The 288358-nt window shown below is 42.7% G+C and overlaps 3 long non-coding RNA genes and 1 other non-coding gene across 4 annotated transcripts; 1 reads left to right on the top strand and 3 right to left on the bottom strand.

Moving 5' to 3' along the window:
* Nucleotides 1–64109: 64109 nt before the first annotated feature.
* On the bottom strand, nucleotides 64110–64173 carry LOC128842645 (small nucleolar RNA Z39). Its single transcript, XR_008446074.1, has one exon. It is a non-coding gene; the product is annotated as a small nucleolar RNA Z39 (small nucleolar RNA).
* A 41709-nt stretch (nucleotides 64174–105882) lies between these two features.
* LOC128841473 (uncharacterized) lies at nucleotides 105883–258012 on the top strand. The gene is made up of 3 exons (XR_008445848.1): nucleotides 105883–105967; nucleotides 109225–109306; nucleotides 257785–258012. It is a non-coding gene; the product is annotated as an uncharacterized LOC128841473 (long non-coding RNA).
* LOC128841471 (uncharacterized) lies at nucleotides 149218–151159 on the bottom strand. The gene is made up of 2 exons (XR_008445846.1): nucleotides 151019–151159; nucleotides 149218–149556 (listed from the first exon to the last, which is right to left on the bottom strand). It is a non-coding gene; the product is annotated as an uncharacterized LOC128841471 (long non-coding RNA).
* On the bottom strand, nucleotides 220989–282091 carry LOC128841472 (uncharacterized). Its single transcript, XR_008445847.1, has 4 exons — nucleotides 282004–282091; nucleotides 239361–239607; nucleotides 223951–224195; nucleotides 220989–221160 (listed from the first exon to the last, which is right to left on the bottom strand). It is a non-coding gene; the product is annotated as an uncharacterized LOC128841472 (long non-coding RNA).
* Between the last annotated feature and the right edge of the window lie 6267 nt (nucleotides 282092–288358).

Genomic DNA, 288358 nt, shown 5'->3' with positions numbered 1-288358 from the left:
TGCTTTTTCAGTTAAAAAAGTAGTGAAGATTGTGAAGGACAAGAACTTTCCTACTTTTTAGCTGTAAATGTCTCCATAAACATGGAATCTATTAAAAATAGTATTTGTTTGTGATGTGAAAGTGATTAGGTCTGTGCAAGAACAAAAACATGAACAGTGCCAATGTCTGGTATTTTCAGGAGATGGGCCCCAGATTTGTGACTATTATAATGATTAATATTATTCTTGCATGTAGAGGCCCCAACCAAGATCAGGGCCCTCTTGTGCTGGGTGCTGTACATATGCATAGGAAAGACATTCCCTCCCCAGAACAGTGTACATTTTAAATGTACAGCAGATGGGAGAAAGGAAGGGTAATGATCCCCATTTTACCGACGGGGAACTGAGATGCAGAGAGACAAAGTTACGTACCTAAGGTCACACACACAACCTGTAGCAGAGTTGGGAAGTGAACTCAGAATTCATATGGCTCTCTGTGGGCAAACTCTTGAAGTTAATTGGACTGCACTGGATACAAGGATGTGTCCATGTGGGTCCAGTTATAGACACAGGACCTTCTTCAGTTTCACTCCCTGATTCTGATAAAATAACAGGACTAGGATGTTTGGATTGAAATCACTGCAGAGAATGTGATTCCCTTTAAAAACACACCATTTCCATTGAAAATTAAACATCAACCATCATGGAAACCTTTATAAAGATGTTAGACTTGTTTTGTACTGTAAAAATCTAGGCTAACTTTGGGACCTAAGTTGTTCTGACCAAGTTCCTTTAGAATGCTCCTTTTATGTTTCACTTTCTCATTGTTACTGTTCCCTGATGTAAAGCTACGTTAAAAGTGCTTTCTGTGATGTTCATGGTTTGCAACTCTCTTTTCTTGCTGCTTGTCACTTTGTAGTGTCAGTAGCTTCAGGAACCTACCATTATAAAGCTTGCAGACAAGTAAGGTTTATTATTCACCAGAATTCAGAGCTCCTATGAATGGGTTGCTGCACGTTTTGGAGATGTCCCTGCAATGTCACACTCCTCCTCTCATTCTTTTCATCCTCTCCTCCCCTGTCAGATTTGACATGCTGGCCTGCATGAAAACTGTCTGTTTTCAAGACAGATGACAATTCAGCACAAGCCTAGATATGATTTAGTCATGGCTCAGTTCCATCTGAATAGATAGGTTATCAAAGCTGAGAGATATTTATAAATAACTGATCGGATGGGAGATGATTCTGATCCTTAGGTGAAAGGTTGAGGCCTAGAGCAGGTTTAATAGCCTCTGATTATACTTGGTGACTTTTTTGGGGTAACCTTGCAGAGGAGAATGTTCCAAGGTCAGAGCCGGCAGCCACTTAGATTATTCAGAGGTGGCCCGGCAGGCTCTTGGAAGTTGCCCGTACTGTTTGTTTTGGTCTTGTCTTCTCCTTTGCTTCAGATTCAAACTTAGGTAAAAAATCATCAGTCTTCTCTGGTTACACAGAAAGTAGCAGCATGGCTGACTGCCACAGCCTTAGCAGTAGGAACTGCGCCAGGCTCTTTCATGTATTTGTAATTACAGGCATTGGACTCGAGAACTGTAAAATCGAATTGGTCTTGCCTTGGGAGAGCAGGGCTCCCCCCTGCATTTGAATTTGTGTCAAGGAAAAATAGTGTCTGTGGGAGTCCTGTGCCCTAGAAGAGCAAATTAAGAAAGAAAGGTCAAGATATTGGGGTTCCTTTTTGGAACTTTTAATACTTATTGGATCTCATACAAAATATTACAGATGAGGCCCAAGGACTTACTTTACCTACTGCTTAAAAACAAGTTATTTTATGCTCAAGAGTAAGTGCCCCCTTTGGGAAAGATTAGACACACTAAGGTTCATTCGTCTTATATGGCACAGACTCCAGGAACAAGGGCAAAGAGCAAATTCTAGACAGGAACCTGCAATCGGATTCTCCCACCTTTATGCCCACAATGCATAGCACTGAAATCAATGGGGCTCCGCATAGGTCAGATGGAAGAATTGGGGGCAAAGCCTTAGTTTGGGGTATGGCAGTGGTACCTGGTGCCACTGAAGTCAACGGCAAAACTCCCATTGACTTCAGTGGCTCAGGATCAGAGTGTTGGTCCTCTGAAAGATCAGTGTCTACAAGTTCACACCCCCACACAGCCATGCTGCTGCATAGTTACATGGGGGGTGGGGGGAAAGAGTTTCACTTCTTTCTGCACGGCATGCCCCAGCTCACCGATATGATGCAAGATGGATTTGGCTTATGGATTTACATTTGTCACCCAACTTACTGTTCTCTTAATGGAGTTGCAGTTGATGAATGTAGACAGGGGATGTTTATTGTAATGTATTTTCCTCCTGTTGGGAAGTACCATTTTGAGTTATGTTTTTTCCCCATGTGAAATACCTGGCAACATTTGGACTGAAAAAAAAAAAAGAGGTTGTTTGTCAGCCGAAGGAGAGAAGGGGTGGGGGGTGTTGAGGTGGGCAATGCAGCAAGGCGCTTAAATAAAACTGTCAAAAACGGGGAGATTGAATTTGGCAGGTGGAAACCTGAATACAACAGAAGGGAAATGAGAACTTACATGGAGTGCAGCAACAGGAGAAAAATGAATAGCTCAGAACAGGAAGGTGTAGGTTTGATCTGGAAAATAGACTGTGGAGAAGAAAAGGGAAGTCCAGTTCTCTGAAGGAGAAAATAAAAAGTATTTCCAAGGAGCTTGGAACAGAAGCAAGAGCCTGAACTGGCAAGAATTTAGAACAAGAGGCACAGGGCAAATGGGAAGGGAGATAAAGACTTACATGAGTCTTGTGTAGAGGGAAGAAACTGCAACGGAGGGAAGGCAACCATCTGATACAGATTCCGAGCTCCCAGGAAGAAATTGTCTCTGAGTTAAAAAAAAACAAACAAAATGGTTTCAAACTATTTCTTTAACAGGAGCCAAAACTGTTGGCTCAATGGCATATTTTTTTAATGAGTAGGAGTTGTGGGATTTGTCCAGTCACCAGTGTGGATTCTGGTCACTGCTGGACTGTCATCTAGGACTTCGGGTGAAATTCTCCTACAGTGCCAAGAATCAGTCTCCCATGTAAGCTCTATTTGAGGCCTTGGTGCCCAATCCAATGGGAACAGGATTGGGACCATAAAGTAAGATTTATATGGGATTTAAGTGATGCTTAGGGCCATTGTATGGGCCCTCTGTACTGGGGCTAATTGAACCCTTTTAAAATGACACAGATTTTTATTTAATAGCCAGTGGCCCCAGTAATGAAGTTCTCACTCAGGCAAAACTCCCATTGACTTAATTAGGAGTTTAACCAGTGTATCAATTTCAGAATAGAGAATGAATAATGGGTGCAATATAAATACTTAAGATGGGTAAACAGATGGAATTTCTCAGGGATGAAATGAATTGATGACTAGAAAGGATAGAGATCTATTCAGATAATCCCAGTTCAGATCTGTGACTATTCAAATAAATCCAATTCCCTGATGTCTAGTATTGGTGGGGCAGGGGTTTAAATCAAACAGCTGGAGAGCAGCTGTTCACTTCCCTCCCCCACCTCATTTGCAGTTTACCGAAATTACTGTAACAGCCTCAAAATATTAACTGTAATCAGTTTTCTTGCACAATGTGGTGTCAGCATAAAGATTACCTTGATTTTCTACCATCACCCAGTGTGTAGTTAAATTGCACCCAGATCCACAGAACATAGTATAGTTTGTATCATGAACAAGACATACCACACTATTTACAATATACTTTCTGTGGAAGGCTGTCTTTGGAAAACCCAGCACTCAACGTACATGGCCAGCCCTCCAGAGTATTACTCCGTTTTTGCTTAGTTCTTCCTCCATCAAATCCCTGCTGAAGTCAATAGATGTTTCCTGGAGTAAGGCTGGAGCAAAAACCAGAGCTGAATGACTAATGCAAACATTTCCCCATTAATATCTATCCTCACGTTTTATATAACTTCACTTCAGACATGCTTGCCTTATGCCCCTTCTGTGTTAATTTTACACTAATATTCAATCAACTAATTTTTCCTGGCACAAAAGTTTGCAGAGAGTTAAATTGAAAATCACATCCGTATGTTTGGAAACTGAATTCTACATTCAAGGATGCCAGTATATGTGCTGGAAGTGTGCATTGACTTGTCCAGTCAGAGAATGGAAACAATGCCATGTGACCTCTCTGACCAATCACAGCGATGTAACACAGCTCTAATACTGAATATTCACAATCAATCCATATTTAATAAAATTCAGAATGATCTTCAGCAAATAACTGAGAGCAGGAAAAAAAAGGGGGGTGATTATCAAATAAAGTATTTTTTGTGAAATATGCGTTCAGTGCTAGTACAGATTAAATTAAAATCTGAGTCAGGACCTCAGGATGTGCGGTAATGATGTCATGACAGCTGACCTTTGATCTCACAGACCTTCAAAGGGGTTACTCATGTGAGTAAGGATTTGCAGAATGTGGCATTAGATAAAAGTGACAAGAAACAATGATTACAAGTGCTCAGGCCCAAGGGTATAGATCTCATCTGGAAAAGCAGAGTGATAAAAAAAAATGACTTGAACCATGACACACATTCTCACCTGATTTTCCTGTGTCTGATGCCTTTGATTCTGCGTTAAGCCGTGGCTAACCTCTGCGGTGACGTGAGATCGGAAAGTGCCAGCACAAGAATTGAATGGCTGCTGAGCCACGAGTTCCCTAACTGTGTTGGCTAAACACGACCACATGCTAGCCAGCAATGAGTGCAAGGAAACATTCAGCGCTCAGCCTGTGTGTTATGTTATGCCTATCAAACTCTGCCAGCAAGACACTGTTTCTGAAAAACTAATGAAAACCTAATGGCATCCAAACTATGTCTGTTATCATAAGGTTAAGTTGCTATATTCAACCATGTATATAATAATAAAGACAAACTCTTCTGCCACTATAGACATATGTAATGTACATTATAACTACATCAAAAGGAAGGGTGATCCAGTGGTTAGGGTGCTCGCCTGGGACTCAGAAGACCCAAGTTCAATTCTATGCTGTCTCAGGCTTCTGACGTGACCTTAGGGAAGTCTTGTATGATATGTCTACACTGCAACTTGATTCCTAGCATGAGTAGACAGACATGCACTAGCGTGCTGAAACTATCAGTGTGGATGTGGTAGCTTGGGCTAGCCCACTGAGGGCAGGGTCAGGCAGGGTTAGACTATCTAGCCTGAGCTGCTGCCAGTGCCCCAACACCCACACTGAGATTTTTAGTGCACTAGGTTGAGCGGAGATAGTGCGAATCTGTCACCTGCACTGGGACTCACACCTCCCAGCTGTGTGTAGACATAGCCGTTGTCTGTCCATGCCTCAGTTTCCCATATGTAAAACTGGGCTAAGAGTACTTTGCATCAAAAAGTTTTGGCCACTCAGGAATATTTTGAGGCTAAATCCATTAACGATTGTGAGGTGCTCACATTAGCACATTTCTAAGGTAACAGGGGCCATACCTACCATGCCATAACTACCTATTATAGACAGATTGTAGCATTAGCTACAACTATATTAGCTAAAATAAGTGACTACAGCTAATGTTAGTCCCTATGCTTCAGGACACAAACTGCTCACCAGCTGGGATCAGGAAGAAATTTCCTTCCGTGTGTTACACGGTTATATGTACAGTAACTCCTCACTTAAAGTCGTCCTGGTTAATGTTGTTTTGTTGTTACGTTGCTGATCAATTAGGAACTTGCTCGTTTAAAGTTGTGCAATGCTCCCTTATAACGTCGTTTGGCAGCTGCCTGCTTTGTCCACTGCTTGCAGGAAGAGCAGCCCGTTGGAGCTAGGTGGTGGGGGCTTGGAACCAGGGTGGGCCGGCAGCCTCCCATCAGCTCCCCGCTCCCCTAAGTTCCCTGTGCAGCAGCCACCCAGTAGGCTATCCATTGCCGGCAGTTCAGCAGTCCCTCCCCTCACTGCCGTGTGCTGCTCCTGCCCTCTGCCTTGGAGCTGCTCCCGGGAGCCTCCTGCTTGCTGAGGCGGGGGAGGCAGAGGGGGGCTAATATCAGGGTGTCCCCCTCCCCCCTGCTCCTGCCCCCCGCTTACCTAATCTCCATACAGTAGGGGAGGGAGACGACAGGGCTCAGGACAGAAGGAGCCTGCTGGCAGCAGCTGCTGTCTCAACTTGTTGCTCTACTTAAAAAGGCAATGTACTTAGAGTGGGGTCGGCGTACTTAAAGGGGCAATGTGCATCTCTCTCACACACACAGGGTGTATGTCTCTGTCTCTGTCTGCTATGCTGTCTCCCCTCCCTCCATTTGTGCTGCCTTGTAGAGTGTGAGGCTACATTAACAACATGTTAACCCTTGAGGACTCAGCCGAGTGCTAGTTCACCATTTAGCAGTAAGGTATTCCCTGGGAAATATCCCACCCTCTTCCACACTCTGACTTCACCATCTCAACCAAGCTTCACAATCATCATTGCTGTGTATAGTATTAAATTGTTTGTTTAAAACTTATACTGTGTGTGTATATATATAATATAGTCTTTTGTCTGGTGAAAAAATTTTCCCTGGAACCTAACCTTCCCTATTTACATTAATTTTTATGGGGAAATTGGATTCGTTTAACATCTTTTCGCTTAAAGTCGCATTTTTCAGGAACATAACTACAACGTTAAGCGAGGAGTTACTGTACCAGTAGGATACTTTGTCTTCTGCTGAAGTATCTGGAATACAGTAGTTAGCAGTAAGATACTGGACTCAATGGATAATTGGTTCAGTGTTGCACTCCTGTATTTGGGTTTCAAAAGACCACCAGTGAGTTAGTGATAGCAAACAAATGTTCAAATATCCCACAGCAATTTTCAGTGGGACAAAAAAAAAAAAAATTGCCAGGTTTACAAGCAATGGCCCTGTTGTGGCGTTTATAGTGCATCACTGTTGTGGCGTTTATAGTCAAAGAGGCCGTCAAAGTCTTTATGTGTTTGCTGAAGCAGTGAAGCAGTAAAAAAACTGCAATTCTACAGGAATCTTCTTTTCTTCGAAGCCTGCCTTCCGTAGCTAGCACAAGTTATACATCAAAGGCGAAACCTGGCCTTGTAAAGTGTTTATCAGTAATGGGGACAAGGAGTTGTGCTTCCTCAACAGATCCTGGCTTTCAAGAAATTAAATAATAATTGCTTGTGTCCAGTCCAGGGAAATTGGGCTCTTGAAAAATACAGTGATATGTGAAATCTCTTTCTATTGGTGTAACTCTCCTCCCGCTGAATTGCCTTCTCTCTCTCTCTCACACACACACACACACACAGTATACAGTAGCAACAGGAGTTTTTGATTCCAAAGAATGGTATGGAATACAGCTGGTCAAGATAAGTTTATTTGGCCTATGAAAAAATGTAGATGTAAACAGAAAACCAGACCAACAAAAACATTTTATTCCAAAATGTTCTACACATTTTTGGGGAGATTTTAGTTTTAAAAAAACTGATTGTTCCCCCTCCTTTTTTTTTGGCTACCAGAAAACTGAAACATTTTGTCCAGCAGGGTAAAAATTTTTGTTGTACTGAAATTTTCCCCCCAACTGGTGGAAATGTTCAGTTTTCACTAAAAAACCTAAAAATGTCACCAAAATCAGGTGTTTCCTTCAGAAATTTCTGGTTTCACAAAAAAAGTCATTTTTTGGTGGCAAATATATTTTGAATGAACATTTCAACTGGCTTGACTATGGAACCGACAGACTGGGTAGGCAGACGTTACTTACCTTAGACTTTGGTCTTGGGTAGGTAGGGTTCCTCTGACAAATCAGAGGCACCCATGTCAAGGGGTCCTAGAACAGCTTGTATAGTGTGGGTGTTGAGAGCCATTGAACCAAACTGTAAACCCTATATATGATGTAAATGACTTCAAGCCAGGGGGTGCGGCACCCCAGCATCCCTAGTTCCAGCATATATGCCCATGTCTTTGTATTGTATTCATCATCTTTCCCAATAGTATTTAATACTCAGTAGCCCTGGTTGGGCAATCCTGCTTAGACAGTAGTGCAAAGAAAACTGTTTTCTGCGGAATTTCAACCTTTCTAAGCATATCAACAGAACAACTCAGCTGCCACTGTTCCAATCCTCCAACCCTTCAGGAGCACTAAATTCATGATTTGAGAAAACTGAAAAAGGTAATGCAAAGTTCTCCTGTGCGACATTTTTTCAGTATTGGATTGAATGACTAATGTGTATGTGCATCTGTGGTATATTTGTGGTATTGAAACAGGTTCCCTGGGGTGTGTCTATTTTGTTCCACAACAGTTCATAAATCTAGTAATTACTAACAAAGGATATTCTGTTACAGGTAAATAATATTTGAAATATAATCTCCATAAATGTCATTATTTTAGCTATTAATTTTATAGATTGTTGAAGTAATTAACAGTGCATAAAGAGGACTTCCTGGAAAGTGAGTGTGATCAGCTGCTGAATAGACCTTTATAATGATCTCTTAGACAGCATCTCGGAATGAGGATATGAATTTCATATTACATATATTTACTTATTTTAAGATCTGCCAGACCTACTGGCCAGCATTTCTGTTTGCTTAAGTAGGACAATCTGAACTACATCAAGATTCATGGCTTAGAGTCACTGCCATTGCAAATTATGAAAAGATCAAAATATACCATAATTCTCTCACACAGTGAAGCTGCTATGTTACCTATAATTAAGCAGAATCTACAGCACAATTAGTGCATGACACTTTTGTAAGCACTTTTCTCTTCATTTTAATGCTTTTTTATTTTTAGTTTGTTTTTCTTTCTGCCTGCTATGTAGCTAACAGTGGCTTAATGCTGCATCAGACATGAAGGTCTCTATTCATTAAAGGTTATTTGGGCCACTTCTGTATAAAAGTGACATTCTTTCAGTGGAAAATAGCCCAGAGAATAGAGGGCCTATCCAGATTTTTCTGCTTGTGTTCCATTTTACTCTCCTTCACCTATGGCCTTTGTCACAATTTTTAGTTATACGGCTCCCGTACAGCTGAAAAGAGTCATCTGATGATAAATCCTGGTTACCTTTAACTTTCTTTCTTCCATTTTTTGTCCTCCGATTGATTAGATGGTTGTTGCAAAGAACCCCAAGGAAAGGCAATATAAATAAACGGAACGGAAATCACCATACTTCCAGTTCTCTGCGCCACTCGAGTAATACTCTGCTGAATGGCATGGAGAGTAGCAAACATGCCCAAAAAGCTGCTTACCACCAGAGGTATGACGAGGAGTCTGTGTGGTGGCATTTGACTTCTACACAGATTTCCCCGCCCTTTGTGTGTGTCCTGAGAGCCATGGTTTTACGGAATTAAATCCCTTACTGATTCCACGGGAGGCAAAGTTTACCTCACCCTGTTACCCCCAGGACAGAATGAACCTCAGGGACATAGAGCAGTTGAAAGCTGTGGATTTTCTTTGACCCTATATAGGTCTTTCTACAATGGGGCTACGTGTGGCCCCCTGTAAGCAGTGGTGTTTTGGATGCCAGAATTAAGTCCACTTGACATTATTGGGGAGCAAAGCTGAAAAACCTGCATAATCCCCTGACAATATAGTGACATCAAGAACTGAAGCCGTTCATGCACATAGCCTTATTTTCTTTAGAATCGGAAGCAGAAATTCAGACTCTCCTTTCTTTTGATAAACTATATTCAAATCAGCATTGGTTGGTCCCAAAATATTCAAGCAGCAGTAGAAGTAGCATCTGTTTCTTTAATAGCTAGCTGGGGCTCAAAGTCTCCAGCTATCATATTGTCCTCTTAATCTAAGACATCAACTGGTGCCCATTTGGTGTTTATTACAGCAACTCTTCCTTCTCTGTGTGAAGGAAATGATACCTCATTTCCCTCATTAAAGTAAAATATAACCCCTTTTTAATGCACTGGTATATTGTTGCATAAATTATGAGGACTTTCTGTTGATATGGAATGCAGACGTTTCATACACGGAGTGCAAAGACTCCTTGGCTATGAAAATAAAAAGCAGATGTCTCTCCCCCCCTCCCTCTTTCTCATGAGGTTAATCATGGTACTTTAACTCTTGATGCACTGTGATGGGCCACATTCATACACTACATGCAACTGGCAACAAGCCTTAGAGTTAAACAAATTGGACCGAGTTAATCCCCGGGTTGCTCTCTATATTTGTCAACGGGCCAAATGCAGTGGAGCATCTAAGGGAGTGAAACTCTGCTCTCATTTACACAGGAGTGAATCTGCAGTTTCTCTTGTATAAATGAGAAACTGCATCAATGAGCCAGGAGCTGGCTCAGGGAGCCTATAGGAAGACTAAGTGGGTGAAACATGATACCTCCTTCTAGACTCTTGGTGTATATGAATTGCAGACTCCCTTTGGCTATGTCTGTACTTGGAGCTAGGGGTTTGATTCCCAGCTTGGGTAGACATACTCACACTTGCTCTCATCGAGCTAGGACGCTAAAGACAGAAATGTAGCTGCAATAGCACAGACAGCAGCAGCACGGGCTAGCTGGCCCACGCACACAGGGTCAAGGCAGGTTTGTACTCAGGGCGGCTAGCCCATGTCGCCATGTTAGTGCAGTGACAATACTATTTTTAGTGCACTGGCTCAATCACAGCTCTCGTGAGTACGTCACACCCCGAACTCATAGTGTAGACATGCCCTTAGTGTGGCTTGCTCAGATTCACTCCCACTTATCAATATCTAATGTGCACTCCTACCAGGCCTTACACTTCACCTCTGAATAGGGTTCACTGAGTCTCATCGAGCATATGTGGCTCTCAGGTGCGATGGCTCAAATGCTGAGGTGTAAAAAGAGTGGCGTGTAACAGGAAAAGCAACTAACAGCTGGTTGTAAAAAGGTGTAAATTAAATCAGGCCCCAGGTGATCCTCGCCCTCCATATGGAGAAGCAGGTAGAACAGCGCTTTATATCACCCAGGGATTCCCTTGCATCACGTGGAATTTAATCAAGAAGGTAGTGCTCCTAAAGGGTAGGGGGATTGGAACAGTGGCAGCTGAGTTGTTTTGGTCTGCAGAAAATGTTGCTGAACAATTAAAGATTGAACTATTTTGATTTTGAAATGCCTTTGCAGTGCCTCATAGGTAGGGTGACCAGATAGCAACTGTGAAAAAACGAGACAGGGGGGCGGGGGTAATAGGCGCCTATATAAGAAAAAGTTCCAAAAAACAGCACTGTCCCTATAAAAATGGGACATCTGGTCACCCTACTCATAGGTGTTTTAGTTCAGGTTATATATGGCCCTATTCTCCTCTATAGGCTGGACTGCCCGGTTGGCCTACATTTCCCACAATGCAACATGGTCCCCTCTTTTGCTGAGGAGAGGTACGGGAGTTGCATGGTCATAGTGCATCAGGGAAGAAGTCTGATTGAGGAGCCTGATTGCTATAGGAGAATGAGGGAGACAAGTGGCCACCGAATTACAGCTCCCATGAGGCACCACAGGGGCATATCCAAATTCTGTAAACATGTTCAGTTTTTAAGTGTTAGGATTTTTTATGAAAAAAATCACAATTTTCCATGGAAAAGCGGACACCTTTTGTGAAAAATTTCATTTAATCAAAAACTTATTTTCTGTCAAAAATCTGTTTTCACTGAAAATTTTCAACACGCCGTAGTATTTAATATATCAGAATATCTCTTTTATTTTCTTCAGGGAAGAATACTTGTAAACACACTGCACAAACCAGGCAGATGACTCCAAACCATATGGTTGGCCTGGACTTCATGGTATTGTCACAAGTGGATTATTACTTCTGGAGGGAGACCTATGGTGCAGAAGATACAAAACTTTTCCAGCCTGGGACCAGCACTTCCCCAGTCCAGTTTTTGTTCCTACGGTGTTTCCAGGTGTTGTCCTGTAGGAGGGAGTGAGGCCAAATCATGATGTCACCTGCCCTTTTTATATCTTCTTCCAACCCGCTTGAAAGATCTTTTACTGAGACCAGAGTCAAACAGTCCCCGTTGTGTAGTACTGTCTCTGAGAGGTTTCTATTGCACCTAGTTCCTGGGGTAATCCCTTGTGAGTGTGTGTATTTCCTCAATAGGCCATCAACACTGTTTGGCCTTTTTATTGTCAGACCTGAAAGGCTGCTTGTGGGTGTTTCCAACCTGGCAACATGCTTCAGTGGCACATACATGGCAAAACTTCATAACCTCCTATACAATGATAGCACATACAATTTAATAGGATATTAATGTTCAACAGATTAAGACATTTAAAATGATACCTCACAAGGCATACTTTGTACAAAACATAATTATCTCACCATGGTGAATATAGGCTGTAGTGTCTCTCTTTTGGGCATAGAGTATCACAGATACAATACTGGGTGTTCTTCCAGATGGTAAATTTACATTAATAATTTACCCAACTCTAACACACACTCAAGCCTGTATTCTCAGCTATATGGACATTGATTTAGCGGGGTGACTCCTGCTGATCTTAGTGAAATATATATCAAGGGCTTCTTGCAGGTTGCAGGAAATGGACCCCTAAGTTAGCGCCAAGCAAACAAGAGGGAGGGAAATTATTCAAAAATGTCATGACATTTGTTGAATGATTTATTCAAAAGATATGAACCAGCCAGTTCTGCTGTTAGCACAGACTGGAATAGGATACAGACCCTGTCTTAGACTGCAATCCATCTTGAAAAAAGGGAGCCAAGTGAGAATTTTGGGCCTAATTTTCATTTATGTTGCGGTGTCTTTACCTTGCCAGAGCAAGATATAAATGACATTAACGCCCACTTTAAAACCTGGTATACATGGCCAGAAATGAGTAAAAGGAGAATTAGGCCCCTAGTGTCAATTTGTGTTACCCTGTGCTCCCTGCATTGGTCTATCATACCTACCTGTTGCCAGTTATTTGAACTTGGATCGAAAACTCTTTTAGGTAGGGAATGTCTCTTTGTTATGTGCATGTATAGTGCATGGCACAATAGAGCCTTGGCCTCTAGGTTCTACCCCAATACAAATAATATAATAATAATAGACCAATGTCTTATCACAAAAACACAGCATGTTAACTATAATGGGCCAGACTGGGCACCTAGGTTCATGACCTCCCATACCCTGGTTTTCCTCCTTCCACTGCAGCCATGGGATCAAGAATCCCAGGGCCCTGGGAGATTTGGGAAGGGGTTAGGTTCCAGGGACTAGAGCTGGTGCAGAAACACAGTCCTTTTGGGGATGGGTTCCATGGCCTTCTCTCCAAGGAGGCAAGCCCCACCCCCTAAAAGGACAATGTTAGGGTCTCCATGAGGGGAGCCTTGCTGAGGTTTCCTGCATCCAAGACCACTCCTATGATGAAACCTGTGGGTAGGGGATGATCTGAAAAATGAAGCTATTGGCAACTGGCTTAAGACTGATTTGAGCTTGCCTGTGTATTACTGGAGAAGTGGTGGCAATTGCTGCAACTGTCTCACTCCTCAGATGGCTCATTCACACTGATTCCTAGAGTTTAAGGCCAGAAAGGGTCATTAGACCATCTAATCTGACCTGTATCACAGGGCGCTAAACTTCATCCAGTTACCCCTCTATCAAGCATTATGTATATTTTTGTAAAAAGCAACAGAGGGTCCTGTGGCACCTTTGAGACTAACAGAAGTATTGGGAGCTGGGTAAGAACCTCACTTCTTCAGATGCAAGTCTTCTTGCATCTGAAGAAGTGAGGTTCTTACCCACGAAAGCTTATGCTCCCAATACTTCTGTTAGTCTCAAAGGTGCCACAGGACCCTCTGTTGCTTTTTACAGATTCAGACTAACACGGCTACCCCTCTGATACTTGACACCGTATATTTTTGTGTTTGACTAAAGCATCAACCTTCACTGGGTTTCCCCTGTTACGTGTGAAAGCACAACAAATGTCATGAAATCAGTGACAGCCATACAAAAGTAAGACTAAAGCATAACTTGTGTTTGACTAAATCATATCTTCCAGAAAGACATCCAGTTCTGATCTAAAGATCTCAATGGATGGAGAATCTACCACATCCCTTGGTAGTTTATTCCAGTGGCTAATCACCCGCACTGTTTAAAAGTTGTGCCTTATTTCTTATTTGAATTTGTCTCTGTATTTTTAGTGAAAATATAGAAACGGTCTTACTATGCAATCTGAATGTGCACTGTGAATGCAACCTCTGGGCAAGGAAGGCAACCCAGTGTGTTTGTGATTACAGCTGGTCAAAATTTTCCACCACAAAGTTTTTTTCCAACAGGAAATAGCTTTTTGGTAAAATGGAAATTGTCATTAAAAAAATTAAGTTTTCATTAAAAATTGAAGCCCTCCGAAACTGGGGAAAAATTGATTTAATCAAAAATTTTCATGTGGAAAGAAATCATTTATCGAGTAGCTTTATTTGTAATGCTGAATCTTCAACAATTAGGTAAATCCTATTGGAATATAAACCAGTAGGAAAGAAAATTAAATATTCCCTTTCTCCCCTTCACACTCCCAGTTTCTCTGAACTGCCTTCAGCATCTCTAGGGAGCCAAACTTCCTGAGGAAGTTGAGGAACCCCAGGTTTAGACCAAATCTATTAAATGGAGCTCAGGCTTCTCTCTTTCATCACAGTTCTGTTGGTCTGTATGTCTGCAATATGCCCATCACCATATTAGCTGAGGACTATGAGCACGATTCTCAGCAGGTAGCATCCATTATAGCTCCATTGAAGTCAACCAAGCCACACCAATTTATGTCAGCCTAGTTTGAAAACCTTATGCATTGAAATATTTGTTTCATTATTTCAGAGTATAGGCCATGTACTGGACAAGAGAGAATTATTGTGTATTCCTGTAGTCACTGCTCAGTCCAGCAATGCTGCTTGTCTTCTATAAAAGTAGTTGGATTCCCTTCTATTTGTTGTCCTTGTATGATGCTATGATAGTTCTGTTGTCAGCTTCAGAAAAAAATAGCTTTTAATCTATTGATTTCCAAACTTGTACATTTCAATTAATCCAGACATTGTTTGGTGTTTTATGCTATTTAAATTGCTCCCCTGCCTAATACCCACAAGAAACAGAAATTTAAAGCTGATTTGGTTTATCACACATGTGATGAAATTTATAGGTAGGCAGTTCATGGAAGACCTCGGACATTGTTCTCTGGAGTTGGATGGTAAATTTTCTAATAAAGCTTATTTTTCTTTTAATAAAGCTTGTTAGACACAGATCAGAGCAGACATCTGTGAAAGATCTGTTGAGGTTTTATTAATTATTAATTATTATGATTATTATTTATTATTATTCAGCAGTTCTACTCTACTGTGTTGAGAACATTCTGAATGTTTTCTCTTAAAGGCCTGCAAGAGCCACGCAAACCCCTCAGTTTGTGGCTGCAACAAAAAATGTCACGTTGTCAATTAGGCGGTAGTTGTAGAGTCACAAAGGTTACGTCTATACTTACCCGCTGGTTCGACGGCAAGCAATCGATCTTCTGGGATCGATTTATCGCGTCTTGTCTAGACACGATAAATCGATCTCGGAAGTGCTCGCCATCGACGCCAGTAATCCTGCTCCGCGAGAGGAGTAGGTGGAGTCGACGGGGGAGCCTGCCTGCCACGTGTGGACCTGCGGTAAGTACCTTTAAGTTCGATCTAAGATACTTCGACTTCAGCTACGTTATTCACGTAGCTGAAGTTGCATATCTTAGTTCGAACTGGGGGCTTAGTGTGGACCAGTCCAAAGTGTCATATCCAATATTGAAGGTAACATTTGATCTTAAGGACTAAATCCTATAATTGGATGGTGCCGGTTGTATAAAACTAGGTAGTGGTTGCTGTGGGATTCTGGTGGTGATGGTGTGTGGCAGTCGATGAATTCGTTATATTTAGGGTTATTTGGTTTGATTGGGGTAATTGATGGGTTTGTTTGTGTATTAGTATATTTTTAAAAGAATCTCAGTGGCCCCAGGTCACTGGATGGGCACTCTTTAACCAGAGTTTGTTAAAATTCAAATACATAAATAGAGGCATTGTTTTTTTGCATGCGAAAGGTTGTTTTGCACCCTCCTCCCAGCAATGGGAGCACGTTTAGATGAGAGGTTGAGTCATTTGAATTGTGTTGTTCGTTAAGAGGAACAGGATCTTTTTCTAACCAGTAAACATCACCAGTATCCATGTGTTTGCTAGTGTGATCAGCTGTAAATCTCATCCCACTCTGAAACCATTACAATACAACTAACCGAGGAGATCTGCACTGGCCCGGAAGTACTGTCAAGAAAGAGTACAAGAAAAAGAGCTTCTGGCAGTTTTGAAAAGACAGGCGGCCGGGGAGTTCAGCAGAGCACAATGAACCAATTATGTTACACAACTGTCATGATCTCTCTCAGTGAAATCAAGCTAAAACACTTACATAGATGCAATGTAGAAATCTGCATGTGGAGATTCTGGATGGAAATGTCTTCAGGTTTGTGGGGTTCATATCCAGGATTCAAGTTTGAACGCAGTTACCCAGCTAAATTGGACCAATTAACTCACAGCTAGCAGAGTAAATTCTGAGTTCACAATTATACTCCTCCCCGCCCCATTCCCTACTTACTAGACAGCATTACATATGGACTATTCAGAGATTGTGGCATTTTGTTCTGGGTAAAGTACCAAGAAACACATTGTTGGAGTACCAAGTTACTTAATTTGTTTGAATGACCTATTTGTGCTGTAGCAGGGCACCCGTTTTTATGAGAACAGATTTCAAGAGGAGCATTTCCCAGGTCTGACTCTGATGCTTGAAAAAGAACCCAGGAAGGGGAAATTATGATGAATAAGGCTAGGTGGTATATTGCAACGCACTGGCTGGTGTGTATTTATATCACTGTACTCTGCTGGAGCGAATCAGGACTGTTCAGCTGTGAATCATAAACCCCATGCTGGCAAAAACGAAAGGTGAGTCTTTTCAGCTCAAGTGATAGGATTGTGCTTTTGGGCATGGGTGTAGTTTGCGGGGGGAAGAGGGAGCGTTGCACCCCCAAACTTCAAGCCTTGAGCAGGCATGGAATTTGCCCCTTCCCCCCATGCACAGCCCTGTTGGCCTGACTGGAGCTGCCCCCCCCAAATATAGAAGTCAAACTACGCCTGTGCTTTTGGGGCAGTAGGAGCTCAGTTCCAGCCCTGCTGTCACTGGAGGGGTGGGGGGGCAGGGTAATGACAATATGACCGCCTTTGTTTTTTGTTTTTTTTTCTACAGTCATGTTAGAAGCAAGTTCTGAATGCCTGTGACCCCTAGATGTTTGGGGATAAGCTTGGTCTAACTAGTGTGAAATGTAACAAATAGGCTAATGGGTATTAGAACAGTGCAGCAGCTCTGCTAAAGTTACGGTTGTGAGTTGCTCACTGTTTAAAAGATGACTGTTCTAACACGTCTAAAACCACATGGCTGACGTGGATTGTCTTGTAAGCTGCTGTTCCTCAGAGGGTTGTGGCAGAGGGTTAGTTGTCCAAATTTGTGGTCATTTGAGTAAGGGGTTCCTAAGATATAGCCCCCCTAAAATCACCTTTTTACAGAAATGCCTGCTCAAACGATGGCTCTAATCCTCCCCAAACTGATCTCAGCCACTCAAGATTTATCAGGTGGTACACGGCACCCGCTGTCCCAATAACTTCTACGAGCCTCTACACCAATACATAGTAACATAGTCAAAGCTGGGGAAGAACATGGAAGACATATGCAATAGAGTGGGCAGACAGGATATGTGCAAAGAAGAATCCAGAGGAATTTGAAATCCAGCTTTCATTCTGATGGCCAGCTGTCTGTCTGCATTCACAGTCTGTGCTGACTGAATCGCCCAAGCTTCAGGTTAGCACCACTGATGTAAACTGGCCCGCAGAAGATGTATAGTTCTGGGTAACAGATACAGTCTGTTCTCCTCTAACGCTAATCTACTGACTGTCAAAACTATGGAAAATGTTCCTCCCTTTAGTAAACAAAGATAATTTCAACCCACCATGTTTTACTTTAAAAGGATAAGCAGAGAAAAATATCCATCTACAGAGATGTGGGGAACATGTTTTAAAAAATTGGAAGGGAGGAGGGAGGACTGTGAGTGAAATGCATCGTCATAACATCATATAATTCACTTCATGGATGCTGCCTCCTCGTCATTCATTTTCGTCATAAAACCTTAGCCTGATCTTCGATTTTTTCGAATGACTTCTTTTACTGTATTTACAAGAAGCAACATAAGCACATTAACCAACAGAGTAGGAAAAAATGTTTCAGGGCATGCAGTGAAATTCCCTGAAGTAGCAAAGGCTGTATTTTTACTACAGTTCCCATGGAGAAAAATAATTCTAACATTTTACTGAAGGAACAGTAACTATGTTAATGGGCTTATTGCGTGTCTCCTTAGCTGTGAAAGGGGAAAGACCATATTTCACCATTAAATCTGATGTTTTTCTCATGTAGCAGGCAAAAAACAATAGAAAAAATGGCTCCTCTCTTTCTCTGGCATAATACGTATTTCCCAAATGGGACCTTGTCTTTTCTGGTGTTTGTGGTACATGTATCTATGATAGAGCTATTATGATTTTCTTTTTGTGTATTACACCTTTACATGTCTAGGAATCGGCTGCCTGAAAGGGGCAGCTTCCATTTTCTGAGGTGGAGTAGCGCAACATGTAACAGGGGGACAAATATGGTGCTCTCTCTTGGACTTTTACTTTTGTTCCTTCTTGTTTTATTTTTCAGCTTAATCTAAAAGAACAACCATTCAGATAAAAAAGTAGATAAACATTCCCACCAGCAAAAAAAATCTTTGTTTTAACGTTGAAGTTGCTTAAATTCAAAACCTAATCTCTGAAAAAAAATCTAGTTATAGGAATCTTCTTTAATATATCTTAACATCCATACAGTACATTAAACCAGGGGTTCTCAAACTGGGGGTTGGGACCCCTCAGGGGGTCGCGAGGTTATTTCATGGGGGGTCATGAGCTGTCAGCCTCCACCCCAAACCCCGCTTTGCCTCCAGCATTTATAATGGTGTTAAATAAATAAACACGTTTTTTCAATTTATAAGGGGGGGGGGTCGCTCTCAGAGGCTTGCTATGTGAAAGGGGTCACCAGTACAATAGTTTGAGAACCACTGCATTAAACAATGCTAATAGACTGCAGCAGAAGCTCTCTTGGATTATTCTATTCTATTCTATTCTATTCTGGATAGTTTCTTAAACTGCCCTTATCGTTGAAGTACCTGAACACCTACCATAGTGCACTGAATGACATGATTACACATCTGTCATGTGTAGTTCATTCTCTCTCTCCTCATCTCCACATGGGGAGAATTGTGTATACAGTGGAGTGGTTTGATTTGTTTTCTAAATGTGCATGTTGCTCTGTGGATTTGTTGGAGAAGGCAGGTCAAAGCAATGCACCTTGTGCTTGGTGTGGAAGTTGCTGAGGTTTTGGATGGTCTTCAGCTCCTGTGGGCGTTCTCAAATCTTCACTATGTATTTGAGGTAGAAATATGCATGCTGGCTAGGTATACTGATATTATACATGTCACAGGTCAGGGCACTTGGACCTGTATTTCCCCTTGGTGGGCCAGCCAGGGCACCCAATCTCAGGCTTCCAGTTCCTCAGCTGTTGTCCTTCTGGGCTGAGTTCTGTATCTCTCTCTCTCTCTCCCTTCTGACCAGGGTATTTCCAGGCTGCACAGTTCCCTGCCTTCACTGTGTTATTCCCAGCACAGACAGGTTGCCCACAGACCCCTGATGGCTTTCTTTTGCAAGACAGTTAACAGGTGTAATTGTACAGTTATAAGGTACCACACACAGGGCCGGTTCCAGCTTTTTTGCCGCCCCAAGCGGCGAAGAAAAAGAAAAAAAGAAAAAAAAAGAAAAGCCCGATTGAGCTGCCACCGAAGTGCCACCGAAGAGGAAGTGAGACACTGAAGGACCCGCCTCCGAATTGCCACCGCGGACCCGGACGTGCTGCCCCAACAACGGATGGACTGCCGCCCCTCTCTATTGGCCACCCCAAGCACCTGCTTCCTTTGCTGGTGCCTGGAGCCGGCCCTGACCACACAGCACTTCTTCTGCAAGCCTGCTTTATTCTTACAATAAAAAGCACTACAGAGAAAACATAATTAAAACACTGAAAGAACCTAAACACATACTAATAAGCTTACTGGAGTTAATCCCAACTCTAACATGGATTCTGGCAGGCGCAGTCCTTCAAAGCCCCATCCAAAAGGGGATCCCTTGTGGTCACAGCTTCAGCTGAGAACAAGCACACTCATAAATGTTTACTTCACCCTTTATGCAGTTCAGGAGTCTTTGACCTGCAGTTTCCAGGAGCAGGTAATGCATAGACAATAGGTTTTTGTTCCCAGGGTGTAGCTTGAAAAGGAGGATTTGAAATAGGTCATTTGCATTGCCCAGGTACTTCCTAGGAAATCTACTTCACAGATATTGTTCCAAAAAGTCCTTTGAAGTTCCTAATACCTTCTAGAGATTTCATTAATCAGTCTCCTAGAAACGGTACATACACTCAATTCCACAATAACACATACCCAATTGTATTTTCAATACAATGTCCCCCAAAGATGTTAAACTTAATTCAGTAAGGTTTAACTTAATTCAGTAAAGTTCGTCAATACATAGAGGGGAAAGTGTGAGGTTGGCATTAAGGCTTTGCTTTGGAAGATGAATTTGGGGAAATTGGCATATCCACTGAGTTTATTTTATGGTATCCTGCCTCCAGCAGTGGCCAAACACTGATGCCTCAGAGGAAGGAAACACAACAATAATACTATGCACCCAACCGTGTGAGGCTGTAGAGGACAACAATTCCTCTTAAGGAACAATTCATATTCAGGACTAAAGCAGGCAAGTCAGTTACATTTGTAACCTGGGGTCAAATTCATCCAGAGGAGTTTGAAATTCCACCAGGAGTTTGATGATTCTTACTTTCCATAGCGGCAAATGTTATCTCTGGCCATAAAGTTGTCCATTCTTTTTATCTTGTATAATTATTATTGCAGCGCTCCTATCTGAGGCAGCATTTGATCTTAAAAGCAGAGCTCAAAATTAGTTCATTGGCTGCTTCCAATCATAGTTTTGGAGAGAGAGGAAATGTTTCCAGCCTCATAAGTCTAGTGTGTCCCTTCATTGAGGTCGTGAGATCACCACTGAAATTATTACTGAGAAAAGGATCTGATTCTCCATTGCCTTTACCTGGCAGAGTCATTTAAACCAGTGTACTAGGTTGCCACCTCTGAGGTACAAAGAACTGGGACATCCGAACCATTTCATCTGCGACAGTTTCCTCATAAAAGGGACAATCAGGAGTAGCTCCAGGCACCAGCGCAGCAAGCGCGTGCTTGGGGCGGCAAACCGTGGGGGGCACGGGCCGGTTGCCATGAGGGCGGCAGTCAGGCAGCCTTCGGCGGCATGCCTGCGGGAGGTCCGCCGGTCCTGCAGCTTCGGCGGCAAATCGGCGGTGGGCACGCCGAAGGCGCGGGACCGGCAGATCACCCACAGAAACGCCACCTGACTGCCGTGCTGGGGGCAATCCTGGGAAAACCTGGACCGGTAGCAACCCTACAATGTAAATCAGAATGGTGGCATTTTACCCCCACTTAGCACTCATTTGCATCAAGTGTAAATGATTCCTGCAAGGTGCAAAACATTGGAGAATCTGGCTCTGGTATTCATGTGGGGTAAAGAGGGCAGTTACATCGTTAAGTTACTCTGAAAGAGAACCTTGCAAGCAGTTTACTAGAATCCCTTTCTTTCCAAATTCTACAAGTGTCCGCTGAGCTCAAAAGGAAATAATAAAATGTAGATGGCCTCTCCAGTCAATGCTCCTTGCTTTGGATGTGCTTGCACTGTCATTTTCTCCTTCCTGTTGAGATAGCACTTGACAGCAGCCCTGGACCGATGTAGAAACTTCAAATACCCAGTTTTTAGGGAACATATGGGGGCGGGCATGGAATGCACTGTGGAATATTTGGGTATAGAAAAGTCTGGACGTTTGCTTTTGTCAATAAGGGCTTTCAGAGTTTGACTGAATATTCATGATTTCCTACTGAGATCTGCAATGCTCAGTGACCCAGCCAAGTGGCCAGAACTTTCTAAAAGCTTCTTCAGTATGCTGTATGGTATTGCATGCTACCGCCTGTTTCTATGGCAAAGGTTGGAGAGCTCTATGGGCTGAATGTTATAAAGTCTGTGGCAGTCAAATGACATTTATAGTAGGCCTGACTCTCTTCTCGCTTTCACCAGTGTTAATGAGGAGTCACTCCAATGAGGTCAATGCAGTTACACACATTTAAGAGCAGACTGGAGCCACCACTCCGATACTATGGTGATGAAGGCAATATAGGAAACGATATACAACAGAATACAATAGAGCAGGGGTAGGCAACCTATGGCATGAGACTGTGATTTTCAGTGGCATTCACACTGCCCGGGTCCTGGCCACAGGTCTGGGGGGCTCTGCATTTTAATTTAATTTTAAATGAAGCTTCTTAAACATTTTAAAAACCTTATTTACTTTACATACAACAATAGTTTAGTTATATATTATAGACTTATAGAAAAAGACCTTCTAAAAACGTTAAAATGTATTACTGGCATGCGAAACCTTAAATTAGAGTGAATCAATGAAGACTCGGCACACCACTTCTGAAAGGTTGCTGACCTCTGCAATAGAGTATGCATAGCACAGAATCCATTACCAGGGAAAGCATTTAGGAGAAGAAGAAAATATTCTACCCTGTATTTGTGCATGTGTGTGAAGTACTATATTATATTATATGAGAGGGGGAGCAACTTTGACCCCTAGAGCAACTGTGACCCCCTAACACTGGACCCATGTTAGTCTACACTGGTTTGGCTGGGTTATGATCTGTTGAACGAAAGTCTTCATATAGATTCTTTTAGCTACTCTCCTTACATTATGAACTCCTCAAACCCAGAGCCAACTAGCCTTTAGAAAGCCTGATTTCAGTGCTGTTATGTCTGTTAGCAGAAGGCTGAAAAGGGATTTTGAATCCCCCCCTTTGTTAATAATCTAATTTGGCGTTGGCATTGGGATTTAATACTACTTGCCTGTGGCTGCTTTTAAACTTTCTATTTTCTTTAAAACTCTTAATTGCGAGCTTTAAGGACTCCCAGCTATTCTTGGTAAACAGAAATTGAGAATGTTGAAAGTTCCCATTGGCAACAGGTTAATTGAAGGGTGGTTTCTTTTAACAGGAGTTGATTTTAAAAAAATCTTTTACGTTACTATTATTTTATGCCCTTTGGGATATGACTCGATAAAACGGAACTTTGACAAGCATACAATGTACTAACAAAGCGGAACTCATCTGATCTTTACAGGTAGGCTCATACTCCATCAGGGCCACATGCTCTTGGAGACAGTACAGGACAGAATATTTTAGGAAATCAAAGCGAAGAGGCACTGATCATACATCCCTAAGGTGAAATTCTGGCCCCACTGAAGTCAATGGAAGTTTTGCCATGTTATACCCTGTGACAAGAACAGATCCAGTATGGTATCTAGTCTGAAGTCCATAACTATTTCACTAGGAGGGTGGTGAAACACTGGAATGTGTTACCTAGGGAGGTGGTGGAGTCTCCTTCCTTGGAGGTTTTTAAGGCCCGGCTTGACAAAGCCCTGGCTGGGATGATTTAGTTGGGAATTGGTCCTGCTTTGAGCAGGGGGTTGGACTAGATGACCTCTTGAGGTCCCTTCCAACCCTGATATTCTATGATTCTATGATTCTATAACATAAGCCATAGCATTTCAGCATATTTTCCCTTCTTTTTAACTTCTGCTGGAACCCTGCAACATACGTGCGTGTGTGTGTGCGTGTGCGAGAGAGTGGGAAAGTGTGTGTGAGAGATTTCTTAATCTTTAACAAGGGTTTCAGCCATTTTTATCACTTCCAAGAATACTCCTTGTCAATTTGCTCTTTCTCTCTTTCCAAACAACCTTAGGGTTTAATCCTATGTGGTACTAAATGACCACAACTCCAGTAGGTCTTTTGTCTCCTCTTTCTATGGCTGATGAGTTAAGGATGCCCAGCAACTTCACTGTTCAAGCTCTCAGAGTCTACCTTTAATGTACAGACATTCTTTTGCTTAAATAAGGGAACCCCTAAAACAGCTTTTCAAAAATCTCTCAAATGCTTCCTTTAATTTCAGATGGGTTTATCCCAGGTGGAGACCTGAGCTCAGACAAAGTGCACAATCCATCCTTTGCAACTGACTCAGTTGCTTCTTTCTACTAATTTAGGGCCAGATTTTGCAACCTGACACCTGCTGAGCAGCCCAAACTCCTGTATTAATAAAATGGAGACGAATTCCAGAACTGGTCCCTGAGCAAGAGACATCCAAAAGAATCTGGATACATTTCAGCAATAAAGAGTTCTTGTCCAGCACCCACAGAAATAGATAAGAACTCTCCTCGTTCAACCCCATGTTTCATTACGGGGATAGGAGCTTGCAGGGTCACAAAATCATTTAACCCAGGAGTTACAATTATACCAAAGTTCTCTGACTAATAGGAAAGCCAGAAGATCTACAGTCCCTCCCACCAGAGACAATCTCTCCATGTCGGGGCTTGCCTGCCCACTGTGATCACATACAATAGGCTTTTAGGGATAGAGGGTAAGTGAAATGTCCCCACTGCACCCCAAATATAATGTATACATAGGGTGCAGGGCTCTTTGGGTCATCACCATCCTCGTCTGCTAATGAGCCCGTTTGTGCCGGGGTCTGTGCACAGCAGCCATCATTAAACATGATGTGTCTCAAGGGCTGCTCCTCTGTGCTGTGAGGTGCAGACAGTGGGGAACCCACGACTCATGGAGGAAATCACAGTGTCCACCCCACCTGATAGGTTCCTATTTTTGCAAAGAAAAAGGACAAACTTATTTTTTTTAAAGAGAGAATGAGAGGTGAGATTGACCGTTACCTTCATAGCACCCCCATGAGCAGCAGGCCATTTGCCCTGAGGTCCCTGGGCTTTGCAGGTCTTGAAACACTGTTTTCGACTTTCTGGGCCTGTTCTGAGGCCTACTAAGTGAAAGACTCCCACTGGCATCAGTGGGCTTTGAATCTGCCCCTCTGTACCCTGCATAAGAATAACAGAGACTGGTGGGGTAACTCACATAACTGGAGCACTGTCATGGATGAGTATAAACTGTTCAGGAAGGACTGGTGGGGGAAAAAGGTGGAGGAGTTTCACTGTATGTAAGAGAGCAGTATGATTGCTCAGAGCTCCAGTATGAAACTGGAGAAAAGCCTGTTGAGTGTCTTTGGGTTAAGTTTAGAGGCGAGAGCAACAAGGGTGATGTCATGGTGGGCATCTGCTATAGACCACCAGACCAGGAGGATGACGTAGACGAGGCTTTCTTCGGACAACTTACAGAAGTTTCCAGAGCACAGGCCCTGTTTCTCATGGGGGACTTCAATGGCTAGATTGTTGGGCTCAATGGGTAGTGATCAATGGCTCGAAGTCTAGTTGGCAGCTGGTATCAAGCGAAGTGCCCCAGGGGTCGGTCCTGGGGCCGGTTTTGTTCAACATCTTCATTAATGATCTGGATGATGGGATGGATTGCACCCTCAGCAAGTTTGCAGATGACACTAAGCTGAGGGGAGAGGTAGATATGCTTGAGGGTAGGGACAGGGTCCAGAGTAACCTAGACAAATTGGAGTATTGGGCCAAAAGACATCTGATGAGGTTCAACAAGGACAAGTGCAGAGTTCTGCATTTTGGACGAAAGAATCCCATGCACTGCTATAAGCTTCTCCTTTATCTCACTTGCCTCCTGCAGGCTTTGTGCCTTCTCTCATGCCATCCCTTCTGCTTACAGCGGCATCCTCACCCCTAAACACTGCTCAGCATCCACCCTCCCGTGGAGTGCTCAGTCTCTAAACACCACACTCTCCTCTAAGATTGTTAAGAGTGGTTCAGGTTGGAGCTGTATCATTTCCTGCCCACCAGAACAGGGACTCTCCTATGTGCCAGTGTAGCGGGGTGGTTACCCAGCTTCTGCCCTGAAGGGCTTGAAACCAGCCCTGAAAGAGGGTTGCAGGGGTTAAAAGCAGCCTTGCAGAGGGCTGCTGCTCTAAAAACTACTAGGTTGATTGGGGAAGTAGCTGCAGCTGGGCCGCGCCCCAATCAGGCCACAGCTGGCCTGCATAAAAAGGCTGTGAGCCAGAGGCCACACAGTCTCTCTCTGCCTTCAGAGGGAGAAGGGCCTGGCTGCAGCGAGCTAGAGACAGAGAACCTGAGTGGAGCAGGGCTGGGGACAGGCTAAGGAGCTGGGGAGCTCCAGCCTGGAAAGCCCCAGGCTGCGGCCTAGTAGGAGACCAAGGGGTACTAGGGGTTGCAGAGGGCAGCCCAGGGGTAGGCCAAGGCAGCAGGTCCAAACCCAACCTTGCCTGTGATGAGTGGCCTATACTGCAGTCTGCCCCAGGGAGCGGGGGCTAGTTGGTGACTGGCAGTGGCCTTATTCTGAGGTGAGGTAGGGATAGTGGGTGGGGGTTCCCAAGGGAGGGGAGATTCTAGTGCTGAGGGGTGTACTGCCAGGGGGCAGCACCCCAGATAAAAGGGCACCCGGGGTCCAGGAGGGACACGGGGGCCGGAGGACACGCTGACCACCGGCCTGCAGGGGGTGATCCAATGCTGAAATGAGCTAATTCCCGGAGACGACCAGCAAGATGTGCCGTAGGGGTGAGTCTGCCCCTCTACAGCCAGATTTAACCTAAGAAACAGTACTGCATAAATCTATACTGCTATATATGTTGTCATCATCATAATACTGTAAACTACCATGTCGCGTCTGTGAAATTTGCACTAAGTTAATATAGCCAGATGGCTGGATCTGCAACGGGATTTTGAGTGCCAGAAAGATAAAGCAAGAGCTCAGAAATCAAAGATCCCTTGGCATCCCGCAGCCGTCTGAAGAGGGGAATTATCTTTAATCTGTGTACAAAGCATGGAGTGGGGTGGGATGAACAGTCCTTTATTTGTTAACAAAAGTCAAGGACACTTTGTGGGGCTCAGTTGTTTCTTTGGCAAGGAAGCCACTCAGAGCAGCGGGCAGCTTGTTCTATTTTTGATCGGAAGTGAAGAATACAAATATGCTTAAAAAAATTAATTACCAGCTCCTTTAATTAATGTTGCTGGGAGAGGTATTGCATTACAGCGTGAAGAGGAAGAAGAATATAACCTTTCTGTGAACTTCTCAGCCCTGCTAAAAGCATAAATTTAAAACCTCTTAGCAAAAACTTTTTTGGCTTGAGCTGAGGTCTACAATCAGGATTCTGTCTGAGGGTATCAATGCGCAAAATCTCTGCCTCGTGGAACTCTGAACCCCGAGAGGTTTCTTATGTTTTGCCTTCATTCACTATAGTCTGTGTCAGAAGGTTTCAGTGGTCTGCATCAGCTCTGGCTGCTTTTAGTCCTCTGAGCCTTGTGCACTTCCTCTCTGCCCATGGAGAAAAACTTTTGGAAGGGTGACAAAAAGGCCAGGGTAACTGGAGTAGATCAGAAAGCTCTGTACATGGGTAACATTCTCTAACGATCTATCACTTTTGTCTGCTACCAATTGTCACAAATAATTAAGGCAAACAATTTATGGCCCTGTACCTCACACTTACCCTAGTAGAGTTTCATCTCTGACTTATACCTGGTGTGTTCCATTGGTGCTGTCTGCCTTCTGACTAAGGGCAGGGCAAAAAGAACATTCTGAAATACAGCTACTCCCTTGCCTTAAAAAAAATATTCCACAAGCGCTGGCTTTTTTGGCTTCTTCTTTATTATGCAAACATATTCTCGGAGTGACAGCTGTTTCTGCTCAGGAGTGGGACAGAAAATTTGGCTTCATTTTGCTCTTGGATGTTGATTATGTGGCTTTGAAGAATACCCCACTCACTTTACCCTTCGCTGTCTGCCCACATCTTTTGGGGCTGGGAAGGAGTTGGAAGAGGAAGAGATTTCAAAGTGATGTTTTGCTGTTAAAGGTTCAATTTTGGTTTCATACGTGATTTTCCTAGATGGCAGTTTTATGGCTCAGACCTCTGTGAAAAACTGGAGCATGCTGACAATCTCATGAACATGCCACATAGTGTATGATGACCTCTAGCGATGGCAGATTTATAGCTTTTTCTTCTCATAAAAATCAGATATCTTGCCAAAAGCAGTCCAGCTGGAGTTATGAAACCAGTAAACATGAAGAGACCACAATGCAATGGCCTTTTCCGTTATATTAATTTGCAGCATGCTTAGTACATAATCTTAGGTGCCTCAGATGACGCAGCACAAACATGGTATATTTGGAAAAGTGCCATTCTTCATTTAAAGGCATGTCATTTTATAATTTCATTAGCTCCTGATATGCCCCTTTTCAGTCAATAAGAAGGTCATCTTGTTGAATCACAAATATGTTCCAGGTACAGCTTCCAGTTTTATATTTATGTATCGATACTTATTATTATTGTTCTTGTAGTGCAGAAAACCAGAAAGTCATACCATGGTGAACAGTAAATACAACACACGGGAGTCATTGGCCAGAAGTCTTCCTCCATGTTTCACAGCCTTGATAAACATGCCATCCTGCATCCCATCAATCAGCCACATCATCGAACCACACTCACTGCGGGTAGCCCCGGGCACCTGGCACCAGTCCCTGCAAAACTTTCTTTGGCGATCTTCCTCCACTCATCCCACCCACATGTCCTGCAAACTCAAGCTTTCATCATCTGATCATCTTGATGATATCTGGTATCACTCCAGTTATGCTATATATTCGGGCAATTACCTCTTCATTAGGCATGTGCATGGTACAGCTAGCATGCAGCAATCACATGTAGTATTTCAATTCGAAGGCAGAAGGCCTCGTAATGTCCGTGTCTTGCATGCATGTCACAAGATGCTGAAGACAGGAAACTGCAGCAATTTCATTGCACCCTTCTATGACCCTAGGCATCCCTGTATTCATACACTGCTGCAATCATATTTGTACAAAATTTGCCTTGTGAGGAATGATATGAAAGCTAATCACCCACTGGTTAATATCATTGTAAAATGCATGTGCTAACTTTATATGTGAAGTTATGAATTCCCTCTCTATGATGTTATTAGTATATTCAAGACAAGACAGCATAGCCTAGGTAAAGGTGATGACCAGGGCTGTCCTAGACAGTGGAATTTGGTTTTACTTCAATTTACATATTAGTTATAAACAAAGCTGTCAGGCTAAACTATCAGGGGTTCTCCTGAGCCTGAACTCAAGCGATTTATTTTATTTAATGTGTGCATAGTCATCTAGCCACGCGATGGCATCTTCAGTGGTGTAGTGCAGTTCTTCTAGGCCACCACTGAATCTAGTCAGCAAGTGTTCATCAGCAATGTGCGTCATCATCTGTGTTGCGCCGCAGCTGCACAAAGAGCTGTCACGAAGGCCCCAGCGATACTGGTTGGCTGCACAAAGACCATGTCCTGTCCAGAACCTGTTCAACAGGGATCATTGACAGCAGGGCCGGTCAAAACCAGGCAGGCAAATTGTGGGGTCAGCGTCGAGGGACTGGTTGGGGATTATAGCAGATATCCATTCCTCTCACCAAAGTGTTTCTGCCCTAACATCCTGATGTGGCGGATGAGACCATAATGGGTGATGTGATAGCAAATGTGCAGCTGGTGGTTTAAAAAGGTCATTGTGCAGTGGCTGGCTTAAGTTGGTGTGTACTTTCTCCAGTAACTTGCCAGTAGCAACTTCTCATCTGATATGAGGAGGAACAATATTGCTCAGAACTGGAAGCCATGGGAGTGGGGTCGGATGCAGGGTGCCGGAGATGATACGCATGGCGGCATGTAACTGCGTATCCACCAGTTTGGTGTGTGACAATCGACTCCAAAATGGCATGCAGTACTCCGCCACCGAATACGAGGTGGCAAGAGCTGACGTCCGCAGAGTTGGAGCACAAGCACCCCAGGACACCTGCCAGTTTGCTAAGAAGATTATTGCATGTCTTAACTTTAGCTGCTGTCTTCTTCAGGTGGGCATGGTAACTCAGTGTGCGGTCTAAGGTCACACCTAGATAGACTGGTTCTACTTCATGCTTCACCTTCTGACCGTTCAGATAAACATTCATTTCTTGGGATGCACTGGCATGATGAAGATGGAACAAACTGCAGACTGTTTTTATGATGCTTGGCTGGAGGCGCCAAGTCTTACATTAGTCAGCTAACTTTGTCATGTCCTGGCTTAAGGTGGCATCAAGCTCATGAAACGTCTGGGCCTGGGTACCGCAACAGATGTCGTCTGCGTAAATGAACTTTCATGACTCTGTTGTTGGCAGGTCATTGATGTAAAGGTTGAACAGGGTTGGAGAAAGTACAGAGCCCTGGGGTAACCCAGTGCTCTGTTATCTCCAAGCACTCATCTTCTCCCCCATATGGACTCTGAACTGCCTATCAAGAGGAACAGTTCAACAACGCCTGTGACCCAAGGTAGCAGGACCCATGATACCTTCACGAGCAGGCCACTGTGCCATACCGTATTGTACGCTGATGTTAGGTCGATGAAAACAGCGCCTGTTTTCAGTTTCTCTGGAAGCCATTTTCAACAAATGTGGTCAGCGCGAGTACTTGGTCGCATGTGCTACAGCCTCAGCGAAAGCCAGCTTGGTCAGGGCTCAAAATACTCTCCACGTCGGGTAATATGCGCTGTCGGACCAAGTGCTCCAGTGCCTTGAAGCACACTGACCCTAATGATATGAGACGATAGCTTGATGCTTGACTTGGGTCCTTTCCAGGCTTTAGGAGGCCAATGACTTTTGCGGTGTGCCATATCTTCGGTCGTCTCCCTTCACTGATGACCCCGGTGAAGAATTTCACAAGCCAAAGCCGAGCACGGGGGCCAAGGCTTTTCAGGAATTCTGGAGATATGTTGTCATAACCCGCAGCTGTTCCACACTTGATGCTACCCAGTGTCCGTTCCAGCTCTGTTACAGTGAATGGTTCTGGGCAGCTTCTGATCTTGTGTACACGTTTAAATATACACCATTCGTTTCTCACTTTGTCTTCACACCTGTTTCTCTGCTCTGGCAGAGTGCAGGTGGCTGCTGCGCTGCTCCAAATCATTGGAGCAGACTCCAACACTTGTGGCTGGAGCAGGTAAAGCTCATCCTCTCGATCTTCTCCTCCCATCTGGCATGGCGAGCACATCCAATGATTTGATCGGATGGTCAGCAACATTTGGGTCACCAGATGCCTCATACTGCTCGAGCAAGGCAGTGCTCTCCTCATCGAGACGGGAGGTAGACTGGGTGGCAACCGCGTGGGATGGCTCTGCAGGCTGCTTTGTAGATAGACCTACCGTTGGTAAATGAGCACCACAGAAGCGAGATATGCCGGGCTGATATTGTCACCACACTCTTCTCCAGCGCTTCCCTGTAATTTTTCCAGTCAGCCTTTTGGAAGTTCCACCACTACTTTTTGGAACTCTTGACAACTGGGAGCTGTAGCCCAATATGGATCAGTGACGGTCTGTGTTGGCTGCATGGAAAGTTATCCAAGACTTGGCATGTTGCTGGCTGAGGATGGCCATGAACTGAACTGACCCAACACAAGTCAGGAGAGTAGTCGCAATCCCATCTAGGAGAATGGAACGTGCCTCGCTGCTTAGCATCATGGATAAGGGCGAGGTCATTTTAAGATGCCCAGTCTGCAAGTTGTTCACCGTCCTTATACCCCCAGTCTGTGCGATGGCTGTTGAAGTCTCCGACGTAGATATCTGGGTGTAGCAGACTTGGTAGAACCTGTTGGTTCTAGCTGATGTTTGGAGTCATGTAAACATTTGCCAGCCAGAAACCGCTAACCTGGATGGTGTCACAGAATTTAGTAGACATCAGCTGAATGGCATCTGCAATATCAGACTGAATGTATGTGGCTCAACCATGCTTTGGGTGTGCCACATGGCACAACAGGTCGAAGCCGTAGATACTGCAACGCCCAGCTTCAGCAGTTGCCACATATGCCTCTTGTAGGAAATGATGTTGATAGTATGTTGATGAACAAGAACGCTGAGTAAATCACACTGGGCAGCCGACAAACCCTCCACATTAAGTTGTAACACACGTAGAGCTGGACCAATGACATAGAAGTAACACGCTGGGGTTGTCGGTGATGACAGTGCCGGGATACGTTGAGCTGGTGCTCGTAGAATTCAGCTCGCTGATTGGATCATTAGCTTCCCTGTCTGCTGTCTGGTACTGGTGGATGGTGCGGTTGAGACCCCTGGTGGACCCCTGGTGCTCCTGGTGGACCCCTGAGAGAGACAGAAGACTGAATCTCCAGGAGGCCTTCCTGACTTGTAATACAAAGACATCCCTTTGCGAATCGAAGTAACAGAGAGAGACTCCATCTTTATCCTTTACCTTAAGGAGACAAAGAAACCAAGCGATTTGATCTCTGTAATAGGCTTTGGCCAGGTTAGCCAGTCCAAAGTTGAAAGGAGACTGGGAGTGAGAGAAACATCTTGAACAAAGATTGTATCTTGCTACACTACGTTTTCATTCGGTTTTCACTTGTAACCATCTCTAACTTTATCTGTTTTCCTTGGTATTACTTAGTCCATGCTTTTTTTTTTTTATTAATAAACTTGTTTTACTTTTTCTATTAACCAATTAAGTGCTCTATTTGAAGGGAAGAGTGTATCTATCACCATTAAATTGTGATGTACTGACTTTAATAGAGCAGCACACTTAATATTTTCAGAGAATGCATCGTGGTAGGGGCTGTGCATTGCAGAAGCACATCTTTGAGAAGCTCAGGGCCTGGAGTTCACTGATTGTTACCTGCTAGGTGAGGTCTGGGCTGGGAGAGCCTTGATGAGTTTGCTGGTGAGGGAGACCAACTGGTGTGGCAGGGAGCTGACACACAATCAAATTGCCAGCAAAACTCACTCTTGCTGAGGCAGGACTCATTGGGAAATATTACCGTAATCTACAGTTCCTTGCATTGTGAGTTCCTTGGAGCAGGGACTGTTCCTTCCTGAATATTTGGAAAGTACCTGCTACATCTTGGGTGTCACCATAAACAAATATTAAACAATAATTTTAAAAACTGAATATTTTCTAAGCAGCCCCTGGTCTCTCAACTTAAGTCCATTTCATCCTGCTCTGTTAGTTTCACACTGATGGCTATGAGTGCAGGGTAGGAATAAACTTCTCCAGTTTACTAATAGCCTAAGAACTTCTTCTCTTTGAAAGTGTTTAAAAAACAAATGACACAAACTGGAATCCCTTAATGCATGAATGCAAAGGATGGTACATACTTAAGCTTTATGTAGTAAGATTGTAATGATAGACTGTATGTTGTAAGGATTTCAAGGTCATGGGGCCTTCACTTTTCTCAGCAAGGAAACAAAAGGTACGTCTACACTGCAATAAAACATCCATGGTTGGCCCATGCAATAAAATTGCAGTATAGATGTCAGAGCTAGGGCTGGAGGAGGGTCCCAGAGCCTCAGCTCCAGCCCAATCCTGGATGTCTGCACTGCGATTTTACAGCCCTGCTGCCCAAGCCCCATGAGCCGGAGTCAACTGACATAGACCAGCCAGGTGTGTTTTATTGTAGTGTTGACATATCCAAAAGGAGAACCCGTTCATTGCACTAGCGCTAGGGCTTGTATCTTCATGAGCTCCAGCCACTGGAGGGTAATCTGAAGCACACTTGCTGTTCCACCTGTTAGAGCAGTGGTTTACGATGCTAGTCAGACTCAGGATACTTCAAGCTATTTCTTTTATTGTGGTTTTATCTGTGTGATCTTGGTGTGTACTTGTGAAATGTCTGTCCCACCAGTCTAGCCTGGGCTTCAGAACTTTAATCAAGGGGATAAACTCTCTCTCTGTTGCCCAGCTTCTGAGAAACATTGTTATAACACCGCATTGTGAGTGATATAAGAAGTTGAAGAAGCAGAAGAGACGGACTGACGTCCATTATTACCAGACACACAGCTTCTTGCAATCACAAGAAAATTTCCACCGCATGTTACCCTGATCATCTGCTGAATGCTCCAGCAAGGAAAGAAATCTGGTCACTACCTTAACCACATGGTCCTGATTCTGATTCAATTTACGTAACTGTAAATCAGAAGTAACTCCACCAATGTCAACTCCATGGAAGTCAATGGAGTTATTCCAGGGTAAAACAGGTGTGAGATCAGAATCAGGACCAATGTGCTTTTTCTTTCTTTCTTTCTTTCAAGGACAATACTCATTGGAAGGCTGGGACTTAAAAGGCATTAGTAAAAGCTAATAAAAGTGATACTGAAACTGACACCATGGCTCTGAATCAAAGTACTGAAAAAAAGAACAGTGAAGAAATAAACAGCTCGGAACATATGCGATAAAAGGCAAAAGAAACCCAGAACAATTGCTGTGCCTTGCAGGCCTGAAAAGCAGGTCTAGGATCAGTGTTTTTTGTTATGACTTTACCAAAATCTTAGAATAACGGAAAATGAGGATCGTTTTAGTTGGCTTTGTTTCTGTGCGAATGCACCACATCTGGCTCTGTGCTATTTATGTTCAAACTATATCAACTTTTTTAATGGGGGAGTTTAGGAGCAAATTCTACAAAAATAAGCAAGTTTTCAGCTGTGATTCCTGCAGCATGGAGTGAAAGCCTCTGTGGGGTTTCATTTAAGATGCACTTACAGCATGAATGCAAAATGAACATTGTGTGGCTTTCCATTCCCATTCCCATTCTATTTATGTATGTATTTTTATTTTGGAGAATTAAATGCCCTGCGTAGGGCAATGGATTTCTCTGCTTATCCATAGCACCACAAAGTTACTCACGCTGACACACTAATGTGCTTTAGCCCTGATGTGGAAAGACCACCTGTAGGTCTGCAAAAATACTTCACTCTCCATTTGCCCATTCAGTCATCATAATCTCTGATGAGACTGCCAATGACTTTGTGATGTGGATAGTTGTCCACTAAGAACAATATTGACACCACCAACTCATTTCCCATGAGCCATCAAACCCTTGGGGTTCAATTCTCCATTCTGCTCCAGCCGCTTTACCCCCATTCCACGTTTTAAAATGCCACTTAGCGAGTGGAACTGTCCCCTGGAATATTTCCCTAGAATAAGGAATTTCCCAAGTGGTGTAGAGCTGGTGGAATGTCCTCACTCCAGTGCAGTCCTTTGGATATTCTCCCCTGCAGAATGGGTCCTGGTCAGCTGATGCAGCCAAGAGTAAGTCAGGGGAGCCCTGTGGCTGCTCTAACTGCAGGGGAGCCCTGTGGCTGCTCTAACTTCTGCTGTAGATTGGACAAAGCATATAGGAAGTGCAAAGGTGTCTTAAAGTCATCTCTATGTCCCCTCCCCCCACCCCAGTCCTGTGCCAAGCAGAGCTCAGCCAGGATGGGGAATCAACCCCCTGATGTTAACTTCAACCTTGGCTGGCTTTGAACTAGTAACCTAGAGGCTACATTAGCCCATTCCCATTCGCTGGAGCCAGCCAGTTATTTGTTTATTTATGGCTGTGTCTACACTGGGAGCTGGGGGTGGGATTCCCAGTCTGAGTAGTCATGCTGGATCTCATCTGAGCTAGTGCACCAAAAATAGTACAGCTGGAGTAGTGCAAGTGGCATGGGTTAGCCACTCCAAGTATGTACCCCTGTGGTCCAGGTGAGATGGTTCTTGGGGTGGCTAGCCTGTGCTGCAGCTGATCACCACCTGTGTTCCTGTTGCTACACTTCTGTTTTTAGAGTGTTACCTTGATGTGCTCTAGCACAAGAATGTCTGTACGAGTTGGGAATCACACCCCTAACTCCAAGTGTAGATGTAGCCTTAAAGTATAGTGACCACAAGAGACAGTGTTTAGCCCCGCAGCATCATACGTTGCACAAGATCTAGATACAATCTTTAGAACTGGTTGAAAAGTAATATATATATGTATTGTGAAAACTTTCAAAATTTTGAAGTTGTTTGAAATGGGACCATTTTTTGTTTTGTGTTTTTTCAAAAGGTATTGAATTTTTGAATTTCTACATTTCAGAATTTTGTTTTTCCCCTTTCTCCTCTCCTTTCCCCCCCTTTTTTGCCTCCAAGTGGAATAAAATGAACGATGTCTAGGCTTTTGCTTTTCACTTTTTCATTTTTTCTTTTGCTACTTTATAACTTTTCAAAACTTCTTCAACTTTTGAAAAGTCAAAGGGTGGCAAATTTACAAAGTTTGTCTTCCTTTTGCTATCCTTGTAACTTTTCAAAACTTCTCCAGGTTAGGAAAAATTAAAAGTGGTCAAAGAAAAGGTAAAAGAGAAAGAAGCAAACAAAATTCTCTAAACTCAGACATAATTCATTCAATTGCATTTAGTAGTGAAAAGGGAGAAAAAAATGGAAAAAAGAGGGAAAAACACATTATAAATAACAAAAATGATAAATGTTGATCATTTTTCATTTCAGAAATCTACAAAAGAAACGAAAATTTTTTGTTTAGAATTCAAGTTTAGTTTTGCTTTGAAATCTCCTGTTCAAAAAATAAAAATTCATTGAAATGACATTTTCCCATGAAATATTTTATTCTTGACAACACCCTGTTTTTCAGTAGGAAAACTTTTCAGTTGAAACATTCCAAACCATTCTTGTTATTTTATTTGCTAAGGTTTAAATAGTTAAAAAAAAAAAAAAAAAAAAAAGACTCTTCTAGAATAAATTTAAGTGCCCTGATACTATAAATGTTGCAGCATTATACCTCTAGCAGCATCAAACAACAAACATTTAAAGAGGAACTAATTACCGTATATACTTGATCATAAGCCGGTTTGTTTATAAGCCGACCCCCCCCAAGATGCATAAGTAAAAATGGAAAATTTTTATAACCCGTTCATAAGCCGACCCTATAATTCAGGTGTCAGCAAACTTTGGCTCCCAGGCCATCAGGATAAACCACTGGTGGGCCGAGATGGTTTGTTTACCTTGAGCGTCCGCAGGCACGGAGGTAAACAAAATGTCCTGGCGCGCCAGCTGCTTACCCTGGCGGGCCGGGACAGCAACTGATGGGGAAATTTTGGGGGGGGACAAGTTGGGAGTCAGGGGAGTAACCCCGTGACCATCCCCCACATGACCCCACTCCGAGCCTGGGACCCCCACACTCTCCCCATCCCATCCCTTCCCATGTTATCTGGGGAAGGCCAGGGGAGGATGTCTCTGATCTGGCTGGAGCTGCTCCAGCAGGCTGGGCAGCGCGGCCGCAGCTTGCTCTGGGGGGTGGGGCCGAGCGGAACGGTTGCAGCCTGCCAGCCCCGGAGCTGCAGCTGCTTCGGAGGCTGGGGGGAGAGCAGCGTGGCCAGAAGCGGAGAGACTCTGGCCCCGCCTCTTCCCTTCTGGCTGTGCTGCCTCTCCTTGCTCCCTCTGTTGTGGGGAGGGGCTGTGTCTCACCTCTCCCTCTTTATAGCCGTTCATAAGCTGAACCCCGTCTCTGGTGCTTCCCTTTTTTACTAAAAAAAATTTGGCTTATGAACGAGTATATACGGTACTCAGTTTGCTCAGCCATCCAGCTAAAACCACCAAACCAAATAAAAAAATCAATCACTTCCCCCTTTCCACCCTCTATTGTTCTGGGAATATATGTGCATCCCTGTCTAGACCACCAAAATAAATCACTTTTGCTGAATGCCTGGATGGCCAAAATCTGTGGTATTTTGGACTAAGGAGGGGAACAATAGCAGAAGATAATCAAATTAATTATTTATAATGAAATCAGTATCGCCTGTTTACAAAAAGGGCTGGTTAGTGTTTTGAGCAAAAAAACTGGAAGGCCAGGCAAGGCTCTTCTGTTTAGTTCTCGGCCTGCCACAAACTTCATTGTGCAATTTTGGGCCACTTAAAGACTTGCTTTCCATCTCAGTTTACCCATCTATCTCCCTGGCAGACTAACAGAGAAGTGGCTGGTAGCCTGGGACACTTTGGCTGTGGAAAAAAAGCGTAGTCCAAACTAGTCATGGATTGTTGATATTCAGAACATGTTATAAGGCCCATCTTTTTTGGTTTCACCGGGATTACTTATGTGTTTAATGGGATGCGTGTACTTAAGTGCTTTGCTGGACCGGTGGGTACATTTGCAATGACAGTAGTGATCTGTTTGTAGCTTACTGTTATCGGGTTTACAGAGACTAAGGGAGTGAAGGAGAAGTAGCGGGACAAGAGGGCCCTGCCCCTCCGCAGCTGCAGAGCATGCTCCAAATGGAAGTTCTGCTCAAAAGGAGACTGACTCCCTCCCCCATTCCCTACTGAGGGAGTATAAGTGAGCAATGGGAAGAAAGCTGGGGCATACTTATTTGACCAATGGCACTGCTGAGATGGATTGGAAACTTCCTGCTGGGAGGTAGGAAGTGGCCCAGGGGAGGCTGGTCGGGTGCAACTCCATGCTTCTTTCCTCTTGCTCCCTAGGCTGGGACCCAGTAGAGAGAGAGGATCTGGATCCTCCTACCAAATCTCCCCTCCCACCCATCCAGCTGGGAGAACTCTGGAACACTGGGAAACAATAGCCCACAGCTAGACCGCTAGGCCCACTGACTGTCAGGTAAGCCCATCCCAGGACTTTGGGGATGGAAGGACTGTCCAGCCACGGCCTGCTGGTCTCGGCGTTAAACCTGCTACACTTCCTCTGCATGCCGTTTGGGTTGGCTACAGAAACGATCAGTAGGGAGAGCCATTCACAATGCCATTAAAAAAAAATCACTTTCACTTACTGCATTCCTTTCACATCTCATTCTTTTGATCAAGATATTACTCCTGCCACAGCTTGTAGACAGCCTGCGATTTCTAACATGAACTGATCCTTTTGGATGTGAATTTTGGTTCTTGGCAAGTTAGCACGGGGGAGGGGGGTAAGTACTTGTTTGTTTTGACTTTCTTCCCTCATTAAGTCTGGTTTATTTTAGTAGATGGTCTTTTGATTTCTTTAATTAAATTATGGCTGGACCAGGGCTGGGACTGAATGCAGTGTGCTTATGATTCATAAACACAACTGGGGAGAAATATCCTTTGAATTCTTACCAGCACGAAGAAAGTAGTACACGATAAAACGTAAGGGTGATCATCATCTCCTGATTCTGCAGTCTGAGGGGGTGGGGTTTGGCAGTATTTACCCTCCTTGTTGCCTCAGTGTAGTTCCTGTTTGATATTCAGTGTCTTTGACAGAGCTGGTGAAAGTTGTTGTTGATTATTTTTTGTGGGGTCGGAGCATTTGTATGTAGTCCCGTATTTTTTGATTAGTGAATCATTTGGGAATCAAACCTGATTTTTTTGGTGAATGTACTTCTGTTTGGCTTTTCAACTCCTGGGTGGTTTGCAGACTAGTTGCTCTGACTTCTTTTGGGCTATTCTTTTGTCCCTGTTGACTGGTTGATCTCCTAATGGCTTGTCTTTACTCCAAACGTTAGCTGGAATTAGTGCACTTGAGTTAGCCTTGCTTGGGTGAAAGTGACCCCCATTATGAAACAACACTTCAGCTACTCGGAGAGACTGGAATAGCCGCTGGTGAGGTCTTGCAACTTGGGCTGTTGTTGTATTCCCCACTGTACTACTAGCTCCAGCATCAGCAGCACCCAAGTTTCAACCCACCCCACCGATGGACCAGCTGGTTCAAGTTTGAAGCACCACTTAATGCAAGCAACTGATTTTTGTCTGTGGACTGGAGTTGAGTGAAGGGCGAAACTTGAGTTATACCTTGAGCTAACAGTGCAATGAAGACAAGCCCTTTGTCACATCAGTTGTTTCTGCTCCCTGACTGAATGTCAGAAACTTTTAAAAAATCAGACATGGCTGAGAGTTAAACATGTTTAAATGCAGTCCTGAATAGGGATGGTCTTAAGCACTTAAAGGCCCCAGCTCAGAAGAGCACACATAAGTGGGAACATGGCTTAGTGCTTACATGTTATACAGTTCACAGTAGATAGTTCACTGTTAAGGTCTATCACTAAGGAGGAAGGGAACATTATGAGCTAATTCAAACTAGGAAGCAAAGTGACTTTGCAAATCTTTTCACAAGATGAGATAGCTAGCCAGGCAGGTTTTTCAAGCATTTCTCCAACTCTAGATTTCCTATGCTTGACCCTACTGGGTGTCATCAAAACAGAGGTGAAATTTGATGCTTTGCTGAGCAATTCACAATGCAATATTTTGTTTTTACCTTAGTGTGATAATTTATGGTTTGTTAGAAAATTGCATGGAACCCTTATATAAGTCAGTGGTTTGAAACATGTCATAAATCGCTTGGAAGTGAGAGGAAGTTGAATTTTCCTTACTGGGAAAAAGAAAAAGGATTGTAATTTATTACTGCAAACAAGAATGAGAAGATAAAAAAAATAATTAAAAAAAACGTCAAACTCTCTTTATTGCAATCCAAAAGGACCTCAAGCCAATTGTTTCCTCTCTTGGAAGGTCTGGTTTCTATCAACCAAGCAGAAAGCTTTTTATTTGTAGCATCCAAACCAACAAGCCAGAGCAAGCAGCTTTGAACTGCAATTTGTCTTTATATATTTTTAAAATGTTATTTGTATGTGTTTACATGTTGGCTGGGGTGCTCTCACCAGAGCCAGCTCTTTCTGGGACGATTCATCAAATGATCAAATCGCTGATTAATCAAAGTCCCTCTTGACAGCACGGCCCTTCCTTTCAGTCACCTGCTGAGTCTCTTGTAAAAACCAAACAAGTAAGCGATTAAACATCAAAAAAGCTGCATGTACCACAAATTTGGCCCTTTTCAAGATACATACCTCAAGTCAAGAGAGCATTTGGGCTACATTTGTGATGCAAACTGGAACCTTTGGCTACCAAATGCAGGATGTGGTGTATCCTGTTCAAAGAGGCACATACTTCATGTGTTTATCTTGGCTCCTCTCAATCAAACCATGCTGTGATTCAACTACACATAAAATTAACAATCTATGTTATAGTTGCAGATTACATTACACTCCATATTTTTAAAAATCTTTTCCAGAGAGACATCTCCTAAAGAGAAGGGGAGGAAGGTAACAAAACCCTCATGATGTTTATCATAATAATTTTTGAATGGCAATCAAATTGTACAGCATTAAGAGATCAGCTGAAACATCTGTAAATATTTTCTCATCCTGTCCGTGTGGTACCAACGCCTGATAAAAGGTGTGTGTTTCCATTCCTACATGAAATGGGAGGTGTACTCTTTCATGTCAGTGTCTCCTTGGTGACATCCCAAATGGCAAAGATGAAAAAGATAGAAATGGAAGGGATGGAAGAACCCAGAACCATCTGATAAAGCAGGTGGCCCCAAATCAGTTGATTCTATTACAATTTGTGGAATTAAGAATTAAGGAGAGAAATCACAGACAACCAATCCCCTTTGGCTGGCTGCATCTCTGGGGCTGGTTGACTCTCAGATTTTCTTTTCCCTTCTCCTTTTGAGAATTCCTTTTATCTCCTTACATGCCTTCAGGGCTCTCTCTCTGTATTATTATTAATAATAATACAAACTCTTTGCCTTCTCTAGCACCTTGCATCCAAAGATCTCAAAGCCCTTTACAAACTAATTAATAAATCTTTACAAGAGAGGTAGATAGTTAATTATCACCACCACCACTTTATATATGGGTAAACTGAGACCGAGAGACGTTAAGTGATTCAACCAGGGTTGCACACTGCGTCTTTGGTAAAGTTGGGAATAGAATCCAGGGGTTTTGCCTCCAACATCACCCATTTTACAACTCTCTGCTTCTTCAGCTAGTGAGCCCATCTTCTTTTCTTCCAGTCAGGCCTACCTGCTTTCCAAAACTGGAGAAAATGGCTGCAGATATGCACATACAAAGCAAAGTATTAAGTGAGCAAGCACATGCATGGCCACTTCTGCATGTAGTGCCATAAGAATGCACGTTGACCACCAATCACCCATGTTGTCTCTTTATATTTCCTATGTCAATCCATACCCTTGACACACTAATCCCCGTCAATCATGATCAGCTAACACCAGCTACTCCACCATCTTGTTCCCCTGTTCTACATACATATTCCTAAGCCACCAATTTGCCCCGCTCGCTACATTATGATTAGCTGGCTGGAGTTGGTCCTTTCACTCAAACGTCTTCCCCTTTCCTAGCCAGCTATTAAGGGACAACAGGCCAGATCCTCAGATGCTGTAAACTACTGGCCTACTTGAATTGATTTCAATGGAACTAGGCTGATTTACAGGGTCTGGCCCAACATGTCTAATGACAACTTCTACGTTTTTGGTTTTCAGCAGACGTTTCCAGAGAGAGGAAAGGGAGAACCAAACGGACACCCTTATTTTGGAATATCTGGTTTGTGAAAGCTTCACAAAATGCATAAGACATGTTCCTTTCCTATGTGGCCTTTGCAACAATGATTATACCTGGTTGCCAGTTGCAAAGATAAAAGTCCCATGTCTTTTTTTTTTTTTTTTCTGCTAAAACTCAGCCCATTCTGTTTCAGTGCGCTCTTACAGCCATTTCAATCATTTGCCACTCTAGACAGCTGTGAGGACTAAAACAATGGACCCAAAGGAGTCTAAGAGAAATAGTCCTCTGGTGGCAAAAAGCACCAAAGCAGCACACCGATATACTTTGGTTGCTCTAGGAAAGGAAACAATCGCATGGACAGGCCAGAGACAAAGAAATGGAGCAAAGTGCCGCATGCATTTTTGGAGTTATACAGTATATGCCTTAAAATAACTTTGAACTCCCACATTGGGAAATATTGACCTAAGCTATTTTATTCTATAAATTTCAAATATTTTAAACAGCAAGGAAAAAACCCACTGTACATTTAATACAGCACTTATAAATAATATGACTAATCATCTCCACTCAGACTGAAAGACCAAAGTAATTTTTAGTTTCTATCTAGCTTCTGGATGTGACTTTGGGGTATATTTTCAGAGATGCACAGAGCTTTTGAAGCTTAACTCCCATTGGCTCTCATATTCCTCTTTCAGAACTTTTGCCTTTAGATGGAAATTCATTCTGAGCTGGTAATACTAGATGCTATTTCTAAGACTTTGAGTTTAAAAAATACATACTGAAATTTAAGTCTTCGACACAGGTGGCTTCATGATTCAAATGTAACATTTAGTTCCACGAAAGCCGCGTTGTGGTTTTTGTCCTCCATGTTTTTTATTTCATCCCTGATGGACCATAGACTGCCTCATAAACCAACCACAGATAGTCGTAGCTAGCATGGAGGCTGAATTGTCTCCTCTCTCATTAAGAGAATTCTTCCAGGTCAGCGTGGAGATGCTTGTGATAGCACAGCGTAGAGAACTTTGATTATGACCTACACCTGGATCGGCTTTCCCAGCAGCTGCCTGGGTCATACCTAAGGAGAAACCAATAAGGAAACTATTTCTGATGCCCTCAGTCTCTAGGACATTAATTGAAAAAAAACAAAGAATATCCAAGCCTCTAATGAACGTTTATGAGATTCTCTCTTTATTTAGGGAATGTGCAAATCAAATGCTCAAAGCAACTCTGTGCTTGTTCTAACATGCCTGTATTCAAACAACTCTAAATGTTTTTATGTTAATTTGAAGTACTGGCATTGTTCCATTGTGTTTATGAGCAGAGTACAAAGTGTTGTGTCCCCTTCATTTATTTACAATGTGTCACATATTGTAATATTATCAAGATCTAAAATGGACTATTTGTCTGAGCCTCAAGCTTGTGTTTTCAAGTTCAGGCTCATTCAGCCACCAAATTTACCAACCTCTAGGCGTCTAGACTTAGGGACCTAATGCACCAAGTACAACCTAATAGTCCATGTCCTGGATAACTGGAGAAGAGCAGATAAAGGGAAGCAGTGTAAGGGTTGAGACTTACCATAAACATGTACCCACTACCCTCTGCTCTGTCTTGGAGAATGAATGCAGAGGAACATCATCTCAGTGTCTAAGAACTAGTACAGGCTGCAGAATTTGAACCAACTTGTGACCATCTGCACCCACTTTTTTGTTAAAATGAATTAGGAAAATAGGAATTGAAAAAGACAGTGGATATGCCATATCCTGTGCTGTAATATGGAATGGCAGCTAAGTAACAGCTGTAAGTTTATTTTTTCTGTGCGGCACCTTTAAATTTGTAATGGGTCTGTGTAACCGTGTGGGACTCACCCCTGCGGCGCCTCCTGCTGGTACCATCAGGGAATTAGCTCTCCAGCCATCAGAGCGCCCTCTGCAGGCCGGTGTTTGGCTTTTCCTTGGGTGCCCAAGTCCCTCCTGGACCCGGTGCCCCTTGCACGCCGGCATGATGCCCCCTGGCAGTACACCCCTCATGCTCTGGGTCTCCCCTCCCCAGGAAACCCCCACCCACTATCCCCACCTCACCTCTGTCTTTGGCTACTGCCCAGTCTCCATCTAGCCCCCATTCACTGGGGCAGACTGCAGTATAAGCCACTCATCACAGGCAAGATTGGGTTTGGACCTGCTGCTTCTGCCTACCCCTTTGGGCTGCCCCCTGCAACCCCAGTACCTATTTGGCCCTCCACTAGGCCGCAGCCTGGGGGTTTCCAGGCCCAAGCTCCCTAGCTCCCTGGGCCTTCTCCCAGCCCTGCTCCAGCTCAGGTACCTTGGTATGCTTCCAGCAGCCAAATCCCTCCCTCTCAACAGGCGTTGAGTATCTCTGTGCTCCTGGCCTACTGCCCTCTTATAAGGGCCAGCTGAGCCCTGATTGGGCGTGGCCACAGCTGAGGCTGCTTCCCCACTCAGCCTGGGAACTGCTTGCTCCCAGCCACCACCCTCTCCTGGGCTGTTTTAAGCCCTTCTAATGCAGGAGCAGGTGACCACCCCGCTACAGTCTGCTTGTCAGCAGAGAGAGTCTACATTCAGAGACTGAGTTTATGCAGCATGTTACAGTGGAGACGTGCACTGTGCTGTCCTAGGGAGAGTCCACTTTTGCTTTTAACCTTAATCTAAAATAAAAATCACACAGACTGCAAGAATATGCACGCTCTTTGTGTATGGGAAAACATAACCGCAATCTGTCCCCTACGGTGGTCAATCTCAGACAGAACTGAGGCTTCAAATGCTTCAATATTATAGAACGTAAAGGGAATGGGAATTTCAGCCAGACTCAACTGGTGATCAACCTAGCATCACGACTGACAACTTTTATAAATGTATTGTGAAGCATGATGCGAATTTCACAGAAACAAGTGTTCAAATTGAGCCAATAAATAGCAAAATTCTGAGGGCTTCTCAGTATTCATGGACATTTGGGGCCAAACGAAGATGTGATGTTATTTATGGCAGACCATCAACTTCACATTGTAAGTTGTGTGTATAGTGGTGTAAAAAGGGTTCATCTCTCACCTCCTTTTCATTCTGGAGCTGCACCTTTCTGTCCTTTCGGGTGTGACACCCCGTTTACAGGCAGGCCCACTTACTGATGTGTAACTTACACCACCAGTTATGCCATCTCTTTATTTCATCCATTTATACTTAACTTTCACACCAGACAAAAAAAGAGCGTGTGTGTGCTAGGGTTTTGGGAGGCTAGAACAAAAATTAAAACAACGGAACTTTTAAGAGCTGTTTCCTTAGATATAAAATCAAACTAAGTATTTCTTCAAACAGCACAGCAGGTAACCACCTAGCAACCCGTCTATCAGTAACAGCATTGGAACATCATGCACTGGGAAGAAATTTTTAATTCCATCCATCACCCACAACTTTCTGCATGGATTCCAAAAATCACACAACGTTGTTGCCCACTCACAGCAAGATCCTTTTGTTTATTTATTGTGTTTGCATGCATAGCAGCTGTCTTGGTGGCGGGCTTTGCAGCTCAGCCCCTCTGTGGGAATTCCCCTTGGAGGGTGGGTGCTGTGAGCTAATCTAATATGCCACTTTTTCACTGCTAGTGTTACTTTCTGAGACTGGAAGCAGTAGGAGGTAGTGGGCACCTCCTTCCCTAACCCCTGCACTTGTTCCTTCGGGGTCCTTGTAGCTGCCTTCTACTAAGTAGGCTGAACTATTCTCTGGAAGTGGGGAGGATAGCCCCAGTAGCCGCTCCCAGTAGTGTCCCACCAGTTGATAAATGCTGATCTAGTCACATTAGGAAGGGGTTTCACGTCACCAAATGACTCAGCTTGGTGGCTCTGCTCACACGCATTTTTTCACACTGCGCTGTGCTTGGGGTTAACGACGAATGTAAACATCTGGTTTGGGATAACGTCCATAGACTCATTAGAGCAACAGGTTTGCATCTCAGTGGGGCACACTCAGCTTTCTAACCTTTTCTCAGGCCTAGATCTTTGTGTACCATATGGTTTTAACGTGTGGGGTCTTTCAGATTGGACCATAAAAACCAAGGTCCAGTGTGCTGTGTGTGACAATAAAAGATCCCACAGCAGTTTGCAGAGGTTTGTCCTGGCATCTTTGACCATTGATCTCTTGTATGCTGTGTGTTGGCTGCATTTCTGTGTGTGTGTGTTTTGTAAAGCATGGGGATAGTGCAGTATATGGGTCTGATCCAACTCTTATTGAAGTAATTGAAAAGACTCCTTAAATGTACACTAAATATAATCATAACTATTTGTCAATTCCTTTGAAATCTCATCTCTCTCTGCTTTCTGGAGCAAAGAGCTTAAATAAAGCCAATGAGTTACATTTAAAGTGATGGAACTTTAAAGGAGCAAGAAAGTAAATGTTGTTTCTTAATTATGTAGTGGACTTTGTGTTTCATGGATTTTCATCCCACGTTCCCTACATAAAGCATCTGGCATTTGGCAGTGGCAAATATACAGTGGAATGTATCTTATATTTTTTTAGCTAGCCATGGCAGGTGACATATTTGTGTTTATTGCCAAGGCTGGGAGTCGTCTGCCAATGCTAATTAGTGAATATTCCTTCTCCACAATGGAGCCAGTATTTGAACTGCCTTTCACCCCAGACTTTGAGTCACGATCACATTCCCTACCCTTCTCCACAGCTGGAAGTTAGATTGTTTTGGTTGGAATTCTGTGGGCACAGATGATGCCACATGCTGCATGTTCCTTAGGACTCCTTGACTTTATAACAGCTGTTGATTTTGGTTGACGCCCCTTCCCGCAGTTGCACACCATTCCTCTGTTTCTCCGTCCGGTCTGCAGCCCCTTTCTCACTCCAGGAACCACTGCTGCCTCTTTGTGATTTGGCCCTCGGGCCAGGTTACCAAATAGTTTCGTCTTCTGGGATTGGAAAACCTTTCCTTGCCAGCAATCTTAGGCAGTCTTCCCATTCACTGCCCCACTGGTGCCACTTCCCCAGTGGCTGGCTGGGGAACCCGGGCCCACCCTCTACTCCAGGTTCTGGCTCAGTGACCCTCTAGTCAGCAGCCAAGGTTTGTTCTACCCCAGATCTTGCTGCATTTCCCTGAGCCCTTTCCTAGCCTTCTGGCTCTCCCTTCCTTCTCTGGGTCTGCCAGCTTCACCACTCCCTCCTCCCAAGGAACAACTGCAGGCTACCTGTCCCTGTGGCTTCCAAACACTCCTACCTTCTCCCAGGAAGTGACTGCAGATTTTCCCAGCAGCCCCTTTGGCTTCCAATTTCCTGTCTCATTCCTCCTCAGCTGGGCTTCCTCATTCAAGCAGGGGATTGCTTAGCCACCTGATTCCCCTCAGCTGTGGCCTGTTGGGTTAATTAGCCCCATTCTCAGTCTGCTTTAACCCCCTCAAGGCAAGTGTGGGGTGAACACCCCATCACAAGCAGGGTACTAAAGGAACATTGGGCACTTGTTGTTCATTAGTCTCCCTTGTTTTCTTAGGCTGACAAATGCTGATGTGCTGCAGTTGGTGGCTCCAACACATTGCCTTAGGACGTATGGTCTTGCAACATACGGAACATGTCCTACAAGGTGTGGCGCACCCTCAACTCCCTTTTGAGTTCAGTGGGAAATGCACAACTAGGCGCTTATTGAAGATGCAGCTGGCTTTACAAGGTGCATCCTCAGGTTGCCTGCACAACAGATAGCATCACAGTTCACAAAGTCTCATGAACCACATAGCAATATTAAGGGGGCTGCCTCCAAGCCTGGGTTCTTTTATTGCTTTTGTGGTGGTATTGAATGCAGCATCTCAGGTGATAGCAGGTGGCTGTTACAGAACACACAGAGCCTGCAAAAATGATAAAATCCAGCGTATAGGCTGTGATCTTTCCCTCCTCCTGATTGATGTCAGATTAAATAAAACAAACAGCTTCTTACTCCCTTCTGTTCGCTCTGCTCCCACACAAGAATAATTTGATATACCGCTTTAATTTAAGATTTAGGTTCGGCTAGTAAAATCTTTGACTTTCCCCTCAGTCGAAAATACAGCAAAGTAAACTTACTGAAGAAAAACATGGCCTGATTGATGTACTATTTTTTTTATTTTACTCTTTCATGACATCAAATAAAATAATAGAATATAAATCACCAAGAAATAAAGTCTCAGGGCCTGATTCACCAGTCGGCTCATATAATATAAGGAGACAGATTTGAAGGGATTCCCACGGTTTCGCTAAATTTGTCCATTTTTAACCTTGTCGCATTTATGTGAAACAGCAAGTCTAAGATGTTTTCGACCTGAAACTATAAACTAGCCCATATTTACTTGAAACTTAGCCAAGCCATGCTTGAAACTCGGCCCACTTTTCGGAATGTGACCTGAGTTTGAGCAACAAGACTACAGTGGAGGCAAACTCACCTAGTTTCAGGAATGGCTGTGAAAGTTTCATGCTGCTCTGGTCATAGCCATGAACAAATGATGCATTTCCTTGTGGTTGCATGTGCTATTTTATTTGTCAAGTGGCCTTTTCCATTGCATCCATGGAAATAGTCTTTGAGGCATGGATCTTCATTTACTGTATGTTTGTACAGTAGCAAAATGGGGCATGACTGGGTTGAGGCCTCTAGGTGCTACCACAAGATCAATATTAAAAAAATATTAATACAAATAGTGTTTCTATCTAAGATTTTGGTTTGGGCCCCCTCTCTACTTCTCAGAATGTGTAAGGAGGAACAGACATATTCCTACTCCTACAGTTTTATATAGTTTGTGCTTTGAGTGCACTGCTTGAGAAAAAATCACGCCCTTCACTTGCTCGTTCTGTAAGGGACCAGGCATAGGAGATCTGGCGTAGCAGTGACAGCTGGGCTAGTGTCCCAAGTCAAGGATGGCCATGAGGCAGTAGTCAATGAGCGGGAATCAGAGTAATTGCTAAAGCTGGGATTGATGGGGAAGAGTCAGCATCAAGGTGGGACTGGAGACCAGAGGTTAGAGGTAGTTACTAGGCTGGAATCAGGAAGCAAGAGTCAGGGTCAGAATCAGGCTGGGGTCAGAGACTGGAGATCAGAAGGCAAGGTGAGGTCTGGAGTCCACAGCAGGCCAGAAGTCTGTATGATTGCCCAGACAACTTCCTGGGTCACCTTCCAGGGTTAAATAGTGAGCATGGGCCAATCAGAAGGCTGCAGGGTTCTGTCACTCTGGACCCTTTGGGCGGTACTTCCTGAATTGCCTAATCTCCACAGTGCTCCTTGAATGTGGTTCTGCATGATCTCCTGGTGCCAATGTTAAATGATGTAATCTCTCTCTCTCTCTCTCTCTCACACACACACACACACACACACACACACACACACACACACACACACACACACTTTTAATGTCTATATATACAGTCTTTGCATCTACTATGGAAAATAATACTATACATTTTCTTAACTAACTCGTACTGAACAAATCTGCAACATACTGAGAGTTGCCCCACACCAAGCCCTTTGATAGAGAGCAATGCTACAAGGGGTTTTGTTTCATTTATTATTTACTATGACTGTTTTCCTCCTGTGTTTCATGACACTGAGAAACTTCTTTCTGGCATAGACCTTCACGGCCCTGTTAGAGGATGGCAGGGTTACAGAATAACATAGGCAGGAATTCGAAGCAACCTTGCATTAGCATGTAAAAACCGTAAAGATTGTGGGTAGAATATGGGCAGAAGTTCTCAATTTCGCCTTTCTTTCTGATTTGTCTAACTGTCAGGTGGGTTCTCGTACTCATGTATATTTTTTTAAGTAGCTGGGTCTCATGTTCACTCTGTCTTCAGTGGTGCTGCACTCCCTTACATCAAAACTGAATTGGGGTGTATGGGTGTTTTTATGTATATGTATATATTTAATGGTTTGGGGGAGACATCTATAGGGCCAATAAAATGAAATCTAGTGGTCTTGTGTCATTTCAAGTGGAGATACCATGAGCAGACCGGATTTCCCCTAACGGAGAAGTCCTATAGAATTTAATAGAGAATAATTTACATCCTAGCAATTCTACAAAATGGCTCAAAAATCGTTTATAAAGGGGAGCATTCACTATCAGATTCTATGATCTTGTAGAGTAATTTCTATAGACTCCTATTAGATTTCTATACAACACTACTGGTGTCATCCCTTGTCCATAAGGCTCATGTTATTTTGGCCATAAAATGCTCCCTGAGGCTAAACAGCCCATGAAAGATAGAGCATTACATTCAGCCTAATGAAGTGGCACTTGTTGACACCAGGACTGAATCTGATTTATAGGACCTAATCACATCAGCCATACCATCAGGGGCTCGTTCACCTGCACATCTACCAATGTGATATATGCCATCATGTGCCAGCAATGCCCCTCTGCCATGTACATTGGCCAAACCGGACAGTCTCTACGCAAAAGAATTAATGGACACAAATCTGACATCAGGAATCAAAATACTCAAAAACCAGTGGGAGAACACTTTAACCTGTCTGGTCATTCAGTGACAGACCTGCGGGTGGCTATATTACAACAGAAAAACTTCAAAAACAGACTCCAAAGAGAGACTGCAGAGCTAGAATTGATATGCAAACTAGACACAATCAACTCCGGTTTGAATAAGGACTGGGAATGGCTGAGCCATTACAAACATTGATTCTGTCTCCCCTTGTAAGTACTCTCACACTTCTTATCACACTGTCTGTACTCGGCTAGCTTGATTATCACTTCAAAAGTTTTTTTTCTCTTAATTAATTGGCCTCTCAGAGTTGGTAAGACAACTCCCACCTGTTTATGCTCTCTGTATGTGTGTATATATATCTCCTCATTATATGTTCCATTCTATATGCATCCGAAGAAGTGGGCTGTAGTCCACGAAAGCTTATGCTCTAATAAATTTGTTAGTCTCTAAGGTGCCACAAGTACTCCTGTTCTTCTTTTTGCGGATACAGACTAACACGGCTGTTACTCTGAAACTTCTGATTTATATGTTTATTATTGGTATACCAGTAGCACCGAGGGGCTCCAGTCACTGATCAGTTGTGCTGGGTGCCGTACAGACATGTAAAGCCAGCCCCTGACTCCAAGAGCATAGCGTCATGGTTAATGACACAAAGCCAGTACTAGGGTAATCCTTGCAAAGCCCTTGTAGCTGTTTGTCTGGAGCTGGTTAAAGGTGTGATCAATGCATTCTATCATATTCTTTTTAGCTTTTCTTGCTAAAGTACTCATTGCTTTGTCTCACGTTCTTCCAAGTTTTCGTCTCACAGCTCTAACCATTGCCAGTAGCTACTGAGCCACCAAAAGCTTCCTCCCGGCTGGTGTGAGCCAGTGCAGCTGCATTTAATGCGATGTGCATGTCTGGGCTAGCCACCCTTTCACCTCCTTTGACTTGCCCTGTGGCTGGCGCTCCTCATCCAGCTAGTCGTGCATTATGGAATTAAATGAGGTTGATTAGCACCCTTTGACCATTAGCCCTGACCTGAACCAGCCTGACTCAGGTTACTTCCACACACTATAATCTCCAAAGAGACATATCAGAAATGAAAGCCGAGGTGCTAACCCCTACCAGCTCATATATTTTTCCTTGGTCTACAGGATACTTGCTTGCTGCCGTTCCACATGCAATTTGGTAGGCAGGAGGGATAGAGTTTTATTTTCACCTTACTATGGAACTTCTGATTTATTTTGCTTGACCTAAACCTGCTGAATTCTAACCCTTCTAGTACAGCATAACATGACCTGCGATGTAACCTTACACCTAATTAAGTAATCACACTGTAAGCCTTGGCTTATGCTGTTTTTTCAGTGATTTATTTTTCTTCTCATACGCTTATGAAGGTGGAGACCACTAGTCCATGTTGGGGTCACCCTTAAACCCCTCTTTCTTCAGCTTATGTAAGCAAACGTCCTCTATGAAACTTCAAAGAGGGGGAGAGCTAAGGGGCCCTCTTTTAGCACTGTCATGAAGAGTCTGGATCAGACTTGCGCATTGCTGAATGAGCGGGCCACTTGGGGATCCTCACATTCAATTATCAGAGGGGTAGCCGTGTTAGTCTGAATCTGTAAAAAGCAACAGAGGGTCCTGTGGCACCTTTGAGACTAACAGAAGTACTGGGAGCATAAGCTTTCGTGGGTCAGAACCTCACTTCTTCAGATGCAAGTAATGGAAATCTCCAGAGGCAGGTATATAGCATCTGAAGAAGTGAGGTTCTGACCCACGAAAGCTTATGCTCCCAGTACTTCTGTTAGTCTCAAAGGTGCCACAGGACCCTCTGTTGCTTCTCACATTCAATGTTAGTGCAGAGGGGAAAAATAGGGTGTCAATCAGCAAAGCTGCAATGGAGTGATGTTGATTTACGCCACCTAAGGCTCTGCTCTTTAATTTATAGTTATTCTGAGCCCCAAAATGTGGCAGCTTTTGGAGGCTAAAATGCAATAAATAGGAGCAAGCGCTTTAGCTAGTTACATTAGTCAGAGGGCTAGCTGGTGTAAGCGCCATTGGTTCTGATGGGGCGATGCCGGTTGCCTTCAGCTGAGGATCTGCCCTCCTGCATAGTTCTTTTCAGCACTTTTAAAAGAAGTACGCACAGATAGGCCTGGCTTAACAGTAGGAACCCACTTTTATAACAGTGCAAGTCATTTATGACCAGGATCCTACCCTTATTATTCTATTGCCTTTCTTCAACGTACAACATTCTTTTACATCACATCTTTTCCCATGCCCTTTCTCCACTTACACATTCTGCCTCAACTCGTCGCTTAACAGCACTTGTTGACAAGCTTAGAGCATTTTGATAAGTCTTCTGCCAAAGTGTCTCCCATCAAAATAAAAAGAACGACAAGTGGAGCAGAATAAAGAGGATTCCAACAGCAACAACCAAAGGTTAAAGCAGCGGAGAACAGGGGGTGGGACGTGTAATGAGAACACAATGTAAAGATCTCAGTTTGCCTTTCTTAGGACCATTGAAATGGTTGGTTGGTTTGTTTTTGCACTGGCTCACTAGTTATCTATGTATCCTGCTCCCATTCAAATTCTTGAGTGAACTGTGACTGTCCATTGATTTCTATGGGAGCAGGGGTAGATCTTTCTATTGTACACCTTTTATAGCTCATGGCTTAATCCACTGCTGATCTTCCATGAACAGGAGCCAGGCAGTATCTCCACAGTCTAGAATTCCACAGCAGAGGTTGTTTATTGGCAGCACATGGCACCTGTAGTCCTCATTTTGCCAGCGGGGCCAGATACAGGCTGGCATAGAAAATGTGTGGTGAGGAGAGGGTGTGGCCAGGTACCTATAAACTTCACACATTCAGCCCATCTCTTAGGCAGCCTGTGTCAAGGGATCTCCTATAAACACCTGGCTGTGACTGGAATTCAAAGCTGCCCATTTTTGGCACATGGCTCAAGGGACAGTGGCAGTGAAAACACCCCAAAAGTGAATTTGCCAAGCCCAGAACAGTGGTGCAGAGGTTACACGTTGCATCCACCATCTGTGTAAGTGGGGGTGAATACACCCTCAATCTTTAAGTGGAAATCCATTTACCTTTTTTTAATCACCGTTGCTCATTATTATTTGAAGATACTTGAGTTTTCCTAGTTCATCTGTTCTCTCTATAGTTAGGGCCCTACCAAATTCACGGTCCATTTCAGTCAATTTTATGGTCATAGGATTTTAAAAATTGTAAATTTCAAGCTTTCAGCTATTTAAATCTGAAATTCCATGGTGTTTAATTGTAGGGGTCCTGACCCAAAAAGGAGTTGTGTGTGTGTGTGTGTGTGTGTTGTAGGGGTCTTAGTGTTATTGTAGGGAGAGTTACGGTACTGCTACACTTATTCTGCACTGCTGCTGATGTTGGCACTGCCTTCAGAGCTGGGCAGCTGGACAGTAGTGGCGGCTGCTGGCCAGGAGACCAGCTCTGAAGGCAGAGCCGCCGCCAGCAGCAGCACAGAAGTAAGGATGGCATGGTATGGTTTTGCCACCCTTACTTCTGCACTGCTGCTGGTGGGGCGCTGCCTTCAGAGCTGGACGCCTGGCCAACAGCCGCCGCTCTCCAGCCACCCAGCTCTGAAAGCAGTGCAGAAGTAAGGGTGGCAATACCACGACCCTCCTAAAATAACCTTGCGACCCCCCTCCCCGCAACTCCCTTTTGGGTCAGGACCCCCAGTTTGAGAAATGCTGGTCACCCCCGTGAAATCTGTATAGCATAGGGTAAAAGCACACAAAGGACCAGATTTCATGGTGCGTGATGCGTTTTTCATGGCTGTGAATTTGGTAGGGCCCTACCTATAGTGCAGGCACAATACTGAGTTTATGACATCACATCCATTCTATGGCACCAGACCACAATGTCACAAGCACTGGATTATGATCTCATTTCAGAATCAAGCAGCAGGAGAAGGGACTTGAGCCAACTAAATCCCATTGTACATTAGAGTGTTAAAGATGTTATTCCACAATGGGAAAGTCACTCTTTAAAACAATGCCCCTGCTCATAGAAGTGGAACTCAAGTAACTGGAGTCCAGGAAACGGCGAGCATAAGGAACATATCATAGTATAGCAACAGCTGTAGTAGAAGTTGGAAGACTCTGGCATTGCATCCGTAACATTCCTTTTGTTTTCTACAGATCTATATTAATGCCATTATCCAATTCAATGGTAGCAGGTTAAGGGGGAATTATCATTTGAAATTAATGCTATGCTTGTAGTTGGTAGAGGAGGATGTTGGGATTCCTCTTTTCAAACCAGAGGAGATGTGTTAGTTCCATTGAAGTCCGTAAGAGTTGTGTGTCCTGCTGTTGGAGAATATTACTGTTCTACTTTGTCCTGTTCAGGTTCTTCTACTGTGCTCATCATTGTGGGATCTTGAATGCCTTCCACTAGTGCAGTAAGCTACGGCTCAGATTTTCAAACTGGCCTAGGGGAGTTAGCTACCAAATTCCCATTGAAAGTCAACAGGAGTTGGGTGCCTAAATCCCTTAAACCCCTTTGCATTTTCACCCTAGAAGTGTAGCATCTGTACCCTATAGGTCTTTCCTTCCTTTCTTTCTTTGTCTCCCCGAGGGATGGTGGAATTGCATGTGGAATTTTTCTTTTTGGAAGTGCAATGCACTATGTGTTTATGTTAGAGAAGGCCAGGTTGACAAAGCGCGCTTTGCACTTGGAACAAAAGATGCTGATTTTTATGGTGATTCTTAAATCCCATGAGATTTCTTTCCAGAGCTTCGGACCACCCCAAGGAAGGTCTGTCTCCTGCACAAACAGGCTTTGCCTTTGTTCTCTCATGCCAGAGGAATGTCAACCACTGTTCTTGTTCTGGATTTTTAGGCAACATTTTAGTGCTCCTCAGAGCAAATGGCAATGTGACCACCCCCAGAAAATTCAGTGCTTGGTTTACCCTGGGCCCAGGACATGGTGGGCTGATCTTCAGGAGTTTAGTTCCAATTGAGCTGATATCAGCACAGGCAAGTTCCATAAAGCTGATAGTTACTTCAGCAGCAAATCTTAGCACTTTAATTTGAGACGCGTCCAACAGCTCGGGGCACACTACAAATCCAAGGGCAAAAGGAAAAAAAAGGCTTTTTTATAATCCCATCTATCCCTCATTTCAGTAACGACACAGTACAGAGAGCATGTTTTAAATAATATTATGTAGCAATGCCACCCGTTTGCTCTGCGTTACATAATATACTCTCTCTCTCACATGCTATAGATGAGGTGCCCAGTTCTCCCACCACAGGATATGAGGAAGTCAATGGGATTTGCACTTATCCTGTGGGGAGAGAATCAAGCCTCCTTCCATTGAAGTCAATGGCAAATCTTTCATTGAGTCAGGGAACTCAAAGATTGGGATTGTGGCTGGTTTATGTGCAAGAGAGGAAAGTCCCTTGATCCTTTCCCCCACCTTGTGCATCCATGGTAGGGCTAGTGTTGATCTACACCTAAACATTGAAAGCTGCTGTGAAAGACATTACCCCTGGCAGGTCTCCATCCTGCCGACCCCCCTGTTTACACTGAACAATGGTTTCTATATTATCCATCTGTTGATATAGAAAGGAAATATTTTCCTGCACATCGATATCTTTAAGACATCCTCTCCCCCAAATCTGAAAATCCTAGTGTGTAGGATGCCAATAATGGAAAGATATAGCACATCCCAAACCCCTCTAGAGTAACACCCTTGGAACCTATATGGTCTGGAAGGATTTTACAGCCTAAATACCATAAATGGGATTCTGAAACTAGAGAGTATGTATCCAGCAACTTGGCAGGTAACAAATTCTCATGCTGCTGCAGGGGATGTCGTCATTGTTTGGCTTTGTGGTACTAACACCTGGCCTTTTGGAGGAGTTTTATGTCTGTCTCTCTTTCTCGGGCTCTCTGGAAGGATTAGATGACTCTTTCTGATCACTCCCGCTCCCCATTCAGTGGACTCTGCCTCACTGTTCACCTGCAGAACCATACATTTGTTTTTGCTGTGTCTCACACCCTTGGAGGCATGAGCCAGGCCTCACTGTGTGTCTGAATCCTATCCCCATTTATTGTCTTATTGCCTCTCTGATTCCATGCTGAAGCGAGACGCGTATGCTAGCCGTGGAGATGTCAGATTGCATCAGCTCGCTGGTTGCCTGCTTACCAGCTGGAACAGCATCCCCAAGGAGAAGAAATGGAAAGCACATGTGTGAAGAGACCATCCTTGCCAGTCTTAATGGCTGGGCTGCATATGGGACAAATCAGCTGCTTATCAAGCCTTTGGAGGCAAATGCAAGGCACCTGATTAATCTGGTAGTTCTTTTTTTTTTTTCTTTCTTGCCACCCTACAGGCCAAGGAAGCCCAGCTAGTGAGTGCAATACTTAAGATAAAGTTGTCAGCCTAGTACACGTTCAGTGTACTGTGTACAGATTACTAATTGCTCACAACGTCTGTGTCAACAGGAGAAATAGAAAGTACCTGTGGTTCAAGTGCAAATTCCAGTGTACTCAGACTATAAGCTCCTGGGGGCTTTTTGTTCTGCACTTGCACACTGGGGTCTTGGCCCATGACTAGGGCTCCTAGGTGCTACCACAATACAAATAATAAATACCAGTATCCTTAATTGTCACTTTTGGTTTCCACTAGCCTCTCTTGGAGAATCAGTATCCCCAGGAACTAGTGGCTCAATTGACTCATTGCTTTTTTCCTAAACCTAGTCGTCAACAGAAATTAGTAGGATTTGCTGAAAATTTCAGCCAGAATTTCCACTATTTTTGTTTGGGACTTATCTACAAATTGTATTTGATTCTGATTAATTTGTTTGTCACTCAAATTATTTGACATTTGACATTCCTGTAGACTTAGCGTACATCTTCACTACCCACCGTATCGGTGGGTAGCAATGGATTTATCTGGGATCAATATATCGCGTCTCGTTAAGACGCGATATATCGATCCCCAAACACGCTCACCCTCGATTCCAGAACTCCACCAGAGCGAGCGGCGGTAGCGCAGTCGACGGGGGAGCTGCGGCTGTCGATCCCGCGCCGTCTGGACCCTAGGTAATTCGATCCAAGATACTTCGACAAGATACGCGAATAGCGTAGCTGAAGTTGCATATCTTGGATCAATCCCCCCCATAGTGTAGACAAGCCCTGAGGTTCATTCACATAATCGCTTTTCGTCAACTACATTTGACTATTTGTTTTTCCTGGTAAGTTTCTGTATCACCTGGTATTCTTTCTGCTCCCGGATTTGGTATTTGAAATTGTAATATGCAGGTGAAAGGAAACCAACGAGATTGCAAGACAGCTATGTGAACTCTACGTGGGCATGAAACTTCTTGTGAACATGGAGTTGCATGACTATTCACAAGACCTTCACTTTTCGCAAACATGCTTGAGAAAAAGAAGTGTTCATCAAAGAAGAATGATGCACATTCAAAGTGAATTCCTGGTATTTATTCAAACAAATGTTCACAGATACTTTCTTCAGGTATCTATCCATCTGTATTCACAACAGAAAGAGAATCATATTACGGAAGCATTTTAATGTGCTAGCTGTCCACAGTATATTGCAACATATTGCATGTGATATAATTAGGGCCCGACCAAATTCATGGTCCATTTTGGTCAATTTTATGGTCATAGGACTTTTTAAAATTGTAAATTTCATGATTTCAGCTATTTAAATCTGAAATTTCATGGAGTTATAATTGTAGGGATCCTGACCCAAAAAGGAGTTGTGCGGGGTTGCAAGATTATTGCAGGGTGTGTGTGGTACTGCTGCCCTTATTTCTGCGCTGCTGCTGGTGGTGGCGTTGCCTTCAGAGGTGGGCTGCTGGAGAGCAGTGGCTGTTGGCTGAGAGCCCAGCTCTGAAGGCAGTGCCGCTGCCAGCAGCAGCGCAGAAGTAAGGATGGCCTGGTATGGCATTGCCACCCTGACTTCTGCGCTGCTGCCTGCTGAGCTGAGCCCTCAGTCAGCAGCCGCCACTATCTGGCAATACCATGACCCCTCTAAAATAACATTGTGACCCCCCTGCAACTCCCTTTTGGGTCAGGATACCCGATTTGGGAAACGCTGGTCTCCTCTGTGAAATCTGTATAGTATAGGACAATGGTTCTCAAACTTCAACAACCTGAGCACCCCCATTTTGATTTAAAAATTTTCTGGGACCCCCAAGTCCCTCCGCTCAGCCTCAGGCCCTGCCTCCACTCCACCCCTTCCCCCAAGGCCCCACTCCTGCCCCACCTCTTCCCGCCCCCTGCTCTCTCACTCCCTCGCTCGCTTTCCTCCACCCTCACTCACTTTCACAAGGCTGGGGTAGGGGGTTGGAGTGCGGGACGGGATGCGGGCTCTGGGAGGGAGTCTGGATGCGGGGTGCAGGCTCTGGGCTGGGGTAGGGGGTTGGGGTGTGGGAGAGGGTGAGGGGTGTGATGCTTACCTTGGGCAGCTCCCAAAAGCGACTGGCACATCTCTCTGGCAGCGGCTCCTAGGCAGGAGGTCTCCACGTGCTGCACCTGCTCGCAGGCCCCCCCCCCACAGCTCCCAGCCAATGGGAGTTGTGAAGTTGGACCTCGGGACGGGGGCAGCGCGTGGAGACCCCCTGGCCCACCCCCCGTTCCGCCAACGCTTCTGGGAGTGGAGCAGAGCCAGGGCAGGCAGGGAGCCTGCCTTAGGCCTGCTGCGCCTCTGAAGGGAGAGGAGTTGAACAGTGGGGCCTGCGGACCCCCTGAAGTGCCCTCGGGGACCCATAGGGGTCTGCAGACCCCAGGTTGAGAAATGCTAGTATAAGGTAAAAGCACAGAAAACACCAGATTTCATGGGGGGAGACCAGATTTCACGGTCCCTGATGTGTTTTTCATGGCCGTGAATTTGGTAGGGCCCTAGATATAATAAGTAAACAATTATAATGGCACTTTTGTCTTATAGGGTTCTGAACTCAAACTCACTGGGGTTAATAAATAAACCGTAGAAACTGGTAATGCTAGTAAACATCTAGACTGGCCTGGAAGTCAATGGGGAAAGTCACCTGGTTAAGTTAAGCACATGATTAAGTGTTTTATTGGGTCAGAATCTAAAAGCCACAACAGAGCACTAAAGCTAAGAGAAGAAATTAAGGAAGAACTTACATTTCTTTAGTGGACAAATAATAGGAGAGGGTGGGGGAAGAAGAAACCTCCTCATGCATTTAACCACAGTAAAATTAACACAAGCTAAAATATGTTGAAAGATTTTGTTTCCATTTGCCTGAAAAGCTTTTGTCTCTCCTAGTTTCTGGGCTTTGGTAAAGTGGAAAAAACAAACACAAAAAATACCCATTTTAATTGCTTGCAGTGCTGCAGAACTTTTCTCTGACGTGTCCCAAAGCTTCTGCTGCAAAGGAGAATAAGCCAAGAGCCTTCAGCTGTTTTCACTTTAAAACAATGTAAGAGACTCAGGACGAATGCATTTGTTATACATTTGCTAACCCATATCAGACTGAGGCTATATCTCATACCAACATCTAAATCAGCCCAATTTTGCTCTGAATGTTCTCTTTTACGAAACCAGTAAACTTCCCTCCACAAGCCAGAATATGAGACTATACACACTTCAAGCTGCTGATTGTCCTTTGCTACCATTCCTTTATGTTTATAAGTTTAGCAGGGGGTCCAACAACTCAAATGAAAAGCACATGGGTTTGTGACTTTAAAACTGAAATAGAAGACATCTAATATGACAGAACATGTTGTTTATGGAGCCATGGATTTCACTAAAGGACATCCTTACTGAATCATAATTAAACTACCATAATGAACTCCAAGTTTCATCTGCTGGGCTCAGAAGGGGGAAAAAAGATACTTTCAGTAGGTTCTGCTGAAGTCATTTGTCCAGACCCACAGCTGTTTTTAATGTGCCGACGAGTGGGAAAACTGTCAAAATTATGCCCTAGAAATTTCAGGCAAATGGCTGTGTAATATCTGATAGAAACAAACTGAAATCTGTCACTTTTGTTAATCTAATAAATTGTGTTTTGTAACTGAAAAATATAATTGCATTGCACACACATTATGTGCACACTTCGCTTTTAAAAGCTGTAGTGCCACCAGTGAAACAAATGAAAACACTTTATAGCCCAGTCTGATTTATTTCACAGTTTAAAGATTTCTTTGGGACAAAACAAGTATTTGGCATGGAGCTCTTCAACAACATTTATATAGGCTACAAAGGGGAAATCTGCATTCCTTGAAATAAAAATAATATTCTTTTGCAAAGAAACATTTTAAAAATGATTTTCTACCTTTTAGCAAATCCTAGATTATTCACTGGACTCACCTTTGAAGTTCAAGACACAAAAACGATCAACTTTAAAATTAGCACATAAAATTAACGATTGCTGGAGTTGGCAGGCTCCCTGGAAAACCTGGGTGCTTCTGGCATTTTCATTTGGAAAGGCTTCAAAGCTATTGCCTGTATTAAACATTAGAACTGGGAGCTGGAAAGTAAGAGAGATGAAGGAGAGGAAAATATCTCCTGAATATCAGGTGAAGAGCAAATTTCAAGGGACAGCTGTGTCTATGGTTCCAATTCAGTGATGTAACTTCCAAAACCATTTCCTGAAAGACTTTGATTATGAGATTCAGTAGTGTTTTCTTTTGTGTTTTTCTTCTTTAACATTAAATTGGAAATAAAAGTGTGTGTGTGTGTGTGTGTGTGTGTGTGTGTGTGTGTGTGTGTGTGTGGAGGGGGCAATGGAGGGGGAAGGAAGCTGCCCACGTGATCATTATATAACAAACTGAGCTGCCAAGCTTAACGTAGCAGAAATACAAACATTGATGAATGACCGAACTGTGTTAAGAAGATGCAGTTGCCTTTGGCCAAACTTGACTTAAAAATGGAAAGCTGTTACTTCCTTGAAGAGACACATATTCAGTTTCACACTGTAAGACAAAACCTTAAAGCCTGAGCTTTTCTTGTATTAGTTCATCTTGCGCCCTCTTTGAACTGTATGCTCCATATGCTATATTCCTCCGCATGCAAAGGAAACTAAATTACCTGATTTAGGCTCTCACAAGTGAAAAATTAACTTTTACCCTTGACACTACAAGCACTGTTGACCTGGGGCTCATATAAAAATGAGTGATCATGGAATACAGCTGCAGACAAATTTGTGCTTTTCTGAGCCAATTAGAGCTCAATGTGATGGGGTAGAGGGAGTACCGCTATAATAATACCTAGGTTCATAGCTCTCAAAGACCTTTAACAAAGGAGGCCAAGTATCATTATTCTCATTTTACAGACAGGGAAACTGAGGCACTAGGAGGCAAGTGACTACCTCAGGCTAGTGATAGAGCTAGGAATTGAGCCTAGATTTCCTGAATGCTAGCCTACTGCCCCAGTCACTAGACCATGCTGCTAATGGAGGCTATAGAGATACCACCAACCCCCATCACATGGGGGAGGAAGAATGATGTGACCTGGAATTTATGGAAGTCCAGTTTCAAATTGTCATTTTTGTGGCGGGAGAGAAGGAAATTATGTTTCATTAGCAGTAAAGAAGGAGAAAACTGAGTTGTGCGGAGTTGGATTTTTTCTCTCTGCTTGAGTTTGTTTTTAAAATAAATTAGCTTCCTGTGATACATTTGATCAGTTGATCCAAGCTACTTCACAACAAGTTTTGGTTCACATTCATTTTGCCATTGCACAAATGGTGATAATTTACACCTGGCATCCTGCTTCTACTCACGGCTCTAGCCTTGTAGATCTAGGCCCAAAGAAAGTGGAAAGATGATACCCTTCCCTGAGGCCCTCATGCCACGTGTTTCTGATGTGCTTGTGGCGACAACATTTACTGAGGTCTCAGCATCAGGAAAAATGAGAGCTCAGACTTTGCCCTTGGTTACTGACAGCCCTCTCCCTTAACTCCAGTTGGGTTGTTTGAGAGTTCCTGGGGGAAGGATTTGGCCAAACAAATAGCAATTTCTTTATTTCCTCATCTGCAAAAGACTTCTCCAATTTCTAGAACCTTCAGGAAAAGGACCAGGGAATTCAAGCCACCTTAGAATCCCTGTATATGCCAGTTTCCCTTAAGAAATACCAGGGCTTATTTGTCTATGCAAATATTGATAGCTATGTGTTGTAGTACCTCAGATATCTGATCCATCCCAAGCAGAAGAGTGATTGGATGCTTTTTGTGGGTCAAGCCCAGTAGCCCACAAGGGAGTCCGGGATCTAACATGTGGACAAAGTAGGCCTAGAAGGTTGGCAGATGTTACCATGCCACAAAGAGAATTTTTCTTTGCTTTTAAGAACATAAGCATGGCCATACTGTGTCAGACCAATGGTCCATTTAGCCCAGTATCCTGTTTCCGACAGTGGCCAGTACCAGAACTTCAAGGGGACTGTACAGAACAGGGCAATTTTGGAAAGACCCATCCTTTCTTCCCCTTTTAATATTTATTAAGCCAAGGAACCATTTTATAAGTATGGTGTAAACATCCACAAGTTTCATTTTACCAAATCTGTTGAAAATGTTGTTTTGGACTTATTTATCCAGGTCAACAGTTTTCTTGTGGAAAAACCATTAAAGGAGAGAATGCTAACAAGAAACAGAAGGGTGAGGCATGAGGAAAAAACAAGGTTGGCTCATCATAAGTAACCAGAGAGCACTTTGGTGGATGCACATATAAATGGAAGCAGCTTTCATAAAGGCTAACAGGTCTCTCTTCCTCCTTCCCTGACTATGAATGCCCAGGTGGGTATTTTAGTCTTGGCCTTTTTAACAGTAAAAAAAAATATGAATAAGTTAAGCTTTGAAATGTTACTGTTTAGTCAACTCTCTGGCTGCAGATGCAGTTTAATTTGACACAACGTTTGCTTTAAATAGCACAGGATATGCCAGTCTGTGGGGGTGACTCATTTACTAGCTAATTAACAAGTATCTAATATAAATTTAACATTCACTTCAAACTTACTTTCCTTCAACCCTAACTTTTTTTTGATTGGGGTAGTTGCAAATGGAAGCCAAATATTTTAGTTGGTTGGGCTGAATGGAGGAATATGCTGTGTTTAGATTTCCAATTCCTTTGCATCCTTTAAAGAGCTAAATTTAAGAAACTAACATTTCTTAATACAAAGTCATTTTTGTGTGAAGCAGCCCCCCAAGCCTTTCTCGTTTTTCAAAATCCCCGAATTAAAGTTCTTTCATTTGCTTTTAAAGAATAGCACCTGAGGTTATTTTTTCCCTATCAAACCATCCAATGAATTCTAAAAACCTTCATTTTGTTTTAAAAAGCTCCTGTGTAGTTCCTGTGTTGGATGTCTATCTATCCATTGTGCATTCAAGAACCAAGCCAAGATAATTGCTCAATTGAAGTGCATCAGAAAGCATTTACAGTATCATTGCTTTTCTCATACCATTGTGTTCACATCATTTGTACCATTGGAGCAGGAGGAGCTGGGGAAGAGGAAAGGTAGGGGAATGATAAGGACACTGCACCCCTATGGCTGCTGATAGAAGCCTGGTGGGGAGAGGCAAAGGCCATCCAGTGCCAGATAGCAGAATGAAAGCCCCAGCATCAGAGGAGTAAGGCAAAACATGGTCATTACCTGGTCAATTGAAAGGTTGCAGTACTTCGGCATGCCTATCACCTCTGATTCAAGTATAGTCACCACTCTTCCAGACAGCTCTTTGTGCTTGGTGTCTGGTACCGTGTTACTGGAAGATGGCAAAGTTTGGCCTGACATAAACACTATTTAGGTTTCCCAATGGTTTAAGCAAGAGGATAAACAACTTAATCCAGCAAACAGACAGCAGGATCTTGTAACCGAGCAGGAGTATACTCATCAGTGGCTTCATTGCTGGGAATTGCTAGGTAAACAACAACAGAGATGAAAGCATTCGAATGCTTTAAACTGGGGGATGAGTTCTGTGACTCACATGACATGACTGAGGAATATTTAGAGCTCAAATGACTTAACTTCTTTCTTCTGTGCATGGTGTTATCAGCAGGGGAGTGTAGCAAATCACAGGGATTTTCACTGTGAGCTCAGCATAGGAGCTTTTTAGGTACTGGAAACTCGACAGGCCCCCCATTGCTCCCTCCCCCACAGAAGTTCGTGATGGAAATTCAGTACTTTTAAGCTAATGGCACTGTAGAGTGGGCCAACAAGCAAAACTAATTCATTCCTATCTTAGAGCCATTAAGTTGCTGCAGCTCCATTAGCGCCTGGGAAGGGAATGCGTAAGGCTGATCTGCATGGGACAGAGAAACTAAAAAATGTTCTGCTTCACGCTCCCCTCAAAGTGGGCAAACTCAGATTATCCCTTTCCTCCTGTCATGGAGTAAGGGGGACAGGGGTCCTTCTGAGCTGGCTCCATCTTACCAGGATGGGGTCTGAAGTCATATGTGAGGGATGCAAACACCTAGTAAATGGGGGTGAGGGGGATTTCCATTAACACAAATAGGTCAAAGCTAATGAGAGTTGGGGGCCCAACTCCTAACTCTCTGTTGTGCCTTTGATCATCTCCCTTTAGATCTTTAGACTGGATTTGACAGACTTGAGTGAAATGGGTTGGAGTGGGCTTGGATTTCCACCTGAACCGTTCACTCTTTTCATTGTTGAGCCTGGTTGTGGGGGTTTGCTTCTCTACATTATTCTCTTGTGTACTGTACGGGGTTGTGATTTTATGGCACTCAAATAATATCTTAAATGCAAAAAATAATCTCGTTCTATAACTGTCCTTCAACTCTCAAACAAGTTTGCTTTTTGTAAACGTATGGTTTTTAGGGAAACACTTTTAGAGGGAGCTGGCTCTAGACCAGTGATACTCAGACTGAGGGTATGTCTACACTTACCGGAGGGTCCGGTGGCAGGCAATCGATGTTCTGGGATCGATTTATCGCGTCTGGTTTAGACGCGATAAATCGATCCCGGATCGATCCCGGAAGTGCTCGCCGTCGACGCCGGTACTCCAGCTCGGCGAGAGGAGTACGCGGCATCGATGGGGGAGCCTTCCTGCCGTGTCTGGACCCGCGGTAAGTTCGGACTAAGGTACTTCGAATTCAGCTACGTTATTAACGTAGCTGAATTTGCGTACTTTAGTCCGAAGTGGGGGGTTAGTGGGGACCAGGCCTGAGTCTCATGAGCTGCAAGCAGCTCTTTAAGGCGTATTCCGTGGCTCTTTGCAGCATGTGATATTAAAATACTGGGTGATTTAACTATTAACCATTCTAAGTTGTTAACCAATCAGGATGCTTTTACTATATTATTAATCAATTGTAGTTGATAAAATAATAATGCTTGGTCAGTCATTTTGCTGTTACTATTTATATATATAGTAAATGAAACAATGAATTCACACTACTGTGGCTCTAATATTGATTAGAGGTCTGAGTATCACTGGTCTAGAGAGTGTGTATGGTCTCATGGCGAGAGCCTGGGACAGGCTGCAATGAAGTTCTCAGTTTGACTGCTGTAAATGCTTCTGATTTGCTTTGTAAGTTTGGGAAAGTGAGTTAACTTTCCTGCCTCAGTTTCCATGTCTGTAGAAGGGGGATGCCAATACTTTAAACCGGGGGTTCTCAACCTTTTTTTTTTCTGAGGCCCTCCCCCCAACGTGCGATAAAAACTCACCGGCCCACCTGTGCCATAACAACTGTTTTTCTGCATATAAAACAGAGGGTCGAGGTTAGTGGGTAGCAAGCAGGACAATTGCCTGAGGCCCCACACAGGGGGTCCTGCGAAGTTAAATTGCTCAGGCTTTAGCTTCAGCCCTGGGCCACAGTGAGTCAAATGCTGGCCCTGCTTGGCTGACCTCCCTGCAATCTGCTTGTTCTCGGACCCCTGCTCGAGAACTGCTGCTTTGAACCACTTCACAGCTGTTTTGAGGCTTAATTAATTAATGTTTGTAAAGTGCTTGAAGATGCTCCAGTGAAAGGCATATGTCCATATTATATACACATTTTAATACAATTTAAATGACCCAGTTGAGAAAGGGGGTTGTGACTCAAAAGGAGAGCGCCGTCAAAGAATCAGCACTCTGTACATTTATCTGGTACATTGACAGCTATCCAGACATACCCAAAGAGATTTACTTTAGAAATCAGGCTAGAAATCTCACGGTAGCAGGCTGTCAAAGAAGATGCCTGGTTACTTCCGAGTTACTGCTGAGACTCCATGAGATCGAGAAACACTGTGAGAACCGAGTTGTTCATGGTGGTTTGCCATCTCCTCCCACACTTTATGTTGGGGTTTGTTTTAAGTTCTGGGCAAAGGTTTGGGCCATTCCTTCTGTTATTAGAACTCTGTGGGCTAGAGCCGGGTTCTCACAACAAAATGTTTTTGATGACCTCAGAGTGCGGTCACCAACTTTTGCTGGTGGCAACTCTGACAAATTTTCCTAAAACGCTTAATTAACTTTAGGAAAAACAAATAAATATGCACATATACACATCCAAATCATTGCAATTTATTTACGTAGGGTTGTTTTTTTTTTGCAGACTCAATAATAAAAATAATGTACAGTTGTATGTTGGTGCTCCTGGCCCTCGTTGCCTCTCCTGGCCCCCCACCTGTCACTTGTGGCCCTTGCTGCCTCTTCCTGGTCCCTCCATTGACCCCCAGGCCCTATTGCTTCCCTTCTCCTCCACTGCCCTGAGCTCCCTTCTGCAGCCTTGCACTCCAGGCTCACCCCACTCCTTGCCTCTTGACCACGGTGCCGGGTAAGGTTGGCACTGCTGAAGCCCTGCTGTGCTGGGCTGAAACCCAGACCCCACGGCTGGAGCCAGGAAGGGGAACTGAAGCCCGGAGTCTGCCGCCAGAGCTTCAAGCCCGAAAGGGGGGAGGGGTTAAGCCTGACCCCAGAGCCCCTGGGCCCTGCAGGGAAGGGCTGCAGCATGCGGCCACAGTGGCTGCATTTGAGAAACACTACTCTTCACGAGCGCCCAGGAGGGGCTGGAGCACTGCAAAGAGCCTCTCCCACATTGCATCACACATGTGAAGGCAGAGCTCAACAGGGACCACTCAATCTTTGGTCCCTTCAGGGAGCAAATCATTCCAAGGAGGGGCAGGGGGAAGCTGGGGCCACCAGAGGAGAGCCAGGAGACTGGGGTGGGAAGGGGGGAATTGGACACTCTAATGCAGTGATTCTCAGCCTTTCCAGATGACTGTCCCCCTTTCAGAGTCTGACTTGTCTTGCGTACCCCAAGTTTCACCTTGCCTAAAAACTACTTGCTTACAAAATCAGACATGGAAATACAAAAGTATCACTCCACACTAGTATTGGAAAACTGCTGACTTTCTCCTTTTTAGCATATAGTTATAATGTACATCAATTGAAATATAAATAGTGTCCTTACGTTTCAGTGTGATTTTTGAAGCTATTTTTCACTTGTGAGCCTTGTCTGAAGCCAGAGCCCAGCTGCCAAGGGCTGAAGCATTTTACTTTGTTTCGTGGGGCCCCCTGTGCCACAGTGCCCCAGGCAGTTCCCTGCTTGCCATCCCTTAAGGCCGGCCTTGCACTTGTGCCCCCATAAACTCGTCTTCTGACCCCCTCCCCAGGGGTTGCAACCCCCAAGTTGAGAAACACTGATCTAGATGAGTTGAGTAACCCTGGAAGACCTCTGTGTACCCCGGGGGTACGTGTACCCCTGCTTGAGAACCGCTGTTCTAATGGATAGCATGCAGAGTGCACACTGAGCAACTCCAGGAGCGATCAGGCACAATCTCCCTGATGCTCCTATTGGAGCAGCACAGCTCTCCAACGGTGCGTACAGGCTGTCTGTGTGTATGCCACACTAGCTAGCCCTTTACGTTATCTGCATTGGTTTGCTTAGCCCTAAAGGAAAGAGAAAAGGGGACAGAGTAGTGGATTTCCCTCCAGCCCCATGTTGCCGTCCTATTAGAAATACACTCCAACCAAAACCCTGGATCCCAAACTTGAGGAGGGGGGGGGGTCAGGATTTGGCTCTGAATATTGCAGCTGAACCTCATTTCTAAACTCCATTAGGAATAACAGCAGATGTGTCTGTGGGAGCTTACGCTCCTATTAGCTGCTGGAGCCATGAAGCATAAACTGCTGATGACTTTGCCATGAAATACCACTTTATTTTGTTAGGCCAAAGTTCCCATGGCCAGCTAGCGGTGTGTATTTATATTTGTGCTGTATGTATATATCAAATATTTCTGCCACGCTTGCACGGTCAGCCCGTTTGGTAAGACTGGGGCTGAACAAACGTGAGTGGAAATTTCTTTGCAGCTTCCAACACTTTAGAAAACAGAGTGCCCTTTTAATACGAACAATTCAGATCATAGTTTGGATGGAAGACTGTCTTCTTGACTCTTTCCCTGTCATGGCACAGGGGAACCTATATAAAGAAACTTGGCAGGCTCTTGCAAAGCATAAATTAGAGGAACTTGCTGAGAGGAGGAGGAGATTTTTGAGTCCCATTAGGGCCTGAGCAGAAGGAGTTCAAACACTTAGCTCTTCAGCTGTTGGAGATAAAAGTTCTAGTACATTCAATTCCTGCTTTCTGCCGCTGCCAATAAGCAGGGGGGCTTCTTCCTTGGCCTCTGACGACTGAAGAAATAACAGAGATAAAGCAAGCAAAATAAATAAATGCTTTGTGGATGGAATAGATAATAATTTCACCGGCTGAATATTAAAATATCAAAGCTCAAGGAAAGGATATATAATTATGGGCGTTTGAAGTTCAATAAAGGCCCATTTCATCAGCATGGTAGCTAGAATTTCAGTGAAAAGATAGAATGAGAATAGTACGCTGTCATGTCAGATCCAAAAAAGATAGCTCGGGAAGAGAAGGAAGTTCTCTAAGGTAGAAATATTTTTAGCGTGGCAGGTTAATTATCACTATCCTTAAATACCCTCCCATTTCTCAAATGTTAATAATCACCATTTTATTAATTTTTTTAAAGCAAAGTATTTATACGTAGCACAATTAAAAACTCGTTAGTTAGAAAGATTTTGAAAAAAAGGGATTGAAAATACTTAGACATAGGGTCATAGAACTAGATGGGACCTCCTGTGTCATTGAGTCCAGTCCCCTGCACTCAAGGTAGGACAACATAATAATAGACCTTCCCTGACAGGTGTGTGTCTAACCTGCTCTTAAAATCATTCAGTAATGGAGATTCCACAACCTCCCTAGGCAATTTATTCCACTGTTTAACCACCCTGCCAGTTAGGAAGTTTTTCCTATTGCCCAACCTAAACTGCCCTTCCTGCAATTTAAGCCCATTGCTTCTTGTCCTATCCTCGGAGATTAAGGAGAACAAATTTTCACCCTCTTCTTTGTAATAACCTTTTATGTACTTGAAAACTGTTATCATGTCCCCTCCTCAGTCTTCTCTTCCCCAGACTAAACAAACCAATTTTTTTCACTCTTTCCTCATAGGTCATGTTTTCTAGACCTGTAATCATTTTTGTTGCTCTCTCTGGATTTTCTTCAATTTGTCCATCTCTGTACTGAAATGCGGTGCCCAGAATTGGACACAGTACTCCAGTTGAGGCCTTATCAGAGCAGAGCAGAGTAGAATAATTACTTTTCATGTCTTGCTTACAACATTCCTGCTAATACAGTCCAGAAAGAGGTTCACTTTTTTTTTTTGCAACAGTGTTACACTGTTGACTCATATTTAGCTTGTGAGCCACAATAACCTCAGATCCCTTTCTGCAGTACTGCTTCCTAGGCAGTCATTTCCTATTTTGTAAGTGTGCAATTGATTGTTCCTTCCTAAGTGGAGTCCTTTGCATTTGTCCTTACTGAATTTCATCCTATTTACTTCAGACCATTTCTCCAGTTTTTCCAGATCATTTTGAATTTTAATCTGATCCTCCAAAGCACTTACAACCTCTCCCATCATGGTATTGTCCACAAACTTTATGTTTGTACTCTCTATGCTATTATCTAAATCTTTGATGAAGATATTGAACAGAGCCAGACCCAGGACCAATCCCTATGGGACCCCTCTCAATATGCCCTTCCAGCTTAACTGTGAACCATTGATAACTACTGTAGGAACGGTTTCCCAACCAGATATGCACCCCTCTTATAGTAGCTCTATCTAGACTATATTTCCCTGGTTTGTTTATGAGTCATGTGAGACAGTATCAAAAGCCTTACTAAATTCAAGATATACCACAACTACTGCCAAAGAAGGGACAGAGTATTAACAGTGTGACACACAGCATTTTTGGTAATAGACTGAACTTTATTTCTTGGCCACAGTCACCTGACCTGGGCCAGGGTTACAAGGACCAATACTAAAGCTGATCAAAAATTTGAATCTCCATCCTATGTTAAATTTCAGCATTTTGAAATTTGTTTCTGTCTTGGATCAAGATGACGTCAAAATATTAAAATTTCACTTGGAATGAAAAGTTTTGAAAAATTTCTATTCAGAATGTTGAAACAGTTTGTTCTGGCACAGTTCAATATTGAACTACATGTGCCTGAGCTACTGCAGTGCCTCATGGGAGTTGTAGTTCAGGTGCCTCATGCTCCTATTCTTCTCTCTGTGCCAGGCTCCCTGACCAGACTACATTTCCCATGATGTACCACAGTCATGGATGGAGGAGGGAGGGCAGTACACCATGGGAGATGTAGTCCTGTCCATTGGAAAGAATGGGGGGCACCTGAACTGCAACTTCAGTGAGACACCATGGCAGCTCAGGCAGACACTGCTTAATACTTTGAAGTACAAGATGGAGGACAAAACTACAGCGCAGCAAACTGCTGATTTTAAATATACTGTTGAAGAAAAGCCCATTATGGCCAGAATGCAAAATCCAAAATGTCCTTTCATGAGCATATCTAAGGCTGAAAGAAAAGCTATTTGAAATAATTTGGTTTGAAAAAACCAGCTGAATTTTCATAATGTGAAACTCATATATAGAAAGAACTATTACTTCTTTACGGAAGTTCTATGGTATGTGTTATATAGGAGGTCAGACCAGATGGTCAGAATGGTCCCTTCTGGCCTTGCAATCTATGAATCTACTATTATTTAAAAAACAACAACACTGTAATTGCATTTGGATACACCTTGTTTCACTAAATAGCTCCAATCAGATTATGCAACTGAAGAAAGTAAGGCAAGACTCCAGGCTGCATGTCACTGGAAAAGGAACTTGTATGTAGGGGCAAGGATGTTTAATGACCCCCTAGCTTCCTGTTTGTGTTTTAACAGCAGGACTTTCCACCTGGCCTTGGCCAAAAAGTCAAACTTGTACATTCAAGTGGAGACCTAGGAAAAACTTAAGAAGAGTGTACAATATCCAGTTTCATAGTTTAAGAGTGCTGTACAGCTTTTCATTCAAACCATGAATTGGCCTATGGGGAGAAATCGACTGGCCTTTTTCAGAATGGCTCTTACATGGGAGGTCTGAACATAAGGATTCAAAATACACTGAAATAAGAAAGAAAATAAAGCTTCAGAATTAGGTAGTTTGATTTGCTTTTCTCTGTGCAAGTTCTAGTTCATGATATAGAGGGAAGGCTTCCGTAGTACTTGGAAGGGGCTAATTAAGCGGTCATTTGGGGCTCTGCTTGTTGGACTAGTTATGGCAATACATTTTGTAATAGATACGGTGCTCACCACTTTACCTAACCTGAGATTTAACATGAACAGGGTAGATGTAGACCAGGCTCAGCAAAAGTAATGGCTTACTTACAATCAGAGTTGATGAAGTTTAGGCAAACTTGAATAGGACTTGAATCCAACCTAACCTTTGATAAGCAGGACACATAAGCCTTCAGATTAGTGCAGTTTTTCATTTTGCTTTTGATCTCAACATAAAATATTGTCTCAGCACAGAGAATGAGGGCTGAGTAAAGACATAAAATGGGTTGCTGTCACAGGGTGACTAGCCCTTTAAGAGCATATGGGTCCAGCCCCACACCTCCCAGATGCAGAAAATAAGCAATATCTCATGATAGGTAGGTCATGTGGATAAAATAAGGCTTTCTGGGGTGGAGATAAGAAAGAAACCTGTGGAAAATCAAAGGGAAGACTCCAGATAGGAAGCCCTGGAAGCTGCTGCTAGACAGACAGCAGGGAGGGATTCAAAGGAGCAGGAGAGCAGGATGAACTGCTCTACGTGGAGACACTCTCCCTAGTGCCTGGCCAGAGCGGGGCGGGAGGGGGGGGGTGCAAGATGGCAAGGAGCGGCTGTCAGTGAGAAAAGCAAGTCTGCTAGAGGAAAACCTCAGGTGGGACTAGACCAGGGGTAGGCAACCTATGGCACGCGTGCGCTGATTTTCAGTGGCACTCACACTGCCTGGGTCCTGGCCACCGGTCCAGGGGACTCTGCATTTTAATTTAATTTTAAATGAAGCTTCTTAAACATTTTAAAAACCTTATTTACTTTACATACAACAATAGTTTAGTTATATACTATAGACTTCTAGAAAGAGACTTTCTAAAAATGTTAAACTGTATTACTGGCACGCGAAACCTTAAATCAGAGTGACTAAAGCACTCTGTGCCCTCAGCACACCACTTCTGAAAGGTTGCCGACCTCTGAACTAGATTAGATTAAGAGCTCCATTGGGCTAGATGCTGTACATACAGCTAGTAAGAGAAAGTCCCTACCCCAAAGCACTTTACATTCTAAATAGATAAGACAGGCAGAGGGCTGAAGGGGGGGAAGAGAACAGAAGGGAAGCAGGGACTATTCTGCCTCTCATGGAGAAGGTTTTCTAGCGCACTATTCCACAATAATTCCCACAATGTTATGGATCAATGCTGTTACCTAAAGTGTCAAGCTGAGCTCATATGTTTGCTTTTTGACGCCTGGATTTCTAGACCAAAGAGGCCTGGATAAATCTGAAATAGCAACTGCAATATTCTGGATGCTCATCTGTACTGCATTGCTGAAGGTTTGCCCATTGCTAGTCTTGTTGTTTTGGTTAAGATGTATTGTCCTGTGAAGGTCAATACAATGTTATCATTCATGCCGTTCTCATTACCTCTCCATGTGTTTCACATTGGCATTTGCCATCAGTATAACTTAAAAATAAATTCAGATTTCAAAACATAAATCATTTGAGAACTTCTCTGAACAATGCAGCCAGAGTCTGCCAACCGACAGCTAATTTAGGGTGGTAAATTCGACATCCAGGCCTTCACCCATGGCGGGAGAGGCAGTGCCCTGTATTTTCAGAATGTAAGTCACACTGCCACCACTGCTGATTGACTAGCATTGCACAACCATTCCCAGATGCTGCCCCCCAAAGCTCAGGCATCCAGGAATTCCAAACTGGGGCTGGTATATGAGTGCTCCTTGGCATTTTCTAGCTTCTATTGCACAGTAATAGAAAAGGATATCCGTCTTTATTTACAATGTTATGCCTTATGCCCTCCAACTTAACCCGGTTAGCATCATGTAGCCCTTTCCATCCAAAGCACTGGAGAACATGTACAAGCTGTTTTATGGGCCTCTTTGCTTTTGCCTCTACATAAGAAGTAATAATGCTACACTTGCATTCTGACTGGCCTGGGACTGCCCTCACAACCCCTTCCAACAAACTCACCTCCTATCTCACTCACCTCTGCCCCCTGTGGGTGCATGTACAGGTCTCCGAGGAGAGTACCAAGAGAGCAGTGAGACAGCACCAGTGAGTGGTCCTTGTGCAGGGAATCCAAGATCCTTGCACTCTGCTCCTCTCCTTCTCCTAACCCAGGGAAGAGTCAGCCACTGTCTGACCCTAACTGTAGATGCACCTAGAGCTTAGGATAGGTGTGTTTATAGAAGGAATGAGTAAAAGTCACATGCAAAACCAAAAAAAAAAAAAACCAACCTCCAAGCAAATAATTCCTCAAGATTTGGATGGAATTGGTTATAGAAATTAAAAAAGAGAATAAAAACAAGTTTTAACAGTGATAAAATATACGATGGCTGGTGTGTGTGTGTGTGTGTGTGTATGTGTGTGTTTTCACTCTGATGCCTCTATTAATCCTCTTTAAATTAAGTGTTGGTCTGACCTGTTTTGTAAGGTACTTGTTTGTGGAAAAGCATCAAAATATCTGCCTTGTCAGTTATGACTATATCCTCACCAGACTTCCAAAGCCCTAAACCTCATGCTGAGGACTTTGAACATCACTTAGGAGCTTAAACCACGTTCTTGGAATGAGTTTATCAGAAAAACCCAGAAGAACTCAGCAGTAGGTACTGGCAACTGGATCTCTTCTCCTTTTATTCTAGCTGGGTGGAATGAATCCCCTACTGATCGTAACTGGAAAGCTTTTTCCAGACACAATGCCAGGTATTTCAGAGCAAAGCTCTGAGAATATTAGAAACCCAAATATTATCTCAGGCTTAGATCAAAATAATTAAAATGTATGGAGGGAGAAAGGGGAGGATGGGAGAGGCACGTTGCTTTATGCAAAATAGCTCTTGAAAAACAAATTAATTGATTGCCCCGCAAACGATCTAGCAGCTGGTCATCCTCTCCTCAGCAAGCTCCATTCCCTTTCTGACACTGCAGATGAGAGTAACCCATGGAACTCTAGTTTCAAAATGTCAACATGGTTTAGGTTAGGGTATGTTTATAACAATTATGAATTGAGTTTATGGTTTGTTTGCTTTCTAGAGCAATCACAGCAGCTGACATCTGTGGACATTTCTAATGTAATTTTGTCAGTAAACCCCCCCCCCCCCTCCGGTCTAATGACCACATAGAGACAGCACTGTACTATTGAATTAATAATAATTATAATTATTTATTTGCATCTACACTATGTAATACTATGTTAATCCATGAATCCTAACACATGTCAATTTATTAAGTTTCATGGTGCTTCCATTTTATAATAATACCTGTTTCACAGATGGGTACATTGAGGCACAGTAAGGATAAGTGACTTGCCCAAAGTGCTGAAGGTGCTAATTTGCTCCTGTGCAGAGGGCACCACTTAAGCCCATGGCCCTATTCACTCAACTGGGAAATAGATTCCTAGTCCCTTGGTTTAACCCCTTAATAATTACACGCTGGAATATATAGCTGATATCATTGCGTTAAATGAATTTAAGTAAATTCTGCGTTAAAAAACAGCACTTTGGTTATGTTTGGAATAATGTCTGTGATAACTATAGAATTATGATAATATAAGTAAGTAAAAAAGCAAGCCTTACAATGGCAGTAGCTATTCTGGAATAGCTCCTCATGTGAATGTTGTATTCCAGAATAAAAATCATTTGATTCCAGAATAATTACAGTGTTTACATGGGGAGCTATTCCAGAATAGCGATTGTAGAATAGTTTATTCTATAATAGCTATTCCAGTCAATTTCTCAACATAGCCAAGACCTAAGGCAATTCCTCCCTGGACAAATGGTCTCTCATGTCCATCATTTTAGAATATATTTTTCTAAGGAGCTAAAATTGGGCTTCAAAAGTTCTTCTATACTAAATATCCGATACTGTAGAATGAAGGTAGTGGATTGCAGATTATTCACATTGTATTTCCATGCACTTTACACTGAGATTGTTAATATCTTCCATTTGTTTCTCCAAATCTTACCAGTGTCTGAATTTCCTTCTGATGTAACTTTTTGCTTAGCTGTTGGGCAACAGCGAGAAAGGTATTTCATTTTCATGCGTGCTTTGTAACAGATATCACAGTGCTACTCAATCACCGCTGAATGACTGCATGTTAAGATGTTAGATGGTATTTTTATCACAGCTTATGGTATTTGCAGTGATACCTGATCATTTTTTAAGGTTAGCCCAAAATACTGGAGAACATCTGGCCATTGTTAACTGAGCCCTTTGAATCCCTTCTTTCCCTCCTGCCTCTGTCATGGTATGAAGATGGGAGGAAATGATGACTTTACAATAGTTAATTATTCTTGGTAAACGCCCTTTGCATGAACAAATGTGCTTTATTACACAGACAATGAAGTATCTTCCTGCTGCTATCAAAGGGCCAAATTCTGCACTCAGGTGAGTGTATGGGCAAAAGGTAATAAAAGTTCTACACATGCTTCTGATATTAGCATTTGTGCTAAGTATAGGGAACCAGGCCCTCAGCTGGTGCTAAGGGATGTAGATCCGTTGACTTCTTTGCTGGTTTACACCAGCTGAGGATCTGGCTCTTAGTATTCATTTATAGCTGTTGTTTAATTTTAATCTCAATTGTTCATTTGCTTTCTGGTTCTAATAGAATCACAATATATTAAACAGGAGCTAATGACAACAAATATAAAAGGTTTATGCTGTTAGGAAATGTCAATGGAACGAATATAACAAATGCCTCACTAACACACACGTTCTTTCCATAAATCCTTCCATCAGCCAAAATGTTGACTTTAACCTTTTCCATTTTCTGCAAGGAAAGCGTTGTATTCCCTTGTTGCAGAAACAAATACCTCAGAGTGAGGATGGGGCTTTGAACGGGGCAAATAATTACAACATTATGTCATGTTATTAATTAAATGGCAGGATCAGCTTTTACGATCGTAAGGCACACCCAGCGATGGAAAATGTGGACACAGCAAATGGAGTAATGTGTTCTTGTGGAAATCTCAAATTGTTTAAGACAACAATTTGGATCCATTAAGCAAAAATCTAACCCAAAGATGTTTGCTGTGAATAACATTAGTCATCATGCTTATCATGTCATCTTCTCCCAATTTTCATTGAAATCAGATTAAAATATTATATATTTTCCTCCTTTTCCACCTTTATTCAGCATCACTAAGGATATTTGAGGATATTTGAATGCAATCAAATAGTTGTATTAAAGAATAATGCCGCTGTAGGGTGAAATCTTGGTCCCCCTGAAGTCCATGAGAGTTTTGCATTTGACTTCAGTGTGGCCTGGATTTCACTCATGGAATCTTCACTTATTGTTTGCAGCCACTGAACATTGGGCTTCAGCTCTCATTAGCTAAATAGGGTTAGGCCTGTTAAAGATGTGGATGGAAGAGCTCTCAGAAAGACCCATAGAATGCTGTTGGTGATCAAATAGCGGCATTTTGTCCTTTGAGTCAGTACCAAATTCCTGCCCAGTCAGCGTCTTGGAGGATATACCATTCAGATGGGATATAGAACTAAGATCTTGACAACTTGTGGTCATCATCAAATATTCCATGAAGCATCTACTAAGAATAAGGGTGTGTTTGTTCTGCTCAGTTTCTAATTTATGTGATTTACTTTGACTACCTAAATCCCACCTGCCGTTTCAATTGGAAATAGTATTCTTTAACTTCATTCACCACAGCAGATACTGTAAGTTCTTGTATAGGAAATTATAAAGAATAAATTAATGGAGCTGTGTAATGAATGTCCAGAACTGCCCTCTGGGACCTCTCTAAAAAGGTGTGAAGCTGCCAGAAGTGTCAAGTCAACAATTCCTCATGCTTTTGGGAAGAGCTTGGTGAACTATTTGTTGAGGGTAATGTATTAAATTAATTAGCTAAATAAAGTGAATGAAACCGAAGAACATGCTTAAAGTTAAGCACGTGCCTAAGTGCTGCCATGGATTTGTGGCATCCATGAAAACCTGCAGGCCACGGTGGACCAAGACGGTTCACACCTTGGTGCTATTATTGCAAAATTTTGTCTTGTCTTACATTCAGCTACCTGCAAATTGTTCCACTCAGCTATAAGATCAAGATGCCCTTAGATAGCATTCACATTTCCATTCGTCATTTGGATACATCTCTTTAGAGTAAAATCTAAACCAATTTGAACACCGTGTATAATTGGATAATACTAAGCAGGGCCAAAATTAAATCTATTACATTTTCAAGCGATCAGAGCCCCAACATACAGGTCAGCCAGCAGCTAACATTAAATATTTTGAGAGGAGTTTTCATCAAAGCTGTACATCACTTTAATAATCTAGGATTATGGCTGAACCTTAAAATGAAATCCGAGATGTGCACTGACATAGGGCTAAGAGACGAGCACTTCTGTAACAATTCTAATTTAAGCACTGCCTGGAAAGATGCAGGAAGAAAAACATCTCCTTTTAACTCAGCAGCAATGGTTCTTAACAAGAATGATGTGTACTACATGGAGTGTTATCTTATAGTGCAATCAGCATAATGTTTTTAAACTCCTTGAATTTTACAGTCTGGCACACAGCTTTAAACATTTACTAAGGCTAGGTGTACACTACAGCGGGGGGTTGACCTAAGAGACGCAACTTCAGCTATGTGAATAGCGTAGCTGAAGTTGTGTATTTTAGGTTGACTTACCTGGCTGTGAGGACGGCGGCAAGTTGACCGCTGCTGCGTCGCCGTTGACTCTGCTGCTGCCTCTTGCCGCGGTGGATTTCCGGAGTCGACGGCAGAGCAATCAGGGATCGATTTTATCGCGTCTTCAATAGACACGATAAGTCGATCCCCAATAGATCGATTGCTACCCGCCGATCCGGCGGGTAGTGAAGACATGCCTTAAGAAGAGTATACCAGTGGTATAGAGGGTAGCTAGTACATTATACCAGTTTATCTGTAAATTTGAGTCCAACATATATATCTTTCATGTCTCATTGTACCTTTAGCACTAATCCACAACACTTGTCTAATAATTGGATCATGAGTAGGGCTGTACAATATTCACGGTCCATTTTGGTGAATTTCACAGTCATAGGATTTTAAAATTTGTAAATATCATTATTTCAGCGATTTAAATCTGAAATTTCATGGAGTTGTAATGGTAAAGGTCCTGACCCAAAAAGAAGCTGTGTGTGTGTGTATGTGTGGGGGGGTGTCGCAGAGTTATTGTAGGGGGGTTGTGGTGCTGCTACCCTTACTTCTGCACTGCTCCTAGTGGCGGTGCTGCCTACAGAGCTGGGTAGCTGGAGAGTGGCAGCTGCTGGCCGGGAGCCCAGCTCCAAAGGCAGTGCCACGGCCAGCAGCAGTGCAGAAGTAAGGATGGCAGGGTATGGTATTGCCACCCTTACTTCTGCATCGCTGCCTGCAGAGCTGGGCCCTCAGTCAGCAACCGCCACTCTCCAACCACCCACCTCTGAAGCCAGCAGCAGCAGAAGTAAGGATGTCATGGTATGGTATTGCCACCCTAACTTCTGCGCTGCTGCTGGTGGGGCGCTGCCTTCAGAGCTGGACGCCCGACCAACAGCCGCCGCTCTCCAGCGCCCCACTCTGAAGGCAGTGCAGAAGTAAGGGAGGCAGTACTGCGGCCCTCCTAAAATAACCTTGCAAACCCCCCCCCCAACTCCCCTTTGGGTCAGGACCCCCAATTTGAGAAACGCTGGTCTCCCCTGTGAAATCTGTGTAGTATAGGGTAAAAGCACATAAAAGACCAGATTTCATGGGGGCAGAGCAGATTTCACGGTCTGTGACGCATTTTTCAGGGCCATAAATTTGATAGGGCCCTAATCATGAGAGAACTTACAAAGTTTTTCTTTTTGAATGAATGTAATGGTTATAAAAGGAGCTATAATGTAGCCATGTAAACACAGACAATCTATTCTATTCTATCTAGGTTGTTATACTGCACTCATCACTGTAGTATCTGAGTGTCTTCTAGTCGTACATTAAGTGACATAACTATACCTCTGTCACATGTGGTTTGTTCCCCCATCCTCTCCCCAGGGAGGAAATTACATGTGAAATGGAGTGGTTTTGTTTTGGTGGGGTATTTATTATTATGTACACTCTGCTATATATATATGTTCAAGAAGGCCAGGATGAAGAAGTGCATCTTGACCTGCAGTCAAAGGTGGTGAAGTTTATAATGGGAATTTTTATAGCTGGTGTGAGAAATTAGCCAGGATTCAAATCTATGATCGTTTGCACACAAAGTAGGAGCCCTTCCTCAATACTGTCCTGGTCCTTTACAACGTCTCTTCTCCTACTGGAGGTTCCCTGCCTTGCAAAGTACATTCCACGGAATAACGCTGAGGTCTTCCTTATAAACAGAGAGAGTGAGACTCTCTTCCTGGAAGAATTTTAAAGGGCCAGGGCTGTATAGGACAGGTGGTGGTAATACAAGTTTCCCTACAAGATTGTGCCTCAACCTTGATCAGGGGGCATGATCTCGAAAGTGTTCTCGGTCAGAGTTCACTCTCCATGGCCAGTTCAGTCCTTGGGCTTTTGTTTCTGAGCTTGCCAACAAGACTGTGAAAATTGGTGCCGATGTTGATGTGTGATGCTTTTTGAGATGTGGTTAACCCGTCCACCAAGAACTGGAGAACTGCAAAATCCAGATCGGAATTCTCAACCTCACAACCCCCTCCGAAAAAGTATTCACAGTGGGGTTTGGAACCTGAAGTGGTTTGTTCCCGTCTCCCCTTTGCACCATTCTATAATATAACTGGCCAAGGCCTAATCCAGAGTCCAGCTGAAATCAATGGCAAAACTCCAGTTGGGCCTCTCACTCTGCCAAGGCCCAAATGCAGGACACAACGTGTAAGAAGTCCCCATATAGCTGACACACAAATTATTCATGCCAAAAAAGTTAAATCTTATGGTGCTTCTTCCTTTTTGATGTGAAGGAGAGCAATTTGGGTCCTCCCTTTTCAGCGTGGGCAGATAAATGATCGACAAATGCTGTAGGTCATTTGCAAGATAAAATCCCACCACGTGGAGTCCTGCCATCACTTCCTGTAGTCAGTCGGTGGAACATATTTTTTCTTCAAAAACTCCCCTTGAAAACAGGGCCATGAAAAGCCACAAGGGTTGAGCCACAGTGCATTCTGTCATAACCGTTTTGCACACCTCTATTGATAACCTCACAGCTCTGTCTTCTGAGGGGGAGAGCTCTGGAGTCGAGTCTGTCTAGCCAAAATGTGAATAGAGAGTCACTGAGAAAGTCAGAATCCCTGTTGAAATCTGAAACCTCAGAGGATTTAATCACACGCAAACCCAGAACCAAAAGATTAGCCCATAAAGCCAGGTATTTGATTTATTTGAATGCTGTACTTACAGGACGTTGCATCTTTAAGAAACTGTGACAGTTTGTTATTTTGACTGAATTTTCTTTTGATCGTGTGTAGCCTTTGGCTCTCAGGATTAAATCGTTTCACACTAAAAGGTGCTTCTGATCGTGTTAATTATCAGGGAGAAACCAGAATCAGCTACTCCTCTTATTTTCTGTTTGACTAATCTGGCATCGATATCACCATTGAGTTGTTTTGATTGAAATGTTTTTAAAGTTGAGGTCACTGCAGGCCTGGCTTTAAATATCCCCCTCAGCTGCACTCCCTGTAACGTGATTATTTCTCAGGTATCTTGAGAGCAGTTTGACTTTTCTCAGACAAAAAAGGAAAAGGCCCCAGCTGAGCTTGGAAACGGTCTTGCTACTTGGAGCTTGGTTAAGAACAGGTTATTTATTGTTGCTCTTGGCCCGGGAGGCCCTTCAGGGCCTGCACTTCAGTTTGGCTGCACTGCAGCACAGAAACAGCTGAGGATCCTGCCTTTGCAGCATGGGGTGCCTGACAGGCCATGCAACTTATAGGCCTCACTTGCTGGGAAAAGCAGATCCCTCTACACTGATTGCTGGTTAAATCAACAACAGGCCGAGAAACTGAGAGCCACTTGGCCAGACTCGATAAATAATTTAGTTGTTGCTGTTAATTCAGAAACCACCCAGATATATGCCTCTCATAATAGAATAATAAGGATCGGCAGCCCCTTATTCAGGCAAAACTCCAACTGATTTCAATGGCAATGGTGCCTAAGTAAGGATGAAGGATCTGTTTCAGCTCCTCTTGAAGTCAATGACTCTAACAGGAACACGATCATGTCTTAAGGAATGTAGGATTTGTCCCCAGATGACTTAACCCTGAGGGACTTGGTGCAGTGGATAGGACTCTAGTGTGGGTGTCAGGAGATACCAGCTGTTTGACCTTGGGCAGTGCTCTGTGCCTCAGTTTACCCAAATGTAAAATGGGGATATCCCTTTAATAAAGCACTTTCAGATCTATGGATAAAAATAATAAGTGTTTTTATTATTATCATTATGCTACAAACTCTTATGCAAACTGTCTCACTAACGGCAAGGATTACAGTACTTGCGTGAGTATAGGCATGTTAGACAAGGCCACCTATCATCCTCAAAGTGCTTTACAGACATTATTTATCTGACAGAACTGCCCTAGAAACTTGTATTAAAATTGTGGGCAAAATACTGTCTTTCTTTCTTTCCTTCTAGTCAGTACATTTCATTTTCATCTTCATTTTAGATGGATGACTCTAGTTTATATAAAACGCCTTACAGCATCATGCCTCTATGAAATAGTTCATTGTGTGCCATAACATGCATATTACAAAAGGTTTGCCTTCATTTCAAGTTTTAACCTCAAAGTTTTCAGCTGTCTTGTAGACTTCCCTTGGCTCTCATCATAGGACAATCAGTCAGTACCCCGGTAAAACTGTAGACAAGGGTTTCATTACAACAGACTGTCTCTAAATTCTAGCTAACATTATAAAGTTAGATCTGACCTAAGGACATGGTGGATTTTGCAGCTTTTAGGTCAAGACTGGGTGTCTTTTGAAAAGAGATGCCCTTGGAGAAAAGTTATGGGCTTGATGCAGAAATCATCAGGTGAGGTTCTTTGGCTCGTGTGATGCAGGAGGTCCGACTAGTTGATCATAATAGTCTTTTCTGGCCTTAAACATCTATGAATCTACAACTGTACATTTTAGGGTGAACATCTACAGTACGTGTAAGGAAAGACTCCCATTGACTTCAGCTGACTTTGAACCAGGCCCCAAATAAATCTTATTCGCAGACATCTAAAGGAGGAGGATTTTGGTTCCATAATGAATTTTACTTTCTGCCATTTGGTTTGCTCGTGCTTTGGAGAACCCTGGATGAGTACTTATAGAAGAAGAATGTGTGAATCCCTTGCCAGTAAAACATGTGCTCACAGCCCTAAGTGGCATAATGATTCATATCCTCTTCTAATCACCATTGATTCTATGTGGAAAACTTGGAGAAATCTTCTGAGAGGCTTTAAATCCAATGTATATTTAGGTTCCAAGATGACCATATGGGCTGTGACTCATTTCTTAAGATAAGTATATAAAAATCAATTATACGGTCATTTTGGTTACCAGAAGGAATCTGTTCCATTGGTCATTTGTTTCCTAATATCTTGTCTTATTACTTTTTAAAAAAATCATAAAACACTTTACAAATTATATACTATTTCTGGCAGCAGACCCCTTCCATTGAGACAGATGCATGACCGTTTATTTAAAACTAGGCTGGGATAATATCCTAGTACAGTCTGAAAACTCTGTACAGTCTGAAAACTCTGAGTTCAAAGATGTGCTAAAAACACCTGGCAGAGAAAAGGGAAGGGCAAAACGTCTGGAGGAGAAAGGAGAGTGTGGTCTAGTAGTTAGAGAAGGGGGGGCTGTTAGTCAAGACTTTTGGGCTCAGTTTCTTGCTCATCTCTTGACTTTGTGTTCCTTGCATACATCACATAAACCATCATTTTCAAACTTGGATGCCTAAAATTCGGAACCTAAATCAATACCAGGCACCTAAATAAATAGCTAGATTTTCAGAGGTGCTGAGCTTCACTGATTTCATGTTTAAACATTTTTGGCCTTAACTCTTCTATTCTTTAGTTTGCAAAATCTGCGCAATAAATCAGACAGTGATTATTTGCCCTGTATTTTCTGTGTTCTGGTCAATATAAGGTGTGATATAAGTCTAAGTGTTATTACCTACAGCATAAAGATTTAGGGTCTTATTCATGTTGAGTAGCACCTTCCGCCATGTATGGTCCTGTTGATTTCAACTTGACTCCCCATGGAATAAATTACTACTATTTAACACGAATAAAGCCAGTGTTCTATGACAGAATGTAGAAAAGTGTCTCAACTTGCTACTGAAGGCCTCTTACACAAAAAAACACAATATGTTGTAGCCATTTAGGACTTTTCTACTATCAGGATTAGTATTCTGTGAATTATACTGTGATTCAAGGAAAACATCCAGAAATGGTATTAATCTCAAATACTCCTCCCCTCTCTTCTTGTGTGGATAAGGACCAGGGTATCAGAATGCCCAGGGAGACTGGGCATTATTACATGCTCACAATACTTCAACTCAGCCACAAGATATGGGCTCAATGCAGAAATTAGTGGGTGAAATTCTATGGCCTGTGTTATGCACGGAGGTTAGTTAGACTAGATGATCATAAACTCTTCCATGGACATTTGCCAGTGTGTGTCTGTGATAATATGGTAGCTCCTATTCTAAGTACAGGAAGATACCATAGCTTCTGCAGGGCATCAAGGTTGAGGTCAAATGGCTCTTTAAGGGTGTGATCCTGCAAGGTGTTGAGCACCATCTACTCCCATAGGAGTCAGTGGCCGGTGAGAATGCCCCTTGCAGCAGGACAGACTTGACTCACTGCAAAATCAGACCCCAGAATAGCACCCAAAAAAAATCAAATTTCCTCTCTGATTTGCACACTCTCCATCCCACTGGTCTCTCCTGCTTTCACCTTAGGTAGGGTGACCAGATGTCCCGATTTTATAGGGACAGTCTTGATATTTGGGGCTTTTTCTTATATAGACTCCTATTACCCCCCACCCTCGTCCCGATTTTTCACACTTGCTGTCTGGTCACCCTAACCTTAGGTGGCTCTCTTATCTGCAGTGTGCATCTCCATTGCATTTCCTGTGCCTGTTCCAGGAGCAGAACCTCCATTGGCAGAGAATTTTGCCCTAAGTAATCACCTGTCTATACTGATTTTATACTTTTTCTTTTTTGTTGTTTTCTTAAGCATTTGACATAACTGGCTAGTTGGCCAAGCTCAGTCCTTTGAAATATTGCTCTGCTGCTCACTGATCTTATCATATAAAAATATTTATCCCCACATTCGTGCTTCATAAAACGTGATTTAAATTGCATATGTCTGAGAGAGACTGTGCCTTTCTGACACAGCCCTGAGTTACGGAGGTTGTGAGGAGGCCACGTTGCACTAGATTCCCCATGAAGAATTCCTGTTGACACAGCCACAATTCCACTAAGAGCTCCCAGGAAGGACAGATTGTTGCGGCCTCTTTGCCACCCTCTGAAAAAAGGCAGCATATGTTCCCCCTGTGAACAGACTGCTTTGCCGGCTGCTGAAGAGGTGAGGAATGGTCTTGCTCTAATTCCACCCTTTCCTGCCTGTTTAGAGGAGGTTGCAGCTAATATGGAGCGGAGGATCCATTGACAAGCCACACTGTCACTAGCACATATACAGGGAACTGAAGGGGAAGAAAGGTGTCTTGAACCTTCCCTCCCTTCCTCATAGGGCCAGTCATAGTCTGGTCCTATGTGTCTCAGACTCTTTATATTACTTGCAAAATGGTGATTTTGCAGCATTTCTGGCACAAAATACCTGTAGTAACAAAAAATATAGTTTGAAATATTCCGTTGCAATATTATGTTTATGTTCTAGCTCAGACAGAAGTTAGGGGCTTGATGCAAATTACTAGGTGAGCTGGTATGGCCTGAGTTATGCAGGAGGGCAGACTGAAGGTTCACGATAGTTCCTTCTGGCCTTAAGATCCACACAGCTATTATTTATTTATTGTCGTTAGCACAAAGCACTGGACGACATCTTAAGTAAATCGCCTCTGAGATGAAAGATATTCACTCTCTGTACGTTGGTGAATGAGAACTGACTGTCAGTCAAACACCATATGGGATTTTTTTTTAGTATTCAAGGGTTCTTCACATTTAACTCTTTGACTGTTGGAGGTCCTGCTTGCTTAGACATCAGCATTGGTATGCTAATAAAATCATTTAGAACTAGCTGCACTGCGTTACGATTAGGATGCTACCAAATTCACGGCCATGAAAAATGCATCATGGACCGTGAAATCTGTTCTCTCACCGTGAAATCTGGTCTGTTGTGTGCTTTTACCCTATACTATACAGATTTCATGGAGGAGAGCGGTGTTTCTCAAACTGGGGGTTCTGACCCAAAAGGGAGTTCTGGGGGGTTGAGGGGTGTCACAAGGTTATTTAGGGGGGCTGTGATATTGCCACACTTACTTCTGCACTGCCTTCGGAGCTGGGTGGCTGCTGACTGAGGGCCCAGCTCTGCAGGCAGCAGCGCAGAAGTAAGGGTGGCAATACCATACCAGGCCATCCTTACTTCTTGCTGCTGCTGGCAGCGGCTCTGCCTTCAGAGCTGGGCTCCTGGCCAGCAGCCGCCACTCTCCAGCTGCCCAGTTCTGAAGGCAGTGCCACCACCAGCAGCAGTGCAGAAGTAAGGGTAGCAGCAGGGGCTGCTCCAGGCACCAGCGCACCAAGCGCGTGCCTGGGGCGGCAAGCCGCTGGGGGCGGCCTGCTGGTCGCCATGAGGGCGGCAGTCAGGCTGCCTTCAGCAGCATGCCTGCGGGAGGTCCGCCGGTCCCGCGGCTTCGGTGGCAATTCGGCGGCGGGTATGCGAAGGCGTGGGACCGGTGGACCTCCTGCAGGCACGCCGCCAAATCCGCGTTACCAGCGGACGTCCCACAGGCATGCCACCTAAGGCTGCCTCACTGCCGGGCTTGGGGCGGCAAAATACATAGAGCCGCCTTTGGGTAGCAGTACCGCAACCCCCCCTACAATAACCTTTGTGATCCCCCCACAACTCCTTTTTGGGTCAGGACCCCTACAATTACAACACCGTGAAGTTTCAGGTTTAAATAGCTGAAATCATGACATTTACAATTTTTATGTCAATTGTATGACCGTGAATTTGACCAAAATGGACCGTGAATTTGATAGGCCCCTAGTTATGATTTGCTCCATGCCACACTTTTAAAATTCTGTTACATAAAAGGAGCAGAAGGGGAAAGTAATGGGAGGAAAATGGATTCCATTGATGGTAAAAGCAGCTCAAAGTGAGGCCAGTGATTGGTGGTACTACTTTAATAGAAGCCAACAGAGTTCACATAAGGCCTGATCCAAAGCCCATTGGACTGAACAGGAGTCTTTCCATTGACTTAGATGAGGTTTGCATCAGGCCCTTCACCATGATTCCTGCGTGGCAAACTGTGCATCTAATGCACTTTTAATGAAAATGTTATCCTCTGAAATGCTGCCAAGTGTGACAGGCACAGAGGCAAAGACTGAGGAGGGCAATCATGGGGAAAGATCTTACAGCTCTTTCATAAGCCTTCATATTGTAAAAGTCTGAGGAAGCCAGCCCACATCAACAGCAGAATGAGCTGACTTCTACAGGGACACGTCATGTGATCACAGTTTAATAAAGCTCCTGTATGATGCTTTGTTAATGAAATTTTTGGATAGAAGTTAACAAAGAGGTCACTGTGGTGGAAAAGAATGCAGGCTTTGATTATTTTTTTTTTAGGGTTCATGAAGTGTCATTTTCAGTGAGTTGCTGGCTGAATGAAATGCTCTCCCAATGCCAACTGTTACCTCATAAATGTTTCTTATGAAAAATAATTCATGCTTTGGAGATGATCAGCGGCATTCTCAGCTGATCCCCTGTTAGAAACATGGATTCTTCTTTTCTGGAAGAAATCTCCTATTACCCATCCCTTCAACAAGTGCTGAAGGATGAGTTCAGGGCCACATGGCAAAGTGGGGTATTTTATTAAGACCGTTAGCCTCTGGGACTCAGTTGAAGCCTTGCCCAGCATGTACTAAGGGAAGAATCAGTTTGTCATGATGGTTTCATAAATTCAGACATAAGTTCCGATAGCCTTAACCTTGTTTACGGTACCCGGGAGGGCAGTCCACAAAATGAATGATCGCGCATTAGAAGTAAATATGCAGACCATGAAATATGTGTCAGGATTGAACTTTTGAAGCATAGCCACTATCTATAAACTAGGAGCTACTATGTGTTTGTGTGAGGGGGGATGAAATGGAAAATCCAAAACCCATGGAAGAGGGTCAACAGGAAGGGCATGAGGAGGAAAACGGTGTGTTTATAGTATGTTCTGCCTGCTTGCATTGCGGCTTCACTCTGACGCCTCGCAGTTGTGATGGAGCTTTCAGGGGTGGGGATAGAACCAGGGGAGGAGTCAGAAGAACTGCTTCTCTACCTATCATGATCTGTTTGCAGACAGGTGATGTTTACGATGCATTTAACAATGCAGAGTTCTGTTTCTGAAAGCAGCCATATCTCTACCGCTGTGGTTTTTCTACCCCACGAAGGGGCTCTTTTTGTACGAAGGGGCTCTTTTTGTGTGAAGGGCCCAGATGTGTCTGGAGTCGATGCAGTGGAATTGGGGAAGGAGCTGAGAGCGGTGAGGAGATGCTGGATCCATTATGCAGAAGTCCAGCAGACTTTTGACCTGCAGATCCCACCATTCATTAATTTGTCTGGAACGCACCCTTTCAGTATTGCCCCACCACAGGGCTTACATCTCAGGGGCATCTCAGAGGAGGAGGCAAAAGGGGCAGTTTGCCCCAGGCCTTGTCCCTTTGAGAGGGCCCAAGTCCATGGAGTTTGAATGAATGGCTCTGCAATCTGGGAAATGGGATTGTCACTCAAATTTGGCTTGGCTGCACCCCCGTCATGAGAGAGGAGTGGCCAGATCAAACCTGAGTGGTGCTGCGACCCTGTGTGCCAGGTCAGAACACCCAGAGCGGGGAGCTGTGCCCAGACCTGTGTGACAGGAGTTGCTCCTGCGGGGTGGGTGTGGGACGGGCACGCTCTCCTTCCCATTCCTCTGGAGCATCAGTTTCCAGGTGGAGAGAGTTGGGGCCCTTAGCTTCAGATTTTGCCACTGACTTCCCAAAAGCTTGTGTGCCCTGCTCAGAGAGGATGGTGTAGTGGGGAGTCCAGGAAGAGGGGATTTGGCCCTCAATCAATTGCTTAGTTGATAATTAAAAGTGCTCAGAAAATTTTAGTCCAAAAAAGTGTAGATGAAAAATGGAAACATTTAGTTTTTGGCCACAATTTTTGTGGACTCTTCCCCGCCACCATATTTTCAACCAACTCGCCTACTAATTCTCAGTTAAGTACCTTGGGGTACCAATTACTTGTCTGTGCAGTGCTTTGAAGATCTAAAGTGTGGCATAAGTAGCTCTGATACTGTGGTAACTTAGGGAGGTGTAGATGATAAACAGGTAAAAGTTAGCTGAACACACTTTATCATATTCTGACCTTTTACAGTGCATATGTGGTAAGTGAAATGACAACAAGCTCAGATTTTGTTTTATTTTTTCCTTTTATTTTGTTCACCACTGGGGCTTTCACAACCAAATCAATTTAACCCCCCCCCCTTGAAAGGGACAGCGTGGGATCCAGTCATCTGAAAAGTAAATTAATCTTGTTCTTTCCCTTTAAGAAAAAAAACCAACTGAAAATAAAATAGCAAAATGACTATTTTTCTGCAGCTCCCGCAGTCTGGGGGCTCTCTTGGCTTTGAACTCTTCTCAACAGTGTACTTTATCATCTGTAATAATAAACGCAGAGCTGATGGAACTAAAACAGTCAGGCTTCCAGGGCCGGTGCTTTGGTATTTTCTTTTTTGTTTTGTTTTGTTAGCAAACTTCTCCTATTGTTATCTCCCTACTCCAAAAACAAGAATGGTTAAAAAGTCATTGGCGCATGCCAGGCAAAGAATGCTCTCAGCTTCTCACTGAAGTTTTTAAAGCAAAAAATGGCAAAAACAGCCAAATTACTCCTGGGGTTGGTGGTTACTGTTACGAAATGTGGGCTGTAAGAATACTGATACGCTGGAGCCTTCCAGCTGTTTAGAAAGAGAGAGAGAGCATGGTAGTACGTCATTTATTATTTTCTGGACATAATAGCTTACAGCGCCAACAGCATTATATATATGTTGTACAGATCATCAAATAGCACATAATCTAATAATGAGAAACGGACAAACACCAGATGCCTGGTATTCGGCAGAATTGCCAATATTGCGAGGTGTCAGGTAACAGAATTTATATTCTGTGTTTACCAGGCACTAATAAAATCTATTATATTGTAGAGGCCTCCCCTCCATTTTTCAGCATCCTCATTTCTAGCTATTGCTTCACTTGTTATCTTTGGCCACCTGGAGGCAGGTTATTATATTCCTGGCCACTTTGTATCCTAATAAAATGTTGCTCAAACAAAATTGGCAATGAAGGTTGGGTTGAGAAACTAGTTTGGGGGCGGGGAAGAATTAGCAGCAGGACAGTAACCTGCCAATGGCTGCAGTCAGCTCGTTTTACAAATACTCTAGTTTTAAGATGGCTACTTAAAGGTGTTGGCATAAACGCTGCCTGCTATTCCTCAACATTGTTCCCCTGGCACTTGGAATTCTCCTGCTTTCTCGTGCAGCAAATGACCTCCCACACCTCATTCGAATTCCATTTGTCTTCTGTGAAGCTTTTTCAAAATTGCCCTCTGCAAGATTTGGACAGCTCCCCAAGCATCATGGCCTACATTTATACCAGTGACTAGTGACCTGGGGTGTCTCATTTTTGGGGCACCAAACCTTAGATGCCTCATAAAAGGGCCTTGATTTTCTGAAGGAGAATGTTCGGTAGTTTCTGAAAGGGCTTATAAAGGAGTACTGGCTTTTTAAGTCCAGAAGAAGAAGTTTGAGAGGACAGTTTCTTCATTCCAGGTGTCTGGAATAACCCAACTGGATGTAGGGTGAAAGGAAGATGGTCCTGGGTATTAGTTAGTGTCTGGGATGGGGAGGGTATAGGAAAAACCAGGACTATTTGTCCTTTAAGGGCTTGGGACAGTGGGCAGTGCAAGGCTCTCTTCTTGCCCAGCCAGGTGTCTGGGGTTATTAGACCCACCTGGGAAGGATTAAGGAAGTGATCAGATGCCTGGGTGGGTGAATAAAAAAGGAGGCTCCAAACACAGTCAGAGAGAGCTCACTGAGAGAAGGGCTGTGGAAACCCGGATCTAAAGGAGAAAGTTTGCAGGCCTGAGAGACCAGGATTTGAACCACTCAATCCCAGGAAGAAGAGCTGTGGAAACCCTGCACCTCAGGGTGGGCAATCTAGGGGCTCTCTGGAAGTTGGACAATGTTGAATAAATTAGACCCCAAGAGAAGGTGACTATTGTTTTAAAGACTTTTGGCGGTGAGTGAGTCATTCCCAGGAATCTGAAGGGGAACTGAGGCAGGCGACTGTAATGTCATGCCACTCTGCAAGGGGGTGCACTTGGAGACCGCAGCCCACTTACAGGCCCTTTCAAGATGCCTCAGGCTCTGCAGCCTAAATTAATACATCCAAACTCACTAGTCACTTATGAAGGCCCTTAAGTATCCCCTGACTTTCTGAATTACTGAACATCACCAGCTCCCGTTGGAGTCCATAGGAAATGTATGTGATCAGAAGCTGAGCAGCGTGTGTGAAAAGCAAGTCCCATATGTACCTGATCTGTCTGTTCCAGGTTGTAAGTACCTGAGGGTGGGGATTTTGTCTCAGCCTATTTTGAAAGGCTGAGGACACTGTTGGCTCAATTAAAAAGAATAATAATCTGCATGTATGGTGTGAATGTCCTAAGAGAACCGTCTTCTGCAGGAAAATAAATGGAATTTTCAAGATAACTGTACTTAAGTTGCCCATAGATTCCATAGTAAGTCTATGAGGTTACACTGCAAAGGAGGTTATTGTCTCGGGGAAGGGCTCATTGATAACACAATTGCTAGTAGCAGCCAGATTATATGTGACAGCTTGTTTTTAGAAAAGGAGTATCGGGCAACATCAGTGACCTAGAGAAATGAGAAAGTTTCAATGGAAAAAATGACAGACAGCCTTCTATCAGGAATGAGTAGATTTTATAATATAGGGTTACCATTTGGAAAATTTGAACAAAATAAATACACAGTTAATAAGAGGTTGACCAAATACAAATGGGTTTTTTAAAGGTACCACATATAGGTGATGAATAAGATGTATTAATTCTTGTATGTCAAGTTCATATATGCTATTAATGATGACATAAAAAAGTTAGAACAAATAAAAAATAATAGGAATAATAGCACACACAACTGTTGGAACATCCAATGTCTTTCCCCGTCAGTATTACGGTTATCAGGTAAGGAAGAGGTTCCCTATGAGCTGAACACAACTTGCCTCTTCACATTATGAAATGTTTTCTTCCAAATGGATTCCATTTCTCAGTTCAAAATTTTCAACAAGATTTAAAGGAGCTTGACATCTATAGTCCAGTCTGGGTCGTTACATTCTGCCATTGCTTCAAATGGGAAAGGGATATGTTGAGCATCTTCCCAGAGATTGCTGTGTAGCTTTGCAGGTGCTGAACAGTTCCATTCCACCCAGAGCTTGTCTTTATTTTAGTGGTGGGTGGATCTATACATACACAACAGCACACCTCAAATTTTCAAAGGGGGTAGTAGGAGGAGGCTGGGCTGGGGACATGTGTATTATGCACATTACCCTTCCCCATCCCTGCCAAACAGCCAGGAATCTTCTGAAAAGTTCATGCAACCTGAGTCTATGCTAACTTCCCAGGAAAGCCCATCTGCCCAGTGGGCTTGATCCAGTGCATGTACATCCATTGACTTCAGTGGGTTTTGGCTCAGGCTCTGAGGGAGCTCTCTTTGGAAAGGAGGCATGCCGGGAGCAGCTGTATATACCAGGAATCTCTGACGAGCAACCCATAGGAGCTCTGTTAACAGGTAGCCAGCTGGAAATAGGGAATTCCTGAACCTGCATGGAAGCACAGATCTTCTGGAGGGATGTCCTTGGCACTACAGCAGATCTCTGCAGAGACATCAAGGACCCATGATTTCTAGGTTCTGAACTCCCACTTGTCCTGTGGGTGAGAGGAGACTAAACTCCTCCTTCTATAGACTGATGTCCGGTAATCTCTTAGAATTTCCCTTCCCCTGGTTCCCTCTATGTATAAAGCAGCTCTGGCCCAGTATTAGTGAGAAGTTGTGTTCACATAATGCCACATACATTGCCCTTGCAAACCAACCAGAGGACTAATGCAGGCTGTAAGTGCTCGTTGCTTAGCAGGTGGGAAAAAATGTAGAAAACATGCTAAAAGAACAGGAGTACTTGTGGCACCTTAGAGACTAACAAATTAATTAATTTATTATTTATTAGATGCATCCGAAGAAGTGGGCTGTAGTCCACGAAAGCTTATGCTCTCATAGACTCATAGACTTTAAGGTCAGAAGGGACCAATTATGATCATCTGGTCTGACCCCCTGCATGCTGCAGGCCACAAAATCGTCCCTACCCCTTCCCTGGACTCTGCTGTTGAAGTCCCCAATCCTGGGGCTTAGTGACTTCAATTGGCAGAGACCCTCCTGCTAGCGATCCCTGCCCCATGCTGCGGAGGAAGGCGAAAAACCTCCAGGGCTCAGCCAATCTACCCTGGAGGAAAGTTCCTTCCCGACCCCAAATATGGCGATCAGTAAGACCCCGAGCATTTAGGCAAGAGTCTCCAGCCTGACCCCTGTTAGCCATTATATTATTTACCTACCATTGTTTGGTATTCTTTGGCTACTATGATTGACCATTAAACCATTCCCTCCATAAACTTATCTAACTTAATCTTAAAACCAGACAGGTCCGTCGCCCCCACCGTTTCCCTCAGAAGGCCATTCCAATATTTCACCCCTCTGACGGTCAGAAACCTTCATCTAATTTCAAGCCTGAACTTCCCCACGGCCAGTTTATATCCATTCGTTCTCGTGTCCAGATTAGTACTAAGCTGGAATAATTCCTCTCCCTCCCTTGTATTTACCCCTCTGATATATTTAAAGATAGCAATCATATCCCCTCTCAGCCTTCGTTTTGTCAGACTAAACAACCCAAGCTCCTCTAGTCTCCTTTCATACGACAGGTTTTCCATTCCTCTAATCATCCTAGTCGCCCTTCTCTGCACCCGTTCCAGTTTGAGTTCATCTTTTTTAAACATGGGAGACCAGAACTGTACACAGTACTCCAAATGAGGTCTCACCAGCGCCTTATACAACGGAAGCAGGACCTCCTTATCCCTACTAGATATACCTCGCCAAATACATCCCAAGACCGCATTGGCTTTTTTCACCGCCGCGTCACATTGTCGACTCATAGTCATCCTGCGGTCTACTAGGACCCCTAGGTCCTTCTCCTCTTCCGTTACTTCTAACCAATGCGTCCCCAATTTGTATCTAAAATTCTTATTAGTCGTCCCTAAGTGCATCACCTTACACTTTCCACTATTAAACTTCATCCTATTTCTGACACTCCAAATCACAAGCTCATTCAAGTCTCCCTGCAGAATATCCCTATCCTCCTCCGAATTTGCAACGCCTCCCACCTTCGTATCATCCGCAAACTTTATCAGCCCACTCCTGCAATCGGTTCCGAGGTCAGTTATAAATAGATTAAATAAAATGGGTCCCAAAACCGAACCTTGAGGCACTCCACTAGTAACCTCCCTCCAACCTGACAGTTCACCCTTTAATATGACCCGCTGCATTCTCCCCATTAACAAATTCCTTATCCACCTCTGGATTTTCATATCGATCCCCATGTTTTCCAATTTAACCAATAATTCCTCATGGGGTACAGTATCAAACGCTTTACTGAAATCCAAGTATATTAGGTCCACCGCATTTCCCTTATCTAATAAGTCCGTTACTTTCTCAAAGAAGGAGATCAGATTCGTTTGGCACGATCTGCCCTTCGTAAAACCATGTTGTAATTTATCGCAATTGCCATTAACTTCAAGGTCCTCAACTAGTTTCTCTTTCAGAATTTTCTCCAGCACCTTGCACACTACAGATGTTAAGCTAACAGGCCTGTAGTTACCCGGATCACATTTTTTCCCTTTCTTGAAAATAGGAACCACATTAGCTATTCTCCAGTCTAACGGGACCACCCCCGAGTTTACAGATTCATTAAATATTATCGCTAATGGGCCTGCTATTTCTCGCGCCAATTCCTTCAATATCCTCGGATGAAGATCGTCCGGTCCTCCCGACTTAGTCCCATTAAGGTGTTCAAGGTTTGTTTCTACCTCGGATACGGTAATCTCCCATCCTGTATGCCCCTCTGTCACGGTGCTAGTATCCCTAATACCTCCACTGGCCTCATTAAACACCGATGCAAAATATTCATTGAGATATTGAGCCATGCCTAGAGTATCTTTAATCTCCTCTCCAGCTATAGTCTTCAGCGGTCCCACTTCTTCTTTCTTTGCTTTCTTCCTATTGATATGGCTGTAAAACCTCTTACTATTGCTTTTAATTCCCCTCGCTAGGTCTAACTCTACATGGCCTTTGGCCTTTCTCACTCTACCTCTACATTCTCTGACTTCACTAAGGTAAGTTTCCTTACTGATCCCTCCCCTCTTCCACTCTTTGTACGCTTTCTGTTTTTTCCTAATCGCCCCTTTGAGTCGGTCGCTCATCCAGCTCGGTCTAAAACTCTTGCTTAGTAATCTTTTTCCCTTTTTTGGGATACAGGCCTCTGACAGCTTATGCATCTTTAACTTAAAGTAATCCCAGGCTTCTTCTGCCTTTAGATCCTTTAATATGTTTGCCCAATCCACTTCCCTTACCAGCCCCCTTAATTTGTTAAAATTGGCCTTTTTAAAATTATAAACCCTAGTCTTTGACTTAATTCTGTTACTCCTTCCATTTAGTTTAAACCGAATTAGCTCATGATCGCTGGAGCCCAAGTTGTCCCCTACTACCACTTCCTCAACGAGGTCCTCACTACTTACCAGAATCAAATCTAAAATGGCCTCCCCCCTCGTCGGTTCAGCTACCACTTGATGAAGGAATTGATCAGCAAGCACATCTAGGAACATCTGAGCCCTATTATTGCTACTAGCGTTTGTTCCCCAATCTATATCCGGGAAGTTAAAGTCCCCCATAATTACACAGTTTCTATTAGTATTTACTTCTCTAAACACATTAAATAGCTCCTTATCCATATCCTGGGTTGATCCCGGCGGTCTATAGCACACCCCAAGCACTATCCCCGGAGAGGCTCTAGTAGTCCTTTTACCCAATGTGAGTATTGCCCAGACGGACTCTGTGTTATCTATTCCATCTACTATTATTTCTTTACAGCATATTTTACTATTGACATACAGTGCCACCCCCCCACCTTTACCTTTGTCCCGGTCCTTCCTAAACAGTGCATACCCCTCCATACCTGTGCTCCAGTCGTGACTGCCATTCCACCACGTTTCAGTTATTCCTACGATATCTGGTTTCAATTCTCGGACCAAGAGCTCCAATTCCTCCATTTTATTACCTAGGCTTCTCGCATTGGTGTATAAACACCCTAATGTATGTTGTTTAGGCTGTCTCCCATTAGTAACATTATGTGTTGCGGACCTCTTTGTGTCTGTCCCTCCTGTCCCTCCTATGTCCAATCTCATCTCCCCGGCTATGTCTCCTCTCATTTCACTCACCTTTTCAATACTGGAATCTGGCGTGGAGATTAACTGTGCATCTCCCAACCGTCTCCCCAAACTTCCTAGTTTAAAGCTCTTTTGATAAGGTGAGCCAGCCTCCCTCCCAGAAGTCTATTTCCTTCCCTACTCAGGTGAAGCCCATCTCGCGAGAACAGGTGTCTGTCCCCGAAAGCCTCCCAGTGGCCATACATCCCAAAGCCCTCCTTATAACACCACTCCCTTAGCCAACTATTTATTCTCACAATCCTATCAGCCCTCTGCTGCCCTTCCCTGGGAACAGGCAGAATCCCACTAAAGATAATCTGAGCCTCTATCTCCTTGAGCGTCTTCCCCAGCCTGGCATAATCTCCCTTGATTCTCTCTAACGAGAACCTAGCCGTGTCATTCGTTCCTACATGAAGGATTATCAAGGGGTTCTTACCTGCTCCTTTTAGGATCCTTTTCAACCGGAGGTCCACATCGCGTATCTTTGCACCCGGTAGACAGCACACACTTCTGTTCTCCGGGTCTGCCCTGGTCACAGGCCTGTCCAATCTCCTCAGTAACGAGTCTCCAATTACATACACCTGCCGTTGCCTGGCAACAGTGCGGTCTAGTAATCTAGTCTCTGATCCCTCTAGTCCTGACCCTTGTCTGTTCCTATCTTTCCTTATGCTCCCCCTTATGCCTTCCTCTATCCTCTGGGGGCCTGGGTTTTGTGCTGTCTCCATCAACACCTCCCCTCTCTCTCTCGGACTAGCTGCTCTTCTCTTCTTCCTCACCCTCTCACCTTCAGTCACCATTTGTTAGTCTCTAAGGTGCCACAAGTACTCCTGTTCTTTTTGCAGATACAGACTAACACGGCTGCTACTCTAAAAGAAAACATGCTGTGATTCTGGAGACTTAGGCCAACTCTAGGCCTATGTATCAACTGAGATTCTGTCAGGTTTCATGCTGGTGGAACATTATTAAAAGTAAGTTGTTAAAATTGCACTAAAGTATGTAGAGTTTGGACTTCCCGAAATGCTGGTGAATGGAGGACTGCAATACTCATATGCTAAGTCCTTTATTTCTCATGTTGAGAGTAATAGCTGTACATGTGTGTTACATAACTGTCACAAGAGCCCCCATGATAACTAAAGCTATTAATCATTGCTGAGTTTTGCCCACAGAAATGGTTACATCCCTTAGGGGGGAGAGTGGTCAGTGGATAACCATTAAAAAGCAATGCCTCCAAAGAAAATGCCTAGATTCTCAATACAGTAGGTAGAAACCAGTTTATATGACGATGGAGAAGGGGAAACTCTCACACAGGGATGCATCACATAGGGCAACTTTGTGGAAGAATGACCTCATGGACTTCCCCCATCACCTTTTGCATCTCTGAGCCCCGGGAGTCATAACAGTCACCTGCCAGTCTTTTCAGATAAAAGCTGCCTAGTGGAAGGAAACAGGGTTCTTTTTACCAGACTGGATCCTAAGAGGCAAGAACTTTGTCTGTGAGGTAAAGGACCACCAGCTGCCACAGAAGCAGAAGCTAAACCTATAAGACTTTGTTAATATGAACAGACGTTTTATGTCTTTGTCTGTCTGTGTCTTTAGAATTCTTAGCACTGTGTAGATAGCTCTTGCTTCATTTTCATTTAATTAATAAAGCTGAAATACGTTTATTACAGGATCAGACTGAGCATTGCCTTATTGGATAAAGGAGGGAGATCTACTGAGGAACTGACTTGTGGTATGTGTCTGGTCCTTTGGGAACAGAGGAACTTGAGATTTGGTATTACAGTGAATATCACAGGAGTCCGCTTACTTGGTGTCAAGAAGGATTGGGTTTTCCAAGGGGACTTTTTAAATTCTATATTCAGGCTGGCAAGTGCCAAGGGAGTTAGTAAGCAGTGTGGTTAGCTGGTGTGTCAAAGGAGGTAGAGTCACAGCGGTCAGTGGGTTAACTTCCCTGTTAATGAACAGTCTGCCCTGAAGTGCAATACAGGGTTTTGAGATCCAAGGGGCATGACACATGCCGATCCCAAAACAAGGAAGGGTTGTTTTTCATTTATTGTGGAGATCATCAAAGATAGGGAAACATAGAGGCAATTCTGGAGAAGCCCAGAGGAAGGCTTCACAGCATAGGAAACGTTAGTCAAATAAAAGTAGAGGATGTTTATGGTGTGAAATCAGGAAGTGCTTTCAGGAAATTGGTAGGAAAATTCAGATGAGGCAGGCGAGGGGAAAACAGAATATACACACTCACGGCCGTTTTGATTATGTTGTTCAGTAGTATTTTTAGAAAATTGGACCAACTTCAAATCTTAAGTTTGATCCTGAACTTCCATTGGTCCTTCCCCACCGCCCCCAGTTCAGATTCAGGAAATAGCTATTTTTGTCTCGTGTACGGTACTATTTTGGTTTATAAGTCTATTTTGAGAAGCGTCCCTAAACCCAGTTCATCCCCAGTATCACCTCAATCCTTTGATGCAGTGAATATGGCTCATAGAATTAACATATATAGAACACAACTTAAACAAGCACAAACAAAATGCCTTTGAAGGTTAAAGATGAAATCAGTTTCCTAACTAGACTCTCTCTCCCCTTATCTTGAACGGCTTGTTATTGTACAGGCATTAAATGCTAGGGTGCTGGCACAGGTCTCTTATCTCATTATTTCAATGACAGAAAAGCTACAAACTTGGCTTTAAAAAAATCAGTCATGATCAGAAATTGTTCTGTGCAGGATGGCATCGTCAGTGAGGAACAAAGAGGTACTGGGAGCCCTCTGAGGAGAGCAGAGGGTATATTTTGAAACCAAACTAAGGGCCCAATCCTGTAAACACTCCCAAGCATTGCGCTTAGGGCTGCGATTGGTCCCAAAAAGACCTAGTTAGCTTTTTCTTTATGATTCACCCAAACTATGAGATGTGACATGGATTAATGAAAACTTGCTTTTCTCTCTCTTTTTGTTTTGTTACCATGTCCTGTAATATGAGAACTAGATACTTTTAAATAGCTATAAATGATTAAATACTAAGAACAAATAAAAGGAAATGATCCTTCATGCAGCCTATGATCAGTCTATGGAATTCACTGCTGCAAGCGATCATCCAGTGAAATACCATCAACTTCACCATCAATAATAGCACGCATAGGTTTGTTAGACTTACAATACCCTTGCAATGACAGTAGCTTCATTTACCCTTCAAGGCATAGCATGATTGCTTGTGGGAATTTTGAGAAAGAATGATCCCTCATTTATAGTGCTGTAGGGGCATTATTAAGGGGAAAGGAATCCCCTTCTTTGAAAGTATCACATATTGGCCACTAATGGAGCAAGGATTCTGGGCTGGATAGGGTTTGCCATGCAGGATCATAAGCTTATGTATCAACATAGTTGATTTAACTTTTAATCAAAGCAAATTGTTTTTAACATGCTGATAACACTGTAGTGGCTCCAAAAATAAAACACAAGCACGCAATCTATCAGGCATGTCTGTCAGAGAAACAGATGACACCCCATAAACCTGCCAAAACAACCCTTTGCTTGAAACAATAAAAACTGGAAAGAATCAAAACTCTCGGCCTCAAAAATCGCTTTCTTTGTATGCCCTTTAAAAAAAATCCTAGCTTTAAATCGCTGTAATTTGGACTAGGTTAATGTAAAAATGAAAACCATTCAATAAATCTTTTTGTTGGAGATCAAAAGCAATGAGTTTAGGAAACTGGAAAATTGATTATATGACATTTTACCACACTCTGTAACATTCATATTTTTCAGGAAACTGTCAACGATGATTGTTAGAATACTTTATCTGATGTTTTTATTTAAACTACTAATCTGGTCATGGATCTCTTCAGAAAAAGCCAATGGGAAGTTAAAGATAATGTTCTGTGTTGAGCTTAATCCCTTGCACGTGGTAGAATCCTTATTCTAGAAAGCACTTAAGCACATGCTTAACTTGAAGCACGTGCTTAATTTGTCAACTTCAATGGGACTTAACCATGTGCTTCAAGTTAAGCATGTGCTTATGTGTTGTCTTGAATGTACTTTCCAGAACTCGGGCTTGAACTCTATTCAGCTGTTTGCACAGTTAGCATTGCTGAGATTACCGTCATCTGGGAGCATCCTCAAAACACTTTTTGTTCCTAATAAAGTTTTGTTTTCTGTTACAAAATCCTATCTGAATTCAGCCTCTGTTCAAACAGGCATTCGTAACAGAAAACCAGTTTTTAAAGCAATACATGAGAATCTATTTCATCAGGGCTTTGTCTTGTCAGTTGTTAGGCAACAAATGCCAACACATTCCATTCTCAGTCACAGGTGTCTGGTCAAGGTATATGTTGCTCTCATTCTGTTTTTCTGTACACCCATACCTTTAAATTCAAGGAAATTTTCTAGGGAGCAAAGTCATGTGGGGATTTCAGAAGGTAGTAGGCAGATATGATAGAAAGCCATATCCTGGAGATATTGATTTACACTTGCAAAGGATCTGGCCCTCTATTTTCATCTCATGAAGATTTTATATTTGTTCTTTCTTTCTTTGCTGCTTTTCTTTATCTAGAATGCAAATAATGTAGACTAAAAGGACATGTCTAAAAAGCACAACATAACTCTGAGTAGGTGCCACATGTTGATTGACTAAGGCCAGTTTTGATAGCGTTCCTCAGTTTTCTGCTCACAAAGTGTTCTATGTTTCATGGAATACTGGCATCCTTTCACTTTCGTTGTTGAAAATTAATGATATCAGAAAAAAAGCACTGATAAAAATGAGGTAATGGAAGGAACTGCTTGCACTGAAAGAAAGGAATTCCACAGCATTTTAAGCTTTCGGCATGAATAATATATTGTGAGCCCATACATTGTAGCCTATATTTGAGCATTACCAGGATGACAATATAGTACAGGAGTTGATTTGGGCAGGAATTAGATTTTCTGTTTTGTGGGAAATTCTATGGTTTTTTTAACCTTCTGAAATGGAATGAAAACCAAAAATTTTGAAATTTCCCGTGAAATAATATTCTGGAAAAAAATTGTGTCAAGGTGATTGAAACATTTTATTTCAATAAATCCAAAGCATTTCACGCTTATTTTGACCTTTTTTAACTTTTAAAAATGTGTTTTATATGAAAACAAGAAATACCATTTCAAAACAAAAAAAAAGTGAAACTTTTTATTCTGAAAATGTCAAAACAAAACACGTTGTTTTGGTTTTTTTCTCAGTGAAATTTAATCAGAATTGACATGTTTTTCAAAATGTGTCAATTTCAATGAAAATGGCATTTTTCATGGAAAAACTGTTTTGACAAAATATTTCTGACTATCTCTATACAGGAGTCCCATACACAGTTTGACGGTAATATGACATCTACTCCCTATTGCTGCTTCCTTCAGGTGGATCCATGTAGTTAAATTTAACAGCTGGGAATAGTGTGTGGAACGGGGCTGAAAGTATATTTATTTTACTTCCATTTTATTTTCTCTTTTCTTTGATGGTGCAGTGCTGTATGTACCCCAGTTATAGCCCCACAATGGACAGTACCCACTGAAAGATATGTCAGAATTTTTCATTGCCATTACTTCAACCATTCATTAATCCATTTGATTTTAGCCTCTTTGAAGCCTAGAATTTGGATACTTTTAAGAACACACAGGAATCAGACATGAAAACCCTTCAACCAATGCAAAAGTTTAAAAACCTTATTCATATTTAATGGAAAAGCGCTCAATACACTCACGATGACTGACTTTATGATGTTTATCTTTTGGCAAAATCTCATTTTACATTTGATACAGTGTCTTGCATTTTCCTGGTTCCAGATTCAATTTCCAACTTTAATAAATGAAACTGTCTGTCACATTTCTTTGCCCCACTGTGGCATGCTTTGTGCAACACATGATTTCAGTGGTAATGATGCAGAAGAGTAAAATAAACATGAAACAGAACAAAACACGTATATACAAATGTGACAAAAATTCTGGTCCTTCATCTAAATTAGGCCAGAAAATTGGCATCAGATTTTATTATTCAGGCTGACTTCAAGAACACAAACAGCATTTAAAAACAATAGGGACTGTCAAAATATGGAGAATAATATCTGCTGTTAACTTTTTCACTGCTGCTTAATATTCCAGGCATTTTTTTGGGGAAAAAAAACCTTTAAGCTTAACACAAGGAACTAAAAAAATAGGACCCTTTATATCCCTGGTGTGATTCCATTTATATCCATAGTATATTCAGTTACACTGGGATGAATTTGGACCATCTATTTCCATAGAATATTAGAACATCAAGCCTGTTGCCACAGCAGAGATGTTGTACTAGAGAACTATCAGTGAAGCAGATAAGCGTGTTATGTTAGCGTGCTTCTGTAAACTTTGCTTTGTTTTGGTTCATGAGGCACAGATTTTTATAGACCAAATAAAAAAAAAATCACATATGTTGCATGTAACCAGAGGCCCCACAAAAGTTGACTTTGAGGGAAACACTAGTATCTTTGCTGAATTAGTAAAATCCATATGGGACAGATACTGTATTCTAGTGTGTGATTATTAATTACTATAATTTTATTTATTATTTCTATAATACCAGCAGCATTCTAGGTGATTTGCAGATTTAGTTTAGTTTTCTATCACCTGTTTTGTTAACAGGTCTCCTACAAGTAAGCTAGTGTGTACTCTCATAGACCTTCTGAGAAAAAGGAGAGACTTCAGTATTGTCAACGAGTCAGGCCCTGTTGCAGGGTAGTTGGCTCCTGAGGGCAGTCAGATGCTCAGCCTACCTGTGACAGGCTCTGCTAAAGAGAATAAGCCAGCCCTGATCCATCTGTGAGAACTGATTGCCTATGTAGTTGGTCAGTTAAGGAACATCTGGGCCTTATAAAGGGCTATGTGGGCTCAGGCAGGTGAGAACACAGGGAGGAAGCACTTGGAGGAAAGAACTTGTCAGAGGAGCTGGCTATGAAGCTACTCCTGGGGGTGATCTCCCAAGAGTACAGAGGCTCCTGAGGACAGGAATAATCCCTAGAATGCAGAAAGAGAGTGTTCCTATGGGGTAGCTTTCTCAGGGAGAGCAGGTGAGGGAGCATACAAGGAAAGGAAATCAAGGAAGAATGCTCCTAGATGGGAGAGGCTCAGGAAGGGAGGAGCTATGAATGTCAAGTCAGAGCAAAGCCTGATCCCAATGGAAGGACTTCACTAGGTAGCAACAGGAGCCCCAGATCAAAGGAATTATATGTTGTTCTGAGGAAGGGTTATCATAGTTTGACCTCTGTGGGGCACTTCCCCAGCTGATGAGAAGAGGCCCTAACTCCAGAAGAGGGTTCTGGGTCAAGAGGGCCTCATTGGTGAGGGACATGGACAAAGACCCTTCTCTCTCCAGCTAGGATGCTGGGTGGAGGCCTGTTTGTATAATGGTCTGCCTTTGGGTTAAATATACCAGACCCCTGAAGGGGCATTGCTCAATATATACAGACCTCACTGGACTTATTGAAAGTCTGCTGAGGGAGGTAGAGACTTAATTACAGCACTATATTGAGCTGCCAGGGGATACTCCAGGGGTGAGGGTGTGTAACACAGAGATCCCTTGGCATAAGCTCCTCTGTTCTTTGCAAACAGCTCTCACCTCAGACCTGACAAACTCACTGCACCAAATACATGTTGCAGGGTATTTATCCATAAAGAGTAACATGCAAAGTATCTACAGAAAGCTTGTAACTTGTGAAGATTCACATTCTTGGTGAGATGTATGTATGGATAATATTTAAGGAATAAAGTATTTATATTGAAAGTATACTTCTTGGATTTGGAGTAAAAATTAGTTGCTGGGGATAATATATCTCAGTGATGACCCATTTAGGCAGGAGGGAATTGTCACTCTGATCTGTTTAGCCAGTGATGCAATGCAAGGCTCAATTGTGTAGCCTTGCTCAATACCAAGATTTTCAATGGAGAACCATGAGAGGCAACTGCAAATGACTGAAACCACTTGAAGTTAAAAAAGAACATTACAACAAGACAGGGGTTCACTTTCTCTGTCTGTGAATAGAAACAAAAGACTGTTTCAAATAACACAGAGGGGAGAAAGAGAGAGAAGTCCTCTGAATCCTTTCATTGAGGAGACATCATGAGGAGCGAGGTGTTCTCATGAAAAATTGGATCCTGGTTTCTGTGAAGCCAGTCAGCTCTGCAACAGACAGAACTCTGGGAGAGAGGAGGGGGGACTTACTTTATTAGATAGGAAAGGTAACTATTAATAAGTGTAGAGCTAAGTTTGTGTTTTATGATTTTGTGTGGTATTGTAACCATTTGTTTCCATTGCTCTCTCGTTTCCAGCTAAATCTTTATTAAAGAAACCTATTTTTGTTATAAGTGCTCACAAGTGCTGTGTGTAATATAGGAGTGGTGGTTTCAGATAATCTAGTTAACTGGGTTACACTACTCCTTTGGGAAGGGTAGAGGATATGGGATTTCTGTGAGCAGCTAGTGTCTGGGACTGGATATCCCGGGGGAATGATTCAAAGAGTTTTAGGGACTGGGGTGCATCTATTGTTAACCTGCAAAGCAAAGACAGGGCTGGCAGAGCCTGGAGGAGAGTGCTTGAGTGGCTGACAGGCTGGTGGTGGTAAGGAGCTGACACCCAGCAAGTCACAGGCAAGGCTCCCTCATGCTGGAGGTGGAGGGTGGGGAGGAAATGAAGTGACTCACAGTCCTGGGTACCGCAAGAACCATTACAGGGCCATTATTACATGTCCCCCAAATCACAAAGTTGGCTTTACGAAATTGAGATCTAATATTACATTTTGGGTTGTGTTTATTTGCCTTCTGGTGCTGGAATGTTTCAAAATCCTATGTTATTTCAGATGGGAGGGACAGACGGCATCCTCTGAGCAGCCAGCTGGAGATGATCTAGAAGGAAAGCAGCTGGCACTATCCACGGACAAAAGGTGATACTTCCACAATGAGCTATTCCTCACCAGTCCAGGTCAGCTGAGGTCCCTCATCGTAGCATCTTGTAGGGCAGGCTGAGCTGGACCCATATTAACGAGAACAAAATTACATCATGTGAATGTTTTGGGATACGAGAACATATTCCACTGTTCTGTTTGTTCAAAGATTATATACCTGCATTGCACAAAACTCACCGCTGTGGTACAAGTCTCAGTCAGGCCTTGAGAGAAGCCAAGGACACTCAGAACTGGAGTACATTGGCAGAACTCTGTGGGAGGGGTAGGACTGGAATGGGAGCTGCTGCAGCAGGTCAGGACCAAGGTGCATTGCCACAGCTGCGTGAAGCAGCACAACTAGAAGAGCAATGGGTGCTGCAGATTAAGGCCCAGGTAAATTGCCAGGCAGATGGGTGGAGCCAGGACTGAACTAAGAGGGTGCGCGATAGGCTGAGACTTGGGTACCACCACAGAACTGGGATATAAAGTCCCTTGGGTGGCAGGGTGCAGTTTTAGGGAGTGTTAGTGTTCCCTTACTTCTAATGTGCCTTTCAGTAAAAAAGTCTATTGCTTGTTCTATCTTCGCTACTGCTCTTCCCATTCCAACGGTAGCAGAACTATTCCCTTATGTATATAAACTTCACAGCCAAGATCATACTCAGATGTGTATCTGCTTCTGATGAGAACAATCAAGATACAAAGTGTCCTAAAATATGGTCTAGGGGTTGTAGGTGAGAGGACAAAGCACATACTGGAAGAGGAGCTTCATGCTTGCTAGCTTCTAAGAAAGACAACCCCTTTAGGTTACTTTTGGAATACCTTCAGGTAGCTCCAAGGGAGTGGGAGATGCAGCTCCCTTTCCTTCTTAAAATCAGAGGATTATTCCCCTCCTTTCCCTGGCTTAGAGAAGCAGTGCTTCCCAATTCTTTGTCCCCCACCTCCCCTTCTGCTGGTGCACTGAGAGCTCCTCATCCTGTTTCAATCTCCTTTAACCACTAAGTAGCTCAGGACATCATTAACATAGAGGAGAGAGCTTTGATGGATGTCACAAAGTGGTCATCCTAGGGTTAACAGGCTTACCTAGAGGATTATGGGATGGAACCAAGCTTCATCCTTCCCTCCTTACTTCCTCTTTTAGTCACTGGGAGTCTCCCCCAACTATGTTGTGATGAAGTTAAATAAAACAGCAAGTTCCCAGCCTACACTCCTGAGAGTAGACTTTTGTTGTTGTTGTTGTTGCACTGAACTGACACTTTACTAACATTTTAGTTTATTTTTATTTTTTTAAACTGGAGTTTTCTACTTAAACTCTGGGGTGACCAAAAATAAATGCATCCGGCATTTTAAAATCAGCAAATAACTGACCTTCACAATTAAACTGAGAGATTTAAAGCAAGCAGCATACGCCCTGCTGGGTGCTGTACCTAGGAGATGAAATACGACATGACAAGGCCAATTAGAATGGTGACAAGGCTGTGAATCGGTCACGCAGCTTTGACCATCATTTTTTCCCTTGACTTGGAAGGACACACAAAATCAACAGCTCTCAAGATGGTTTCCTAAACTCATTGTGGAGAGAGTGATATATGCCTCTGACTATAGTATCCTCATACATGGGTTAAATTCTTCATTCACACACAAGAACTGATTATGTGCCTACACTTCCAACTATATGAATTTCATTTGGATACCAGATGGTTAGAGGTGGCTAGTGATGATATTCAGACTTAGTTTGCAACTCTATTGGCAGATTAGAGGCAGCTAAATCATGTAGAAACAGTAGGTAAAAATTGAAAACATATATAGCAATACAAGGCACAGGTCTGTTTACTTAAGGATCTAATGGAGGAAGAGAGAAAGCTGGACCAAGACATTAGCCTCAGACTTGGTGGACCTGGGTTCAGTTCTCTGCTCCACCAGAGACTTCTTGTGTGACTATAAGCAAGACACTTTACCTTTGCTGTGCCTCAGTTTCCACTCTGTAGCATGGGGATAACAGCATCTCACTACCTCAGAGGAGTGTGTTGAAAATAAATACAGGATTGTGGGGTGCTCTGATACCCAAGTACCAGGGGCTACTGAAGTACCTAAGAGAGAGTGCTTAGAGCACAAGGCTAGCTTTCAGTCATTCTCATTTCTAGTCTCGCTTCTGATCTGCTCTGTGACCTCAAGTTATATACGCTGTGCTTCATTTGATTGTGAAATTATAGTGCTTCCCTAATTTGCAGAGATGTTGTGAGGCTTAGTTAATGTTTGTAAAGTGATTGGATATCATGTGATGGAAGATCCAACAGAAGTACCCCTAGTATTAGAATGATCACATGTTGATGGGTGGAATAATGTGATAGCATGATCCAACCAGTTAACAACAGCAGAATAGCTGCTATTTTGCTTTCGGGTCAATTTTTTTTAAAGTGTGTGTGCGTATCAAATTTATGCTTTCTGGATATCAGACTGTTGAAAGTATATAAAGACTATGTGGCCAACACCATGGAAATCTGACTATACTTCCATAATAAAGACAGTCATTATTTCAACAAAATCAATCGAAAGAATATAAAATATGGTGTTTTCCTGGAAAAGTCAATAAGTCTGGGTTGCAGTATCTCAAGTTCTAGGGAAAAAAACATGTTTTGTTTGACGTTGTCTCTAAAACCAAATCAAACCTAACACATACACACACCCCTCCCCCCAAAAGAAGCCAGTATTACCTTGCCTCTATTTACGTCTGCAAAGCAAATAGCAAGAGCACTTGAAAAAAATCTACTAAGCTTCATGCAGCTGTTTACAGGATGGACTGAAAGGGCCCAATTCTTCTCTCGCATGTTTTACATAGTGTAACGTCATTTACTTCTGTGGAGTCAGTCCTGATTTACACCAGTGTAAGAAAAAAAAGAATCAGGCCCAGACTTTAAAAGAAATGGTTGATCAAGTTCTGCTCAGCCTTTGAATCCAAAAGGCTTTGTCTAAGAAATTGATGGGTTCAGTGCAAAAGAAATCTGTATTGCATATTATTTGATTTGTCTTTGAATACAAAAAAAGGTTATCCATGGAATAAGAGAAATGCAGAGAATAGTTTCAAATGCAAACTAGGGAGATTTCAGGCTTTTTTTGGATGCTGAGTGACTGAGTATAAATCTATGCTGTTTGCAACTTGGTTGGCTTGTCACATTTTCCCTGGGAGATTATGCAGTATACAGGAACTGTGAGGGGTATGCAGTAAGCAGATGACTGGAAACTGGCTTTTATTCTTCTAGGGACTAAAGGGAGCAAGCCAAGATCAGTGATCATCATCAGTAAGAATTCCCACCTGGGGAGATCGTACCAACCTGGAAAGCTGTAAGCCTGAGATTTTAAAACAATTTTTTTAAAAAATGGCATTGCACTTTTAGCTGAACGAAACGAAGCTTAGTGCAGTGGGGCATTCAACCTGCAAATGTTTAAAAATCTTTTAAGTTTGGATATTTTATCTCCAGCAAATAATCAAGTCCCAAGAATAATATAGATGAGTAATATATTAAAAACAGGCTTGTACTGCTCCAAGAAAAATGTTGGAAGATCCATAGCGATCGTTGTTATGCACTGCAGGTTTAAATATACAGACTTTTATGGCTTTAAATGAATGGCTACATAATGACTTCCATTGAAGAATGGCTTTAGTTGTGATAAGACATACAAGGTGAAATTCATCATGGGCAGAAGGCCACATGAGACCTAGGAACCAAGTGAGTTTCCATTAAGGGGATGATCTTAGGCAACTTGGGCACTAGATATTGGCATGAACTGGATAAAATCTGTAATTTAAAAAAAAATCTGTTCTAAAATGGGCTGAAAAATTTGAAATTTCCCATGAAATGAAGTTCAGGGGTGGGGGTGGGGGAATTTGGATGAATCAAAATATTTGGTTTTGATAAAATGGAAGCATTTTGTTCTGATTTAAACTTTATTTTATATTTTGATATTTTTTTTAAAAAATGAAGTGAAAAGTCATTTTGAAATGGGAAATCAAAACATTATGTTCCACATAATCCTGGATCATAATTGAATATTTTGACTTTAACAAAATACTTTTTAAAAAATTTTATTCTAAAGCAGAATTTTGTTGAAATTGACATGTTTTGCTTTTGACGAATTGTCATTTTCTGTTCTGATGGAAAATTTACAGCCAGCTCTATCGTGGACCCAAACTTCTGTGGAACTTAATGGGAGCTCCTGGATGTAAAAGAATTTAGGATCAGGTCATAAATACTCTAATTTCTAGGCTACTATAGGAGACACCAGAGCAAAGGATGGGGAGGGATAGTCTCCTAAACCCAGGGTTGTGAGTTCAATCCTTGAGGGGGCCATTTAGGGATTTGGGGCAAAAAATCTGTCTGGAGGATTGGGCCTGCTTTGAGCAGAGGGTTGGACTAGATGATCTCCTGATGTTCTATTATTTAAAGTCAACTAGTACAGTTTATTGAATTTTAAGACCCATACTCAAGTTTGGCTAGTTCTGGGGCTAGGATACCAGACATCATGAACCAAAGGTCTCATCTGATATTACAAATCCTCTGCTTCTAGGCTCATGTGTGTGTCCTAACTAAGGGAATGGTCCCACTGAAGTCAAGGAAAACTCCCAAGGTTCGGCCTCTAAACCCATCCTTTGGCACGCTGGTTGACTTGTGTTGGCATCTGTAGATGCTCAGGACCCTTCACAATCAGGCCCCAAGAGGGAATGTGGTTTAGTTCAATGAGCATGGGGCTAGGAGTTAGCCACCCCAGGTTCTCATGGTGGTTCTACCACTCACTTGCTTTAGTTGCCTCTTGGGCAAGCCACTTAGGCCATTACATTCAAAAGTGGCCTCTGATTTTAGGTACCCCAATTGTTTGGGTGCCCATCTTTAGAGACCGTTGGCCTGATTTTGCAAGGGGCTCATCACCAAGAGCTTCCACTGACTTCAGCAGCAGTTTTGTGGGTGGCACGTAGGTGTTTCATTTGAGAACCCCACTTCATTGGTCATATTTCAAATTGTTGACCTGAATCTTTCCATGGTTCAACTGCTTCAACTACCCGTATAATAGGACCAGTAATGTCTACCTACCTGCTGTGCAGAGATGTGGTGAGAATACATTAATGTTTGTAAAGAACTAAGTATTATTGTTAGATTGAAGACAGCTGATGCCTTAGAGACATTAGAGTTTCCTATCTCAGAAGGAATTGTTACATGTATACTTTCATACAAAAAGGTGAGAAATTCAGACCCCAGAAAAGTGACAATTTCCAACTGTTAGAATTGTAGAGAGTTGTACTTTCTTGTCGTTTGCATTAGTGTGGTTTTAATTATTTTTTAATCAAATCTGAGAGCAGGGAGGTTTTGAGACACTGCTGCTATGTAGCTGGCAGCTGCACAATTGGACTTAGTTGTTTATATTTTCATGCCAGAAGGAATATCCGTGGAACCAATATTTCATCCGCCGTGGGACCTAGAAAAAGTAACAGCAAATATATGACCATGTGCTATAACTGTAAACAAGACACACAGAGCAACATGTACAGCAGAGTTCAGCAACATAACAGAGGAAGTCAAGCCAAAAAATACTGTCAAATAACTCAATGCTTTTTGCCTTTTCTAACGTAACGATAAATGTGAAATCAGTGTGGGGAATGGACCAGCAAGTAGATTCTGCTTAAAAAGCGATGGCTTGCTATGGCCCAGTATTAGTAAAAGTCTCTGCTGCTGCTATTCAAATTGAAACTCTTCTGTAATGCCACTACAGTGAAAGTTTGTTTGGCAGAAGATATTTCCTCCCTCCCGTATCTCCTGGGTATTTTGCCCAAATATACAAAGTGGTGGCCTCTGAAACATAGCTTGCAATCATGCTCAGTAATGAAGTAATTCTGATTTAGTAGGACGATATTCTGGATCATTTCAAACCTAGAGGTTTGGCATATTATGAAGGCTATATAGTTTACTGGGTAGTGCAGAAGGTTAGGACCTAGAAGTTCCTGAGTTTGAACCCAAGCTGTAGTACTGAACAGATCTCAGTTTCCCTATCTGTAAAATGAGGTTAGTGATTTCCACCTACAGGTGCTTGGAGGATTAATTATTTAATATATTTAGCATGATTTGAAACTGTAAAGTTTGCTCTAAGTACAAAATAGAGCTGGTCAGGGAAAAAAAAATCTCCCACAGAAAATGTTGACTTTTTGCAGAAAAAACAAAAATGTTTGTTTTTAGCAACCAATATCTGAAAATGTTTAGCTGAAAACTGCCAAAAATATGAAAAAATTCTGGCATTGTGACAAAAAAAATCTAATTTTTTTGAGGCAAGCACACACTTTTCAGGAAAGCTTTTTTTTTTTTTTTTTTTTTTTTTTTTTAATTTCAGTGTGTAAAAGTTCAACCCTAATACTAACCAGCAATATTATGAGCTTCACAGAGCTCCACTTCTACCTGTTACATGCAACAAGACCTGATCCTTTATATTAAAATTAAAAACAAAGAACAAAAAAACCCCAAAACCTTATGAAACAGTTGGTTGCAATTGGTTCACCATTTGGGATTCTCGAAAATCATCCAGGAACTGTTTGTTCTTTAACCTATTACATTTATCTGTTGGTACTTGCTGGTGTTACATTTGTAAACAAAACATAAACTAGCTGACAGCTTGTGCGGTGTACTGCAAGGCACACACAAAATCCACACACCCAGCCATTCCCAACGGTCTCTCCAATTCCAATCACTGAGCAGGCAATTTTAACTATTTATTTACTCAGATTCCCTTCCAGCTCACACTGTGCACCGAGAAAGGAACTGACCTGATATATAGCCTCTGACCTTTCAACTCTGAATGGCCACCAGCCAGACTTCCACTTGGGTGTCTTCAGTGCACTGAGATACAAATCTCCCATCTGGCAAAACTCCAGGCTATTTCTATTCCATACCATAGCAGGAAACATTACACTTCTCTGAACAAATGACCTAAAAGTCACAGGTGAGTTAAATAGAAGCATAAGTTATACGGACTGGCAGCAATGAAGCTATTCTCCAGGATGAAAGGGTAAATAAACAAATAATTTATTTTTTCTTTGAAATGTGCTCTTTGGTAAATGATGTATGAAGCCTCACCCTTAGCTTTCACCAAGCAGACTCGAGGAATGTCATGAGCGAGAGTCCTTTCAAGGCACCTATCCAGCTGGTCCTCTGTAGGGCAGTGCTGGCATGGCTAATTGTTAGGGCAACATTCAAATTGAGGGATCTTTTGCCACTGACTTCAACAGAAGCAGGACCAAACCCTTATTGCAGAGATGGGATCACATCCAAAGGAGCTACTTTAATTCACACCAGCTGAGGGACTGGCCCATGGGGGTATGAAAATACGTTATTGTAAGTCATACAGAGTTCAGAGGCCAGTGGATAACTGTACATATGGAAATTGGTCAATGTGTGAGTGTTTAGGATGGAAAAGGAAGAGCAAATTTCTGAACATGTAATAAAATGGAACGGAATGTGTCTGGGATCCGTATTTTTTCCCTTTGAGGACCTAATCCCAAGCCCATTTAAGTAAATGGGAGTCTTTCCATTGACCGCAATGGGCTTTGTATCAGACCCCTCTGGCATAGGTTATCACTGGCATGAAATAGAATGTTCACCATTGAAAGTTGAAAGCTAATAATCAATTGTGCCAGGCTTCTTCTTCTGCAGGTTAATATCTACAAGCTGGACAAATAACACCATTAGGTCCCAATTCAGCAATGTGTCAGATTTAATTATATCTGTATCCATTAGCAATATTTTTTTTACCAAAATAGAAAATATCAGTGTTCAAGTTGCAAACAAAGGGCAAAACTTCTTTCTCCGGTGTGACAGTCCAAACTGCAGATTAGAGAAAGGAAGCTTGCCAATAATGAATGTAGAAAACAAAAGCAAATGGTGCATCTTGCCCTGGAACCAAATGACTGAAGCACATGGGCTTCCACATACTCATTGTTCATTTTCTTTGTCACTGACAGGTCAAATCTTCCTAAGTATTCAATTAGAAAGTCATCCTAATGCTTTCACTGAGATGGACAGAACTGCTTTCCCTTATGGGAATACACCTCTACCTCGATATAACGCTGTCCTCGGGAGCCAAAAAAATCTTACCATGTTATAGGTGAAACCGCGTTATATCGAACGTGCTTTGATCCACCGGAGTGCGCAGCCCCGCCCCCCTGGAGCACTGCTTTACTGCGTTCTATCTGAATTTGTGTTATATCGGGTCGTGTTATATCGAGGTAGCGGTGTACTTCTATGTATTTCTGTTGGTTAACAAATGTGATTATGCCCACTCTCACAAAGAAAAATGAAGATGGGAAAGAAAGTTATCAAGTAAAGCACATTGAGAAATGATAACTGTGCAATAGATAGATGCCCCAATCAGAGTAATGGATCAGCCTTTAGGGAGTAAAGATCTGGATCTGCATCCAAACTTCTTGGCTTACAACATTTCTGTAAGATGGAGCTGAATCGCCTAATACTTTGTGGAAGTTCAGATCCAGATCCGGATTCGAACTGCCACTGCTGGTAGGAGTAGGAGGCTGGGACACAGTGTTCTACTCCTAATTCTGCCACTGATTGATTGTGTGGCTGTGGTCAGATCACGTTGCCTTCCATGGCCTCTGTAAAATAGATACAAATTATCCTCACCTGGGATGACATGTTCAACGTAAATATGTCATACAAGTGACCTGATTATAAGTGGTACAGAGAACTCTCAAGTCTCATAGAATCAGCCCACTTACAACAGGGATTTAGATGCCTAAATTTGGACCCCTGAATTGGAAAATGTTATGACACTGAATTAATATTGGTAAAGCATAAGAGAAAATGGTTTTAATAACAGGTAGATAACTCTATTATGTTTACTGTGATTACAGGATACAGAGTTCTTTTGCAAGCAATAGTAGATACATTAGATATGATGTACACAACTTTCGGGATTCATGTTATTGTGTATTTGTTAAGCATCCCCTCCCAAAAAAGACTAGACACAAGAAATCAAATTCCTGACATTCCTTGTATTGTCCAGCTGAGACTTGTGGTACAAAGAGCATTTTTGAGTGGCTATTGAATGACTCTATTTTTAAAAACGGGCTGTGTTTGTTATTGAATCCCGTCTCTCTCTGTTGTTTGTTTGTTCTTTTCCCTTTCACCGTGATCTTTATTTATGAGGATGAAACTGATGCCTTGGTGAGGAGACTGACCCCCATGCATGCAATCATGGGTCTCAGTGGGCTGCTCTTTCCTGAATAAATACTTTAAAGTAAACAAATGTGCTACCACAATTTCATAACTTGCCCATTTGAGGATTAAAATAAGTTGAGCGGAAGAAAACAGCACAACAATGCAGTCACTAGTTCCCTCTACCAAGCTATACTGAAGGAATCACCCCCCCCCATCGCATTTTCTAATTTAAATCACTACAGTTTATTATTAGGTTTGTGGTGAGTGTGGTGTGCGCTTGGTTAAAGAAGGGACATGGAGGTCAAGATGCTTGGGTTCTCGGTCACTGACTTGCTGTGCGATCTTGTGAAGTCACTCCACTTCTCTTGCAGAGGCTAAATCCAATTCTTCTTAGTCTCAAGAACTCTCTCGTTGACTTCGGCAGCACAACTCACATGAACAGGCCCTGTGTGACAGCTTCGTTAATGTCTATTTCAAAGAGTTGTTGAAACAGGCAGAACCAGAACCCTGGATCCAAATACTCTCTAATCAAATCCAGGGACAAAAAAAGGATGGCAAGATTTGGCCCCTGTTATGTGAAGGACAATTTCTGTTCCCGCTAATGTCGATGGTGGAATTCCTATGGACTTCCACAGGATCAGATCTGGGTCCTAAGTCTGCAAATCAGAGTAACACCCAAAGCAATGCAGTTGCAATATTGAAAGTATTGGTTAGGATTGGAAAGGAACATTTCATTCAAAGACGATGTGTTTTCATACTTGCACAAAAGCAGGGCTCCTGCTTACTTGACCTAACCTTGGACAACATCTTTGGAACTTGAGGATATGCTAAAACATTTCCCCCAGGAATTGAAATAAGAGGGGGTGTTTGAATTTAACTAGTTGACCAATGGGGGAAGGGATGTGTTTCTGAAGAAAATCCAGTCCAAAGTAAAAGGGCATTAGAGATAGTCTGTACCCAAATCCCAGATCCTAATTCTGACCAATTATAATGTATCCTGAACAGAAGCCCAAAATGTATGTCTTATTTCTTTAAAATGAGAAGGACAATATCTTCACAAACCACAACTGTTTCCAAGGGACAGAGACAAGCACTTTGATTTGCAAAAGCAAATGGTAACAGCAATGATCTAAAAAGTTGAGTTAATAATAATAATGTATAATTTAAGGTTAATTTCTCTTTTACTGAAAGTGTCTAAAATCAGCTCTCCCAGAAATATGTTTTTCATTAAGAAACATTTGGCTTTACAAAAGCAAAGTCAAAGTTCTCAGATTCATTTAATATGTGCACAGTTTCTCATTAGGCTGCATTTAATTTTGGAGTAAAATTCTGATGATTGCAGTAAATTTGTTCACTTATGAAATAAAGAGGAAATGTGATACAGAGGAGATTAAGGGCAAGAAAAACAATCATTCTATCAAAACAGTTATAGACAAAGGCAGTATTACTGCAAAACCCCTCAGCCCCGCTGCAGAAAGGGCTTCTACCAGCTTCCTTTAGAACAATCTCATTTGAAGGACACATAGCATCACAGATATATAAATGTTTCAAGGCAGGAAGACAGAGTTGAAGACCATTCTGTGCAAGGGCCAATTTGATTTAGAATTCAAAAAGTAAAATCCAACTTCCTGCCCTTTTAAAATGGCTGAAGTGGGAAAATAAACCAAAAATAAAAGTTTCTGGAGTCTGGAATAAGCTGGACATTACTGGTTCCACTTCTTCACTCTGCTATGCTAGCAGGTCAGTGATCAGCTCAGTAGTGCCTGACGTCTGGTGAGTCTGTCTGTCTCCTACTGTATGTAGCTTTCTGCGCAGTGAGATATATACATCAGCAGTCACTCAACAAAGAGCATTGCATTGTTCTGGTTTATTTTCCACTTTTTCTTTTCTTGATTTAGAATTCCACCTGTAAGTACAAGGCACATCTGACTTGTTGTTTGGGGACTGGATTCGGTGACTTCTGTCCGTCCATTGTCAAGCTGTGCAGTTGGGGAAAGGGGTGGGAAAGAAGAAAAGAGCCCTTCTCACCTAAGCTCAGCCTGTGCAGTGGCCAGGCAAGAATGTCAACCCAGGCACTCATGAGACCATGGAGGCTGCTTCCGGGATGTTCTCCCTGGCAAAAGATGGTGCCCCAAAGAATGGGGTGAAGGCTGGCAAGTGGGCAGAGCCAAAGTATAAGGAGGAGGAGAGAAGTGGTGGTGTTATGCCTATGTGTCCCTATGTGCTGGCTGTGGTCCTAGTTTTGTGAAGGGGACACCTGTTCCCAAGAAACGGACTCAGAAACATTTGTAATGAAATTCTTGGTGCTGTTGGTATATAACGTATCCTAGGCCCTGATGAGACACTTATATTTTTAATGAATAGGATTAAATTGATGACATGGCATTTTTTTGGTATCATCACCTCATTAATCTTCCCCTCCTTGTATTTAAAGATACCAAGGTCCCTCAGCTAATCCTTTTCCTGCTGCAGGATTGGGCTTACACTTTCTCTTGTAGAGCTGTGTAAGGTGGTTAGCACAGACTGTCAACTTCTGCCTTCCACATGTGCTGTGTGGTACCTTGGGCCAACAGTGATTTGAAGAATGGGGGAATCCAAATCAACCTAGAACTTCTTTGGTTTTTGAATTGAAGGGCGAGCATTGACCTGGTGTTTTAAGCAGGGGTTGTTGCGCAGGCAGGAGGGGGTGTTTGATCTCACCGTGATGGGAAAAGTTGCTGCCTTTAGCTACATTTAGAAAGCATTTGTTTCTCCTGAGTTCTGATAAGCTGCGTGGTGGCTTTGAAGCCCAAAAGGGTGAGTCTGAGGGAATTCCTCTGCTGTTTGGGAAGGGTACCCCCCTGATGGATGAGAGCCCCGTCAAAGATCTCAGAATGGGCTCCCCTTGGGTTATCTAAATAGCATATAAATCATTGTCAGAGCTGCCATTTCCTCCAAAGGGGACCCATGCGAGTGATTAATAACATGCAAACAGTGGTACTGTGTGGAACTGCAGTAAATTTTATTATAACTTCCTTCCACTTGATAAGCACTTCCATGGAGATAGACTGACATCATGTCAAAAGTGCCAGCATTCCAGTCTCCTCATATCTGCTGTCCACGGAGCCCAGGGGTTAGTGAGGGGTTTAATGCTCCAGCCTTTGACTGAGTAGCTGCAACCCATCCACAAGAGGGTTTTGTTTTGTTTGACTGGACAGAGCTTCGTATAACCAAGAGATTGACACGGGATTGTACCTTGGACACCTGCTGTTCTAAAAGCCCTATAAAGTGGCAAACAATGTGTACGTGAAATACTTCAGCACAGCTACCCAGCTTCAGAAAGTTATGTGCCAGTTTGATGAGATAAATATGCTGGGAAAGGGCTACTGGACAAAGAAACAATCGTTTACAAGTAAAGTGGAGCAATAACAAATGTTAGAGTGTGTTTTAAAAAAAACACACTCTAACAATAATTGTGATTAATAACCCCCATGGTTATTTTGCCATTTTTTTATTGATAGATGAGATAATATGGAGATATACCTATCTCAGAGAACTGGAAGGGACCTTGAAAGGTCATTGAGTCCAGTCTCCTGCCTTTACTAGCAGGGCCAAGTACCTCTACCAGGAGCGGCAGGGCTTTGGGGGGCTCATGTTTCGGTCCCCCCTCCTGGGGTCGTGTAGTAATTTTTGTTGTCAGAAGGGCTGCAGTGCAATGAAGTTTGAGAACCCCTGATGTATATGATATAGCCCAATAATGTGAACTTAGCCTTAGTCTGATTTATATTCCAATGAGACCTTGTTGGAAGGAACTGGATTGTTTGTATCGTATCCCACTGCTCTCTGCTGGATGAAGTGAGAACTTCACTGTGTGTCCTAAGCCCTATATTGCTAACAGTTAACAAAGTGTTACTAGCCCTTTTGGGGGGGGAGAACTAGGATCTGCTTTCTATCCCTGACATTGCCAGAGTGTTCCAAGTGGACTTGGTATGTAGCAAAATGACAACTCTGAAGTTCTAAATCAGGGCTCGGAAACCTTTGGCACATGGCTTGCCAGGGTAAGCCCCCTGGTGGGCCGGGCCAGTTTGTTTACCTGCCACATCCGTAGGTTTGGCCGATCGTGGCTTCCACTTGCCGCGGTTTGCCGTCCAAGGCCAATGGGGTCTGCGGAAAGTGGCGGCCAGCACATCCTTCAGCCTGCACCGCTTCCCATAGCCCCCATTGGCCTGAAACGGTGAACTGCGGCCAGTGGGAGCCACAATCGGCTGAACCTGTGGATGCGGCAGGTAAATAAACCGGCCAGGCCCACCAGGGGGCTTACCCTGGTGGGCCTGTGCCAAAGGTTGCCGATCCCTGTTCTAAATAGTGATAGATTTGTTACAATATAAGAACATAAGAATGGCCATACTGGGTTAGACCAAAGGTCCATCCAGCCCAGTATCCTGTCTACCAACAGTGGCCAATGCCAGGTGCCCCAGAGGGAGTGAACCTAACAGGTTGTGATCAAGTGATCTCTCTCCTGCCATCCATCTCCACCCTCTGACAAACGGAGGCTAGGCTAATATTAACTATTAGATTTAATCATAAGAGGAAGGCATTTCAGAGCATTTCAAAACACTGTCACTGGCATTTTCCAGTCAGAGCCGTGTAGACGTGCTGCTAAGAATAGAAAGACAAAGCCTGGAATCAAGACTCTGCACTCCCATTTTAGGTAATATTTTGACTGAAGAGACTGGGCTGAAGAGTAGAGGAGGAGGATGGGGAGCTAATAAAATGTAGTTCTTGGCCCTACACTATTTAACATTTTTATCAGTGACCTAGAAGAAGAAAACATTAAAATCATCACTGATAAAGTGTGCCGATGGGACAAAAATTCTGACCGTGGTAAATAATGAAGAGGACAGGTCACTGACTCAGAGCGCTCTGGAGCACTTGGTGAATGGGGTGCAAGTAAAGAACATGCATTTGAATACAGCTAAATGTCTACATCTAGGAACAAAGAATGTAGGCCACACTTACAGGATGGGGAACTCTATCCTGGGAAGCAGTAACTCTGAAAAAGATTTGGGGTCATGATAGACATTCAGCTGAACATGAGCTCTCCTCCGAGTGTGATGCTGTGGCCAAAAGAACCAATGTGATCCTGGGCAATCTGTAGTAGAAGTAGAGTAATTATTTTACCTCTGTAGTTGGTACTGGTGTGACTGCTGCTGGAATCCTGTGTCCAGTTCTGGTGCCCACAGTTCAAGAAGGAGGTTGATAAATTGGAAAGGGTTCAGAGAAGAGCCACAAGAATGAGTAAAGGGTTGGAAAACCTGCCTTGTAGTGATAGTCTCAAGCAGCTCAATTTATTTAGCTTAACAAAGAGAAGGTTCAAAGATATTTGATTAGTCAATTAGTACCGAAATGGAGAACGAATATTTAATAATGGCCTCTTCAATCTAGCAGAGAAAGGTATAACACAAAGCAATGGAAGTTGAAGCTAGACAAATTCAGAGTGGAAATAAGCCATGCATTTTTAACGGTGAGAGTAATTAACCAGTGGAACAATTTACCAAGAGTCTCGGAGGATTCTCCATCACTGACCATTTTTAAATCAAGATTGGATGCTTTTCTAACAGATATGCTATAGGAATTATTTTGGGGAAGTTCTATGGCCTGTACAGGAGGTCAGACTAGGTGATCATAATGGTCCCTTCTGGCTTTACAATCTATGTATCTATGTGGAATTTGTGACGCAGGAAAATATATACACTAAACTTTGGGGTTTAAAATGAACGTAGTCACATTTTGGTCATTATTATGGGCTTTCTTTAAATACTACTTTATACTGCATTGCATCATTTATATCAAAACCAGGACAGAAGAGATTCCTTTCAGCTCTTTTTATGACTATTTTTAAATTTCAAGGCATAGGTGCTAGAATTAGGGGTGCTGCAGCACCCCCTAGCTCGAAGTGGTTTCCATTATAAACAGGGTTTACAGTTTGCTTCAATGGCTCTCAGCTCCCTCACTATACAAATTGTTCCAGCGCCCCTGTTTCAAAGCACTTCTTGACTGTGCTTGGAAAAGGACATTTCAGGCCTTCACCTGATATGGATCAATTCCTGTCACCAACATATTGTAAACAATTATAAACAGTTACATAATTTCAAGAAAGGCAAGTTTACTTGATACGTCAACTTTGAACAATACCGTCCATAATTGCTCTCTGAAACTCTGCCAGTGGAGTGTAGTTTGTGTGGATAAAATAAATGCTCAAGATATATCACAATTAGTGAATTTCTCAGAAATCTCATATACACACTTCATTAAACTAATTAATCATCCTCAAGTAAAAATACTCTTACATGTCAAACTGTCTTTATGTTTCACTTGTTAAGTCATTCCATGGGATATTATGAAAAATGATGCCTGTTTATTTGTAGGAGAACACAATGCCTGTTTGGACTTGGTATTAGAACTCCAAATATCCTGAAAATTCATGAATGTGTCTTCAGGGAGATAAAATGGGTAACAATTTCAAAAGTGCCTAATTGACTTAAGTGAAAGTTAATGAGACTTAGGCTCTGAAGTCATCTAGGTTCTTGTGAACATTGCACTGCCTAAGGCTACAAGGTATGGGGAATCTTACCGTTCTCTTTGCTTCCAGTAACACAGTCCTCTGTTAAACAAGAAGGGGTTTCTTAAGAAAAATATATTATTCCTCACATTAAAGACATGGATAGACACAAGTAGCATTTTCAAGCCAACCCATTCCTGATATCAATATCTGCACATCTGCAATTCTTAGAGGTATCACTAATTTTTTAAAAAGTTGCAATTTACTTTGCTTAGAGAAAAATTATCTCCTCTGGTTTGCACCACAGATATCAGCACTGAGGTATGGATCCCTCTATCCAGCGGAACTCATACCCTAGGCAGATTATTCAGTAGAGACACTGACTGCATGGATCAGAGAGCAGACCTTTGCATTTAGAAATGCAAGCTGCCATTTAGCACAGACTTCCAGAGTGAAATCCGGGCTCCATAGAAGTCAATGGAAGCTTTGCTGTTGACCTAGTGGGCCCAGGATTTCACCCCCCAGTCTCCTGTTCACTTATCCTTACATTAGCCGTACTATATGGAGCATCCCCTACAGTGGTCACTGGGTTCAGTAGGATTACTCAGAAGGTAAATGTTGTTGGGGTTGCAGAATGGGGTCCTAGTTCAATGCACTTCTGCACTAGGGCTGCCGGTAGCTGTCATATTTTGCAAAGGGGATTATTTTGCATGTGTCCAGTGCTCTAGATCTTGGCTGATAATTGCCTCTTGTTAAGACACTTGAGTCACTTCTGGCTTTTGCAGCTGCTGTCAAACAGCTGGTAGAGAGGAATGACCAGACTGCTCACCTTGTCCTTTGCTATGCTTTTTGGATGGAGCCCATTTCCATTATTAAGTCATAAATAGGGCTGGTGCTAGCCTGCAGTGCTAGGTATTACATCTGGGAGAAGAATGATCCTGCAATTCCTGTGCCCAGGAGAGGCGCCAGGGTTTTTGGCGCCCTAGGCGGGGGTCCTTCCGCGCTCCCGGTCATTGTTGGCAATTCTGTGGCGGGGGGGTCCTTCCGCGCTCCCGGTCTTCAGGGCACTTTGGCGGCGGGTCCCAGAGCGAGTGAAGGACCCGCCGCAGAATTGCTGCCGAAGACCCAGAGCACGGAAGGACCCCCCCACTGTCGAATCACCACCGAGGGCGGCAAAATGCTGCCCCCCCCAATCCTGGTGCCCTAGGCGACTCCCTAGGTCGCCTAAATGGAAGTGCCGGCCCTGCCTGTGCCTCCCCTTTGCCACAGAGCAGCTAGAAACACAGAGAGGATGCAGACTTTTTTCAGCTAAAATATATAGCTGCCTTCTCTTCTGTTAAAGGATACAGTTACCTCCTCTTGTTTTCAGAGTAGGTTCTGCCTGGGTGCTTTGATACTGTGAGGCAGAAGCGGAGGGGTAATGGGAGAAATATCCCTAATGAAAGAGTAAGGAAGAAACCTTTGGATCCTCGGCCTGATGATGTGTTGGTTGAAAGGAAAGTGTGTGCAGGCATGTGTATATGGAGTAAGGAAAATAACCTCCAAGCTTTAATCTGTAGCAAACCCCCCATAAAATGTAGGGGGGAAATGAAAATATTTCAGCGCATTTGAGCATATCCACTTACATCCATTTATCCTTTGTTAGAAAGTATGCTGTCCTACCCTGCAGTTCAGATGCTCATCTATTTTGACTTCCTTTGGCGTTAATCTAAGTTTGAATCAAATCTGGTCAGTGTTATCTTTCTATTGGAATACACTAAAATATCCAAAGCTAAGGGACTTGAAAAAGCAAGAGAGAGACTAACGCTAAAATAAATAGTTAGAGATCTAAGCCATGGGCCATCTCCTCAGCTGGTATAAATCAGTGGTATTCCATCAAAATCAGTGGAGCTATGCTGGTTTGCACCAGCTGAGGAGCTAGGCCATTAATCTTTTACTCCACCTGAACTGTCCTGTCCTTTTGCTACAGCAATGCCATTTGCCACCCTGTAATAAACCGCTGTCATTCCACATGTCAGCCACCAATTAGTAAATGTTACAGTCATGGCAGATTTGGAAAAGGGTCGCTGTGTTATGAGTTGAGAGACTTTGGAGTGCCATTATTATCTTTTCATTTGTTGGGCATTAACAATACTTTGCAAATTTTCACACTATATTGTTCACATATTCTTTGCAGTGCATGGAAAGTCTAGTTGGACTTATTATCAGCTACTGCTATGGGCAGTTTCAAAGGGTGTTTTCCAGATGCCAGCAGTAACCATCTTACAGATGAGATTCAGATGCCAGGGACGAACAATGGTTTTGAAACACCCTTAAGGTAGGGTTGTTTGGATAGCCGAGTGGCATGGATAGCTAAACAATATCCATATGCAATGATTTTCTTGATTCACAATGTTGAAACTAAAACCTTCTTGGCTTTAAACTTTAAGCCTCTGCATACATTCCCCCGAGAATGTGATTTTCTGGCAAACTATAAGTTCTTAAATATCACTTCTCCAATTACATTCTCACAGGTTAGTATTTATGCAGACCCGGCTTTTCAAATCCTTGTAGCTGGTACTGGGCTGAGACTTAATGCATTGCAGGTGGCTTTTGGTGCTTTGGGCTCTCTGACCAAACTGATTCCAGATGGCCACACAGTATGAGTAATAACATCAGCTCATTAAGTTGCAAAGTTTCAACTACAGTCACAGCATCATCAATGAAAGAAAAGCTAATGGAATATCAGCGGCACCCTAAGCCATAAACAGGATTTTTAAAAAACTTTGAACCCAGGGTCCTCTCATCGTTTCAAAGTTGGGCCCTCACATAATGGGAGAATCCAGTGGAAAAAATGATTACATGGACTCCCAAAGGCTACTGTATTGTGGTCCCCCGAACTTCTGATTTTGAAAGCGCTGTTGAGCTGGGTCATTGAGCTTGCACAATGGTATCATCTGTGCTGGTTTAGAAAAGATCTTGGGCAGGCAAAAAGAAATACATCCTGCAGCCTTTGTCATTTTGATTCATGTTCCCGTTGCAAATGTTCTATGAAATTATTTCGTGTGCAAATTGTCACCAAAAGGTTTTGTAATCTCTTCGTTCCACTCTGGACACACACCCTATGTCCAGGAGGACGTCCCCTCTAATGCCATGTGCAGGCAGGTGCTACTGCTTTGCAGCATGTTTAGAATATATTTCATTGGGCTGGGTGTCGTTCAGGATCAGTGCATAGGAGACTCCTCTCCAAGCTCCCCAGACAGTCTGGGAGTTTAAAACCACATGACCTTGGATACCCAAGTGACGAGTTTACTATGCAGAATCTAAATACAATAGAAGACAATCTCTAAATTAAGAAGAACAGGAGTACTTGTGGCACCTTAGAGACTAACAAATTTATTAGAGCATAAGCTTTCGTGGACTACAGCCCACTTCTTCGGATGCATATAGAGTGAAACATATATTGAGGAGATATATATACACACATACAGAGAGCATGAACAGGTGGGAGTTGTCTTACCAACTCTGAGAGGCCAAGTAAGTAAGAGAAAAAAAAATTATTTCTAAATTAAGAAATACTCTTTTGAGTTTATGGTGACACTTAGCCAGGAAGTAAGTGTTAGATCAAAAGTCTGGCATGTACAGAACAGTAGTGGAATATAGATCCTACATAAATATATTTAAAAAAAAATAAACTCCATAAATGTTATTCTCCTCTTGATATTAGCCTTCACTTTGAAGCCTTTCTTTCAATCACTTGATAAACTGCTATTGGTAATTACTGAGGTCTCAGTCCTGTTAACAGTTGACTTTAAGCATGTGACTGGTCCCATTGACCTCAGTAGATTTGGCCCTTAGTAATTACAGATGTTTCTTAGCTTTAAATTCACCCTATTCCCTAACCCTCAAGATCTGCATGTTTGCTACATGTAAACAGCAAAAAAAAAAAAAACCAGAGCCAGGATTGTCTATGGCAATATAGTAGAGTATATATGTGATAGAACAAGCACTACAGTGTAAGGAAAAGTATGTGCATCTCACATTATGTTATTTGAAGTTTAATTATCAATATCAGTACTCTTGTAGGTTGTTCTTTATCCATCCATTCTGAAGGTCTCGCAGATGTGCAGTATCACTGCTTCCAGATGTTGAAGGCCTTTTCTGAGCGCTGGGCTCTGACCCAAAGAAGGATTTTGTGTTGGAGACTACTGGCACTGACAACAACTCCAGTGCTGTGTGCACTGAGGAAATGATTGGAAATTATTGTGTGTGAGTATAACGAGGAGACACAAATGGAGCCTGAGCCTGTTTGAACGTTAGGACCATGGGCAACGTAACTCAGTGATCTTGTGGGATTTTTCATCTCTGGCTGCTGTGATCCTTTGAGCTTTTTGACTTAATGCCTCCCATACCACCCCACCACAAAGGATGAGTTTGAGTGAAATATTTGGCATTAATATAGGCATTGCAGCTTTTGCCCTCCTTTACTCTAGAATTTTCATTCATATATTTTATGGCCCTATTGGTGTCTGCAGTTTTCTAGTAATTTGTAACACACATGTAAGTAGGTTAAGGCTTAGCACTGCAAATAGCAATTACCAAGTAAAAACTTTGTTACATGGGGATCATCCGTTCTACCTCATGCCTTTACCTATTTATCTTTATAGCAAGTAAGGATAGAGACCTAAGGCCAGATTCTTTCTCTGGGCTCTGGTTCAAGTAGACCAAAGGTACCAGAACCTGGCTGCCATTGCCCCACTGAAAATCCTCTCAGTGGGAGAAAACTCAGATAGTTTCAGGGACATGGTGGGGAAGGATGAGGGGTGATGAGGCCAGAGAGGAGGAGGCACAGAGGCCAGCTCAGCTCTTCAAATTCTCAGCTGGGGTATGGTCCCTTGGGGATCACAGTCAACTATCATAACTTAGAGCAGCCCTTGGGCTGTTCTAAGTTACTTGAGAGCCAGAGCTACAGCAGCTATGGCTTGAAAATTCAGGATACATAACTAGCTCGCTTGCAGTCCCTCATCTATCTGATGTACTAACCAGAACTGGACAAAGGTGAGAATCTGAATCCTTGTCTTTCAGAGATTATTTTACTTACTAGAGGAGATGAATTGTTCAGTGGCGAGGGCACTAGTTTGGGACTTGGGAGGGACCTGCATTTAATTCCCTTCTCTGCCACACACTCCCAGTGTGACCTTGGGCAAGTTACTTAGTCTTTCTGTGCCTCCGTTCCCCATCTGTTTAAAAAAAAGGTTGGGATGATGGTGCTGCCTTACCTTTGAAGGGTGTTGTGAGGATCAGTGCGTTAGTCGCATTGCCTTTCAATGAGACTCGGGCTCCGAAGTGTCCTAAGTCACTTCTGAAAATGGGTCACTGAGGTGCTTTTGAAAATTTTACCCCAGTTAAGTATATTTATGAAATCATTACTATATTTAAAAATACTTTTCCATCCCTAGAGCTAGGTTTAACATTTGACACATACATTCCCCAATAATTTATTTCATGTATTTCATGATAATATTTCAATATATATATTATTTTACATGTTTTTTTTTAAATTTGCCCATCACGATGAGATCTCGGAGCAGAACTGTGTAAAACAACAACTGTGATAGGTAAATGCAAAATGTACCTATCACTGCTGCATCTCAGTTTCCTTTGCTAGGATTTTATTGGTACATGAAGAGATTTATAAGGCATCCCTTTAACTGCGGAACCCTGTGACGTTTTGACATATAACCATGGAGAGCCATGAGCCCTAACCGAGAGGATACACAAAACAACTGCTAGGAAAAAAATACAGAGGGCTGTGGAGGCCAGTGCTGTGTACTGTAAAGAACTGGTGGCAATAAAATACACTAATAAAAATGATGTGTACATACTTAGCCTGGTCTATGATGAGAGAACAATTGCAGATGCTATTTAAGGGCAAACAAGCAGAAAAACAACCCTACATGTGTAGCTGATTATAGCAAACGCAAGGGAGAGAGGACTCGAACAGATCAAAACGCTAATGCCTTATGTATAAAGCCAAGGAGTTCACGTAATTCACAGGTAGCCATGTCCAAGGACTGCAATCGGAAAGGCTTATATCATTTCTGGACTTGTTGGGAGTGCGCAGCTGAGGAAGGACGTGTGGTCGAGTCTAACTCAGGAGATCTGGGTTCAAGTGCTGACTCTGCTGCAGGCTTCCCTTGTGACCCTGGATAAATCACTTAATCTCTCTGCCTCTTCATTCCTCATCTGTAAAATGGGCATGATGACAATACTTTCCTTCCTTGCAGGGGTGTTGAGATCACACAGTCATCAATGAGGTGCTTAGACATTACAGTCTTGGGAGCCTCTAAATATTTCAGAAAACATATTTCACCCTTACTCAAAGAAAAGCTAATGTGATTGAAAATATATTCTCTAACCAGGGGATATCATTCATATATTGCAGTTCATCTGACAAGGTGTGAACTTTCCTTCACCTTACAATTGCATTTCATTGAGTTGCTCCCATTCCACCACTCCATTGTTAGCAGGTTGCCTAGTTATAGGGTAAAGTCACTGGTGTAGAGACCTTGTCTACACACAGTATCTCTTCATAAAGCACCCAGTGTGCAATTGGTGCCATACAAATATTAACAAGAATAAGAGAAGTGTATTACGGAAAGAGAGAAGCAGCCTGTGGGTTTGAAAAGTTTAGTTAGCTCACTTTAAAAATCACCTCCTTGTGCCTCTCCAGGTTCTGCCCCCATCCAGGGCTGGAAGCATTCCAGCTCAGATAGGAACAGGAAATACTGTAAAGCTCAAAAGCAAACTTCTCTGTACATATCCAGCCCAATTTTGCAGACTCATAAAGGTCAGAGTCAGTTCAGCCAAGCACCCGCAGGACTGGCTGCTGATCTGGACCGAACCAAACCTCCCAAGTGTTTGAGGGTCACTCACTGCTTTTAGGAAGGCACCACACAGTGAATGGAAAGTACACATTCAGCAAGCTGATTCAGGTAATTTTCTTCTGGGAGTTTTTGTGTAGTGAACGTTTGTGTTATGTGTGGCGATGGTCAGGCCAACCCACCCACCCTGTATCCAAACCCCACGGAGTGTAATGGTGTTTGAAATCAAGCTGAAATCCAGATCCCCGTTTTGCACATGGCCCCTGTCATGATTACACGGCTAGCTGCACCTCTAGCCCCTTCCTGATCGCTTTGGGTGCACTCCCTCAGGTGTCAAGCTTTTTGCCTGGGGTGGAATCGCATGATTTCCCCACTCCTAGACCAGGCTCTGGGCTATAGTACCTTGTGTATCCACTGTGTTTACCCAGCAGGTCTGACCTGTGGTTCTTCCCATAAGGAGTCTGTGGCCAGGGATGAAAAGTGGCCAGACAGCCTGTTTAAACCAAAGTATTGTTTAATCTTAACAGTAGGAATAAAACACTTAGAGAGAAGGATTTTATCAGTACAGGCTATACATGTCTCTCTTACCTAAAGCCTTACCTACACAGGCCTAGCTTCTTCAGACATTCCAGTGGTCTGAGTACCACCCTGAACCGTCCCCAACAGTCACTGCCTCACCCCTAGAGAGAAAGTCTCTTTAATCCAGCCTGAGTTCCTTGGTTCTGTCAGTTCCCAGGTGTTTTTACCCTGCCATCCAAAAGCAGTTTGGTGGGCCCAGCGGGAAGTCAAACCAGTCTCCTCAGGACTAATGACTCCCCCATTGTCCTGTAATGATCCTCAAGTGTTTGCTAAGAGGTATCTTATGTTGAGACATTTTTTGCCTTCCTGCTTGTTTCCTAACAACTCTGTTGATTTAACTCACTGTATTCCTACAATAAACACCCCAATAACTAAGCCCCTACCAAATTTTTCATGTGAAATTGGTAGAATCCTACCAATAACCAGGTCACCATACAATATTCTTAAATTATTACAAAATTTGAAAACAATTGACATTTTCTAACCATCTCTAGCAGCACATGAAAAATGTTTTTCACATACAAGCTGATTAGATATACATATGTATTTATTATCAGAGGGGTAGCTGTGTTAGTCTGGATCTGTAAAAAGCAACAGAGAGTCAGTCCTGTGGCACCTTTAAGACTAACAGATGTATTGGAGCATAAGTTTTCATGGGTGAATGCCCACTTCGTCAGACGCATGTAATGGAAATTTCCAGAGGCAGGTATAAATATGCAGGCAAGAATCAGTCTGGAGATAACAAGATTAGTTCAATCAGGGAGGGTGAGGTCCTCTGCTAGCAGTTGAGGTATGAACACCAAGGAAGGAGAAACTGCTCTCGCTCAGCAGTGTTTATTTATAAAACAGTCTAAAACACTTTGTCTTATGCTTAGATTGTAAACCCTTTGGGGCAGGGAGTGTCTTTTTGTTTTGTGTTTGTACAGCGCCTAGCACAATGGGGTTCTGGGCCATGACTGGGGTCCTAGGTGCTATTGCAATATAAGTAATTGATGATAAAAATAATCTTCAATCAGAGGACCCCTGCCTCATTCAGTGAATGGGAACTTATTTCATATGTCCTTTTTCTCCTCCACATTCAAGGTCCCAAGGCACATTAATGCCTACCATCCGTATAATCTGGTTTGAACCTTTACCAATCCCTCAGATTAATCCCTGAACTTTTTGCCATGTGTCGAGCACTTGAGATAAAGATCCCTTTCCCCAAATGTTATTGAAAGTCTCCTTTTTATTTTCTGTAAAAATGTCAAGAAGTAACCAGCAGCAGTTTCACAGCTCTGAATACCACCATCATTGTGTAGGGTGGCATTGTGTTATTGCAGCTGTATGGCTGATGGCAGGTTCAGAGTAAGGAAATTTGTTCTTCTCGATGTCTTTGCACCACCATTGAAAGCAGAAGCTGCTCCCGGCTTCCACAGCACTTGTTGCAGTCTTGCCAATATAAAGAGGAACTTGTTCAGCTGTTGCTTTCATCTTTGTGCATTATCGGTGCCATTAAAATAAGGAAAAGACTCTCATTGGACAGTGCCACAAAAAAATAAAACCCTACACCAACAACAAACAACAAAAACCCAATAACAAAAGCCAACCCTTAAATCTAAGGCCCTAAAAGCTCCAGGGTATCCATCACTGTCCTGCATAATCACAGCCAGAAATACAAATGAAGTCTGCAGCCTGTCAGCTCTGCAGACAGATTTGGTGATGACATGAGCAGAGCCAACATTTAGAAATGACTGATTTCTCATTATAAAGATACACGATCCTTCTCCTCATTCCGAAAAGTTGAGCTTTGCTTCCAGTGGAGAGCCAAGCCATTTATTTTAGAGTTCCCATTGTGTGCTGCACTGGGAATTGTCCCCTTGGATAAGGATTTCTAGCATTTTTTCCCCTATTTGCTGTGTTCCATGTGCCCTGTGCTCTTTGCACATGCTGAGGGCTCTCACATTAATTACACTTTGCCTAATTTGGTTGGGTGTGCTTCCTGCTTTTGTGTCCTATAAACTGGCAATGTGATGTATTTACTTTGGTAATCAACCAGTTCTTTGTAAATCTGCAAGTTTAATCCTCCAAGAGAGATAAATAAAAAGTTTGGAGTCTCTTTTTCTAATGGTGGAAATAAATACCTTCATTTTCATATCTTTAGGACACTTCTTTTTCAGGTTTTGGAAACTTCCCATCTGAAATTGGGACAAAAAGTGAAAATTTCAAAAATATTCGTGAACTGAAAAATGTTTGGGTTCAGGTCAAGCAAGGCATTGAGTTTTGATCATTTCAAAAAGCTTTATTTTTGCTTTCAACCATTTTTTAAAATTTACAACAAAATTGTATTTTAATTTGCTTAAATTTCAAAATGATACATTAGTTCAGATTAGAAGACAGACCTGCCTATGAGTTGTCTGCGGATATGAATAAATGATGCACTTAGTCTTTTCTACGGGGTTGTGCCATAAATAAATAGTCATAACATTCCTCCACTTTTCCAACAGCAAGAGCAACCATCCAACACCCAAACCTATGCATGTAGCCCCCTATCAAGGTGGTGGGGAGACAGAAAATATGGGACAATTTGCCCATTTTTAAGAAAAAGTTGAGACACCTGCAGGAGGGCTTAAATACGGGTCTGTCCCTTTAAAAATGGGACATCTGGTCACCCTAGTGAGATCGTCCTTTGGGTCCAATCCTGCAGAGCGTTTCAACTCCCAGTGAAGTAAGTGGGAGTTGAAAGCACTAAGCACCTGATAAGGTCAGGCATTTCAGACTTGATCCAAAGCCTACTGAAAGTCTCTCATTGACTACCATAGGCTTTGGCTAGAGCTCTAAAGGCCAAGTCCTGCAGACCTTTATTCATGTGAGCTGTACTCCCAATGTCAGTTGGACTATTCCTGTGAATTAGCACTACTAGCATAAGTTTGCAGGGTTAAACTCTAAACTTAACAACTGTATTAGAATAAGCAGGGTTGTCTGTGAAAGAGAGTGGGGAACTCTGCAAGTACTGTACATTTTTCTCTGCAGCAAGTGTTGGTTCCACATGGCCATGGACCAGGACTGCCCTCTTTCCCACCCTCTCCTAAAGTCACCACTATGAAATTGTTCTTCCAGCGGGGGAGGAAGGGGGGGGGAGAAAAGGAGGACGGAGACAGAGGGAGATTCTTATGTGGCTACTGTCAATAACAGTACATGGAAGATATATGGCACAACCCCTTCCTTCCTTTCCCCACTGCCTCTGGCTGGGCCGGGGCCCCGAGAAAGCCCAAGACGGTCTGGCCTGGGGCGCTGGCCAGGAGGAGCTGAGCCCTGCGTGTGCCAAAGCCCCGCACAGCGCTGGCACAGGGAAGCCTCTCCACCCCTCACCTAAGTTCTGGAGTGGGGAGGGGAAGCGATTTCCAGCCTGTTCGCTCCCCAACCCTGCAGGCTCCACAGCATGCCCCCCCCAGGCAGGGGCTTAGCACCCTCTTCACCCACTCCCCACCCACCCTGGGTCCTGCCCCCAGGGAGCACAGGGCTGCTCCATCCTCTAGACACTCTCCCCTGCTGAGCCACCTCTCTGTCCAGGTTGGCTGAAGCCCCTGCAGTCAGGTTTCCTGGGCCCTTGTGCACAATGCATCCTTAGGGCTTAATCCCTTCCTGCCCACTCTGTAGCCGGGGGACAGGAAGTGGCTGGGTTGGCCAGCAGCCTTTTGACACTGTGCAGGCAGGAAGGGACGGGAGCTGCTTCCATCCACAGGGGAACAGGGGGTGTGGAGGGGAAAGAGATTAGCTCTGCAAAGACACAAGCCAAGTCATCCCTTCCCCCTCCCCGCTTTCCTTTCCCTCCCACACACTGTTGAAAGGCTGCTGCTGGCCACATTCTGGTTTGAACCCTGGCAGAAATCAGGGGGGGAGAGGGCATGTGACCCTGTGTCCCCCCGCTCCCTCCCCCCGTGTTGCCTCAGGAAGATGCGGCACCAGGTACCAGGGGAGGCAGGTCTGTCCCGGGGGCCCAGCCAGGCATGCAGGGTGGAGAGCACCAATCAGGGATTGTCAGGTCGGGTCGGTCACTCTCCATGTGTATGTGTGAACCCTAAAGCCGTAAAGACAAGAAGGCAAATAAAAAGAATCCAACTACTATTTCTTTTTACCGGTCAACTTGATGTTAATTTGAACATTTGTACTGCATGGTTCTGATTGATTGCCATTGAACTTGCTTGAATATGAGTAATTTTACCGGGTGTCCCGAATTCAGCACAGGGAAATATGGTCACCCTACATCAGACCCCTCCTAGGTTTGAACTATTGCCACCGCCCATTCGACAATAACAACTTGTTTTGTTCTCCTTTGTGAGGAAAGTCGACTCCCTACATTACATTAAAATAATGGCAACCCTTTCTCAGTGTCTCCTATAAAATAGATTTTAGACAAAACAGGTCTTATCCATTTTTGCTTATTTTTAGTTAAGCATTAAGTCCTGTAAGACCATTGGAGGTGGGAGTAGGGGGGTGAGGAAAACAAGAGACTAACAAGTGATCCTTTTTCCATGGACAAAGGTTTCCTTTTGCAGTAAGAGAAGCTTCTCTTTGTTATATTGGCCTTTAAAGTGAAAACCAGCATGCTAGCTATAAATCTTCAGCACTACACATTCCTATAAAATTCTGTCAGTGGTATCAAATTGTTTTACAGCCTTGTGCCAAATTAATGGACGGTCTCATCTGGCATCAACCCACACTTGAAAAATATATATCAGAATTAAGATGATGGCATTCAGGCTGCTCTGTTTAACAGCCAAAGTTGCATTACTCACACCAGGGATGGGTGAACTGGATAATGCAGTCGATGAATCACAAATGGAAAATATTTGACGACTGATTACTTTGACAACAAAAGAGGGCAGGTATTTCAGCCAGTTGGTGCTTGTGTTTAGACTCATTGTGGCATGACTGGACTCACTCGTGACAAATGTGCATCATCCCTTTTGCACAAATTCCTCGCATCGCTTCCTTGCCATTGGTGCTGAGGTGGGACAATGCGTTCCTGAGAAGGGAGGACTAAGCGGCTCTACCACCCTTGGAGATTAGGGGGACCTTGATAGGGGGCTACATGCATAGGTTTGGGTGTTGGATGGTTGCTCTTGCTGCTGGAAAAGTGGAGGAATGTTATGACTATTTATTTTATGGTGGTGCCTGAAATGTGCTGGTCTCTGCAGACACACATAGGAAGACAAGGTCCTGGATGAGTTTACCCTCTAAACAGGAAGGGAGACATCTCATCGTTCCTCTGCCAACATTTTAAAATAAAGTGGGACTTTCTATAATTTGATAATCACAACTTCGTTATTTTGTGGTGTGGGTGGCAGAGCTGGAGAAGAAGCAGAAAGGGAAGTAGAAACAGGCTTTCTGGCTGTTGCAATGTCCCTGTGGGCAAATCCTATGTAGACAAGAAGGGCCCAAAGTGCCTGAACTGGTCCAGTTCTCTTCTACAAGGAGGCTGGGATCTGCACCATCTATCCCCCATGGAGAGATCGATACCATCTATCCTCTGTGGAGTTTTCCTTAGCAGGGATCTGTCCTCAGCAGCATGGAGGGGTGGTTTGGGACAGCAGTGTGGTGGTAGATTTGCAGCTATATGGATCCACCATCCAATACTTGTCTAGGTAGGGGAACAGCTGCACCATAAACTATTGGATCCCCGAGGCTGCTTGAATAACCATGGATCAGCTTCGCTATTTACCTTCTATCGATGCATCTTAGGGCCGTGTGTTGTGGCCCATCACCCTAGTATTTGAGGGCAAGTCTATATTTTCAGCTGGGAGTGTAATTCCCGCTCGAGGTGATGTACTTGTGCGAGGTCTGATCGAGCTAGTGCACTAAAAATAGTGTAGCTGTGGCAATGTCAGTGATGGGAGAGGTAACCACCAGGGGGGGGGGGGAGGGCGGGGGAGATGCTAGTCCATCCCACCACTCACGCTGCCATGGTTACACTCAATTTTTAGCATGCCAGCTTCTTAAATACTTTCCTGCTGTTTCACATCCACCACCCCGGTGCTCCATTTCCTCTAATGGCTCCCAGTTGAAGGTCTTGATACCCGTCCGCAAAATCCTCGAGGGTTCCGGACTTGCGTATGTTGTGGCCATGATTCACCAAGACAATTGTGCTCCTCTTGGAAAATGCAGTTCACACAGCCAGAAACAACATTCTTGGTTGTGGGGATTCATCAGTGGAATTTCCAGACAAGATGAGGCTAATCTGGAGTCAGAACACCTTTTGGGGATCTTGTTGATGAAGCCCTACCATCCATAACCAGAAGGAGTTAGACATACACACATGCCAATCAAACAAAGAGTCTATAGACACCCCCAACACAGTCTTTGTAGCCAAGAAAGGGGGAACAGTAGAATTCTCCATGAGATCCACAAGAGACCCTGCATGAGGAATAAATGCATCTGGGAAGCACTTAGATACTACATAGCTAGGCATGATAGACAATTCCTACACTGGTGCTGCAGCTGCAATTTATGGATATCTGAAAACAGGGGATGTTTTTACTTTACACAGAGAAAAAGTTCTGATGCATGGCCCCAGGACCAGCATTTCCCCCTCCCGCCCCCCGCAAAAAAATGCTGTCCACTACATAAAGAACGTATTTAGGCCCTGCTAACATTGAAACTTAACCTATCTGCTTAGAACTACTGTATCTTCCTACATTGGGGTTTATTTTGTCATCAAGCCAAATACAGTCCAGTAGTTCTGAGCCTTTGACACCTGCCCGCATGTTAGCATCTGGGAGGAAAATATTTTTGTCCTCTCTCTCTGTATATAACATATTTTTTTTATAGAGCAAAAGCTACCCCTAGGGCTCAGTTCTCAAACTCACTCCCAGAACAAATTGATTTCCAAGCCTTGAAGAGTTTGGGGGTGGAGGAAAGGGAAAGTTGATCTTGCATTTTAGTTGATACCATACACAATATAGAACCACAACATAGTGAAAAAATATTTCATAAGAAACTTTGATTGCTTTACAATATGGGAAGAAACGTAACCCATGATTTGGGGACCTCTGTTGAAGGGGTTATATTTTATAGATTATTTAAGACATTTTTAACTCACACTTTTTAAAATATAAAATTCTGTTTTATCGCCCCATTTGACTGAAAACTTTGAGGTGTGTGCATTTATGCGTATGACAATTCTGTGTAGTTAGTTTCAGATTTATTGAATGCACCTGCCAAAATTCTTTAGGAGTAAATCTCACTTATGTGCAAAAGGCTAGCTTAAGGTCTATGTACCAATGAAATCCTGCTTAAATCTAATTTAAGCCCTAAAAATAGGGCTTAAGTGGTACATAAGGGTGATTTATACTCAAGGTGCATATGCAAAAATTATTATTTATTATTAACACCTAGCTCTGCTATAGAGCTTTTCATCTGTAGTTCTTAAAGCTTTGCAAAGGAAGTCAGTATCACACAATTTAAAAATAAAATACACACCCTGCTTAATAATGGTGACTCTAATTAGATTCTTATCATCCACTGTCAATTCTCTTGCTTTTATTATTTTCCTTCAGATGAACTGTCTAAAAATATACAGATGTAAATGAGAGAAACATCTGCTTCAAATTGGCCTTGGCAGTGCAAGGGTGGACTTAAAGAGTGAGCTTTGCTGAAAATAATATTATGGGATTCCATCTTTATAGGGCCAGAGCGTAAGTTGGAGGAAATCAGTGTAGTTCCATTTATTTGGCATCAACTGAGGATCTGGCCTATATTCTCTGTAATGTCATCTGTATCACATTGGCTCAGTTTACAAGGTCAGTGAGGATCTGCCAAACTATCATCCTTCTGGGAAGTGAAATCAAGCTGTCGTACACTCTCTGCCTCTTACATCATCATTGGTAATAAAAAAGAATTCATCGTCAGAACTTGGCCAACATTTTTGCTGATAAGGCAGGCACAATGGAATGCAGCTCACTTTCTTTGAATTGTGTGTGCTTTCTGAGAAACGTAAGTCAGTGACACACAAGGAGGCAACTCACATAGTCCAGGGAGGAGTGAACATGCGTCAGGATTCCTGCAACACAAGTTCATTTTGGAACGGTGCACTGCCTTATTTAGTATTAATGAAAAGACTGTCAAGTCGCAAATAAACAAAACAAAAAGCCAACAAAGACAAAGAGTCCTTCCCTCAAGGAGGTTTTTGATCCTCTGTGATGAAGTATGATATCTGCAGTGTGATCATACTGGAAAAGCTCAGTCAGGTTACGCTACCCAACAGGGACGGGCGGATTATTTTAGATATCAATGAACAGAAGCAATGCCATGCGATCTCTGTATTGAATCTAAGGGGAAAATGGCCAATGTTATGTGGGTGGTTGAACTAGATGATAACAGTCCTTTAAAGAGTCTGTGAATGAATTGCTGAAGATTGCTCCTTACCATATGTGCCTCAATTGGTGAAACCCAGCATGAGTGGGAAGACCGGTTGGGTTGCTACTCTCTCCCGCAGAGATACACAGGCCAGCGTGGGGAGTGGCACAGCCTTGGCTCTGCCCTGCATTGTGCCATCCAGCACAGCCAAGCACAGACTAGGTTTAGATAACTCCCCCCCTGGAGAAAGAGGGGAACCAGACAGAGTATCGTGCCTCTCCAAGCAGATTGCAACACGACAGTCAAGGCCAAAGTGACTTGAATTTTGAAAGTTGACTGCTCGCCATGAAATGCTTGTGAACAAACAATGGTCTAATGAGTGTGAATGGAAACTATTGGGAAAGTCTTTTGAATGGTCAATAAATTAGAGAAAACGTTGACTGCTTTATGAAGTATTCGCGGATGGAAAAAAGCAAAACTGATTGAAATCAATAATTCATTCCTCATTACTCATCCAGCTGTATGGGCCCCCCTCCCCCCCACACCCCCCGCTACTCTGATCCACTAGCTCTTGCGTGCTTGCTGGTTCAAAGGCTGATAAAGCCGTAGTATTTGCCAATCTGGTTTTTTTTCCTCCCAAATTTCTAATGACAATAAACACTTTAAAGATAAAGAGAAGTCAGATACCAACTTTTAGCCCAAAGCTCAGTTTTATGGCTCTGTAATAAACCCCTTTAAAAAAATGTTTATAATGGCCATGACCACGGGTACTTAACCATAGCAGCGCTTTCTATTGCCCCTATAATGTTAAGTGCCAATAAATCAACAGAATTGTCATTATATCCTGTGGCTATTTGCAAAGGCTTTAGAGAGCTTTTTTTTTTCTATTTAGTCAACAAAGGTGTTTTTGTTGTGGTGGGTTTTTTTCTTTTTTTTCTTTTTAAAGGCATGATAGTGGATAAAATGCCATCCACCGTGCAATCGAAACTAGTTTCCCCAAAGGTAGTTTGAATTATGTAATGCTACTGTTTTTGGAAATATTTCACATATCCCATTCAGATCCAAGTCTGATCAGTGGCTACTTAGCGATCACGAGTAATGTACATTTTCTAACCCAAAGGCAGTCTGATGAGTCTGGCAATTAGAGCTGAGTTTACAGCATGGAATGATTTGTTTGGGGGGAAACTCGACCCTGTGTTGAAATACAAACCATTAAACAAAGGTTTCTCCTCTGATCTTAGACAGACCCCTGAAGCTTCCACAGTGGTTGTTAGTGGTAAATGATTGTGACCCAGCTTGTTTGAAATGAAAATGATCTTCTCCAGATGTCTTTAAACCTATTTCACCTTTGAAACTCATTAGTAGGTGATGCATCTGATGCAGTGTCTCATGTAATTTTTCTTGAAAAACAATTATTATTCTCAGAACTGGTCGTAACAAGGAGGGAATCACAATACAATTGTATCAACAATGGAAACATTCGTTGAGTGAAGCTACAGTTGATAGGGAAACAGAAGAAACATTTTGTGAAAATTTAAATGAAATGTTTCCCGATTTAGATGTCATAGTTCTGCACTCAGACAGGGGCTATAGGACGGCAGTTCTGGCTCCACAGTTCAGAATCATCTGCCCCTAGATCACAGGAACAGCCTTTATCCAGCACAACCTCGCTCTCAGCATGCCTGCTTCTTTTCATCTTTGGGAAGGGGTGGCAGTTGTCACAAGAGGTGGGAGAGGTGTTGCTGCCGGCTTTACAAAGGCAGCAAGATCTCTTCTGCAGGGACAATTCTACAAGAGTATCTCCAGCTGGTTAAGGCCACTTTGCACTGCCTTAGTTACACCATGCTGAGCACCAGTTCAGTTACAGCAGTTGCTGATATTCATTGCCTGCAAGGCTTCTGAGTTACCATGCGTCAGGCTCTCTGGAGGGACTCACGGCCATGAGTGCCAACCCCAGGGCAGACTGTCAAGAAGCAGGGCAGAGACCCAAACTAGCTGTGTGTTCTATAATTCGATTTCACCAACCCAGTAACAAATGTGAACTCCTGTAGCACGATAAAAGTCTTACCATGGAGTCCCATTGGGCACTCCAGTCTATGTTGCCACCCAGACAAGCTGGATTTAGTGAGAAATAGTCACTTTACACCAAAAATCACAACAATATTCAGGTTACTCCCAGTCCCAAAGGCCCAGTCACTTACCCCAGGTCAATTTGCGCCTTAGATCTAACACCAAAGACAATGCCTGAAGCCAATCCTATAGTAAACTATCTAAGGATTTATAAACTAAGAAAAGAAATGAGAGTTGTTACAAGGTTAAAGCAGGCAACAATGAGGCAAAATATACGCACACAGATGAATTACAGTCTATGGCTCCAAAAAGTGACAGAGTTGTAGCTCTGTCGGCTCTGAATGTCTTTTAGGGCTAACCCAGGTTTACCCTGTAGATCTCTGCTTCTGTTTCACAACTCTGGCTCTGTGAGAGGTCAAACAGCAAACGAGATGAAAACATTTCTTTTTAGCTATTTTTATGTCCTTCTTCCAGAATTCAAAGCTGATGTAATGAGCCCTTTTGCATATAGCCTCTTCATGAGTGTACATAAGAACATAAGAATGGCCAGACTAGGTCAGACCATAGGTCCATCTAGACCAGTATCCTGTCTTCCGACAGTGGCCAATGCCAGGTGCCCCAGAGGGAATGAACAGAACAGGTAATCATCAAGTGATCCTTCCCCTGTCACCCATTCTCAGCTTCTGGCAAACAGAGGCCTGGGGACACCATCCCTGCCCAAGAGCAATAGTAAAGAGTAAAGGGAGCAATTAACAAAGTCTTTGTATTGTGATGTCCCACCATGGTCCATTTAGTTCTGATGGGCAGGCGACAATGCCTCTTGACTGTGTTCAGAGTTTGAGAACAAATATTTTTACAGTTACAAAACCAAAATGTAAATATTACCTTAGGGCAGGTGATAAAGAAATTATAAGTCAGATGAATGCATGCAGTAACCTACAAGCATCTCATAAAATCTAAACACTAAACACATTGTTGAGGGTCCAATATCCAGCTTAACCATACTAACACCCAGGGGAAACAGTCTGGGTTCCAGCAACGAATTTGTCAGTGCTTGACTGAGCCCAAAAGCCTTGGCAAGAGCTGGCACCCGGTTTGCCAGCGTTACACCATGTAACCTTATTCATATGGCTATGACCTTCATCCCTCACCCTCCCTTCACTATTGTTGCTCCGCCTTCCTTGCATCACATCCAAATTTAATTTGTAAACTCCTCGAAGCAAGGAACTTCTATTCAACCTGTTCTGGGTGGTACCTCGTACATTTTGGGGCACTGATAAAATGCATTGTACTTGGCGCTGTGCAACGAAAGGAAGACACGGTCCCTGCCTCAAGGAGTCTACAGCTCCTGTGCATGAGGAAATTTTGCCTCATTGTTGCTACAACACTGCAACCCGCAATGCAGATGCTTCACACTTGGGAAATGCATCTCCACTGGGGGAGGGGCACGGCTGTAGTCACTGCAGCCCCCAAAATCCCTAATGTAGACAAGCCTACAGAATTAAAATTGGCTCTGGTAAGAGCATTGTCCCTCAGTAAATATGGCTGAAGGGTCATAAAAAAGGGCAATGATACATACTACAGGGATTAGAGTCAGGCCCACTCTGATTAACATTAATATTCTGAAAGAAGATTTCATTCACAGGCGATACTAAATTAGGAGCTGTTACGCACACCCGTGAGGCCAGGGAAACAACCCAAAGGGAATTTAAAAGGACAAGTTATGAAATGTGCATGCCGTGCTAAGCAACTGGACAGCATGAAGAAGTGAGGTTTTTTACCCATGAAAGCTTATGCCCAAATAAATCTGTTAGTCTTTAAGGTGCCACCGGACTCCTTGTTGTTTTTGTGGATACAGACTAACATGGCTACCCCGTGATACCGGGGAGCATGATGGCAGACAAAGTTAATTTGATTTGTTGGCAAATTCAGGGCAATGCACGCAGGAAGGAGTAGTCTGAATTACTCTTACACATGTCTGGGTTCTACATTAGCGGTAGCCACTCTGGGAAAAGAGCTGGGCAGCACTGTGGACAATTTAATTAAGACCTCTGCTCTGAGCCCAGCCACAGTCAACGAAGCAAACAAAATGTTAGAAATTCCATGCCACATTGATACTGAAACTATAACAGCAACCTCCGGTGGAATTCTGAACAGGCTTGGGATCTGTAACAACTGAGGCTGAATGCTCAGCTGAGAGAAATTGATGTAGCTTCATTGAAGTCAATGGAACGATGCCAATTTACATTGGTTGTGGAGCTAACCCAAAATATAGCCTGGCCACCTGATGATTAATGGAAATAAAATAACTCTAAGTATTTTATCCTGATCCAAATTAGTTGACTGGGGGTAACATTTTCAAAAGAGACCAAGTGCCTGAATCTTAAGTCCCATTTTCAAAAGTGACAGGCCTTGGGAAGCATAAGTACCCTTTCAACAGATTTTAGGTCCAGATCCTCATGGATTATTTAGTGCCTAACTCATATTGATTTCAATAGATATCTGTGAGGATCAGGATCTTGGAAGCTTACCCCCTGTTGAAAGTCAATGGGACTGCTGAACATTTTACCTGTAGGACTTAAAAGAAAATGGGCATTGTTTCAGATAAACACTTGCTTTCTAAGCCTAGCAGCACAAAACCTGGAACTGTTTCTAAGCCAGGCTGCACTGGATGACGAAAGCCCAACAGATAGGGAGAAGCCGGGTTAGAGCTTACGGTACATGAGTTGACACCGTCTCAGTTTGAAAGTAATGTATGAAAAATAAACTACTTTTAAAAAAAAAAGTAAACACGGTGAGCTTTCCAACTGTGTCAATAACCCAGGGGCAAAATGGATTTGGAGGCAGAAATGGATCATATAGAAAAACAAGCTTTAACTGGTCATAATTAAAAGTCAATATTAGAAGGAAAAAGCCAAACAGCCTTGGCAGCCACCTGTCTCCTCTTAGAGCATGTTTTGAAGATCCTTACCACATACTGCATTAAGAGTTGCTGCCTGTGAGGAAATCATCTGGTTGGAATTGTTCATGGAGCTTGAATTTATTGGAAAACAGCCCCAGTCAAGCAGAACTGCGCAGATTCAATTGGATTTACATTACAAAGTAGGTACCAAGCACAGGCGTCTAGGAAATGGCTGAGGAAAAAAAAAATTGAGAGGGATGGGTGTGAGGGGGAAGGCCGTTCTAAGTAAACAACACACAAAAAAAAAGCCTGTTTGACTAAAAGAGCAATAAAATTAAAATACCCACTTCACCTGCCTTGGGGGTAGCAAAATGAGACACTGAGTAAGAGTTAGATGTCAGAGGAAATACACAGATTTTAGTATACAAGAAGTTTGAGGCTGTAATATTATTATAGGATAAAGTGCTCCGAGACAGAGCAATCTGACCCCAAAATATGCCCCCTTCATGAAGGAAAATGAGGACCTGATCTAAACCCCAGACTTTCTGTTGACTTCAGTGGGATTTGGATCAGTCCCTGACTGCCTAGAAAAGATTAAAAGCTCAGTTTTTTAGGAATATGTGAGTCTGCTTTGTCTTGCTGGCTATTATCTTATCAAAATATGGTTTCTACATCTGTAGTAGGTAGGTATGTATCCGAATCTGTAAATACTGAATTGCTTCCATATGCTAGATATTTCATTTGAAAGAGTGCCTCTACTTGGGAATGCCATTACTGTCCAACATAATCTTCTGTGAGTCATAATGTAAACTCAAATCTTATTCAATTTATTAGCAATCACGATGCGCCAAGAAAATAGAATCCAGGATTTAAGACAGAGCAACTACAATTCTAAAATGAGCATGGTTGTACCCCTATCTGAGTCTCAGAATCAAAAGAACCATTTCCTTTTGTGCCCACATAATATGGTGCATTATGTTGGACTAACAGAGTCATGGTGTGTGAGGTAGTATCTTTCACTGGACCAACTTATGACAGCAGAGATGTTAACAGGTCACTCTACCTTGAATGGTCCCTTAGAACATGAGCTAACTACTTATGCAAAACAATCTGTTCCACCTTGCATTTAGCTGTGCTGCCCAGAGTACCTTTCCCAGATCTGAAGAAGAGCTTTGTATGGCTCAAAAGCTTGTCAAGATACTACATCTTGCATCTGAAGAAGTGAGGTTCTTACCCACGAAAGCTTATGCTCCCAATACTTCTGTTAGTCTTAAAGGTGCCACAGGACCCTCTGTTGCTTTTGTCAAGATACTACGTCACCCACCTTGTCTCTCTAATATCCTGGCACCAACACTACAACTACACTGCAAACAATACCAGAGTCAAAGTTGTTTTCCTTTTGCGTGCAAAGGCTGAATTTTAGTTAATACGTGGAAGGGAATCAATTTTCTTGTTTGTTATTTGAAGTGGATCCCTAATGTAAATATAAGTGATCGATGAGCCTCAAAAAAAGCATATGCCAAACCCTGATCCCACTGAGATCAATGGATTACATCACAGTTGCTAAAGCGAGGCACACAGGAGATCTAATATGCTCAAGCACCTAGAATCTGCATTACTTTTGCAGAACCTTCTGCAGACCAGACAGTGTATTAGCATCTCTTGGAGAACAGACAAGCTGCTTGTTGAGATAACGTACTACCACAGTGGTCAAACAGAGTCAGGGAGAGATGTGTACAGGAACATGTAGTGAGAAGAATGAAAAGCAAGTCATGAAGCAAGTATTAAAATGTGTCATTTCTTGCTAGAATATTTAATCTTAAAGGTAATGCTAGCTCTTGCACTCTACTCATTTCAATTTGGATTTGGAGTAATGAGAAATGGCACATTGTATTGGTAACACTTTGAATCTTTTAATCCCAGTGGTTTTGTTGGTCAGAATTTCCTCTAGCTAGATGCTGATGCATTATACATGAGTCTGTTCACAGAATAATCACTTGTATGCTCCACACCTGTTGATACGCCATGCTGGACACAGTGATATTTGATATAAAATTTCAGACACAGGCCCACTAACTAGGATAAAGGATGTGGGTCACCTTCTTGGACAGAGTGTTGAGGAATTCAGCTTCAAGTAGATAAGCCATTGGGTACCAATACTCCTTCTGCATTCAGTAAAGACATCATAAGGATTATTTCTTTGGAACTGACAACAGTGGTCAGGGCTATTACCAACGTGTGAACATGTTGTTGAGTTTCTCACCAGGCTCCAATATTAATGTATTAAGTACCAGTCCCAATTAGTAATGGGAGAACCTCAGAAGGTTCAGAGCTTGGGTACCAGCACAAAGGAAGACAGTCTGAAGGTAGCCTTATTTCTGACAATAGCTGGTTCTGACGCACTTGATGTGTTTGAAAGTCTTCAGTTAGAACTCAGATGCTGAATGAAGCAGACCTCTGTCAGACTCACTGGCTTGGAGTGATCACTGAACACCATAGTTAGAAGAAGTTTCTCTGAACCATCCAGGTGTCTAATCTCAGGATGGCAGCAGGGGTGCTGGAACAATTTTTATAGTGGGGGTGCTGAGAGCCATTAAACCAAACTGTAAACCCTGTATATGATGGAAACCACTTCAAGCTAGGGGGTGCTGCAGCACTCCCCCCCCACACACACACACCTCGTTCCAGCACCTATGGATGGCAGTATTAGCATAAACTGAGAAGTAAAGATGAGTGTACAGGGCATTGGGGAGACAGAGAATGCTAGAATGTGTGATGTGGCTGGTTATTTTTCTGTGGTGTCATAAATAGTCTGAAAAACAGAGGGTGGGGGGGATGGTAACTGAAAACATTTTACTAAACTAGTTACCATAATAACCCTGGCTGCTGACCATAGGAACAGCTTGTTAACTTGATTTTCTTCATTGCATATTTGGTTTCTGTATAACAAAGAAGGGAGAAAATTCACGCTTGCCAAGTCGACTGCATGGTGTAGGGGGCTGTATCCACGACCAAGTAGTATTGATCTTTAATTAGTTCCAGACCTGAGTGTCTGTATGGGGGTATCTGTGTTTTCTACCCATAAAACTTGCGCCCTCTAAGACTAAAGTAACAAATGGAAAGTGACCTCCAAAGACTTTCCTGCTGAATGGGCCCATTGTTTGTAAGATAACTTGAAGTAATGTCACCCAAGAAGTGGTGCCCTGCAGGGAGATTGATAGCGGGATTTCAATTTGCTAATAACAAAAGGCTTCCTTGATTAATCTGGTGGGAAAGCACCTCAACCAAACACTCAGAATCCAAAGAGAGAGTGGGCTAAGTTCCATTGTCAGTTACATGCATAGAACCCCATGGTTTTGTGTGTGTGACCCAGAACTTGGTCCCATATCTCCTTCATAAGCATGTGGGAAAACATTAGGCTAAATCTTCAGTGGTACTGGAGCAGAGCGCAGTGCAGGTGAGATGAGGAGGGAAAGGCACCTTTCCAACCCACTGCCCAATCCTGGGGCTGGCCTGATGCCAAACTAACTCCTAGTGTATGTTACACTTCGGCTGCTCTAATTCGTCTCAGCTTGTAGTGATCTCCATGGGGCCCTTTTGTCAGTGAGGATTGGTGGAATACAGAACATTCTAGACTGCCCCCTTTCATTCCTAGGCCACAGCTCTAATTTATGGGGCTTCTTACCTCCCAAGCCAAGATCTATGCATTTTTCATATCCAATGTTCTCCGGCTCCAAGATGTGATACCCCATGGAAATAAAACATATTTGCCCACACCACAGTAGCATCTATGTGATGGGCCACTTCTAACAGGCAAAACATTGGCTTGCGAAACCACCTTAAGGAATCCCCAAACACAAAATGGAAACTTTGACATTTAGTTCAGACCCACTCCAAGTCGGCAGCACATTTTTGCTGATTGCTTAGACAGGAACCACTGCTTAGCAGAGCTGATTAAATTATTCCTTGCAAATAATATTTGCTGTGACTTTAGCCCTTTTTTTCTGTCCCTCATGCCCCATAGAGCTAAGAGAATAAACAAGAGAGAAAAAGGAATGACGATTGTCTCCATTTCACGGATAGGGAGTCAAGGCAAAGAGATTAATGGCTAGTTTCTCAATGGGAGCAAAGTTCTGACTCAAGTGGCTTGCCCCAGGTCATACAGGATGTCTCTGATAGAACAGAAATTCAACCCACATCCTCCTCACGTTCCAGTCCACACAAGGCCATCCTTCCTCTAAGGAAGAGTCCCCCCAACTTTCATTGATACAACATCAACCCAAGCAATCAAACCTATGGTTTGCACACATTCTATAGTGCTCAAAGTGTTAGTGCATCTGAGTGGTTAATCAACATATCGTAGATAGAGTGCGAGTTCTCCCCCCTGAAAGAAATATCAAGTCATGCAATTTATGCTTACCCTTTGCAGAATGTTTTCTAATCCATCAATCTAAACATCAAGTTGTATTTTAAACAGATGTAGGCCATCAGTTTTTATAAACATTGTAATTGTTTGGCACCGGCATTGTTTACATTTAAAGATGTAATTTGCAAGCATACACACAGACACCAGGCACACACATTCTGCTATACACAGAAACACAGTTTATGTTCCTAACTTTCCTTCTATAAAACTCTTTTACTGCAGGCCGAGCACAAATGACAATTATTATCCTTAAAGCTTTGTATAGCTTCATGCTGCACGCTTGGCCATTTTAGAATAGTTGGTCTGCCAGGTGTGATAGGAGGGTGTGGCCTGGATTCTAACACAATAGCGTCTTCTCTCTCATTAGCCAGCTTCAAAATAGCTTTGCCAAAATCCCAAATTGTTCAGGCCGTGTCAAATGAAAATATTGCACTTATAATTAGCCTCAAAAGGTCTGGCTGAGTATCCAAGATTTCAGCTGCTTATCGAAAACTTTGCTTGAGCCTAGCCAATCCTCTTTCGGCAACAAATGATCCTGAAAACGAAATTTTAATGTTCAGCACCTACAACGTGTTTGAGGTTTGCTCTTCACTAGTATCAGTCTCGGTCTCAAAAGAAGAAGAGACATTCATAAAAATGATTGATTGACGTATAAATCTACCATGCTGATTAACATAGTCTTTAAAAATATGTGTGGTATCAACACAAATTAAAATCCATCAGTCCAGCAATGAGGCACTGGTCTATGTTAATAATAAAACAGACTGGAAGCAGCTAGGGGCACAGACAGGCCAAGGATTTAATTTATTTATTATGATTAATTATTATTATTTTATTAATTATAGCAGTGAAACGCCCAAACAAAATTGAACCCTAGTTTGTTGGCATTGTACAAATACATAGTAAGAGACACTCCCTGCCCGAAAGATCTAAATACACATGATTGCTATGGTATCTCATGGGAATTGTTGTTTGGGTGCTTTATTCTCCCATTCTCTTCTACAGGCTAGAGTCTTTGACTGGACTACATCTTCCATGATGCACCATGATCTCCGTTCTTGGCAAGTCACATGGCGCATGGTGGGAGATGACATTCAGCTGTGGAAGCCAGCCCTAAAAGAAGAATGGGAATATAAGGCACTGGAACCATAATGCCCATAAGGCACCATGCCGGCATTTCCAAATAGAAATATTTTGTTTTTTAATGAAAACTGAAAACTTAAAAAAAAAAAAAATGAAGAAGCATTAGGAAGAAAGCAATATTATCCCCATTTTGCAGATGGGGAACTGAGGCACAGTAAGACTAGGTGACTTGCCACAGAAGAGGACTGTGGCAGGGGCAGCAGCTGACGCCCTCTCTCCCTGAACCCCAGTCCCAGGCCTTAACCAGAAGAGTACCTTCACCTCTAGATTACACCTGTGTAAATTCAGACTAACGTTGTTGATTTCAGTGGAATTGCACAAGATGTAAATTAGCACTAGATTTGGCCCTTCACCTGCATTTCATCAATAAAGCATTGTGCAGAACTGTGGTGCTGTATTAAATAATAACAGCAACAATAAACGGAACCATTTGTCAGAGTGTATATTAAGTTTGCAATGTGCCTTTTTTTCAGTCACTTCATCTGCATACTGCATTTTCTTGTGGTGAAAATGGATCATTAAAACGTCACAATAATGGATCAGAATAGCCGCAGGGCATTGCATCACTTTTGCCTCAGTGCAACCAACAGGGAAAGCTGCTCAGAGACTATTATAAAAGTAATCAGGAAGCAATTGGCTCTTCCTTTCCCCCCCCCCCCCCCAAAAAAAAAAACAAAAGATACCATGCTCCACAGGCCTTGGTCAGGTTAGTATCAAATATTCATTATTGGTCAGTTTGCCATTGAAGAGAAAAAGTTTTGTCCAGGTATCAAAGCAAAGGCGATGTGCTTCCCATGACAATGAAAAATGAATGGCTCAGAACCTGAGTCCACTGAAGTCAGTGACTTCACCCTAAATACTTTAAATCAGGGTTCCCTGCAAAACAGGGTAGCCCCTCAGAGAACACAAAGGGGCTCAAAGGCCTCTCATGAAGTTTAACAGGAAGAGCTCGCTGGGATCCAATAAGAGTTTGAAGGCCCTGTGCCACAAGAGACTAGGGTTAACTGCAGTGCTTAGTGGTTGTGGTTGTGGCCTGAGCAGTCTGTTCTCCCGTCTGCACACAGGGGCCTTAGTCTAGGAATTCCTATACACACCAGTGGGAATCAGACCCATAACACCATACCCCACCCCCAATGTGGAAAATGCAGATGGCCCAGGATGGGTCAAAAGATCACAGAACTTGGACTCAGAAAGTCCCTTTTATTCTTCTGACAAGAGCTGAGTTTGATGTCAGGCTTTCCCCAAGAGCCATGCCCTTGGATGGAAAGGAGCCTGAAACAATCATCACCTTTATACTGATTGGACTGTCTTTCCAAAGAGAATGCTGCTGATGACTGGCTCTCCTTGGCAAACTAGCTGACAGGGGAGGTCGGTCCTTGGAAAACACACACCACCTCCCACAAATTATTATTCTCCAGGGAAAACACGTGTTTCTTACGCAGGTCTGTGCCAACAGCTGTTTCCAAGATTTTGCTACTCAGGGTTAAAGGTGGTGTCTAGTCTGTCCTCTTCTCTGCATCTGTATGGAGGCCAGAAGATCTACATTTAATGCTCTTATCTTTGTCAATCCCTGTGCACATAAGCAAAGGTGTTTCTAATAGGCTGATGAGCATCTCATACCCTGCTATCAATGTCCCGTTACATGACTGGTTTTGATGCCTTTATGGGGTGGGTCAGTGCAGAATGTCCATCTTGAATTCATACACTTTTACTCTGACCTAAATGAATTTCTGTTATTTGCTTAACTTTTGCTTTTGGGTAAAAATATTTGAAACTCAAATGGCAAGAAGAAAGCATTTTTCTTCCCACAGCTTTTTACAACACTGATTAAATCCAAACTGTGTCTGATCTCCTCTTTATGTGTAAAGCATTCCTATCACTTCTGTTCATCACCCTTGGGGCTGCTAGCTGCTTTGTGAACAAGACCTCACCAGGTCATGGCACCACGGTCTAAGCCTTTACCCACCTATACGTTGGCTTGCATAATTCTAAGTCCTGATCCTGCAACCCTGTAATTACTGGAATAGTTATTAGTCGTGCAAGTGTTCCATCTAGGTCAATGAGGCTTTTTCAAATGACTAGTCACATGAGTAAGGCTGATGCAGGATTGGGTTTTTAAATGGTAGTGATGGGTAAATCCCAGAAGCCTTAAGGTTCAATTCAGACCATCACCCCAGTGAGCAGATGCTTTCCTGGAGCTGATCCAAACTTTATGGGTTAGCTAAACTGGGCTAGAAATCTCATTGGGACAGGCTTCTAGTGGGCCAGTGAATTTGTAAGAGTCAGGATTTCTCCTGGCATTTCAGAACCACCACTTCTTACCCTGTCCAAAACCCAAAAGTGGAAAAAAAAAATCACATAAACATTTCAAAAGAAAGAAAAAACTAGTAAATTAATTCAACTCCTTTGATCCCTACAAAAGGTTTTGAAGAACATTGGGGTTGGTTCTTTTATCTGAACGGATTCACCCAATCTTCCTACTAATGACCGCCCATCAGAAATAGCAACAGTTGAGCCCAGATCCCCACATCCTCAAACTCTGAGGAGGTTCAGCACTAGATCTGAACCTCGTGACTGGCCCAGCCATGTAGGGAGCCAAACAACGAACCAGGATCCTGACACCAACAGTGAATTTTAACAAAGGCCTACTCTTAGCTATAGTCTGGCAACGTCTCCAGCATGCCTTCCATAGATACAATGCAAGGTTGCTTTAGAAAATACATTGTGGTAGGGAAGGACCAAAGGTTTCATGCAGCATTCAATCCCAAATACCACCCCTGCTCCTCCCTTGGCCAGCTCCTGACCAATTCCCAAATACTCCCAGTGCAGCTGCATACAGGGAACCCTGCAGAGGTGGTCTCCAAGCCTTGCAGGGGCTGGTTACAAATCCTGCCTCCGCCACTGCACAACGAAACAGCACCAATTCCACACTGCAAGAGACTCCTCCATCCATGGGGGTAAGGGGAGAGGGCAGGACTTACCCCTGGAGACAGGCCCCACTCTGAGTTGTTTGATCTTCTCAACTAGCATTTGTGCTAAGCAATAATCATAACTAGAAGTAGCTATTTGGGGATTGCAAAGGCGCTCATGTGACGGCAGCTGGAGCCGTGCCCTTACGGAAGAACTGCTTCTTTGCAGCCGCTGGAGTTTCATTGTGAGTGTTCGGTGAAGCGGCAAACACCTCACAATTTAGTACTGACGCTGGGTACATTCTATTGTTGCCGTTCTCAGTAACCTGAGCCCTGACTCACGGTTCTTTTACATCATTTGGGAATGAGTAGGGGCAAGGCGGTGTGACAATCTCACCCTTCTCATGCAGGGAGCGGGGTGGTTTTTTAGAAGCCTGGGCACCACTGGGCATCTTGAAGCTGTGGGAAAGTCACTGAACAGTGAAGTTAATTATTTTTAATGAACTGGGCCAAAGCCGATTATGTTTTTTGCAGCATATTAGTTTGGAAAGCAGTGAAAATATTTGGCATCCCTCCCCAGCCTTCACAGGGACCCCTTTGTCCTTTCTTCCCCACCCCACCCCCCACTTTTCCCTCGTGTGTATAGTCGTCTCCCACGTCTCCGCTCACTGACGCTGATTGATTGCATTAATATGACTGTACATATTACATAATCTCAGCTTACAATGCTCATACAGGGAACCGATGAGATTTATTTTGCCAAAATGCTATGGCTAGGAAATAATACAAAAAATCCCTGCTTTCTTCCCCATCATTCTTCTTGCTGCATATAATTATCGACGGCTCCCTTTGTCTGTTTCCATTTTCCCTGGGTGTCACCTGTAACAGGCTGGTTTAACCCACAGGCTGGAGTAAGTGAATCCTGATTAAAGCATGAGACCCACCAGAGAGGAAGTCGTAGTGAAGGGGGGAAACTCAGGAAGGTGCTGTAAAGTCTGCAGAGACTAAGAAAAGCTCTCCAGATAGGGAGGCCTGGACAGACCCTGTCCAAGCAGGGGAGACACTGCAAAGCCCTCTGGGAGGACGAAGAGAAACCTTGAGTGGTATGGACTTATGAATGGACTTTGTTTTGGGGTTGTGAGTTCTATTTACCATTTATTTTATAATAAACACAGTCCCCAACTATGGGAATTTTTTGACCAAGAAAAAGCTTGAAGTGTAGTTTATTTGAACAGTCCAGGAGGGGAAACTGAGGCAGGATGCCTGTAATGTGACACTAGGCCTGGTTACATCGCCTGGGGATAATCATGGGGAGGTGGGAAGTGGAAGTCAGCAGTATGGGCACAATTGTGCTCAATCCCTGGATAGATGTGTAGTGGTGAGGGGAGGATGCAAAGAGCGCTTCCCCCCCTAAGGCCCCTCCTGCAAGAAACAGGCTCAGCTGCAAACTCCCTCCCAAGGGTGCAAACAACCCCAGAAAGGGTGTGAAGGTGCAGGGAAGAGGTGGGGCTAAGGCTCACCCTCACCCCAACTCTCTGCCGCAGCTGGAGTATGCGCTCAAGCATAACCCGAGCTGCTGCTTTGTCCCCCTCTAGTGGCTACACCACATAGGAAAGCTGATGCGACTCCTTCTGTCTTTGTTAGTGGACCTGGTTCTTCAACCCAAGCAGTGGTTGCTTTCATCCAGACGCCCTGGGTTCAGTCCCTGAAGATGAGCTGACTCTTCCAGGGTTTTACACAGGCATATTGTGAACAACCATGATGCAATGTGTGCACTCCCCCATGCACAACATTTCACCCGAGTCACAATCTAAATTGCAAGCTTCCATTTACAAGCTTCTGTTTCTTCTCTTTGTCACCCCGTTTGCAGCACCTGTGTATCAGGTTGTCGGTTTGAAGCAGTCGCATTGCTATAAGGCCCCATAGAAAATCCATTCATCATCTGAGCTTTATGTGAGCCAGATAAAATGATCTAGGAAAACTGAACGTAGATTCTAATCTAAGATATACAGGCATCTGTTTCCCGTTACAGTTTATTGCTTGCAACATTTGAATGGTATTTCGACTGTGGTAAGATATTTCCAAAAGCGGAGGCCTGTGCTTCCCAGAACTGCACATAACAATGCTGATTGTTGTTGGCCCTTTGGGGGTTATTTGCGAATCACTGATAGCATGCACGATTGGGGAAGTGCATGTTCTGTTGAACATTCCAGTAATGGAATACCTGAGGATGCTGCATTTCTAACTTCTTGTTAGCCAGTGCGGCGAGACAGAAGTTTACTTTTGTTGCTGGTTTGGTATATCTAATGGAAGAATAACCACCAGTTTTGGGGTGTGTCTGCCCTATTTCTCAGCAGTTTGTCCTGAATTTGGTATTCTCAATTGTGATCCACTGAGGACGGTCTCCAGTCAATGGGCTTGATTCAGATTTAAGTGAGACAGTCTCCCATTGGAATAGCCAAGCTTCTGGGGCCACTGGTAGAGGAATGTCTGCACAGCAGGTTTGTAGCGGTAGAAGATGCCCATAATTCTATTCACAGCCCCCAAACTGGGTATCACTGGCTGGAGAGAGGCAGCTATAGGTTGGCTTCACAAAAGTTTGGACACCACTTAAAGTTACCCTTCCCTAACTAGAGCATTCCCCAACATGGTGGCAGTCAACTCCAGCTGGGAATTTTTCATTGGAAAATGCTGATTCATCAAAACTGGACGTTTTCACAGGGAAGGGTCGGTTTCAATGAATTTTTCAACTTGAACAAATTTTGTCAATAATTTTAAAATGGTCAAAGCTTTACATTTTCTAAACAAAAAAAATCTGCATTTCCAGTTCAAAACAACTTTTTGTTTCACCATTAAGCTCATGAGAGCTTGCCGTTATTTTTCAAATGGTTGAAATCTAAATGAAATGTTTCAAAAGTCTGAAACGGAAATGTTTCGATTGACCCAGATATTTTTTCCAGACTTTTCATCCCATTTGGGGATGGAAAAATGTTTCGATGGCTTGACAATTTTTGTGGGATGGGAAAACCATTTCCCACTCGACTCCAGTGGCAGCACAAACACTGCTTGGCCTTTTCTGGGCATGAGTTCCTCCCAGGGTGCAAGACGCCCCCACTTAGTGCAGAGGGGTACCTGTGGCAACCCCATGCCAGCATGACTGATTCAAGCCCAATATCTCTTTTCCCATCTTCCAGCCAAATCTTCCAGCTCTGTGCAAAGGCCAAATACATGGGCATGGTGTATGGAGCCTTTAGATGAGGCCACAAATAGAGAAATGTACTGTCACCATCCTCAGTGGATCACAACTGAGAATACCAAATTCAGGACAAACTGCTGAGAAATAGGGCAGACACACCCCAAAACTGGTGGTTATTCTTCCATGAGATATACCAAACCAGCAACAAACGTAAACTTCTGTCTCGCCGCACTGGCTAACAAGAAGTTAGAAATGCAGCCTCCTCAGGTATTCCATTACTGGATTCAACACCCAAACTCTAGACTTAATGATGAGTGGTCATTTAAAACCAATTTCATCAGACAAAAGGGTTCTTCTGATCCCAAAGGACCAGTCACACACCCAGGTCAATATATAACTCAGATCTTACCCAATAATCATGCTGTTGCTAATACTTCAGTATATAATAGCTAAAGGATTATAAAAAAGAAAGAAAGAAATGTGAGAGTTAAAAGTGGTTAAAGGAATCAAATACATACAATAATTACAAAGTTCTTGAATTGGGCTTGTAGCAGTTATGGAATAAACTGCCAGCTTGTTAAGTCTCTGGTTACTTCCAAATCATTGGCAGGTCCTCAGTCCCTTGGTTAGAATGCTCCCATTAGTATAAGTTCATAGTCCAGAGATTTGAGTAGGAAAGAGACAAAATTGAGATGTTTCCAGGGCCTTTTATAATTTGTGCCAAGTGAAAGGAAACCCATTGTTCTCACTGTGGAAAATTACAGGGAACAAGATGGTGTTTGGAGTCACATGGACAAGTCACATGTCCATACATGATTCGCTTAGTCATAGTAGAGGCCATCCCTCATATTCCAGTTAGAACATTCACAGGAAAATCCATTAAGTGTCAAGTGTTCTTTGATGGGCCATTTAACTTGAATAGTTCCTTCACAATGTGCTGGCTAAACACCTTGTTGGTGTTTCTACCTGAGCAAACATTTGAAATGCAGGTATAGAGCCAATACAGTAACTCCTCACTTAATGTCCTCCCACTTAACATTGTTTCAAAGTTATGTCACTGTACAGTTAGGGAATATGCTCGTTTAAAGTTGTGCAATGCTCCCTTATAACGTCGTTCGGCTGCCTGCTCTGTCCACTGCTTGTAAGATTCTGTGGAAGAGCAGCGACTTTACAAGGGAACATTGGACAAGTTCCTCATCTCTGCCTCTCCCCTTCCCTCCCAGCGCTTTCCCCACTGCCAAACAGCTGTTTGGCGGTGCTTAGGACTTTCTGGGAGGGAGGGGGAGGAGAGGGGAAGTGCTGCATCTGCGCTCCTCCCCCTCCCTCCCAGAAAGTCCTAAGCGTGAAGCGCTGGGATGGAGGGGAGGAGCAGGGAAGCTCCATGTCTCCACTCCTCCCCCTCCCTCCCACAAAGTCCTAAGCGCTGCCAAACAGCTGTTTGACGGCACTTAGGACTTTCAGGATGAGGGGAGGAAGGAGCGGGGATGCGTCATGCTCTGGAGAGGAGGTGGAGTGGGGGTGTGAAGAGGTGGGGCTGGAGTGGAGTGGAGTGGGGATGGGAAGAGGCAGGCCTGGAGCATCCCCCGGCAAAGTCACTGCCTGTTCTTCTCCGGGGAAGCTGCCACTGCTGCTGCGAAGGTGCTTCCTAGCGTCCTTGCCTGCAGCGGGCTGTGCCTGTGTGGGGTAAGCCAGGGGCACTTCCCAACCACAGTACAGTACAGTACTGTACAGTGTATAATGCCTTTTGTCTGCCCCCAAAAAATTTCCTTGGAACCTAACTCCCCGCATTTACATTAAATCTTATGAGAAAATTGGATTCGTTTAACATCGTTTCACTTAAAGTTGCATTTTTCAGGAACATTACTACTACTTTAAGTGAGGAGTTACTGCACTTATAACTTTAAATACAAAAATGATACATGCATACAAATAGCATAAACATATTCAGCAAATCATAACCTTTCTATAGACACCTTATACTTTGTACAAGATTTGTTGCAATTATATAACAGTGGTAGCAACAATGATCTACATGACCGGATTTAGTTGGGGATTGGTCCTGCTTTGAGCAGGGGATTGGACTAGATACCTCCTGAGGTGCCTTTCAACCCTGATATTCTATGATATTTTAATCAAGTAATATCTCATGTACATACGTGCACACCCTAGACTTGCTCAGTGCAGTTTGGAGACTGAAGATGTTAACTGTGAAGCTAAATTGAAGTAGCCTTTCTGTGCAGCTCTAACTGTCAGTCTGCAGGACCTGGATAGATCAGAAAGGAGTTGGCTAAAATATCATTACCAGTTTTAATCTTGGGCTCCAACAATTATAGAATGAAATACAGTAGGACTTGTTCCAATCCAGTGCTCATGATCATTTGAACTGTATGCAAATGGTAAAGTTGATCCATAAGTGTCAATCAATTATTTTGCACACTGAACAGAAATAGTTATTCCTCTGGTTTTTACAGATAGGGATTTAGGAAAGTAATCTCAGTGGGCATTATGTTGTGAAAAGTGATTTCAGGGTGAAATCTTCACCAGCAGCTGAACCTTACAGGTTTGTATCATAATATTGCACTGGTATATAATTTAACTGGGTGTCCATGTGAAAACATAAAATAAGAAAACATTTTGAGGGTAACTTGAGTGTTAATGATAATTTTCTAGCTTTTGTCGTCTGTGTGCAAAAATATTTTAATTGTATTGTATAAATATACACTAGGCTTAAATATGCAACAGGCTGTTCAATGCATCAGAACTTGTCCAACCCAGTATTGTCTCCAGCTACAGTGCTGCCTGCCCTTCCTCAGGGTGAATGCCTAAAGCATGAGGACCAGGTTAAGATGTGACTTGATCACAGACGACAAGTCCTTACATGAAGAAGAGATTTCTGATAGTAAATGGTTCTTTAATCTAGCCGAAAAATGTGAAATGAAACCCAGCGGTTGGAAGCTGGATTTCAGTGTAGCCATAGGGTAAAAATGTTTAACAGTGAAGTTAACCATTGGAACTTACCTAGGCACCTAGTGGTGGTTACTCCATCCCCTGCAGCCTTTAAATCAAAATTGGATGTCTTTCTCAAAGATATGCTATAGCGTAAACAGAATTTATGGGTTTAATGCAAAAGTTATAGCTCTTTGGCCTCTGCTAAGTAGGAGGTCAGACTAGATGACGATAATGATCCTTGTTAGCCTTAAAATCTGTGAATCTATGACTCAGGGAAGTGTGATTCATTACACATCTCTGCACCCAGATGTGCCAAGAGAAGTGAGAACTGCCCCAATTCAACTCAACGGAGTGTTAACTCTAAAGCGTAATGATGCCAATTTACATTTCAAAATGATAGCTACTTCAATCCAATCATTTTAGCAGAAACATCCAGCTCTTCTGGGATTGGGGGAGCAGTTTGAATAGAGCACCACCGCTTCCACCTCTCCTTCCTCACAACTTACCTCTTGCCTCGAGGCAAGTGTGTATACATGTCCTACATAAACAGGCCCATTTTCTGTACATAAAACAGCTTCTATATAACAATTTAAATAACTCAACAGATTCAGAGAAAATGAGGTTTCCAGTGTTTACACAGATCAGATTTTGATGGATATGATCCCGGAAAAAAAGCAATGCTTAATTCCAAAGAACGGAGTAGCATTTGTTTTCCCAAGGTGCATGCATACCAGTTTGCATTTTTGCTTTGCCATTACTGATGATAGCAAACTATTTGTGCCAGTTCTTTTAATTTTATAAACATCATGCTTGACTTTCTGAACTGGCTGCTCTCAGCAGATATTGGCCACAGTGGAGACTATCATATGGCTCAAAAGCTTAACAACCGTACACATGTTCATAGATTGCAACAGGGATCATCTGTTTGTTATGGTTGTATAGTGTCTACCACACTGGGACCCGGATCTGTAGTCATTACTGCAATATAAATAATAATATGCTCACAGGGTCAATTCCTGCCCTGCTTATACAAAGGTTAATACAGGGTAGCTCCATTGAAGTCAATGGTGTCTCTACCCCAACATAAGCATGGGCTAGCTTTGGTCCATAATACTCAGAACTCTACTGCCGTGGATCTATCCTTGTTAACCAGTTAGAGTCTTTTAAGGGTGACCTACATTGACATACGTGAGAATCAGCTTGGTCCTTTTGACAAGTGCTTTAGCAGCTGGTGGCCTAAGAGCTGCTTTGATTAAAGAAATCACCTCACTGGAAAAGTCTGAAAAGCTCCAGCCTGTGGAAACTTGACTAAGCCTTTTTTTGGTGATTTTTAGGGATGGTCTGAAGAATGAGACAATTGTTTTCCTATTATAGTCGACATTTTGCCTATAAAAACAGGATATCCCTGAAGTTACCCTGCCTTGAAAGGTTTGTGGCAGAGGAGACTACAAAACCCTCATGTGTGTTTGTCACTTTGGATCACATAAGGAAGCTGTTGCTCTCATAAAAGATTTTAGTATGTGCAATTTTTGGATTGACTGCCGCAAAAGCTACTTGATCTGACAGGGGGTCTCAGTCAAGGTACAGGCTTAAATTCTCAAGAGCCCAGCCTTCTGCTGGTGCAACGGCACCCACCCTTTTTGCACTGGTTGTGAATTACAGGTGCAAGAATTAGCACTTACCCTTCATGGCAGGTGGAAAAAATAAAATAAAAGTCAGCATCTGACTCACCCAAAAAGGAGAAGGCTGGGCTGGGCTTTATATGAAAATGTAGCTGTAAGGTATTGGCTCACATTGTATATGCAGTATTGGCTTAAATTCCTCCAACATCTTGACCTATGTACAGTACCACAGAGACAAACCCAGCGACAGGATTTCAGTTCAGACCTCCTACGTGCTAGAAACAGCATCCCCTTCAAATATAACAACAGATGTGTGTGAGTGGGGGGGGGGGGGGGGGGCATTGAATTCTCTTAGTCTTGGAGTGGTTCAAGCTATGCCACTAAAGAGACACAGATGAGAGTTAAAAAAGGTTAATTTACCTGTTTCCCACTCCTTGCAATGCATTGTGAAATGTAGCCATAGAAAGGTGGATTTGGCATAGTTAGCTTGTCAGTGAAAACAACCCTCCTCTCCACTAGTTTCCCCCTGTAGTAAAATACAGGCCTTTTATTTCAAGGGGAGCCCTGGCAAAGCAGCCAGAGCCCTGCAGGCCCCAGGTGAAACTCGCTTCCCCATTAGAATTTCACTACAGGATGCCGCATACCTGAAGAGCCTGCTGCAGCCTGGGGAGAGAGGGAGGAAATTGCTGACTCAGGGGTGTGATGGCAGAGTCCCATTCCCCTGCACCCTTTCTTTCTTCTTACTTTCCCCTGTTATTGGGAGTGTGGAGAGAATGGTTCTATTGGAATATTGAAAAGGAACAGGCTTCTTTTTAAAGCAGAACTGGGGGAGGAGGTCCTTTATTGTTTGTGCTGCCTCTGCTGCAAAGCACTGTGGGAGTCTCAGAGGGTATAAAGCCCTGCTCTAAGTGCCAGCTGAGGTTATATCTTCGCTGGGGTGGGGTTGGCTGCTTGGTTGGTCTCTGTTCCAAACAAGAGCTGGTTGTTTATAGGGTTTTTCTTATACGTGTATACTTTAGGATCAAACCTCTTGTGCCCTGAGTTTGAGGGCAATTGTTTTTCTCTTCATTTGAAAACCTGTGTTTTAACATGCCCAGATTCCCTTTTTGCTGCCTTTGAATCTATATGAGTCACGTGAGAAAAATGAGCCAGGTTCCAGCAATCAGACTAAAGCATAGACAGCTCAGTAAAGACAGCAACAAAGCAGGTGAAAGGAATAGGAGATGAAACTCTGAATCTTTTCATTCCTGACTGAAACTGTTTCCCTACTGGATTGGAGTAAGATTAAATAAAAAGCATGAAGGAGAAATATTTTTTAAAAAATCTGAATTCAGTGGAGTAACTACAGTCAAGTTCACTTGCAGGGAAAGAGCAACGTTTTCTTTTTGTTCTTAGGAAGTTTTGAGGGCCTTCAAAGGACTGAACTGAGTAGAAGCAAAGATGGTAGTTTAAGCTCCCCAAGAAAATCTATTTACAGCTGGATATTGAGGTGTTATAAAATGAACTAAGAAAATATAAGACAGTAGATGATATTAACATAGTACATTCATTGCTTGATCAGTATACCTGGATGCATAACAATTTGTGAGCCAATTAACCCTTTCATGGGTGTCCTATATACCACAAACCAAAAAAGGGAAACATGGTAGTCTAAAAAGGGCTGGGAAAATTGAATGTGAGGGAGCTACCAGTTTCTGTGTAATAAACCCCACCTTCTTAAATTGCTGTAACCATGAGTAAGTGGTACTCTGCATAAACTACTCCCCTGCAAAGAGATAATAGGCAGTTCTTACTGTAGCACTTTTCATCAGTTGATCTCAAAGTGCTTTATAGAGAAGATGAATGTAATTTATCTCCATTTTACAGGTGGGGAAACTGAGGCACAGATACTTACCCAAGCAGGCCAGTGGTTGAGCTGGGAATAGATCCTAGATCTTCAGAGTCCTAAGTGAGCAGTCTATTCATAAAACCATGCTGAGATGGAAAAGGAGAGCCTTTAGTGGGGGTTTGGGTGCCTGACACAGTTCACCTCTTACCTATAGAAACCCAATAGGGTTTAGCTACTCTGTGTTTAAATATAAACTTTCTGGTGGCCTTCCCTGAAGATACGCTCCTTGTCTCTCACTAAAGTAAATTCCATGAAATAGAAATATATGATGTATGAATTTGATGAATTCCTCTAAGATTTAACACAATTCTGGAGATGTTTTTAGTTTATTTTATTTTTGTCTCCTGTTTGTGACTCTACCACTTGATTTAATTTTCTTAGAGTCTAGATATCTCCTATATTTGGTGAAAAATTAATTATAAATTATTAATATTATTATACATTATAATAATTGTGATACAGCATGGCCAGAGGGCAGCAGGAGAGGGTTAGAAGGGAGCCTTATTCCCTGTAGAGGGAAGAAAGTTTGCTATAGATTAATTAGAGCACCTGAAGCCAATTAGAGCACCTGAAGTCAGACAGGGGAAGGAGTTGGAGCAGAGAGGATTGGTGTTGGAGCAAAGAGCAGTTTGGAGGGAAGCATAGGAAAGTTTGGAGAAGTGCTGTGGTGGGCTAAGAAGACCAAGACCCTAGGTAAAGGGTCACCTGGCTTGTGCAGAGGAAGGGCAGGAAGCCCCCCACAAGCTGAAGGGCAGGAGAGGGAAGTAGCCCAGGGGAAGGAACCGCTAGTTCAAGTGGTTTACCACTGTCCCTAGGGCCCCTGGGCTGGGACCCGGAGTAGAGGGCGGGCCTAACCCTAACCCTCACCACTCCCCTCCTTTAGGACACTAGTGGGGCAGTTAATATTCCAGTTCATGGGCAAGAAATGGCGCCCTGAACCCCTCCCCCCCAAGAAGAGAAAGCACGAGACCCATCATAGTAGTGCTGGCAATTTGCCACATAATGTATAAATTAACAGAATACTACATCTGTCTATGTATTTTCAATGGATTGATATGGTAATTGCTTCAGTATCTTCTATAGTAAATGTAATTACAAAGTAATGGAACAACACAACATTAAAATGAAATACTTATGTATTCACCATTGGATTGTAAGCTCATTGGGGCAGGGACTGTCTTTTTGTAGGCACTGTGATTACACAAATCATAAATCGTATTAATAACAACCATCAACCTGCCCCAACTCCCACTGACATTAATGGAAGTTGATTAGACACTAATTGTGATTCCAAAATACTTGTGAGCTATCAAACCCAGTGCCATCCTCGTTTCCTTTGTTGTGTGAAAGAAGGAAAAAGAGCATGCCAGGAATGAATCTGCATTGCGGAAACCATTCATCAAAATTCTTAGCCATCGGATCATAAGCATTTACAAAGCAGAAATAGATCAGAGCCGATAACTGTATAGTAACTGAATAAGTTACAAGAGTAAAGATTTCAGCATAGTCTGTACCAAACAAAAATCTAACTATGATCACAAGCTAACTGTAATTTAATAGGTGACTGAAGTAAATAGTGGTTTTTGGTTTTTTTTAGTTACAATAACAAGTAAAGCTGCTTTGACCCTGACTAGCAGCCAAAAAAATCAAACTATTTACAAAAAAAATCCATATGTGCAGAAATTGGTAAAACGAATAATAATGTCTTAGCACTTTTCATCTTCAAGTCCTTTACAAACATGAACTAATGAATCCTCACAACATCCCTGTGAGGTAGGTGCACTGGGCACCATTAAAAAGTAAGCATTGACTGAGGCACAATACAAATACCATAGTGTGGGGGACATGGAAATACCACGCAAAAGTCAATAGCATGGAATGGAATTTGTTTGTATTTGAAGGGCCACCTTTGTAAGTGCCTGCCGTAGTGCCCCATTTTATAGATGAGGAAACTGAGGCACGCACATGATTTTTGCAAGGCTGCAGAAGAAGTCAGTGTTGTAGCCAGCAAGGTTTGAACTCAGGGATTCCTAGCTGCTGCTAGCGTGGTCAGACCACTTGACTTAACTCTGTCAAAGCCGCTACAATGTGTCGTGCTTATATATCGTTTTTCCATAGTTGAAGTGTAGGGACTTTAATAAGTAAAATGGAGGGTTGAGCAATGCTGCTTCTCTTGCCAGCTCACTCTGGGTTTTTGAAGACTGTAACTGTCTACTGGGTAGATTGTGGGCAATGACTTTTTTTTAACTCTGTGAATGGTCTTGTGGTTAAGGCACTGGCCTGGGACTCAGGAGAGTGGACTTCAGTTCTAGGTTCTCTCACAGATTTCCTGTGTGACCTTAAATGCAAGTCACTTGGGGGCCAGGGCCTAACTGTTCGTTGCCCTGCTCCTTGTGTAGTCATTAATAGTACCAAGAGGGTGTAAAATGCTATTCTGATTTGGTAGCACTTTGCACTTTTGTTTAAGCAATTAAAGGTGCACGGCAGCAGAGTCAGACCCTTAATGTCTTTGTGTCTAACTTCTTGATCCATCAAATAGAGACAAAATTTCCTTTGGCTTATCTATTAGACTGCAAGCTCTTCTTACTATGTCTTCTGAAAATGCCTATCACAGTGCTGCCCAAATCACAACAGAGGCCTTTATGTGCTACTGTAATACAAAGAAATATAATAATAATCACTGCTGGGAAAAGCCCAGAAGGGTGGTTCTTTCAGTCTACAATCCTTGGAAAATTTGGGAGCCAGTAGGTTGGACCTCTTTGTGCAGTTTTGGGCCACCATTCCCCTCTGAATCAATGGAGGAACGAGCAGCGGCATTACCTCTGAAGAAGAGAATGTCTTCTGAGCAGCTCCACTAACACATGCCCTTCAGACTGTAATATGGAAAGTTCTGAGATGGGTCAATGGGTGATGAGGGGTAGAGATGTGACTGAGTCTGATTTGGCACTTCCCACTTAACCCATGTGGAACAGTCAGTATCTCAACAACAGCCTGTGGTGTTAGGGAGATGAAATAGCAAGTGAGTGGGAGGAGAGTGATGGGAGAAGAACAGGGAGCAAACAGAGAAGGGCAAAGAGGAAAAATCTAAAGAAACATGGGTAGAATTGACAAGGTGTGAATGCTGTGGTTTTGGTGCCTGACCTTGTTATGAGCCCATTTTAAGCACTTTGCCTCTGCCAAACAGAAGATAAATGTCCCACTGCTGTGATCCTTGTTTTCATGGTTCCATATGATGACTATAACAGGAAGGGGGGAAAGCGTGTGTGTGTGTAGGAAATATAAATAAAAGAAATACGAGGCACATCAGAATCAAGCAACACATGGGAGAAATTAGAAGTAAGAATTTAACAACACCCACCCAAGCATGAAAATCATACATTAGCATCAGGCCATACCATAAACACTCCCAAACCTGAGCTCAGGGATTGCCAGAAAAAACAGAACATCTCAAAGGATCACTCCACACCAGAGAGCCCAATCCAACTCCCATTAAGTTCCGGGGAGTTAGATTGGACTACAATCCCAGAATGGCTAGCTGCATTCAGACTGCTGGCTTCCAAGAGCAGTATATTGTGATGGCTCATCATGTCAAACATTTCTACAGGACGTCCAAAAATAAAGCCCAACACAAACAAGGGGGAGGTACAAATGGAAAATAATAGAGCTGAGAGAAGAGGGCAATGCAAGATGGAACATTTTTGAACAGAGCAGGAAACACCCCTCCAAAATAAAGTGTTATATTAAAGATCAGGTCACAAAACACCATAGAAAGGGTCCAATTCTACGTGTGTGTGTGTGAGGGGGGAATTGCACAAAAAGAGAAAGTTGGACACAAATAGCCTTCAGCTTTCCATCATATTCAGCTTTTTGTAGTTTGCTGTATCACAGTTCAGAGCAATACACCTGTATTCCCCCTCCATGGTCCACCAAGGACACCTACTCTTAGGCTTCTGGCTCCCCGGTCATTGCCTCTCTTGGGTGGGACATGCATCTCTCTCCCTCCTGACCAGGGTATTTCCAGGCTACAGAGTTCCCTGCCTACACTGTGAATTCCCTAGCAAGTCAAACTGCTTCTTCAGGTCTGCTTTGCCTTTTCCTCAGAGGCCATAATACAGTCATTGTCCACAGTTAAGTTACCACACAGCTCTTTCTAAGCAAGCACATTTATGCTTAAGGTAACAGCTTTACAGAGAGAACATATTAAAGCAATAGAAGAGCCCACACACATACTAGGAAGCTTGAACAGTACTTCAAACTCCAGACAGGGGCTTTTCTGTGGTTACACATTTATAACACCTTTTTTTCTGAACAAGAGGAACCATGAATAGTTAGTCTCATCCTTTATACCAGTGTTTCTCAATGACTGGTCCCTGAGGTCTCCCTGACCCAGTTTAGGAAGACAGCAAGCCGGGCCCCGGTAACAAATAGGTTGAGAAACACTGTTTTATACAGCCTGGGTCTTTGATCTGGGAATAGGTAATTCATAAACAATGGACCCCTCCACAGGCTGTAACTTCAAAAGTGCAGGTTTGGAGGTAGAAATTTGCATCCTTCTCTTTCCAAATATTTCCTAAGAAACCTACTCAACCAAAAGCTCTTTCTTTTGAATTAATGGAGATATCCTATCTCCTAGAACTGAAAGGGACCTTGAAAGGTCATTGAGTCCAGCCCCCTGCCTTCACTAGCAGGACCAAGTACTGATTTTGCCCTAGCTTCCTAAGTGGTCCCCTCAAGGATTGAACTCACAACCCTGGGTTTAGCAGGCCAATGCTCAAACCACTGAGCTATCCCTCCCCCCTTTTTGTCTGGCTCATTGTTTAAAAGAGTCCTTTGAAGCTCATAACACTCCCCAGGGTTTACATTAGACATGTCTCCCCCACAAAGAAGTTACATATAATCCCACAATAATGCAGAAATTTTTGCCTTTTAATACAGTGAACTCCTAAAATACTTCAGCTTAATTCAATAAGGTTTAAGTTAATTCAACAGGATTTGCCCAGGATGTGACGTTTCACTCCATATTCTTTATGAAAATATGCTTATGATATGAATGACATAACTGAGATGTACTTTAGCAAGATGGCTTGTGTGAGATATCATTGGAAAGGTAATGATTTACTAAATGTGATTATCCAATGTGTAGGCAGGTATCATTTCTGTATCTGAAGTTAGGAATATTAACGATGTAGCTGTATTTCAAAGGTGTTACTTTTGGTGTTATCCCCAACCAGCCCTTCAACTACAACAAAGGAAAAGCAAGACAGGGCTAACGGGCCATTAGCAGAGACCTTTGACTATGAAAGAGCTTAGTCTTCCTGTGGACGCTGGAGACAGCCTACGAGCAATGGCTGCCACAGCCATGCAGAGACAGGGGTCTAAGTTACCTGGTACTGGATACCCTTCCTCCCCTTTTGGAATTCCAGTGGTTTTCCACTAGAAGACAAAGGGTTCCCGCCTTACACAAGAGCTATATAAGGCCCGGGAGTGACATCATGGTTCTCTGCTGCCTCCCCACCCAAAGAGACACTGATAAAATACCTGGAAGCAAGAACTGAACTGAGGGGAGAAGGGTTGAACCCAAGCTGGAAGGGCATCCAGGTTGTGAGTAATAATAACTAAGGTTTCAAGCTGGAGATCAGTGCATCTGCCTTTCAAGACTTTCTGTAATCTGCCTGCAGCAATATCTACAGGAAGAAATTGCTATTTGTAACCAATTTCTTTAGTGAAACAAGATTAGTTTGCGTGTTTGGTTTTATTTGCTTAGTAATTTGCTTTGTTCTGTTTGTTCCCCCTTTTACCACTTAAAATCTGCCTCTTATAGTTAATAACATTTGTTTTATTATTAAACCCAGTTTCTGTCACTTCTAACTGGGGGAGTGCGGGGGAGGGGAGTTGAGAAGTTGTGCATACCTTCCTCCACACTGAGGGAGGAGGCGCATTTTATGATACATCTTTGGGTCTTCACTCCATGGCAGGTGGACACCAGTGTGCTGGGTAAGTCCCTTAAGCTGAGCCTTCCCAGAACTGATCTCAGTGTCTGTGTCGTTCTGCAGCTGGGTGTGGTCCTGCCTGTGTGTGTGTTGGAGGAAGCTTAATAGCCTGATTCAGCAAGACAGGTAAAAAGGGGGCCCAAACTGGCATAACAGGTGGACTCAGTGGTATCTCAGCACATCAGGTGGCATCTCGAAGGGGATGTTGCCATCTCTCTCACACCGTGTGTGTGCACTGAAGGACATTTCTCTACATCTGGTAAATAGGGGCGGTGTTTAAACTAAACCATACCTTTGACAGAACTTGCAGTGTCTTTGTGTGTACGCAAGTCATGTCCTTTAGCTGGCCATTCCAGAATAAATTGCCAGGTTAATGCCCTACAGGATATATTATATAACATAGATCAGAGAATGGTCCCAATTCAGGAAAAAAATAAAGACAATACTTAAGTCCATCCCTATCCAGAACAGCACTTAAGCACATGCTCAACTTTAAGCATGCCGTGGGGCTTAAACACATGCTTTAAATTTAAGCAGGTGCTTAAATGCTATTCTAAATAGAGATGACTTTCTGAATTAGAGCCATCATTCTGGTTAGGACTGTGGGACAATGCATGTTCCTGTCCTTATGGTTGGGGATCTCTTGGCAGTTCCACTGGGGAAAGAGGGCCATGCCAGGGGGGTGTATCCAGCCACAAAGTCCTGCTTGTGGATGTTCCCTGCCAACACTTTCACCATGGGTGGTGAGGGTAGGGCATGGGTAGCTCGTGTGTGGGGTAGGGTTGACACTGCGGATTCCGTTGTCACACATATCCACACACAGGACCAACCTAAGTGTCACAGCAGCCTCCACAGAATGGCTTTGCGGCTGGTCTACAACATGGATGGGATTCCTTACCCCGGCTCCCACAACCTTGCACCCGCCCAGCACTCAGCCCAGCAACTCAAAACGGGTGCTGGGCATTGGATTTGCTGCAAAATTAGAATGAATAATATATGTCTAGAACGGCCGGGTTTGTACAGCAGCGAGTCACCTCATTTTTCATAACTTATTCCTGGCTGTACAAAATATATAGAGCAGTATGGATTGATTATATGACTTAATAGGTTTTCTCCATCTCTAATTAATATAATTCTCTACCTGCTACACACATACATGAAGAATATCATCTATATTGATGTCTCAAAATAAAGTGTTATATTCACATAGAGTATTCCTGCCATATCTACTCAATTTTCCCCAGGAAATGGCATACACCTACGGGGTATATTTGACTATTAGATTTTGTGTTTGGATTTCTGACTGTTCTGAAGGGTATATTCATGTAATTGGCTATTCTTCTAAGCCCAGATACAAAGCTCATTGAAGTTCATGGAAAGATTCCAATAGGCTCTTGCTCAAGCCCTTAAAGACGTTCCAAAACATTGTTCCAGCAAAGATTTGAAATAAACAATACTTGTTATTTTGTCTCTAAATTATTTTTTGGGGTAGTATAGTGTTTGGTTGTGTTTTGTTTGTTCTTAAACCTCTGCATTTTGTTAAATGGCCTTTCTTTGGTCAAGCCAATCTCTTTCTTGAAGAACTTTCATGACAAAGTGTGGGAGGCAGGTGGCACTTGAAATCAATACTTTGTGGAAGATGACAGAACACTAGATGTTTATTCTAAGGGTCTTAGTAGCCAGCCAAGCACCGATGTTTTTACAAATTTCAGAACTGCACAATAAAGATCTAAGAATAGAATACCGTCCAAAATGGCTATGTCACAAAAACAGAACCAATCACTAAGGCTTTGTGGAAAAGTATATAGAAAGAGGAATAAATATCTCTGACCACCATCAAAGGAATACTCCCTGACACATATCCCTGACTCTGGAAACATTAGTGAAACAAATTAAATACAAGAAATACAAACAACTGACAACATAGAGTATGTGAATGTGAATTTGCCAGCTGTAAAGTTGGGAGTTTGGCTATGGATCCAAACCTCCCAGAAGCCCAGGGATGTTCCGATCTAGAGTTTTGGTTTGGGCACATCTCTAATATATGCAGCCATATGCAGTTGTAACCCACACTTACCTGTGTGGCTCTCTGCCCTGTTTCCCTTCAGTGGCCGGATCACATAGAGGTTTAGGTGTCTGCTGTTGGCTTTGAGCTAACGGAAGTGGGTCTTATAACTCAGGCAGTAGAAGCTCAAGCTTCTAGATCCAGAGGTTCCAACGTTGACTCCACTGCCAATGACTCACCAAGGGGTGTTGCATCATACAGTAATTTGGGGTGAACTGCACACATAACTCATGGATAAAGCAGACATCCCAAATTCACACCAATAAAACCTCTATACCAAACTATACCACCACATAGTATCAGCTTCCTTCTGCCAGATGCTGAGTGCCTTGGGAGATGAGGTTGCAGGACACCTCATAAGATTACTGGGCAACTTGCAGTATTAAGACCCATCTCTTATTTTATATTTCAACTATATTTCCGCTGATGTTTCTTATCTCTGTTTCTTATCACATGATGCTTTCAGAAGCCACAGCATGTCCATGAAATGTACAGTATTTGAATGTATCTGTAACTCTCTTCCATACTGTGAATACCTTACAACTTTGATTAGATTTATATGTTCGGGTAACTTGTTAACCTTCTCATCCTGTCGCTGGATCTTTAGAAATAAGCAGAATTCAATAATAATTGGGGTATATTTTGAGAATAAAACGATGCCAGAGTCATCTGGAACTGATAGTCATCTTATGGTTTCTGTTTATTATTTTTCTGTGCCAAATGTCCCAGGCATGCAACTTTCACATCTTTCCTTGAAAAAAGCAGAAAGCTGAACTCTACAACCTTTGTGCATGAATTACAACTGAATCCTTGACTGTTGATTTTGCTGTGACTCTCAGATTAGCACCAATACCATCAATTATCCATTTAAAGATACAGATTTCACTAATGGTCACAGTGTAAATATTTACAAAAAATTGTTTTCACAGCTGACTTTTAGTAGCCACTGTGCTTATGGTATCACATAAACAGGAAGGACAATTACAAGGATGAAAAATGTAGCACAGGAAATAGGGAAAATTAGGGACTTAAAATATTGAATCCCTGCAATGAGATTTGATGCAACTTATATAATGATTCATTTACAAAGAATCATCTTTCCCAGTTTCTACAGACATCAAGCTACAATGAAAGAGGCACTTGGTACTACAACACTATATTGAAATATATAGTTATGCCTTTTAATCCGAGTAGTTAGCAGGGTCTTGCAGATCATTTCTGTTAGGAGGAGAACTTGATGATTGAGTCAAGTATTTCTTGGATGCAGTCCTGCTAATGTATAGAAAATGTACAAAGTCCTGTTTTGCTGAATACGGTAAGAATCAGACAACAGCAGACAGTTTCCTTGCTCACTGTTCCAAGCCTCCCTTTCCATCCAGCACTCTGCCCAAAAAGCTCTTTCTCTTAGTTTTCTCTCAGGGGCATGCTATAAATGCTTCTCTGGCTGTCCTTGACTTTCTGCTCCCTTCTCTGTTCTCTTCGGTCATGTTTCTGGCTGCATCGCCACAAAAACAAAACAAAACACACACACAAAAATCCAAAAGACCCAGCCCTGTGCATTTGAATTCGGCCTGAGGGAAACTCCTCCATCCACATAGCTCTGCTTCTGACTGGCCTTGCATATGGTCTGTCTTTTGGGTGGTTGGCTCCTATTGTTTCAGCTATCTTACTCCAAAAAGGCACTTCCCTGCTTCTTAAATGTATCCACTCTTACACCCACTGGCTTCAATGAGGTTTCACCTAACCCGCAGCCTGACAATACCTTTGTTTCCTTCAACCTTCATAGCTTGATCTTGCCAACTGGCTAAGGTGGACATTTTTTTGAAATTGCTCAGAAGCGTCTGGAATTTGTCCTGATCTTTTTATACAGTGTTTTTCTGGGAATGGGTTTTTTTGTTTCATTTTGTACTTACCCTAGTAAATTCCTCTCGCACTGGAGAATGTAAAATACTGAAAAATTCTAAGCACAGTTCCAACAAGGAAGAAAGATTTCCTGCACAACTCTTATATACGTATAGGATTCAAGGAAGCAGCTATATTAGCTCTAAATCCCAGCTCTACTAGACTCATTCTTCCTTTGCATGTTTATTTAACTGATCAGCTCTAAGACCACTTGGTCTTTGAAAGGCAAAACATAAAATGAAATTTGAAATGATTCGATATCCTGGGTTAGCACTAAGGCACCGGGCCACATAGTTTTGTTATGGTGAATTTCCTTCCTTTTTTATTTACTTTAGGAATATCTAGAAGGGTATTTACCAGGCTAATTTTAACTATTCAAAGTATTTCAACACATTTTAAAGGGATGACCTACAAACTACAACAGAGACAAGTTTAGGATTGGGTTTGTATATATACCAATTGCTACAATTACTGAGATATACACATCTTCCATATTTTGGGTCTGTTTTAATTCTGTGAAAGGCAGGGGGAGGAAGGATATTTGACTTACAGGTAGACAGGTGTCTGACAAAATAATGTGAGCAACTAAGATAGAGGAAAGACAATTTATTTGTTTCCTCCTCTTTTCTGGAAAACCAAAGCATTCCAATATCTGCATCATCCCACATGGCATTTCCCCCCTTCAGTCAACTGGGGACTTGGATTTATTTTTAAAACAATTTTCTGGATTTTTTTTAGTCTGTATTTTGCTATTGCTTTTTATCGGAACGGCATGTCTTTCTGCTGGATGAAACATAATTTGTAACCTGAGCATGGCCATTTACTACAATAGATTTATTGCTAAGTGAATTCTACAAACCCAGTGCTTGTGGACTGCCCTGCCCCTCAATCTGTATATGTAAAATGTGAAAGGAAGGAGATAGGAGATAATAAAAATAATACTCTGGGCAAAAGACTTCCATTGATTTTAGTGAGAGCTGGACAAATTTCCTCTCAGCTTTCATTGGTGCTCATCAAGCCCTTAAGAACATAAGAACGGCCATACTGGGTCAGACCAAACGTCCATCTAGCCCACTATCCTGTCTTCCAACAGTGGTCAATGCCAGGTGCCCCGAAGGGAATGAACAGATAATCATCAAGTGATCCATCCCCTGTCGCACATTCCCAGCTTCTGGCAAATACCATCCCTGACTATCCTGGCTAATAGCCATTGATGTACCTATCCTCCATGAACTTATCTTTTTTGAACCGTTATAGTCTTGGCCTTCACAACATGCTCTGGTAAAAAGTTCTACAGGTTGACTGTGCATTGTGTGAAGAAATACTTCCTTTTGTTTATTTTGAACCTGCTGCCTACTAATTTCAGGGTAAGAAAGAGATGCATGTACATGTGCAGAGACAGAGGATCTGAAGCAGACATCCTTATACTGGCACAGGCAGAGAGAGAAGATGGCTTCCACCTTCCCATGCAGGGGCTGTTGAGGGCCTGCATGTCATGGTACATAGGCCTTGGTAGCTCTCAGTTGTGTCTCTGTTTCAGTAGCCCTATGGAACATTGAAGGGATTCTGAACCTCCCTCTGCCTCCTCTGACCTGCCCCTGACACAACCCTCTTCTGCTTCTACTCTGCCACTGGCCTGCACCAGAATGGTTCCTGTAGAAGTGGTGCAGCGCTTCTGGTATGGAAGCATTTGGAGTCAGTGATAAGGGGGTCTTAAACCTATCCTACAGCCTCTTTGCATAAGCCATCTGTGTCTGTGTTTGTTTCTGTAGACAATGAGGGCGCACAAAACTTTCAATCTTTGAATTTCTGGGGAAATTATCTAGACCAAAGCCATTATGTAAAATACACTCACCGCAAAACACAATGGCCTGATTTTTTTGTTTACTGTCAGTATTTCTTAGTGGTTGAGCTCCTTGCCCTGGAAAAGAATGGAATGTTTCAATTTTGTGGGGCACATTTTCCATGGGAATGTTGAGTGAGGGACAAGCTACCCACCTTAATCATTTGTTAGTGTTCAAGTCATTAAATAATTTCAGTCCAAGGCACCCAGCCAAGGAAAGCACCATGAAGACTGTTATCTCAAACTGATTAAAGCCTCTGTAAGAGAGAGAGACACTTCTGAATAGGAGCCTGGCAACACAGCAAAGAAGGGAATGCTTGAGGAGGGCATGGCGGGTAATTTGTAATTGTGAAAAATACAGAAGAAGCTACAACGTAAATAGTGGGAATATAGGCTCCCATTCAGCAAGGTACTTAAGCGTGTGGCTCACTTTAAATTAATTAGGACAACTCACATGCTTAAAATTAGGCACGTGCTTAAGTCCCTGGCTGAACTGGAACCACAGGGGGGACATGTCCAAGTGCTGTAAAAGCTTTTATCAGCAACGAATCAGGTTCTGATATGTTTGTAATACGTTTTGTTGTGTGATGATTTTCAGGGTACTTCGGACCATGAATCATCTTGCTACCCCCCTGCCTCCAGGGAGAGGGAGTTTTGCCTGGGGTAGCTGTGTGTCCGGTCCCTAATACCACTGTCAGCCACTTAAGCATTCTCCTCTGGGTTCTGCCAGCCCTGTCTTTACTGGGCAGGTTAACGATAGATGCACCCCAGTCTTTGAGTCCCCCTGGAGCCTTCCCCTGTGTTATCCAGTCCCTGACACTCACTACTCCCAGAAATCCCAGCTCCCTAGCTCCAGAGGAGAAGTGTTATCCCATCTTACCAGTTTTACCTTAAATCACCACTCCTGTATAATGCACAGCTGTTGTGAGCAATTATAATACAAGAAGAAAAGGTTTATTTAAGAAAGAATAGAGGTTCCACTAGAAATAAGAGAGAATGATGGGAACAAATGGTTACAACACAAAACAAAATAATAAAACATGAACTAGGGGTACACTTATTAATAGTTACCTTTCCTATCTAATAAAATGGGTCCCAATCTGTTGCAGTCTGGGTGCCTCCCCAGGAACCAGGATCCAATATTTCATTGAATACCTCTGCTCAACAGCTGTCTCCTCAGTGAATGGATACAGAGTGTCTTTCTCCACCTTGTGATATACTGAATCAGTGTTTTGTCTTTCTTTACAGATAGGACAGTCAGGGAAGTGCCCTATCAGTCCTGTTTATCTCCAAGTGAGGTTTATAGTCTTTGATGTTTTTCCATTGACTTTTGTGAGTTGCTGCAATGGAGGGTAGCTGAGCAATACATGACTTAATCAACCATCCAAGGAGGGGTGACAATTCCCTCCTGTTTGAATGGGCCAGCACTGAGCCATATGATACCTTGGTGACTCACTTTCACTCCAAGACCATAAGGGCATCATTTTCAATATAGTTACACTATTCCTTAAATATTACCCATACACAAATCTTGTGATGAGTATGAGTATTGATAAGTTACAAGCTTTCAGTAGAGATCTCACATACTACCCTTCATGGCTAGATACCATGAAGGCAGTGTGTTAGGTGTAGTGAGTTTGTCAGGTCTGAGACAGGAGTTGCTTGTAAATAACAGTGAACCTTTTGACCATTGGCACCAATGGGTTTCTGTGTCTCATGTTTCTGTTCAGATATTTACCAAAAAAAAAAAAAATCCAGATTTAAGAATATGTTAGATTAGATCTCATATGACTTGATTTTAAACACCATACATTAAAATATGGCTGTTCAGTCCCAAACACACACAAACCCTCAAATCCCAAGCTTAGCTCTGATTTCCTGGCTCCCAAAGACTGAGATTCAGGGTTTCTCCTAGATTCTTAGCATATACATATATATGTTTAAAATAATCTCGGTGGTATGCATCCAGTTAGAGAAGTTTAGTGCATGGCTAGTTAATTTCATAGGTGATTAATGAAACTAATCTTGCCTGAATCTGTTCACTCAAATGGTTGACTTGCGTAAGTGAATGGATCTAACTCATATAACGATTTTAATGGGCCAAATCTTCAGCAAGTGTAAATTAGCAAAGCTTCATAGACTTCAATGAAGCTTGAGGGTTTATGGAGGGAATTTTTAGCACTTGGCTCACATATTGCAGGATCAAACAAAAACTGGAACTGTCTTAAGTGCAGCTGTATCTATTTGAAAATAGAGTGAAGATTTATGCTATATGCTTATTCCCAGCACTTTTAGTCTTCTGCCCTTCAGTGGGACACCTTCCTTGAGCTTTCCTTTGTAATGCAGCAACTTTTGTAATCCAAAAACTAATGCAGAATTAAGGTTGCACACTTAAATGTAGTCCATAGAATGCTGAGTAATTACTAGGGTTAAGCCATCTCCTTTGAAAAATGCCATGGTGCTTCTAAGCAACACAGTTCCTCCTGACACCTTGCTGGGGCACTTATTTTGCATTGGTTTAGCGAAAAGAATACCGATACATCATCCTGCATTGTCATTGGCAACCTCCTAGTCAAATCGTGATTGGCTCCTTCCTTGCTTTGCTTGTGAGCTCTGATGTAAGCAGATCCAGAACTGTAATATGTTATTTACCAGGAACTGAACAGAGGCGGCAGTGAAGGGCTCAGTTACAGGGACAATATCACACTTTTAACATATCATGGAGGGTATTACAAAAGGATTGAGAGTCGGTGTAACTGCAAATCACTGCTTCAGCAGCTAAAAGTACCACGATGAGGCCAGAAATAATCTACAGCAGAGAGAATAAGTGACACCTTTGGAACAGAAACTGTTAATTGGCACCTTGTTTGGTTATTGTAGCTGTGAAGTGAAATCTGCCATCCCAAGAAGGAATAAAAGATTATTTGACATCAAACATTTCCTTTCCTTTTTCTTTCTGACGTCCCCTTTATTTCTTCCATGTTTAAAAGATGAGATTTTTTACCTCTTGTTTTTGTTCAAGTGCATGATTTCAAGTTGCAATTGGTTCAGTATGTGGGGAAATGTCATCTTACGAAATGCCTAGTCCGCTTCCCTCAGCACCGCTGGCAAACAACAAAACAAAAACAGGCTCTGCTTCTGTAGCTAAAGCGCTGGTTGGCAGGCTGATGCTCTAGTTTTTCTTACTATGTTTTTCCTTAGAAAGTGGAATCATTTACAGGGAGGAGATAGTTGCCGTCATGTCAGCACATATGTTTTGAACATCTCAGAATCATTTCTGGAACAAAGTGAATGTATATGGAAAAAGGACAAAGATGCCAACTTGTCAGCAGCTTTGTAGCTCTGCTTTATAAAAGGAGTAAAACATCAAGGTGCTTGCCCGGATACATAAAGATTGGTACTTTTACCCTTAGGAGGTGACCTGTGGAAGGTTTCTCCTTTGCATTTACACATGCCTTTAACTTGATCCTCAGGAAAATGCTCTTTAAAAAATTCAGGTTAGGAGTTCAAATTTGCTTGCCTCACAGGACGCTAAATACACATACAAATAGTATATGTGCATGTACGTGGCCTGATTCTGCTCTTACTTACACGACTGTAAATCCAGGAATTATAATTCCCTTGACTCACATGTGGTCAAGGGGTTAGGACACCAGCTTAGGAGAGCTGGGTTCACTGCCCTGCTACACCACAGTCTTCCTGTGTGAGCTTGGGAAAGTCACTTAAGCCCAGATCCACAAAGGCACTTTGGTGCCAACGTCCCATTTTAGGTGCCACTGTATTCTGCAGAACCCCTGCTCAATTGCTGCCCAACTCTGTAGGTGCCTCAATTAACTCAGCGCCTAACGTTTTTGCAGTAAAAGTACTCTCAGAACCTATGTTTCTGCCTCTGAGCCTGAATGCTGTGGCCTCACTGTGGTCATCTGGATGCCTGTCTCTGGCCTAAGTCCCAGAGAGATCCACAAATGGGGGAAAGATAGATGGAGGAGTGTCTGTCTCACCCATGAGGCTTCATCCGGCTTCATCCAGTAGGTGGCATCTGAACACTCTTAGCTCTACACAACGTGGGGGGTGAGGACCAGCACCTCCTTAGTAAGCTTTATTTAGCTCAGTGTTTAGAATATTCAGCTGGGATGTGGGAGACCCCAATTCAATTTCCCCCTCAGCCTGATGAGGAGAAGGGATTTAGAACAGGGATCTTCCACCTCTCAGATAAATGCTCTAACCATGGGACTATGGGATAGTCTCATGTGGAGCAGTCTCCATCTCTCCCATTGAAGTTGTTCCACTTTAACTGAATTATCAATTGAGCCACAGAAAGAATCACTCTATTATGCAGTGGTTGGGGTGCTCACTGAAAGGGGGGAGATCCCTATTCAAATCCCTTCTTCTCCTCTGGCACAGGGGAGACTTGAACTGGGGATCTCCCACATCCCAGGTGCGTACAGTGCCCTTACAACTGAGCTAAAGGTTATGAAGCTCAAGCTACTGCTGCTTTGTGTGAAGTGAGGCAGATGCCATATTCATTTCCCCCAGAAATAACTTAAACTCCATGAGATGGGCATGACTTAAGACACACTGCTCTCATCAGCACCTCCCATCAGTGGCTCCATGCCTTGCTTGCTGGGTTTTGTGGATCTCATTCTTAGGTGCCGCACATCACTCACTGTTCATTGTATAGGGAGCCTCTGGGCCTAACTCAGGCCATTGTTGTTCTGGTGATTCTCTAGGTGCCTAAAAATTAGCTGTTGCAACATAGCATGACAATGCCTAAGACCCTTTGTGGACTGGGCCTTAGTCTCTTTGTGCCTCAGTTCCACATCTGTAAAATGGGTATAACTGTACTTCCCTGCCTCACAAAGGTGTTGTGCAGATCACAAGATTGTGAGGTGCTCAAATACTTAGGTAAAGAGAGTCATAGATGTACGAAGGACAGACAGGTCCAATGGAGTTGTTCACCACTTTTTCTAAGTAAGAGGATCTGAGCTTGAGCTCTCGGGGGCAGAGACTGTATTTGTTTTCTTTCTTGGTACCATGCCTAGGAAAATCCCTGTCTGGAGTCCTTAGGTTCTACACAGTAGACATCACAAATAATCACAGGAGAATCAAGCTCAGATATATTGAAACAACTGAAGCATCAACTTTGGAAAATAATTTCTGCCCAGATCTTTCCATCAACATGTTACATTAACTTGAGCACCTAAAGTTTTTTACATGCATCTTTCTTGTTTGTTTGTATATTTAAGAAATGCTGTCAGTTTCACAGGTTACCAACACCACCCAGCACCCGCACACTAAACCCAACAACCAAAACGAGACCCAAGTATTACAGCCCACAAGAGACTATACTGGTATGGGCCATAGGCAGAGGAATAGGCTGGATCGAGGTGCACCAGTGTTGGAGACCCCCCCCCCCCCACCAGTGGCAGGGAAATGATTGAGTGAGCTATAGCCAGATAATCCTGGCAAGTTACCCGCACCCACATGCTGAAGGGAAGGTGAAAAACCCTAAGATCACCACCAATCTGACCTGGGGGAAATTCCTTCCCAACCCCATATATGGCAGTTAGACCATGAGCATGTGAGCAAGGACCAGCCAGCCAAGCACCTGAGAGAGAGAATGCTTGGAACCACCTCAGAGCCCTGGCCAACCCCAGCCAATGTCCCATCTCAGCAATGCCACTCCTGACGCTTCAGAGCAAAGAGATTTAAAAAACCTTCCCAGAATACATTGGGGGGGGGCAGGAATCTCTACCGAACCCCTGCCAGTGGCCATCTGAAACCCTGAAGGATGAGCTTCAGGAACATAAGATATAAACTGGAAGTGAGCCCCAGGGCTGGTGATCCCTGCCCCCACCATCACAAGCAACCAGGTCATTCAATCGCACTCATAGATTTGTCCAGATCTCTTGAAACTAATTATTTGCCCCCAGAACTGCTATTGGGCGGCTCACCGCTCTGATGATTAGAAACCTTCTAATTTCCAGCCTCAATTTGTTCATGGCCAGTTTATATCCATTTTTTATCTTGCCAATGGTTGTCCTTTAGCTTAAATAGCTCTTCACTCTCTCTGGTATTTATGCCCCAATGTATTTAGAGAGAGCAATCATATCCCCTCTCAACCTTCTTATTGCTAGACTAAACAAGCCAACCTCTTCCAGTCTTCTTTCATAAGATAGGCCCTTCAGTGCCCTGATCATCTGAGTAGCTTTCTCTGCACCTGTTCCAGTTAAATTCATCTTTCTGGGACACGGGTGACCAGAACTGCATACAGTATTCCAAATGAGGTCTTACCCGTGCCTTGTACAGTGGTATTCAAAGGCTCTGGGATATTTCATGAACTATTTGGTTTCCTACAATTTTTATCAGTGATTTTAACCATAAGGAATCACTGGAAAAAATAAAAATAAAAAAGGCTTTATGGACCAGATTCAAAGTCTATTAAAGTCAATGGAACGGTTCCTACTCACTTGAATGAGTTTTGGATTAGGCCCCATACACACCCACGTACAACATTTCACACCTTCTTTATTGAGCATAGAGAAGCACAAAAGAGCAGAAACTGAAAAGGGCACATTCCTTCTTTCGTTCTCCTTTAACAAATCTTTGTGGTATTTTTAAAATGCAGAGTTTGAATGTTCATGCATCACTGAACAACTATTAAAATAGAATTTGACCATTGTATTCATGGGAGTTCGATGATGATCGCCCCTCTTTGTATAACTACTAACCTCATTAAACACATAGAAACATGAAACATGATTATTTCCCTAATAGTTTGAATGTTTAATATTTTTGTCGAGCACTTTTAAGATAAAGAGCCATCATATGAAATATGTTTTGGATACTGTGTAATATAAACCTACTTCTTTCCACCCCACCCAAATCCACTCCATTCTCCTGCACAAAGCAAAGCTTTTCCAACCCTTTCAAGAGTAAGTGATGATGGCTGGAGGTTCTCTAATCTCTTGCCATTTACATGCAAGTCCACGCAGACGCTCAAGATGGAAAGTTATAACACAGAATTCCGATAGTTACAGGACTTTCTAGCTATGAAGCACATTGAGTGTGTGTAGATGTATTCCAGGCAGAAAAATCCAGCCTTCCAAGGAACACTTATTTTATCATCTTCATCCTCACCCCTAATGAGTGTGACTGCAGTTTTTTCAGTAACACTTTAAAAGAATGGTTCCAAATTCCTAATCACAGCTGTAGCCAGACCCTGCTTGCATTAGTACACAAGGATTTGGCCTCGGATGGAATATCATAGAATTGATGTGATTAATATATTTGAACATTTCTTTCACATTCAGAAAAAAAATATTTTGTGTTGTATTTCCACAGCACAATTCTGAAATTCTTGATCCTGTAACTAGCCCCTGCCACGATTGTGAATGATGACGGCATGTTCTCGCATAAGGCGTGAATTTCTTCATAGATTATGATGTAGTAACAGGTCAACCTGATTCTCTTACTATTTTTTTCCAAGTATCAGAGGGGTAGCCGTGTTAGTCTGAATCTGTAAAAAGCAACAGAGAGTCCTGTGGCATCTTTAAGACTAACAGAAGTATTGGGAGCATAAGCTTTCGTGGGTAAGAACCTCACTTCTTGCCTCTGAAGAAGTGAGGTTCTCACCCACAAAAGCTTATGCTCCCAATACTTCTGTTAGTCTTAAAGGTGCCACAGGACTCTGTTGCTATTTTTTTTCCGCACACCATAACCAATGGTCAATCTGGTAGGTTTCCATTCATTATTTGTAAAATACAGTGCCAGCCTCAGAGGTGCTTTACAGCATATAGAAATGTGTGACTTCTTCTTTAATGCAGATAGTGGCCTTAGATGGCTGCTGCACATAGCGGTGAATGTTAGCTGCTTTTGCTGTAGATTAAAGCTTCAAGTTATGCAGCAACACGATGGACGGCATGCTTGAACTGAGATTGCCGTTTGCTGTTGCTTGGATGTCTGCTGGTTTTGTTTTCAAGTGTTGTTCTACCTGCTGTTGCATAAATAGCATCAGGACCTAGCCTGCAATGGCAGTAGCCAAAAATACCTTGCACATTCAGTCACTAAAATTTCCATTAATTGGGAACATTAAGGCTGGGATTTAAAATCATAAAAGTGCAGTGAACTCAGAACAAGAATTTGCACAGCACTCTTAATTATATCCTCTTAGGTGTATACATTAAGTAAGACTGTAAGAACTTTCATTACATGAATATATAACGATGGGGATTATCGTTATTGTGACACATTATAGATTTGTAATGCATTGCAAATGCACAAGTTACATTATACATATTTTATTACAAATCTAGAATAACTATGTGGAGCTGTAGACATTTGTCATAAACATTATGTAAAGGGAGTTAATACAGACAGGTGGACGGAGCATTAGCTGAACAGTAGGAACTCCAGCATTCTAGAGTTTTATGCTGGTAAATGTCACACACCAAGTTCTTTGCTGGTGTCACCCCTCTGCCAAGCAGTAGCGGATGTCTGGGCCTTTTAGTTTGGCTTGCCATTGGAGGAGAAATCAGTGATGCATAGTGCAGGTATAGTCTTATAGCAACTTGTTTTATCTACACACATACACCAGTCCTGGAACAGGGGTGGTCACAAACAACATATATGCAATCCAGTTCCCATGAAGCAACTTTATCTCAAGAATTGACTGTAATTAGAGAGATTAAGGCAAAAACCCAAGCTCCTTTTTTCTAGCCTCAGCTCCCTAAAAGAAATTGCATCAGAAAACAATCACCACAGCATTTCTTCCAAGACTAACAACTTGCTCTTACACTAAGAAAAGAACTTGTATGACTATGTATAACAGTGAAGTCTGGTGACCCCTGCCTTTATAACCTGTGTGACTTCCCCACCCCATGTCACCTCCCTTGACCTAATGGAGTTGCACAGTTGTGAGTGCAGAACTTGTCCATAAGTATTATTATGTATGTTAAATTGTAGTCAATTATCTGATTACATACTAAGGTTTGCCTATGAAAGACAGACTCTGATATCCCCTGCCAAAGAGGAAAGCCAGGAATCTAATATCTGAGGCCAACCTCCTAGCCCAGATGAGTCCCACCCTTGCAGTAGAAAGCTCCATTGTTCATATGTACCAGAGTTATAGAGAGCAGTCATGTCCTGGGCAATAGGATTAAATTTTAGGTATCCTTGGCCCAGGTCAGTCAGTGCTTTGAAAATAAGAAATACATTTAAGGTCTTATCATATTATTCTGCCAGGAGCCAGTGAAGACAATAGTGCTGGAGTGATGTGCTCTTGTTATCTTGGCTGCTGCATTCTGCACAAGCAAATTTTCTCAAGGCTAAGGCCTTCAAGACTAAATAAACTGCATTGGCATACTCCAGATGGGAGATGAGGAAGGTACATGTTATCAAGGCCAGGTCCCCAGCGTCCAGGATGGGACGTGGCCTTCTTGCCAGTCAGAGATAGTATAAAACGATGCTATGTGTCATCTCAGCATCAATGAGGACTTCAGAAAGAGTCCTAAATTCCAGACTGGCTCGTGCATCTGTGGGCAGGTGTCAAATAATCCATTGAGAATTTAGACGGAGAGGGTTGGTTGTTGGTTGGTTGGTTTTACTGTTTGTGAATGCATCCTGGTTTACCTGAATGTCTTTGTTGCTGGCAAGTGCTCACCTAATAGATTGGAGGAACAATTTTTGTGGGATTGTTCATGATCGGTTAGATTCAGCTATTCACTGTGGGTAGTCTGTCCTTGGCATTGTTTCTGTCACCTGGTATAAGAGGAAGGATGGCCTTGTAGGTAAGACAGTGGACTGGGATCCGGGTGATATAGATTGAGCCTCTGCAATGCAATAGACCTTCTCTCTGGGCAAGGTGCTTCATCTCTCTATGCTTCAGTTCTCCAGCTGTAAAATGGGGCAGTGATATTTCCTTTCTCCTACTCATTGTCTGTCTTGCCTACTTAAACAGTAAGTAGGGCAGGAACTATGTCATACTAAGTGTATGTACACTAGCTAGCATAATAGGGCCCTTATCTGGATTCAGGTCTCTAGGAGTTACTATAATAATATCAATTAATGAATACTAAATAATTGAACGACGGAAGATTTTTTTTGTGACATAGAAAAGCAATTGATGGTGAAATGTATAAGAAATAGTGAATCACTAACAGCACATTTCCAGCATTCAATTTTAGACAAGTATCCATTTGTGCTAACATAGGTGGGCCTTTCAGCATTCACAAACATTCCCGGAAATAACTGGCCATTGTCTGAATAGTCACAAATCACAAATAAGGCGGCGCCACATATGAAGGCAAAGCAAAGCCGAGTTCTTTTATTTGTAAAAATAGTTACAAAACAGTTTCTCTAATATTCATCCAACTCTGCTAGCTCATAGGAAGAAGAAGTGGAGCGTAAGTAATGTATGAATAAAGCTTTATCAATGTGATCACTGTTGTTTATTTTTAAAAGCTCATCTAAGAGATAAAATATTTGGATTCCAAAGAGAGAAACAGAACAGGATTTAAAAAAAAAAAAACAGAAAAATTGGCAGAAGGTTCACATTGAATTAATATATGGCTCCTGTGAAGACAGGTCATTAAAATTCACCCAGATGTTTAAAATGTTGCCCTTGTTTCATGTGAAATCAAATTTTCAGTATAATATATTTTGCAAAACCAGGTGGACATGCTTGCTGGAGAATGAACTCATGGGTGATGCTTTAATAAGTCCCTGAAGTGAACATAGTTTTTGATTAGAGCATCTCAGTGGTTTGAGCATTGGCCTGCTAAACCCAGGGTTGTGAGTTCAATCCTTTTAGGCCATTTAGGGATCTGGGGCAAAAATCTGTCTGGGGATTGGTCCTGCTTTGATCAGGGTGTTGGACTAGATGATCTCCTGAGGTCCCTTCCAACCCTGATATTCTATGATTCTATGAAAAGGGAAGAGCCTCCCTTGACCCTGCTACAGTATTGAAAGTTAACCCAGATGAAGAACTGGAACTCTGCAAAGATGCAGGAGTTCCCCAGCGTGGGAACAAACTCCAGATCAAATGCCTGGATGTTAATCTGTGAACCAAAGGAGGACACACATCCCTTGTGCAGAGACACTCTACAGTTCCTCCTCTGCATTAATTTTAACCAGATCCTCTTCCCATTGAACTACATGGCAAAAATTCTCCCTGATTTCAGTGAGAGCAGTATCAGGCCCATTCTACCTTAGGACGTTTAAGCTAAATCCTGAGCTCAGACTAAATTCCCACTGGGAGCTTTGCCAGATCAGGGACTGCTATAGTTGGCCTCTTATGCTTACCAGGGCAAATCTTGACTCTACTTCAGGCTGGAGAGATCTCCCTGGCAGAGAAATCAATGTGATTTTGCTGTGCACCAAAGGGGGCAGGATGTTGGGAAGGCCATGATGCAGCAGGTGAAATATGGCTGGCTTCCTGCATGCCTGCAGGCAAGGGCACATCAGAGGACCTGCTGCTCTGAGGATCCCCCCCATCCTCTCACCTCTCAACGGGGATACATTAGAGACACCTGTTTCCTGTAGCCTCAGGGCCAAGATAGCAGCTGCAAAGCAATTCCACAGTTACTACACATTCTGGGAGGCAGGATTCCATTCCTTTCTCCCTGCTCTGCCTTAACGCCCAGCCCAGCTACTCAGGCTAAGATCTCTGCTGAAGATTTGACTCCTACTGACCCGGTGGTGACTGGGTGGCAGTAGAATGAGGATTTTTGGTCCCAATTCAGGAACAACACTTCAAGCACATGAATCCCACTGCTTAAACTCATCCCTATTCAGGCAGAACTTAAGTCCCATTGATTCAGTAGAAATGAAACACATGCTTAATGCTGAAGTGCTTTCCTGACAAGTGATGCTTTCCTGAATCAGGGGCATAACTCAAAAGCCCTTCTACACTGCATCCTTGTTTTATTTTGCTGGTTATGCTTACAGCAAATAACCACATCTGAGATGCGCTGGGTCTGTGGGATCAACTGTTTAATCAGCTGTGGCAAGAATGTAATTGTCTTTTGTTGTTAACTGTTGAACTATGAAAAGAATGAGTGGTGTATGTAATTTGCAAGCTGCACATGAGTAGCTTCCCCCCACCCCCGCCCCCTGCACACACACAGAGTGGACCAGTGCTCAAAATAAGTGACATACTTTGCAAGCAAAGTGTTTTACTGTTTTTGCCAGGGTTTGTATTTTCAGGTTGCAGCAGTAATTGCATTGTGGATGAAAAGATGCTTTCTTTTATTGTCTCTATTAACAACAAAAATTCCAGCTCTGTGACCAGTCACCTAGTACATAAAATTTCTATGGTCCTGTAAATATTCATTGTTTGACCATTTTTTAAGCAAAAGATTTCTGAAAACATTTTCAAAATTTTTCATTCAAAATGTTGTGGGGGGAACTCTTTAACTTTTCCCCCCTAAAGAAAAAAAAGGGGGGAAGGGAGAATCCTTAATATTTGAAATGAAATATCCTTTTTTCCCTCCCATAAAATACAATAGAAACTTCTCAACATTAAGAAAGCTGTTTTTTTTAAATTTGATGTAAAGAAAACGTAAATTTCAAGCAGCTGTAGAAGTAATATTTACCAGTTATGGGTGTGGTGTGTGAGATACAGGCAGAAGTCTAAATCATACTATCCAAAAGCTTGTGCAATGCAGCAAAGTGAACTATTACAATAATAGTTAAGTCTTGTTAATCTACAATGGGGCATTTTTGCATATAGATTGGTTTCAAAGATAGACTCTCTAGCCTGGAGGGAAAGATGAACTGTGATGAGACAGAATTCTGTTATAATTTGCCTACAACCATGATCTATACAATGCTGACTACAGACTATGGATTTGATGAATGCACTTTTGCAGCCGTTCTAGCTATTTTTCTGTAACATTTCATGTAAGGCCATTTTTTTAGACAGAATACATTTAAAAAAAAATGAATTACTTACTATGGGCTACATTTTCAAAAGAGCTCTGGGTCTGATTTTCTTGGTGCTTAGCACCCACACCTGGAGCCAGATGTGCAAAAGTGCTCTGCTCCCTTTTAGGCACCAAAATGAGGGTCAGGTGACCAGCAGTTCCCAATTGAACACGTACGGCCAGTTTTTTAAAAGTGCCCAGCACTCCCCATACACCTAATCTACTGGCAATCAGGCCCTTCATGGTACAGTTTTCCATGTGAGATTGTACTGTCCATTGCTTGCAATTTATCTTACCACAGAGCCTACCACATGTGTAAATCTGGAATAACCCCATTCAAGCTATACAGTTTATTTTGATGTAATGGAAATGTAAATTAGCTCTGACTGACAGGTTGTTTCACTCTGTTTAGGAGCAAAATGTTGCAAGACCACTCCGTCTTCTAAGGTCTAACATCTTTTTGCAGCACTCAGATGTTTTTCTCTCTCCAGAGCATTGAGTAATCTCACAAAGGAACAAGTGGCAACTGGTTCTTGACAAACACAATAGAGTACATACGCCAGGGAATATAGCTGGAGGCAAGAAGTCCAGTATATCTGTGCCCTCGCTTTCATAAGAAGTCAGATGTTGCAATGTTTGTGCATGTTTTTACAGTTTTTTAATTAAAAGCCAGTGCTGGGCTAACCTCAAAGTGCTCTGAGCTTCCTAAATATTTTTATAACCTTACCACCCGAAAGCTCTTTTTATTAATCTTTTCTGATTTTACCCAAACCTTTTCACCCTCCTTCTGGCAGAATGACGTCAGGTTTAACCCACCCAGTTCTATTCACATACCATCGCTCCCCTTCTCAATAACCACTGGCATAATTGCATCAAGCTCATTTTAACTCCATGGTCATTTCCAGCAACCATATCAATATGTTTTTATAGCTCATAGCCACTGAATACAGAGTTGTGGTCCCCTGATGATCATTCCTTTATCCTTTTTACTTTATTTTGATTTCCTATACATACCTTTCAAATCTTCAGGTTTGATTCAGGTAGATAGTTTTTTTTTTTCCTCATATTGTTTTGCATCTCCTGTAACAGATGCAAAATCTTGAAGAACGTCCATGGTATCTTGAAATAAAGATAATAGTTTTGTTGCATTACAGGTGTGATGGGTCCCTCTTCCATTAGCTCAACCAATCCTAATATAAATAAGTGTGGCAAAATAGAATATTGTTAGGGGGATTAATTGCAGGGATTAATATTGAGCAGTGTTTCAAGTGGCATGATCTGTCTATGTACTCTATCCACCTATCAATATTGTAGTGACTGAGCATTCTTTCAAAACACAATGAGCAGATCAAAATGTCCTTTACAGGGCTTTCAGTGACTGCTGTATCCACGCCAAGCTTTTGAAATAGTAAACATATGAAAAGTCCCGGGATTGTTTCCCCCCCCTTGCAAACCACAACTCAAATTTAGGAAAAAAGCTAAAAATCAGAAATGATAAATGTCTTGCCATTTTGCACAACCTCTTCTCTAAGTGTATTTTCAATGGTCCCAGGCAAGCAAAACAGATTATTCCTGTTGTTTGTTTAATTATGTCTCATTCAGTGACATCTCTGGCTTAACATCTCTATCTAATAAATCTGTGACTGTTTGTTTGTCTAGTCCACGTTTTTAAATTGCATTCAATCTGTTGCAACATAGGATATCATGAATTCAATGGCAAGAATCAACAAGAGCAAGATTTAGCTGAGTGGTCAGGATAGGTATATGAAATTAGTGGGTGGTCTTTCTTTAACCTTTAGAAATCTACTGAGGACTCTGATCATTGTACTGGCCCCATCACATGCTTGGGAAACAAATGTCACCTGAAGCTCAGAAATGTCTTTCTTTGTGATATGACACTAGGCACTACATAAACCTCTAACTTCCAGATCAAAAACTTTGACAAAATGCAGACACATTTCTACTTGTCTGCATTCATGTGTGTATTTGAAACAAATACTCATTCATTCCCAACAAGAGATGTCCCAGGAGTTATCAGGGAAAATGAAGGTATTTTTGGTTGGTCTTTTCCTTTCCCTCCCATTACAACATCACTAATAATGGTGCTACAGACCTGAATGAATCCATTTCATGATTTATCTACTAAGTATATGGCATTGGATAGCATACAAACATGCCATGCAAGAGAGCTGTTAGTCTTTTCCATGTCACTTTGAAACCACTATTGTTATGCTTGGATTTCCCTCTTTTGGGCCCACAGATAAGTAATCTAAGCCTTTAATATGAAACTCAATTGATTTAAAACTCATCCAACGAATCTATTTCCTTTTGTGTCAAACTTCAACCTTGCCCAGTTTTACCAGCTGTTACTCCTTCTGCAGTGTATCGCTCCTCCTGCCATTCTAGTGAAGAGCTAATTTCTGGCTTAGTTTCTCACTGTGTAAATTCCTTAAATACAAATGCTACATCAGAACGTCTCTGGCCAAGAATGAAACAACTCTGTGCTAAACTGCAAGGGCTCTGTTGCTCACAGCTGTGTTCAAGCCAGAAAAGCTCTTTGTATCTGGGAGGATTAAAACCTCTCTCTTTTGTGGCACAATTCCTAACATATTCTGTGACGGGTTCCCACCAGGGTGCCACCTGGAACTGAGGTACTACTGAGCCCTCTGATTCACCAGACTGGGCTCCCTTTCACACCGTGCTGCTTTGACAAGCTGCAGACCCACTCCTGGTCCTACACTTCCACCAGCATTCACACTGGTAGGGACACATACAGCTTCAGTTACATGCAGGCTCTCTGACCAGCCACTGCATGAACCAAAAATAGAGAGGCCACTGCCAAGATAACCCCCAGCTCCCCAGGCACCCCCCGCACACTGGAATTTAAACCCAAAATGATACCATCTTGCACTGCACAGGGAACTGTACAGCATGAGCTGATAGAGTTCACCCCTCCCTCAATGTGGAGAGGAAATGCAACAGCCCCCACCCCTTGAGCTAAGATTTCCAAGCACTTCACTCCACCTCACTGGTTTAGGTAGAGCAAAACAAGTTTATTAACGACAAAAGTAGATTTTAAGTGATTATAAGGGACAGCAAACAGATCAAAGCAGATTACCCAGCAAATAAACAAAAATGCAAATTAAATTTAACATACTAGATAGATTGGATAGGAATTAGCAGTTTCTCACCCTGAGTGATCGTACAAGCAGGCTTTGCAGATCCTTATGGCACAAGTTGCATTTTCTTTGAAGCTTGGGTTTCCCACGTTTTCACACACAGGCTAGAAATCCCTTTAGCCTGGGTCCAGCACTTTCCCAAGTTCAGTCTTTGTTCTGCAGGTGTTTCCAGGTGTCCTCTTGTGTGAGGAGTGAAGAACAACAGATGATTTCACTCCCCGTCTTATAGAGCTTTAGCATATCGCGGGAACCCTTTGTTTTAAACTTGGTTCCCGGACCAGTTTGTGGAAAAATACAGACATCCCAAAATGGAGTCGAGAGTCATGTGGCCTGGTCACCTGCCCTTGTGTACCTGGCTGAGTCATAGCTGTGATTACTTACAGGCTGTCTGGAATGTTTACAGGAAGGTTAAGTTGTTCCAGGGTTCATTGTCTTTGCTGATGGCCCATCAGCACTGTCTGGCTTCTCCACTGTTGTACCTGAAAGGCTAGTTATGGGTGTCATCCTGAGTAAGCACTTTTGAAATATAGATATATAGTCAATATTCATAACTTTATATACAAAAATGGTACATGCATACAAATAGGATAATTGTATTCAGCACATCATAACTTTTCCAATGACACCTCACATGACCCATCTTGTACAAAATGCATCATAATTATGCCATAATCATATCATAATAATATCACAGTGAAGAATATGAGGTGCAGTGTCACATACACATCTAGCATAATGGGCTGACATAGACCTCCTGTATATCTTTATCCTCTATATCTCAGATACTTTGATGAGATTAGTACTGGTGGCCATGAGGCACTGGATGGCTCAGACCCACATGCCCACAGATTCTAGTTATGTCACTTAATGGACGACTGAAATAAAATAGAGGATATATGGAGCTTTTTTTTTTTTTTAACCAATGGGCCAATTGGTTTGAAGCCAGCACTGGTTGGCAGTGAAGAAAAGTTATCACCATCTGTGATGAACTGGGAAATAGCTGTATTATTTTTTTATGAATATGGTGCATGCCTCTGGGTGTTGGTTTAGGATGGTTATTTACTATGAAGCCAAATCAAAAGGGTTGTTATAGGAACCAAGCAGGAAAAGTAAGATAATGACACAGATAATGTCCTGGAGGAAATAATGGGGAAGCTGTTTATTGGGGAATAAGCTCTATCTGGTCCCAGGCAAACTGCAATTGGTTTACTCTTCCCAAGGCTAAGCCTAGAATCGAAAGGAGGATACTAAACATTAGAGGACTCTGGGCCTAGAAAAGGGTGGAGGTTGAGTGAGTGGCCAGAGACTGCCCAGGGAGTGTCAGCGGGCAAGGACATTCTCAGACAGAGAGCATATACTGTAGCAGGACAAGGGGTCAGTGGGGCTTAGAGGAGCTTACAAAAGCTGCCAAAGATTCATGTGTAAGTAAGACCCAGGCATATAGGCCTCTTATTGTTTTTGCCCTTTGCTGCACATGCTATGTACCTTTGGATGAATGAATATAATGCTTTGTTTTGAATCGGCTGTTTTTGAGTCACTTTAATCCCATTGCTGGGCATGGTCCACAGAGGGAAAGGGCTTACAGGTTCCAGACATCGTTGGGCCTGTCTCACTAACTCAATTGGGAAATGGGGGGAGGTGGGTGATGCCCAAAAACCCAGTCTCAGAGTGAGTGAATCACATAGGTTCATACAGAGTGAGATGCAGGAAACCAGGCCTGTCACCTACAGGATGCACTCAAGGAGTCACAGGGTACAAATTGCGATCCGCTAGGTAACTGTGACACCATCTGATGGGTTCTTGATGGTCTGGGTGAACTTAATAGCTTCTGTCCGGTTGCTAGAGGACAGGTGTCCACATTGCACAAAATACCAGCCCAAGTGGCTCTAATTTGCAAACCTTGCTTGCCATCGCAGCAATGAAGCCTAGGACCGAAAGGACCATGGAACGTGAACTACTCTGGCACCCAAAGAAGTGGTTTCTTCCTGCTCTGGGTTGAGACATGGTGGTGGGGAAATATGGGGAAGCCGGCCCTTCTCCTGCCTGTGCTGTACTTGGAGGACTGGTGATGCCCAGCAGTAACGAATTTTCATCAGAAAGAATGTGAGTTTGTGACGCTGTTCAAACCAGGTGCCAGCTCTGGCCAAGGCTGTAGGTGTTAGCTAAGAACTGACAAACTCATAGCTGGAAATCAAGCCAGCTCACCTGTATGTTAGTTTTGTTCAAAATAAGTATTAGGTTTATAAGAACATATGTAGTGTTTAGACTTTATGAAATGCTTGTAAATTACTGCATGCATTCATCTCACTTGTAATGTCTGTACAAGGTAAAATATAAGTTTGTAAAAATGCCTGCTCTGAACTTGTAAACTCAGATGGGAAGAGTGGCTCCACCCACCCATCCAGAAGAAAAATCAAAATTAAGTGGGTCATCACAGGACAAAAGATTTGTTAATTGCCCCATCCACCCATTGAGAAGTATGTGCAGAAGGCCTTATCCCATCGATTTAAATGCTGCAAGAGGGAAATAAAAATATCTAATATGAAGATTTTTCATCTCTTTGTTCTTTGGACTCCCACAAAAGCTGGAGCTAAGAAACAAGATGCACAGATCCCCAGGGTCAGCCTACGTCAAGCCCTGAAAGGACATTCAGTGCTGACAGATTACTACATCTCTGTCATCTTTTGAATCAGAGACTGAAATTCACTTGTGTATATGTGCTTTAACCTGTAAATAACTCTTATTTCTTTTTCCTAGTTAATAAACCTTCAGTTAGTTTATTATAGGATTGGCTACAATCATTGTCTTTGGCATGAACTCTTAGGTACAAATTGACCTGGGGTAAGTGACTGGTTTCTTGGGACAGGGAGCAACTTGAATATTTTGTGTTTTTTGGTGTAAGTGACCATTTATCACAAGTCCAGCTTGCCCTCGGTGTTAAGATAGACTGGAGAGCCCAAGGGGACTGTCTGTGACTCTGTGGTAAGACTGTTGCAGTGATCTAGGAGTTCACATTTGTTACTGGCTCGGTGAAATCTAATTACAGAACATGCCACCAGTCTGGGGTGTCTGCCCTGTTTTTGACAGCCTGCCCTGAGGTTGGCGCACTTGGTTGTGAACCACTGCAGACAGTATGCCAGAGTTAAAGAAAAAACTGTTAAAAACAATACAGATAAGACTGTTGGCAGGCAGTAATGCTTCTGTTTTGCCATGTAGCAGGCAAGCAACCCACTCACTCCCATCCACCAGTGCCTGCGCTCGCATCCCTCCTCCTCCTTCTTCTTCTTCTTCTTCTGTATTATGTGTATTGTGGTAGCACCTTGGCGCCCCAGTCATTGACCGGACCCCATTGCACTATGTACCATACCAAGACAGGACAGAGACAATCCCTGCCCTAGTTTTCCGGCTACAACTCACTCCCTTCTGGCCCCGCATCATGTAACTTAAACCAGCTAATGCTCACTTACCAACTTGTAACTTCCTTTTACATCTCTTAATTCATCCATCTCCCTCCTCTACCTCCAGCTCTGCTCCCTTTCCTGGCATGTTGGCCAGTGTTGTTTTAGTAATGATGCAACTCAATCTTCTTAGGTCATTTTCAAGCCAGCTCATCTAAGTAACTTCCCTTTGTCGATAACCTTACGTCTTGCTGGCCTGTATTTCTATTTGATTATTTGTTGTACTTTGATGTTAGAGCCATTTTCTCTGCCAGAACACTTTCTCAAAGCAGCTGTGATGAAATATACAGTAGCAGGTTTACGCAAGTCATTAGTCATTTCCTCAAAATCAGTGTAGCCTAGGGGCTGAAAGTACATTGGCCTGCTACTACCCACGGTACAAGGCGTGCAACATCCAGGAAAGAGCTGCTGCTTCTTGGTACCAGCGGGCTCATTCTTCCCACCCAGGACACAAATAACTGAAGTTTTACTGAATTACTCATATCCTGTGAGGAGAGAGTCAGGACCCAAGTAACTGGAAAATCAGAAGTGGAGATACCTTCTGACTGATCTGTCCAAGGTATTACAGAACACCGAGGGATGAGACACTTTCAAACTGTTTGTTTATTGCTCTGTAGATCTCTAGCAAAGATGAATGTATTGGGGCAGAAATTACTGTTCTTTACCAATATGCCTAATCTTAGTTTATTAAATTACATTGTTGAGCTGGGAAACCATCAGGCCCTGGTAATGCTTCTTAAGTGGTCTTAGACAGGCCCTGGTAATGCTCCTTTCCAAGTGGTCTTACACTGACCCATATTTCTCTTTCAATGCTGTGCAGATGTAGCACCCTTGGAGAAGATCAAAGATAGAGCTGTAGGTCCAGACCCAGTGTAAGAGACTTGGGCCATCTAATGCACATGGAAATGGGAATTATCCCTGTCTGCAACACCCCTTCTTTCCATCTGTGACCTTGAGTCTTAAATGGGGCATTTTTGAGGTGCACCTGAGACAAAGGCAATAAGCAAAATGGGTTCTTCTTGATTCTTCCAGGTTTGTGTGGTTTCTTTGCCAGAAAAATATTGCTTGTAGATTCACTGACATCCATGCTTTTCATGTTTTTTGTAAGAGCCTGTGTTGTCTTTACTAGCCTTCTCAAATCTGCCTTTTCACCCCTTCCACATGTGATTTGCTAGTGTTTCTTCTCTCTCACTAGTATTTTTCAGTTCTTAAAGCCTGGTTTTAAGTACAAGCTTCCTTTGCCACTTAAGTTTACATATATTACATTGTTTATAGCAGACGTTTCTTGTTTAGCTTAACTTACAGCACAGCTCTAGGGGTGGTCCCTTTCTTAGGTTTAAATCACCTTTTAATCTCCTGTCAAACATGGATTCAGTGCCACTTTCCATTCATTGTTATGTGGGCAGTCTGATTTGTATTTCAACTATTTGCTGAGGTCCTATTTAAGCTGCACAGATCTCTCTGAGATCCAATAAGAGAAAACCCTCCGCTCCAAAACTCGTAAAACCTCTTGCTACACATCTCATGATATCAGAAAGGGGCTAATCTAAGCATCAGTATTTGGTGCTTTAGTCTACTTATCTAACCTGCTGCTTCCATTTGTCACCAAGAGACCCCAGAACAAGGCAGTCACTGTGCAGTTGTTATTCATTTTGCTTGGGGAGCTTCAAGAGAACACTGCAGACATGTCCTCACAGGAGCTCTTCTATCTGTGTGGTGTATCCCTTTCAATGCCTGTATTGCGGTGGTCTGGGGAACTTACGAAGAAGGGGAAAAGATTATCTTCATGTGATGTTTCCATTGAATGTGTGCTTTTGGCTACCATTGAAATAAATGTCTTTTTATCTTTTTTGTTGCTTTGTCTTGGAAAGACTAAAAAAATAAATAAATCAGAGAAGGTCTATGTTGTTATCAGTGAATGGTGTTTGCAGAAAGCACATTTCTTTTCCAGATGATTGTGGGTTTTTTTCTTGGGTTCTTTTAGCTAATATAGTACAGTAAAGCTCTAATGGCTTTAAAGGTGGCAGCACCTTACCCAGATTTCACTTGTAAGAGAACTCAGCACTTGATACAATGCCCACTGATGTCATTGGAAAAATTCCCATTGACTTCAACGGACCTTGGATCAGGTCCTTACCACAAACACGAAAAAGCCCAAATCTTTTATCATGTTCCCAGAGCTCAGGCACCAGTGATTCTAGGAGCTGGAATAACATTCTCAGGCAATTTCTGGTGGGTATTTTCAGGCAATTTCTTAACAGTTCCTATACCTTAGACTGCTACAGCACCCATATTTTAAATTGGATTTGGCATATACTTATTGCAGGTATCCAACCATGGATAATATGTGTTTCACCTTTCTAGGTCTCATTGGGTATGTCTACACTGTAATTAGACACCCATGGCTGGCCCATGGCAGCTGACTTGGGCAAAGGGGCTTGGGCTAAGGGGATGTTTAACTGTGGTGTAGACATTTGGGCTTGGACTGGAGCCTGGGCTCTAGGACCCTGTGAAGTGGGAAGGTCTCAAAGCTAAGGCTGCAGCCCAAGCCTGAATGTCTACACTGCAGTTAAGCAGTCCCTTAGCCCAAGCCATGCAAGCTTGAGTCAACTGGCATGGGCCAGCCGTGGGTTTTTAGTTGCAGTGTAGACATACCCATTGAAGAGGATATAGCAAGTTCAACCAGTCACGATATATAATTCACACTCACAAAAGGGTAAACAAGAAAAGCCTCTTGCAATTCTTGCTAGCAAGGGCAGGACTGCATTGGATAACCAGCTTTCTCTGTACCAGACAAGATGGCTGCACCATGCTGACAGGACCCAACAAGCAGAAACATGTTGCATAACCTGGCCCAGGTAAATTCTACTGCAGTTTAACAGCTACATGTTGTGGCAGTTTTGCAGTAGTTATAGGAATATCTAAATCTAAGCAGGGTGCTTTATGCAATATTAAAAGTGAACTAACTCCTTGCAGTGATGTTCTAACTCCTTTATAGTACTCTTCTTGCCATTTCTGGTCAGCATGCATGCTTCTTCCCAGGTATTATTTAGTCATCTTCATGGCTGTAATTATAGAGGAAGAAATGCCTCTGAAGACCTTCTGTTTCACCAAACAGTTGTAATGGTGATCTACTTCAAAAGACCCCCCCTCCCCCGTCGCTAGACTACAAGTTAATTTTTTTTTAAAAAAAGAGGCTGTTATTTGTTGATGGTAATTTAAAAAAATCACAACTCTACCAGAAGCAAAGACTACTTGATTTTCCTTTCTGTCCCATTCAGTTAAACTCAAAGTGCCCTGTTTAACTCTTCTTCCTCTGGAACTTTTAAACATTTATAAGGGAAAGAGACAAAAGATGTTTCTTGAACACTATAATTATATCTGTATACTTTTGGAACTGTTAGCTATACCGCTATATTATAAAATAACGCTTGGTCTCAAAGCTCTTGTTACCATTGAAAAAAGGCATTTGCTGCACAGACAAAGGCCGAGTGCTCTGTTAAATTTCTGTTGCCTACTTGTAATATAATACTGTGAATATTTCACTTCCTGGACATCTATGGCCTAAATCTCAATTGCGTGAACATTATAGCACTGTCAAGAGGCCTTTAAGTGGAAGTAAGTTACATTTCAAGCCCAAAAGATGTGAAGGAGGCTTGTTGCACATGAGAATTAGATCTCTATTGTTGTATATAATAAGAACTCAGATGGAATGGTTTTCTGCCAATAATTTAACGGAAAATGTCGATTTGTGTATGAAAAGCAGTGTTAATGCTACATCCAGTTGTCAAGACATCATACATTTTCCTTTTTCTATACTCCACAAGCCACGCAGCTCCTGGTGAAGTCAATGGGAGCAATGACTGTTCAGCACCTCCAAAAAGCCAGGCCTCTGGGTTTTCCATGTAAGCAAAGAATGACAGATGCTTCTCCTTTTTTTATTAGATAAGGTTTGCAATTCCTTATCCCTAATTCCTTCAGTGTGCCTTTCCCTCAAAAATGCAGTTCTTACTGCAGCTTCTTCTTTGGTCTCTATTTGAAGCCAAGTTTCCATAATTCTGTCCCCCCTTCTCCCCTTCCGCATGCTCAGTCTGGTTTGAATTAATCCTGTCCCTTTTAGATGGTTTTGTGAATTCTCTCTTGTAATTCTGGGAGTGTTCTGGTTTCCAAATCACTCTGAATGATAGTCAGGTTTAGCAGAATTGACTTGGTGGCCAGCAAAACACTCTGTAAGGTTAGAGGTTTTGTATCTTCTTCTATAATTTCTAGTATTGTATTTTTCCCCTGAGCAGTATAGGTCCCAGTCTTGAAGTCATGACTAAACTCTTGATAGAAATGATTGGTAGTTTTGCCTGATTATGGGCCAACGACTACTAGATGGGAACTAGGATCATTTTGATTAAATGTTTTTTAGAGTGGTTTAGAATCTAATTTCATTACTAGAGATGGAATAATGTTGAAAATGCCAAGAGAAAAATGTGCAGTGCTGTGAGTGTGGATGAGTCAGTGAATGTCCAAACAAGAACACTGAGTGCTTGATGCTCCATCTAATATCAAAATAATAGCAGGTCCAACTATGAAAGTAGCAGTTGGAGGAATGTGAAAGCATCAGAGGAAATACCTCTTCAGTCATCTTATAATCAGACTCTCATTGCCACAGGAGGTCATTCTGAGAAATAATATCGACCAACTTTTGCAATCTTTATTCAGGAAACGCTTCCATTTCTCTGAGTAAATACTGCAGGATTTGACTCTGTGACTGAAATTAAGGCAGGGCTGGATGACTGTATGGCCTCTAATAACATTTTGTAGATATACATGCTAACATAAGGATGCTCATATGCTTTGTTTCTGAGACAAGGTGGCTGTCTATGGGGTCAGGAAGGAATATTTTCTCTTGAAGCATTCCACGACAGGCTAGATGCATTGAAAATGACTGATGGTCACCATGTCCTAAAGCACCAAGTATTGTCCCCTCCTGGAGTCACTGGTGGATCAAATCTAAATGGGGTCCTGAATCCAATCCACCTGACAGGCTTCCATCACAACAAATCAAAGTTCCCTCTCCCCCACAAAAGCACTTCTCACTCCTGTTCATTTTCCATCTGATCCTAATGAAAACCGCATTTTCTAGCTTTAGAGGGTGTTAATTAATGACTAGTAAACAAGCCTGTCAGTCTCTGTGGCAGACACTGGCAGTCTCTCAGAACGTGGGTCTGTCCAGGCATGACTTTTTCATGGGTCAAAGGGTCTCCTCCTAATCCAAAACTCAGATCTGTGACTCCATAAATACTACCCTCATCCATCACTTATTGGAGGTAAGTGTCTGATGAACCAGTGAACTCACTTGATGACTCTGCATGATACAGATTTTCAGACATGCACGGCCAGTAAACACGGTCCATGCTTCTTCACTCGCACCTCTAAGTCATATATGTTCCCACAACATGCCTCATTTTAACTTAGAGGATGAAATGGAATTGGTCATTTTATGTTTTCATTCACTGTATTCCCCTGGATATAATTTAGTCCAGACTATGGGTTGGGAATTATTCATAGCTAAAGTTTACCCATGTATGTTCTCATTATGTATAGGAATGGCTATCGGTACAATAATGGAGTAGAAATGTGAATCATCTTATCTTACTCCAGATTCCTAAATGAAACATCATCCTACAGCTCATTGCATCTGAAACACTGATGGGGCTGAAGAGAAAAGTTTAACAAATGAAGATCATCATCGGGATTTTGCAACAGAAATGACCCATGATTCACTTCTTATTTCAAGTTGTTTGGAGCTGTCATAAAGCTGGCTGTAAGGTTCAGAGTAATTAACCGTACAAACCCATTCACACGCCATTGCGGACCCATCAACGGCAAAGGACTTGCCAAACCATCGTGTCCTGACACCTTTCTATTGGCTGAAAATCAACTCACACACATTATTCCACATCAGTTCAGTTGTATCTTGGGCTCATTATATTGCCTCAGGATCTGCTTTTTTCCAGGCTTACCCCAAAAGTCACTTGTGTGCAGCTAAAGCTGTCTCCGTGGAGACATGCCACATCACCATCGGGCAGGTCACATGGATTGGGTGTCCATAAGGATGTAAGAATCTGGGCAAATGAACAGCAATTATACATTTTAGCACAGAATTTATTCCAAATTATGAAGATCTAGAGTAAGCCCTAAAAGTGTACCCCGACATTTTAAAGCACACTATAAATGTTCAGAAAAGTTCACAAAACCATAAAAGGCAACAAAAAGTGTTTTGCTAAGTCAAATATTTTACATTTCTCTTGTGTCCTGAAAAATAAAATCACTTTAAAGAAATCTCACACTCACAGTCCCACTGACTGAGTCTCTTTATAGCAGTGTTTCCCGTTTACCTGGATGAACTTTCCCTCTCTCTCTCTCTCTAGACTCCAGGGAGAGACCAGCATGCATCATGGGAGATGTAATTCAGCTGCAGAGAATGGCCCATGGGAGAGAATGGGGGAATGAGGGACCCAGAATTACAACTCCCAAGAGGCACTTTGGTGGCTCAGGTGACTTCAGAGATTACTGTTGACCTGACTTGAAACAAAAACCATTTTAACTCGGGCATATCAGACAAAATCTAATATCCAAGTAGTGAAATGTCCCAGGGGATGTGTCATTTTTTATTTCTCTACTATTTCTAACGTGAATACTCACATGGCTTCATCCTTTCAGGGTTTTTGATGGTTGTGTTGACACAATATCATTTTTCGGGTTAAGTTTGTAGCTTGTTTTTGTATTTCTTGTGGAAGTATAACATCAAGGGCAAATGAAGAACAATGCTAATAGGAGAAAGGATGTAGGCTCTCTTAAATCAAGAGTGGATGTCTTTCTAAAATACATGCTGTAGCACAAACAGAAGTTGTGGTCTCGATGCAAGAATTAGTTGTTGAAATTCTGTGGCCTGTGTTATGTAGGAGGCCCGATCTTAATGGTCCCTTCTGACCTTAAAATCAATGAATCTACGTATCTCATGAAACTAAAGACTCTCTTTTTGTATTGTAAATTGAAGCCAAACATCAGTTGCCAATTTCTAGATGGAGTACTCTCTCCTTGCCAATATGGTTTATGAAACTTACCTCCCACGAACATCATTATGGGTCTAATCCAAAACTCACTGAAGTCAATGGGACTCTTTCCTTTGCCTTTTAATGGGCTCTGGATCAGGCCCTGTATACACAAAGACCCTGCGGAAAGGGTTTCAAGCCTGAGGCTTCTGCTGCCACTTAATATATTGAACATGACAGAGGTTTTCAATAATTGTTAGAATGGTAAAGAACAGAAAAAAAATTGTAATACACCAAAACAATTGCTCTTGAGTGATAATCTGGGTTTGATTATGGAGTTTTGTAGGTTTTTTGAAAACCAAATCTTTTTTGTTTTTGTTTTTTTGCTTCAGAGACAACCATATAAAGCATATTTCGTGTCCCCCTGAGCATTGCTCTCATTACTTTTGTGCTTATTTTTGGTCACAAACTCAGTGGGAAGCAGCATAAACAAAGTTGTAACATTCAAATATAAAACAAAGGGTTGCTAAGCAAATGGTGCCAACGTGGGTAAGTCTCTCGTAAATATTGGGTCTAGACAAAATGACTTAAATACAGAAGCCAGCCCTGATTCCTTAAGAAATCCAAATGTAGATAACATTACTAGAACTAAGAAAAAGAAGGGAAAAAAGCAAAAGCATTCATGTTAGATTTGGATAGTGGTTAATAGTGATATTTTTCACTCAGCTGGAGTTAATGGAGTCTTCAGCCTCATAGATTAGTAGCATCCAACATTTGAGTTGACAAGCTGTGCTTTGCCTTTGCTAGTTTTTAGAAAATGTTGAAGACCTCACTGTCCTCAAACCTTCTGCAATCTTAAATCAAGCTGAATCTCCATGGGGATTCACACCATTCAGTGCAAAAGGTTAAAAGTGAAATACTCTTTTATCATTCAGAGAGATTAGGCTAGATTCCCTGGCACAAAGGAGCTGGATTCTGGTCATACCTTTCAAGCTGAGAACTCCCCAGCAAGAAGAGCTCTCCTCTAGTGTAAAGCTGGCAGAGATGACTCCTGCCTATTCATCTCCCATCCCCTGGACAAAAGGAGCGTCAGGGGGTCTTTGAAGAAGACAGGGGCCAGGCACAGCTCTGTTGTTATCACCTGGCATGGGGGCCCTAAGGCTAGTGTCAACCAACCCACAGAATCAAGGAGCCATAACTGACTCCCCGACACCCCTCTCCATCCCTTCCCATGCTCTTGAGCTGAGTGGATCCCAGAACCAGGAGAGATCTGCCCCAGTGTATTTAGTAAAGGGAAGGTGTCTCCTGTCATTTTGCAAATGGGATTCATTGCTTAGCAGAAAGCCAGCTGCTGGAAGTGTTGATGGGATATGCTTAGTGTCTGAGAGTTATCATGTTGAATAGTTTAAACAGAGGGACAGTTTAGATAATCTTGTAATATTATTCATTGGAGCCTTCAAAACGATCTTCAACATAAAGGATGGATACAGCACACCAGTTAGGCAATAGTAAGCGAGTGGAAGTGCATTTTCTGTGTATTATCGACTTGCTGGGGTGAAATAACAAATTATCAACTTCAGCTGGCCGTTATTTCCCAAGAAATGGTTTGTGCCACGCTCAGTTTTGCTATTATAAGCAAAGGTATAATGCTTATACCTTTCCAGTGTACTACAACTGCTTTGCACTACTCTGGTGATGCAAAGCATCTGTTAACACGGATTCACTGACCCCACATATTTAAAAAAGAAATGTTTTACTATCCCATTTCCATTCTTCAGTGGTTTCTTTGTTGGATACTATGCCTGATATTTACATCCAATTGTGCATTTGCCTCCTGTGCCGGCCAATCCGATTGCACCGATACTTTCTCAGATTATAATTTGTCTTGGAGTATTGCGTGCCAGTTTCTGCATACAGTAAACTCTAGCTGGGAAAATCTGAGGCTAATTTCTAAAATACAATAACAATGTTTCCCCAAACCAAAATAACATTTAAAAGAGAAAACAAAAAAGGTTATTCATGGGAAATTACTTAGAATGCAGAACTCTGTCAGTTGACTAAACAGGTTATATTTGGTGACGTAAAGGAAACAAGCACCACGAAAAGAAAATCTGCATGGTTCCTGTGGTTAGTTAGATCTCCCACGGCTGGTGTCCTGGGTCTTTTCCCTCTGTTCCCAGAGCATCATCTCCCCTTCAGTTTACTTCCAAGGATGCGTTCTTTTCTCTGTCTCTCTCCAGGGGTGGCTCTATGTTTTTTGCCGCCCCAAGCACTGCAGTCAGGCGGCCCTTGGTGGCATGCCTGTGGGTGGTCTGTGGTCACATAGATTTGGTGGTGTTTCTGCAGGTGATCTGCCAGTCCCGCGGCTTCAGCGTGCCCACCACCGAATTGCTGCCGAAACCGTGGAACCGGCGGACCTCCGCAGGCACACTGCCGAAGGCCACCTGACTGCCGCCCTCACAGTGACCGGCAGGCCGTCCCCCGCAGCTTGCCACCCCAGGCACATGCTTGCTGCGCTGGTGCCTGGAGCCGCCCCTGTCTCTCTCTATGCCAAAGGGCTCCGGAGATACTTTTGTTCCTAGTTAGGAAAGCGTTAACATGTCTAATTTTCAGCTTCTGCCTCCTTCAGTCTTCATGGCCAGGAACATTCTCGTTACACACAAAGAACAAGGAGCTGGGTACACAAGGAGCACCCTTCCCTACCCCACTCATCTATGGTGGGATTGGGTACCAGACCTCTGAAGCCAAGACTGGACAAGGTTACTGCTACTAGCACAAGCCTTTCCAAAGTGGACTGGGGCCATGGTCTTGGTCCCTGCTTCCGCAGGAGCTAGCTTTTTGGATGGGCTGCAGAAGAGCCCTCACACCGCACTCTCCATACTTTCCCCAGAGCCTTGGGACACAAAGCCCCCATGAGGCTGGGGCACCTTCGTAGCACCCACAATGCAGGGCTGTGCCTTAAAGGCAGGGTCAAGCTCTGGAGTGGTTGAAGTCGCTTAAGTTGATCTCTGTTTTTAATCCTGTTTACACACCTATCAAAAGCCTCTTTTCTGTGGGGTTTCCTTTGTTTACCAGCAGCTCCGGCAGCTTTTATGAATGTTGGGGGTGAAGTTCATGACCCGTCTGAATGGGAGGGATTGAGCTTTGCCTATTAAAGTACTATACTTAGGAAGGAACAATCTGTTGCAAACATACAACAGGGGAAATGACTGCCTAGGAAGCAGTACTGTGGAAAGGGATCCGGGGTTCATAGTGGACCACAAGCTAAATATGAGTCAACAGTGTAATGCTATTGCAAAAAGGGATGTTGTGGCGTTATGGACATAATCTTGGACCGTATAGATCATTGTTGCAACCTAGGTCCTGTAGTGGCACCAAATCTGGTATAAAGGGGGTCAAATAAGGTGTCTAAGACAAGGTTATGGTTTGCTGGTTATGATTATGCTATCTGTGTGCATGTATCATTTTTGTATTTAAAGTTATAAGTATTGGCTCTATCCTGCCTGTATTTCAAACTTATGCTGTGCTTCTGGGTAACACCCCAGACAAGTTGGTGTCAGCTCTGCCCATTAAGGGCCATCAGCTATACAATTGACCCATTGAGAGAAGGCAGATACACCTTGTGACTCAGCAAGGTATTCAGGAACATGCCTATGGACAGAACTAAGGTTTTTTCTTGCCATGTGCCCAAATGCTTGTCTTTGAAACAAAGAAAGAGAGGCCATATGACAAGGGACTATAAAAGACTGCTGCAGCTCCTCCATCTTGTCTTCAATCCTGTTTCTTACCTCTGGAGGGACTTTGCTACAATTAATTGGTCTTTGACTATTAGCAGCAAATATGCCCAATGGCCTGTGATGGGATGTTAGATGGGGTGGGATCTGAGTTACTACAGAGAATTCTTTCCTGGGTGTCTGGCTGCTCAGGGTTTAGCTGATTGCCATATTTGGGGTTGGGAAGGAATTTTCTTCCAGGACAGATTGGCAGAGGCCCAGAGGTTGCCTTCCTCTGCAGCATGGGGCACGGGTCACTTGCAGGAGGATTCTCTGCACCTTGAAGTCTTTAAACCACGATTTGAGGACTTCAATAGCTCAGACATAGGTTAGGAGTTTGATACAGGAGTGGGTGGGTGAGATTCTGTGGCCTGCGTTGTGCAGAAGGACAGACTAGACGATCATAATGGTCCCTTCTGACCTTAAAGTCTATGATTCTACAAACAGAAATTCTACACAAAGGACTGATGACCCATCCCAGCTGTGGATGTACTCCAGAGACTTGATTTGAACCTGGAGTTTATTCTACCACTGCTACAAGCCTGAACCAAGAACTTTGCCATTACTGTATGTAATTGATTCCATTTAACCAATTCTAGCTCTCATCTATGTCTTTTTCCTTTTATGAATAAACCTTTAGATTTTAAATTCTAAAGGATTGGCAACAGCGTGATTTGTGGGTAAGATCTGATTTGTATATTGACCTGGGTCTGGGGCTTGGTCCTTTGGAATCAAGAGAACCTTTTTTCTTTTACTGAGGTATTGGTTTTCATAACCATTTGTCCCCATAATGAGTGGCACTGGTGGCGATACTGGGAAACTGGAGTGTCTAAGGGAATTGCTTGTGTGATTTGTGGTTAGCCAGTGGGGTAAAACCGAAGTATTTTCTGTTTGGCTGGTTTGGTTTGCCTTGGTGTGCATAGAAAGCCCAACCTTGGGCTGTAATTGCCCTGCTTTAAGCAATTTGTCCTGAATTGGCACTCTCAGTTGGGTCCCACCAGAACCAGCATCGTTACAGATGTATTAGCAGGAGTGTTGTAAGCAAGACACAAGAAGTAATTCTTCCACTCTACTCCACTCTGATTAGGCCTCAACCAGAGTATTGTGTCCAGTTCTGGGTGCCATATTTCAGGAAGGAAGTGGACAAATTGGAGCGAGTCCAGAGAAGAGCAACAAAAATGATTAAAGGTCTAGAAAACATGACCTATAAGAGAAGATTGAAAAAATTGGATTTGTTTAGTTTGGAAAAGAGAAGACTGAGAGGGGACATGATAACAGTTTTCAAGTACATAAAAGGTTGTTACAAGGAGGAGGGAGAAAAATTGTTTTTCTTAACCTCTGAGGATAGGACAAGAAGCAATGAGCTTAAATTGCAGCAAGGGAGGTTTAGGTTGGATATTAGGAAAAAATTCCTAACTGTCAGGGTGGTTAAGCACTGGAATAAATTGCCTAGGGGAGTTGTGGAATCTCCATCATTGGAGATTTTTAAGAGCAGGTTAGACAAACACCTGTCGGGGATAGACTAGATAATACTTAGTCCTGCTATGAGTGCAGGGGACTGGACTAGACGACCTCTCAAGGTCCCTTCCAGTTCTATGACTCTATGATCATGACAGTGAGTAAGCTGGTGGGCTATCTGACCAGCCCAGGAAAGAACCAGTGCTACAACCAAGTCTGTTTTAGAGCCCCTTGCCTCTGGGCACAATTGACTGTTCAAAGACACAAACAACGCCAAAGCAAAACAAGTCCCCTGACCAACATGAGCTGCAATGCCCAGAGGCTTTTCCCTGGCAAGCTCTGCCCTTAAATTCCATAGGCCAGGCAGGGAGCCATTAACTCTTTCCTGGCTGTTTCACCCTGTCACACAATGACAACTAGAAATTAGTGAAGCATTGCTCCTCCAACCTTTCACAGGTTGGGTTCATTTCACTTTAAATAAGCATCCAGAAGTTCAGAGCTGAACTATCCAAAGCTCATTTTTCGACAGAATTTTCTTATGAGATTTCGAGCCCTTCCACTTCTGGTCACAGCTGGAACAAGAGAACAGCCTTTCTGGCTGTATTTTGGCATGTGTGACTGAAAGCTAGCCAGAACTGGAAGCTAAAAAATCAAAATCAGGGGTTCTCAAACTTTTGTACTGGTGACCCCTTTCACACAGAAAGCCTGTGAGTGCAACCTCCCTTATAAATTAAAAAACACATTTTTATATATTTAACACCATTATAAACGCTGGATACAAAGCGGGATTTGGGTGGAGGCTGACAGCTCGCAACCCTCCATGTAATAATCTCGTGACCCCCTGAGGGGTCACGACCCCCAGTTTGAGAACCCCTGATCAAAATGTTTTCAAACATTACAAGATCTTTAGAAAAGGGTTGGTTCAAATTTGGTTTGAAAACTAGATAAAGATTCAGAGGAATCAAGATTCTCTTGATTCCAAAGGACCAAGCCCCAGACCCAGGTCAATATACAAATCAGATCTTACCCACAAATCACGCTGTTGCCAATCCTTTAGAATCTAAAATCTAAAGGTTTATTCATAAAAGGAAAAAGATAGAGATGAGAGCTAGAATTGGTTAAATGGAATCAATTACATACAGTAATGGCAAAGTTCTTGGTTCAGGCTTATTCTGTGTTTTATTTTTGACCCAGTTTGCACATGCTTATCAGGAATCAATATTTCAGTTCAATTTGCAGACAGCAAATGTGAGGTCTGATTTTTTTTCTTCCAAGATGATCTACTGCCGAAGGTAATAGAGAAAAGTTTATATGCTAGCAGTTCATTGCTGAGAGATCCAGACACAAACTTGCAATTGTTTCAAAAGGTGTTTCATTGTGAACTTTTTGTATTTGAAAAACTCAAGCAATGCATATAGCAAATTGTGCGGAATTAATTCTCTTCCTTCTCATTTCTGCACTTGCAAAGAATCCTGGCCAGTCCCGCTTCCTGTAGAGAAAGCAATAATGCCCATAAAAGACCAGAGAGTGTCTGCTATATGCAACATATCTTCTTATTTATAACCAGAGAAAATGTACTGGATTTATTATGGTCGGTTTGGGAAATCTTTTTTTGTTCATTGCAGCTGATTTTTGCTTCAACCATGTATATTATACAAGTGGAGTGCACCATAACTGCAAAAAGTACTTTTGTGGAGCTTTCTGCTGAGTTTTCCTGTAGCTTGACCCTGTGCAATCATGGTTTTTCTAGCCTTACAGAGATCTAATTGTTCCTAATTTCCTGTCAATAAATGGTACAAGGTGTGGAATTGCACCCCAATGTTGACATTTCAATCATTTGTCCATATTAATAGATGTTAATAGCTTTTACAAATGTAAGTCCTTCAAGTTCTTGTAGGTTATATATATTTTAAAAGGCTATTGTGGGGAGGGATAGCTCAGTGGTTTGAGCATTGGCCTGCTAAACCCAGGGTTGTGAGTTCAATCCTTGAGGGGGCCACTTGGGGATCTGGGGCAAAATCAGTACTTGGTCCTGCTAGTGAAGGCAGGGGGCTGGACTCGATGACCTTTCAAGGTCCCTTCCAGTTCTAGGAGATGGGATATCTCCATTAATTGTGAGAGGGTAATTGTATTATTCATTCAGATTACTGGGGAATATTTGCAACCCAGAGTTCTTCTATTATTCTGCTTTAGGAGATTTGATGGCAGAGAACTCAGACCCCCTGAAGGCTTTTGTTAATGTTCCTCAAGGGATCTGTTTTATTACAATGGTGTTCGTTCCCAAATGAAAATTATAATGGTTCTCCACGGATTTTCATGTCATTCAGTTATATCTTCTAACCACTAGCATTAAAGTGCCAGTCACTGGATTTTTGGTAATATACATTTTTAGAAGGCAAGCAGACTGAAACACTTATGTTCCAAAGTGGCACACAAATTGTATGCAACCCTGTGGTATAAATTGCCAACAGATATGGAAAGAGACTTCAAATAAACAATAAGGGTTCGATGATCCCTGGACTTACAGAGACACAAGCAGAGAAACGCCACCTAGTGTGAGGCCTCACTTCACTTAGCTAATTCTCTGGGGCTTGTATGTATTGTTGTAGGAAAAGGTTTGTAAGTGGGGGTGCTTCGCACATTGCAAAACAAAGGGCACACACCCATGGGGCTTGACTTTTTTACAGGAGAGGTCAACTGGTGATCCTACTTTTTCACATGCATTTGTCATGGGTCTCTACTTAGCCATGTGCATGTGAAAAATCCCCCTTTGCATGTATAAATGCAGTACGTGTATGCACAAAGATAGGTGCACTAACTGCATGTGCAAAAAACCCCACATGACTCACTTTGAGCCAAATTCTTCCACCCTTACTCACTCTGAGTAGTACCCTACTCTGAGAGTACTCCAATTGAAATCAATAGCACTGCTCGCACAGTAAGGTGTGCTCAAAGTGAGTAATGGTAGCAGAATCTGGTTCCATATGAAAATCAGACTTCAGGAGGCAATAGAAATTAACCATGCGCCCTGTCATCTCTGTTTATTCATATAATTAATTGCAGTATTTCACTGTCTAAACACACCTAGTAATTATGAAATTCAATAAGAACCTTTCCTTGTCTTAATTATTTTTTGTCTCACTCTTAATTCTAAGGGTGGGGGACAAAGCAGAACGTAGGACATTAGCTATAGAATACTCTTCCATTCATCCGGCTGTAGTTCTGAAATAACAGTTGTCATAACTCTAGACTACTATTGTTCACTACTGCCCTAACTGTGGGAAACAAATGTACTGTGGTTCCAAAATAACAGTCATCATAACTCTAGAATACTATTATTCACTGCTAGCCTAACCGTGGGAAGCAGTTTAACACAAAGAAAAAGCACCCTGTGTGAATGTGAGAGCCACCGAGGATATTTTGAGTTGTGTTGGATGGTAAGGTCTAAGTGATGACTCTAGGCCAAGGCCTACAGTGGGGGGAAATATGGATGTGCACCACATTGTAGCATCAACCCCGGGAGCCATTTTACCTCAGGCAAGAGCAGTGCATTCTGAAGCTCAGTGGGAATGACTCCACTGAACCACCTTCTAACAGCAATGGGTCACCATACTCAAGGCTTACTCTGCTAGCAGAATGCTATGGCCCTTCCTCCTTCTTGCTCATCTTGGCAGTGCTAGCTGGAAGCCATCCTTATGCATTACGAAGCACTGTGATTGCTACTGTTCCCAGTCGCAGCACAGGGGCATGAAGAATGAGGGAAAGCTCCTATACCTACCCATTCTGCACCTGTGCAAAGTTAATGACATCAACCCCAAGATTCTTTGACCCAAGAGGTAACTATGGCTAATACCAAGATGAGGCCAACATTTAGCTTATGGAAGAAATCTCAATGCTCACCAAAGCATGAACTCCGTATCAACACATATAGTTACCCATCTACCAAGGTACCCTAGGTATGTCTAAACAGCATTTTGAAGGGAGCAGGAATGGCCTATATCACAACAGTTTCAGACTAGTTTGCAATCATTAATGAACGTCTCCACTCCTCTGAGTTAGGGAAATGTCGGTTCCCCCTTTTTATAGATGGGTAACTGAGGCACAAAGACAGTGACTTGGCCAAGGTCACATACAGCAAGCCGGATATTGAACCCATATTTTCCAAGTCCCAGGCCAGTACCTTAACCAAAGATAATTCTTCCTCTGAATGTTCTCATTCAAAGTGCCTGGAGAATTTTCCATTCCTATGTCTTGGTTTTTTTCGGTGTAATAGGCTGAGTTTTGTTTCTCAAACTAACAATCTGAAGGGGATGCGAAGTTACAGGAAAAATTTCTTTTGACTTCTGATGATCCATTTAGAGTTTTGCAAATGTGACTTGCCAGGGTGCTGAACAGGTTAAACTAGAGCCATTATTGATCTCTGATAAATCAGTCAAGATGCATTCATTTGCATATACAAACTAACTATTTAACATTACTCTAGATTTGAGTAATATTTTAGTGAATGACAATTTACGGCAATAATTGTTTTAGTAAGTGGTCTTTGTGCAGGTAAATGTTTCAACAAACAACCTTGTTCCAGATTTCAGTAAATCTTACCAGGGAGGAGATTAAAAAATATGCATTGACTCACTTGTCTTTTTAGCTAAGCAGGAGCTAACATTTAATTATTATGATAGCATTTTAACTTCAGTGGTTTTCTTTCAGCTTTATGGATTATTTTGCTAACAGAATGTTACACTCGGTCTGTTTTTTCCCCCTTTCTAAAATATCCCATTAGGCCCAATAATCCATTAATGTATCAGTGTTATGGGTCTATTCCTCCTTCTCCTGAAATCACGGATACACCTCCCATTGATTTCATTGGGCTATATATCACTTGACCCCAGTCTTATAGAATTGAACCTGTGATACATGGCAGTATTTTCTCTATGAAAATCTATGTACTCTGCAATGTTTTCCCGAGACTGTATTTTTAATATAACTCAATTCATAACTGTTTTCCTGCATTTTATACTTGCATTGAACACTTTGAGTTAGTCAGTCTTTTAACTTCACTATTGGAGTTATATCAGATTCCCTCGCTAAATAGCCCTCTTGTCTGTTTTGTATTACTTCCATTGGTTTGCAGGGTATCTTTATTTCAAATTGTCTGCTCTCTCCCCCTATTGAGACTACACATGTCTATGTTATGTTTAACTATCCCCTGCAACCTGTTAATATAGCATAATGGGTTTGCAAAGATAAAAACCTTACAACAAAATAATACGCTTCTCATTATAAAATGGACCCTGAAAATAAAAAGCCCCTTGAAATGAAAAGTAACTATGTCAAGAGAAGAAAAATCTAGGTCACAGCTTTTCCCAATTTTTGTAATTTAATGCAGTCCAGAATAATTGCTGCACACATTCTTTGGGAATCAAGTCCTATAATGGTCATATTGCTCAATCTCTATTTTTGAATGTTCTTGGTACCATACTCTGTTCTGTTTTCCAAACAATTACACTGTAAAAATGCAAAGAAGTAAGTTGAAACAGAGTTCATCTAAATATTGAAAAGAAATGTAGCCGTCCATGTCAATCTTCCACTTGCTAGTTTCCTTGGCTGAAATTCATTCCAGTGCTGACGGCCTCTGAACTGAAGCCTCACTAAAACCTCAGAGTGAAATTTACTCCTAGGCAGAGGTCTATACCTCAAGTTCCACTTAACGTCCTATTTTATCAAATTGAGTTGTACTTAAGTGGTGCATAAGTTTTTTGCTGGGGTGAATTTCACCCTGTATGCAACTCCCATTGCAGTAAATAATGGTCTTGCACACGGAGCACTTTCAGGGATCATGCCCTTATTCTGTTATATCTAGTACATAAAGTTTTTAAAAAGTGGTTTACAGAGTTAAAAACACTAATGTCTTTCAGGTCAATTCCATCGCTACGTTGCAAGAAATTATGAGGAAACCAGACGTTTAATGAAATCTCCAAGTTTGGCATGTATTTTGCCACCAATAATCCAACGAAAACGGACTGCCAGTAGTAATACTGCTATAGTGTAATGATAGGTGATGGAATGTTGGATCCTGATAGAGTATAAAGATTACAAGAGGCAGCGAAGTATGCAAAAATCATATCAGCAAACATTTCCTTTACACACAAGAGTGATTCAGACTTTGATCTTTGTTCCTATTTTAAATCACCTGTCAGTTCAGGAATGCAGTGATGAAACATTGGAAGTGATGCAGCAAGAATAATATCCCCAATCATCTTACTTTGTAGATGAGAGGTGTGCAATGAATACCTTTTGTTTGGAGCAAGATTTCTTTTTCTTTTTCTTTGGCATAATATTTCCTAGCCATAATGTGCCAGCTCATTGTACTTCAATTAACATGTCAATAGATTTTGTTGTAACGGAAGAGATATGGAAAATAGGACTGGAGAGGGCTTCTAAATTATTTGTAAGGAGAAGAAAGTATTTGTGTTAAGATCAGACAATTCAAAAATTATACCCACAAAGAGTTGGCTTAATTATTCAAAAAGCTATACCCAGGGCCGCTGAGAGAGGGTTCGGGCCCCGGTGAAAAAAAAATTTCGGGCCCCCCAGCAAGGGCGGACCGGCTAAAAAGGGCCGACGAGAGGGGGGGAAGCAGGGGAAGCCAGGGCCCCAGGCCCCCTTCCGGACCGCCGGGCCCCGGCAATTTGTACCGGCTCCCCCCTTCCCCCCCATCGGCCTGGCTATACCTAGTATTAAGCTAATAGATAATTTCCTTATTCTTAATGTAGTGGAGTGCTTGATACACTTTGAGATTAAATAGCTTCCTAAGAAATATGTTTGTCTGCAGCCAAACCTCCTAAAACTGTCATTGTGTCTGGTCTCACAAACTAAGCAGGGTCAATGGGAGACCAAGAAAAACCCAGGGTGTTTCAGTTAATAAGTTTTTCATTTTCCCCTTAAGTCAGGACAATGCCCCTCTATACAAGGTCCTAATGTGCACTAGGCTTATATAGATATATTTTAGATGAGATATATAAATGAGAACTTGACCACTTCTGTTCATTAACAGCCTGATCCACTTCCCCATGAAGTCAATGGCAGAATTCCCACTGACCGCAAGGGGAGCCAGACCAAGTCATAATTTCCCAATTTTTCCCCTGTTACTTTTTGCTAAATGGTGACCTGGCCAGATTCCAATGTGGCTGATTACTTTCTGCCGACCTAAATTCCCACCACATTTTTAATTGGAGAGAGTATTTCTCTTCATTTTCTGTCCTAAACTTTTGTCTGTTGTTGTTGGTGTTCTGTCAACCTGCTGTCTCCATGCCAGAGGTGGCTGCATACCAGTAGTGAGTGTCGTGAGCCCTAATTTGTTAACAACTTGGCCTTCAGATTATTCAGAATCAAGGACCAGATTCTCAGCTGGTATAAGCAAATTTGGCTTCAGGGACTTTAGTGGAACTCTGCCTATTTATACCATAAGAACATAAGAATGGCCCTACTGGGTCAGACCAAGGATCCCTCTAGCCCACTATCCTGTCTTCCAACAGTGGCCAGTGCCAGGTGCCCCAGAGGGAATGAACAGAACAGGTAATCATCAAATGATCCATCCCCCATTGCTCATTCCCAGCTTCTGGCAAACAGAGGCTAGGGATACCATTCCTGTCCATCCTGGCTAATAGCCATTGATGGACCTATCCTCCATGAATTTATCTAGTTCTTTTTTGAACCCTGTTATGGTCTTGGCCTTCACAGCATCCTATGGCAAGCAGTTCCACAGGTTGACTGTGTGTCGTGTGAAGAAATACTTCCTTTTATTTGTTTTAAATCTCCTACCTATTAATTTCATTTGGTGACCCCTAGTTCTTGTGTTACGAGAAGTAGTAAACAACACTTCCTTATCTACTTTCTCTACCCCAGTCATGATTTTATAGACCTCAATCATATCTCACCTTAGCCATCTCTTTTCCAAGCTGAAAAGTCCCAGTCTTATTAATCTCTTCTCATAAGGAAGCTGTTCCATACCCGTAATCATTTTTGTTGACCTTTTCTGAACCTTTTCCAATTCCAATATATCTTTTTTGAGATGGGGCGACCATATCTGCACGCAGTATTAAAGATGTGGGTGTACCATGGATTTATAGAGCGGCAACATGATATTTTCTGTCCTATTATCTATCCCTTTCTTAATGATTCCCAGCATTCTGTTCGCTTTTTTGACTGCCGCTACACGTTGAGTGGATGTTTTCAGAGAACTATCCACAATGACTCCAAGAGCCCTTCCTTGAGTGATAACAGCTAATTTAGAACCCATCATTTTATATGTATAGTTGAGATTATGCTTTCCAGCTAAGGATCTGGTTTTGACAGGTCCTATATAAATATAAGTTACAAAATTATTTATATTTAGGGAAAATTCTATTCTTGTGTGTAAAACGTTGCATATAGAATGTCCCTATAAAGTTAAAGAACTTGAACGTTTAATTGAGATGTTCTCCCTGGACACAAATAACAATATTCAAAAGCCAAGCTGTATTGATTAGCTATGATTAGACTTACACATGGCAAAATGAATATGGATGAATAAGTCTCTTAGAGTCAAGTTTCCAATGCAAACACTTTTGTTTACAAATATCTTTCCATGCATTTTTTTGCTTCCATGATCATTCCTGTCAGTAAATCTGTTTTGGTGCCTAAATGGAGGAGAAGGTTTTGCATAAACAGGCACAACATTTCTCATCATTAGTTAAGCCACACAACTGAGTTATATTACCACACACAACTAAATTTCATGATGAAGAACTAAATCATTTCTTGTCAAATTATAATCAAAATAAGTTGCTGGGTAAGAGACATGTTGAGTGCTGAGCTATATTGAAAATCTATTCCTCATTTAGCTGAAAAGGGAGCCCTGAGCTAGCACCGGGCTGGAAGCGGTTTTCTTGTCTCACAAAATTTTTCAAGAGTTTGAAAGTTTTTCCCATCTAGGTTCAGGATGAAAAGTTGGAATTTCAAAAATATTCATGAACCAAAAAAACAAACATTTTTTATTTCAGGACAATCAAAACATTTCATTTAGCTAATTTTCATAGCATTAATTTGGATTTTGACCTTTAAAAAAATAATACTGTAAATAGTTTACATTTAGAAATGAAAAGTTGCTTTGAGATGGAAAACTGATTTTTTTTTCATTCAGAAAATGTCAAAATGTTTCATTTTGGCAAATTTGAAACTTTTTCCTCAGTCTGTTGCTTCAGGAAATGTGTCTAAACCAGATCTGTTCCGCAAATCCTTTCAATTTCGACAAATTGGCATTTTTCAATGAAAAAGCTTTTCATCTAAAAATTCCTGACCAGCTCTACTCATAGACTTATAGATTCTAAGGCTAGATGGAACCATCGTGATCATCTAGTCTGATCTCCTGCACTTTGCAGGCCACAGAACCTCACCCACCTACTCCTGTAGTAGGCCCATATAACCTTTGGCGGAGTTACTGAAGTTCTCAAATCTTGATTTAAAGACTTCAGGTTACAAAAAATCCACCATTTACCCTAGTTCAAACCAGCAAGTGACCTTGTGCCCCATACTTCAAAGGAATTTCCCCCCAGAGTCTCTCCCAAACTGACCTGGGGGGAAATTCCTTCCAAACAACAAATATGGCAACCAGTTAGACCCTGAGTAAGTGGCAAGACCCACTCTGAGCTCTTTTGAAAATCTAGAACAATTACTTTTTAGCGGTATCTAGATACACATCTGTTCTTTGTGGAAAGTCTCTATATCTCCAGATTCAACTCATTCATGAAGAAAAGTGGTGAGACAACCAAATATGAGGCAGCATCATTCCCCGTTTGCAGTGGCAAGATGACATAGAAGGGGAATCTCAGACTTTTCATAGTGTGGACCACATTTTAGGAAAGAGTTTGTGGACACATTTTTGATCCCACAGACCCACTTTTTCACCCATTCATGATGATGTAGGATCTCTGTGGCAGCTACAGCAATTGTTCACATGGCAAAGTAATAATAAGGAATGTATTTTTAGCTTCTTTTAATGCAGTTTGGCAGCTGGAACTGAGAAGTCAACATCATGTGATCAGCCAGCTCTCTGCAGACCACCAGCAAGTGCTCCATGGACTCATTAGAGAAAACTGTTGTAATAAAAATGGATAAGGAAGGCCCCAAATCCGACCCCAAATTTCATACTCTTGGACTTCACTAGAAGTTTTGGGTGCACAAGGAATTCAGAATTAGGCCAAAGTGATATGGTTTTATTTAGTAAATTCTAATTTTAAACAGCAATTGGATTTCTTCCTCTGTAGAACAGTGAATTTATACCACAAGTGTTGTTACAGACTTATGAATGAGGCCAATTACGAGAATAAACTTGTGGATATTCAATCTCTCTCTCTCTCTCTCTCTCTCACACACACACACACCATTTATACTTGTGAGCTGTACTGTAGAAATAGAGAATGACTTATTGGATTTTATTAGTGTTTCTTTTCTAGCTGCAGTTAAGAGCCCAGATTTTGGTCTTCATTTTAATTATGTTTTATGTTCTCAGCTTAATCTCCAGTGAAAGATGCCAACATACCCTCTGCAGTCTTTTCCTCTGTATGCAGTTTTCCATTATTTGGAATGGATGATGCCCTCTGCCCGAGTGAAATTTGACTTTGCTCTAACATAGAAGCCTGAAGACTCACCCTTCCCCACTAGTTCACAGGTCATTGGCTGCACGGTGAAAAAAGCCTTTTCTTTGATGCACCATCCCAGCCAGATTTCAATATGGTCAATCGTTTGGGGTTTTGCTTCTAGTGAGTTAAAAGAGCTACCATACTTTTCCAGCAAGCTAGTGTCTTGAGCCTCAGACAGACAACTTCTTGTTATGTTACTCTGAAGAATAATAACATAATTGTCCACCGGGGACACCTCTGTTTTCCTCTGCACACCAACAACTAGCTTTGTTAAACTCTTCCAAAGTGCGCGCCGTAGTACTGAACTGGGACAGTATTAAAATAAGGGAACCATTGCCGTGCCTGATTGAAATGTTGCTACCTGCAGTGCCGGGGAAGAAGGGGCTTATTGCAGCATGGGTTGCAGTATTTGAAACCACCACAGTGGAGTCCTGTGAAAATAACATTGACTGATTGCACTGGGCTTTCTAGAGTTACATTCCTTGTTTTGCTTACACGCTTAATACATTCCCCCATGAACCCCATTCTCCTGGAATATATTTGTCTTCAGTATGTTTTGGCTCTGTGTAACATATGTAGTCTGATGGCTTTCTGTCATTTAGAGAGCTGAAGAGTGAGCACCCTTCATTTTCATTACGACACCACCCTTGAAGAGTTATGCATTTGGGGAGTTACAAAGGCATGTTCTCATTATCTAACACAGGATTAAATATTAGCATGACTGAAAGTGTGTCTCAGAGAATCAAATCAACAACATTTTAATTAGGATGGAGCAAAACAGACTGGTGCTATAAAAGATGTCATCTGACACAATGTTAAATATTTTTACTTAGAGCTGTTTTTATTCCAACACATTCTTGGGGGGAGGGGAACGGGAAGGGGAGCTGAATCTTGCAAGAATCCCTGATCCAGAAAAGCACTCAAGCATGTGCTTAAATTAAGCAGGTGAATTGTCCCATCGGAGGGAGAGGAGGTGACATGATAAGCCATGAGGCCAGGGATAGTTATGAAGGATCTTGAAAGCAAGGACAAGTAGTTTAAACTGCATTGAATAAATAAGGGAGATCGAGAGAAGGGATCTAAACACTCCTGAACTTTGCTGAAAATCTGGATTAGGATCTGAATTTTGCAGCTCAAATGCAGTCCTTAAATCCAAATAACTCTGGCTGATGAAAGACTAGATCTAGGCAGCAAAAGCGTAACAAATGATGTTTCATCCCTAGAACAGCAGGCACAGATATCTCAGTCCTGCTAAATGCTGAGGGTCTACTACTGGGAGGTGAAATGCTGTGCACAAACATATGTACAACCTCCGAGGGTACGTCTACACTGAAACTGCAGGTGTGATTTGCAGCTTGTAGTACCTGCAGCTTGTGTACTGTAGCTAGCTCACTAAAAGTAGAAGTGACAATTCTGAGGCACAATCATAGGCTGCACAAGTGAGTACGTACCCAGGAGGTTCAGGTGGGCTCATGCAGTCTGCACTGCAGCCTACGTCGCAGAGTCCTCACTTCTGTTTTCAGTGAGTTAGCTAGAGTACAGCTAGCAGGGGTACGTCTACACAAGTTGGAAATCACACCCCCAGCTGCAATATAGATGTACCCTGAGAGGTAGGGAAGGAGAGCATCGTAGATTGCACTAGAGCATCCCCTTCTGGACAGTATTTCAGAGCTGTAACAACAGGCAGCAGGAGAAATCATTGTCCAGCCTTCCTCAGCCAGAGGTAGGGTGACTAGACAGCAAATGTGAAAAATCGGGATGGGGGTGGGATTAATAGGAGCCTATATAAGAAAAAGACCCAAAAATCGGGACTGTCCCTCTAAAATCGGGACATCTGATCACCCTAGCCAGAGGCTACATTACTGTGATATTGAGGCTGCAGATGGGGTGCAAAAGGGGCAAAGATGGGACCTTAAAAGACATTGCTCCAACAAAAGGAAGGTGAAACATTTTTAGGACCTTCAGACTAGATGACTGGGGAACAGGCTTTAGGGCCTGATCTGGCACCTTTGACGTTGATGGGCGCTTTGCCATTGATCTGAATGGAAGCAGGGTCTGGCCCACGTCTGGCAAGTTGTCGTTGTTAGCAGGACGCCTCCATCGATCTTTTTCTTAAAAATGATTTAGAGGAGGAGAAAAAAAAAACACTGGAAAGATGATTAAAAAAACATTGGAAACATGATCGAGAAATCCCCCTACATTTAGAAATGAAAACCTCTGCCTCTAGAAACTGTGCAGACTTGCGGGAAGATTACAACCAGATTTTCACATTGTGATATGCTGTGTTTACAAATGGAGACCAAAATATGCAACCGAGTCATAACCCCTTATTAGAGGGGAATTACTGAAACTATGAAATGCAGCGTACTCTGCTGATAGACTGCAATTATTGTGTTATGCCTCCACTAACTGGCACAGGCTCCACTACCACCAGTCATTTTATACATAGAAACTTGTACTTGATTGAGTAGTTCCAGTCACTCTTCTTTCTGTTGATGAAAACACACAGATGCAAGGGTGAAAGGTTGTGTAGGACTTTGCGTGTAGCTAGCTATTCCTAGCCCCATTGGACTGCTCAAACACAATTTTAATAATAATAATAATTAACAGAGTTAACATTGGAAGAGAGTTAAAGAAAATTCAGGCCACGCTTCTCAGCTGTGCCCACAATCTGCTAGGTGCAAAAGAGGGGGACACAGAAAAACCAGTTAGGGCTCCCTGATCCAGGAGCTGGTAAGGCAACCAAGAATAGCATAAATGCCACTGTGCTCTACCATACACTTTCTCCCCTCCATGCCCACTAACACCATCAGCAGTAGAGGAGGGTGGCACAACAGTTGGCTAGGTCAGCTCTACATCGTCTAGGGAATTCCTGTTGGAGGAGATTGCCATTTTTACAGCCCTCCTGTGCCACCGTAGTACAGGAATCCTGATTGAAGAAGAGAATCGGTCTCTTAATGTTTATTTTCAGTTGATTTGAAAGCAGGTAGCAGCAAGCCAAGCCTTCTGGGTTCTATGCCTAGGTCTGCTCTGTGTGACTTTAGGGGAGTTGTTCAACCTGTCTGTTCCTTGCTTTAAACATCGGTAAATAAGTATAATGATCCTTTGCAGGGAGAGAATGAGGGATTAATATCTGAACTGCTCTGAGATCCCGGAATAAAACGTGTAAAAAAATTGTGCTAAGGTGTAGGGAAGTTTTAAAAAAAGACAGAATTGTTTGGGTTCCACGTAGATGATTCCATCCCTTTGGCAGACATGTAGGATTCGACCTCTTCGCTGATTCGTAGACGCTTTAAATATAACAGGGACGGCCTGGGGTGTTGACATATGGTTAAGATAATAAAAAATGAAACCTTTCCACATGTTAGCTGAAGTGAGTCCAAATTTCGATGAAGATACATACTGAAGTAATGTGGAAAAAGAGCAGCTTTGTGCCATCTACCAGTCTTTGGAGTCATAGTGTCATCAGGACCCCTAACTCAAATGCCTACGATTTTGCACACCCAGTACAAACCCCACATTCACTTGGCGCCGTGATTCATATAGATTCCTGGGACTTAAATCTCATGAACTGATACATCCAAATTGACACCAATTGTGGTTAGTTTCTTAATATGTGCTCGCTTTAGATATTCATTTCTGGCTTTGTGCAACTGCTGAAAGGCAAAATGTGTTAGAAAGAATTAGCTCTGAACTCCTGCTAGGGGGCTGGTGTTTCAGAGAATCCATGTTTTGACAGTAACCTGGAGATGGGTTGGTAACCTGGGGATTTTTAGATAGGCATCCAGAGAGGTCAGAATGGGCAGAAACAGATTGACCAAGTCAGGGAGAATCCAGTTTGCAACCAAAAACCTCCTACCTTCCTATTTAACAATGTTATCTCCCACATAAAAATGACATTATCCAGAATCATCTGGGTCAGCCACACATGTGCATCAGCCTCTCTCTCTCTCTCTCTGATTCACTGAGAAAGGCAGACACGCATGTACGGCTGACACCCAAGATTCTGGTTAGTATAACTGATCTCTGCTCTGCTTCTGCGTCTGCCCTTGGGCATGTGGGAGGGGTGGGGATCGCCGGGGCTGACAGCAAACGGAGAAGAGCCGGGGAGACAGATTTGAAGTGTGGGGCACAGAGCCACGGCAGTGCAAGGTGAGAGGGGTAGGGCTGCTCAGTATGTCAGGGAAGGGGTCATGTCCCATTCTCCCTGGGTGTTGGCTGCAACAGGGACGGGGCAGATGAAGGGCTCAACCAGGGAGAAGGGTCATGCCTCATTCACTCCAGGCCTTTGGGTGCAGCGGGATGGAGACTGGGGAGAGGTAACGCCCCCTCCTCTCCCTGGACTTGGTGCAGCAGGAAGGGGGCGGGGCCGCAGGGTTCTGTTCTGCTGCAAACCCCCTGCTGAGAGCAAATGTCTTGTCTCCACTTCCCTGAGTGTAATTGCAGCCCTTCCCCCTCGAACACCGCCTACAGCCAACCTTGTCATAGCCCTGCCAGAGCAGGGCCCTGTGCTGCAGGGGGCAGAAGGGAAGGTCTGCAGCTGTCCTCGCCTGGCTGGACCGGAAGACTGAATACAGTGGGGGGGAAGGGATGTCAGTTGGGATGTTGGAGGGGGATATGGAGGGTGCTAGGGAGATGGAAGGGGGGCAGTAGGCCTAGCAGTGGGGACATTTGAGGGGGCAATGGGGATATTGGGGGTGGGGTTAATAGTGGTGGTGGAGGGGGTCAGCGGGGTGTATTGTGGGGGAGGTGGCTTGGGGGGTGCAGGATGCTCCCTTGAAATTAATTTGAAAGTGTTAGTCAGTTTGGTCATGAGACTGTTCTCATTCCCTATGTTCAGTCCCCCCCGAAGCAGATCTGAACAACCAGGCAAAAGCTCCCGCTAAATCACATCACCAATTCCCATGTTGCCTCCTTTGAATTGTCACCCTACCTTTCAAATGGCACAATGGGAAACGGCACGACAAAGAACATCGGCTTGTGCTGTGCTCTTTCAGCTCACACAAGCTTAGCAGTGGAAGATGGGCCATGGCCCAATGCATACGCCAATGGTGCTGCAGGCCAGGCTGTTGGCAGTTCACTACATGCCATTATTTGACGTCAGTGGAGTTATACCAGTTTACACCAGCTGAGGATCTATCCCCGAAATTAGAGTGGCACCCAATGTATTGCCTGAATTTCCAAGCAATATTAATCCCATTCTTACGTATGTTTGTGGGGACAGATAAAGATTTCAGAGCCATGCAAACATTTCACCCCTCCATGGATTCACACCCTAAGTGTTCCTTTGAATTTGAACCTAATAAAAACTAAGTTTACGCTAACCAGGTTCATATGGTTTCAAGTTGGGCTACTGACACCTCCCATTGTCCCTCTCCAGTCACCCCGTACGTGGTAGGGGAAAGAGAAGACTAAAAATATGCTCGTGCAAAATATACATACAAAGTTTGAATAGCTGAGAACCGCATAAGCTACCAGTGACGCCCGAGAGCTCTAAGGTCACCTCAGCCCTGACATGCCCATTATAATTAATTGCTATGCAATACTGCCTAACAGCTCCAATGGCAATTGGGTGTCTCATTGTGCTAAGCTTTCTGAGACAGTCCCTGCCTGCAATCTAAATAGTGCCCCTATCTCACCCTTTGCCTGCGATCACACAGTAGCAGAACCAGGAATAGAACCCATCTCTCCTAATGCTTGATGCAATGTCCCCATCCACTAGACTACACTGCCACCTACAGCTGCAGTCTCTTTCCCTCTGCTGTTTTTTTTTATATCTGATGGATTCCCCAGGCTCAAGCCCACTTTGTTTTTTATTCAGATGTCTATGGGAAGTTTGCGTCTCAGTCTTTTTACATTCTCTCTTAAATGGGAATTAAAATACAGTGGGAGATTTTTACGCCAAGGCGTTTTGATTTCAATCGGTTGTGATTGCGAGTGAGCTCCTCTGCATGGAGTTAAACTTTGTACAGTTTGATAGGACTGGTCAGAACAAAATTAAAAATTGCTTTGAATTGTTTTTCTTGTTTTAAAAATGACGTCTTTACCTGCTAGGACTGATGTCAGGGAAATATATGAAAAAGCAGTGGAACCTTTACTGGATTTTCAATGTAAAGAATAGAATGTTACAAAAATAGTCAAAAGGACGGACACACACACACACAGATTCTCTTTCATTATTTCAAGTCATCCAATAGGGAAATGATGCTGAGAACATTCTCCAAGTTTCCTGTTGCCATTCCTCTGAAAACAAGGGAAAACATATTTATGAGTTCATTACATGTTTTCATTGGACACTTCTCCCGATTCAAGACTTCTATTAAAACATAGAACCTCACTCAATTTAAATTCAGACTAGGGCAACAGTTTGTGATTATTTGCAACATACTAAAAATCATTAATCAAAAACTGTCATATAAGCAAACACCATGGCCTCCTGGAGCCTTGTTTTATTGTACCACATCTCCTTAGCGAGCCCACCGCGTGTGCATGACGGGGCTCAATCTTCCACTCCTTGTGCACTTAGAGCTTCCATTGAACCTTCTGAGGAATGCAGCTTAGAGTGCATGGTAATCATTCTTTCTATCTGCTTCACTCGTCTGCCCTGATATGGGGTCTGATCCAAAACACATTAAAGTCTGTGGAAAGCACATCTTTGACTTTGGATCAGTCCCATAATGTAGGCCTGAAGGAGGCAAAAGGTGTATGCTTTCTAGTACTGGAAAGAACCACTGAATTTTTCCTCTTCTTTCCTTTACCTGCAGCTGAGGTAGCTACTGTTTTTTCACCATCCAATTGGTGTGAGGGCTTCAATCCTTGTAATATCTGACGTAACGTAACTTTTACAGCTCAGGATATCTGAAAATCTGGCTCTCACTCCCTCTCCCTCCCACCCCCCGCACCCAAACAGGGAATAGATTTAAAAACTGGAGTTGTCCATTGTTAAAAATAAAGTCACTGGGATGAATATCACTTAACTGGGTATGAATAATGAGGACCCTTAACCAAAGCCATATCTTTATTCTTTACTTTGACTCCTACAAGCACTACTTTGACCCCAGTTTGTTTGGAATTATTGACTCCACATTTTACATGATCCCTTATTCTTTTGTCTCTGGGGAAGATTTCATCTAAAATGAGACATATAACTGTATTCAAAATGCCCTGGTTAAATGGTTTGTGACTGCTAGTAAAGTTGCTGGAGTTTCCCAAGTATACTATTAGTTTAACTAGCACTTTGTCTTAAGGGGCCTTGTGTCTCTTCTGCTTAGTCTAGCAAAGGGAGTAGAGCAAACATGAATATTTCTTCTTTTCCTCTGGGTTTAGGAGTATGGGTTTCCGGAAGTTTCCCCATGCCACCGCTTCCCCAGTTATCCCCCAACAGCTTGCTAGAAGATGTGAAAGGGAGGTTGTTGGGAGTGATGTTTGAGTGAATATGTCTGTAAGGGAGAAAAGAAACCCTAAATTAGTAAAGTCTCAAGGATTGGTTTTCATGGAAGACCCCCCCCAGATTTCCCTGAAGTTTGGTTCTGATATAATTATACAAACTCAAAACAGCTCTTGTTTCAATGTGTCTACAGCTAGGACTGTGGTGTTCATTGTAGCTACAAGTATTTTACAGGGCAAAGAAGATGCAAAGCAAGTGTGTAAATGTCACATACATCTTCACTATATGGATGGATTACATATCTCTTTTAATTCATGAAATAAGGTTATGGTGAAACTGGACTGAAATATCCACGGATGGGATGACAGCGAATTGTTATTACAGTTCACTAACTAGATGATACTACTTCTGGGTCTTCTCAAACATGCATCCAATAACTCCCAGTTTAGTTAGTGCAACTGTTCTCTCTTCTCCACCGCCCCTCCCCCACCCCCATCAGTGTTAAGAAGAGCGCTGTCTACACCAGGAGATTTACCCATTGTTGACAACAGATGTAAGCTGAACTGGGACTAATCATGACAGGCCAGGCCCCAGAGAACAATAGGACCCTCTGTATCTTTCTTCATAGGTAGGCAATCAGAAAAGTCCAAGCATAATATATGATGTAAAGTAGACTATGGAGATCTGTGATATTGATATTTAAGGGCTCAATCCCACAAATGCTACTGAGCATAGGACTTGACTTCAATGAGACTATTCATGCTCAGTAGTAAGTGGTTGCAGGTTTGGTCCTTAAGAGAGACGTATGCTGTAAGTAGTCAGTGTGCCAAACAACTGTCATGGGCACAACACTAGAAGTTTAAGAATATCAATTATTTGCATAATTGTTGGCTTCCTCCCAAAAGAGTCTGGAACCAGCATATTTTGTGTGTGTCTGCTTTTCACAAAACTACGTGTGTGCTATTAGAATAATTGGTTCTTCAGCATATTAAATCATCTACAAACAGTGTCCCAAGGAGTCATTTCAGGTCAATATGCTAAATCTTTCCCAGCAGCTGACAATTTGGAAGGTTGGCTTTAATAAGCATTTGATAATAAACCACAAGAGAGTTACCTACAATAGATAGTTTTGCAACTAGGGGTCATCACAGATAACTGCCCCCCGCATGAGCTCTCAGTGAAATGCTGTGGCGAAAGGGCTCACGTGACCCTTGGGTGTATAGAAAGTGGAATATCAAATAGAAGTGGTGAAGTGATCTGGCCTCCATACACAGCACTGGTAAGACTGCTACTGGAATACTGCGTCCAGTTCTGAAGGCCACATTTCAGGAAGGCTGTGGAAATACTGAAGAGAGTTCAAAGCAGGGCTACAAAAATGATCCGGGGGTTGGAAAACAAGCCTTGCAATGTGAGGCTAAAGAAACTCAATCTATTCGGCTTATCGGAGAGGATGCTGAGAGGTGACGTGATCGCTGGGTTTAGGGACTTACTCACAGAAAAGCCATCTCATGGTGGGAGGAGGAGGAGTTGTCAGTCTTGTTAACAAAGGTATAACAAGATCCAGTGGCTGGAGGTTGACAAACTGAGCCTTGAAATAAGATGCAATTTCCTAGCAGTGAAGGTAAATAAATGTTAGAGCAGTTTACCGGTGAGATGGAGGGCTCCCAATTGGTTGGTGTCTTTAAGGGGAGCTTAGCTATCTTTCTAAAGCATATGTTCACATCCAGCCTCTGGAAGAAATTCTATGGCCTGTGTGTTCAAGGTCAGTCTGTTGGTACCTTCTGGCCTGGGAATCTGTGAACTTGTGAATCTCTGAATCCCTCTTCCTTTTGGGTCCTGGGGAGAATAAAATTGACGGCGTTGCCTTCAATATGCTCATAACACTTGCAGCCTGCATTAAGACAATAACGATAATCAAATCCCATGTTTCAGGGCATCAGTCAGTTGCCTGCAAGGGTCAAGAAGAGTTTTTTTCTCCAATGCACAACTGGCCAGATGTATTCTGTTCTCCCCCCCCCCCCCCCACACACACACACCTACCTTTTTCTGAAGCATCAGGGATTGTCCACAACTGGAGACAGGACACTGGATGGAGTGGACTTGTGCTCTGAGGCAGTACAGAGAATCTTTTTTCTTTCATGCTTGGCTGGTGTGTCTTGCCCGTATACTCAATGTTACTCTCATCACCAGATTTGGTGGCAAGAGCAATTTTCCTCCAGGTCAGAGTGAAAGGGACCTTGTTTTTTGTTTTGTTTTTTGTTTCGCCGCCTTCTGCTGTGTGCAGTGTGGTTCACCTGCTACAATCATCCAGTCATAACCCACCTAATCAATTTCCTGCCATTGCCAGGGTTTCAGACACTCATGGCACCAAAGCATACGTCTATACAGCAACTAGACACCTGCGGCTGGTCTGCGCCAGCCGACTCGGGCTCGCAGGACTTGGGCTGTTTCTTTGCTGTGTAGACTTCTGGGCTCAGGCTCTAGGACCCTGCAGGGTGGAAGGGTCCCATTGCTCTGGCTCCAGCCCAAGCCCAGAAGTCTATACAGCAATGAAACTGGCCCACCACCCAAGCCCTGTGAGCCCGAATTGCCTCGCACAGGCAAACCACGGAATTTTCTTTGCTGTGTAAACATATCCTCTCTCTCTCCTGTTTTCTGCGTGTGGCACACAATTGTTTAGTATCCTGAGAACTGAAATGTTCTGGTCTAACCCAAATTATTGGGCTCATAGAGGGGTAACTGGGTGAAATGTAATGGCCGGTGGTATACAGGGGGTCAGACTGGCTGATCTAATAGTCTCTTCTGGCCTTAGACTCTGTGACACTATTCTTATTCACATAATGAGCTAGCAGTCTTGAGGAAGTGATGTGCAGGGGTGTGGGAAAGAGAACTTGTGGGTTTTATGCTCAACTCGGTCACTGAGTCACTGTGAAATCTTGGGAGAATAATTTAAGCTCTTTGGGACTCAATTTACTTAGCTCTGAAGTGGATATAAAAGTACTTATTGAACCCACTTAAGAGTGTGATTTTAATTATTAATGGTAGTAGAGTGCTTTGAGATTCTTTGATGGAAGATGATATGAAAGTACACAATATTATTTCTATACTCTGTAGGGTTGACTGGGATGAATATCACAGACTTATTTCCCAGAAATCCAGATGTCTTACAACAAAAGGACATTGTGGTTAAATAAGTAACAATAAGTTTGACTCGTGCTGTTCCATTCAGTGCAGGGAGAACTACACCTCCCATACCGTGTGACAAATCCTAAGGCCTTTCTAAGTCCTTGCTCAGGCAAACACCCATTGAAGTCAACGTCAGCTCTGCCTGAACCAGTATTTGGCTCTTTGTGAATAACCCTACATAATCCATTGACTTTTAACACTTAAATTGTCAAAGTCAATTATTTCCAGCTAAGCAGATGGCTGAAAACAAAAAACCTGTAAGATAAGGTATTCTGGCTCCAGTGTTAAGTCGAATTGAAGTTTGCTGAACGTAAACATTACACTTACATAAATAACACACACAAAAAGTCACCACTGAGGCCAAAACCATTTTTTCCCCACAAAAACAAAGGATCGATTTCTACAGCTTAGCATTACTAAACTTGGCAGCAACTCGCACGTGAAGTATAATGATGTCATCTGGTTGGCCTTTTCCCATCGCAAACAGTAAATCTTAAAATCTGGAGAGATCTTTTATTTGGTTATTCATATTGTACAGCATCAAGGGGCTACAACACGTGTACTTGGGTTTATTAAAATCATCTGGAAAAGAAGAACTTATTATTTAAAGGCACAGTGCTTAAGTCTATTTTGTTTTTCTTGGAGTCTTCATCATCTGTTGTTTTTTTCCTGATAACAGTTGCCTGTAAAGTCACATACTTACTACTACTTCTGCCACTTTATGAAGGGGACATTTTTTCAGGTGGCTCTTTGTAGCGTTTGGTACTAGATATCCTTGCACATGTAATATTGATGTGCATGCCATCAAGCATGCTGAGACCATACTGTGCCTTTATTTTTCTCCTAGGAATATACCTCATCATAATAAACCTCCTCTTAGGATTTTGAATGGAATGTTACTACATTTTGGCACTGAAGTCCATTAGAAACCACCCATTTTGGTAAAACAGGCTTTGTTATGCTATGCCACATCAAATTCTTATTTCTCAAAAAAGCTTGCTAGAATATGGAATATAGAATATAATCAGAAGGAACCTCTTGCTTGAAACTGCTTACTTAACAAGGTTTCTTTAAGGGACATGTCATTTTATTACTAATGTATAAATAAGGGGACTCATTTGGGGACTCTTCGGGACTGGTCTCTCCCTCTGGATGCATCTTGTGTTCCCCACCGGCAGACGGGCTGCCACTGTGCCACTTGAGATCCACACTCAGCTTTGGTAATGATCAAGGGTTGGGGGTGTTTTACTAATCTTGTTGCGGACGTGTGTAAGTGCTTGAGACTAAGTAAAGGTTTAGCTTTAAGTGAAAGCACTCTTGTGTTGTCCTGTTTGTGCCAGCCATCTATCGGTCGGAAGGCTGTGTCTCCCCTGATTTATTTCCTGACACCTCTCGCACAGAGTAAAAGTTACCAAGAGCTTTGGGTTGAAAGAACCCCTGGTAACAGAATTTGGAGGCCTCAGCGTGGGGTGGTGGAGAGGAAGGAGATGGATGGTGCAAACAGTTTGTAGTTTGTCCATTGCAATAGGAGGTAAAAGATGGCGGGGTGGGGTCGCTCCCTACAAGTTCCCGTGTCACAGTTTGCGAGTTAATCTACGGATACATTCCATTACTGGGACTCAGAACTCAGGCTGATTGCCTGCTCGAGTGGAGAGATTATGTCCAGAGACAGGGAACCAACTCCAGGACACAGCCCCAAAGATCAGAGCTGCCAGACCTTAATACTCTGCCAATGACACCGTGCAGAAACTGGAGTCCCCCAGATGGACCTGATTCTGACTGGCCATCAGGAAAAGTTCATCTGTCTTATTGGGAGTGGTGAGCACTGTATGTGTAGCATGAAGACCACGGGATGCTATTCGAGGAAGGACTGCTAGGCAGAGATGGCATTCACCTTTCAAGGAGGGAAAAGACCCTATTTGGACACAGACTGGCTAACCTAGTGAGGAGGGCTTTAAACTAGGTTCGACAGAGACAGGTGAGCAAAGCCCACAGGTAAGTGGGGAACATGGAGACCTGGGAAATGGGTTGGAAACGAGAGGGAGTGTGGGCTATATTGGCAGAGAGAAAGGAGGGTCAGGACAAAACTGGGAGGCAAGATCAAACCAGTATCTTAGATGCCTATATACAAATGCGAGAAGTATGGCTAATAAGCAGGAAAAACTGAAGTGCTAATAAATAAATACAACAATGCAGGGCCAGCTCCAGGGTTTTGGCCGCCCCAAGCAGCCAAAAAAAAAACCCAACTGCGATCGCGATCTGCGGCGGCAATTCAGCGGGAGGTCCTTCACTCCCAGGCGGAGTGAGGGACCGTCCGTCGAATTGCCACCAAATACCTGGACCTGCCGCCCCTCTCCGGAGCGGCCGCCCCAAGCACCTGCTTGAGAATCTGGTGCCTGGAGCCGGCCCTGCAACTATGACATTGTTGGCATCACTGAAACTTGGTGGGATAATACACATGATTGGAATGTTGGTGTGGATGGGTACAGCTTGCTCAACAAGGATAGACAGGGGAAAAGGGAGGAGGTGTTGCCTTATATATTAAAAATGTACACACTTGGACTGAGGTGGAGATGGACATAGGAGACGGAAGTGTTGAGAGTCTCTGGATTAGGCTAAAAGGGGTAAAAAACAAGGGTGATGTCATGCTAGGAGTCTACTACAGGCCACCTAACCAGGTGGAAGAGGTGGATGAGGCTTTTTTTAAACAACTAACAAAATCATCCAAAGCCCAAGATTTGGTGGTGATGGGGGACTTCAACTATCCAAATATATGTTGGGAAAATAACACAGCGGGGCACAGACTATTCAACAAATTCTTGGACTGCATTGCAGACAACTTTTTATTTCAGAAGGTTGAAAAAGCTACTAGGGGGGAAGCTGTTCTAGACTTGATTTTAACAAATAGGGAGGAACTCGTTGAGAATTTGAAAGTAGAGGGCAGCTTGGGTGAAAGTGATCATGAAATCATAGAGTTTGCAATTCTAAAGAAGGATAGAAGGGAGAACAGCAAAATAGAGACAATGGATTTCAGGAAGGCGGATTTTGGTAAGCTCAGAGAGCTGATAGGTAAGGTCCCATGGGAATCAAGACTGTGGAGAAAAACAACTGAGGAGAGGTGGCAGTTTTTCAAAGGGACACTATTAAGGGCCCAAAAGCAAGCTATTCCGCTGGTTAGGAAAGATAGAAAATGTGGCAAAAGACCACCTTGGCTTAACCACAAGATCTTGCATGATCTAAAAAATAAAAAGGAGTCATATAAAAATGAAAACTAAGACAGATTACAAAGGATGAAGATAGGCAAACAACACAGGAATGCAGGGGCAAGATTAGAAAGGCAAAGGCACAAAATGAGCTCAAACTAGCTACGGGAATAAAGGGAAACAAGAAAACTTTTTATCAATACATTAGAAGCAAGAGGAAGACCAAAGACAGGGTAGGCCCACTGCTCAGTGAAGAGGGAGAAACAGTAACAGGAAACTTGGAAATGGCAGAGATGCTTAATGACTTCTTTGTTTCGGTCTTCATGGAGAAGTCTGAAGGAATGCCTAACATAGTGAATGCTAATGGGAAGGGGGTAGGTTTAGCAGATAAAATAAAAAAAGAACAAGTTAAAAATCACTTAGAAAAGTTAGATGCCTGCAAGTCACCAGGGCCTGATGAAATGCATCCTAGAATACTCAAGGAGCTAATAGAGGAGGTATCTGAGCCTCTAGCTATTATCTTTGGAAAATCATGGGAGATGGGAGAGATTCCAGAAGACTGGAAAAGGGCAAATATAGTGCCCATCTATAAAAAGGGAAATAAAAACAACCCAGGAAACTACAGACCAGTTAGTTTAACTTCTGTGCCAGGGAAGATAATGGAGCAAGTAATTAAGGAAATCATCTGCAAACACTTGGAAGGTGGTAAGGTGATAGGGAATAGCCAGCATGGATTTGTAAAGAACAAATCATGTTTGTAAAGAACAAATCGTGTCAAACCAATCTGATAGCTTTCTTTGATAGGATAACGAGCCTTGTGGATAAGGGAGATGCTGTGGATGTAGTATACCTAGACTTTAGTAAGGCATTTGATACGGTCTCACATGATATTCTTATCGATAAACTAGGCAAATACAATTTAGATGGGGCTACTGTAAGGTGGGTGCATAACTGGCTGGATAACCATACTCAGAGAGTTGTTATTAATGGTTCCCAATCCTGCTGGAAAGACATAATGAGTGGGGTTCCGCAGGGGCCTGTTTTGGGACCGGCTCTGTTCAATATCTTCATTAACGACTTAGATATTGGCATAGAAAGTATGCTTATTAAGTTTGCGGATGATACCAAACTGGGAGGGATTGCAACTGCTTTGGAGGACAGGGTCATAATTCAAAATGATCTGGACAAATTGGAGAAATGGTCTGAGTTAAACAGGATGAAGTTTAACAAAGACAAATGCAAAGTGCTCCACTTAGGAAGAAAAAATCAGTTTCACACATACAGAATGGGAAGAGACTGTCTAGGAAGGAGTATGGCAGAAAGGGATCTAGGGGTTATAGTGGACCACAAGCTAAATATGAGTCAACAGTGTGATGCTGTTGCAAAAAAAGCAAACATGATTCTGGGATGTATTAACAGGTGTGTTGTGAGCAAGACATGAGAAGTCATTCTTCCGCTCTACTCTGCTCTGGGTAGGCCTCAGCTGGAGTATTGTGTCCAGTTCTGGGCACCACATTTCAAGAAAGATGTGGAGAAATTGGAGAGGGTCCAGAGAAGAGCAACAAGAATGATTAAAGGTCTTGAGAACATGACCTATGAAGGAAGGCTGAAAGTATTGGGTTTGTTTAGTTTGGAAAAGAGAAGACTGAGAGGGGACATGATAGCAGTTTTCAGGTATCTAAAAGGGTGTCATAAGGAGGCGGGAGAAAACTTGTTCACCTTAGCCTCTAAGGATAGAACAAGAAACAATGGGCTTAAACTGCAGCAAGGGAGGTCTAGGTTGGACATTAGGAAAACGTTTCTAACTGTCAGGGTGGTTAAACACTGGAATAAATTGCCTAGGGAGGTTGTGGAATCTCCATCTCTGGAGATATTTAAGAGTAGGTTAGATAAATGTCTATCAGGGATGGTCTAGACAGTATTTGGTCCTGCCATGCGGGCAGGGAACTGGACTCGATGACCTCTCGAGGTCCCTTCCAGTCCTAGAATCTATGAATCTATGTGCAGTCTGTTTTTAGTGGTGGTTAAGAAATAGAGGTTATGTAGGGTATTACTGTGTAAGGCTCTGTCACTGGTAAAAGACCCTGTAAACCTGCAAAAAATTAAGCTCTGAGTCCAAAGGGAAAGGAGTGTTTGCTCTGAGGCCACAGGGAAATGGGTAGAGCCCAGAGCCCATGGAGGAGTAAAGCCTGGAGCCCACGGAGGGGTAAAGTTAGGTGCATTTTGCCTGGAGCCCTAGGAACTGGGAAAAGGTGGGTGCCCTATTGTGTGCAGGTAACAGATCTGAACTGATAAGAGTCTAACACAGTAAACAATAGCAAAGAGCCTGTGCCTTCTGTCAGAAAGGGTCGCTACCTATCTGGCAGAATGACCACCCCAGAGCAACAAGAGAGAAAGGGAACAAAGAAAAGGGACCAGGAGGGGTGGGGGCTAGTTGAGGAGCCCACCCTCCTTGCTAAATGGTTAGTGGGACAAAGCCTGTGCCCATGGGAAGGAGCAGTTCAGCAAGGAAAGCAGGATCAGGCCCAGACAAGCAGGCAGGCAACAGATAAAGAGATTGGAAAACAGGTTGGGAGCCCTGAGGGGCATAGTGGCAGGAGTAAGGAAAAGAGTAAGTAAGTACAGGCATGGGGAATTCAGATGCTGGGACAATACTGGAGACCCCCCCAAACAACAATTCAAAGTTGAATTCTTTAACTAGGTGCTAGATTGTGCAATACAGTCAGTTGAAGAACGTTTCATGCAGCTCAAGGAACACAGCAGTATATTTGGGATGTTGTATGATATTCCAAAACTCCTCACTATACCTGAAGAAGGCCTACACCAGCAATGCAGGGCACTAGAGATAATGTTGACACATGATGACATGCGCGATATTGATACGAGTGATTTAGGTGATGAACTGAAAGCCTTTTCAAGATACATTTCAGCAAGATCAATTCCAAAGGCTGTCCTGGAATATATGTGCACAAATAAGATGACCACCCACTTTCCAAATGCTTTTGTTGCTCTGCACATACTTCTAACACTTCTGTAACAGTTGCCAGTGGAGAACGCAGCTTCTCCAAGCTGAAGTTAATAAAAACACATCTACGCTCCACAATGATACAGGAGAGGCTGGTCGGCCTTGCAACCATCTCAATAGAGCCTGAGCTGGCCCAGACTGTGAACCTTCAGGAAGCAGTTCAAATCTTTGCAACCAAGAAGGCACGGAAAGCACCACTTTTATTATTCAAACAGATAAAAATGCCAGTGTTTACTATGCAGACAAGAAAAGTTACATTTGCTGTTCAGGCGTTTGCAAGTTAAGTGTTACTTAAAATTTCTGAACAAAGCATTTAAAGTTTCTCCTTTATTGGGGTAGGTAGCAGAGCAGGACCATGAGAGGAGTAGAACAGGAAGAAGGCAGAACTGAGACCTTTCAAAGTTTGGGCCCAGTGAGGGGGCATCGGGGCGTCATTTGAGCTTCCCACCTCAGGTGCCAAAATGTTGTGGGCCGGCCCTGAATGGGTAAATAACTGGCTGGAGTTTTTATGTTCTGTGGCCCCTTAATCTGATGTGTTTCTTACTCTGCTTTCCCAAGACTCCTTTTTGCAGTTAATTTTTATTTACGTTTCTGAGGTTTACGTTGTTTGGGGTTTTGGTTTGGGTCGCCAGCTGTTTTTCTTGGAATATGTACCCATTGACTTCGGTACGTTCCTACTATATTTGATGGAATTTTCCTTCCTTGTGCATTGTTCTGTATTTCTTCAGGGCACAAATCCAGGGCACAAACAGTGTGTAATCTGTTTTTTCAGTCAGTGGATTTCTTGTCACATTTCCACAGGACATGTTGGAAATAGTTCATTCGCATTTTCTCCATATTGCTGCATCCTTGTTTGTACAGACATATTTTGTCCCACAGAATTGGCAAAGTCTTTGGTAGCTCTGCGCTGGCATGTTCATATAGCCTCTGTGTTTAGTGATTTCATCAGTTAATTAAATCCCCTCATGCTATGGGATAGAGAAACAGATGGGCAATGAGCCAGGTATGAGAATTTAGAAGTTGAAGTTCACTAGTGAAACCTTACTGGACTCTGTGTGTACAAATGTATTATTTGAAAACTTCCAGTCAATTGTAAACACTCGGCATCAACCCATACTAGGAAACAACACAGATGGTGCCAGGTGTATAAATCTGTCACAAGACTGAACTTACATGAAAACAATATAACTCATTCCTTCTCACACCATTGCTTGAAGAGGAAACATGGCTTCTACACTTGAAAAATCAAGATAATCTCATCTGGGAAAACAACTGTTGGCATGAGTGGCATGCGTGGCAAATATGATATCATTGCAGTCACATCAAAAACAAAATTAACAGATTGCTTCTTGCATTCAAAACCAACATGAAAACAAGACTTGGGGCCAGATTTGAAACTGGTGTTAATTCTTAACGTCCCATTGAAGTTGACAGTTTGCACCAGTTGAGGATCTGCTCCTTCTAATCTCCTTCTACTGATGTCCTCCTTCTAATCATGCTAGTTTTATTTTCAACATAATTTTGGATGTATTTTGATTAGCTATGTCTAAATTAATACGTCTTCAGTTCTGCTCTGAAAAGCCACACTGCACAAATGGCAAAGGGGAGTCCTGTGTGTGTCATCGCTGTGGGTCCAGCTTAAATTTGCTCAGCTAGTATACAAGGAAGAAGGAAGACGTGTGCAAAATTTGTGAGTGCAAGCTTAGAGGCATCCTCTGAAACATGGCCTTAAATGTCTTCTGGACTAAATTTGCTTTCCAGACAACCAAATATGTCACTCTCCCCATCCCATGTTAACTCTAGTTTCCTCCTGTCCCTCAAGCATGTTGAAAATGGGAGCCAAAAGAGAGCTAAAATAAAAGCGGGGAGAGAAATAAAAATTTGAACTGATTAGGTGCGCCACCATTATTACAAAAACATAAGATTCCGGCATCAGCTATACAGATTTCCATTGATTTACTGAATACTTGATGCAATAAACTCTTTCATTCACTGTGCTTGTGAAGTATATTATGCCAGCAATTTGAGTTGGCTTATATATCAGATGAAAATAGTGGTTATTACCAAATTGGCTTGTTAGAGTTTAATCAGTAATAGATTTGCCTCAAAAAGAGACCGATGGACTACTTGGGTTTTTTAAAGAAACGAGTGAAAATGTCTTGAGATGTTTGTTCAGAAAACATCTTCACCTTGGAGACCGTTCAACAAGGGGGTTGTGATATGTAACACTTTGACTTGCAAGAAGCCTGATACACAGCACTCCAGAGACTACATTGACTCCAGTTCAAGGTATGATATTGATCATTAGGGCCAAATCCTTACACCCCCTTTGAGCCACTCAGGAGATGTACATTGGCTGTAATTCAGCCAGATGCCCAGCACAGAATTCCTCTGTCATAGGAAGCTCCCTGCTGTCATATCTGAGCTGTTGCTTGGCCCCATAACTCTGTCCTCCCTCTTCCTCCTGGCAAAGAGGGGTCATGACAGGGGAGGGAGGGAGTATGTCTTAGGCAAGGAGGGGGTGTGGCAGGGCTCTGCTCTGCAGCTCCTATCCTCTGCTGGCATAGGGTTCATTAAGCACTCTAAGCGAGTGGCTTTGTTTAGACCTCCGTGGCAAGAGCTCTAAGGGGCATCAGAGCTGGGACTGGCAGCCTCCCCCCTGGATTGAGCAGAGCTCTGGTATAGTAGAGAATTTGCCCCTTAAATTCATCTCGGGTTTGGAGCCTAGCTTTCTGACCTCTCATCCCACCCTCTCCCCATGTTTTCCCATGACAGTTGAAGTCAGCATAGGTGTCTGAGTTAAAAGTTCATAGATTTCAGCAGCTGGGGGGGGGAGGGGTTGCTGGCAAGGTGTTACCAGAACTGGGGGAGTCTTCAATTCTGGGATTCCCTTCCCCTATTTGTCCAAGCTCAACCCTCCTGACCTCCAGGACAAGTTGCAAAGCCTATTTGTTTAGCAATATCCTGGAGGCCGGGGTGCTGGGGTTTATTTTGGGCTCACTGTGGGAGTTAGTTCTGTACTTGGGCTGACCACATTGTCGTTCTTTGATGAGTGTACAAGCAGAAGGAGGTATAATGACAGATGCATTTTGGTAAGTAATAAAATAAATGTGTCTGACAGAAATGCACAGATGGGCTCAGTGAAAAGCCCAAAGATGAGCATTCAACCAGGGGGACTGATCCCTTCTATTAGGCCCATTGAAAAGTCCTGAAATCCTAACATGGGAGGAAGGCACCACAGGGCATCATGTGCTTGCTGACCGAGCAGTATTTCCCCTCAGACATTGGCTCTGTCTGAGGGTCGCCATCCAGATTGGTTAGTCTATGGCTCAATTCACGGTGTGAAGATCAACAAAATGTCAGCAACCTGGATTCATCAGGGCAACCAGCTCCTGAGAGTCTTAACCTTTCTCTGAGATGACATTCTTCAAATGCCACTGTGAAATGTTTTGAGGAAAACTACAAGCCAGATCCTCAGCAGGTGTAAATCAGCATCGCTCCAATGAGCGACTTGGGTTTACACCAGCTGAGCATCTGTCCTGTTGTCTCCTTTTGCTCGTTAACTCACTTAACCCCTCCTCTCCATTTGTTTTGGTTTTCTCAGCTGGAAACAAGGACAGCTGCACGTAGCCCTGTCGGGAGGTACGAGAGCAGATTGGTGAATTCGGTGCACCCTTTCTGTCCATGCAGTAGTAATCCGGATGGGAACAGCAAGGTGTTCTACCTACATGAACTGACCCCACAATTTACACTGAGCGTGGTATTGACTTTATTACCCAAACTATTGTGTAGTGCTGTTTTGTGCCATGAAAGAGCTATCGTGTCTCACCCAGCCCTCAAAACGTTTGCATCTCAGTGGGAGATGAATGGATTTCATTTTGTTTTACCTGGATATGCCTCTTTGTATAGCGAGAGAGATGAAGGTGAATACGTGATGCCGTGGGGTGGTTAAAAAGATTGCAGAGCATGAATTTGGTATGGCCACATTACTTATTCATGGGAATGTGACTTGGAAGCAACGTAGCTATCTCAGACTCATGGCAATACAGCCATTATATCAGTCACGCTAACATGTTATCATTTTGCTTTCCATGTTTATGCACAACCCATGTGGGAAGAAGATGCAGAAACAAGGTGATAAATCCCCCTCCTCCCCCATTACATCTTTTCACAGATCTAGATTGGTCAGGGACTCTCCTTTTACTGTGTATGTACAGTTCCTAATGCAATGGGATCTTGAGCTGAGACAGAGGCTTCTAGGCACGACTGTAATACAAAATGTTTTGGGGAGATGGATAGCTCAGTGGTTTGAGCATTGGCCTCCTAAACCCAGGGTTGTGTGTTCAATCCTTGAGGGGGCCATTTAGGGATCTGGAGCAAAAATCTGTCTGGGGATTGGACCTGTTTTGAGCAGGGGGTTGGACTAGATGACCTTCTTGAGGTCCCTTCCAACCCTGATATTCTATGATTAAACATGTAGGGTGCATACTGTTGACCATCTCTCCTGCCCTCACTTGCATGCTGAACCAACTGTAGCTTTGTTAAGGCCTGAGTACTCTTGCTATACCTAGGTACAGTGAGTATCACTGTGTGCTGAAGGCACTATACAGGCCCTCAGGTGACCTGAGTTCAAACTCTAGCTCTGCCACTGATTTACTGTGGCACCTTGGAAACTTTCTCTGTGCCTCAGGTCCCTATCTGTCTATTTCAACTTTCCACTCTGAAGGGTTTGCACAGTGCCTAGCACAATACCACAGCAGCCTGTAGGTGCTACCACAGTACAAATAGTAAATATTAGTCCCTAGCCCAAAGAGCTTATAATTATCTCTCCATATGTGTTTGTACAGCACCTTACACAATGGCACCCCCTAATCTTTATTGAGGCCTCTAGATGCTACTGTAATAAAAATAAATAATAAGTGCTCCTATGCTTTACTATATGTTGACCTTTCAATGGTGGCTTCTGTAACCTTCCTCTGCCTCAGTTTCTTCATCTGTAAAATAGGGATAGTAATCTTACTCGCCCTCACACAGTTGTTGTCAGGCTCCATTACTGATGTTTGCAAACTCACTGAGATTATTAGACAAACTATTATTACTATTAGGGCTAGTTGAAATGTTTCCTTCAAAACTGTTTTTTGACAGAACACTGAATTTTCAACTAACTGAATTCTTTTTTTTTTTTTTTCAAAAAGTGTCTGATTTCCATGGAAAATTTTGACTTTTTATAAAAAAAGAAAATTGAAAAATGTCAGTGGAAAACTTCAGGTGTTTTGGCCAAAACCCAAAACTTTTTGACTAAAAAACTGAAAACTTTAAGTTTTCAGCTGAAATCTTGTGTATTTAGTTGGTTGATGAAAAGTTTAAATTTTCTATGAAAGAAAACCCCATTTCTTGACCAGCTTTAGTTACTATTATTAATTTCTCTCCACATAAAGAGCAGTCTGGCTTTTTACTGTGGTGTGCTCCATCACTACTGTATTTGATTTGCCCATAGCGTACAAAAAGTGTAATGATTAACATCAATGCACAGACCTGGTAAGTGACAGTGAATATTTAAGAATTATTGTACCTGTTTAGTCAAACGAAACATGCTTCCAATTAATGTTGGTCTGCACTATTTCAAAATAAATGTGTAACTCATTATAAGCTGGTATCACAGGTTTTGAGTTGAAATACATCCCAGAGGAAATGTATAACATATATTTCATATCAGGCACATAAATCAAGAGAAAATGTGCATTATTTCTTTCTCTTATTACGAGATGCTGTAGTATTTAAAACACTGACAAGAATATTTGCCCATTCCCTTCTAGATGCCAAAGCTCATTTATTGCAACTCTCTTTTATCCAGACGCCTGGAAAAATCTATTCGCAGGTTACAGTTTCATGATGAATTAAGGCCAGATTGTGTCAACTGCACATGGCCCTGAGGAAGGAGGGGTGCTGAGCTGCACTGTCAGAGGGGTGGTTCCTGAGGGAGGCAAAAGCTGTCCCTCCTGATCCTTAGTGTCCATAGGGAATGCTGGACAACGTTTGTCAGAAAAACTGTTTTCACCAAAAAATGCAGATTTGGTGACACCGAAATGTTTTGTGAATTCATGTGGATTTGGCCAAATTGGTCATTTGGAAAAACAAACAAACAACAAATTCAGAAAAAATCAAACCATTTTCTTTTGCCATTTTGGAAACAAAACGTTTCAATTGTTCAGTTGGAAATGATGTTTTGTTTCAAAACTTTCCTTCCTTTTTTTTAAGTTTAAAAACGATTAGATATGGTAGAAATAGAAACAACCCGTTTGGAATTGGTAGAAATGAAATATTTTGTTTGATCCAAAACTAATGCCAGTGAACTGAAAAATCTGTTATTTGCTCACCTGTACGGTACAGTGCCTCATCCATTTGAATGCTGCAGCTCTCTACAGCTTTACAAGCATTTCCCCACACTCCCTGCACCGTGTGGAGAAATTTGTGTCTCTGGAGCATGCACCCTCATTCTCCCCTTCCACTACATATCAGCTCCTGCATTGGGTGTGCTCAGTGTGGGGCAGGGCATATACACAGGATGCCAGTAACTTGGCATACAGAATTCAGGTCCTGTTCATACCAGTGAAGGTTCTCCATGAGCAGGTCCTTCCTTCCACCTCTGAGATGTTCATTCCATCTCCCCTTCCCCTTTTGGGTAGGTTCCTCTTACTAAGGGTCCTTAATCCTATAACATAACTGGAAATCCTGTTTCTATGCATCACATATAGAGAATTCAACACCTGGCTATGGCACCCTGCTCATCTCGTTTTCATGTGAACATCTCCCTGCTAATTCTTCTATTAATCAAATTACCGAACCCTATTAATCAAATTACCAGCCTCACCTCTGCCAAGCCCCTCCTAAAAATCCATTCCTGTTGTGAAGGGTGAACTGATTAAACAAATAAACCAAAACCTGCCCACAAAGACATTGCCATGGCCTAAAGTGAGTCGCTGCGTAGTCACCGCATGGTCTTGTTTTGGAGCTATGTCTCTCCCCCTTTCCCTTTCTTCTTACTCTTTCCTTGTTGGGCCCTGTCTACGTTCTAGATTGTCCGATCTTCAGGCAGGGCCTGTGGCTGCCTGTCTGGTCTGTGAGGCACCTAGCGCACCTCTCTGGGCATGGTGGAAGTAGTTAGTAATAATTCATGCTGCCTTTGATTCTCTCTATGGGAGAACAGTCTGCCCTGAGTAAGGGGGAACACACTGATCTGCTGTCCCTGGAGCAGCCTGGGAGAGCGATTGTGATTTCCCACTGCTCCAGGGTGGGAGTAAATTGCACTGGGTCTATACCTGGCAAAGCAAGCGTTCTTCAGTGCACTGGCTCAGCAACGACACCTGGCATGTGAGGGTAGAGAAGAGCCCTAGCTCTTCCCATTTCCCACCCTGTTCGGTTCCCTCCCATCCACTTGCGCGGGTATATGTGCAAGCAGTGGCACTGTGGAGCCTGCTTCACCTGCTGTGCTGCTATCTGTGATGTCGGTAGCTGGAGCAAGAGCATATGGGGGTGTCCCCTCGCACGTCTGTCCTGTTGCAGTAGAGGCTACAATTTGGCCCTTCCGTATTATATTTCCTGAATCCGGGCCAATGTTTATTGTCATCCTTCTTCCACTTACCTGCCAGAGGGCAGATGGCCATTCAGAATACAGTTCACCATAATACTGACAATTGTTTGCTAGCTGAGTTGCTGATGCAGTTTTCCTGCTCCCATCGATCCTTTGTGTTTTCCAACCAAATTCTCCTTTCCTTCCTTTCGCCCTTTGTCCTTTGGATCAAAATTACTCTCTCAGCATTTTCTTCTTCTCCACACTTTTCTCCACGTCTTGTCAATGCACAGACAGTGACTTTTTCTTCCTCTTTTTCCTGGAATAGAAATGTTTTGCTTAGTTATTTTTAAATCCTGTAAGTATATAAATAAGCAACATGGCCAAATAAAAGCGGTAACCAAAGGCAGCCAAAGCATTCAACATGACTACAGTAACTCATCACTTAAAGTCGTCCTGATTAACATTGTTTCATTATTAGATTGCTGATCTATTAGAGAACATACTCGTTTCAAGTCGCGCGATGTTTTGTTACAAGGTTGTTTGGCTCTCTCCGCCCGCCCAGCGTTCCAGCCAGGGAGCGGGTTGGGCCATGGAGGCTTGCCCCACTCCACCTGCCCGGCATTCCAGCCAGGGAGTGGGCAAACCCCTGACCTCACTCCCCGGCAGGAGTGACAGGCAGGCAGAACGGGGCAAGCCCTGACCCTGCTCCCTGGCTGGAATGCCGGGTGGGCAGAGCGGGGCAAGCCCCCGCGCCTGAGCCCCGCTACGCCCCTGCCTCAACCAAGCTTCACAATCATCATTGGTGAGTACAGTATTAAATTGTTTAAAATGATTTCAAATTTATCCTGTATATGTATATAATTTCTTTTGTCTGGTGAAAAAAATTTCCCTGGAACCTAACACCCCCCCGCCCCTCCCCCGCATTTACATTAATTCTTATGGGGAAATTGGATTCGCTTAACATCGTTTCTCTTAAAGTAGCATTTTTCAGGAACATAACTATGTTAAGCGAGGAGTTACTGTATCTCGGTCATTTCCCAGAAAAGAAATGCAAACTATTAAGGGCCAACTATTAACTGGCGCAGTTCCATTGGCTCCAAAAGTCTAAATGGGGGAGACACATCAAGTGGCATTCTCTGAATTCTTTGAAGGTGTTACGGAAAGCTTTAAAATATTTTGCAATATATATAGAGAGAATATCATAGAGTGCTAGATAGTAGGCAGAGATACAGATATCAACATAAGAAAGAAAAAAGAAGACTTTGGAAAAAATGGTTGTTTTATACATTTTATTAGACTGAAAAGGAATCAGTTGAGAAGGATACTACACAGACACTTTGGAAGCTGTTAACTGCTTGGTGGACATTCCAGTAGGCATGTTCAGTTACTCCTTGTGTCTCTCACTAACTTTTGACATCATACCAAGTCCCAAAAGATCTCTATTATTAAAATATCCTTGATTCTTAGACAGACCCAAGATATTTTGATTAAAGGAGGAGCGCTATTGTGACTTTCCTTCCTTTATTGCTCCACCCAAGATAAAGTGGACAGGATGTTGTACAGCATTGTGCCTGCTGTCAGTGTATGGTCTTGTGAAAGGTGCTGAATTTCAAATTCTGTACTCTCATTGCACTGCATATATTTAGTGCCAATGTGATTTGTTTCACATAGAAAGCTGAACAAAAGGCTAGATTTTCAGGATTTCCTGCTTGTTTCTAATATGCTCAATTAATACCTTTTGTTTCAAAGTGAATTATATGAGTGACCGAGAGTTAAGGTCCTGATGCACCAAGGCACTTCAGTATCTGCTAAAGTTTATGCTTAAGGAAATACTTATTTATCAAAGCACGTAAGCATGTATTTAAGTCCCATTGATTAAAACTGGCTTTTGATAGGCCCTAAAAGCTATTCAGGTACTTCCTTGTAGTTTTAATGATAGAGGTTTTAATTTGTTTCATATTTTCTTCCTACATTTCTATTTTTACTTTTCTTTCTTATCCCAAACGAGCTTGTGACCTCAATTTCCATGCAATTGCTTGGATCAGCCAGCAACAGATACTAAATTAACAAGGTTGTCTGGCAACTAGTCCTTGTCCTGGAGACTGAACTTATTGCGAGCACTTGAATGATACAGTCATCATCCACAGCCCTGGGCATGTGATGAATGATAAGAATGGAATTCTCCTAGTTATTTTGCAGTGAGATGCTGACACGCAAACAATTGGCTGTAGGCACATGAGCCACAGTAGCCTCAGGTCAAACAGAGTCAAAATACAGCCTTGTAGTAAAAGCTTACGTTCCAGAAGAGCAGATATGTTATAGTATCATTACGACCCACATCTTTTAGAAGCGTATATTTTTGGTAGCTCTCACTTCTGTCTTATCTTTGTTATGTCTCTGTGGAGAGTCATTGTCTTCATTTTACAAGACACAATCGTCACATGTTTTCACGTTTTACTGTCCATCCCTCATTCATCGCAAAGGGATAGTCCAGCTGTGAAAGACAATATGAGCATGCCCTTCCCTCTGTGAGAGCTTCTGCAGGAAAAGCCCCAATGATGCACACATCTTCCCTGAAGAAATTTGTCAAAGCACTTCAAAATCCATCACAAGAAAAAAATTTTTTAGAACGTTATAATACTGAAAGGCTAAAACCTACTCCGAAGAAAATGTCTGATAAGAACATGGGCGGTGCGGATGGTTTCCCAATAAAGATTCTGCCATTGGCATGGATCAGTAAAAGCAATGTGAATTTTTAGCAGCAGTTATATTATGGGATGCAAAGTGACCTAAAAATATATACCATTTCAAGCAGTTAATATACATATAAAGGCCAAGACCAAGGTTTGCCAACCCCAGTTATGTAACTAGAGATCATCATTAAACACACACAGTCTACTGAGGACTGTTGCATCAGCCCAGAGTGACCACAGTTCATGGTGTCCCACCAGGCATCATGTAGTGAAGTTCCCAGATCTAGCTCTGTCCTGCAAATTCAAAATCTCTGGGACAGTCCTGTGGTCAGCACCAGGTAGGATCAGGGTGTGCACCCTTTGGGTCTTGATGTAGAATTTGAGAGAACAGTGTGCTGGGGTATTGTTGTTCATTCTGGTGACATGGTCGTACACAGGCAATGTAAAAAGCGACTGAAGGCAGGGAAGGTCTCTGCAAAATTATGACATTTTTCTCAGAAGTCAAACTGCTTTATGCTCAGGATTTGCTGCTGACAGCGCATATGGTATGCCTCTAGCCTCTCCGAGTCTGCCTGTAAGAGAGTCCAGGTTTCTGATCCATATAGTATACAGATTTGAGAGATCCTGAACTTCGTTTCAGTGCAAAGCTGGTTTTGCATCCATAGAAGCGAGACTTCATGCCGGAAGGGGTGAGACCTATTCGCCAAAGAAAGTCCAGTTTGCTGTGACCATTTGAACTCTGCTTGCTGCCTAGGTAGATGAACTCATCAGTGCTCACCACAGTACTAGATGCCACCTACACCAGGGAGTTTGGTGGCCTAGCTAGGAGGTTCAGAACCTTGGTCTTCTGCCATGAGAGGTTCAACAACCCCATAGCATAGGCAGCATCTTGAACGCCTTAGAGGGTGGAACACTGACTGTTCCACCAGCAAGGCAGTGTTGTCAGCATAGTCTTCATCGGTGAAAGACACAGAGGTTAAGCGACTTGTCCAAGGTCACATTGGAAGTCTGTGCCTGAGAAAAGTATTAAATCTAGATCTCAAGTCCCAGTCTGGAGCCTTACAAACATATTAAGAAGAAGAGATTGAGGGTCAGTAGTGGAATACGCACATTTAAACTTTTCAATAGAAAAGAAACATTTTCAGCATTCCTATGGAACACTTTAGAAAATCACAAACTATTATGCTAAATTATACAAAAACTGGAGGCTTTCAGCCAATGAGAACAAAGACTCCATATCACGTGATTTCTCAATGAAATGGCCACTCTTCTCAGTGCAGACTGATTCTATTTTCTCATTTCCTTCCCCGGGATTTCCCTTTTCTTCTGATTATCTCCTTACACCTTTAACAACATTAAAGTTTCTGCTTCCTGCTCCCATCTTGGCACCTCTGCCCCGTTCCATGCTCCCTCCCCATAACATTTCTTAGGGTTAGTTTGAGCCTTTGCTCAAAGCCCTGTGTAAGGGGTGGCACATAGCTTTGCCACTCCAAGAGCTACCCTGGGAACGAATTGTGAGGTTCTCCTTCCCTGTTCCTGAAGGAAGTAATTTGAACCACCCCCTTTCAGGTGCAGATTACTTCCTCTCCATTGCATCCTGCCAGTTTAGCAGGGTGGGTGTGGAGACCAGGCTCCTCCCAATCCCCTGTTTAAAGTAGAGAGTCCCAGACATGTAGCTCCCGTGTGTTCAAGCTGAGATGTGCATAGTAGGCTATGCAGAAGGGTAGGCTTCCCCTCCACCCTTCCCTTACAGCGGTATTAGAATCAGGCACACTCTGACTCTTAATTAAGAGAAATATTTTTTTCCTTAGTCATACCCGTTTTCTGTCCCCTGTGCCCTCCGTCCCTCTTCTATTTACAGAACTCTGGAGCTGAAGGCCTGCAGAACTCTGGGGCTATTCAGAAGCCAAACACTGATCTCATCTGAACGTGGCAGACAGCCCTGACTTTCTAATGGGCTGGCCCAAAACCCTGGATCCCTACATTTCAAACTCCGGAACGTGAGCTGAATGTGCAGTGTGAGATTCCCTCGGCTTCTCGTGCGGAGTGAGGAAAATATGAAATACGGTATAATCTGTGCAAGCTCATTGTACCATCCCCATTCTGCCTGTTGCCCAGCATGTCAGATTCAGCTGCTGCTGATCCATCTCTCCCTGAAGTCAACGGCAAAGCTCCCATTGACTTCATTGGATGCCGGTCATTGGCCTCATTCGGCAGGTCCAGGGCTGAGTCACTCCCTGATCATGTACATGGCCTCTAAGGGCCCAATCCTGCATTACTGAAGTTAATGGGAGTTTTTAATGGGAAAAGGAATAGGCTTCTGGGGTTTGATCCTGGGTCTGACTCTACAAGGTAGTGAGCACCTAAGATCATATGCCCTGAGACTTGCTCTGTGCACCACTTACGAAGTTCTGAGTCTTCTAAACTTCCTTGGAAGTCAGTAGGAGTGCTTTGCAGATACAGGCCTTAAATCAGAGGACCAACGTGACTAGAGAGTAATCGGGGATTTTGACAATCACCTTACTGACCCTGATAGCTGAACTCGGCACTGGGGAGTAGCATACAGGACAGGAGAAACAAGGCAAGGTGAAGTGTACTGTGTTTAATAGCCTTCCCCATAAGGGGGCGGAGAAGGACAACAGGACTGGTACCTTGTTTTCCTTGGCAGTTTGAATACATCCGGTTCCCCCGCAAGGATAAACTACTCAGCCAAAATGGATTATTGCCTCATAAAAAGGGGCACCTGCTCTGTTATCCCTTAAATGAAAAACAGGCCTAAAAATATATGAATAAGCCATGTTGTTTTAATGAGGCATGGAAATGAGCTATCACTGCCAAAACACTACCCTTTCTCAACCGCCTCTTCTGATTACAAGAACTGTAATTTGTTAGCTCCTGGCTTCCTGTTATTAAGCCAATTGTTCAATTTTCAGGAAGCTTTGGGATTGTAGTCTAAAGCTGAGGGGATGAAGATAGGGCAACACGGGCCTAATCCTACTTCCATAGTGAACCATGAAAGTCTGTTAAATTAGGGAAGTTTTAGTATTCAGATAGTATTTATATGTGGCAGGTGCTCTGTACGGAGAAGCAAGGAGGTGAAGGCCATGCCATGAAGAGAGACACACTATAGGCCAGCCTTTATCACCAAGCAGAATATGAAGAATGACTCACTCGCTGAGTTTCCTTTGCGGAGTTATCCCCACAGCCTTGTACTTGTTTTTTTCCTTAGAAGCCTGGAATAGCTCTGAAAAAGGCACTCTATTTGATGGAAAAAACAAACAACCCTTGTGTTTTCTTTGTATATTTCACATGCTTGTAAGGAAAGAAATTACTTACCTAGGATAAGAAGATTCCTGCCTTTTATTAAATATTAAACTGAAAGAGAGAATACCTTCAGGAACAAGCCTATATACCTGGCTTCCAACAAGGCAACCGCAAAGTTCTCTTTACCTTAGGAGCTGTGGCCTTTTTTCCCTGCTGGGTCACTTGTTCTTTGCAAAAAAGCAACCATTTCAAGAAACCATCCAGGCACAGTTGGGTCTCAGATAACTGTGGTTATTAAATATACACCAATATGCAGCTACATGGCTCTGTTTCTCTGACTGGTTTCTGGAAGCTTCTAAAACACAGCACATGGTTTTGGCGGGGAGGGATAACTCAGTGGTTTGAGCTTTGGCCTGCTAAACCCAGGGTTGTGAGTTCAATCCTTGAGGGGGGCCATTTAGGAATTGGGGCAAAAATCTGTCTGGGGATTGGTCCTTCTTTGAGCAGGGGGTTGGATTAGATGATCTCCTGAGGTCTCTTCCAATGCTGATATTCTATGGTGAGCACCACTATAGGGCTCACAAACTATTTAACAGGGATACTGTGTTATTCCTATGCACTACACTCCCCATCAGTAAGAATTACCAACCTCAAAGATACCTTCTGAGACTTCATTCACCCAAGTTTACCAAGTGTTTTGAGATATGTAGGTGAAAGAATTATGCCTTCCCCACTCCTCTGTGTTCCTGCACAAGGCCTGGGTACAAGCAGGCCATATGTCTGTCTGGTCTAGAGTTTTTTATTATTCCCATCATCATTGTATCTAGGTGCCATTACTATCACAGGGACAATTTTCAAAGGGACACATAGTAGTTATGCTCCCAGTTCCCATTAATTTTCAAAGAAATTGGGCATCCAGCTGCCCTTTGTGCCTTTGGAAATCTACCCCATATATGTCATAATAGTATCGGACTACATATGGGCCTTATTCTATAAGTCGCCAAGGGCTCTCAAATCCCACTGGAGTTGAGGGTTCTTAGCACCATGCAGGATTAGGCCCTAAGGTAATAAACTGTAACACTAATACATGTGCACCATGAAACTTTCATTTGTGTGGTATGCTGCACTAATAGTGGCTACATAATTATTAGTGCATAATTTGTAACATTCTTAAAATGATAGTGGAACTGAAACTGGTGGTGGTGTGAATATTTTGAATGTATTTTCTTCTCTAGCAAAAAAACAACAACAACATCAACCAGTGCTGTGGTATTTTAAATATATCATAATATATGGGTCAGATCCTACAAACCCTTACTCACATGAGCAACCCCTCTGTCTTCAAAGGGGCTACCTGCAGTGACTATATTTTAAAAGTGCATATGACGATCTATTGTCCCATGTAGGCAATAACTTTTCCTACTTGTGGAATATAGACGTTAGTGGGACGTGTAGTTCAGATGAAATATTATGAATATTTTCCCCTCGGTGATGAAATGTTCTATTGCGCCTGATATGGGGACAGTTTTTGATATAGGCCGAATGGTTCCTAGGATGTACAATTCTTTCCACTATTCTAAACATTACTGTTTTGCACAAGGTGTATTGTCCCAAAGCTCATTGTATTAAACTGTAGAATCACTGCTTTTGACCCACAACAGAGTAAGGATATGACACATCGATTAGGATATATTTAAAATACCATAGAACTTGTTGCCATTACTATGTTTTGCTGAAGAGTAGGATATATTAAAAATATTCACACTGCCACCATTTGCTCTGGAAAAGAAAACCATACAAGTTTCTTTTGGAGGGCATAATTGAAGTACTAATACTACCTAGAGGGCTGGAGACTTAGATGAGGATTCACACACTCACCACGTTGTACTTGTCTTATAAAGCATATCCTATTAGCTGACACATTCCTTCAATAATGTAACTTGAATTCCTTGATTACCTCCATGTCAAAAATAGCGAGTCAGCTATAACATATGCGTCAACAGGGTTTAAAGCTCTATTTGTTTACTTATCTAGACAGATGTTTGAATAGTTTCTGTAACTTCCAGTAAAACATAGCAGACAACTGTGAAGTTTGCTAACCCCTTGGTAAAGCAGTCTCTTTGGAGTCATTAGTTCACCACAAGATAAACTGCAGTAGTATGCCATGCTTCCACTCCCAAGTACTAGGCTGACGGAAAAGCTCAGCATGCCATTCCCACCAGCAAACAGGGATTAGGTTAATAAACTTCCGCAGTGGAGATTGTGTCTCTGGTTTAGATCAATAACATTAAAACGAGGACAGGCAAAGCATTCTACTCTGTAATCTTGCTTTTCTCATCAGACACATCTTTTCTTCTACTGTCTTTCTCTCCAATTAATGATGCTGAGCCCAGTCCTCCGCTAGGGTGCAATATTGTGCCCCGTGAGAAGAGCTGTGCCAAAAATTCACCAACCGTGCAGTTGGGAGCCTCACTTGTTTGCAATCATGTGTTGGCTTCCATGCTCAATACTTAGCCAGGAGTGGCTGGTAGCAGACAGAATATACATCTCTACCCCGATATAACGCAACCCGAGATAGCACGAATTCGGATATAACGCGGTAAAGCAGCACTCCGGGGGGGCGGGGCTGCGCACTCCGGCGGATCAAACCAAGTTCGATATAACATGGTTTCACCTATAACGCAGTAAGATTTTTTGGCTCCCGAGGACAGCGTTATATCGAGGTAGAGGTGTACCATGCCCATGAAAGGACCATGGGTACATCTTCACAGCAAACAGGCAGCAGCGCATTTCTGAGCCCAGCTCAACTGACTCTGATGCTCTGTGAGGAAGGTGTCTTAGAGCCCAGGCTCAAGCCCAATGTCTGCATGCTATTTTTACCCTTGCAGCCAGAGCCCTGCTAGCCCGAGTCAGTTGAGCCGGGCTCTGAGACTTGCTGCTACAGGGGTTTTTTGCATGTAGCTATATCCAGTGTGGCTTAAATTCCCAAACAAGATGGCTAGGAGAATAACATTCAAGCCCTGGGCCAGCTAAGGCAGAAGAGGGGAAAGTTGACATGTAGCTATGTCACACAGTATCTACTATGACCAATGGCTATGCAAGGGACTAGTTTTGGGCAGTTTGAACAATCCAACCACCTGCTATTGTCCTATAACTGGGACCCTGTATATCCCATTTGCCCCTGGCACATAGGACGTCATGTCACATGGGTATGGTGCAGGGTGATCAAACTTTTCATCATAGGAACCACATCTTAATCGAAACATTGTCCGGTGGATGCCTCGCCTGCCATTTGTATGGTCTACTTCCCTTCCTCCTCAGGGTATGTCTATACTACCCGCCGGATTGATCTGGATCTAGTCTAGACGCGATAGATCGACCCCCGAGCACTCTCCCATCGACTCCTGTACTCCACCACCACGAGAGGCGCAAGCGGAGTCGATGGGGGAGTGGCAGCAGTCGACTCACCGCAGTGAATAGATCTAAGTACATCGACTTCAGCTACGTTATTCACGTAGCTGAAGTTGCCTATCTTAGATCGATGCCTCCCAACCCCCCAGTGTAGACCAGGCCTCATAGTCACCCAGACCACACCCCTGCAATTTAGGATCACACAAGAGCACTGTAGAATGGCACTGTAGACAACCACAGTTTGAATATGTGTCACCTGCCCCCTTTTCCATTACTCTGCATGCCCTCTATGAAACAGTAGTACAGACCTGGCCTGGACCACATAGCTTGAGGGTGAAATTCACCCCTGTGCAGAGGTACAGCACAAGAACTAGGCATCACATAAGTGCCTTGTGTTGCCTCTCTGACCCTGGGCAACATCTCGAAGCCCCAGCTTCTGTGTCTAATATGCTTCATTTTCCTGCACCCAGCAGTTGCAACCTTCACTTTTTCCACACTCGTACTGACCACACAGCTGGCTCAGTGCTGGGGCCTCAGTTCTTTAATTAATTAATGGAGATATCCCATCTCCTAGAGCTGGAAGGGACCTTGAAAGGTCATCGAGTCCAGCCCTCTGCCTTCACTAGCAGGATCAAGTACTGATTTTGCCCCAGATCTCTAAGTGGCCCCCTCAAGGATTGAATTTACAACCCTGGGTTTAGCAGGCCACTGCTAAAACCACTGAGCTATCCCACTCCCCATAAGGGAAGGACAGTGTAGACAAAAACTTCTGACATTGCCCAGCCCGCAGGAAAACAAGAGATGTGCGTGTTTCATACCAGGCCTGAAAACTGCCTTACTTTTAGTCCTTCTCTCTTTGTTAGTATATAATTTGCTGCTGTTTTGGGAATGCTATGAGCCTCTGGGTTTGGGGGAAATTTTCAAAGGCAGATATGGGAGGAAGGTACCCGACTCCCATTAACATTTTCATCATCATCATCACACCTAGCTCTTATATAGCATTTTTAATCAGTAGATCTCAGACCATTTTACAAAAGAAATGAGTATCATTATCTCCATTTTACAGATGGGGAACCTGAAGCACAGAGTGGTAAAGCAAGTTGCCCAAACAAGCCAGTGGCAAGGCCAGAAATTAAACCCAAGTGTCCCGAGTCCCAGTCTACTTCTCTATCCACTAGGTGACATTGCCGCTCTCAATAGGCAGTAGGGTACCTAACCTGTGTCTTTGAAAATCTCCCCAGGGGCCTCAGTTTTTTAATTCTCACTCTCGGCTCCCCACCCCTTCCAGGAATTCATGCTGTACATATTTTTAAAGCAATTCAGTTGTCTCTTTAAAGTTATGAAATGGAAGCGTTCTTTCTATGAATTGTTATTAGCGCATACTGCACCTGTAAAGGATCGTTACATACTGAATGGATTTGAGCAGCTTAATTGTCTAATACACTCAGCATTAAGGGCCTGATCCAATAAAGCACTTAAGCATATTCTATCTTTAAATACATGGGTGAGTCTTCACTGGGACTGTTCAGTATTTATGGTTATAAACATGCTTAAATGCTTTGCTTGATCAGGGCCTAATTTTCTAGCAAAACGTGTCCGAGTCACTTATCACTCTGTGCCTCTATTTTGCCATCTGTAAAAAGGGGATAATGATACTCTTTTCCTTTGTAAATTCCTTTGTAATGTGTCTTCTGTTCCATCCAAAACAGTATCACCCATAGAAAAGTGTCAGGGTTGGGGATTTTTCATCATTTTAGTTTTATAACACCAATGACAACTTCATCTAGCTATTGACAGAGAATATTCTCCACTTTGGTCATTATTATTTAAACATAAAGCCAACCTAACTTCACACTGAGGGCCACAGGTATGCGAGCTTGTAATGTCAGAATGAACTTGCCTGGTATCATAAGGGAGCCATATTGCTCTGGGGTTTTGAATGTTTAACAATCCATCTCCTGGGTCATCATCAGGATCTGAATCTGAAACTTTCAGCACTAAAAGCATGGGCCTCTACCACTTGAGCTAAAGAAATAACTCTATGAGCTGCTAGCAGTAGTAGGCTGTTATCCTCTGTGTGAACCAGTCAATTGAGTGGGACATAGCACAGATGAGTAACATGTTACATATGCAAAACAACATGGATCTGCTGGATTGTGAAGCCCATCCTCATTTTCTATTACAGTGTCTCACACTCTGGACATTGTAGATCACACTTGAAATAAGTACCCTGGGAAGGACAGAGCTTCTGTATTCCGGACAGCTGTATCCTAACATGCATTTCTCAAATAATTTAATGAGAGATCATCTGTTCTAGTTATATATGATGAGAAGGAAAGTGGCCAAAGCATGGAAGATTATATTCTAATACGGAAAAGAATCCTTGGGGTTAGAATGAGGGAATATGTTGGCTAGAGGACCCCATAAAGTCTTCAATATTTCATATGCTATAGCCGATGCTGAGAATTTTGGGCAGATGGACAAAGAGATTCTTGAGGGCAGACTTCCCTCAAGCTCCAAAATACACATTTTTTATTGTTTGAAGAGACATCTTTAATGCTTGCAGTGGAAGAGGCTGTTGACTCTCAGACCTTCAGGGAAACATTGGACTTTTTCCATTTATGTTGCTGGGCTTGGGGAATATTATTCATTTTCATTCTTTTAAATTAATTTCCTAGTTAACTCTAAGATGTCTGGTTCTGAATTTGAGGTTTCCATTTAACTTGGTGCTTTCGGGGCTTCTACTGCCAAGGATACCCTTGAAGTATGTTTTATGGTTCTCGTAGGGCCAAGGTTCAGACAGCCCTATACTCCCGTTGAAGTCACATTGAGCCAGTTGTGTGTGTTGGGGCTTTAAAGTCAGTGGAAGTGGTATGCACTGAACACCTCACAGGATCAGCCCCTAATAACTTTCCCTGTTATACAATGACACTTATTATACACCCCCACAAAAAAACCACAATAATAAGGTGAACATGTTCTCATTGTTTAATAACACCTAAAATGCTGCAACTGAGCTGCAGAAGAATTTGAAGCCCACATCTGCACTGACTCACACCTCATGCAACACCACTAGGTTTGCATGGCATGAATCAATACGGAATTAGACCCTGAAGGCCAAATGCTCTCTCCATTCTACAGGTGCAATTCGCATTTCATTCAATGCAGCTGGCCCCCATTTAACCAATAGAAGGGGCTGGTTCTAGAGTTTAAAGCAGAGCTGCTGAGTACTCTAGCACCCCTAATTGTGTGAGTGCATGTAGCACGTGCAGAGGTGTAGTCCGGGGCACTGGAGGACACCGTTAATACTATTTTGCAGTCTGAGCACCATTCAGATATAACTTTTCTCATGCAACTTTTTATTACGTGGTATTAAAAGGCTATTTTCTTATGCAAAGTGAAAATTGCTCTCCCCCAGAATTGAATGTGGTGCAGTGTAATGCTACTTCTCGACCACAGAATTCTAGAATGAGTAACCCCAGAAATAAATCCAAGTATTCACGCACTGATTTTTAAATGTTTAAGAGCTTGATCCTCAGCTGTAGGTAAAGAGCTCACTGTGCAACTCGAGAGGCTGGGCTGGGTGGTGCAAAACTGGCTTTGATCCTCATTTATGTTAACTTGCATCCTGGGAGGGCTGCGCGCTGGGCCTGAAGGCTGTTCTAATTTATAGCAGCTGCCAATGTCTCTCTTGTGACTGCTGGGGGTCACTGGATCATGGGGAAGCCCTAACCGCATCCCTTTTCCTTTGTAGTCATGCTTTATTCTGGCCACACGGTGTGTGTGGAGTTGTTGTGCTGGCTGTACACCACTGGAGGATTTCCCTGCACTAGAGTGATCCTCCCATGGACAGATATACCAGTTTTCGGGCTGCCTTGTGTCAGAGGAGTGGCACAACGCAGACCGTCACAACTGAGGACTGGGGCCTAAATCATTTTTAGGTGCTGTATTCGTTATACAATTTAAAACAACTGCTTAGCACTGAACCAGAAAAGAGCAGTTTAACTTCATACTTCGATCTGTGCGCAGAATTGATTGCTACCATATATACACGAAGAACATCTTTAGTCCCGTGAGTATCCCCTATTCATTCATGCATTTAGCCCCATTGACTTCAATGGCACTTGCATGGTCAACAAGTCAGACTAGAACAGAACTGGGCATTTATTAGCAAGAGGGACAGGAAAAGAGGACAGGACTGGATTTCTCAGTTCAAATAGCAGCAAGACGCTCTTCTGCTGAGAGATAAACAAACTATTAAATCATGATAGTTCACCAGTGCCAGACTGATATGTTCCTCCTTCAAAAATAATAACTGAAAAGAAATGAAAAATAGTTTTCCATATGCAGCATTGCTAGCACTCTAAAATGAGTAATTTGGAGGCACCCTTAGTATTTTAAGATCCAATCCTTCTCTTGAGGAAGTTAATTGCAAAACTCTCCATTCACTACAATGTGAGCAGGATTAGCCTCTAAAAGTTGGAAACTCATATGAAAACTGGGCTGATCATGATTTAATAAATGATGAGTAAAGACTTTGAAATGATATGTAAGATTCCAGTGGTACGTGGGCTAACGTTTGGAGCACTGCCACACGAAGGTCAAGGATGGAAATAAATCAATGGCTAGCAAATTGCTCTTGTTAACTTGGCTGTACTTTTTGCCCGATAGTCATTCTGGTGATACTCAAAACTCAGGGACTCAATTTGTCAGTGATGTGGCAGAAAAGCAAAGTACAGAACATTACAATGCAGACTTTTGAAAGGGCTAACTGGAGCCTCTCAGGAGAAACCCTGCTGTGCACAGGGAATCTTCAGCACATTGCAGCTGCAAATACGTTGTCTAGTACAAGAAAACTTGAGGGAGAAAAAATAAAATCAGATATCAGATATCTCATGCCAAATGAAGTCACTTCTAGAAAAACGCAGTCAAGCCCTTGATTTATGTAATCCACTGGTGAGCATGTCACCAGTCCCCCTCTATGCCTGATCCACAGAGAATATGAGTCTGTACAGCCCCACCTATGGAGCCTCTGTTGTTTTATTCAAGCTGTAGTAGTTCATGCTCTGGTTCAATCCCTGATATGTTGGCCAAGGTGGCAGCTGTCACACTCAGACTGCTTTGTGGTGACAAAGGAAATCATATTCTGATCACATTGATATGACCCTTCTATATTTTACCCCCATCCAAACCTCCCTCAACTCCCCCACCCACTTGTTCATCTCCTCCACTTTTTATGTCTTGTCTGTTAAACAGTAAACAGCACCTAGAAAAATGGGGATGCCCATATGATTGAGGCCTCTATCACAACCACAATATTAAATAATAGCAATCACTTCAGGATTGGACACTAATGCTGCTCCAGGGCTGACTGGAGTGGAATGTTGAAAAGTGGAAAGAGATATCCCTCATCCTCCACAGCGGAGGTGTTAGCGTGTTGCCTCTTTAGGCTCCACCAGCTCCAGAAGAAGGGAGATGTAAATCAGCTTCTTCTACAGCAAGGATTCTCAAACTGGGGGTCGGGACTCCTGTGGGGGTCGTGAGGTTATTACATGGGGGGGGTCATGAGCTGTCAGCCTCCACCCCAAACCGTGCTTTGCCTCCAGCATTTATAATGGTGTTAAATATATTAAAAAGTGTTTTTAATTTATTAGGGGGGGTCACACTCAGAGGCTTCCTATGTGAAAGGGGTCACCAGTACAAAATTTTGCGAACCACTGGACTACAGCCTCCAGATCGGCCTTAGAGCAAAGGGACTTGAAGACTGAAATATGCTTTCACCCCTATTCCAGTCAGATTCAAGTGGCTGAAATTGAAATAAAAATTAATGGAGATATCCCATTTCCTAGAACTGGAAGGGACCTTGAAAGGTCATTGAGTCCAGCTCCCTGCCTTCACTAGCAGAACCAAGTACTGATTTTGCCCCAGATCCCCAAGCAGCCCCCTCAAGGATTGAACTCACAACCCTGGGTTTAAGGAGGCCAAACCACTGAGCTATCCCTCCCCCTTAAGCAGCATGGGGCAACCGTTCCCTTGTTGCTAACTGCTTTTTTCTGGCCTTTGGCTAAATAGAGAAATTCAGTTTCCAGGGCCATCAATCCAGCAGCTTTGCTGAGCATTATCCACACTGCAGAAGGGAAAAAATATTTTAAAAGCCTGAGAATTTTCTGAACCCTCTTGTGTTTTGTGGGTGTTTTTACAGCTATCCCTTTTATTTACGTGCACTGTGAAACCAGCTGTTGTGGCCTATTTTGTCCTCTCCTCAGTCAAACACCCCCAAAAATGTACAGATGATCATTTACGCTGGCAGCGCACTACACCCATTATCATTTCTGAACTGTTGCATTTTGTGAGTGCTCTTTGGCAAAAGGATTTGTTGTGGAGACAAATGGTTTACCACCCTCGTGCAAAACAAGTATTTTCATCGCCATCTGATTGTTCAAAGCACAATAGCATTTTTTTTTCTTATTTAATTCCTGCTGGATCTCTTAGTAAATGGCATGTTACACGGGAACATGTCCATCCGTAATATGAATTCAGGGCAGCGTGCCTGTGCTTTGTGCATGTTGATCTTCACATAACTTCAGATTTTCCAGATGTTCAAAACAGAAGCACTTATACTTCGGAAGTCCTTTTCTAATGTGTTTTCTTACAGTTATTAAAATGGGAAGGATGGCTCTGTCATTTGCTCTATGGCATCCAGAGGTCAGAGTACCCAGCAGTAGCAGTTCATATAGAGCCTGTTCCACTCCTAATGCATCACATGAGGTTTTCTTTAAAGAACATGCGCTTTTCATGGTGACCCAGACTGGGAGGACGTGGGCTGGTTATTAAGCATCCAAATAAGAAATTTTTATCAGCAATATTTTCCAAAAAGAATGCAAAATGGGGGAAAGCATTAATAAAACTCTATATTTTTAATGAATAGGATTTTATTGCGGGGGAATAGATAAGGAAATAACAGGGCAAAATTCCTCAATCTACATTACAGGCCACGTCCTCGGTTAATGTAAATCAGAATATTGCCATTGAAGTCCATGAAACTTCACCCGTTTACACATGCTGAGAATCTGACTCCTCTTGCCCGAACAGCTGCCCATGTGAGCACAGAACTCCTAGTCATACCAGTCAATGCAGCTAGAGCCTAAGATGATCTAAATCTATGTAGTTCCATTGACTTCAACAGAGCTATGCCCATTCACACCAGCTGAGGAGTCAGCCCCTTAGCACAACTGCAGAATAATGAGAGAGATCAGAGCTGTGAGAATCAGTGCAGGCAGTTTTGCCTGGGGATTTGATGTGAAAGAAAGAGAACCATCCTCTTTTTGCTGAGATGTGGCAGGAAGATTCCAGATCAGTGGTTCTCAAGCAGAGGACCGGGGCCCCTTGGGGGGCTGTGAGCAGGTTTCAGGGGGTCCGGCAAGCAGGACCAGTGTTAGTCTTCCTGGGGCCCAAGTAAGAAAGCCGAAGCCGCGCTATGCGGGGCTTCAGCCCAGGGCCCCAAGTTCTGCCACCTGGGGTTGAAGCCGAAACCTAAGCAACTTAGCTTCGTGGGGACCCCTGTGGTGTGGGGCCCCAGGCAACTGCCCTGCTTGCTACCCCCTAACACTGGCCCAGGCTTTTATATACAGAAAACCAGTTGTTGTGGCAAAAGTGGGCCATGGACTTTTTATATCATGTTGGGGAGGGAGCCCTCAGAAAGAAAACAGTTGAGAACCCCTGTTCCAGATCATCATAAGAGATTGTTGGGGTACCACTAAAAACAACTAAATACCAAGGCCCAAAAACCAAAGCACCTCAACATTTGTAACAGGAAAAACACTGACAAGATTTGGCAATATAGAAGTACAAAGTTTTTGGACTTTGAGTAATGTAAAAATCTCCTGACAAATCTGTATTTGTAGAAGATAAGAAATGTTGACATTAAAGAACCCATAGCGTGCTCTCCAAAACCTTTCTAATAGATTAAGGGGGAGGATAATACACATATACAGTACTGACTTATAACGTTGAAATATAAAATTGAGGTATGGCTAATGATAACATTAAAGGATTTGCTAGCTATATTTTAATAAGTTGTAATTATGGATAGGTCATAAATATAGATAAGAATACACATGGGCATGGCATGAGTGTGTTTTTGCCAAGTGTCCTTTGACATAAATTGCTGCTTTGTTTAAAATAATGTTTTTGTAGACAAGGTAAATAATGTGTCATGTTGGAAGCCGTAAGCTAGTTATTTGTCATTTGACAAATAACTGCCCTCCCTTTTTTTTTTTTTTTTTTTGAGAAGCTCAGAAACAGAGTGACCCAGGTTGTCTTGGCCCAGAAGCTGCAAACCCAGCCAGAAAAATGTAGAAGTTATGCAAAGCTTGTGCATGTGTAATGTCGGGGTTACATAAAAATCAGTGGGTCATCTGACTGGAGAAAAGTTGAGTAATGGGGCATGTGATAATGTATGAGAATCCTAGTGAATATGGGCCTGTGATGGAGTATACAAATCCCACACTGGAAAGCGAGGGGTTAACCTGAAAAGCCTGCACAAGCTGGAGGTGGGGCTTAAAAAGGGGAGCAGAGTGGCTCAGAGGCAGGTAGTGGAAGGGAACAAGTGGTGGTTCTGATGGGAAGTACTGCCAGGAGCTCATTGCCTGGGACCTGACAGCACAGAGCTGGGCAAACCTACAAAGGAGAGTCAGGTGACTGAGTGTGCAGGCCAGAGGCTCGAGTGAAGATTCTTAGATTTACTCAGTGAAGTTAAAGAAGACTGGGTAGGAAGTGGTCTGGGGGGTGACTGCTTGGCACCCCAAGGTGCAGAGTGTAGCTGCCCACCACTGGGCCCTGGACTGGAGCCCAGTAGAGAAAGCGAGCCCGGCTCCCCTATCCACTCCAAGAAGATGTAACAACAATAGGAGCCTTCACCTTGGGTGAGAACCCAGCTGGAGAAGACCTGGAGTTCAAAGGTCCAGACCCCAAAGTCTCTGTGCTAAAAGGGAAGGACTGGAAACCCTTGGGGGGGGGGGCGGAAGGGGGTTGAAAGACAGGACTGTGTTTCAGTGGGGAGACGACTCACCACCCTTATGTCTGACCACTAGGTGGCACTGTTCATGACTGTTCACATTCTACAGGTCCCAAAACTGGAAAAGCACCAGACCAGAAATTAAAGAACAGGACGAAAGGACCAGACCAGGAGATCAAGGGAGGTGACAGCTATCATGGAAGGTGAAAGAACTTGCCGATACCCTGGAATGCAGTAACTTGGGCCCATTTACCTATTCTGTCTTGTCTGTTATTATGTGTCTGGCTTAAATGTGTGTCCAGGCATTATAACAATAATTCTGTCTGAAATTGTAGAAATAAAGATTAAATCTGCTTAAACCTAAATGGGGTGGGCTTGTGACTCAGTTTCCCACTTACTCCAAACCAGAACAGGCCAGAAAATTTTCCATTCAAACCCTCCCAGTTTTGATGGTATTTTTTAACAGCTCTACTCCAAACATTGTCCACAATGATGGTTCGAATTTTTGAAGAAATCTGCTTTGGCTGTGTTCAGATCACAGTTGCCAACTTTCACGTGGTAAATAAGCACCCCAACTTTCACAATAAACCCAAAATCAAGCTAATCGCATTTCAAAACAAGGCCAAAACAAGCCAATCCCTAAGAACCCCAACACTCTATGTGACTAGATCCCCCCGGCGTGCAGTCCAGGACTGTGGTGGGCTGGTGTGCACCCCTGACTCTCTCCTGTCCTTGCCCCTGCTTGCCCCTTGCCCCTGCTTGCCGGGAGCTGATAAAAAAAAAAAAAGCAACAAGCTACAAGCTAAAAACTAGCCAATAAGCAACTCACAAGCCAATTAAGCCAAAAACAAGCCCAGTTTCTGCATTTTTTTTTTTTTGAGGGTTTGGCATGTCTGGTTCAGATTCCCCCTTTTACGTTTTCTTTCTGCAAATAGTCTAGGGTGAAATTCAACACTACAGAAAGCCCTGACTGGCCTCTTCACCACTTAAGCCTTCCAAATAGGGCTTACATGGGACTGAAGTGGTTCATCAATCTTGTGGTGGGCCTCTGCCCATCAGTGAATGTCACCCACTGCAAAGGAAAAAAAGGAAGTGTAACAAAGCAGCTGAAGATTGAATTAGGAGACAGAATACGTAGAATGTGATACTGTGTTAATAACTGTCTGCTGAAATAATATAGGTTTAGCCCAATACTGCATCCCACGCCCTAATTAAACAAGATCTGGTGGAATAAAAACCTCCCCCTTCCCCCGGGGAGTTCATCTTGTGTACTCTTGTTCTAGTTTACATTTTCATAGGAGATGCACAACCTGCCCGCAGTTGTGTCCTCTGGTTCAATATCTCTACTCCCTTCCCGTAGTTTGCCTTGGGCTCCCACTAAGTAAGCACAGATATCAAGATGTTCAGAATCACGGTCAACAAAAATCACTATGCTATTTTATTTTATTTGCACAGCTGCTATGAATTTTCTTCCACCTAACTTTTCGCTCTGTGTGTGTCTGGTTTAGAACCAGGGGAAAGAAGAATGGATTTTTTAGCATTTGTCTTTGCTTTTATTGATCTTTAAAATGTTTTGTGGATTTTTTAAACAAAGGACTACAATAATATTAGGGTCAGTAAATAAAAAAGATCTATAACTAAGCCATGTGGAAATTGATTTTTACTGACCCTTTCTTCCAAATACCACCTTAAAGCTACCCTACGTCCTTGCCTTATCCTTCTTGAAGTGGGGCAATACATTATGTTTATAATTCTTTATGAAAGGTTTTGTTGGAAACTATGAAAGCAGACATACTAATCAATATATAAGCACATACATATAACTGGTGTGTAATATAATACACTGTATACTCTAATACAATTTATATTATGATAGCAACTAGAGACTCAAACTAAGATACCCGTTGTGCTAGGTGCTGTACATACAAGTACTAAGAGACAGTCTTTTCCCCAAAGGGCTTGCAATCTAAATAGACAAAGAGTGGCAGAGGTAACATGGGCACAGAGAGCCAAAGTGACTTGTTCAAGGTCTTATACCAGGTCACTGGCTGAACCGGGAATCGTACCCCTGTTTTCTGAGTCTCAATCCAGTACGCTATCCACTGGCTCAAGCTGCCTCTTGAGTAGCTGTGATAGTGGATACTGTGTCTATGTCTACCCATAATATTGCTTTTTCAAGGCATGTCCAGCTCATTCTGTCACACACTAGTGATTATGGTGCAATATAGGGCTTTTCTTGCACACTGGTAGCTAGAATTCAAATAATCTAATGCACAAAATTGGATTGCACAAATATCTACAACACAGGCAGCAGGCAAAACCATAGGTCATCCAAGAAGCAGAAAAGACTCTGCCACATGGACAAGCTAGTGACCAAAGTGAGAGCTCACCACAGGAAGACAAACAATGGATGTCTTATTTTTAAGGTAGTTATTTATGCACTTTACTGATTTAAGGCTGGATCATGCCTGGTGATACCAAGCCCCTCCTGAGAAGTGCCAAGACCCATCAGCTCAGCCGGAGCTGAGGAAGATCTGCAGTTTGTAAGATCGAGTTTTCAGAGAATACCATCTCCATAGCAATTAAAGTGGCCTCACTCGCCTCTTGTCGTATACACTGGTGAAAATCAGGAATAACTCTATCCGGGGGGACCGCTATGGCTATGTCTACACTTACGGGGTAGACTGCACGTCCAGCTAGCACAGGTATAATTAGTAGTGTAGATGGTGAGGCATGTCTTAGGTAAGTAGAGACCCCTACATGCCTGAACCCCAAGGTACCTGCCCTACATAGGTTTATACATGCCTAAGCAGTGCTTCCCACATCTACACCGCCGTAATGCCTATGGGTCTCTGCAGCCAATAATTATGGCCCAATGTACACACGAGAGGTGCAATTACAGTCAAAGGCAATCCAATGTTGCATGTCAGCTAATATTTGTGGATATTTTTGCAGTTGTTCATGCGGTTCTAATAATAATACTTTGCACTCTTATAGTGCTTCCAAAGCCCTTTAACCGTTTAGTGAGTTAAGCCTCACAACACCCCTATGAAATAGGGAAGGGTCGTTATACAAAAATATATTGTCTATATCACACAGTCAAAAAATGTTTCACTTTAAAAGGATTCCACTGTACAGAGTGGTCTGTATGCAAATTCCCAACAAGCATCCTTTCAGCTAATAAGTAACTGAAAAACGGTTCCCTGTTGCTTTAAAAGTCCTAAGGAAGAACTCCCCCTCTATGTGTATTGTTTAAACATCTCTGTGTGGCAATCAGGTTTTGTTTTTTCCCCCCTCTCAAATAGCAGTGTAATTAGTTCTTCAAAGGGCCTACTCTTCACATTTTATTTCAGCAAGTTGTCATTTGGGAAAGTCAAATTTCTAAACAGGAGTTCAATCCCTCACATATGTTTCCCAAGTTTATCTGCAGTTCACAAGCCTGTACAGAAGCTGTTTGACTCAATCTGTTGCTGGATAGGGGGAGGGCACAGGTTCACACCAATAAACAAACCTCTTTGCAATGTCAATCTCTTCACAGTGTTGGATGGGATTTCTTTGAAGCAGGGTTTGCCTGAGCTATATGAAAACTCAGGATCAGTTTCAATGTGTGCCGGGGACAAAGGCCTTTATTGTATAAAAGGAATAGAACTAAGGCCCTTTCTTCAGTGAAGTCCCCGTCAATATTTTTTGTTCAGTATGAACCTGTGATCCCGGTCATGGCTAACAGAACAAAGTAGGATTGTGTTTAACTAGAACCAATCTTTGTGGGCTTGTAGTAGGTCCTAGCCGGGGCTCGACCCTTCCGGGCAGGAGGGGAGCCACACCGACTCACTACTCTGGGAATAAGCAGTCAGTTAGTCCTGAAACTCCGGCTCTTTGGTGCAGAGTCGGAGCAACCACAGTTAAAGCTCAGGAGCCCAGGCCCTGGATCAGGGCGGGGCAAACACAGTTAGCTCAGACCCTTGCTTGCTGGGCTGAGCGGGCAAATAGTTCAGAGCCCAGGCCCTGGATCAGGGCGGGGCAAACACAGTTAGGCTCAGGTCCTTATGGCAGGGGCTGAGCGGGTAAATAGTTCAAAGCCCAGGCCCTGGATCAGGGCGGGGCAAACACAGTTAGGCTCAGGCCCTTGTTGCAGGGGCTGAGCGAGCAAACAGTTCAAAGCCCAGGCCCTGGATCAGGGCGGGGCAAACACAGTTAAGCTCAGGCCCTTGTTTGCAGGGGCTGAGCGAGCAAATAGTTCAGAGGCCAGGCCCTGGATCAGGGCGGGGCAAACACAGTTAACTCAGGCCCTTGTTGCAGGGAGCTGAGCGAGCAAATAGTTCAGAGCCCAGGCCCTGGATCAGGGCGGGGCAAACACAGTTAGCTCAGGCCCTTGTTGCAGGGAGCTGAGCGAGCAAATAGTTCAGAGCCCAGGCCCTGGATCAGGGCGGGGCAAACACAGTTAAGCTCAGGCCCTTGTTGCAGGGGCTGAGCAGGCAAATAGTTCAAGGCCCAGGCTTCTGTAGCCGAGCGTTGGGTGAGGGGGAAGCCTGCCACCCGTACGGAGGGTGGCAGGGGGGAACGCAGGCCCACCCACTCCACTGCGTTCCAGCCCGGGGCCCTAACAGCGGTTGCTGCCGCTGCTGGTCAGTGGGGTATCCAGACCGCAACACACTGACATAGGCTCACACTCAGTTGCAGCCGGACCGGGGTCGGCTACCCCCGGGCTACTTCCGTGATCCCCCTCACAGCCTACCTCGGTCGTTGCGCCGGGATCGGGCCAGTCCACCTGCATGGGCTCCTCTCTGCCCGGGCTCGGCGGCAAGTCTGGTAGCTCTGCCGGGAAGTCCGGCCAATGGTCCTCAGGCGGCTCCTCTGGATAGCAGCAGGGGCTGAGGGGTTCGGGTCCAGTCTCACCCTCAGGGTTAGCGGGGTTCGGTTCCCAGGGGTTCTCCCAGTGGCGGGCGTGAACGGGCTCCGGCGGCTCCTCCTCGTAGCGGGCCCGGGGTAGCTCAGGCCAGCTAGGGTCTTCGACGGTCTCCTGGCCGGGAGCTCCCGGCCGCACGTCTGCTCCCTGTGGTGGCTGGCCGCCAACTGAGCTCGGGCGGCCGGCCTTTATACTTCCTGTCCCGCCCCTTGACTTCTGGGGGGCGGGGACAGGCGGTGGTGGTCCCACCCACTCTGGTGCCGGCACGTGGGCTCCCTCTTCTGGGCAGGAGGGGAGCCACACCGACTCACTACAGGGCTGCTTTGCTTTAACTGAGACTTTCCACTGAAGATTAGAGCCAGATCCTCAACAGGTGCAAATTGATGTTGCTCCATTGAAGTCACATGTACCTGGTCATGAAGTCCATGGATGGCACAGATTAACACCACCTGAGGATCTGTCCCTATAGATGGAATCAATAAGACTCCAGAAAAGGCTGGCATTGCTCTAATATATTAGTAATATCCTGAGTGCATTATAAATGTACTGCTAAGAACTATCTATCATGTTATAGCTACACTGTGTGACCACGGTCACATTACAGAGTGGTGGAAGGAGATTAAATATTAGAGCCAAAATAGTTACAGACTTATTCCGTAACCTTTCATGATTTCATTGTATTTTTCCCCCTCTGATGAATGGATTTTCCTAAATTTGACAGATTTATTTTTTGTGGCAGGTATTTTTCTCTCACAACATTTAGTGCCAGTTTTCCATTCAATCCCAAGCAGGGAGATGAGGTGAGCGGTAATCTATCGGTAACTATAATTTGATTTAGGTCCGTGTAGCACATATGCATGACCTTTTTTTCTTAACAATGCAGGGGTTCTGTTTTCTAAGCCTCTCTCTGACTACTGATTTGTTTGGGAGAGGGGAAAAATTCAAGGAGATGTAAATGACATAAAATAATTTAATATTTCAAAGGGCCTGTTTTAAGCATCAACTTTAAACTGGAGATTTTCTACAAGCTTGGGGAATCTTTACGTATTGTTAAAGGGATTTTTGTAAAGACGTGTGGCATATTTATGAGTTACCAAAAAGAATTCCACTCAATGTACTCAGGGCTGCTCATGTTGCCTTAGGTTTCCTCAGATCTCTTTGGAGATTTCCAAACTCATAAACACTGTAAATACAATCAGACGTGGCTATGTCTGAATTTTGTTAAATCGATCCCCTTTTTTTTTTTTGGTAACTAATATGATCCATCATTTATTTTGCTTGACCCGTATTTCATATTTAAGGAAATTAAATAAATCTCATATTTATTATTCCAAAAAGCTAGGTGGTGTCTGTTAACACATCTAAATTAATGAAAGTTTGGAGATGAACATATAAAAAGCAGAGCAGACAGGCTATTTTGTGGAACTAGACTTCCACACTTCACCTCAATTCTTCAGGGCTGATTCATTGGGTTAATATTTGTTCCTGTTTGATTAGCTCTTCTGGGCTGATTCACTTGGTTAATATTTCTTTGTTGGGTCCTCTCTTATACAGTGTGTGGCCATATGATATACTATTGTATTGACATACAATAACTATCAGCCTACATGTGGTGATTCATGTGGCGTCATTCAGCACTTCTACTTCTAGTCCTGGCTGGAGATCCGGGCCTTATTCTGACTCATTCACAGCAATATTATGTTAGTGTAACTCCATTGATTTCAGTGAGGTTACTCCTTGTTTATACCTGCTGTAAGCAAATGAGGAATCAGGCCCTATAAGTTTACAGATGTGGACAAAAATTAAAACAAAAACAAGTTAAACTGAATTTTTCAAACCTAAAACCCCAAAGTTTGGATGGAGTTCATTTATAATCAATTCCAGTTCATCCATCCCTAGAACTGATCCATTCCCGCCATGAACTAAAGATGACCGTATTGAGTCAGTTTCATCTACACTAATTTGACATGAGTCTGATCACGATGGGGTAATTACAGTTTTACACAGCATAGCACCTTTGCCCTCAGGGCTGAGGATCTGGCCCCTGGGTTTCAGGGGAATCACTCCTGGTTTACACTGATGTAAATGAGATCAGAATCAGGCTCACAGATCTCATTTAAAAATAAAAATATTTGAGTCATGACAGATGTCGCTGAAAAACGCAACTTTAATTTCTTATTTGGCCCTGGAGCCCTCCCAAAAATCCCCATGTCGTGTTTCGCATTAGGCAAACTCACCTAAAGCAAACCAGTGGTTAAACACCTAGTTGCCATAGTCACAAACCCCAACATCACCCATAAATGTCACCTGATAATGTTTAAAGAGCGAGGGATCTCTGCTGGAGGCTGTGGGATGCAGGATTACAGAACCTTCCCTCTCCAGCTCTGCATTTGCTGGGAACTGCCCGTATCTGGGGAAACCCCAACATATCCCATGTTCATATCTGGGGTCTTTCAGGTTGTTTCTGCTCCCTTTGTTACCCCTCTAACTTCAAGCCTTGAGAAAATTCTGTCTCCTGCAGAAGTTGCCCTACTAGGGCTTGAAAACTCCATTGTTCAAGTGGAATATAGTTTTCCTGGGCAGCCATTGTCCTGGAGGAAGAGGCACTCTCTTAGGTAGCTAAAGCCAACGCCATGAACAGCTTTGAATATCCAGAGAGGGAGAACTTGAATTCAGTTGCAGAGATTAGAACACCTGGGTGTTCTGTATACAAAAGGTCAGAAAAATTGGGGCGGTAGGAGGGTTCCCCATAGAAAATTGAGAAAAACTGAAAAGAAAAAAAAAAACGTTATGAAAATATTCCACAGAAAAATTCAACTTTTCATTGAAACACCAAAGTCAGTTTTCATTGAAAACCCAATTTTCTTTCAAAACCAGCGTAGATGGAAATTTTTCAACCAGTCCCATCAAGAGCCTAATACAAACTCCACTTCCCAAAGCGTCTGTCCCAAGACTTAGGCCTGGTCTACTCTTAAAAGTTAGGTTGACATAGCTATAGTACTTGGAGTGTGAAAAATGTACATTCTTCTGTGCTGTAGCTATGCTGACCGAATCCCTGGTGTAGACACAGGTAGGTCAATAGAAGAATGCTTCTGTCAACCTAACTACTGTAGCTCAAGGAGCTGGAGTTCCTGTAACAATGGGAAAACCCCCTTCCTCGATGTAGGAAGCGTTTATAGGATGGGTGCTACAAGCGGCATAGCTAATGGCACTGCAGCTGTGACTCTAGCAATATAGTGTAGACATGGCCTTAGATAGGCATTGGATCAGGCCCCAGGTTTCTAGTCCAAACACTCACAACACTGTATTCTAACTTTTCTTGTGAACATTCTTCAACGTTTACTCAAAATTAACTGGTTTGAGACCAAGTTCACCCTTGTGCAGGGCCAGCTCAAGGCCTAGGTACCATTGCAATCACATGTAAATCCGCAACATTAGAATTTAAGTGGGGCATAACTTCTGTGCTGCCCCCCACCCTCCCACAGCAAAGATTATGAGCCATGGAGAACAATCCCACCAGTAAATCAAGGAAAGCAAATTCTGTCATGGTGAAATGATGTAAAAATCTGAACAAATGTCTATGAATAATGGTTTGTAGCATTCACCCGGCTCTATATGCTCACTCCCATCTGACCGACCAGTAGGTCACATATCCATGATAATGTGAATATGATCCTAATTGGCTTGATTCAGGTTACACATCACCCTTGTGTGCACTTCTTCTTACAGCTCTGGAACAGCTAGTTTTGAGAACATAAAAGAGAGAGGGGCCAGGGGGTGTTAGTTACAGCTATAAATTTTACAGCTTGCTGGAAACCACATTAAATGCCAACATCAGTTTATAGATCAACTCTGCAACTGCTTAGTTGTTAAAGCAGCGGTGGCCGATTATTGTATTGTAGCCTAGTAAAATATGGGCACTGTATTTGCTTTGAGAGAACTTAAAAGAACAATAAAATCTCAAATGTTTTTGACTTCTTATTTCTCTTGCACTACGATAGCCTCAGCGATGTGTCCTCTGCACTTTCCTTCTCCAGTACAGAGGTCTGGGCCTGGTTCTAGGGTCCAACAGTGGTACCCTCAGCTATGAGGAAACCTCCGTTGGTGTAGAATTGCTTTAGTGATTCTTAGGTCACTTCCCTCCTGGCCCAGGCATGTGGGGCATGGATAGTGCATCTCTAAATGGTTTAAACCCCAGTGGTCTGCTGCTGCCAGAATGGCTCCAGGGTCATTGGCAGCTACCTCGGTTTTGAACAGCTAAACTATGCAGGGGTTTGATCTAGTGCAGATTGCTTCTCTCCCCGAGGGATGTCCAGTGCTCCTTGGCTAGGATCCTCTAGCCACAGGCCCCACTGAGTTCTAACCCTAACCCTAATTTGCAATCTTTTGGAGGCAATGCAAATGAAATCTATTCCCAGCTGGTGCCTAATCTCTGTCTTCCTTTTTGCTAATCTAGCCATTTATTTTGGAGCCTAAAGGGGAACAGAGCTCTTTAGAAAATCTGGCCCCAATTGGCGTTTCCTATAACGACCCATAAGGTCTATATTGATATTTTCATGCTTTATAATATGGAAATGTGGAGCTGTACCTGAGATGTTTGCAGTGCTTAGATGAGAACAGGGGAGGCTTGAGGGCTGCTTATCGTTGACGCTGTTTCATTCTGAATGTGGCAAAGTCCTGAATCAAATCTCTCCACACAGAAGAGCAACAAACTAGTGTCTTGCCGCCAGATGGAGTCTTCGTGATGCTTTTCTTATTAACAAGATGTTTCCAGGTTGAGAATGTAGCATTGTCAAGTGAAATTAATAGCTTAAGGCACTATAGTCAGATGGAAACTCTCTGTGAAACAGGCTTTTGTTGGCTAGTGGGTTAATTTGTGAAATTACTAAGGAGGACTTTCCCAGTGCTACTACTTGTACTTTACAATCTTTCTGTGAATAAAAACCCTATTGCTGCGTGAAAGATAATACTGAACACAGATAGGGTGACCAGATGTCCTGATTTTATAGGGACAGTCCTGGTTTTGGGGTCTTTTCCTATATAGGCTCCTATTACCCCTCCTATCCCCATCCCAATTTTTCACACTTGCTGTCTGGTCACCCTCAACACAGATGAAGCACAAGGCTTTTTGAAGATGCAACTGGCTTGAGGATAGCAAACAGTACACAATGTTTTCTTGGGTATGTCTCTGCAGTGTTGATACTGTGGTGACATGAGTGGAGACATGAACCACTTATGGAATTGATAAAGGACTTCAATTATTTTCCTCAATAATGGCCAGACCATTAAAGTCAGTTGCAAAATTACCATTGTTGCAAGTTCAAGCCCTGGGCTACTAGTTTGAATCCAGTCCAGCTCAGCAGAGACCTTACGTAGTCACCATCTTATGGCTATTTTGGGTTCTTTGTTAAATGGGTTGATGATCTTCAGTTCAATTCACTTTCTGGTGGATGAAAAACCATCCTTACAACTGCCACCTTATTGGCAATCTTAGCAGAGAGTGAAGGCTTACATGGTCATAGAGACCCCACTACACTTATCCCTCAAGAGTTAGATGCTCCAGAGTACTGACAGGATAGTGCGAAGAACCTGGAATTGTTGTGGTCTTTGCTGTACCTCTCTGTGGGGAAAAGGGAGAGCTTTAATCTCCTGTGTTTCCAAAAGTGGCATATTTCACGAGCACTAAATCCACTTACAAAATCCTGCTTATATTATTTTTAAAGATGTATAAAATAATGGAACATCTAGTAAAGTTTATTTACTTGGTTCCCAATGGAAATGGTTATGAATGTTGTTAGAAATTATGCTCCCAAGTTTCACGGCACCCTATGTGGTTACCCATGTGGCCTGCCTAGTAAAAAAAGATCCTGTTCATCTGATGTAAAGTGAAATGGGAGGGAGACCTTATTTGGTTGCCCTGCAATAGGAACAGCAAACAGGGAAGTTTTGCAAGGAAGTTCTCCAGGTGTAGGAGGAGAGATTACGTGATCCTTAGGGTGAGTTTCTCTGTTAGTTCATTTGTCTATTAGTTTGTGCACTTACTTGCTTGCGGTGTGCTTGTCTGCTTGAAGATTATAGTGTGGTTTATTTTGGGGGCTGTGTGCTGAGACAATCAGTCGGCTAGCCTAAGCTAGGCTAAGGGTTTACTAACAAGGCTTTAGCCTGCTATGTCTTGGTCCATACTTTAGGATCCCTAGAAAAGGGGGCGGGGTCAACTCAGGGAGAACAGGGGTTTAAAAAGCCAGCTCCTAAGAGACCAGAGGAGCTAGTGAAAGGAGGAATATTGTGAAGGAGTGTGACAGGCAGATACACCTAACTGACATATTCTAAATGTAGGCCAATAATCCCTCCCTCTCCCCCTCCCCCCACAAACCAATCAAACAAACCGAAAAACCCTGCAAGAGTAAAAATAGTGCAGGCAGAAGTCCAGCAGCAGAGTGGGGGCTATCCAGTTTATTGCACTGAATGCAGTACGTATGACTACCTGCCTTGTGGACAGATGGCGTATGTGTGCATGCCGTGCAAGCAGCTAGCTCACGGCCCTCAGAGACACCGTACGGGCTCTTGAGGCCAGAGTGACTCAGCTGGAAGAGCTGAGACAGAGAGGTACCCAGAGGACACTTTCAGGGACACCCCCAGTCTGACAGCCTCTGTGCTGTTAAGGAGGATGAAAATCTCAGGGAAGGAGAGCATTAAGCTGGAGCAGAAGGAAAGAATCCAATAGTTGGGACCCTCCTTCCAGATGATGTCATGGTACCCCTCTTGTGGGGGGGTAATCTCAGTTACTAGGAAGAGCCAGGTAATAATAATGCCTTTTCACAACTGCATCACATTATTGTCTTATAATCCATTTGTGATCCATTATACCCACAGATCCTTTTCAGCAGGACTACCGCCTAGCCAGTTTTTCCCCATTTTGTAGTTGTGCATTTGATTTTCCCTTCCTAAGTGAAGTACTTTGCACTTATCTTTATTGGTTTTCATCCTGCTGAATTCAGACCACTTCTCCAATGTGTCAAGGTTGATTTGAATTTCTAATCCTGTACTCCAAAGTGCTTGCAACCCCCTCTCAGGTTGGTGTCATTTGCAAATTTTATAAGCATACTCACCACTCCATTATCCAAGGCATTAATGAAAATATTTGAATAGTACTGGACCCAGGACTGACCCCTGCAGGATCCCACTAGATAAGTCCTCCCAGTTAGTTAATGAACCATTGATAACTACTCTTTGAGTATAGTCTTTAAACCAGTTGTCCACCCACCTTATAGTGATTTCATCTAGACCACATTTCCCTAGTTTGCTTATGAGAATGTCATAATGTGGGACTGTGTCAAATGCCTCACTAAAATCAAAATATATCTTGTCTACTGTTTCCCCTCATCCATGAAGACATTAACCCCGTCAGAGAAGGAAATTAGTTTGATTTGGCATGAGTTGTTTTTGGCAAAGCCATGCTGGCTATTCCTTATAATGCTATTATCCTCTAGGTGCTTACAAATTGTTTGTTTAATAATTTGTTCCAGTACCTTTCTAGGTATCAAAGCTAGGCTTACTGATCTTTAATTTCCCATTCTCTTCCCCTTTTTAAAGATAGGTGTTATGTTTCCTCTTGTTCGGCCCTCTGGGACCTCACCCATCCTCCATGATTTCTCAAAGATAATGGCTAATGGTTCTGAGATTACTTCAGATAGTTCCTTAAGCACCTTAGCATTAATTTCATCAGGCCCCGTGGACTTGAAAACATCCAACTTCTCTAAATGTTCTTTAACCTGTTCTTTCCCCATTTTGGCTTGTGTTACTTCCCCCTTTTCGTGAATATTAATTGCAGGGCTGGCTTTAGAACCTGCGGGGCCCGATTCAAATACCTAGCGGAGGTCCGGGTCTTCGGCGGCAAGGGGTCCTTCACTCGGCTCCGGGTCTTCCACGGTACTGAAGACCTCCCCCCACTCCGCCGAAATGCCGCCGAAGACCCGGGTGAGTAAAAAAAATTTAAAAAGTGCCTAAGGTGTGGGGCCCGATTCTGGGGAATTGGGGGAGGCGGCCTAAAGCCGGCCCTGATTAATTGTGAGGAGTATCTGGTCACCATTAGCCCTTTTAGTGGAGACTGAAGCACAATAGGCATTAAACACCTCAGTCTTCTTGATATCATCAGTTATTAGCTCTCCTTCCCCGCTAAGGAACATAAAAGGCAATAAGAAGAGGTTATTATAATGCATTAGGAGCAAGCGAAAGACTAAAGTAGGTCCACTACTTAGCATGGCAGGAGAGTTTTCAGCTGTGCCTTTAATATTGTCACCTTGAGAAACTGCCAGCTCTCCTGAACTCCTTTTCCCCTCAGGGACCCTTCTTTCTACCCATGGTATCTTATCTACAAGTTCTCTGAGTTTGTTAAAGTCTCAGGTTGTCCCATCAGGAGTCAATCATGCTTCATTAAGGTTTCTGTGTCAGTGATGTAACTTACAGCAGCCTAGCAGCTACTCTCTGTATTACCAGGGAGCACAGACCAGAACATCAAGCAGGGCTTTGGCACAGGCTGTGAGTAATTTGGCTTCTGGAATGAGGAGTTTGAGATCTTCTTGGTAATGTGCCTCTTCAGAGTTCAGCCCTGTCAGTATTTAGATGTTTCCTTGTTTACAGTTCTTTTCTAAAAAATAAAGCCCTTGTCAGGAAAGGGTTGTAACATGCATCTAGAAATAATTCATTTCCAGCTCAGTGTTTTCTATTTCCCCAGCTAAAAACATTATTTTGAGATAAAATCTGACACGTTCTCACCATTTGTCTCTCTGGCAAAAGGAAGAAAAGGGTCGGTCAGTTTCTGGGTCTGACGTACAGGATGTCACTCGAGCAGTCACCCTTGATAACTTCAACTTGAACTTGTACACTTACATAAGTGAAGTTGATTTATAGGTTAGCAATAGAGGATTCAGGGGCACAGCTTCATGTGATTATTTGAAATAAGAAGAGGCTTTGTTTTACTTTATGCTTCTTTTGCCAGTGAGTTTAACACCAGGGACCATAGCGTGCGCTGTCTGATGTGTTAACATGGTGTCTTCATCATGAACCCACACACCATTCAGTCACGAGGAGTTCCGGCTTAGCATAATTTGGGAGTGACTTGGGGAAAAGGTCTGATCCCTCCTGAAGCAAAAATCCTTTCAAAGCCTGAGCAAGAGCTGCAGGAGCAGGCATTGAATTTGCCTTTCATGCTAAAGGTATCACAAAGATCTCTAAAAACCTATGTCAGATGCCAGAGTAACGGTGACAGTCTAGGCAATGGGTGTCAAAAACCCAGCGTTTGAGATATCCATGTGGCTCGCATGGCAGATTCAGCTTCAGTAAAGGCAGATCAAATCCACCTGTGGCCAAAAATCATTTTAAAACCAGAAGTGATCATTGTGATCATCTAATCTGACCTCCTGTATAAAACAGACCATAGGACTTCCCAGAACTAATTCATATCTCTTAGAAAATCATCTAATCTTGATTTTAAAAATCATTGTGTCCCTCCTGTATAAAATTGTGTACCTCCTGTATAAAATCATTATATTTCCTGTATAAAACAGACCATAGGACTTCCCAGAACGAATCCATATCTCTTAGAAATCATCTAATCTTGATTTTAAAAATTTCGGTGATGGAGAATCTTGCTTCAGTGTTTTGTTTCTTTTAAACATGTGGTGCTCGATTTCACGGAATGAGGCACTTTCACAGAGTGAGGTGCTGGGACAGTACCGCTTGCATTAGTCAAGATAGGGATGCATTTTTATAACAAACCACTTTAGTTTTGTTTTGTTTTTAAACTGTTTTTTTTAATTCCATGCTGTGCATGCCAGTATTTCAACAATGCAATTTCAACATGTTTTTATAAAGGATTTATTTCCCCAGATTTGGGACAGTTAGGGTAAAACAAAAGGAGAATTATTGGGACAACTATAAAAACCAAAGTTTGGGCTTAATTGTATAAATTTTAAGATGATCCTACAATCAGATATAGACAGGGATAGATGTTCACCCAGAGGGATCCTATTGCAGAAGTGGTGCCTTATGGGCATTTTTGAATATAACTCTGCCATAGGCAGTAGAGCATGTCACTCCATTTATTTATGATAGTGGATCTGCTAACACATCTTGTTCAGGGTGTGGCAAGGTTTAATTTTGGTAATGGTTGCATGAGCTTGATTGCAAGCAGGAAGCAATGAGCAACATTGAAACTTTCATCTCTTCAGCCAATAACATTCCCAAAATGGGTGTGCTCACATGCCCATTCATTCTTTTTCTAGAGTGTAACTAAGCGCTGTAAAACATCCATTTTAAATTAAAACTACAGAACCAAACATCCTGTCTCACATTAGTTCCCCCACATACACCACCCCTGTGAATTGTACTACATCTGTTAAAGCCGTAAAATATGTGTGTGTGTGAGACTGATTGCTTTAAAAAAATCCAAACACGTAATGTGACAGATTATTAATTATAGAGGAGCCCCTGGACAAGCCGCCAAATGAATGCCCGTTATATGTAGTGTTGATAACTTGGGCTTTCTCTGTGCAGTGAATGTGATGGCTAACAGCAGGAGTAGAGAACATTTCTCTGCACTCCATCTTTATGCCTCACTCCTTTGCCTATGATTGCCGAAATATTCTGTTATGAATATACCTGGATATTCCATCTACTTGTTTTATGGGGGAAATATGCTCCCGCTTGTATGATGAAGAAAAAAACTATCCATACTTTTTTGTCTGGATTCTTCATCTTAAACTCTTATTTCCAGCAAATTGTTCTATCTCCATTTTTTTCAATTTTCTTTTGCTCTTTTCAATCAGGAGTGCATACAATGGTTATTGGGCACTGGGTGTTTTATCATTATTATGTATTGTTCTTAAAGGTTCTATTGATAATAAGACCCCTTTATACTGCTCTGACAGTGTAAAAAGGCCTTAAATTGGGCATAAATTACAGGTACGCCAACTTTTAAGTATAAATGAGACAAATGAGAATCAGGCACATAATATTGGTTTACTTAATATTACATATATAGCACTCAAATTGTAAACTGCACTGCAATAGCTGAGCTGTGCCAGACAAATCAGGTCCTTTCCCTTAAGAGCTTACAGTCTAACTGCACAGGCAAATATGATGCAAACCAAACACACTCACATGTGGTGATCATAGCCAGAATGCTTCCTGGACAGGTGGCTTTTTAGAAGTATTCTGAGGAGGAGATAGAGGGATATTTGCATACTTCCATTGAGAGGTTATGTCTGGCATGCAGGACACCATGGGAGAAGTAGAGTGGGCCAAGAGACAAACGGTCGGATTCAAAGCCCATTAAGTCAATGAAAATCTTTCATTGACTTCAGTTGGCTTTGGATCAGGCCCAAAGCGAGCTATCTGAAAAGTGGCATATGTGGAACACAGGGAGTTAATGTTCTCAGCACAGGTTAGCAGGAGCATTCCTGTCCATTCATTACAAGCAGATCTCCTCACTTGGCATTACTCCCTCTTATTTTTGGTCTGTCTTCCTTCCAGGTTCTGCTATGTATTCATACCACTGCTCACACCTAGAAACATTTCCTTCTGGACAGGAAGACATACAATAGTGGCTGCATACAAATTTTAAGACGATAGATCAGTTTGGATTAAGTTATTCAGAGTACTTCGTGAACTACCCTCGAGGACCCAATTTTCAAACCTGGGCACCTTGACTCAGATCCTGCAGTCACATGGGTGCTTTTAAAAAAAATTCCTATGTCACTTGCCCAAGGTCACACAGGAAGTCATATGCTACTCAGATATACATTTGTATCAATTAACATTTTGTATTAACTTGTGCTAAAAAAAAAACGTGCAAAAATTGAAACCATCTAAAACTTGCCTGGCTATACTTTCCATGAAAAGGCTGAAGTTCATCCCAAGTTTGTTGAAAGACTTGCAAATCTCTGAAGACAACCAGGACCCAGTATCAAGCAAGTCTGGTTTGGTCTGGTCTATGCTCTTCCAAAAAACCTATCATGTATCCAAAATGAAAGCTTAACTCTAAGGCCCTGATCAGACAAAATGGAAAGATTGTCATTGACTTCAATAAGCACTGGGTCAGGTCCTAAGAAAAGAAACTAATGTTATATATTTTTTATCAGAGTAATTTGCTCTATGCAATTTGGCAGGAAAATAAACATAATTTTAAAATGTTTGAATTTGTGTGTACCACAGTATATACATCATAAATATTCTGAGAGTAAGATCCTCAAGTTGGTATAGTCTTTATACTACTGTAGTGCCTAGGAGCCCTCGTTATAGACCAGAATCACGTTGTACTTGGTGCTGAACAAAAATAGATGGTCCCTGCCCTAGACAGCGTACAGTCTAAATACAAGCTAAGAGACAACAGATGGATACAGATAGATGGGAGAGTAATACAAGGAAATAAGTCGTAGCTCTACTGAGGTCAAGGGGATTCTTTAGTAGTCAATGGGAGTTGATTTACACCAGCTAAGGATCTGTCCCTGTATCCAGTTGCCTCCACACAATTGATTCCTACTGAGTTGGTGAACCATCAGCCAGAGCTTAGTTTGTAAATATATTGTTCTCTGTGTGGAGTTTTCCATTCAGCTTCTTCCGTGAGAAAGGTGCACAGGGCCCCTTTCCCAATCAGTCTGTAGTTCAGAAAACCTCTTTTCCTAGGGGAGTAGGTGGCGTCCTCTTCATTACTCAGCCATAGGGAGCTGAAGCCAAGAATGGGGACAGAGCCAGCCAAAAAAAAAAAAAAAAAAAAAGCTGTCCTCCACCCAAATGAGTAAATATAATTTCATTAAAAACAGAGTGGAAAATTTTCTGAAAATACTCATGTTCTTCACATGTTTTCCAGAATCAGCCTTCTCTTATGCAAGTAAATCCCCACAGCTGTGCAGCATAATGAGACCATAGAAAGGTCTTCCTTCTGGCTCTACCTTTTCCCTGTCCCTCTACTACCTCCGCCCAAAGGTGTGGAGTACCAAATGCAGGGGAGGGGCTCCAAAAGTCAGAAAGAAGAGTAAGTACAGACTCACCCCTTTGAAAAATGTGGGGCTTTTTTAGCAGGATTTTTGCTACTTTTCAAGCCCTCTGTGGGAAATTTCTGAGGGCATAACATGGCTTTTAATGCTATGCTAATCAGAAAGTCCATCTCTTGGAGGGAAGATTTCTACCACTACACTTCTAGTCAGTGGACCCTATTGTTCTGATTATTTAATAAATTAGATAGAAATAGAAATCTAAACAATTTTAGCTTCTTTTTTTTAGGGCCAGATTGTGCACATGGAACAGTACAAGAAGGTCCATGGAGACCAATAGAAGTGCCATTAAATGAACAGGACTTCTTGTGGGGTAAGATACTACTCAGTGTAAGGATGGTACAATCTGTCCCTTGGATTGTAAGGTCTTCAGAGCAAGTTGAGCACCTGCATACCAGAGGCCTTATTCTCAGTTTGAGCCTCAAGGCGCTAGCGTAATACTATTTCTAATAAGGCAAGGTGATTATGTCCTATGGCGATGAGCACAGTGTAGATACACTGATAGATAGTTACAACTAATACACCCACTCTTTTAATTTCCATTCTAAACTTTTTACCATTCAGTTTAAGCCCACTCCTTTCCCAAGTCTTTAATTTACCACGGCCCTTATAACTGAAATGTGGATTTAGACGTTAGCCTGACTGGACACCAAACACACACAGCACAGGCAACCTCCTAAGGTATTATGTCACCAGTATTTCCACCAGTATTGATAGATTAAATGGACCCAATCTTTAGTCCCTCAGTAAATCTCTGAAGCAGAAATTAGAAGTACGTAAATATCAGTCATTTATAAATCATCCGTTCAAGATACAAATGTGCTATATGCCCCTTTCCAAACCACCTTAGGACACAGCTTGCTGATTTTATAGATACACATAGATTTTTTTTTATGACCAGAATCAATGTTGTTCTTTACATACATATGTGTAATGTTTGACATATGATGTAAATTTACTTTTACAACATCTTACATAAAAGCTACTGCGCGTGTTGAGCTTAGAATTTATAGATTGTAGAAAATTACCTACTGGATTTATTTCATCATATGTTTTTCTGTACAATGAAAATGCTCGAGATCTGAAATATGTGAGGACAAATTCTGCTGTAAGCTACACACCCTTTCAACCTTCTTAAACTTCACAGTTGTAACTGAAGGGAATAGTTGGCCCATCTTAGGTTTAAGTAAAGGGCTGACTTTTTTTTAAAGAGCCCCTTCTCATAACTTCATTTCTACTGACTCAGATCATCTAATAGGTATCAGAAGGGTAGCCGTGTTAGTCTGGATCTGTAAAAAGCAACAGAGGGTCCTGTGGCACCTTTAAGACTAACAGATGTATTGGAGCATAAGCTTTCGGGGGTGAATGCCCACTTCGTCAGATGCACATTCACCCACGAAAGCTTATGCTCCAATACATCTGTTAGTCTTAAAGGTGCCACAGGCCCCTCTGTTGCTTTTTATCATCGAATAGGATTGATTAAATAGACTCTTCCATGTGCAAGCTGTAAGTTATGAATGTCTCATAAACAAAAGACATTTAACAATTACATTCTGAGGTTTGACACAGTCTAGCCTGAGATCCCCATGAATTTTTCTCAATTGCTTGTATGACCATGTAAGGCCAACTCTGAAAGTCAATGGGAGTCTTACCTGAGTAAGAACTACAGTATGGTGTTTATAGCTATGAAACTGATGGCTTTTTGTTCCTGCACACTGTAGATATAAATTTCTATGCATTTTCCCTACGTGTAGAGTGCAGTGGCCATTTTGTTCTCAACGTTCAGTGCAGATTGTTAGAGAAGACACACACACACTCTGTGCTCTCTTTGTTCTTGTTTGTTATTGTTGCTGCTGTTCTCTTGATCTAAGATGAAATCTGTTTATACTGAATGTTTTTAATTCTTCTTTGTGCAGTGGGAAAACAGAGCATACAAGATTTAAACTTGAATTGTTATCAGATCAATGGCAGGCTTACATAAGATTATCTATCTGACTTTATAATTCAAGCCATTTTCATGCTTGCAAACACATAAATAAAAAAATTGAAGCTAAGAACAAGCCATGCATACATCTGAGTGAACGTGCTTTGTTTAAAAGTATCATTAAGGCAACTTCCCATTATGTCTGGCAGGGAGTAAGTTTCTTTTAATGATTTTATTAAAAAGTGAATTAAAGGCCAAAGGTTGCTTTCCTACAGCCTTTAATTTCCTGTTGCATTGCCAAATGCCATGTGCATAAATTGTTTGGAGCACCAGACAAAGGAGCTGTCCTGGAAGATCAGCTTCCATACAGCCAGACTGCCAGTGTTTCAACACGGGGGCTGACTTCAGATGTGAGTCTGTTCTTTCAATTCAATTTAAAATCAGAAAAACACAGTGACAAAGCACATGCTTATTAGTCAATTACAAATACAAGCCTTTGGAAGCAGGAAAGTAGTGGCATATTCTCAAATGAGACGTAAGCATTCTTCTATGCAGTGTTATTGCAGCCATGTTGGTCTCAGAATATTAGAGAAACAAGACTGGTGAGGTAATATCTTTTATTGGACCATTTTCTGCTGGTGAGAGAGACAAGCTTTTGAGTTACACAGAGCTGTGTAGCTCAAAAGCTTATCCCGCTCACCAAAATAAGTTGCTCCATTAAAAGATATTACCTCACCCACCTTGTCTACCTAAAACAATGAGGAGTTCTTGTGGCACCTTAGAGACTAACAAATTTATTTGGGCATAAGCTTTCATGGGCTATAATCCACTTCATCAGATGCATGGAGTGAAAAATTGTCTACCTAAGCATTCTAGTTAAAGTCTAGGACCTGATTCTCCTCGGACGCACACTAGTTTTACATCAGTGTAATTCCACTGAGTTTTACAGAGTGAGAGGAAAATCAAGCCCATTGTCTTGAAAGAGACCCATTCCTGGTGTTTCACTTCTGTACTCAGATTATTAATGTGAGTTTGTATTTCCATTGCATCTTTATAAAGTGTCATGGATAATTTTCAATAACTCAAACAATTCATGCTGTAGTTTTAATCAACTATTAATTTATTTACTTATTTGTGGTTCATGATATACGTCTAATGCGTCAAGCTGAGGAGCTGCTGGGCAACTACAAATGTTGAGCACCGGCCTTATTTGCACAGAAGTGGACAATTTCATTAAATAATAGTTAATAATTAATACATGTATATAATGCCTGTTATCCAAGAATCTGACACCCCCACAAAACCCCTGGAAGGTATTGTATTATATCCCTTGTGCAGCTAACAAGATGGTAAGTGGTCACAGTGATGTTGGGGCAAAGCTGGGAACATAGCCCAGGAATCCTGGCTTATACAACCACATCTTGCATCTGGAGAACCACCGTTCAAAACATGAGTGACACTGACCATGACGGTGATGTAGCAAGGCTTTTCAATGTAGGTGTTTATTCATCACTTTTCTTCAAAAGCCCTTGGCTTCAGAGTTTGTACGGAGCACAGGTGGGATGCATACCTGCTCCCTCAGCAGAAACCCCCAGGCATTGTTGCATAGCAACAGTGCCTGTGCTTCCTTGGGGCAAGTTTCCCCCTATAATGCATGAGGCCTCAATAGCTCAGGGAGGTGTAATTTGCATCTCTGTTCTGCAGCTTTAATGGACCTGTCCCACTATAGGCAAACTGTAAAGTGTAGGCAAAAAACGTCAACCTTTAAAACGCTGTAATAAAGCAGCATTAATTTACCCCACTGCTAAAGCCATAAAACCGCCATTTAATCATGGGTTTATAGGAAGGTTTTTTTTTAAAAATGTTTGTATTGTTTCGGAAGAAATATAGTATGTATGAATATCTGATTGCTGAGGCAACAACATGGCTGTCCTGTTCCAGATGGTTAGCGAAGACCGATCATTGCAAGAAATGGAGCTGCAAACTAATTTTGTCTGGGAAATTCTTGCTGTATGAATTTTTCACTCTGCTTCATATAAACTCTGCTTGAGGTTGTTATTGTGCCTGTAGCCCATGCCAGGAGTGTGAGCTTTTGTCCCCTTCTGATGGCTGTTCCCTACATGAGTGTGTTATTGCCTCCAGCTAATGGATTTAGCCCCGGATCCAGAGCCATTCAAATCAGAGGGAGGCTTTCCATTGACTTAAACAGGCATTGGAAAGGCCATTGATCCTTATGCTCAAGTGGTGCTCAGCAGTGTCTTTGAACTCCGGTTGGCCCCAGACACTCAGGACAAGCATTTCTAAGCAAGGAGTGTAGGTAACTCATCCATGGAGAGACAAGAGCCACATCTACACTACTGGTACTATAGCAGCAGAGATACAGCGTTGCAGCTATGTCGCTGTAGTGCCACAGCGTAGACACTTCTTACAGCGATGGAAAGGGTTTTTCCATTGCTGTAGGTAATCCATCTCTAGGTAGAGAAAGGAATTCTATTGACCTAGCCGCACCTACACCGGGGGTTAGGTTGGCTTAAATGCAGTGCATGGAGTATGAATTTTTCACACCCCTAAACACTGTAGCTCTGTCAACCAAACTTTTAAGTGTAGGCTAGATCTGGGTCTGTGTCACCCTCCAGTGGCTGTTACACGAAAGAGGTTTAGGAGTCTGTTACTGCTGATAACTAAGAGGTTTAGGAGAGGATTTTCAAAAGCATCTGTGTGACTGTCAGTAAGATTTTTGCTCCTAAGTCTCATAGTTATTTTTTGAAACTTCCATCTTTAGTCCTATCTTCAAATGGTAGATGCTCATGATTTTAGCCTAGAAAGTTTTAGGTTTATACCACACTGCTGGTTGTACAGCTGCTGCAGGTCTTTTCTCTTGCATAATCAATAATGCTTTAAGATTTAACTTCCAAATTTTCAAGGCGTTTTTAGGTGCTCAAAATTAGACACCTAGAAGGAGTCCAAAAATCCTGACTCCTCTAGGTACCATACACCTCCTGAAATGTGCTAAATGCCCTCAACTTTGTTGCATGATTGGACCTTTAAACTTTTGGGACCAAATTCAAAAGATAATGTTAGCTTTAAATCTCAGAGTTTCATGCACTGTCACCAAACAGATTGCCACATGCTTGAACTTGTGAACATAAGATAGTGAAGCATGTGAACAGAGACTCCTGGTAATGGTGCAATGTGTCCCTAGGATATGAAATGGTACATGGGTGTAGGCATTGTGATCTATTTTTCCTCCAAAGAGATTTTTCCATGACAAATAAGGTCAATTTTCATGCAACTTAGACAAAAACATGACAGAATCTGGCTTTCCCATATAACACACAGTGTGTGGAATGGATATTGAAATCACGGTATGGTTCACATGCAACTAGCCATTTTTGTGACATGTAAAAGAAGAGGCAGCAAAATGGAGGAGTGTATCCAGCCTAAATGACCATTTTCAATGTTTCCAAAAGCACAAAGGGTGGGATTTTCAAAAGCACCTAAATGAGTTAGGTGCCCAATTCCTATTTAAAGTTGGGTGCCTGGAACTTTTGAATTTCCCATTCAAAACCCTTCAGGAAGACACATATGCAGATAAAACTACAAAAGCACCTAAATGAGTTAGGTGCCCAATTCCTATTTAAAGTTGGGTGCCTGGAACTTTTGAATTTCCCATTCAAAACCCTTCAGGAAGACACATATGCAGATAAAACTACTCCTGAGTTTCAGTTTGTTTACCTAACTGCCTTTTGTCAAGTGATGCTTATTTGGTGCCTAAAGAAATACATCAAACTACTATATGCAAACATGCTTTTGGCAAATCCAGACATTATTGTCTTCTCGCTTTACTTATATTTTCTCCATTTATATTGATGGAGTATATAAAGCACAGAATCCCTCTCTCCATTACCCCTGACCCTTCTTACAGAATCACCATCTATTTGAATCCAGAATGTGTGTCCAATCACTCCCATTGCTACTTCTGCATGTTTTAATTCAAGACATATCACCACTGAGAGCCAGTGACTCAGACTCTTGTGGGAGTCAGGAGACTTGGTTTCTAGTCCCAGCTCTGGCAGTGTCCCACTGTGTGACCTCGGACAAGTCACATCATCTCTCTGTGTCTATATCTCCTTCCGCCCTTTGTCTCACCTATTTAGATTACAAGCATTTTGGGATTGGAGACTATCTCATCCTCTATAAATGTTACAGCATCTAGGGCCCAAACCTTTATTGGGCCATGTAGGTGTACCATAATAAATATACTAACAATAATTTTCATCATCCTCATTTTTGATTATCACTATGAACAGTTAGCTATTTTTTTTAAATTGTGGGTGAAATTCAGAGGGTCCTATGCACTATTTAAGAGCTACAGGAAGGGATAGACACTAGTGTAACAGATCAGAATCTGATCCTTAAGCTTGGAACCACAAAGCTAAATTTTACCTTCATATTCCGTCTCTTGGATCCTCTTTGGTTGCCTACATGGCTGTTCTGTATTATGATCCTTCTAAATAAGCAGCCTGTCATTAGCTTTTATCCCAGTGCTTGCTCAGCCAGACTAAAGTCTAGGTCTCTTTGTTTTTAAGACTTACATGGTGTGTAAGTGCCAGATGTTTCCCATCTCTGGGCTCTTGGTGAAATAAACAAGAACTGCCAATAACCTTCACCTTTCAACTCTTACATTACCTATTCCTAAAGTACAAGAAATGGATGTGTGACATAGGGAGGTTTTGGACAACCTCCCAGGTTTATCTCAAAAGTCCTGTTCTCTGGACAAAGATAAGCACAGGAGAACAAATTGCAGTGTCACTGTAAAATTCACCTTCCACACTAAGAAAGAGGTTGGCTCCTTCAGAGGAAAAAGAGGTATGGGAGATTACCATCCAGGTTTTACCAAATACTTTAGCTGGGTTTGAGGTTACATAGAAACTAGCTCAGCAGAGAGGGAAAAAAAGAGGCCTTGATTCTATTTTTCTTCACACTAGTGTAAACCTGCAGTAACGCCACCGAAGTCAATGCAGTTACGTCAATGTAAAACTGGTATAAATAAGCACAGAATCAGCCATTGACTGTTTATGTAATGTATCACTGCTTGCCACATATGGCAGACAGTCATTCCATGTTTTATTCCCTTTCAGTCCAGGCATCCAAGCACGGGGTTTTCTTTGCCCCACTAACCCAAGAAATGAAGTCACGATCTTAACTTGTTATAGAAAATGCTTTTTATTAATATTAATACTAATAAATAAATTCATGTCAATAATCTACATTCGTTCTGAGCTGTCGCTTCCTTTCTACGATCCTCTATCATAGCCTCCAGCTTGAAAATATTTTCAGCACTCGTTTTGCAGCTGAGAGCAAAGTTCCCCTCCAAGACAATTGCTCCTTGCTTTCCAAGGAAGCCTGGGAGGGTGTTGCTTCAAGAGGCTGGGATCAACTGTCCAATCACACACATTCAGTTCTTCCAATGAATGATAGCCCAGATCTCACTCCCCAACCCCATGTGACAGCATTTGACAAAGCCATTGTGTTGACCCCAGCAGCCGTTCCTTTTTTGTCTTGATTCAATAGATGAGGAACAAATGCTATTACAGTATTAAGATTGCAAATCAGTTTCAATTATTATAACCCCCGTTTGCCTTCACCCGCAACTTTCCAAAAAGATCCCCCTTTGGGGATGAAATTTTCCATGTTTGATCTTGGCTGAAAGGTGAACATTTAAGAAAAAGAGAGTAAAATCTTTTTTGCCATTTTTCTGACATGTGTAGCTAAATAAACCCCACATTTTTTCCCCACTGGAAAAAAGACTGTTGCTTCAAATTTCGACACAGAACTCAAAAACAACTTCCTGGCTAAACTTGTCACCTAGCATGTACAACAATAAAGGTTCCTTTGGTTTTGAAAGCTTCTGCTAGTTTGGGAGATATTCCCTGCATTTAAAATGGTAGTCTGAGCCCTCAAACGGAGCTTTTCAAGTGCACCCAATCTAAATAGTGTCCATTTTGGAGGGTGTCCAAGTGTGAAAAATATTAGATATTAATGAAATATAATTAGGTAATTGAGATATTATATGAGCAGAGGTTGAGCAATAGCTTTCGAGCATGTTTACTAGGCACTGAAGTTCTCAGTAGAGCTGTGGAACGCCTCTAGACGCTTTTGTGACATCACAATGCATATTCTCTCTGCTTAGCCAGAGAGGACTCAGGCACAGACGATGCCTGCTGATGGGATAATTTACCTGCAAGACCTTTTCTCACTGTCTTCCCAATATTAATAATAATGCATGACCTTCATACCAGGAATAGTTATGATGCTTTGTTAATAATAACTATAGAAGAAGAAGAATGGTAGTGTCACAGGCAGGCAGGCCCTTTAAGACAAGCTGAGCTCAGCCTTAGCTGTGACCTAGCAGCTACCCCTCAGCCTTGCCTATGATATAGCAGTTTAGTGGTAATTAATGATCCTAGCTGGGTGTGATGGAACTTATTTAGAATGTGGAGGTGTACATAAACAAAGCTGAACCCAACGGAGTGGGAGGAGACAAAGGAGAGAGGAACAAGGAGGGGTCCCTCTCTTGGAAAGCTGGCCTAGAAAAAACCCACAGGGAGAAGGTAAGGTACCTGTGGGCGATGCCTTGAGATAGGGCTTGTAAGGGGCAGGGACATCCTTGAGGTAAACTGCCTCAAGGTAAACTGGGGAAGGGAGGGGGAATAGAGCTGGAGAAGAAGGGGGAACTCTGCAGGGCCCAGGAGTAGAGGCAGAGGAGAAGGCTGCAGAGTGACTCAAGGGGGAGGAAGATGTATTAGTTTGAATGGATACTTGGCTCGTTGTCACCCCTGGAAAGGCAGTGAACTTGGCCAGAGGGCTAGGCCACAGAATCCCCAGACAGAGGCTTGGGAGAAGACATGGACAAAGAAAGGCCATTGCAGGGCCAAGGAAGTGGCCAGCAGGGGGTGCCGGAGATGAGGACCCCTTGCAACATCATGCCCTGACACAAGGGGTGCTCTTGTGGTGAGGGCCCAACATTACCTGCAGGCATGTAAATTTGCAGCTTTCAGGGTCTTTCCACAATGTTTGTTGTTTTGTAAATTATAAACTCTGATATAAAATCATTATTTCTATCTTACTGAGCTGCACAGTTTACATCTGACTTCAATGGGAGCAGAATTAGGTGAGCGCTGAGCACAACTGAAAAATCTCATCTGCAACCTCTTAGATTGTTCTCCTTTCTGGACAGGGACCAGGCCTTCTCGCTTGTCTGTAATTCCCAGCACACGATGCCAATAGCTAATGCTGCAGAATTCAACCAAAAAAGCATAGTTCTAAATAAGTACCTGATGGAAGCTGCTGTCTACTAAGCAAATTTGAAAATCTGGCTGCTCAACTCTGCAAAGTTTGCAGTACTCTGACCGCAATGGGAGATGCATACGGCCCCCATTCCACAAGGTACTTAAGCACCATTGAAGTAAAGTGACACGTTTCTAGTTAGGCAAGTACTTATGCACTTTGCTGAACCGGAGCCTAAATTCTTTGCTGGGTCTGGACCAAAGTGCTCAGCCCCTTCCAGGATTGAACTCTTATTTAGGAGCCTACATATGGATTTGGGAGCTGAAATTTAAGTTTCTCTTTTTTTAAAATCTTGGTCAAAGCACAATAGATTTTTGATAGCTAGAAAATACTATTAAAATATTAGCATTAAACAATTTATTTAAAGGAGCTCAGCTGCTGTTCAATCTTAATGTGCACCTCCATGATGGGCTAGTTTGACCATGTAAGAGAGCATACGCCGTACATCTATATATGTTGTACAGAGATGCAGGAGTTTATTAAATGCTCTAGATATAAGAATTCATGCATATACACAGGGCCAGATTCTGGTATTATTACTCACCTTGAATAGTACCGTACCTTACGTGTAGCTCCCAATGAAGTAAAAATGAGTTCTTGGATGTTCAGCGCTTTTGGATATCTGGCTATTTATTCAGGTGCTAAAATACAGACTTTTGAGCCTGACTTTAGGCTCCTGTTTTTGAAAACTTTGGCCCTTGTGTTTTGTTCTGAGTTACTAATTCATAAAAGTTTTCAATGCAACAGAACATGTTTGGGTGTTCTTTAGATATCACTTTATGGTCTAATTCAATAACCAACGCTAATGATGTCCATTTCATCCTTGTTTATTAAACCATTTTGTGTCAGTGCATGGTCATTAACAGGAGCTGTTTGCCCAGGAAGGGGCCAGTTGTTCTCAAAAGAACACAATGGACCACAAAATCAGAGGCAATCGACCATATAGTCAAGCCAGGAGCAATTTCACTCACATAAAATGATAATTTAAAGCCTGTACTTGGCATCTTCTCAGTTGACTGAAAGAGGACTATGCACCGCATAATAAAACAAATTCTGATTGTTTTTATTACCAGAAGGCAGTAAATGGTGGAGTTACAGATGTTACCTCAGTTAGGCATAAAGCTTTAGCACTCTTTAGCACTGGTTTCAATAAAAACATGAAAACTTCTGTAATCCGAAAGCAAACATTTATGACTGTGGCTCTTTGGAATAGCTAATAAATATTTGTTTGCCATTGCTTTCTGGAGCAGTTGTCCTCATATTAATTTAAACATGTCACCAGGAGGCTATTTGACTCTTGCATGAAGGTACTTAAACCTTGTCTGTTGTTGTATCATTGGAAACATTAAATGATTAGAACTTGAGACATGCCTGAAAAGAAATAAAAGCAATTTAGCCCATCACAGCTCATCCTTATCAAATAGCCAGTCTCCCTCGAGAGTTAAATGGTTTCTTATATGACCTCAGTGTCTCTGCCTTAACTGTGCCTGGTACCTGGGTCATTCCTTACATCTATTATCCTTTGATGAGGAAAAGACTACCTAATGGTTGGCCTCTGGGTTTGTTTTCTCCCTTTCTATTATTACTGCTGAGCTAACAGCAATAACTCTCATGGACATTATCTATACCATTTAAGATTTATACACACACCCAAATTAATCTCCTCAACCATTTTAAGATTTTTAAATTGTGTGGATTAAGAGTCTTCAGTCTCTCCTCACAGCTCGTACCTCTCAGGCTTAGGATCAGCTGTCTTATTTATCTCTGGACCTATTTTAATTTTTAGGCTTTACATTTTTATGCTACTCTGATCACTCGTGAATCTTCAGTTTCTTTAGAGACTTGTATCTCATCAGTTCCTGTCCACAGCTTGCTATTTGATAGTCCAGATTCTAAAATTCTATGACTGAGTTGCATTTTTTATAGCTTGGAAAATCTGCTTTCTGAATTTTAAGCTGTTCAAAATGTTGACGAGAAATATTCTTGAGTAACTGATTGTTTTTGTTAGTTACAGCTCTTCCTGTTTGTTTAATTTGTTTCTGTAAATGAATTTTCCCTCCTGTGAAATGTGCTAGATTAACTGCCTTTAAGAATGATGATTTATCCACAGATTTATCAACAAAACAACAGGTACATCGCAGACAGGCATGGTACAGACTTTTCCCACTATTCCAACAAAGTGACTCAATTCAGGCTCAAAAATAGATGGTACAGAGTGGTACAGTGTCTTGACACCTCTCTCGTTCTCCAGAATCGGTTTTTCTTTAATAAAAAACATGAGTCTCTAGTTGTAGTGGTAGTAAAGAAAACCTCACAAATGTGAATGGAGTGTAACTGATACGGAGTCTGCAGAGAACCTGGAAGAATAGCTCTGAGGGGTGTGAACTGCCCCATTTACCACAGTCAGGTGCTAACCCCAGATGTCCAGGGATGATCATTTAAATGTCATCAGTGTTAACTATTGTATTCCTCCTGTAAGAAAGGAGAGGGAGGATCAGAACTTCACAATGTATTGTGAACAATTTATTTTCCCCCAGTCAGGGGTGGCTCCAGGCACCAATGCACCAGCATGCCTGCAGGAGGTCCGCTGGTCCCGCGGCTTCGGCAGCAATTCGGCGGTGGGTATGCCGAAGCCGTGGGACCGGCGGACCTCCCGCAGGCGCGCCACTGAAAGCCGCCTGACTGCCATGCTTGGGGTGGCAAAGTACTCTGGAGCCCAGAGTACACATGATCATCTACTAAACATCTGCACAATCTCTACTGCGTTGGCATCTCATTTTGACAACTCCCATGAGTGGACCTTATTATGTGGGTGGAGGAAGGAAGAATACCTCCTCCTTTTTTGCCCCAGTCTGAACCCTGGCCTCATTCCTAACCTGAAGGCAGCCTCTATTGCAACACCCATGTGAAGTAATGCCAGATGCTTTGACTCATTTGTAATGTGGACACTGTCCATTAGGAACATGTTTGCTATTTGTATTGGAATACAACCACAAAATAATAAATAAACAAAACAAAAAAAACCCATAAGGTCCATCCTGAGAGGGATTTTTCCAGTTGTCTCTCTCTTATGGACACATGGACACATCTTATTTTTGTGCGGGCATTTCATAACGCTAACGTATAATAAGCATGGTCAAACACTTGAAGAGTGACATTATATATAGATTCTCAGACTGCCTCCCTTGTGCTAGTCACTTATGAACGCATCTATAAGCTTGAGCATGTACATTTTATTCAAAGGACAAAGCCTTTTTACATCAGGGAAACATTTACCCAAGCCCCAGCCTTCTGTGAGTGAACTGCATTGTTCTGCGACAGCTTGACAATAGGCTGTTTCTGCATGTCCTCCGGTTGTGATCTGCTGAAAACGAGGACAACAACCCCACGTTAGCTGTAAAATAAAGAAACATTCATTATGATTTTTATTGCTCCCAACTACTGTAAACTG

This window comes from Malaclemys terrapin, chromosome 8 (genome assembly GCF_027887155.1).
Source record: "Malaclemys terrapin pileata isolate rMalTer1 chromosome 8, rMalTer1.hap1, whole genome shotgun sequence".
Lineage (NCBI taxonomy): Eukaryota > Metazoa > Chordata > Testudines > Emydidae > Malaclemys > Malaclemys terrapin.
Note: the sequence above shows the minus strand (reverse complement) of the source record. Positions and strands in the feature narration are given on the sequence as shown.